Source organism: Eleginops maclovinus, chromosome 9, assembly GCF_036324505.1.
Source record: "Eleginops maclovinus isolate JMC-PN-2008 ecotype Puerto Natales chromosome 9, JC_Emac_rtc_rv5, whole genome shotgun sequence".
Lineage (NCBI taxonomy): Eukaryota > Metazoa > Chordata > Actinopteri > Perciformes > Eleginopidae > Eleginops > Eleginops maclovinus.
The window spans coordinates 16,278,700-16,553,792 of NC_086357.1; the positions used below are offsets into that span (position 1 = coordinate 16,278,700).

General features: G+C 39.6%; 8 protein-coding genes across 24 annotated transcripts; 4 read left to right on the plus strand and 4 right to left on the minus strand.

Moving 5' to 3' along the window:
* The first annotated feature begins 4,357 nt into the window (after nucleotides 1-4,357).
* On the plus strand, nucleotides 4,358-21,220 carry si:zfos-943e10.1 (GRAM domain-containing protein 2B). 9 transcript variants are annotated; one of them, XM_063891455.1, is made up of 13 exons: nucleotides 4,358-4,565; nucleotides 13,295-13,468; nucleotides 15,971-16,034; nucleotides 16,165-16,237; nucleotides 16,324-16,427; nucleotides 16,561-16,659; nucleotides 16,860-16,931; nucleotides 17,046-17,114; nucleotides 17,239-17,338; nucleotides 17,455-17,544; nucleotides 17,805-17,904; nucleotides 18,427-18,534; nucleotides 19,079-21,220. In XM_063891455.1, exons 1-13 carry the CDS (start codon nucleotides 4,474-4,476, stop codon nucleotides 19,092-19,094), a joined length of 1,161 nt encoding a protein of 386 aa, XP_063747525.1. In that variant the 5' UTR covers nucleotides 4,358-4,473; the 3' UTR covers nucleotides 19,095-21,220. The 9 variants fall into 9 exon arrangements, with proteins under 9 accessions (XP_063747525.1, XP_063747526.1, XP_063747523.1 ...); XM_063891456.1 differs by having other exon boundaries at nucleotides 17,242-17,338; XM_063891453.1 differs by having other exon boundaries at nucleotides 4,359-4,565; nucleotides 13,292-13,468.
* A 957-nt stretch (nucleotides 21,221-22,177) lies between these two features.
* lim2.2 (lens intrinsic membrane protein 2.2) lies at nucleotides 22,178-25,105 on the minus strand. The gene is given in 6 exon segments (XM_063891858.1): nucleotides 22,178-22,340; nucleotides 22,541-22,675; nucleotides 22,880-23,020; nucleotides 23,312-23,534; nucleotides 24,934-25,081; nucleotides 25,083-25,105. Coding segments are annotated over 6 exon segments (741 nt in total). The 3' UTR covers nucleotides 22,178-22,269.
* Nucleotides 25,106-25,438: 333 nt separating this feature from the next.
* Nucleotides 25,439-35,531, minus strand: LOC134869240 (WD repeat-containing protein 47-like). Of its 2 annotated transcripts, XM_063890724.1 has the most exons (17): nucleotides 35,331-35,531; nucleotides 33,800-33,967; nucleotides 33,535-33,618; nucleotides 33,112-33,196; nucleotides 32,498-32,806; nucleotides 31,876-32,315; nucleotides 30,801-30,897; nucleotides 29,606-29,778; nucleotides 29,277-29,522; nucleotides 29,039-29,105; nucleotides 28,675-28,832; nucleotides 28,248-28,417; nucleotides 27,853-28,023; nucleotides 27,605-27,736; nucleotides 26,884-27,102; nucleotides 26,725-26,760; nucleotides 25,439-26,652 (listed from the first exon to the last, which is right to left on the minus strand). In XM_063890724.1, exons 2-17 carry the CDS (start codon nucleotides 33,955-33,957, stop codon nucleotides 26,618-26,620), a joined length of 2,580 nt encoding a protein of 859 aa, XP_063746794.1. In that variant the 5' UTR covers nucleotides 33,958-33,967; nucleotides 35,331-35,531; the 3' UTR covers nucleotides 25,439-26,617. The 2 variants fall into 2 exon arrangements, with proteins under 2 accessions (XP_063746794.1, XP_063746793.1); XM_063890723.1 differs by having other exon boundaries at nucleotides 25,439-26,760.
* Nucleotides 35,532-36,360: 829 nt separating this feature from the next.
* On the minus strand, nucleotides 36,361-78,729 carry camsap2a (calmodulin regulated spectrin-associated protein family, member 2a). 5 transcript variants are annotated; one of them, XM_063891912.1, is made up of 19 exons: nucleotides 78,114-78,729; nucleotides 73,718-73,977; nucleotides 59,348-59,509; nucleotides 58,406-58,489; nucleotides 54,299-54,331; nucleotides 52,967-53,108; nucleotides 52,232-52,371; nucleotides 46,337-46,433; nucleotides 46,075-46,171; nucleotides 45,852-45,883; nucleotides 45,656-45,725; nucleotides 43,510-45,562; nucleotides 42,647-42,783; nucleotides 41,988-42,211; nucleotides 41,303-41,375; nucleotides 40,708-40,773; nucleotides 39,846-39,961; nucleotides 39,215-39,333; nucleotides 36,361-38,679 (listed from the first exon to the last, which is right to left on the minus strand). In XM_063891912.1, the coding sequence occupies exons 1-19, from the start codon at nucleotides 78,250-78,252 to the stop codon at nucleotides 38,380-38,382; spliced, it is 4,344 nt and encodes a 1,447-aa protein (XP_063747982.1). In that variant the 5' UTR covers nucleotides 78,253-78,729; the 3' UTR covers nucleotides 36,361-38,379. The 5 variants fall into 5 exon arrangements, with proteins under 5 accessions (XP_063747982.1, XP_063747980.1, XP_063747983.1 ...); XM_063891910.1 differs by having other exon boundaries at nucleotides 41,303-41,399; XM_063891913.1 differs by lacking the exon at nucleotides 54,299-54,331 and having other exon boundaries at nucleotides 41,303-41,399.
* A 667-nt stretch (nucleotides 78,730-79,396) lies between these two features.
* ddx59 (DEAD (Asp-Glu-Ala-Asp) box polypeptide 59) lies at nucleotides 79,397-84,627 on the plus strand. Of its 3 annotated transcripts, none has more exons than XM_063890477.1 (8): nucleotides 79,397-79,545; nucleotides 79,877-80,728; nucleotides 81,078-81,260; nucleotides 81,360-81,449; nucleotides 81,847-82,098; nucleotides 83,313-83,465; nucleotides 84,019-84,147; nucleotides 84,261-84,627. In XM_063890477.1, the coding sequence occupies exons 2-8, from the start codon at nucleotides 79,895-79,897 to the stop codon at nucleotides 84,519-84,521; spliced, it is 1,902 nt and encodes a 633-aa protein (XP_063746547.1). In that variant the 5' UTR covers nucleotides 79,397-79,545; nucleotides 79,877-79,894; the 3' UTR covers nucleotides 84,522-84,627. The 3 variants fall into 3 exon arrangements, with proteins under 3 accessions (XP_063746547.1, XP_063746548.1, XP_063746549.1); XM_063890479.1 differs by lacking the exon at nucleotides 79,397-79,545 and adding an exon at nucleotides 79,576-79,787; XM_063890478.1 differs by lacking the exon at nucleotides 79,397-79,545 and having other exon boundaries at nucleotides 79,562-80,728.
* Nucleotides 84,628-85,211: 584 nt separating this feature from the next.
* Nucleotides 85,212-102,582, plus strand: kif14 (kinesin family member 14). The gene is given in 30 exon segments (XM_063891141.1): nucleotides 85,212-86,414; nucleotides 87,137-87,290; nucleotides 87,292-87,392; nucleotides 87,551-87,638; nucleotides 87,829-87,927; nucleotides 88,161-88,213; nucleotides 88,334-88,364; nucleotides 88,684-88,791; nucleotides 88,949-89,065; nucleotides 89,422-89,540; nucleotides 89,813-89,985; nucleotides 90,780-90,927; nucleotides 91,297-91,360; nucleotides 91,466-91,650; nucleotides 92,200-92,302; nucleotides 92,418-92,575; nucleotides 92,690-92,837; nucleotides 93,126-93,272; nucleotides 93,752-93,884; nucleotides 94,417-94,510; nucleotides 94,654-94,795; nucleotides 95,713-95,819; nucleotides 97,075-97,175; nucleotides 97,412-97,642; nucleotides 97,938-98,125; nucleotides 98,642-98,794; nucleotides 99,114-99,236; nucleotides 99,367-99,441; nucleotides 101,007-101,160; nucleotides 101,795-102,582. Coding segments are annotated over 30 exon segments (4,905 nt in total). The 5' UTR covers nucleotides 85,212-85,368; the 3' UTR covers nucleotides 102,157-102,582.
* A 377-nt stretch (nucleotides 102,583-102,959) lies between these two features.
* Nucleotides 102,960-182,209, plus strand: LOC134869485 (adhesion G-protein coupled receptor D2). Its single transcript, XM_063891142.1, has 26 exons — nucleotides 102,960-103,072; nucleotides 103,553-103,881; nucleotides 103,976-104,012; nucleotides 104,193-104,217; nucleotides 105,001-105,225; nucleotides 105,539-106,177; nucleotides 107,928-108,110; nucleotides 108,386-108,459; nucleotides 108,830-109,120; nucleotides 109,384-109,495; nucleotides 109,809-109,955; nucleotides 110,997-111,099; nucleotides 111,359-111,470; nucleotides 111,821-111,876; nucleotides 112,141-112,267; nucleotides 112,898-113,001; nucleotides 114,354-114,456; nucleotides 115,752-115,905; nucleotides 116,262-116,395; nucleotides 116,709-116,824; nucleotides 118,261-118,381; nucleotides 141,282-141,323; nucleotides 145,389-145,442; nucleotides 148,600-148,753; nucleotides 164,203-164,285; nucleotides 178,660-182,209. The coding sequence occupies exons 3-26, from the start codon at nucleotides 103,977-103,979 to the stop codon at nucleotides 178,795-178,797; spliced, it is 3,333 nt and encodes a 1,110-aa protein (XP_063747212.1). The 5' UTR covers nucleotides 102,960-103,072; nucleotides 103,553-103,881; nucleotide 103,976; the 3' UTR covers nucleotides 178,798-182,209.
* nr5a2 (nuclear receptor subfamily 5, group A, member 2) lies at nucleotides 181,566-240,947 on the minus strand. 2 transcript variants are annotated; one of them, XM_063891143.1, is made up of 8 exons: nucleotides 240,530-240,947; nucleotides 240,306-240,437; nucleotides 237,161-237,279; nucleotides 233,584-233,725; nucleotides 225,914-226,623; nucleotides 206,252-206,371; nucleotides 202,168-202,315; nucleotides 181,566-182,576 (listed from the first exon to the last, which is right to left on the minus strand). In XM_063891143.1, the coding sequence occupies exons 2-8, from the start codon at nucleotides 240,385-240,387 to the stop codon at nucleotides 182,329-182,331; spliced, it is 1,569 nt and encodes a 522-aa protein (XP_063747213.1). In that variant the 5' UTR covers nucleotides 240,388-240,437; nucleotides 240,530-240,947; the 3' UTR covers nucleotides 181,566-182,328. The 2 variants fall into 2 exon arrangements, with proteins under 2 accessions (XP_063747213.1, XP_063747214.1); XM_063891144.1 differs by lacking the exons at nucleotides 240,306-240,437; nucleotides 240,530-240,947 and adding an exon at nucleotides 238,923-239,010.
* Nucleotides 240,948-275,093: the final 34,146 nt, after the last annotated feature.

A 275,093-nucleotide genomic window follows, 5' to 3' on the forward strand; every position in this document is an offset into this window, starting at 1 on the left:
AGTTGGTGCTTCTGGCAAGGTTTTTAAATATCAGTTTTCAACCTCAATGCACCAAAATGTGTGTACACGTGACAGTCCTTAAATTAAATCATTACTAATACAAGATGTTGTTGAACTTGTAGAACTGCTGAGGGACTTTTTAAAATAAATTGGAAGATTCAAGTTTTCCTACTTGAAATAACCAGAAATATAAGTGATTCAATATACGCAATATTTTGTATACAAATGTGCCTCCATAATCAAGAAAAATAATCATGTATTCTTTAGAAATGTTGACATTGATGGTGTGAGGGTAATGCCATTTATGTTGAGAGGAGATATTTTTTTCAGACAGATATATTGAAACATAAGATTTAATTAGCCTGGTAAAGGTATTTCAATAATAATGTGTTTCATATTGGATAAACACAAACACTGAAAAGTCATAATCAACATATTTCAAATGTTTATGCTATGATGGTCTTCTGGCCTTTTCAATTTTATTTGTCATACATTTTCCCATGTGATGCGTTAATCATTTGCAAACCAACGATGCCATCATGCCAGGACACGGAAAGCTATCTATCTCTTTATCAGATCTGGAAATTCCCCAAAAATCAAATTTTAAAATGTCAGATAGGGATGTCTCATCAGCATTGTGATTACCTTTAGACAAAAGATTCTTTCAGGATGAATGGCATGGCAAAAGAGGTTTGAGATGAGCAAGTAGTCAACTGATTTCAGGACTGTAGCCCAGGACTCTGCTGATCCTTTAGAACTGTACTGATCTTTGGACTATATTGATCCAGGACTATAAGGATCCATGGCTGTACTAATTCAGGTCTGTACTTGTCCATCAGAACAGGACTCTGTTTGTTTGTTGGAGATATAACATATCATTTGTAATGTCTACCATGTTTACATTATGTATAATATGAGGACAAATATGTAAATTCCAATTATTGTATACTAAAGAGCTCAAGCCTGTTATGTATCTGTTTTACTGCTTCATAAGCATTCTTTCACACCTGTGCTATAACGTGCGTGGCTGCAACTATTTGTGCGTCATAGTCTTGTTTTTTCCAGGCCAAGGTCTTGTCAGCCTCTGAAGGTCAGAGTGTTTAGATCAGCAGCTGATAATAAGGATGTCCCTGACAAATCATAACTTTTCAAACAGAAACAAGGCAGTCCTTTTAGCGAAGGAGATCATCTTTTCTTTTATTGCAGAATGCAGATACATGACTCAGTTATCAGTTAGTCACATCAGTGATAACTGACTGACTTGGTTTTCCAGATGTGTACTTGGCAGCACAAGTTCAAAAAATGTTTTGCAACAGTTTGCTAAACAACCTAAGACCTTTTTAAGGTTGCCATTTTCCTGAAGTGGTTAAACCCGAGTTCCAAAGGACTTTCACCCACCTTAAATGACGTTGATTGATATTCACGGACAAACACATCAATCAAAAGGTTTATTTAGCCCATGTCTCTGAAAGCCTTATTATTCATTACCTGAAATGTTTAAAATGTGTTTTTTCTGTAACGCTTTACTTTGTTAAAAGGTATACCATTCTTCTTATGGTACTTGCAGCCACTCATTCAATACAGGTTAAGGCAAAGCCTTTTTTTTGCAAAATGTCAAACTAAGCTGTATGGATTATGCACGTACAAATTAAATGTTATATAACAGATTAGGAATTTAACATCAGCCTGCCAAAGCCTAAAGTACTCTGCTGTGGGTATGTATTACAGAGAAGTACAAGAGAAAGTACTAAGACTTCAAATATATTTCCCCTGTTTTCAAAGATGCCCTTCTAATGTGACTCTTCTCTCATTGGCTCTGAACAGATGGTGTGCCATTTACAAATGTTGACTAAATCATTTGATTGATTTATTCAGGGTTAATGACTCAGACTGTTAATATTAGCAAAATGTGTGGTCTTATGCAACTTAATGCATTAACAGTGTTTCTTATGTTATTTTTCCTTTGATTTGGGTTTCTTTGATAGAAACGTTTTTCTTCCAGCATTATGGGTTTAGATTCAAGATTTAACATTCAAAGGGCTTAAATGTCATATGCACACAAGCTACAGTGTAAAAATGGCAATGAAAATGAAAAAGTCCCTAGGTCCTTCAACAATACAACATAGACATTAAACAATAAAACAAAGAAAAAATAAAAATAGTGCAAGAAGAAGTCTATATACATGTAAATAGAATATGATATATACAAGAACAGAATGTTAAATTAAATATTGTACTGTCAAATGAAATGAAATACTGTTTATTGTAGTGATAACTACTGTGCTGAATGTGGTTTTACATCAAATGTACATCTGACTGACTGACGCACAGTGCCTCTTTAAAAGATAGTGCCTCAAGGTTTTGATATTGTGCATCCTTCATATTCCAAAACTAATTACATCAAACCAATTGACACGCCGTCATGCCGGGGCTTTTTGTGAGTCCTGGGTCCTTGCGTAGTTCCCCACTTTGCCCAATTCTCTATCAAGATTTGTCACTGATGAATCACATGAAAGAGGCTGTTTTTCCCTCTGTTGATCTACTCCCCCTTATAGCGTCACATCCTTCTTTATGAAGCGTGATTTCTTCCTCTCTATCTGCTTTTTTTATGGAGACGAAGATGGAAGGGAAGACCTTCGGTTGGCTGGTGTAGGCCAGATTGTGTGAGTGGGTGGGTGGTGTGTTTGCTGGGTCACGATGCGATACACTGCCTCTTCTGTTTGTGGTGGCGTGATGGCGCCTGAGCTCCCTGATCATAAAAAAAGACCTTTAGGTGCTAAGATCTGAGTGCATTTCCCTAAACGCCTCCTGATAATGATTGGCTTTCATATGTACTGTATTCAAGGTCTCCATCAATAGAGTGGTGAACTACTGTTGATACCTCAGTACTATTCACTATTACTTTTTATGTTTACTTACTTTTTAGAATACTGCTACTTTTTTTTACATGGCTGTGTATGGATTTGATTTTCTTTTTTTTTATGTGTGCTTGCCTCTATATATAATGTTACTATACTAATCTTATTTGTTCCTTTTGTCTGCACTGTCTGTTTGCTGTAACACTGTAAATTCCCTTTCTGTGGGACAAATGAGGGGTTTCTAATTCTGATTGTGAAACCTGTGTTGTAATAAGAGTGAACTGTGTTGCACTGATTTGTAATGATGTGATATATTAATGAAATAAGGACACATTTTTGGAAAATAACTCAAATTAATCAATAGGCCATAGTGTCACTCTCACTATAATATTCAATATAATCATTGGGGGAACCTAACAGGTAAAGATAAAACTTTATCAGCCAATATAAACACTTCAAATTTAAACTGGATTATTTAAATTAAATTACCTGAACAGAACACCCTTCTCCATCAGCATTGTGTTTCAATCCACCACCCCTCTAGAGCATAATCCATTTTTAATTACATAACGTAGTCACAAGAACCACCATCATCCATTGTGACTACATTGTGACATAGCTGATGATTTAGCTTTGGCTTTCTGCCCTTGGTCTGCTGACAGCAGTTGTTGCTTTTATTCCTGGAAAGAAGGAAGATGGGAGGCTCCCTTATTAGCTGCTTGCATTATGCTAGGCTGTAATTAAGTGTATTATTCAGAGGCATCTGAATAAAAGCCACCAACTGAGCCATTGACCAGCCTTCTTTGTCAGTGCCCTCCACTTCCTTTTATAAGAACAGGGGCCCCTCATACATTGGTTTCCTTGCTCATCATGATTCATGAGATTACAGTCATTTTACATTTTTACATTATTGGTACAGCTAGCTTTTGCAGTAATCACTACTTGTCTTCCACTGATTCTCTTCAAGGCAAAGGTTGGTTTGATTATAGTTTTATAAAAACAACTAATGTGGGTATTATATTTAGACAATCATAAGTGCTATTTCTTGTTACAATTATTGATCATATGTATAAGATTTATGGTTTACATTTACAGGGCCTCAATACAATACAATTTTGCTTTATTATGGTTTGTTGATGTTAAGCAGTATGCAAAACAGGCCCCACCCTGGTGTGCAAACAGTAGTTTTTTATATTGGATGGAGCATCGTGTGATGTGGCAAAGACTTGTGTATAAGCACAATGTGTATGTACCAAGTTGTTAACACGTAAAACGTAAACATCACAAGTTAATCATTTTTTTAAAGCCACCCCACTAGCACAATACACAGGTCCTACTGTAGATCTCAAGAGAGACAACCCTGCTGCCATATAAGGTAATGGGCGGTCGCTGAAAACCAACTACCCCGTTATGATTGGAGAGCCGGTCTGACATGACCGGGTTTTTTTCAATTATCATCGATGCTGATTGGTCGGCCGACTTGGTCCGATTTCGGCTCATTATCTTAATCAGCCGTGGATGGAGTGAAAGAGAAAAATAGCAGAAGCAAAACAGGAACGGTGGAGTGGTGGACCGTCGTTTCTACACGAACCGACGACCACTGGCCGAGGGAACAATGCTTGAAAACAAGAGAGAGAGATTTAAAACCTTTCTCAAGAAGATCGACGAAAAGGCCATCGTCAGAATTAAGCACTTAATGAAAGAAAGGTGAGCGAATGTAGCTAGCTGAACCGCTATCTGCCGGTGATCAGCATCAGCCAGAGGATGCTAACGGTTAGCATGTGTTTGAAGACAACAACCTGCCTAATATGATTCAATTGTTAGCCTTGTAAGATTGCATTTAACACAGAACGGAGAAGTATCGTTTAGAACTGTAACTGAACTGTGCATAAGGTATTTGGTATTTCAATCGACGAGTACCGTTAGATTATGCTAGCAGGTTAGCCATCTGCCTGGCTATGGGTGTGAAGGCATTTCAATTAATGTTACACATGGCTAACAGTGATATCATCAATTACACTATAAAAACAGTCATTTCTATTAATTGTTGTCTACTGAGTTATAATATATAGTGGTAGGTGCTGGCTGGTGATAGCCTATTTGTAATATTTTTCTGGTAAGTGGTGTCATTGGTTTATTGTACTGCTAAGCTTATTTGCAAGTGTTTACACAGACACAGTCCAGGCAGGGGAATTGACTTGTTACTATTTTGATTGGGCTATTTCCAAGAACACAATGGTTGACCCACATCAGCCCAAGTGCTGTCATGCTTGTGTTGTTGGAGACTAGTAGCTGGCTAATCTGTTCCAGGCAGCGTTTATAAACATCGTTACAAATGGAAGAGTTGCATAAAGACAGGCTGGTCCAGGTCTGGAACATTCTTAATCTCGTCTGTGCCTCCTGCTCAGAAATCATAACTTTATCCACTGGCCTATGTGGGTCAGAATGGTGTAACTTCTTGTCCTTCTGTCATGGATGATCCAGCCTTTCCTATAGACCAAGTACAGAGCACTCTTGCAGAGGTGCATATAGGCCTACACGTTGACTCTTTTAAACATGCACACATAGATTGTGTTACCCCCAGGGAAACACACTGGTCACACATAGGAACACGTCTAGGTTTTCTCTGAAGAACTATATTTAGCTCCCTTGAGTCGACCACAGGTGGTACATGGTGTTATATAAATTCTCCCTGTTTCTCACTGTTGGTACTTCTTGTCCTCTGAGCTTCACCTTTCATTTGCCTCCCCATAGATAGCCATTTGCTCGAGTAAAGGAGCCATGCCAATCAGACATAGCTATGATGTGTCTGTAGAACGGTATGTGTGTGTTTAGGGGGGGTGGATTATCTGTTTCTACAACAGTCACACACTTTAATGACAGTGTTGTTGCAATGGCCTCAGTAAGCTATGGCTTTTCTAAATGCAACATCTATCCTTTCTACAAGTCATTTCATCCACTAATGCTCTAGTAGGAATGCCCTTTAAATACTGTAATCTTCCCCATTAAAACGCTATAGTAGCCAAGAAGTTTGATGTAGCAAATGAGTACACCACGTAAATGTGTAGCCAACTTATTGGGTTCACTGCATACAGGTTTGCAATGCACACACTGGCAACAATATGAATAGCCTTGTTTAAATGGGCAAGAACCTACTGCTGCATCCTGTTAAGATGGAGGAGCCTAGAATAGTCTGGGTGGGGCAGCTTTGAAGGCGTTCTGCTGGCTCCAGGAAGATGCTCCCAGGACACAGCTTCCTTGCTGCTGTGGGCAGCATAGACTGTGTAGGTCTAAATTACGAGATTTGCTGCAGGCGTAGGGGAAAAGCCAAGTTAGAGGATGAAAACCACATCAGCAGGACTGTCTATTGCTAAATAAAGAGTTGCGTATTTACCAGCTGGTCACAGTTGAAGTTATGTGTAGCCTTTGTCAGGCTAGTGCTAATGGCCACTCCTTTGCCCTTGTCACAGAGTCAAGAAAAAGCTATATTCTTCTCAGCTGTTTCTCCTTTTGGTTCTCACGGTAGCCTGGGGAATTCCACCTAAAGTAGTTGCCATAGGTCAGACTTGCAAGCTTAGCTCAGAGGCTTGGTGTTCTCCTCAGCTTTGATCACCAAGATTGCATAATGTACAGTTCTTATAAACTAAACATTGATTTTAAGAGCAATTGTGCCCTTTTGGAAAGTGGGCGTACTGCCTTGGGATCACTGCCCTAATGTAAACTGCTTATTATGGTTTAGGGAATCTGTATGAAAAACGTTGTCCCCCATGTTATGTCATTTTATTCGTCACAAAAAATGTTGAAGGTAAAGCTGCTCTGTTAAATGTTGTCAGTGACTGCAGTGATGGATGGCTTCAACCATACACTGCACTGGCTTGCACCAGGTTTTCAGGTGTACAAGTAACTGTTGATTTAATTTAGCCTCTTAATGGCTTTGCTGCATGTAGTGCTTATGGATATAAACCGGATTTCTGAGGAGCAGGGATGAACAGAATTCTACTGTGGATAAAATAGAAGCCCCCTTGTACACGGTAGACTAACCTACTTTTACTTTTCCCAATTTTAAAGTCAGGTGGGATTTCAGCAACCACCACAACACGTCACCAACCCCCCCCTCACATGCGTGGTTGCTGGAAGTACTCTGTTTCCTGAAGAAAGACCCTCTGTCTATGGGCCCAGTTTGCAAAAAGGAACTAGAGGGAGATGCTGCATGCTCAAGGCCACATGACTTCCCACTCAAACACACACACAGTTATTCTGAAACACATGCACACAGATGCGTTCTCTGTTCCCGTTGGCACACATGAACACACAGTTTTCCTGCAGACTGAGCCCTGGCAGGAAGCCACACATGGCCTGTTATTTTGCAATAACCACAGGCTCGCTTCCCTGCTCTTCCTAACGGCTATATTCAAGCTTGCATACATAAATACATGCAAAGACGCATAACCATTTTCAGTCACTCATTATAATACTATTTTCTCTTGTCTTCAATTCTTTTTTAAAAATAAATTAGAAAACTAAATGAAAGCTCAGATGCTGTGTACGTGGTTGCATACATCTTAACTGTACCCTTTGGATTTGTAAAGCACAGCTGCAACAATCTGTTGTTGGCAGTGGAATAGACTGTTTCTGAGGGGTTGATGGGGAATCAGCTGTTCAAATGACAACAATTATCCAGAAGATGGTGCCCTCACACTATCTTGTCGAGCAAATTCTCTGGCAATCTACATTTAGTTGAAGTAAAACCTTTGTCAGCCTTGCATGTGAACTGTGAGTGTGTTGTTAGCGGTGATGTTGCCTGTGGGAAAGCTTTTACATAAGCATTCTATACTGAAGCAATTTCGCCTTAATGGCGGTAGCACTGCAAAGCTGACGTGGCTGATTCCTGAGGCAGGACTCCTGGGATCGTATATCTCATCATGAGGCTGCCAACAAATGCGTCATAACTCTGCACCAATGGGAGTTATTCTGCCAGCTGGAATGTCCTGTGCTCCATAAGTCATCCCTCACCTCTTTAGTTCAACCTAGGCTCCAGTGAATTTAAACATATGCATCTTTTATAAGCTTAGTTGAGATTTAATATATAACTTTCTGGTTATTTATTTGTAACTATTAAAGAAATGTGATCGCTGTATTGTATCATAAAGGGGCCGCTGTCAGTCTTCCCTCATACTATTCAAGTATGTTTACCGTAGCTTACTAAAGTTTATTACAAAAAATGTCCATCAAACTGTCAGTCACAAATTGTTCATGTTCATACTCCAGTGGAAGTTAATTATCCAATTAATGTTAGGGATTAAATAAGAGTGCTATTTAAGGAACAAATGTGAACAAGGCTTTCTTGAGAAGTGCAAGTCTTATCTGGAGATAAAATGGAGACTGACAAACACGAGGGAGAATTGATCATGGCTGTGTGTTTGGGCCGCTTACTTTTGAATGTATTGTGTAAGGGGAAATATATTAGTATCTCCTTTTGTAAACTTGTGTGAAATTCTATTATCTAAACCCTTATCATGCTTAAATGCCACAAGTATTAACTCGGAATAACACTAATAATTAGACGGTTTCAGTTCAGAAAGGGTCAAAGGGCTCCGGCAATTCACATAGATTATATTTTAAAATGTATTTATAACAGCCGTCCCTCTTTGTTGATCGTGCAACTTGATGGCAAGAGGTATAGAGTAAAAACTTGGCAGGTGGTGAGAAAGGAGAGTAAAGCAGAGGTATGGTGGTTATATTAGGAATTATGTCATGAGTGCAGCTGGACTTTATCTGCCTGCTTGAATTTCCTGGCTGGTGATCTCACCAGGTATAGAAATAGTTTGAGGAACGTCAGCTGAGGTTCAAACAAGGCTCTGTTGCATCAAGAGTATGGAGTAAATGTAATTATCTGTTGACTGTTTTGCATAATGTATTCTTCTGAGCTTTCCTCCCTTTTTCCCTCTGGTTGGACACAAGTATTCATGCGTGTGATGGCTCCATTAACACCACCAACAAAGAGTATGCACTGCCCTTGTTATGCACAATGACCTGGCTGGCTTCTAAAGCAATCTAACTGTTGTTATTGAGAACTGGCTATTGTCCTTCTAAACTGAGAATAACCTGGCAAAGTTTCTCTCAACCCCACCTTTCAACCACCCACCCCCTACTGTTGTAGCTGTCTTCCCGACAACACAGAAAGAGAAAGGACCCCGATGGACAAAGCTTGGGAGGGCATTTCAGGCTAAAACCACAGACTGTCTCTTTTGTCCTCCTCTTTCTCGGTTAACTTTTTCCACGTCGTTTTACTTGCACTATCTTCATGTCGGGCTCTTTGGTGCTTTAGACATTGCAGTAAAACAGACCTTTACACCCTTTGGAATTGGCTTGCGATGCTCTGGGTCCAAGTGCAAAAGCTACAAACCGCCATACTCATTTGGCTGCCTCGACAAGCGTTGGCCACACGCTTTCAGAGATTGGTGGTCATGGAGAAAGGGAAAGGCTTGCTTAACCAACAGGGTGCTGTGGCCGGTTCTCATTTCTCCGTGGATCAGGAAAGGTAAGGCGAGCAAATGTTTCACGTTTCTAAAATCAGCCCTAAACCGTCTCTAAAAGGATAATACTCATTTGAGAAACGTTAACTAAATGTAGGATTATTGGTTGTCTACTTTTTCTCCCTATTATAAAACAAAGGCTGGCTAATGTGGGAAAACATTTTTGCAATGTTTTTGTTTCTGTAATGTAATCTTTGTTCTTCAAATACAAACATAATGTGATCAACAGCCCATTTTCCTGACAAAGTTGCCTTTTTTTAGTTTTCCCTATGTAAATCTGGAAAGTGTGCTAGCAAAGCAGTGGTCACAGTCTAGACGGTGTTTTGTGTAAGTCTCTGAAGATATACCAGAACAAGAGCGATTAAGAAATGGATCATGTGTGCGCCAGTAATCTCCATTTCATGGAACATGTCATCATGGGATGTTGCTGTTTGTTTTGTACATGCAACATGGATAACACATTAAAGGCGTCACAGACCTTGTTGTTTATAATGGCAGTTGCATTGTATAAAGTACTATAATGTCAACGACGGCCTGATCGTTTCTGAAAAAATGCTATAAATGATGTGTGGAGATTCGTTCCCAATCCAAAGTATCATGTTCTTTCAAAAGTATTGTGGTGCTAAAGAGATTTTCAACTTTAAAAAAAAAAAGTGTTTGGTACTTGCTAAGTGACATTCTGATCATTTGAGCATATTGTTTCAGATGAAATGGAAATGTTGCAGAAATTCTTCTCAAATATGGTAAATCATTTCATATTGCAATATTGGTCAAAAATAATTCCAAATTCCTTATAAAGTTAATATCCAAAAGCAAGTCTCAAAATGCCCCTATCATCATGTCCATTTTGAATCCACTTCTGCGTAGAATTGAATTAGCCTATGTCTGCTTCAAGATATAAAAAGTGTTTGTACAACACTTGAATACGTAAGGTGGCGTAACCCATTCTATATGTGCTCCAACGAGGAAGGAATCAAGTCAGAAGTCAAGGCCATTACACACCCATTTCAAGGCAGGCCACCTCCTGCTTGGTCAATATGAAGTCCTTAAAAAAGACTTTCATGCAGTCGATAATTTATTTAAGATCTAGATTTTATTTCCACATTACAACCTTTTGGATGTTACCCTGGCAGTTGTCATGCACTCTTACCCCTTGATTGCTTTGGCCTTGAACACTTTTATAGGTTTTCAGGCTGACTCAGTTTCTTCTTTATTGGCATGACATGTTCTGTCCTTTTTTATTTCACTGGAAGATATTACATAGTCATATCGGTTTTTCTTTTTTAAACTTTTTTTCCTTCTCTGTGAATTGTTTTTATACAGAACAACTTGCTAGTATAAAGACTATGCCAGTATTTACTGGAACCTCTGCAATGAACATTATACACGGGAGAGTTTAGTGGCAGACTGCCAGACTGTTTGTGTGTATTGACTGCATGTTAATAAAGCTAAAGATGGCTGTACTCTGGTGTCTGTCATCAAAGTTATACATAGACTTTTCTGTGACAACATACTACTTAACTCAATCCACAAAACCTCCCTCATCTGTGGGAAAATTGCAACATTTTAAGTGTTTTTAAGCACACGGCACAAGAGCTGTAGGCTGCCAGAGCGTTACAGGAAGCGCCTTTTAACGCAATCTTGTTAATGGTTACGGTTAGTTCTGAGTAAAGAGAGGAAGTTGTAGAGAAATTCAAACAGTTGTTAGTCTTTACATAGTGCTTATTGGCCTGAGACTTTAACCCCCTGCCTAGGAAATTGGGTCATTGTGCATATTTGAACAGAAAAACAACTGGTCAACGGGTCAACCTGTTTATAGAATTGTTCTCAGTGTTTTTGCTTAGTCTAGAGCCTACTTTCCCCAACGTTTACTCGCTGCTTTGGATATTATTCGGTTTTTATATTTTAGAATAAAGAACTTCAATTAAATAAATAACAGGCTTCATTGTGCATGGTACAATCAGGAAATCATCATCAAAGGAAGTTTTGTTGCTGACTGAATTTGATAATTAGTCTAGACCAATTACAGGGGAGGCCTCCAGGTGAAGCTGCATTTCATGTTCTTCTTTTTCTTTCTGAACTTTATCCAATTACACAGTTGCCGAGAAATTGTTCAATTGTTACTAACAAGTTAAAGAAAGCAGCATTACCTCCCTTTTGTTATCTTGTGCAGGATTAAAGCAGTCTGACACATTCAGTGCACTTCTTCTAAATAACTTTTTGCAATATCATGCTGCCATATGTTAGGTTTGTCACTTTTTTTGTTTAAACTTCTGGTTTCTTATAAAGAAGTTGCAACCATCCTGAATGTGTTTAAGGAAGATTTGAGCTTTTGTTGTTCTGCTATCACCTTGGTAAAATTCTTTGCCTAAGGGGGAACAAATAATGCCCCAAAGCCAGATTGGGCCTGTCAGCATCAACAATAATTTGAATTTCTTACCCACACACAAACTTGCTTTATAAAATCTCTGATCGCGCTTTCCATACCAGAACAAATCCCAACAAGACAGGGTTTTGACGTTGGATAATGGCAATGGGAGATTTTATGGGTTTGGCCTTGTTTTGTCAGCATGTCAGTGCTTGTGTTGTGTGTGTGTGTGTGTCTTTCTTTCTCATGCTTCTCTTGCTCTGGGGAGTGGCTGTATTTGACGTCACCAACTACGGAGTGTCACACCATCCTCAACTCAAACTTGCTTCCTCTTAGAAGCACATTCATAGAGCTATACAGCAACAGCTTTCTCTGGCAGGATATGGCGAGGACACTGACTTAACTACCAGACTCTTTTTGGACCAGATATTTAAAAGCTAAAGGGAACTGTTACATCTTAATGGGGTGATTTATTTATTTTTTAATATCTTACTGACTTTTTGGATCTTTTTAGCTTTGATGGTATGGAGTCAGTGAGTATAGCTTAGAGATAAAGAGCGTTTTGAGTTGGATTCTTTTTTATAACCGCAGGAAATGCCTACTGTTAGTAGGTATATGAGTTTCCGTTCATCAAAGCGATTTAAAGTCACCAGGTAAGGTTGTCTCTGTTTGTCTATAGTAGTTTTCTAAGCTTAAAGTATGCTTGCTTTTTGTTTAAACCAGAAATAGAGGCATCTCTCACTCATGTAGTCATCATTGGTTGCGTAATTAAAAGGTTAAGATTCACGTCTGTAGATTTCATAAGATTCTTTATTCTTCCATGAATTTGTAGCTTGATTGTTCTTGGCTATGGACAGGCATTGGCCTTTTATAAAGAGCGCTTTGCAAATATGTAAATTCAATCAAGTGATTAAAAAAAAGGCCAACGGCTTGTAAATTTAAGTGCATGAGCTTGTAAAGTGGCAAGACGGTGGAATCGTACAGCCACAACTAAAGCACTGACGCAATATTTTTCAATAAAACGCTTTAATCTGGAATTTCCCAACATATAAAGAAACATATTGTCTCTTGTCTCCCAAATCTTAGCCCCCTAATCACATTTAATTTTAACACAATTTAGTAAGACCTCCAAACCAACTCCAAAACCCTAACAATGTAAAGTGTTTATTGGTGTTGAATGATGACACTCTGTGGAGTACGGCATATTGTTATATCCATTTATTTCGAGACATTTAGGTGGTGGCTGGTGTTTATTTTACCGCACAGTCTTTCTCTTTTTGTTTCCATGTCCTCATCATTCATATTCTCTTCAGGTTTTCTTAATGTCACCGATGTATTTCTGAATGGACTTTTTACAGTGGATATGTCGGCTGTGACATTTGAGCTTCATATAGCTGCAAGTAATGGTGCTGTCTTTTCCCCAAATTATTAAGAAAAATCCCACTTGCCTATTTTATGTGCGCATAAAAAGTTTGTAAACTTATATTATGCATGTTGCTAAATCTCTCTTTTTTTTTTTTGTCCTCCAGCAGCTACCCAGTAGAAAGCAGTGGTGGCGGGCTGCCAGCCAAATTGAAGAAAAGCAGGAGCAGCTCCAGCAATGGCAGCATTAAGAAGGCGGAGAGCAGGAAAGCCTTGAGCTTAGAGGCAGCGGAGCTCGAGGTCCAGCAACAGCACAAAACCCTCACCAGACAAGAAGCCATCAGGTAGGACCGAGGGGAAAACACTGGGTGTAAACGAAACCAAGCCTCACAAAAAGTGATGACTCTCGCGGACTCTTAAAGTCTTATCAGGTGTCGGGAAAGCACTATCTCTGTTTCTTCAGAAAATTGCACATTGCATAGAGTGAAGCTATTCTGAAGAGTATCACAAGACCAGAGCTCACCCTAGCTGGCAGGCAGTCGCATGACTGCACAGCTGCTCCACACCGTCTTGTCTTCTCACATGATTCAAATGTGTGAGGTATATTTGGTAGGTATATGGGTGAATATATATTTCATCCCGGATGCTGCCTTTATGACAGAGTGATTGACCTGCTACTTTTAACATACAGCGCAGGAAAAAAAACACTCCAAATTGTTCTTAAATCTTTATCTTGACATGTATGGCGGCCGTTCCAGTGTTTATTGAATTCCAACACAGATTAAAATTGTCAGTAATTTATAGAATACAATAACAAAATAATTTAAAAAACCATTTAACTCAAACATACCTATAAATAATAAAACTAGAGAAAATGATAATGCTGAAGGTGTCTTAATTTTCTCCGGGGCTGTATATTATTATGGATTAAGGAAAATACCAACTCCAACACCTACCAGTTTTCCTTTCTATTCTAAAAAACGATTTTAAACTCGGAACTAAGTTATTTAGGGAGTGATAAAATCAGCAAATGAAGTTTTGTTGCTGTAATTTCTTTTTGGATATAGTGCATGATAAGTTAAAATAAACGTAGATTCAGTTTGGACTACAAAGTAACATTAAAGTACTTTGATGCTCTATTCACTTCTGGTGCCACTTAAAGACGTGGACAAAATAGTTGGTACCCTTCCGTTAAAGCAAGAAAAACCCACACTGAAATAACTTGAAACTGACAAAAGTAATAATAAATAAAACTGTATTGATAAATTACGAATGAAAATCAGACATTGCTTTTGAATTGTGGTTCAACAGAATCATTTAAAAAAACAAAATACTGAAACTGGCCTGGACAAAAATGATCGTACCCTTAGAAAAGACTGAAAATAATTTGACCACAGCGTCATATTAAACTAAAGTGTGTCCTGCAATTAGCATCACAGGTGTCTTCAGACTTGTAATCAGTCAGTCTGCCTTTTTAAAGGGTGAAAAGTAGTCACTGTGCTTATTCGTATCATGGTGTGTACCACACTGAACATGGAGCACAGAAAGCTAAGGAGAGAGTTGTCTCAGGATATTAGAAAGAAAATTATAGCATTTTTAAGACCATTTCCAAGCAGCTTGATGTTCCTGTGACTACAGTTGCACATATTATTCAGAAGTTTAAGGTCCATGGGACTGTAGCTAACTTCCCTGGACGTGGCAGCAAGAGGAAAATTGATGACGAATTGAAGAGACGGATAATACGAATGGTAACCAAAGAACCCCGAGCAACTTCCAAAGAGATTAGAGGTGAACTCCAAGGTCAAGGTACGTCAGTGTCAGATCGCACCATCCGCCGCTGTTTGAGCCAAAGTGGACTTAATGGAAGACGACCAAGGAGGACAACACTGCTGAAAGCGAATCATAAAAAAGCGAGACTGGAATTTGCCACAATGCATGTTGACAAGCCACAAAGCTTCTGGGAGAATGTCCTTTGGACAGATGAGACAAAACTGGAACTTTGTGGCAAGTCACATCAGCTCTACATTATGTTTAGACGCAAAAATGAAGCATACAAAGGAAAGAACACTTTACCCACTGTGAAACATGGAGGCGGCTCGGCTATGTTCTGGGGATGCATCTGGCACAGGGTATGTTGAATCTGTGCAGGGTATCGTGAAATCTCAAGACTATCAAGGCATTCTGGAGCGAAATGTGCTGCCCAGTGTCAGAAAGCTTGGTCTCTTAAAACACACAGCTAAAAACACCCAAGAATGGCTCAGAACAAAACATTGGACTATTCTGAGGTGGCCTTCTATGAGCCCTGATCTAAACCCTATTGAGCATCTGTGGAAGGAGCTGAAACATGCAGTCTGGAGAAGGCACCCTTCAAACATGAGACAGCTGGAGCAGTTTGTTAATGAGGAGTGGGCCAAAATACCTGTCGACAGGTGCAGAAGTCTCATTGAGAGTTACAAAGTCTCTTGATTGCAGTGATTGACTCAAAAGGTTGTCCAACTAAATATTAACTTAAGGATACCATCATTTTTGTCCAGGCCAGTTTCATTATTTAGTTTTTTAAAATGATTCTGTTGAAACACAATTCAAAAGCAATGTCTGATTTTAATTTGTTATTGTTTAATCCATTTTCATTTATTATTGCTTTTGTCAGTTTCAAGTTATTTCAGTGACCATTGTGGGTTTTTCTTTCTTTAACGAAGGGTACCAACAATTTTGTCCTTGTCTTTAAGTACAATTAAAGTCGCGTACAATTTAGTTGTGTAGAAAAAGGAAGAAATTAAATGATGGTAGTGTTCTTGCAAAGCTGTAGCCGCATGAACTGACAGCTGTGATCTTTATCTCTGCAGGTCGCAGACTTTCGATGTTGACAACAGAGTGTTTGAGAGGACGGATGGCACTGGCTCGCAAAGTGTAAGTCTACAACAAACTTTAAGAGATAGGCTAATGATACTTGTAAGACCTTTTGCTGTTCCAGTGCATTTGTTGAATCTAATCTGATACGATGTCCTAATTTCCTTTTTTAAAATGTTCCCTCTTTCAGAGTTTTATGAAGCACAACAAGACATTCCACAAATTGTTTCCAGACATTCCAAAGGACGAAGACTTGATACACGGTGGGTAAACGCAAAGGAGCGCAGACTGACTGTTTTAATGAATGAATCACATGAAACTAAAGGTGATTGTGCTCCTCTTTTCCCAGCATACATCTGTGCCCTGCAGAAGGAAGTGCCCTACCATGGTAGACTGTACATCACTGAGACAAACGCCTGTTTCTACTCCTCAGTTCTGCTCAGAGACACGAAGGTAGGCTTTCCTAGTGGTTTTGAAATCCACTTGAACATTGTGTATATGTAACATCTGAATTTGGATCTTTCTTGCTGGGGTTCATTTCATTGTTCCACCTGTCGTAACAACTTGTGGTTTCGTGCTCTTACAGGTAATTATTCCAGTTTCCTGTATCCATATAGTGAAAAAGCAGAACACAGCTTTGCTGGTACCCAACGCTTTGTCCATTCGCACGACAGACGGAGACAAGGTTGGTTTCTCATTTCCCAGAGTCATGTCACTTAATACGTTTATGATCATACAGTGTATTTAATAAGCATTGTTCGAGCACATTGAACTCGGCTTGTGATGTAATCCAATCAACGCCTGTTTGTTTAATGGTTCAGGTTTGCAGGCACGGCAGATGGTTAATATCCCTCCTTTGATTTTCTATTCCTTCTCATTGTTTAGTACCTGTTCGTGTCCCTGCGGAACAGAGAGTCATGTTATCAGCTGCTGCGTTCAGTGTCTCCGCAGATAGAGGTGAGTTGCCCAGGTCAAATGTTACTTAATTTACAAAACTGAAAATCAAATTGAAAGTAACTTTTCAAAAGTGTTCAATACATTTGTTGATCTAATCATTTCCTTTTGATTCAGGATGGCAGCACAAATAGCAGTCCTGTCTTCTCCTCAGCGGAGAACAGCTTCGACAAGAGCAAACTTGTGGTAAGAGACCCTTTCTCAATAAAGTACACATGTAAAATGCCATGCATTATTGTAATTGGATTCCAATATCACATTTTGAGAGGAAAACATAACTGTGATTGTGATCCGTGCTCTCTTATCTCAGCAGAACTCCAGCCAGTCGAGTCTAGATGACAGCTTCGACCAATTCGATGGCTCTGAGTCTCAATCTTTACGGGACCAGATTCTGCACAGACCCCTCAGAGGTGAGTCCTTTACTCCTCATTAACACGCCAAACATCGGGCGGTGTAAATTTAACAACCAGTCCACAATAGCTGGCTAACATGGATTTCCTTTTCCACATCTCTCTCCCTCCTTCAGAAGCAGTGCCTAATGGCCATGTCCCACCTTTCAGGAGCCTTCACATGCAGCAGAGTGATAGCTCATCCTCAGAAGAACTGTCCATTTCAGGTAAGACCTTCACACTGCCAAGTCCTGAAAAACAAGTTCCTTTACCAAACTTGCTGGTAGAGTAGACAACTGACCACGAATTAGGTGTTTTACGGGCCTATAAAAGTAGCTTTAGTCTTGCAATGATATTAAGAAGTTTTCTCTCTGCCTTAGTGTGCATCTCACTCTCCATTTATTTACTAAATATGCACATACCTTTTGAGCATAAATACCATAACATCGATACTAATGCTTTGTTTATTTTCCTTTTCCATGTTCAGGTGGATCGTGGGTTTGGAGCGTGACGGAAAAGGCCAAGTCCCTGCTGGTTCAGAGAGAGGCCAGCACCCTCAACACTCTACTCTTTATATACTTGATCTTGTGAGTAGCTCTTCCACACTTCAATGTCTTGTCTTCTGCTCTCCCTTCTTCCTCTAATCTTAATCTGCTCCTCACTCTTGAAGTCACACTTCTGTAAGGGAAGGCTGAGGAATGTCAGCAGCCTGGTGTGGTACTAATGAACTAGGTTATCTTGTTGGATCTCATTGCATAAAAATTAATTCCAAGCTTGCAAACCAGGCAGCTAAAATTAAAATTGCACAGCTGTCCCTTAAACCATATGTTTGCTCATTTAATTAAGACTAAAACAATGTTTTTTCCCCCTGCTGCTCACAATAAATAGGCATTCAGTTTGAGGGCTGTAACTGTAATGTTGGTAGACCAATTACACAATTGATACGAAGTGTGACTAGTGATTTTATTGTCTGCTGTTATCTGAGGACTTTAAGAATATATGCTTTAATCCACTGATAAGCTGTTGTTTGTTCTCTTTGTACCTGCTGTTTTCTAACGTCTTTGCCCTTTATCACAGTGAGTGTGACACATATTCTTTGCCTCCTACAGGGTTGTGCTGCTGCTCTTGTCTTCTGGCTACATTGGTTTACGTATCGTGGCCCTGGAGGAACAGCTAACATCCCTAGGGGCCCTGACTGAGTTCACCTTACAAAGCGGGTAAGAAGTACTTCTTTGAATATGAACATCCCTAATAGGATTGTTGCCGAAAAAATAGAACATTGGAAGTTGGCAGCAATGTTTTCCATGCAGTGCGGCGGTTCTGCATCACTACACAGTACCTTTTAAAAAAAAAAAAAAAAATTGATCGGCCTTTTTTGTGCACTGTTCACTACACATTTCTGCCACTCAATGATGTGTAATGAACAGGATACAAGGAAAAACTGAAAACTTACTCTTGTCTCACATTATTATGTATTCCCCATGACAACCTAATCCCTAGTTACAAACGCTTAGAAAAATAAACATATCGTGTCGACCTCAGAATGGCTGTAATGTTGTTTTCAGAGCATATCTACATAGATCTACATTAGCTTTTTCATCTAGTGTTTAAACTGTTGACTTTGCACTCTGGTTGGGACAATAGGCAAATTGATTCCTGTGAAAGGAGTTGCCTCACTTATGTCATTCAGAAATTTTAGGTGTGTATTGAGTTTGCTTTAGATGTGTCACTCAAAACTGGTTCCCTCATGTCTTTTCACAGGTATCAAGACACATAACACTCAGTGACTGAAGGAGAGATTGGTTGACTGATGACTGGAGGATTTTTTTCAACCTCTTCCAGCAGCAGGAGAAAGATTTAATGAACTTTAAGAGTGTGCTCCTTACATGGCCTGTGCTGTTGGCGAGAGTGAAAAAAGGCCGACTTGTGCAATATCAGAGACAACTTGTGAACTTGAAGGGCTATACCTCCTCATATTGCAGTAGACAAACGGACATGCCGCGATTTAAGTCCAACGGAGCCGAGCCAAAATTGAAAACACACTGCCTGGTTGCAGCGTGTCTGTCGTTGAAACCAAAGCCGAGCGGCTCTCGGCAATGTGCCACGCTAGCCAAGCTACGTTATCTGTCGTCCTTCATACAGACACGTCTACCTGAGCATGGGTCTGAACAGGGCTATACCAATCAGCATTAGCCTGCTCTAGTGCTTATTATTGCACCTCCACACCTGAGACGTAGTGCTATGCATAACCAAAGAGGCACACCGTGCACGTCTTCTGCATGTGTGCACAGAGATGATTTTGATACTTCTCTTATTTACCCTTTCATCTATCCATGGAATATTCAAATCTGTCTCTGCCGGGTTTATCTCTCCAAAGGGTTCTTATCTTATCAGCTGTGGTTTGAAATGATGATATCCGAAGCCTCAAAATCAGATCAGTCCATGGAGGCGCGAGACTCTCCTGATGGGCATATCCTTTCTCTCTTTCTCCTATCTAGAACGATCGCAGTATTACTTTCCTGGTCTTTGGCATGATTTAAAGCAGTTTATTGATCAATGCTCAGTTAATTTTTCCCTGCAGCCCCAGCTGTGGATGAATGCATCATCAATGCACACATATTTAAAACGAAAGGACACAAAGAGGTTGTCTCCAAGGCAACAATGTGTTTTTGTGTACGACTTTTTTATGACTCTCGTCTTTAAGAGTACATTTCAAATGTGTCTTTATCTATGATAGGCCTCTTGAACACCCAAGTGGCGTTTATAGAATTTTCAGGTTCATTTAAAGTAGCATTGATAATGTATTTTTAATGCTTATGCCTGTGTCTGCAATATCGACACTCAACTGATACTGTATATGCATTCTCCTGCTTGTCAACGGAAGGGGAGAATTGCAAACCACACTCCCAAGGTCCAAGTTTTCAGCCGCGAAACGAGTGGTCCCAAGAAGAAATTTCAATATGCAACACATTATTATGCATGGCAAAATGTCATTTATCTTTTGTGTGGCGTTTTTAAATGCAGTTTGATGTTTGTGGGGAAGAAATTGTGTTGGACAAAGAAATCAAAAAAGATTTGAGTGAAAGAAACTGCTCAATCGAATGAGCGCACTTTAAAAAAGAAACGTATTGTGCCTGTCACAATCAGACATTGTGTCTCGGTTTGAGAAGAAATGGCAAAGCTGGTGTCTGTGGTATCTGATGGTGCTAAGACGGTGCTTTAATTGTTTTTCACTCAGGGGTGGTGGGCACTACCTGCCACATGGTTTTAGATCATCGTCGTCTTGTCTTTTTGTCATTACAATGTCTAGTGGTTGTGATGGGGTTCATATTTTGTACATCTTGGCTTTGGTGTTTTCACAAATGTCCCTTTTTAAGAAAGAATACTTCATTGAGATGGACTTGACTCTACTAATTGAGTGATTCAACTGTTTTCAGATACTCAGATTGCTCCCCCCCCATATGAACTTTTAAAACAAACCATACAATGCATATCCACCCTCCATCTCAATGGTTTAACACCACTGTTGTTGTGGAAGCTGTTCTTACCAAGTGTTATAAGTTGTTTTACTCTTACCTGTGTAAACAGTTATATTCCTATGTTCAGCTAAGGTGAAAGTCAACATGTGATAAACAGTACTGTCATTTCCTATAACGCCTCCACCAGGGGGCAGCACACACATCCACTGTCCTTGAATGGACTCAATGCAAGAATCCGAATAAAGGCAGTATTTGAGTGGTTTTGCACTATTCAAAGTGTTGTAAATAATTTTGTATCAAATGTTAATGTCCTTAATTCTACTATGGTCCTCTATATATTTATTTGCATTCTGTGTAATTCAAAGTAGTCTCTGTGAGATGGCTTTGCTATTTGTTCAAAATAAATCAAATGTTGCGAAGTAAATCATGATTCGTTTTTTTCTTCAAATGAATGGAAACATAACTTGATCTAATAACGTTTTTTGGAGTGGTAAAGATCAATTGGAGTGAAAGCATTAGTTGTGGAACAACTAACTGTTTCTCTGGAGTTTTGTAAATACTTTTACACTTAAGGCTGACATACCTTTTCTTTGAATTATAAAGTCCAATGTGATTGCTTTTAAAAAAAAGGTCTGACCACTCCAATGTTTTCTTGAATCTCAATCTCTACGTGTATGGCAGCCATTCCAATCCAATGTCTGTTGAATTCCAACACACAAATGTTGTCAGTAGTTAAAAATCATAAATTGTACTCAAACTCATACCTATAATTCGTAAAAACCAGAGAAACAGATACTTTTGCAGTGCTATCTTATTGTCTTTCAGAGCTTTGTGTAAATGTGTCCTTAAAGGGCAAAACATATTTTCAGATCTGAGTTGAAGAAATATACAAAATGCAGCAACTCCAGTGGTCTGTCACTCACAGAAGTGAGTTTTAAATGTTATCTAAATATTTAAATCTCCTGTTAAAGTTGCTCTCCTGTACTGTTGACTGAGCTGTGGATTTGGCCTTCTCTTCGGAGTTGTTGCGCTTCCTCTGTGACATTTACCCACCATCTAGTGGACAATCAGATATTGCAGTAGAAAACTAAAACACAATAGAATGGACATTTTAGTTCTGACACGTGGCACAGAGCATCAAGGTATGACAGCAAGCCCTAATGTGTTTTTATGTAGTTTAAATGTTTTATAATTACTTAAAACAATTAATAAAATCTAGTAGTTAATTTATTTTTATTTAGTGAAATGAACTTGGTCTATGGTGTAAAAATAGCAGATCTACCCTCCCCAGAAGAAAAGGTGAGATACGTTTTTCAAATGTTGAGGTGAAGATTTAAAACATATTCTAAGTGATAGAGAGTTGCAGAGAAACACACAGGAGTCTATACTTTCTATTTATTCCATTCTAGGTACTCAAAAGCAGCAGTGACATGCATTGCAACAGTCCTGAAGCTAAACGGCATGCTGTCGTGTTCAGGTGTCCGGGTTATTTGATGGAGCAGGTTCTGCAGTAGTGCGCTGGTAAGCACAGAGCTGAAACACACCTGAAAGAAACCAAACAGCAGGAGGAGTTAAGCAAATCAGTAATCTAAATAAATCAAAATATTTCACTGACCGAAGAAAGGTGCAAAAATGGAATGCTATGGATGCTCGTCTGGCCTACAGACAAGGATTGTAGTGCCAAAAGGTAACTCTCTGTAAACTTAACTACAAAATATTATAAATAATTTAACACAGTAAATACCTGCTGTAAAAGCCAAAATGATAGCCACCCAGCCGATGATATAGGACCAGGAAAAACGCCAGTCCAAGAAGCGTTTGCCAAAGAAGGTGACAGTCACTCCGGTGTAGATCGCCAAAGCCAGCAGAGCGAGGAAACCTTCAAATATGGGAGGTAAAGGTAATGTTAACAATGCACAATACTGCAAAAAGTTATCGGACACGTCTAATTCAGGGAAAATGGAAACCTGCTGTTTTTGAACTGACCGTGGATTTCACTTCAATCTCACTGTGTGTGTGTGTGTGTGTGTGTGTGTGTGTGTGTGTGTGTGTGTGTGTGTGTGTGTGTGTGTGTGTGTGTTACCTGACAGGACCAGGGCGATGCCTCCTGTGCGGACCCTCCTGTTCTTGGTGCCGTTAGTAAAGGCGCTCAGGCCCAGCACCACGCCGGCGAAGCAGCTCAGCACCGCCAGCAGCATGAAGGCCCGGGTGGCATCCCAGAAGGCTGGAAACAAACAAGACAAACAAATCACTTACATATCAACATACAAACAATAAGGCCTGCAGATGGGAATTTTGAAATATTAGAAGTTGTCTGGATTTATTTATTATGGGGAATTCTCATCTACTTTAATCTGCTCTTCTTTCCTTTCTTCTTTATTTATTTGATTGTGTAGATTTGTGTTCTTCTATTTAAAAAGGATTTCAATTCTGACCAAGACATTTCCTCAGAAACTCCCACTTGGTCCATACCATACTTGTACTTGTCTTGTCTGAAGGCCACCAAAGTACTCACCTACAGTTATGGTGTGGGCATGGCATTTGTGGTTGATGCAGAACCTCCACAGTCCCTGATTAGCAGAGCTACCCGAGTACCGATACTGCATCCAGAAATCTGTTGCCGTAGAAACAATGAGAAGCACAAGGGCAGCCAAACCGCAGAGCGTGCCCCCTCCCGCTAAAGTATACAGCATCGTGGAGAAGCCAGGGGAAGCACTGTCCTCCTAAACATTCAGCAACTGTTCAGGGAGCAGAGGACAGGGCAGAACATCTTCATTAAATAAACACTCGAAGATTTATTCATGGATACCCTAAATGACAAAGATATTCATTGTACATCATTATATATCTGGTCAAGTTTCCGTGACAATTTTGTAAAACAATGAATTCAGTTTCTTGGATGTGCTACAGATCTGTCATGGGTTGTGCCCATGATAGCTCCTGACCTGCTGCAAACCTTCTGACTGTCGTTTCCTATCTGAATCAAGATTAAGTGCATTTACATGTATGTAGTTTCAGACTGAGGAGGAAGAAGAACTCAGATCTTGTATTTGAATAAAAGTACCAGAGTGGGGGAATGCTCTTTTACAAGATAAATTCCTGCATTCAAAATGTTATTCAAGTAAAAGTTGAAAAGTATTAGCATCAAAATATACTTAAAGTACCAAAAGTAAAAGTACTCATCATGCAGATTGGCCCATTTCAGAATAATATGAATTAACTACATGTGTAACTAAAGTCCTTTCTAAGGGGTTGTTTATATTGTACATTATTAATCCAAGTCTGTAAAGTCACTAAATGTACAAAATACATGTCGTGAGTAAAAGTACACGATTGACCTCTGAAGTGTAATGGCGTAGAAGAACAAAGTAGCCTAATATGGAATTACTCAACTTGAGAAACCTATGGTTTCAGAGCAGACAGAATAGATTGATTAGATCCAAAACTAAATGTACAGAAACAAACCTATTATTTAAAATAGTTGAAAAACAATAGCCAGACTACTTTTGGAATTACCTTAGGCATTTCCCATAAAACAGAAAAGTCAGAGATTTGATGCGAACATTTCAGTAATACATGCCTGCACGTTAGAAAAGAGAGTGAGTCATTATTCAGTGTCACTTGCAAATTGTTCACAGCCAGCAAAGCACTTGACCCACAGCGCTGTGTAACAATAAGCTTGCCTATCAGGCAGTTCAGAGCCATTGTTCACCACTAATTCCCCTCAATGCACCACAAACTAATCTTCCAATACTGAGCAACTGAACCGTCAGCAGTGTGGCTCTGTCGCACATCCAGCAAACCAATACACTGATTCTCAACCCCGTAATCCTCAATGCTGCAGTTGAAAAACCCTAATACCTAAATCAAATCCAAATAAAACGTATAAATCTCAATTTAAAATGTGTCAAACTATAATGTTGTTAGTTCTTGTCAAGAAACACGAACAAACACCAGGCGCAGTTATTTAGCTTTTCCCTAGACGCTGTGGTAGTCTTCAAATGTCCTGTCTTTGGTTTCCATAGATCCGCTTGTTCTGCAAAGCACTTTCTCAGTGGTTGATTTGCCTTTGAAACCCTTGAAGTAAGTAGTATCTTCCTGGTTGTACTGAAAAAAAGAGCAGTTTTGTTCTGATACCTCTGGGTTGGCGGGTGTCTCTCCAGGGTTACTGGCTGTGACTGTGTGCCTATCCTTTTTAAGCCCTGTACCCCTGGCTTTCATTGTCCATCTCACAAAAGGGGGAATGATCCAGAGCAGCATGTGAGGGACGGTAAATCCCTGTTGCGCCCTTCCCTGCAGTTACCTCCATCCCTCTGTGTCTCTAACCTCTTGCACTTTCTCTTTCTCTATATATCCTGCATGACTTCTTCTCATTTCCCACATCTTTTAATTTCTTCTTCATTTTTTTCTGGAAAGAAGATGATTAATCCTGGCACCTAATGTGAGGTGCTGGTTGAAATCCCACAGTTCAGCTACAGCATCAGTATGGCAGTATGCAGAACAAGCATTAGCAGTCCTTCTATGCATAAGCAACACATGCAATGACCTAGAGCAGAAAATATGTTTATGTGTGTGTGTGTGTGTGTGTTTGCACCCAGCATAAGTCCTCTATTTGGGCAAACTTCATGCAAACAACAAGCAGTGTTGTGACACTTTATATCTTTATTCCATCAGGTCATTTACAGCTCCAAAGTGTAACTTAAGAATAACTTTATTTAGCAACAACAACATGTGGTATTAAACAGCCACTGTTTGACTTTTTTTTACAGTTTGAACCCCATTGACCCCTTGGCATTTCATAATTTGTGCACACACTTTGTTTTTAACAGCACAGGTTTGAAATTACACTGAATATGCCATTGTGAGCCACAGATAATGAAAAAATATAAAGCATGATATCCTTTTGTCTTATATCGATCACGTGTCTGCATAGGAACTCAGTAAAGGTGGAGATAAATTCTGGTGAAGGTAAAGATGTGTGTACATTTGTCATTTCACATTGTGCAGTCCAGCAGCATTCTTCCCTTTAAAGTGCCTCATCACAATTTACTTTAGCCTGCTAACATGTTCTTGTATTTTTAAAACTTTTTTTTATTGGCAACAACTGCATACCTCATCACCTCAGTGGTTACAGTATTACCACTTCTACTCTTATTTCTCCAATTACTCCTTCCCTTTTTTCTTAATAGTAACAGACATCAGGAAAAACACTGGGAATTTGTGCGCAAAAATGCCAATGAGAGATAATTGTCTACATTGCAGTGACATTATAATATTTTACAGATGAAAAGGCTTATGAAAAAATATGTGAATAAATAAATAAATCTTTCAATCGATCCATATCTACAAATGTCACAAAAAAGGCACATTATGATATGCATAACCAATCGTGGCTTTTCTTCCCACAACATGAAGAGTCCAGCTTACTGCCTCCTACAGAAACTAGAGATATCAACCGCTTCATGGTTCAACAACAATCCCTTCCTTCTTCAGTAACTTTCATGTTTTGTACCGAGTACCGACTTATGCTGGATAAAATGTAGTTTAGCATTGTGAGAAATAAAAAACTAAACTAACTTGCAGGTGTGCTTGAGGTGAAATTACTCATGCCTTTCAGTACAGGCATTATCAGTCATCTTTGTATTCTAACTTTATACACACACATATATGCACACACACACACACACACACACACACACACACAGTTAATGTTGACATTTGGACACAAACACCGACACGAAGCGGTTAGTGATCCCCTGCTGGGATGTGAGTACGCTTGTGCTTCCTGCTGCTGCCCGCCAGTGTTTCTCCAGTGAAAAGCTCAGTGGTTGGGGGCCCAGAGCACGACAGTTCGATCTGCAGAGGAGGAGAGGAAGGTCCGGTCATGGGGGTGCCACCTACACTGAATCACCTTGTCGCAGTGCTCACCTGCCACCGTCTGAGGAAGTGGCTTGGTTAGGTCACCTAGGTACGGGAAAAAAGAAAATGAATGATCAAAAGTTTAGTTTAAGTGATTCACCTTTTTTGACCCTTTGAGTACTTTGTCACAAACCAGAGTTTATTTTCTCGCCCCCTGCAGGCAACTACCTTGAAGGTCACTGATGATGACTTTGTTGTCGTAGGAGCCGGTGAGGAGATGATGGGCTCCTGGTGAGAAGCGCACTGAGCGGATGTCAGTGCTGTGTGGCCGATATGTCTGAACCATGCGGCCTCCTTTGATGTCGTACAACATGCAGGTACTGTCCTCCTGACCCGAGGCCAGCAGGCGCCCGCTGGGATCCACCGCAACCGAAGCAACTGCACTTCCTGTGTGAGACAGAAAAAAACTGACTGCCTACCATTTGTTTTTTCCTTAAAATGATTTAAACTCTAAAAACTCTGAACTGGAGGTTTGTTTACCTCATTGAGCCTCAACTGCTACTAATTGTTTTTTAATTTAAGTGACAACTAACTTGGTCTGATCTAAAGTGTCTATTTTAAAATCTTTTCAGAATTTGCACTTTATTTATTTATATACTTCATGCCAAGGCTATTTACTTAAGACAAATTTGTCTTTGGGTTTGTTGCATACAATACACATAAAGAGGAAATAAAAAATAAAGGAAAAGTACTGCAACAGTCAATAACATAAATACTAAAAACAACACTATGAGAAATCAGTACAATATAAGCTGTGCAGTTTGATAAGGGCATGTGTGAAGCTGTGCTTGGTTCCAGAAATCTCCACGAAGCATTAGTGCCTTCCTGTGGGTAAACTGTGGTACCACAACGTCCTGCAGCAGTGTGGCGTAAGTCATTTGCATCTCACCTGAGCCGTGCAGAGTTGTTCCCACCACCCGGACACAGCTGGGCACCCGCAGATCCCAGAAGCGCACAGTCTTGTCCTGAGAGCCGGAGGCGATCATCCACCCTCCCCATGTATACAGACTCAAAATGTGACCTGTTCAAACAAACAAACAAACAAACAAACAAACAGGTCCGGTCTTAAATAATTGTAATTTTAGAGCTTTACCTTGTTTCACCAAGTTTGCAGAGGAGGAGCTGTAGCTGACGTACCAGTGTGTCCGCTGAGGGCGTGCAGGCCCTGTCCTCTCTGACAGTCTGTCGTGTAGATGTTGCAATCTCCGGCCCCGGCACTGATCAAGATGGATCCTCCGCTCTCAGGCCCCTCCATGAAGGCCAGGTCCCTGATGGTGCCGTCATGCATGCTGAACTCCAGGTCCGGGCCTGAATCAGAGGCGTACAGAGGGTGAAAACAGTATCATCATCTAAATATCCTTAGTGAGGGAAAAATGTACTTGCCTAAAGTATTCTTCCTGAAATTGTATTTTAGACTGTCATAGGTATATTATCCATCATTAAAACATAGGTCGTTAGGTTACAGTTAAGTTGCTGTGTAAATGGACACAACCTTTTACCTACACACCAAAACGCATTAAATAACCCGTTACCTGTTGCGTTGCAGCTGTCTGCATTGAAAGGCAGGACTTTGACATATTTATCATTGGAGCCGGTGGCCAGCAGTTGTCCGCAGTGGCTCCAGGCTACACAGTAGATCGAACCCTTGTGGTGTTTGTTCCTCCTGAAACGCACCGCCGGCTGCTTGACTGCACTAGAAGCACTACAGGAGCCAAGAAACAACAACACAGATACATTAGGAAAGGTGGGCATTCTAAAATCCTATATAGTAATAACAATATTAAATATGTTGAGGAATACTTTCTTATGTGTGAACTTTAACCAATTTTCCCAAAGTTGAAAAACCTTTGGCTTGTTAGGTTTACTTTCTATGAACAGAATATCATTTAGTTTGTAAATATTCTATCATGTAAGAATGTGTTATAGTCTGGATCAGTAGGTACCAGCAGAGGCTCCTACCTTGGGGTGAGTGTTTCTGGGTAGGCACAGACTCTGAGGGTTTTAGAGTTGGAGCCGACAGCATAGAGAGCTCCGGAGGGATGGAAGGCAACCGCCCGCACCGCCTGTGTGTCCTCCAGCTGGTTCACCCTAACAAACTGTGCTTTGGACTTCCCAGGCTGTACAGGATCAGAACAGATGATCTTATGAACTATGATATCTGATGAACATCAGCATAGATTTTTTTTTTAACACAAATTCTCTCCAGGTTAGCCTTTAGGAAACAGCTCAAATAAATGCATTAACATTACAGTATGGAACTATAGACCTACTTAATGGCAAAAATATCTATGATAATAAGTAATCCTTGAGCAATTCACTTTACCTCTTGTGAGTTACGTGTTGCAGAGCAGCCAGAATCATCTTGAACTGACCCTCTGATCCTCTCAGCACTAACATTAAAATGCACACACATATGGTTAAAAACATATATTTATTCGATACTAGTACAAATTACCCCACAAGATTTTAACAGGAGAAAAAATGACATTATGAAAATGTAAGCCAAACATGACGCTAGATCTTGGGGGTTGATCTTGATTAAAACACTCTTAAGCTCTTACCTCTGACTGGTAGAGACTGGGGACTCGCCGAGGGAAGGCAAGCCGTGGCCCCCTGTTCTTAGTGGGGTGCTGCTGACCCCACGAGCCGGCGTGTTCAGTGGAGGCCCAGTGTCTGGAGTGTGGTGGGCAGTGGTGCTTCTGGGACTTGAAGCGTTGTTGTTTTCTGTCAGTCCGTTCCACTGTGTCATCAGCTCATCTGCTCTGTGGTCAACGCCCACATTCATCTCCTCCAACTTCTGAATGGATCTGGGCAAAAACACGATCTCTCTGAGGTTGTGTTTCGCTCATTAAATCACTGATGTTGGCTCTTTTAAATGTGACTTACTCACCTACTGAGGAAGGTCTCGGTGAGGTTGTTTTTGGCAAGGTCCTGCGGCTTCACCCCTCCCTCCAGCAGCATCTGCTGGTAAAGTTGTCTCTGATGCTGCTTCTGCTCCAGATGCTGCTGCACTCGGAGACGCTGCCGGTAATACTCCTGGATGTGCTCTGTAGACTCTGGATTCTGGACAAACACACATTCACACATCTAGTTAAAAATGAATGTATACTGTGAGGCTTTTTTTTGCAGAATATGTTGAAAACTTTCTAGCAACTTTCCCCTGAGGAGGCCTGAAATAGCAGAACAGTTATCATTGGCTATGGTTATCAATATTCTTTGCCTCAATGCTTGGCCTTTCTCATTGCCACCACACACACACACACATACACACGTAAGAGCACACACACTAGATTATAATAGACCAACTCTCCCCGAGAGCCCCTACTGACAACTCTTCAACTCCCAAGGCTTCGTCCTCCATCACTCAACCCATAAAAAGTTTTCAAGGACTTCATCATATCCAACGGGTCTACAGTGTACTGTATTCCATTTGACCACACACACACACACACACACACACACACACACACACACACACACACACACACACACACACACACACACACACACACACACACACACACACACACACACACACACACACACACACACACACACACACACACACACACACACACACACAAATCCAATCTCAAGCTACTTTGCTCCTGCATGGGAGGGGATCTGGGGTGCATAAAGATGAGCGATGATGGAAGCAGCGGGACATCTCAGGTGTGACCCAACACAAAACCAGGTTATCTGCCTCCATTGTCCATGACCTCTACCCTCTTCACTGGAACAGGGGCTGGGACCCCGTGGACAGGTGTGGCGGGGAATTGGGAAAGGATTTATGAGGCAGTGGACACAAGGTGGTTCAGGGGGAATATTCTAAATATCTAAAAGATGGAGTAATGCTCGTGGAGGGGACACAGACTTAACATCTTACTCAAGTGACCACACAAACAACCTTAGCTTTTTACATTCTCCACATAAGTCATGAAACCAATTCAGCAACCAATGGTGATAGACACTACACTTCTCATTGAAACAATCTTGGGCTACATTGCTCTAAAAGTTAATATCACCCAGATATAGTCTCCACAGATACAATACGTTTCTGTTTATGGGTTTGCCTTTCTTTTTACCTCTTCTTTTTCTGTGCTGCAGGGAGGCCCGCCATCTTTTCCGGGGGTCAGAGGCGTGCGTGTGGTTTTTGGTCCATCCAGCCCTTGTGGTTGCTTCCTATAGACAGGAAACAAATGGAAATTGAAATTGAACTAAAGAATAAGTAAATAAAGTAAGTATCACAGTCTGTTTATTTAACTCGAGAATATACTGTACCAAATTGAATGAATGCTATTGTTTTTGCTAAGTTTTGTGACCAAGTCATATGCCAATACAAGCACATCAATACAACTAGGCGTGCTACAATTCTTTTACTGAAATAATTATTTGTTCTTGTTAATGTTAGTAACCAGATCTGATTCATTATTATCATGGCTTAAATTGCATACCATAACACATTCTTGTTAAGGATGAGCGATTTCACTTTTGAACCAGTTATACATTTTTGCATCCAGCAGGAGGAGCCAGACAACCTAACAACATCTAACAGACAAACTGCTCAGTTTAAGGAGCTCCCTTTTGTTATTTCTTAGATCCCGGTCTCCAGACATTACAGTGGTGTACCATTGTATTTGCCTTTCCCTTGTAAAGCAAATCCGTGAGCTCATCTTAACTTTTAAGTATGTTTACATTTTCGATGTTAATTTAGTGTAAGGCTCAGAAGTACTAGGCTTTTCGTTAAACACTTTAGATTATATTTTGTCCATCAGTTCTCAGCTGAGTTGATTTAATTAAAGCTTACTAAATAAAAAACTGTATACTGTATATTACTGATATTGAACAACCTGAGTTTTGGAAATCCAGGGTTAAGTATTTAAAACAAAAGAAACATCTGCTTATAAATCAGTTTATATGTGTTAAGACACATAAGTTATGGAAGTGATTGAGGGAAAGTAGCAATGCTCACAGCTAAATATGTGACGGGATCATTTGGAAGACAATAAAGTGTTTTGTTGCTACACATTAGAAGTTGCTTTGCAGTGATACAGGTATGGTATGCTTTGACATGTACTGTATTGTGCATTGCTGCATACATTTGTGCTGCTGAACTTCACCCATTTGGTTGTTCAGGAACTCAACCAACAAAGCACTTACTTCTCAGGTGAATCGTCCTGCTGATGCAAATTGTTCTCCACTAGGCTCTGACTCAGGGCAGACTTCATGTTGGCTTCCATGCCTTTCTTGTCCTGGGCTGCCAGACCGTGGGAAAGGCCGTCCAGAGCTGGATTGAGGGATCTGGACATGTAGGTGTCCGCTGAATGAGGCCTCTGGCTGAAGGGTGAGGTAGGGCAGGGGGACAGGCGGTTGATTAATGGAGTGAGGAGGTCAGCGTGGCCGGCTTTGCTGGGCTTCACCAGGCGGTCCACGTGGATGTTGAGGGTCTTTTGCTGGAAGGCGCAGGAGAAGGCACCTGGAGAGACGTTCTGCAGCCAGGAGAGCAGGGACAGGTCCAGCTCATCACAGCCATTTCCACATAGCAGATCCACACCGAGCAACACTTCCCCTTCTGTGATCTCCTCACCAGTGGCTTTACTCTAACAAATAGAAGCAGAGGAGTTTTTGTTGAGTTTGATGCCCTGACAATTTTGAAAAACATAACAATGCAATCAGACCTCACATGTTTGAAAACTTTGAAAATTCAAATGAACAGTTTTGGACGCGAAGCCTTTAACATCCAATGAATGTTACCCAATTCATTTCCAGAGTATCACATTACCTGACAGAACTCCACACAGCACTCGTACAGAATCCCTTTGATGAGCAGCTGGAAGAGGCGGTTCCCGCTTGCCCTGAAGCCTGCCTCGCTCAGCTTTCTGTCCGCGGGAATGAACTCAGCGACCATAGCACAGGCTTCCTCGAAACAGTGGACCCGTGCCGTGCTTGGGTTCCAGTCTTTGAACTCTGCGTGGTGGGTGAGGCGTGGCAGGGTGAGGAGGAGACATAGCTTGCTGTAGTCGTCTTTGGTCGGACAGAACTCCTCCAGACTGTGGAGACACTTGACTGCCGCTTGCATGGTAAGCTCCAGCTGTAGTGGACGTATAATTCAAAAAGGACATCCGAGTAAGTGGCTGTTTTTGCTTCATATTTCACACAGCTTTGTCAAATCAATTCATTCACAGACTCATACCAGTCACAATTCATTCATAATCAATTCATTCACAGACTCATACCAGTAACAATTCATTCATAATCAATTCATTCACAGACTCATACCAGTAACAATTCATTCATAATCAATTCATTCACAGACTCATACCAGTCACATTGGATCTAATGAGGCCATCAAATTGCCAATAATCATACTAAATTCCTTATTTCATATTTACATACGTTTTGAGGGTCTTCAGCAGCAGACATGGCGTTATTTACACACAGAGCTTCTAGAAACTTCTGCTTCAGTATAATGTAGCGGAACCTGAAAACAAAAATATCAGTATTTCAAAAATGACTTGTATGACATTAATTCAGTAACTCTAATTGGACTAGGATCATTTGTGCTGAGTGTTTGGTGGTTAGTAAGAAATAGAGGCAGTACACAGAATTACTTACTTTAGGTCCCTAGGCTACCAGTGGCCTGCTTAATTTCTAAATCTGCACTCAGTCACTTGTGAAGGGAAACATTCAACATCAACTCCATACATGTTTGACAAGCTACAAACATCCTACAACTCCAGCTCTAAGAGTTTCAGATAGGCCTCCTCATAACGTAAATAAAACTACTCTGGCTGTCCCTCAAAACATTATTTCTCTCACCTTTTCTTGTCAAACTTGTCCATTCCTTCCAGCGGTTGAATGAACTGCATCACTTCCTCCCACTGGCCGTCCAGAATGAGTTGCCTGTTGAAAGCGGCAAATCAACAACTGAGGAAAACTCAAACAAGCCTGTTCCCACCACAGAACCAACCCAGATCTTAGAAATATAGCACTGCAAGATACAGTACACTGAAAGTCTAATCTTCTCTTTAAGGACACGAGAATCTTCTCCTATCTAAAACACAAGTGTGCTGTACAGTCTTACCTGAGAAAGAGCATGTCGTCAGAGTAGAGTCCATTGATGACACCGCTCTCCTTCTCTAAGGCCAGCATGCTGATGTGGAGCTTCCTGGAGTTCAGGAAGTCCAGCATCAGCTTGATCACCTCCGCCTCCTTGATGGCAATTGTCTCCTCTGCCGTCATGGTTACACAGCTGGATTGGTTACACACAGAGAGAAGAGGAGATGGTCATTCTGACAATATAGCATCAATAAAGAAAGAAATGCTAATGGTTCATAAACAGTAAATTACTCAATTAAACCCAAATACATGGATTGAAATGAATTGTTGACACAACAATGGTCAGGTGTTAGTTGTTTAGTTGTGTGACTATCATAGTTATGACAATCTTATTCAATTTGCAGGAATCTCAGCTCTACATGTTATGCAATCTGCAGCATGGCCCAACTGCTGTAAAATTGTGTAAAAGGATAAACATAAGCTTGATATTGGACTTAAAAAACATTTTAGTAAGTTATTTAGTGGCCAAACAATAAGGAATTTCCCGATGTGCATCACTCAATATACAGCATTATCTGTGTGTGTGTGTGTGTGTGTGTGTGTGTGTGTGTGTGTGTGTGTGTGTGTGTGTGTGTGTGTGTGTGTGTGTGTGTGTGTGTCTGTGTGAAACAAAAGAGGGTGCCCTTACTTGTTTGAAATCAATGTTAATGATTTAAACACTGACAGATGGTCATGCTTTATACATTCCACAAATGCAACCAATGACAAACCACTCTTATGGTTCGAACAGCTGCTCAGTAACAACACTAACCTGATGTTTAAATGTCATTAATGATCAACACTTCTACAGGAGCTCCTGATGTCTCTGTTCTTCTAAACAGTTACTTTAAAATGTGTTTATCTCCATTTGTTCAAACCCAGTGGCACAGCATACATAAATTGATGTGGCATATACTACAACAACATAGTAAACCAGTTTGTTAAAACAGGATCTTAATCGGTGGTGTGTGTAGCAATCATAATATTTGTAGTGGCTTGCAGTACACTTAACATTTAAAAATGACAATATTTTTGCTCTGATGGTAAGAATGCATCTCTATAAGGTCAGGCTGTAAATAGTTAATCACAGTCACAGAGAAAGCTAGACAAAAACCTAATGCATCTTCATAATGCATGATCCACTCGCCCTGTAAGAGCAACAATAAGAGGCTAAGAGACTTGCGATGTCCCAGAGGTGTGTGTGTGTGCGCAGGAGACAGCCTGCGACACCACCCTGCTCCTCCCTAAACACAGAAACAACATCCAGCTGTGTGCATGTGACGGTAGGTCTGCGGCCCAAACCTGCCAGCCTCAGCACTTTATCTGCGCTCACATAGGCTACACCTTGTTTACTTGAGTATGGCACAATATAGCAGACACACCTACAGCAGTGACCAGCATGCAGAACAACAAGAGCTAATGTCATCAATTTTCCCTCTAATGTGCAGGATTTCGCGCATGGCTACACCGGACGGTGCAGGCTAACACGCCGCCTTGAATCCGTGCCAACTCCTCACCTGTCAGGCTGCACCAATAACACGCCGCATTAAAGCCCCTCCAAACCGTCTGCAGTCTCCAATGGTACAGTATCTCCGAAGAAAGAATCAGGTTTTGGGTGTTTGGATGTTTAAATACCGGTCAGCGTCTCCAGAAAGGTCCCTTCTTCCCTCGCTCTTGTACACAGCTCGCGGTTGCCATGCGGACGCAGCCGCAAACCACCAATCAACTGTAGTGATGACGCCCTGCAGTCACACCTACAACATGGCCATACCAATAATAATAATAACACGCCTTAAAAAACGTGTTTAAGCTAGTATTAAGCTTACTGTTATTGTGGTTTACAACACATCTAATATTTAAATACAAAAGAAAAATAAAATACGTTACGCAGCCTATGTAGTTTTTTTTTCATTACTTTGCGATTGGCTGCACATTCGAGCCCTCGCACTGAAACCTAAAACATAAATTACCATTTTCGGGGCTATATACTTAATCAAATTATTAATAATATATTATTATTAATGTGTCTTATGTGGTAATCACAACTTATATGTCATGTATTGAATTAAAAATAAATGTCCTATTCTTTCAACGTGTTATACACATCTGCATTGATTTGGAGTCATAAAGTGAACTAATATGAAAGTTATTTAAAAAATGCAAGAGTTTTCAGTAGAAAAATCTAAAATATTTATATAAAATAGGAACAATGCACTTAAATCCTATAAAACGTAAGTCCTTAAGTCCTACCTTTCCATTGTATTCATACAATGCTGTATGGATTTGAAGAAACTTTATCAGAAACTTTATCATTAAAAAAGTCCTTACATTTGATATTATAGCCCCAGAACAAAAGTGCTGATGTATTTTTTTTCTAAACTGTTTACTGTAAAAATGTAAAAAAACCAACTTGAATAACAAATGAAGTAAACAATACAAATAATACAAATCCCCCTTATTTCCTTTCCAGTTCATTCAATTTGTGTGATTTACAGATCCTTTCCTCCTTAAAAAAAGACTGTCCGTTTTTACAATTAACACCATAAATACTGAGACCATGCTTAGTTTTATTGAATGCCAAAAAAGACAAAAACTAAGCAAAAATGAAACTTCAATTTCAGCAAAAAGGTGAATGACGGCACAGCGTCTGACAAACAAACAAATTCATCCTAATAAATTGGTACGCTTTCAAATGAACATACTGTACAATATCATTACAGTTTAAATAACCATTCATCCTGGCCTTAAACAGCCGTAAGCAGGTGGACAGAGCTTCTGTGGATAAATCCTTTGATTAAACTACAGGGAAACACTCTGTACTAGATTACATTTTCAATGACATGTACATGCTCTCTTTTGGTCATAAATATCCCCCCAGTTGAAAACAATGCACCATATCAGCAGATTACATGTATACCCGTATGCAGCAACAAGGGTCTCACTTATTCTGCCTTTGTGAATTTTATCATTGAGATCTATCAAATTACTATACATCTGGCCATTTTAGGACATATGCAACACTGAAAATATGCTGCAAACATACTTCACATAATACTTAGCTTGGGTCAACACATTTCTGAAAAAGATGCATAGAGGTGTTGAAAATGACAATCATAATTCAATAATCAGGCAAAACTTGCTGTGATGTATTTTTTTTAATAACAGAGCAATTGATTTTTTTAACCTATGCGCTAAACCTTGTACTATGTTAATTATATTTTTTGTTTGGTGGCTTTACCAAAAGTGCCTAAGAGTAAAATAAGTGTAGGAAAGTTGTGAATCTGAAGGGATTCAACAATGTCGAAATAAGAAAGTACTAGTTCATTTTTTAATTTGAAATCCTGATACTGCTGTGAAAAGAAAAAACCTCTTAGGCCTTGACATTTTCTCATATAGTGATACCAGTGGGTGAGAGTTTAATTGTACACCATATTAATATACTGCAAAGATCCTACATGTTGCATTAGGCAGCATTTCAAAATAGAATATAAACAATACTGAAGAGTTTTATTTGTTCACAAATCTGCTCTGAAACAGCAGTAAAGTGATCGAAAACACTAGTTCTCAACCTTTTTTGGCTGAGGCAATGCCTTGTTGTGAACCCTAAGTGAAAAGAAACCACTTTTCAATGTCAATCAATTGCACTTGATTGAATATGTGAAGTTGCAACTACTTCTGTATATTTTGAGAAAAAAATAGTACAAACATGACACCATATTTGTATATCAGAAATATTCCACATCATACGTTAAATTGTCTGCATGTTTCTCTACACAGGTTGAGGACCAAGGATCTACAGTAACGTCCTTCATTGTTTGAAATCTCTTTCTTAAAAAGGGTTTTGAAAAAAAGCTGAAACCGCTTGGCTTTGTTGAGCTGAACACACATTAACTGTGTTCCTATTTCTAGCTGTATGCAATTCGTTTTTTGGCCCTTTGTAGTTTAACGTACCTTAATATACAAATTGTTTAACCTACAGAGATGAAAAAAAGTGTTCTTCCAAATACAAAAAAGCCCCTGTATACGCTGTCTCGCAATCACCTCATTGCGCTCACACGCTAACACAAACGCGTATAAGGCCCCACAACAGGATAATGCACAACATAAATCAATCTGTACATGAATTAAAAACATTCAGTGCTTAATTTAAATGTCCTGGCATTCATACTGTCTCTTTTTTGATGTTTGGCACATAGGAAACAAAAAGAAACACTCACACATGCCTTCATAATTAGACTTAAACATGTAAAACCTCTAAAAACACAGATGTGATAAGCATTTACATCATTCTTAAAAGGTGACATACATTCCAGTTGTTCATAATATTTGAATCCTATCATGTCCAGTCCATAGTAAGTAGTAAAAACAAGGACAGGAATGCAATAAGAGGATAAAACAAACAAACAAACAAACAAACAAACATTAATAAGACAAGTATGCATTCATCTAACTGGCATTGCAGGTGCTTGAATCTTCATTAATATTTACAGTGAAGTGCAAATTGAAATGGGTATGTTCCATTTGAGGGGGTAATGGTGAAGTCTGGGGTATCAAGTTCCATTAGGACTAAACAGGCACTACTTTTTTAGGGGTGGCTGGCTTCTTGGTTTGCCAGAGATGGCCGTGGATGGTAACCGCGTCCACGCTGGCTGACATGGTCTTAGCTGGTATCTGACTGAACTGCTTCTTGTCCGAGTTGTACTTGTAGATTCCGTCTATCATCTTGCGGTTGATGCTCTTGGGGCCGATACCTGTGAGCTTGTTGATCTCCTCCATCTCGGGGCAGTAAGTGTAGAGAGAGCGAAACTGACAGCCGCCATCTCGGAACAAAACCAAGAAGTTGTTGGCCTCGGATTTTTCCATTTCCTGTTAATGTCAGGGGAGAAAAGCTTATTAGATAATTTATGTTGAAGGAAACAAATTGTTCATTTTATATACGTATACACATATTTGTATGTGCATTTCCCTTGGTGGAATATACCCTACAATGTGTTGTATGTCACTGTGATGGAAGAATAGTTAACTTTATTAAACTTGCATTTGTTTGGATTAGTTTGAATCTGTTTCCTGGTTATAGAAAAAACCCGAACCGTAATGTCCAATTTCTACATCGATTCAGTTTAAGGTACATTTCCATCACAAATTTCCTCAGCAAATGTATCATACTCACCACATTTTCCTATAAATGGATTTATTTTTCATAGAGCCTTTGTCAATCAATGTTAAGCAACAGTTATTTCCATTTCCTGCAGAATTAAAAGCTTTTACTTCATTGAGGGGCTTTTATTGTGAAACTTTTGTGAGAAGTATATTTTGTAGTTGTAGGTATGTGGTGTGTCATTAGGACACCCCGACCCCTGCAAGTGTACAGAACAATAAATGAGACGCTCTGTGCCGTTACCTCCAGGATCTTGTTCTTTTGGCCCTCATTAACCTTGCCTGCGAGGCAGCAGTGGGCCAGAGCGTTCTGGATGATGTGCTTGTTAGATTTGGCACTGGGTTCCTTGTATAGCTTCGGTCCTGAATGAGAAGAGAGGGGAGAACATCTGGATGGGTGTGTTGTCATGGCAACTACTCTAGCTATGTCAAAAAAAGACGTTCCCTTCCAATTTTTACTTTTTCTCTTGATAAATAATGTATGAAGATTGCTTCTGGTTACATATCCATATTTTTTCAGAAGGATGTTTGTTTTAAATCTATTGAGTGAGACAGGACGATGACCTAACTTTTGACAAGAAATGACAATATTATAAAAAGCACAACGCTACTTAAATCGTACTCTTTGTGCCTCTATACAGATTAGAAAACACTGCCCTGTAGTTTAAATATTAGCTGCATTGTATTCCAAAAATTACACAAGATCCCAAAAAGTAAAAATATGTTAAAGATATTATTTTATATCATTAGCTCATGTTAACCTTTAACTGTATGTCTCTTTTAAGCATCAAATTACAAGCTTTAGGCTAAAGTGGTGTGCTAGTTTTAAAATTTTACAACCAATGCTATATAACATATGTCCGAAGTTTTCCTACCGGTGTACTCTGCATTGGATGTAATAGAGGAGGTTGTGGATCCGTTTTCCCAGTCCTTTTCTCCATTCCTGCTGCTGGAGCGACTTGGGGACAGGAAGCCATCTGCAGAATCTGGCCTAAAGCACACACACGTATACAAGCAGAGTGTCAGATTACTTTTCTGCATGGTTGCTGCTCCAGAAAACTCTCCAAAGTATACTGTAGGGAAGGCAGGAAACTACAGTACTATTACACAAGCCGCCTAGAAACTTTGCAGTACGGTGGCACCTCTAAAAATACATCCTAGATATCAGCAGTGGTTGGTGTGATTTTCCCTCCCTGTCTACATTATGTTGGTATACATTTATTCTTTAAAGAGGGATTTATTTGTACTATTCAGCCCAACTGGTAGCAAAGCTTGCAAGCAAAGGCAGGGAGTGCAGTGATGTGAAGCAGTCTGGTGCATTCTAGGTCAATCAATTCTAAAGCAACACAAGGCATTTACTTGCTCTTTTTCTGGACTACAACTGCATTTTTTCCAGAGTGTGTTCTATAGAATTGGTCTTGAGCTTTAAACAAAACTAAAACATTGACTTTAAAGTTTTTATAGCGTGGAATGGCCAGAGCAGGAGTGTAAATTAGTGAGGAAGGAACAGCATAAAGGTGGAAGTGGAACAAGTGATTGTTTTGTGGTAGCGGTGCAGCTAAAAGCGTAGCATTCGACAAGGGCTTTGAATTTAATCATAAGGAAAGAAGTTGCTTTTTCTTCAAGTGCTCGATCAATCCATTATAAAACCCAGTGTGTGGAAAGGGGTTTTAGTGCAGGATTGGGCTCAGGGCAGCATGAAGAGGCTAAAGGTTTAACCGCTAAGCAGAGACTAACCTTCTCCTTCTCAGTTTAGGAGAGTTCAGATAGTAGAAGAGACCACCAGATGCTAAGCTAGCACTTCTGATGTGTGAGAAACAGCAGGAGAGAAAGTTTTAAAGAAGGAAAAAACATGTTAGCCCTGACAACTGGAGTTAGTCTGTACAGCTTGGCAAAAAAAAAAAAAAGAAAAGTCAGAACAGTCACCTTTACTGCACATGAAGGACAGTAAAAACGACTTCAAAGTCAAATTTTCCGGACATTGTGGCACCATATGTCAGCCCTGTATAATTAATTTACTCTATATATTTTGGATGTAATGCTCCTCCATAGTTGCTAAGTAACTGTAATTCTTAAATTATGTAAACCAGATTGACACTGTGAATTATTTCTAATATAACCCAGGTGCCAAGTACGTTGTTTGATTTTAGGACTGCACGGTTTGATCCTATTTTTGATGATTAAAGCAAAGAACAAGCTGGCATGAATGCATATAGGTTTTCACCTTCCTGAATGAATCAGAGTTATGTATCCAAGGTACGAGAAATCTTAAAACTACTATTTGTATTGCATTTTACATCATCAGCTAGAGTATAGACTTGTAAAAACTTACCTTGGCAATCTCTTCTCAGAGTGAACACTGTCGCTGTCTCCCAGGTTGAGGGAAGCAAGGGACAAGCTAGAGACTGAAAAGACACGTTGGCGTGAACCTGGATGTGAGGCGAGATGTGACACAGCACGACAGAGTTACACCGACACAATGGGAAAAACAACAACACAACCACCACGCTGTCCGCTGGGTTTTGTGCCAAACCCTGTTGCAGGGCAATGCAGTCTCAGCGATACTTGTTATCTTGTACTTTCAGGAATACACACAGTATTCACATGGTCGTAGCCTTTAACACATGCATACATATTTATTATTATACAGTATTTTCTTTTTTACTGATTTGACCCATAAAAACATATAAAACACACAGTATTTATTGCATTGCTCTTTTTAGTATCATCAAGTTTAAACCTAACATTTAAGACCTACTGTATCCTGTTGGGCTTATACAATAAATATTTCCAACAAAGTAATAGAAATATCCAAATTAACCCAGTTGAAAGCTTAACTAGACCAACTTGTATAAATATTTTTTTTTATTTTGTTATGTAAAATAAATAATATTCATTTAATGTGTGTGTGATTAAGACATATCTCTCAACTGGCACAAAGCAAAGTGGCAGCAGTACACAGATTCGACAGATGGGGTGACCAGGACCCACTGAGTGGGGGTCGTCTCCATGGTTACCTGTGGCAGCTCTGACTGGGGTTTTGGGGGAGTCCATGCTTTCACGATGGATAGACTTAGGTCGCCCCCGCCTCTGCTTGGCCCCGCCGACTGGTCGAGGTTTAATGACAGTGTCCATGTCCTCCATCAGTTTCAGCTGCTTCCTCCTCAGATACTCCTGCTTGATGAACTCCCTCCGGGTCTTTTCTTCCTCCTTCCTAGTGCGCTCCTCCTCTGCTTTCAGTCTGGACAGACAGAATAGACAAATGGGTTACTGCAGAGAAATACTTTCAGGGATTTTCTGTTAAACATGAGTCAATGATGATTAATGATGCTAAAAATAAACAAATATCAACTAAGCTATATATTCTAAATCTTTCTTTTTATAGACACATCAAAACATTTGGCACAAGGTCACACTTTCTTTACTTTCTGAGGAAAATGAACTGCCTTATCTCTTTCAGGACATTGGTAGAGGGATTTACATTTATGTGTTTCAAGATTTACAACCTTAAACTGAAAAGAAAGGCAGAAAGTAGACCACATGGAAAACGGTAACAACGGTTGACACACCAAACTGCCTGCCTGTAAAAAAAACTGTTCAATATTCTTGAGTACTGCGCTGTGCTCTATTCTGAAAATACGTATGGGCTTATTCTCCAGATCATGTATCGGCATACCGAGCTTCCTCCTTCTTCTGCTCCACCTCAGCCTCCAGCTGCATCTTCCTCTGCTGGCTCTCCTTCTCCCTCCTCATCCTTTTCTCCAACAGTGCAGCCCTCTTCTGAGCCATGTCCTCCTCGGCCACACCATCTGCCTGATTCATGAAGGAAGCAAAGTCAATCACTTCTTTTACGGTTGCGACATTGCTGTGTGATATTGCGTACATCATCTACATTTTTTTATAAGGAATGACATCATTCAAACTGTTACTGTGAAAGCTCAACTCTCCTTATGTTATGGGATAAAACAGCAAAAAAAAGTCTGGTTTAGAAAAGATACTTCCCTCTGTATTCCTATTAAATCTCAATTTGAACCTTTATTATAAAAATAGTTTTTTCCACGTTATTTGTATAATGTATTGTTCCCAACATAGTCATATTAGGTTGCTAATTGCAGTACAAATCGGTTTCCTTTTCATATGAACATCCTTTGCTCATCCCCCAGCATCCGCCATCTATTTAACCCCTCTTTACCCACATTTCCACAGCTGTGCTTGAATTATTCACAACAGCCCCAGTTTTATGACCCACATCGAAGCACAGACTGCAGCTAGAAAGCCATCTTACATCTTATGCTTTTTCTCAGCTGACATTTTTCCTGAACCATTCATCATCTTGTTGTGTTAGAAACAATGATAAAAAACAAACATGGCTGCCTCAGGTTCAAATATAATTGAGTTTAACCCAGAACTGCAGCAATGCTTTTAAAGGCCTTGAAGGGTCCTGAACAGTTGCCACATGGACTTGTATTTATGCTATGTTTTTTTATAATTTCTATTGGTGACAGACATTGGAGACAGTTCTTTGTCTCATCTGCGTACCTTGAAGAAAAAACCACGAGAAATCTTCTGTTCGTCCTCATCCCCCTGCTGCATATCCAGATCATCAGCAAGTGTCAGATCTTCCAGTGGCTTCACGACTGAGAGAGGAACCTCTATCAAGTTGCTCTTCACTTGGCCTGGGTCTTCTGGCTGGGGGGGGATCTCTGTAGGTGTCACTGTGAAAGTCTCTACCACAGGGTGGGCCAGAACCTCAGGAACTGATGACTCTATGAGAGGTTTCAGATCTGTTAACGGCGGCTGAACTGAGTCTGCTTCAGTTGGTTCTACTTTCAGCTGGAGGTTTGGGGAGCTGGGCGCTGATTTGGCTACACATATACTGGCACTCTCCCTCTCTGGGGAAAGGAGTGACTCTGTCTCCTTGTCTTTTTCCCCATCTATTGTGTCGGTATTGGCGGTTGCTGGTTTCTCCCCCAAGTAAACCATGGCATATGCCAAGGGCTGGGAGGGAGAAAACCGCCGTAGCCTGGGGATGCTGTCGACAGATTGTGGGGCAGTTAGGACTCGATTATAAGGGGCGAGCTTTAGCTCGTTTGGCCGAGCATTGCGAGGATTACGTGAATGGAAAGACGCAGATTTGCGTTTGATGCTGGTTGGAGATCGGTGAGTAGAATGAGGGGAGTCGGCAGGGGAAGAGGGTCCTGAGGATCGGGTAACGGCTCGACTCTGTTTTTGTGGCGATGGGTTTACGTATGAAGGAGGGATTACCCACACCTGCTGGTGTTGTTTCTCCCGCATGGCCATGATGACTTCCTGCTGCTGAGCCAGTCGCTGCATCTCAGTCTGAAGGAAGGCTAGTGAATGGTTGAGTTTGTCAATAGAACGTGTATACTCGGAGAGATCTCCCTCTGTTGGCTGAGCCTGGCTTTGCCCACCTTCCTCTAATGCACCGGGTGACTTTGTCCAACAGGAGGCTGTGTTGCTTTGCTCTGCCCCATCAGGTGTGTCTGCTTTGCTCCTCCCAAATTTAAAGGTAGGACTTGTGCTTGCTGCCTTGCCTTCTCCCTCAAGTTTCCCTCCTTCCTCCCCACTGGCTGCCCCATCTCCCTTTCTCTTTACCACATTGAGAAACGCAGAGTGACCCATCTTTTGTCGATGCCTTGTAAAAGCAGCCTCCACTTTCTTCTTCTGTGCTTCGATGGCTTTGCGTTTCTCCTCCAGCCTCATCCTCAGCTGTACCATCTCTGTAGCCATGACCTGAGCGGGGTCATTCGCTGGAAGTTGTACAGGTGTGGGCGATGTTTTAGCAGTGAGGGGTGATGGGATCTGTTGACGGATGGGGCTGTGCTCGGGGGTCGGGGCCCAAGAGACGGATAACGGAAGTCCAAACTCAGAGCCCTCAGGAGTGGTCTTGAGTGAGCTGCTGCTGCACCTCCCTGAGTCTGGCAATGATGGAGTATGCTTCTTCTTCTTCTGATCTGCAAAGCTGGTCAACTTAAATCCTGAGGGGGATTTGCTCTGATTGCTCGGGCAGGGGCTTGGCGTATCTATATCCAGGTCCATGTTCATAGAGCAGTCTTTCAGAGAGGAATCCTCATCCAGCATGTCCTCTGTTTGGATATGGAGGCCTGTGTCCACCTCTGTAGTGTCTGTGATGCTCACAGACCCTTTGGAGTCCAACTCTGACACTGGCTCCAAGACACCAACCCCAGCCCCTTGTGGAGAGTGCAGGAAGAAGCCGCTGTTGATCCCCTCTGCTGGGGGTCTGCTCGGGCTGTGGATAATCTGAAGGGCTTCCTCAATGGAGGGAGTTGTTTCCCTGACACTTCCATGTCCGTTGGGGTATGATCGCCTGCTGGGCTCCACACCAGCCAGGCTGTCTGGGCAGCCCTCCTCATCGATGCCCACACTCTGACCGTTCACAGGCTGGAAGGACAGATTACGCTTCATTCCAGGGGGCAGGTGGTGGACTTTGAAACCAGAACCATCATCAGTGCTGATGGACCTGACCATACCACGCATGGAGGAAAGACCGGCGGAGGCAGAGTCCTCTTTGTCAAAGGGGATGTCAAAAGACACTCCATAAGGCCCTGACCTTAAGAGTAAAACAAAAGACAAAACCAAAATATGTATAAAGATTTTCTTTTTCAAATGAGCAGCAAATAAAATAGAGATCAATATTACTGACCTTTTTTCTTTTGGCCATGTGCCGAGGTTTCCATCGACAAAGGACATTGAGGTTGACCTTTTGATCTCTCCTGAAAGACACAAGTAAGCAGAGTAAGAGTTAAAAGTTGTTGTACCGTAAGTCATCATGTACCATAAGTAATCATATTTAGCTAAATAAGTACAATCAAAGTATATAAATTAATTAATAAAATCACCTGAGTTTCGAGGCTGAGGTCGGAGGGGCAAACTAGAAAATGAGAGAAAAAAAAGACAAATGTGTAAACAAATGAATAAATATTTTCATTTTATTTTTAGCTTTAATTTGTGCAAATAAGGACTGCACCATATATTTACATCTGCCAACTGCCAAACCCGCTTAAACTACTAACCAACAAGCAGAGAGAGAGAGCAACATTTCAGTTCATCAGTCTAGCATACCTGGGTCTTTCAGGACTTGGAGGTCTTTCCATGAAGCTCCTCTTGGTTGCCTTGGAAATGGGGATGGCTGAGATGTTCTTCAACAAGGATGAGGGGTCTGCGGTGACACAACACAGACAAATGATGATGTAACACAATTTGCTTTAACAACGTATAGCACATACCAAGCACATACCACTTCTTCTTTCCACAAATGACACTACAGCTACTATTGCTTAATAGCAAATGTTTTAAGTTCAGAACTTAAAGACATAAGACTTGCCTGTGCCTTCATGGTCCAGCATTCTTGGTTTCACAAAAGACGGCTTTACCACCTCAAACCACTGAAACAGCTCTGCCATGAACACCAGATAGTTGTTCTGTGAAAAACAAACAAACAAGACATAAAAGTCATGAGTTTTGCTTACATTTTGGTATGTGTCCCGTTGTCACTTTCCCACAATACAAAAGCCATTAAACTGCATTGTACCCTTTCCTCCAGCAGGTGTCTCTGTTTATAATGACAAAGAACCTGGTTTGAGGAGTATTACTTGTATCATCCAATCTATGTATAAATATTTCATCAATATTGCTCCACGTGACAGAGTACCCTATTAAGGTAGAGGTGCTTCATAGTTCTACCTGCAGTGGAGTTCACAAAGGATCTATATTTATCATCTTTTAAAAAATACATTTTTAAAAACCTGAAGAAACAGAAAGAAAATGGCTTTCCTGACTTTAGAATAATTGGAATTTCCTCAGTTTCTGTTAGCCAAGCTAGTGAACCCAACAACATTGCTTTTCACTTGTCAGGCAAGCTAATCTGCCAACAGCACCTGTGGTAGAACAGAGGAGTGATTAAGGCATTAACCTCATTTTTGAAATAGGGGTCAGCTATTTTTTCCTGCTCTCAATCACCAGCATGCAATCCACCAGCCACCAGCCAGCATGAATTGGATAAGGTAAGAAATGTTAGAGGGATCTTTGCCACTGCTGTGTCTGGCAGTGTCCATGTCTCAATCAGGTCAACATACAACAGGAGGTCAAACTGCTTGAGGAAACCACACTGCAAAACTTAAAGCACTTTCTCTCAGTATTACATTTTCCTACACTCACTGTTGTTGTTTTCCTTTGTAACAAATTGAAAAATGTTTGGACTTGGAAAAAACATTTAACTTTATCTGCACTGACAAATATGTAGCTTTAAAATACATACAATGTAAAAACACCACATGGTTCAGCCTGATGTTTTTGTTCTTTGTTGATTTCTTTATCATATTAACTCGAGATTTGTGCCATAAGGACTGAAATAAAATGACTTGAACACATTTTAAATAAGTGTACATTTTTGCAATCAAAAATAAGTTATGTATCACTGTAACTTAAATCCAGTTCAAACTGATCTTCTTTGACCTCTTTCTGAAATTAATATTTAATTGATGAGAGTGTTTTTTGCAGTGAACAGGGGGGCGATCACTAACAAATGCACACGTGCTCACAATATGCAAAACGAGTGCAGTAAAGTGGGGACGACCTTCAGGAACACACCCCTCCCCGCCCTCAGTCCATGGTCTCCAGACAAAGACATGCTGCACTGCTCAGCTCTAAAGATACATGATTTACCTCATCAGCAACATTTCACTCTACCAAGCACACACACACATCATATATACACCCCTTTTGCCCCTGAACTGCAGCCCAAAGCCCACCAGGAGGGGCAAAGGCAATTAACACCAGCAGCAATGGTTTCCCTTGGGTTTTACTGCAGCATTTGAGCAGTTTTTTTTAACTCCTTTTTGTTTTCTCACATGTGAGATAGCAGAGCTGCAAATGTGTGAAAACGTGTTTCACTCTGAAAAAATCTATGTGAGAAGCTGTGTGCACATGTACTAAATTGATTAAAGTAAAGCAGGCAAAAATATAATTTGAGTCTCTTATCAAATCAGTTAATTTCTCTATCATCATTTTCTACCTACATTTTGAGTTATAAACCTAACAACCTAACTCTTATGACTGTAAATTCATCTTAAGCATAGAATCACTAACACATGGCTAGACAAATTAAAAAGTGCAGGTTACCTTTAGGTGTGCTCAGCATGTAAAGCATTCCTCAACGGGTAAGACAGATAGAAAAAAAAACACCCGGGAAGAATAAAAGAAGAATAAAGAAATAGAGAGGGACAAATCTCTATCGTCCACTCAGCTGTAGTTGGTGGCAGAAGCCCTGCCTGACTCCTCTCTTCCCATCTGCCCCTCTCACTAGTACTGACACACCAGGTGTGAGTGCTATCGCTTAATACCACTAGTCAGCGGTCACACACAACCAGGCGCCGCACCACCACTGCGCCTATCTCCCTGTTGACTGGCATTACCACTTCTGCCAAGTGGGCAGTGTTGCCAAGTCGGTCTTGTTTGGAGATTGGAGTGTCAGAGTGTGTCACACTCAGGATGAAACAGGAACCTGATTGGTGATTAGTAGAAGAGAGCTCAGGGTTGAGGGATGTGGGGGTGGAGGGATATAATCCGTTGTACAGGGATGGGCACAAACAGTCCATACACAACACATGCACACATGAAACTGTCAAACACTGTAAAGTGACACATCTACAGCGTTTTCCTGCATACAAACGCACATAAGCTGCCAATAAATTACATATCCAAGCCAATAGGCAACAGTCCTTGGGCAAGAAGAGAATAAAAGGACCTGCAGCCAGACACAATCAATTTACAAATCCCACTTTCTGAATTGACCAAAGAACTTTATCATTCTAAAAGTAGGAAAAACATCTGAAGAGAAATTTTATTTAATGCACACATTCTTAAAATTGGCCAAACACAGGCACGAGACACTAGTTGAGAGAATATAATGACACTGAAAAAAACGATTGATTACAAACAATCCTTGCACTGTTTTTATTTTTTTATGCTGGTCCATAAACTAGGGCTTATCCTAAAGCAACACACTTTGTCAACTAATAAACGAGATGCAACACAATACAACTGAGAAACCAGTCTGTGTATGATATGGTTACAGTACATCCTTATTTAAACTTAGCTGGTTTGTACTACAATATGCCTTTTTTAGCTGACTGTTCATCAGCATTGCTTATGTTTAACAATCAGACTTAAACGTAAGAGGCAGATTATGAATAACAGTAATAGTAGTAGTGTGTTAACTGTCCTCCTGAGGGTGACCTCTATACGTGTGCTGCTACAAACCCCTCCTTGGTAAAGAAGGAGCAAACACAGAAGTAATCCCAAAGCTGGTGAATTTCATTTCTCCTTCTTAGATCAACAGATGGTATCTTAGATAGCTGTGAATTAATTAAAGGAAATGGGAGTGGGTTGGCATGATTTACTTGCCTGGTGTCCATTAGGACAGAGAGATCTTAAGTGATGTTTGTGCGGCAAAGCTTTGGGGGTTGGGTACGGCAGGCCAGTATTTTGTCTCTTATAAAGACAAAGTAAAAATGAAGCGGACTGGTTCTGTTTTATGCAGACTTTCACCCAAGGTCTTCTTTTGCCCTGAGAGTGAGGGGAACGAGGGGAACAGACCCTTAACTCTACTCACATGGAATCTGGCACTAAGAGCTTGTGGCAAAAATTCCTTTGTTGCAATTTTTCATCTTTTTTTTTGTTGGACAAATCAAGACAACTGAATGTATCATTGCTGGCTTTTAAAACCTATAGGCATTAAAAAAGACAACAAATTAATTTACACATAGATACATTAATCAAGAATATTGGAATTATTAGTTAGTTGCAGCCCTTTTTTTTAATACATAGAATAGTACTTTTTATTTGATTTCTTGTGCAAAAAAACCCATTTATTTACACATACTTTTAAGTTTTTCATTCTAAATGGAAAACATCTGATCTAATTCACATCTGATCCTTCAGTGTTGGGCACGTCAAAACACATAATAAAGCTGTTAAAGCTGCTGTCTCTCTCTTTTACACCGCACTGTCTAACCGTGTGAGACTCGTGGAGAAGTGTCTCATCACTACTCCTCCTCCTTTGTCCCTGCTTCCATTTTCTTCCATATCAACACCTCTCTCACCTCCCCTCCCCACTAATGTCTGGGCTCCATCTCTATAATAAGGTCTGCATTAGTGTGTCGGGCCACAATGTACAGCTACTGAGTGTGTGACTGCCTGGAAACTGGGTCAAGGTTAATGAATCTCACTGGTTCTGTATACAGTTTTGAATGCAGTGCTGCTCTCAGGCAATTGCTCTGACTGCTGGGATTTCTTTGCTTCATCCCTCATAAAGTCAGTGTCAGCAGAAAACTGCTGCTGGTTCGTCCACGCGACTCAATTATTTCTTTTTTGATGCTTTGTGTTCAGTCGATGCGTGTGTGCTGCAGCCATGTTAACCATTTATAGTGCTCTTTCCCTGACTTATTACTGTATATTGTATACAAATATCAATAATGCTGCTACTGTTTCTGAGCACCTGCATTGCCCTATGTCACGTCTCAGCTCAAATATTCCAGGAGTGTTTCATTACATATTTAAGTAACTGTAATAAATGTTCTCTTTTGTTTTAAGTTTCAAAAGCATAACCGTGTCTATGTTAAAGGTGCTATTTCTTTTTTTAATCAGACTCTAAAAAGTTCATGTCAGTTCCGTTGGTGCTGAGAACAACAGTTCTCCATTAGAGGACATGCTGAGGCAAAGTAAATGTAATCCAGACACATTAGCTAATACAGCTCTTTGACAAAGACCGCTGAGACTGACACATCAGGGACGAACCGTACACACAGCAGGAACAGTAAGTTACCCCAAACCACTGGACAGATTATGCCTTTTGTGTGGCAGAGTAGTGAGCGTTGCTATTTTGGGATGTGTGGTAACTGCGGCTATGTAATTAAAATGTTTTCATCCAACACAAACACATTTGTTAACATAACTGGAACGTTATTTTTAGACCCAACAGATCTTTAACATAAACATAATAGTGTATAAATGTAGCATGTGTTTAGTCACACACACTCTCCAATGACATTTGTACAAGAAGAGAGGTTTATACGTAAGTTTTATGGAGCGAGTGAGTGAGCTGTGAGTAAGAAAAGAAAAGGAATGAGTCAATAGTATGACAATAAGTGATTATTAAAAGTCAGGAAACCGAGAAACTAATTCTGACAGGAGTAACATAGAAGTACATACACAGAAGTAACAAAGATTGAAGAAAGACAGAGAAAAAGTAAAAAGGACGGAAATTAAGAAATAAAGTAAGACAAGGAGAGAGTGTTTGAGGTAATACCACATGTTGGAAGAGCAGCACAGCGCTCCAGGCTTGTGGCTGTTAAAGACAGTTTGAATTAAATTGGTTTTCCACAGATGACTCATCACACTGTAGGTCTGGCCTACAGAGTAGCCTGTTTCTCTTGTTTGACTTTGACTTCCTCATTGGATACCAAAACACATGTTTTTATAATCAGTTCCTTCAAAAAAAACTCAGAAATTAATTATTCTATACACATTTGTATGTGTTTGTGGAAACAATCAGTAATTTAACTACTGAATAACTTGATGTGTTTTGAGAATATGCCAACCAATACCTGACATTACTTCCAGGTTTTGAAAAAAGAACTTGCTTTAATATGGGATTCCAATTTATTTTATATTGAGGTTTTATACTAAAACTAAAATAGGCATTTCCTCTTCCTGCTAGCACACACACATTTGGCATATTCAAAGGCTCTGTTCCAACAAGTCCGAAGCTCAGCAGTTTGCATTTTGGCAGATATTTCTCCAAGACTGCACTAACACTAACTGTAAAAGCAATTTCAGAGAGGAGAAGTGGTGTGCAGAGTGAAGCTTTGACAACATGTGCCAATTTTTTTAATAGAAAGAACTGAAACTCTTTTAAATAATCATGCATCTAGCTACATTTACAAAACCAATTTCTAAAAAACAACTAGCTTTAAAGATGTTTCTGCACCAAAAAAAATCTAACTGTCACTACATAAGTAACCTCAAACTGAACCAGTTGGATAATCTTGTAGGTCACATACTTAGTGACAAAGCAACACCCTAACTTACTGACAAACATATCAAGCCCCAAGCAGCAGATTGATACAAAAGTGATGAAAATTATTGTTATTTTTATATTGTATCTTTTTTGGGGGGGGGAACAGGTCTGGTGCTGCATGCAGCCAGGTTGGAGCCCTACCTTGATGGTGGAGGAGGAGTAGAGCATGTCCTCCAGGCTGAAGTGGCAGCAGTCGTTCAGGTTGTCTTTGCAGAAATCCTGTATGAGCTGCAGGTTGTAGAGCCGGTCAGCCAGCGTCATATTCTCCTTCAGACACACATCTGGTAAGGCAGAGGAACTCATCAGCTGTGTGGTCAGTAAGGATTTTATGATTAAATATGCTCTGCTTATAACACCTCAGTGTTTTTTTGTACACTGATGGTTTTTGTTTCAGATCAGAGATGGATGCAGTGTGTTCAATACAATGTTCAGGTTAATTTATAGTGAGGAACTGCTGAGGGGTCATAGCACAATTGTTTGTGACTGACCAACCATGACAGTGCGTTGAATGTCATCAACATGAGGGTGGCTACAATTTAAACAGTGTTGAGTGATTGAGCTTTTGTTCCTGTGATGTTTACCGTTAACTTGAATGCCCGTGTGTGTGGATATGTTTTGTATATGAATGTGTGTCTGTTGGGTCAACAATCATTACACTTCATTAACAATGTATCGCGGTAATGTTTCATCTTTTGATTGAGACTGACTGACCTATGATCTATTGTATTAAACATTCGAAAGCAGGACACAAAATGACACAAGACTAGGTTTTTTATCTTTATCTCCACATTTTCATTGATTTTTTTGGTCAACAGAGCTGTTAAATTCCCTGCAGATAAATACACATCCAGCCCACACAAATTGTAAGCTCTTTACCATCCAGTGGTAGCAGCTGAGGACAGTAGAAGTGCAGCAGCGCGCTCAGTGCCGAGCCGTCTGTGCTGTCTTTCAGCAGGTTGTCCACTGGGGGGATCCAGGGAACCATCTGGGTAGAGGACTGCTCCTTCCTGTAGCGGGCCTGAATTAAATAAAATAAAATAAAAATAAGATACCTATAAACCCTTGTGCAACATTAACATGCCTAGGTTTATAATAACTACTGTTTCTTTATTCATATCATTAACAAACGCTGCAAAACTAGTCATTCTTAATGGTGTGGCCATCACAAAAGCTGTCTCTTTAAAACAGCAACACTATAGAAGAAATTAAGACTTTATTAGATTTACTCATGTATGCAGGTAATTGAATGGTTCTGGAGCCTGTAGTGAAATGTTTCACTAGCCAAAGTGAGCCCAATGAGAAGGGAAAACTCCGCTGTGCTAACATATGAGTTCTCTACAAATGCAATAAGAGCGGTTCAATTACTATATTTTCCAAGACATTTTGATCTTTTTCATAGCCTTAATTGTATAATACCACAAAATTATTCCCTATATGTTAAGTGTTTTCAATTCAACAAATTAAATATGAAGTATTTATCAACAGCACTGTCAAAATGTACATGAACTGTCTGTGCTGCCCAATGGCATAAAATATATAGCATTTCACTTTAATCCACACAATGTCAGATGCGAAAAGAGGCAATGCTACTCTTCAGTGAGAGCTACGACAGGAATTCTGAAACAATGTAATGCCAAATGCTCCCAGACATACCCTCTCTGGATGGAAATTCTAATAAAATTAATATTTAAAAAAAAATGTCTTGGCTAATCCCTCGGGACCTCTTTAGTTATTCTCCAAGGGTGTCTCGTTCCACTTACAAGGACGTTTACATTAGAAAATACAGGGAAGCAGTATGCAAGTTCATATACACACATTCCTAATGTCTGTATAGAAAGGATATCAATACATTTAAGCTTTCAATTAACTGTAGCTAAAAGAGGCTGTAGAGATTGAAGGATAATGTATTTACAATGTAAGTCACATTTGACTGCCTTATTTGAATGGGAAATAATAACCTATGAAAGATTTTTACTATTTATTTCATATTTTGTCTGTTCAGTAAGTCACATGAATGCAGTAGAATGGAACACTTGATAATCCAAAAAGGGGAAGAGGGAGAAACACTGTGTTTATGTAACAGTGAAGTCACAGGTGGATGTGCACACGTGATAAAATGATGGTAATCAAGACACAGAGGAGTAGGAGCGGCAGACAGTCGCTATGGATACATAGATGAAAGAGCAAAGCACTGATCAGTTGACTTACAGGCACAAGCTTCATGTACCACTTGGTTGGAGACTGCAGAAGCACAAAGAGAAAGACAACAACAAAGACATACCCGTTAGTGAGATTAGTTAGAAATGTGATTAGTAATCCAATGAAAGACATGAAAGCAGTGACATCAGAGGAAGACAACCTGTATGTTATTGAGATTACATAAAAGTGACAATAGCTTAACATTGTGTTTAGTTTTAAATGTGTATCTTAGGTTTTTTTTAATTATATGTCCCCATAATAAGAGCTTATTTATTACTACACCCACTACACGTAACCTCTGAGTCTCGATTGACCTTTAATAAAGTGAAACTGTAATTGAACAGTAAACAATAACATATTGAACATTTTAAACCTCAGATTAAATAAACTAACCAGAAAATGGAATCTTTAAACCTACATGCAATCTGTATTGTAGTTCAAATGTAAATGACAAATTATGGTGTAAGATTTAGAAGACCTGGGACGCCAAGCACAAACTGCATCTAAACAGGAGAAGCAATGTACAATAAATAGGTATTTTGTTAATGTCTGCAACATTGTTGTCCGTTAACTGATTAAGTTGTTATAAATTACTTATCAGCCGATATTAGCTTCACTAGTTTCAGTGAAAATAATTGCTTGGATGAATCTTTAACTGTACCCTGTATGGTACCAATAAAACCATAAAATGTATGTATTGTTACTAACGCAAACAGCGTGAGCTGAACACGCACAGTAGCTAAGAAACCAAATAACAATCCCTGTGAAGAAATGTAACCAAACTGTCAGCTATCCACTGACAACTTAAGCTGATTTCAAAAGAGAAGAGGCTTGCCTGAGTGAAAAAGCTAATTCCCACACTACCTAGACGCATCAAAGAACCAAATGCGAGTGCCACTCAAAAACAGCTGGAAAGTGCTCAACTTCAAAGGTGAGCCATGACTCGTGAGAAAGTACAAACTCTTTGTACTGAAACCTCCAAAATGAATAAAAAAGCAAAGATCAGCAGTAGCTGTCTTGGATTTTCCTGATTTGATTAACGTCACAGCTCTCTGGATGGGTCTGATGGCGTCAGAGGGATTCACGTGATGTAATCTAATAAACAATTATTAGTTAATTCGTTTTTTCTGTTTGCAGCTGAAAGGACTGCCTATGTTACTGTATTGATGTGCTGCAAGAGGGAAAAGTACAGTTCTGCTGGTTGGAAACCCTTTATATGTTTCTATTTGTAACAATGCTCATTAAAAAAAGTGTTGACACATCAACATATGTTTTGTGAATTTATCTCTGACAGTGGACCATTCTGAAAGGGATAGTGAAGAAATGAGGGTGTGTTTGGGGATTTGATAATGGGTGCTATGATTACTCAAATGGCTACTAGGACCCGCAAATCATCTGTTAAGGGGTCAACCTCAACTTTCCTTAAAGGACTATCCTGAATACATTTCTGACCTATAGTAAAGGCTTTAGAAGAAGGAGAGGAAAACTGTCTGCAACTTAAGTGTTCACAAGACTGTGGGTCAAGCAGGGTCACACAGTGTTTAAAATCTGTTATAACCAATCAAACCCCTGGGGAGCGGTAAGGCCATCATCGTCATCCCCTTACAGAAGAGCACAGACACACACACCATGTTACTAATTTGTATGTATGCCCCCACCCATCTCTACTTCAATCATTCTACGACTCTCCCTCTTCCCGTCAAAGTTCCTCCTCTGAAGCCAGACATGTCCGGCTGAGCTCGGCTTGGCTTTTAAAACTTAAAAGGATTAGTCCTTTCCTCTCTGTCCTGACGTTGCCTTTACAGTCCCACCCAGCAACAAGCCCCTCCTACCCTCCACCCACTCTCACCCCTGGGTTAAGTACAGTACGTTCAAATAAAAACGGTGTTGGCCCGGTAAGCTCTACAGTGCCGTCTGACTAAGACAGAGGCTGCCTTCGTGACTCACACTGCAGTCATAAAGCAAAAACAGAAGGGGGGAGGTCTGGGGGTTTGGGGAGTGATAGAAGAAGGATAGATAGAGATGTAAGACATCAGCAAAATAAACAACTTGAAATAGCAGTTGTGCACTATTATTTGTTTAGCATATTAGTGCAGTTTTTAGTTACTTTGCTTTCCATTGTTCTTCTGTGTTTTATCGCTACATAAAATTTTTTCCCCGAACCCACAAGTTCCTCACTTATTGTGATTGGTTATTGTGACTGAAAGCCCTATTTCTTCTGACCGTGATGGTGGTTAGGACACTCATTCTAAGGTTTTTTTTTGGTCTAAGAGAAAAGAGTGGTTCAGAAAATACCACACTTATGTTTAGTAAAAGAACGTAAGAAATATATATATCTTTATATTTATATATTCAGAGGCAGAGGAGAGCCATGAAACCATCAGGCAGTTTTATAACCACCCTGTAAAAATGAGGTTCAAAATAGCCATTTTATAACTGACACCCACATGTTAAAATATACCATCTGAAACACTGAAAGACAGCTTCATCTGCTAAGACAGCATGCAGTTGGTATGCAATGTCTCCTGTCTGAGGCAGCTAGAAGTTAGACACAAATTAAAGTTAAAGAAACTCCTGTAAACATCTGGCAGGCTGGTTTTAAAAATAGACTAAAATTATTCAATATTCCGTTAGATTGCTCAAATTTCACAACTACGATGCAATGCTGTTCTTTTTGATATTAGTCAAATGTATTTAAACTTTAAACAAAATCTGTTTCAGCAGCTGCAGGAAAACACACCGAGTGATTAAAGAATACTTTCATTTATCTGAAAGCAAAGTACTGCCTCATCTAATGACTGACTTTCATCACAGTTCAGACCAGAACAATGTAGCCATAAGCAAGGGAGAGTTGGCTTGGCTCCAGATATGCCGACTCAGCGGCGGGCTGACCCGACAGTAACAATTGTCTGGTGTAGCTCTTGACATTGAGTTTTGGAAACAGTTTTTCTTGGTCAACAGACAAACAAATAGTGATGAAATGATTGCTCACTTATCTTTGAAGCAACTGTATCAGTGTCTGTGTTGATGTGAAAGCTAGGACATGGAGTGCTGCGTCTGCACAGTGACCGGTCAGATCAGCATCAAACACAGTGACACACACACACAACACACACACACACACACACACACACACACACACACACATCCATCTATTTCAACTCACTGCAGGGTCATAAGGGACAAAGTTTTCATATTTTCCCTTAGGTAGACTTTCTATCTCTGTAAACATTCTTACAAAGCAGCATCACTGACCACGTGAAAGTGGATTGACAAACATTAAATGCAATAAGGAAGCAGGGGAAGGAGGCATGACCCAATGCTGAGGTTGAGGAAAGGTCTGAACACAGAGAGGATACAGAGTATAGAGTTAAAATGAGAAGGATCAAGGGCAACATTAAAATGTACAAACAATTAACATATGTGGACCTGTTTCATGACTAAGGGGTCACTGAAACTCTTGCATCATTCAAAAGAAACAAAAATGTTGCCTTTCTTTCTAAAAAACTGCTATCGGTGCATTATCAATGATAGAGAGGGCAGAATCACCACCAGAATGAAAGCATGAAGGATGAAAGTGACATCATCCACTAACACACATGCACGGACTGATGCACACACACACACACACACACACACACCAGCTGAGTAGGTTATATAACACTGTTGTACCGCGGGCTGAACATGTTGAACAAGGGTGACCTTGCTCTAAATGACTGCTGGATGAGACCACAGAACACTGATCTGCTGATGTGACTGGTCAGGGTGGAAACACTCTCTATTATGTTGTTGCCTGGCAGTCTCTTTCTCATTTGATAAATATTGGCTTAATCTAAAGCCCAGACATACTGTATGTTATGGAGATTCTTCGATGGTAGCTGGGCTTTAAGGGCTTAGGATCTTTTCGAGGAAACTGGTCTAGATATCAAAGTGACACAGAGCACCCGGTCGAATATCTGTCAGTCAAAGGGAGAATGTTGTGGTAAGTCCATTAAGTGGAGCCAAGGATTTCAGTTTACCTGTTCGGGAATGTCCATCAAACTGTTAAAATGGTAAATGTTTATGTGTAGTTATTCAAGTGTTCGCAGAGAGAAGAGGGAAAGGAAACACACTCACCCGAGGACCCCCAGCAGACTCTGCGCTCTGCGTCTCACTCTTCCTGTGCTCCTGAGCCACAACGTCTTTCAGATACTCATTAACCTGATAAATAAAGGATGAACAAGATTACAGTTAACTAAGCATTAAAGACCAAATATGAGAAAACAGACTATGATTTTATATAAAAGTGATATGTTTGATAAGTCAAGTTGATATTACAATTTTACTTTTCATCTGTGAAACCCTGACATAAGGATAATACTGAATAGAATTACTTCAGTGTGACCAAAACAATCATTATTACTTTTAAGGAATAAAATAATGTAAAAATGTTTGCTTTTGTGTAGTAACTTCCACTTTGGGATTTTCTGAATCAATTGAAATGAGTTAGTTAAACTGAAATTACAGTAAGCAAATCAATCTAACTTAATTCAACAATATGGACAATTTACAGTTTCTTATGGTCACTCAAATTTATATGGATCCAGCTCATGCAGAAATCTGCTGTTAAGTTGGTGAATTTTGGACATTTGAAACACAAAGGAAGTCTGACGGAGAGCCATATGTCCGACCAGTAGGCCTCCACGACCACACCTGTTAGCTATTGTGTGTGTGTGTGTGTGTAAAGCTCAGAGTTGGCAGGAGCCCAGTCTTCCTCCTGGAAGAATGTAAACAAACTGGGCCCTGTAGCACTGTACGAAGTCGAAAGCGCCATCTGTACATGCAGGCCATGTAGCCTGGTTTACACAGAGCACGCTGGTTGAAAGGGTATTAGGCCAGGATTTAAGCTACTGTATATGGAGTCCAATATGGAGGACATTTTTATTTGTTAATCTACAGTAACTTAGACATCTGCTTCAAGTTGATGTTTAAGTACAACTCCAATGACAAGTATCTTAAAATCTATCCTTGTATTAGCAACAGTAAATCTGTCATTCGAAAAGATATACCATTACCCACCTTGTTGATCCAGGTGTTCACTGCGTCCTCTGTGTCATAAGGTGTTTCCACCTCAGGGTCGCGGTACGAATACTGACAAATGCAGGCCATCACCTTCTCAATGCTAACCGTCTCCACAGTGTACGCCATCATCAGAGTGTCAATCAATGCCATATGAGCGCTCTGGAAGAGAAAACAGTACGAAGAAAGGTTTAGAAAGTGAGAACGAGCAGGTTTGAGATGGCTGATAATAACAGCAGATGCTTGACGATGGCTCAATGCGCTCAGTCACCAGCTTCAAAGGTCAATCCAAACTGCAGTGGTCAACACCTTGTCAGTGTGTTAAACAATGTGTGATAAGAGAAAAGAGAATGAAAAGCAGCCCTGGTTTTTCTTGACATCCGAACAGATCACTTTGCTCTGAGAGGAATTGAATCTCCGACCATGACCGCTTTCTCAGTCTCAGCGACGGATTGAGCTGTGACCACAAGACAATCTGATTTGTACAGATACAAGATAACACATCTGCATAAAACTGAGCATTTAAGATAGTATAGAGTTTATTAGAGTATGAGAGGGGCTGTCCCAGAGGGAAAATTGCACAGGACATCAGCGTGTGATCAGTATAAAATCACAGCAAGTCACTAATTCTAGGCAAGTCAAAGGCCATTCTGGTCCATCGAGATGAAGAACGAAACATGAACAAATGGGGGAAAAAAATGCAATAAACAGTTTCACTGCAAATGTGTTTCTGAGCAGGCAAGATAGTTAGAACGTTTGAAAATGGCACACCTGTGAAAGGGCAAAAGAACTGCAAAAAATATCTGGCAGGAAGGCATTTGTTATCACAGTGGTTTTGTATGATTGGAGCAGGCCTCGAATCATCCGCTGTAGATCTGACACCGTCATCAGTTGGACATTCCCTTATGGCCGTTGCCCTGGAAACAAATGCCTTCATCCCTGGTTACAAGACCCAGTTTGCTCACAGCGACTGCTACCCTCTGAGAAGCCTGAATAAGACATCTTACTGACAACTGAGTCCAATTAATAGATTCGGCATTCATAATAAGCTGCTTTACTCATCTTTATCACCGACTGCAGGGTTTTCATTTTGAATCAACAAATATAAATCAATTCTGGGACAACTGAACGAGTTCATCATACAATCTCACAACAGTATCTCACAGTCAACTTCCTTAACCGTGTCCTACTTTTCATTCAGGGACAGTGGTTGATACGGTTATTCATCGCTGCATGTTGTATGACTACTCCTCTTCTTTGGCTCTGCTGCCAAAAGGAACTCAAAATATGAAGTTTCAATCTGATATCTAGGGTGAGAGAGAACAAGGAAAAGACCAAGCAAAGGTTTGGTTACCTGTGCGGCTTTCTTGTTTCTTGTCATAACTTTATCTCCTGCAGTCATTACAATTAAATCATCATCATTATCAATCATCACGAAAATATGAAGCTATTACGCATTTTGAGAGTGAGGTATGAGACAAGTCAGAAGTGTTTGCTGTAAGTTAAGAGTATCATTTGGCATTGTTTATTGAAACAGTTCAGTTCCCAAGCATCACTCTGTTTACAACAAGCAACTATATTTTTAATCATCGTGAAATACACACCACAGAGGAGATGTCAGTGTAGTCCAAGGGACGAAAGTAAATGTTTCAGGCTACAACAAATAGACCTTAATTTGAATTTGATGTCGTTACATTAAATAATATTAGGGCACTCAATCTCAGATATTGTTTGTGGGTCACTTTTTATATCTAAAATGATATATTTAACGATTGGTGAGCTTTATCAAAATACTTTTGATCAGAATGGAGAGTTCTTACATCCCAATGCCAAAGAAACGTATGTTTTCACAGCGCAGCGAAAGGTTTGAGGGAGGAAGCTGTGGTGTTATATAAATCTGTTTTTAGTTTGGCAGTTTATTTTTGGAGATCATGCCCAATTAGCTCGTGCTAACCAGCGATGTTACATCATGAAACAGATGCTATGTCATGAAGGCAAGTTCAAAGCCTAAACAAATAATAATATAGAAAGAGAATAGAAACATTATTTATCTAGGTTAAAACAGAACAATACAGAGCTAAAATAACTAATCAGAACAGTCTTATCGACACCAATACTCTAATATATGTTTATAAAATGTGCATATTCTAAGAATTACACTGCTGACAATATTCAATCACTTTCTTTTGCATTGTGATTGGTATTAAGAGTTAAATGAGGAACATTTAAAAGTAAACTATAACATTGTTTTCATGGCACCATGGTGTATCTGTGTATTTTAGTTCTTGGCTCTCACCTCACCTTTAGCTCCCTCTAATTGTCTATACTTCCTGTATCCTTGAGTAACCACCCGCACACTATTAAGGAATTAAAAGACCAAATATTTATACTTAGTGTGTTAGGTTTTCCATGAGCTAACCCAGCCAATCATCCATAAAGTTGGCCCCTTTTAGCTCCACAATGATGAGGTGCACCAGAGTTTTTTATGGCCACGGTCTTAATCAGGTAAAACATGATTGTGCTTTTTCTGCATATTCTTTCTTACTCTGTGTTATTTGTGTGATAAATAAAACAAGGAATTATTTTTCCTCAAAGCTAAAGCATTATACAACAATGTTAGCTGTCAAGTTAGCAACTATATGCACTTTTTTTGCGGTTAAATGAATTTGCTGTTCGACATTGTGTTAGCTTGATTTCCCCCTATCTCTGGTCTGGTAACCCAGTGGAAAACCAATCCCATTTAATAATAGCCTGCCAAGATGTTTCCTATTGGCCGCCATTTATCCTGTCTAAACATTGTGAAACATTATCCCAGAAAGGAACAACAAATTCACACACACTTCCTGTTATCAGTTCTGCCTTGTATCTGCACTACTAGTCATCAGCTACAGGCAAGACCAATTTTGAAAAAGGCAGAGGGAACATCATCATTCCCCAAAGGTCTCTTTTGCCTCCTGCTTCCTCCCTTCCTTCTGCTGAGCAATTGGAAGACATTTATTTGGTTCTGCGCTGGTCTGATGAGATGAAATGATAGCAAGGGGAACTAATCTTGTTAAGTAGACCTAAAGACCCGTTGTGTCTAATCATATTGAATGACTCCAGGGCATTGTGTGGGAGGAGGAGGAGGCTGGTGTTGGGACACAGGCCCACTCCAGGACTTTATTGTTTGACACTGAGACAGTGCATACTTTATAATGTGACGAACCCAGAGAAAAACGTAGAGATGTTAGCAATAACCATTAGTTTGATTCAATTCTATAAACTGATGCAATTTTCTCATTTCAATAAGAGTCGCTGTACTGCAATGTTAATACAAATGAAGTGAAGGATTATTTGCCTGTAAAAGTCAGATAAAAGCCAACATTTAAAAAAATGCCCTGGTAGCCAGATGAGTGCATGGGAGGCAGAAAGGAGGTAGATTCTTCACCGCCCAAAGACAGGGTTAGCCTTTCTCGTACTGCAGCAAAACATGGATGGGCTGCTAACTAGCTGACCTGATGAAAGTGATCCCATGACGTCATGTTTTCTGACCTTTAGTTTTACTGAGCATATATGGTTTCCTTCAGCATTACTTCACTTCACATTTTCACACACACACACACACACACACACACACACACACACACACACACACACACACACACCTTGAGGCAGGCCAATGCAAACTCGCTCTTCCACTGTTGGCAATGAGCAGCCCCACTGGAGCACTTATGGATCAGATGTCTTGCTTCAGGGTATCTGTATGATCTGCAAGAGGGGGACATGTTGCTAACTTGCTCCATTTGATTGTATTGGTTTAAAAAATAATGACTTACTGATTATAAGACTACTTCCCTAACCTTAAGTCTCGGCTCTCCCTAGGATACTGCCTTTACCATATGCTCAGTATGAAAAGTAACTGATGATAAATTATTTGAATCACTCACACTCGGTAGCTACAATATTTTTTGCTCTCTCATCTAAGATGATTAAGTCCATAAATCTTGTTTTGATTTCTCAGGAGGTAAGAAAATGCTCCTTCATGGCCAATATCCGGGTTTTATTGTGCCGCTTCATGGCTGCCTCTTTGATATTTCTACCCGGCGAGATAAGTAAACACTGTCGATCTTTAATACGGTTTCTTGGTGAAAGAGGCGAACTGAAAATCCACCGTGTAAGAGCCTGATTTAACATTGCACAAAGAAATGCCACAACAGGCCCCAGCAACCTACAAAAGAAAGTGTGTGTGTATTTCACCTCATCTTTGTGTGTCTGTTGTAGATAATCCAAAATCTCTACTGTGAGAGCTTTGAATTGCTTGTTGAGACATGAACCAGGTAGTGGAAGCAGCACTACACTATACCACACCTATTTTCGTAAATCTCTGAAAAAATACTTTTACCTTGACTATATTCCACTAAATCAAGGGGTTCAAATGGTTCATGGCTAATGATTAGTCTGTGCCTGGTTTATTGAAGTGCCAGAGTTTCATATTCGTCATGATAAACCCCAAAGTTGTAAAGCAGAACATGAGCATAAATGGAAAAAACCGCCACTCACCATTAGCTTAGGGGTGATGTAATATTGAAATGCAGTCTGCTTTTCATATTACAGCTGTAATGTCAAGGCACAGTGGCTCCCTGCTGGGGCATATGTCTAAAGATGTTCAGGTAAGTCCTCGCAAACTCAGTTGGACATGGAAAAGCTTTCATCCACACCACTATCTGCTTTCTTCTGAAGGTCACCATAAGGACTGTAAAATTGACGGGGAAAAGCAGAAGCACTTAATCCTATAAATAAATGTTCTTTGCTTGGGAGAAAATCTGTAAGGGGTAAGATACATGGCATGATAAAAAGACAAATGTGGATAATCAGATAATCTTTCATTTCATACACTTGGATGGAAGTTTGTAAAAAAGGGTATGATTTTTAGCCAACTAAAACAGAACATAATTTCTGGCAATTAATACAACCCTTCAGGTGTTGTATTCTAACTGAATAGAATCAAACCATTTAATGAACTGAATAATGGTTGTTCCCAGTAAAACACATTTCATCAATCACCAGTCACAAGGGTAGAGCATCTAAATTTGAATGACACAGAGCTGCCTTAAGAATTTAGACAAATTCTCACAAAATCAAATATATATAAAGTATAAAAGCTTGGTCACACAGTATAAAACCTCCCTATTTCTGTCTGTTCTCTCTTTAGTCCTTCCTTTTTAAATGGATAGATGGCATAACTCCTTTAACAGCATGTCCAGATTTGGGCAGACATGAAATGCTCTTGCACAACACTGCTTTGTGAATTGACAAAATACCAACTGTGAGGTCTGGCATCACTTGTGGGAATTGAGCTTTAAAACGGAATACCTTCCCCGTCCATATGCTCCAAACCCAACCTAGCAATTATATGGAAACCTCAAAGCTAACCTTAGAACATCGTATCTGGGAACACGATCGCGGCTACCAGCCAGTGTTGACCCAGCCCGGAGATACGCCTGCACTTCAAATCCTGTTTGAAAGGAACCTCTGTGTCGAAACTGTAACATGTGTGGACAAGTTTCTAAGAAAATTATACTAATTTCACAAAAAGATGGTGGTCATTTACCTTAAGTTCAGAAAGAAATCCATGTGATAATGCATATCGGATTTTAATAGCTTTTTGTTTTCTCCGCTAAATCTACATTTTCCCTAAAACGTATTTATGTTATACACTATTTCTGTCCAAAACACTTTCTTTGCTCTTTATATCATTGTGATATGCATGTGGAGAGAAAGATAAAAATGACTAATATATGTTTTTGATACATTTTACTCAACAATCAAGGCTAATATGGTGAATGCATTTTTCTGGAAGTCAAACCAGCATATTGTTTCATTGTTGTTATTTTCAGAGCATTTTAAATCATGTTTGGTGATGTTTGTGAATATATATTTCTGACACAAACTACAAAAGAATGACAAAATAGTAACCCTTGTTTAATTTAACCCCATACAAAGGTTTACCTGTGTAAAGCAATGTTAAGGGCCACATTTGAAGCAGCATACATTAATAACGGATTAAGTGCTATTATAGTCTCACCAAACCAAATCCCAGACATGTGTACTGTCAGTTATAAGCAGAACCAGGTGAATATTTTAGGATTTGTAGAGCTAGAACGATTTGTCACAAAATCCTCTGCTTTACATTCCAAAGAGAAAATGACACAGATATTCTCTATTAGTACAATAAGCTTACTTTACCTTTACACCAGGTCCGGATATAAAGGATTTAAAATGTACATTGTTTCTAATAAATATATTTACCAGAGACATTTTGAAACGATGAAAGAAGAATAGAATAGCAATAATAATCTTGGTGAGGAAATCTTTGTGTGTGTGTGTACGTACAAAACAACCGCTTTCCAACACTGAACTGTAGGTCTTTGTTAATGCTTTTTTGATTTACTGCAGGATTTGTTTACCTCAACATGCCATAAGTGGAAACATAAAATCTATGGGCAGTTTACTCCTTCAGGCTGAAACACAAGGCACTGGGCTGAGATCTTCCCTCCTAGGCCGGGCTCTAAAAGAGACCAAAGACACAGGTCTATACAGTGGGGCAAAAAAGTATTTAGTCAGCCACCAATTGTGCAAGTTCTCCCATTTAAAAAGATGAGAGAGGCCTGTAATTTTTATCATAGGTATACCTCAACTATGAGAAACAGAATGAGAAAAAAAAATCCAGAAAATCACATTGTAGGATTTTTAAAGAATTTATTTAAACATTATTGTGGAAAATAAGTATTTGGTCAATAACAAAAGTTCATCTCAATACTTTGTTATATACCCTTTGTTGGCAATGACAGAGGTCAAACGTTTTCTGTAGTCTTCACAAGGTTTCCACACACTGTTGCTGGTATTTTGGCCCATTCCTCCATGCAGATCTCCTCTAAAGCAGTGATGTTTTGGGGCTGTCGCTGGGCAACACGGACTTTCAACTCCCTCCAAAGATTTTCTATGGGGTTGAGATCTGGAGACTGGCTAGGCCACTCCAGGACCTTGAAATGCTTCTTACGAAGCCACTCCTTCGTTGCCCTGGCGGTGTGTTTGGGATCATTGTCATGCTGAAAGACCCAGCCACGCTTCATCTTCAGTGCCCTTGCTGATGGAAGGAGGTTTTCACTCAAAATCTCACGATACATGGCCCCATTTATTCTTTCCTTTACACGGATCAGTCGTCCTGGTCCCTTTGCAGAAAAACAGCCCCAAAGCATGATGTTTCCACCCCCATGCTTCACAGTAGGTATGGTGTTCTTTGGATGCAACTCTGCATTCTTTCTCCTCCAAACACGACGAGTTGAGTTTTTACCAAAAAGTTCGATTTTGGTTTCATCTGACCATATGACATTCTCCCAATCCTCTTCTGGATCATCCAAATGCCCTCTAGCAAACTTCAGACGGGCCTGGACATGTACTGGCTTAAGCAGGGGGACACGTCTGGAACTACAGGATTTAAGTCCCTGGCGGCGTAGTGTGTTACTGATGGTAGCCTCTGTTACTTTGGTCCCAGCTCTCTGCAGGTCATTCACTAGGTCCCCCTGTGTGGTTGTGGGATTTTTGCTCACCGTTCTTGTGATCATTTTGACCCCACGGGGTGAGATCTTGCGTGGAGCCCCAGATCGAGGGAGATTAGCAGTGGTCTTGTATGTCTTCCATTTTCTAATAATTGCTCCCACAGTTGATTTCTTCACACCAAGCTGCTTACCTATTGCAGATTCAGTTTTCCCAGCCTGGTGCAGGTCTACAATTTTGTCTCTGGTATCCTTTGACAGCTCTTTGGTCTTGGCCATAGTGGAGTTTGGAGTATGACTGTTTGAGGTTGTGGACAGGTGTCTTTTATACTGATAACGAGTTCAAAAAGGTGCCATTAATACAGGTAACGAGTGGAGGACAGAGGAGCCTCTTAAAGAAGAAGTTACAGGTCTGTGAGAGCCAGAAATCTTGCTTGTTTGTAGGTGACCAAATACTTATTTTACCGAGGAATTTACCAATTAATTCTTTAAAAATCCTACAATGTGATTTTCTGTATTTTTTTTTTCTCATTTTGTCTCTCATAGTTGAAGTATACCTATGATAAAAATTACAGGCCTCTCTCATCTTTTTAAATGGGAGAACTTGCACAATTGGTGGCTGACTAAATACTTTTTTGCCCCACTGTATATATCATGTCTTTGAATAATTCTCGGTCTACACTTTCACCAGGAATCAATTTGCCTTAGGTAACCCTACCAGGAGCTGTTTCTCCTGCAGACAAACTGCACATGAGCACACAATCCATTTCATTACACTATAGACACTTACTGCACTTTCAAGTTAATTCTGTTAACTGACTGAATTAGCAAAGTTTTACAGGTTCTGAGTGTATTTGCATACATGTATTCTATCAGCTGATATGGAACATAAGCAGAAGCATGTTTTCTTCATGCATGTGCTGTTCAAAAGCCTCTAGACAATTTGGTTCCTGTGTTCTGGGTTCCTGCCTCAAACCTTATAATGTGGACTCTGCATTACTATATACATTAAAATAAAAACACAAACAGCACATATCATCCTACTAAATCAAGCCAGTACAGATAAGCAGAGAGGATGCTTTAGGACATCACATCCTGTGCCTGCTGCCTACCCATCCATACTGTGCTGCCTGGGAGTAGCCGCTGGCATTGAGCATAACATACTGGCTGTGACTCTGCAACGAAGCTGAGGACAGGCAGCACTTGGATGGGAACTTCCACCCTGCTGCTTCAGCTCGTCTTTGTTCCTGAGATCAAGTGCAAAGAAGGAGAATAAGGGCTGAGGAAGCTAGTCTGATGATGAGAAGTATTTTTTTAACTGCTCGGCAGCATACTGTACTTCACTGTAAGTGCTCTTCAAGGGATTCATAAATCCCTGCGTGTGTGTGTGTGTGTGTGTGTGTGTGTGTGTGTGTGTGTGTGTGTGTGTGTGTGTGTGTGTCTTAGAAAATACCATCTGCCTATTTGTAAGAACCCCCTCAGTATTCTCTGCCTCAGAGTGCGGCAGTGCTCCGTCAGTACATAGCTGCACATACAGGCAGACTGCGCACATGACATATGCAGTCATGAGCACCCCCGCTCATGCACCCACCTACACACACACCCAGCCTACTGGAGTGTAACCATGGAAACGGAGTGCCTGCTCAAAAGGGGTTGTGATGGAAGAAGCAGAGAAGAGGGAGACTAACAGGAGGAAGTGTATTCACCTCTATTCATCCATGCAATACAGGAGTTAATAATTAAAATCGGTCTCATTGAACTGACACTTTTTTAAATGAATTACAAAATCTGCATGTACTAATCTTTATAGATTGTATATGTAGTGATTATAACATGTTAACATATACAACACATTATGACTGCTGAATCAATACAGACTGATGTTTACATTTACTGTAGCGCAATGTATTACATTATTGAAACAAAGTTATAACAAACATACAAAAACACAATAATGGTTCAGAGAATTACAAGTTATAACCCCATTATTTAGTAATGAAATCCTCTCCTGCATGTGTGTGGTTGTTTGTGCATGTACTGTATATCATCTTTGCTTTTGCATGTATATCCTCCATGTGTGTAATATGTGTGTAAACACCACGGGGTGGGGAAAGACATTCCCCTTCAAGGGACTAATAAAGTATATCTTCTTCTTCTTTCTGAAATAATGTGAATTTACTCTTTCTGTTCAACTTTCTTTAGTCTCGAAATTAACACACATTGATTTTATGATAATTGTTTAGTTATATAGTGTTTTTTCTTTAGTTCTATAAGATATCTCCTGTTTTAATTTGGCTTAAGATTGTATTTTTTATATTTCTACAGTACATATTTGATATATTTTTCAATGTGTTTTAGATTTAGATAGATTTATATTTATTGTCCCCATGGGGAAATTCATTTTCATCTACTCTTCTTCTTTAAAACTCATGTTTTTCCTGGTTTTCATTGCACTTTACATGTTAATTGTTGTTAGTTTAAGTAGTATTGAACAAAAGAATCTTTAAATGTGTATGTGTTAAACTATATAAAGGGGACAGCTGATATTGACAGATTGACATGACATCCTATAATACCTTCAGCATAATCAGTTGCAAGAGAGGTTTTTGACATTGATGATGCTCTTATTGGGAGCAGCTGTAGTGTTGGTGTACACATGTTCTGATTTATTGCACAGCTAATGTTACGGTCCTGCGTTGTAATATGTCATCAACAATTAACCAGGTCCAATTGTCTTTGACAGGGTCATTATCACTAGGCTGAATGCAGTGAATGTTTAGCTGTTCAAGTAACTTTTATGTGACTTATGGTACTTTACATTTACAACAACTAACAAATGAGTAGAAAGCAAACATGGGAGTAGCTTCCACATTACAATGGTGTGTAATTAATTTGCCATAGGCTTACAATACATCTAAAAAAATATTGGTTTGACTCTAGAGCAGCACGGTTTTAACAAGACAATGAATACATTATGCGTTTGCCATTAAGGTGGATTTAGGAGCATTGTTTAACCTAAGTGTGACTATAAACCTGTCTGTTTTATAGCTTTTCTGACGTACAATCACACACACAGCCCTTAATATAGCCTATTGAGCAACTCAGGAAAACCATTAGATGTGATGGCACAGTAGATCGAACATACAGCCATGATAGAGGGTGATGTATACACTACATTAAAAACTCTTGGCAGCAACATGACCTATTTACTATAGCTTTATTAAATGTTAAAGCTGTGACATTCAAAGTTCGGCAGCTAGCAAGAACATCGATTCTCACCACGACGAGGTCAAGGAAGTAAAGAGTACATCCCAGTACATCACCGTGTTACTTATGTAGTTAATGGAAAGGCTTTCAGCGAGGAGACAGTTCAGGAAAGGTGGCAAGGCAGATTCTAACTGTGGCACACTTCTGCATGAGATCAGGTTTTGTAGTAGATTATGATCTAAATAAAAGACATAAATTACATTATTGGTATTTGTATTAGGAACTATTTCTTTCTAAATATCAACTTTTCATTTGAGATACATGTGTCAATTCTATTTTAGATGATGATAGCATATCATATTGGTCTGTATTCCTTGTGCAGCAGCCTCTCTCTACAGAACAACAATAAATACAGCTCTGATTTAGCAAAGGCTTGACTAACTCTCTTCTACCTAGGGTGCAATGGAAATTCAAACAGAGCTTATCCATTCCTCATTATCACTGCTTAGTTGCCCTAAAGCAAGGCAATTAACCATCAGTGCTGCAGTGGGGCTGCTCTGTATCCAGCAGTATGTGAATTTGGAGAATATTGTTTTCGATGCAAAGAGTGTTCATACTCTGAATAAAGTATTAAATGTCAATTATTGTTTTGACAAATGTACGTACGCCTTGCTGCTGTGATGCAAGGTGCAATCCTGTGCCACTCTTCAATATTACCTTTTCTCTGCGACCAAAGCTGCACAGAAACAATTTGGGGAAATGAAAAGTTTTTTTTCCTTTATTGTTCCCTGAGTGTTTTGCTGAGTCTCCTACAGTTCTCACTCATCACAACGAACAAAGCTGATCACATAGGACTGACTATTTAAAAAGAACACAATCAAGAACTTAGCAATTACAGCCTTTTGAGGATGAAATTTAGTTATTATATTAAGTGCAGCTGTGCTTTGTGTGGGCTGCAATGTGAAATGCTATAATACAATTTTCAGATCGTCAGCCCTCCTCCACATCTCTCCCTCGTTGTTTTTGAGCACTACAGGTGGAGGAGAGCGGCAGCGATTCAGGATCTATGTAGGCAAGTGAGGGGGCCGGTAATATGATCATCTTTACATGTGGGTATCCGTCACATGGCAGAAGACAGAAGGATGAGTGAGCAGAATAGTGACAGAAAAGAAAGCTGGTACAGACAAAAAAAACGGGGTTTAAAATGCTAAGTCAGTTTGGCAACCTCTTGAAAATGTCAGTAACGTTTTTAGTTATGACATGTGTCTGACATCAGCAGCATCTTACTCTGCCGCTGAGTGACCTACTAAAGCTCCCAGTGAAGTTGCTTATTCGGAAAATTATTATACCTTATGCAAACTGCTGAGTTACATGAAGCAGCATTTATTCATCGCTGCCGCTCTAATTATCCAGAGCAGCTTACAGTTCGAGCTGCAGCTACTCAGTCTCTTGCAGAAGTATAAACAGGGATGTTTTTCTACGACAGCCTATTCAACCACACTCTCACTCTTCATGTCTCTTCTTGCAGACTTTCTCCAACCCCCGAGTTATCAGCCAGGACAGGTTCTGGTCACCTTGACAACCCTTCAGTCAGTTTTTAAATAATAGATGATCCCCCACCTGAGCTGCCTTATGTGCAGCAGGTAATCCACATGAACTGACTCAAGTGTGTATTGTCCTCATAACAAGCAATATCAAACAGTGTTCATATTTTTGTAAAGCTTGTAAAAATTGATTAACAAAAACAGAGATTGTCCAAATGAATTGGAAACTACCTCGCTAAACATTTTGCAATGCTTGTGTTAAACTACAAACGTTGTTAGAATTTCTACTCCTGGTAGAGGTAATATCTATTCTGCGTGTTCGGGACAGGGTAGATACAGGCATGTGTAGAAAGAATAGATAAAACAATAATTCAATTAGCTTTTTATGTATGTATTTTAAAGAGGTAGACTATCTAAAAAGCAATCTATTTATTTCATTATGTATTTTAAAATGACTTAAGTTTGTGTTATCTTACAAGTAATACAAAAAAATATATAAGACTAGGAAACAATACAAAAAAGACTGACAAGGTACACTACAAGCTTGGGGGGGATGTGGGATTTTTAAATAGGATAGAAGGAGGTATTTGGGATTTCTTATGGGGGTTGAAAGGCAGAATGGGTGGAAAAGGGAGACAAGCAAAAGGAGAGAAAAATAGGAATCGATGTAAGGGCAGTGGCAAGAGTAGGAGATTCAGAATATTAGGATGAAGTAGAACAACACACTCACAAATGCTAAATGCTAAAATATTTGTGGTCTTCAATAAACAAAGTGCTTGAAATGTACACTCAAACAAAGCTTAAATAACTTGTGAATTAACATAGAAGGGAAATTAAAACCAGCAAGACTCTACAAACAGACTGCTGGCAAACTGTGTGCTAATCATTTCTCAACTGCAATTCACTGAAGCAATAAAGCCTCCTATTGAGAAATGGCCCCAAATAATGAGGATCCCTCACTCTCAATCAGTAGGATGAGAGAAAGAGAGCTATAAAGACAGTGAGGGATACACACAGGGCAGTGGAAGCCTTGGGGTCAGCTTGTACTGTTAAAAGCTCTGTTTCAATCCCCAGACAAAAAAGTGAATATGTATCTCCACTTCTGTCTTCTTGGACCAATCACTAAGGCATTGTTTGACACACTTGTGTGCTGGTTTTCTGTTTTCAGGAGTTTCTTTTCAATGCTCAATCTCAAAAAACAGAGAGACACTTAATTTATTTTTCTGCATATATACCAGAGGCAGTTTTTTTTAAAGCAGAGACGGATTCAGTCTCTGCTTAAACAAATATCAGTGGTAGAAAATCATCTTTATGTCAAATCATCTCGTGAAGATATGAGGAGTTTTGTTTTGAAACAAAATGTTGAACTGAGCCATGTTGGTTTTCAAAAAGCTGACTGTAGAATTTAAAATATGCACTAAAGAGATTTTCCCTGTCTTCTGTCTGGCAAACATAAAATAAGAGGGACCCTCATGTCAGAAAACAGTGAAATTGGATACATTTTTATAAATTATGCCGGCTGAATCACTGGATTAATTACAGACAGTGAAACACAAAAGAAAACTACAGAGGATAATAAACAAGGCATATAGAATCAAAGGCAAACTCCCCTCAGTTGATCTCCCACCCCTCACATCCAGCACCTCTCAGCTGCTACCCTCAGGTTACCGCTACAGGTCGATGTTTACCGAGATGTAAAGCTCTAGAAACAGCCTTTTTCCCCAAAGCGTTCAGGACTTTCAACTCATCGCTTCTGCCTCCTCTTCACCACTGACATATTTCCAGGATTGTCTTCCATTGACCATTATGCGTTGAGAAATAACTTATTCCACTGGCATTGGTCATGTGTCCAATTAACAATTTATATATTTAAGTATGCTTCAGATACTGTGAGAACAGAAAGTATGTATGTATGGTACGAGACTGGTTTCAAATTATACTAAAGGGAATTTCAAAAAAGACAGCTAGATGAGTTCCTAGCTGTGATGATATCAGTACTTGATGCTCACAAAGCAGGAAGCTGAGAGTTTTTTGGATAGGTCAGCAGCCTGAAATCAAAGATAGGCTTTTCGAAATTCTCTTACCATTTGCAGAGGCCTCTTCCGAAGGTCCCTCTCAGTGACCAGCCTCTCCTGGTCGGTGACGTAGAGCCCGCGCTGAGCCAGCGCCTGGATGACAGCATCGTGGCCCAGCAGGGGCTTGGCAGCGTCACTCTTCAGGATGAGGCTTCCGGCCCTGCAGTAGAGGTCTGCAGACAGCAGGAGGCTGGCTAGGGGGGGCTTCAGGTGCTCCTGCTCATACTGGTCGGTGTAGAAGGGGTCCTTGAAATCAGCCGGGATATTGTCTGTATGATGGAGGAGAGAGAAAGGGGGAAGCTGGGTAAGAGATTCCACAACGCTCCTTAGATGCTCAATTAGAAGAAATTACTGTGTTTCAAAATATGCCTCTCAGATGTGAACTGAGGTTAAGGTTTTCAATTAATGTTTTTAAATACCAAAATTGACCATCACCATTTCACAGAACATATACTGTATAAAATAAAATAACAATCTGGAAAATGTGACGTAAATAGTGATGGCAGCTTTATTTTTCTCCTTGGTGCACATTCACTACCATATTTGGCAAGTTGGAGTTGACTGCATTGACGGTATGTTGACGTGCATATGTGTGGATCAACCTGAGCGTTGCTATAGCAACTGCAGGAGGAGAGGAACCTGATCGATTCATCTTAGTCTGTATCTCTGCAGCTTCCAGCTCCCTGGGAACACCCTCTCTCTTCCTGCCTCTCAACGGGGGAGCCTTTAAGTGTGTGTGTGTGTGTGTGTGTGTGTGTGTGTGTGTGTGTGTGTGTGTGTGTGTGTGTGTGTGTGTGTGTGTGTGTGTGTGTGTGTGTGTGTGTGTGTGTGTGTGTGTGTGTGTGTGTGTGTGTGTGTGTGTGTACGCATCACCCGAGGCAAGTCCACTGCTGGGGATAGTCCAAAAACAGTTGAAAAATAATGCCTTTTTTATTGCTTTTGTCTCATTCCTTTCTTAACAGAGATTGCTGAGCTTGGAAGAATTTTCACAAACAAACCAATGAAAGCACTTCCTATCAAAATTCAAAGACAATTGGTTTGAATTGTTCAAGATTTTGCTGCTATGTAAAACATCTGCACACTTCTGCACACACTCCACACTTAGTCGGAGTTCATCACAGTGTCAGAGGCAGGAAGTATAGATAGAAATCCTGTGCTGCCAGGGAGGCATAGAAAACTGTGGCATGTGGTGAGAGCCTTACTCACTCTGACACTGCTGCCCAACCTCCAACCCAAACACCGTCAGTGAATCACCTGCTTATGCTGACCATTATCGATAAGGCCAGCTACAAATGGACTGTCATTATGGAACAGAAATTCATACAACAGCAGTAGCAGCCGTCTGGGTTATATCCTTTTCCTGTTCTTGTTATTGATCTGAACAAAGAACTGTACCCCCCAACCCTCACAAGGAGGTCAGAGGTCAGGCTGAGCTACAGAACAACATGCCTGGAGCTTGTGGGATGTTGATGTCAGCATATTGCTCAGGTGTTTAACAAATTGCATTTTATTTAATGTTGCTGCTCAACATAAAAGCTTTTTGTATATTCTGGCGTAGGTTCCTGCTGTAACTGCACAATACCTGGCTTTTAAAGAAGACTTCACTGTGAGGAATGTGTGTCTGTTTGGCCCAGTTCACTGAGCTGAAAATCACATTACTCCAATGACTTTAATTCAATCCCTACAAGAGCAGTGTTCCATCAATTGCACACAGACGACTCAATACGCAATGGTTTAACGTATTGAAGAAGGGAATCTGTTAAGTACTTGTTTGGGGAACGTTGAAAGAATTACACTTTACATTTTGCCCCAACATATCACCCAGCATTCAAACAGAAAAGCCTTTGGTCACACTGACTCTTCTCGGAGCTGTATTGCACATTTAACAATGGAATGGGTTCCAGCTTGATAGTATTTTCAGATGGCAGATGATCTGCTGCGTAGCCAACATCTCTTCCTGATGCCCTGCTGCATTGGTGTAATGAGGCAGATGCATGAGAAGTATTCAGAGCAGCGTAGGCAGGGATCTGGAGATGAGCCTGCTCTGTCTATTCCTTGCACTCTCCCTCCCTCCCACCTTCCCTCTCTGGAGGGTTGTATTTTTGGAATCAACCCATTTCATTCAGTTCTGACAGAAAATACACAGAGGATCTGCAAGGAACTTCGTGTTTAGAGGGCTTTTACAATACAGAGCAAGGAATAATGCGCTCGGTGGCTACAGAAGCAGAATCTTTCTGCACTGTTCAGACAAACTGATCTGTCCGATTCATGGCTAATGTGTTTCAGCCATATGAAGATTAAGCTGATGTTTAAAAACCACAACGATCATATGAAATATTTGAATAAAGGGGACAGAATTGAGAAGAAGAATATGAAGACAGATTCAGGGTGTTCTAGCTTTTTGCAAACATATTATCAAACCAAACACAAAGTAGCCTTGCTTATTTCCCTTTGTGCAGCAACTCCCTGGTTTAAATAATAAAACCAGTGATATGAATGAAATCCAATGATCTTAAGTAAGCTTGTAAATGTAATTGTATTTTACCACTCATCCTTAAAGCCCAAACTTCTGCTTAAAATGTGGCAACCTGTCCTGGGAAATTCAGAATTTGAGCATACAGATATTAGTAGCAGCTTTCTCTTTGAGATTGTTCAGCATACTGTGCAGTTTTTTTTAACTAGGTAGTTGTTATAAAGCACTCATAAGAACAAAGAAAATGCATCAGTGGTAAGATAGACATTTTAGTGACTTGAACATGAGATTAGGCAAGGGCCATGCAATACTGCTTTAATTATGCCTATAGCTCTGGGCTATGTTATGCACTTCTATTCCCTGATGGCATCCTATCAATCAGCCTTGGCTCTGGCACCAAGCATAACATAAATGTCACATGCAGTTGTGTATTTCACTTGACTTTTAGGAGACTGTCCTGTAAAAAAACAGCACACTAGCTGGAATTTCAAAATGTTTGGAGCATTTTTAGCTGCTTAAGGATGAAACATGATGCCATTAGCTGATGACAGACAACACCATTAGACACATTTATACTGAAAGCTGATTCTCAAGTGTGTCTGTTAAATCCCTGCTGCTTGTATTGGTCAAATGTTACTTGGATGGGTGCGTGTTGGGATCATATCATTATAGCTCAAGTTCACAATAAAATAAGGGGGGTTTATGTATGTGGAGACAGATGAGTTGTTGATACTGTTAATTCATGTTGTTGTAATTCCAATTGATGGACAACAGAGGGTGATAAGACTTATAGGCTTAGTCGCACACAACACCTTTGGAAATGATGTAAGAGAACATCAATCTGTGGTACAAGATGGACACATTTTACATGCCAAAGCACAATCCATTTCAACTTCTCATAAAAGCATAATCTTTCATTATTTTGAGTTTAACACACTTTGGTTTCTCAGCATCACCTTTGCAGAATAGTCCAACAAAATTAACCAGATATTGAAAAACAAAAGCTACCATCTCAGCTAAACAACCACAGCACTACAATGACACTTTTAAATCAATTTTGAATCCTAGTATTGCAACAGTGAGGTGAGCCTCTGAGACCCTATGTAACAACCCTCCTATGTATTATCCATACTGACCAGATAAGCAGACTGAATTGCCATTTTGTTTTCACAGCATTGTTGAAAGGCTATTTAAAAGAATAGAAGCACCTCTGCATTAACATGGCTTCTCTCTTAAAGACAAGAGCCGTTTTTTAAAAGTAGTAAAAAGCACTTCTGACTACTTTACAAAAACAATGTAGCCCTTTGAAAAGATACTCTAATGTAACTCTATTTATATAACGTCATCTCAAAAGCAAGAGTTGTATAAATGAAGCAAGATAAACATGAATTGGTTTATTAGGAAAAAAACCTAAACCTTTCCATTTGCCCCAAATTACCGTTCACAATGTATGAACAATCTCGTGATGCATCTCTTTCTAAATTTGGATGCTGTTCCATGAAGGTGACATAATATGGGACATCTGTCTAACTCCATGTTCTATACCGAATCTCCCCTTTTCATTAGGCCTAAGTAGGACAGCATATTTATTGATCACTGGGATCAGGTACAGGAAATTGGTTTTATTATGTCCTCTTGGAATATTGTTTTATTGTCTTTCCAATAGGCTATTAATTTCAGAGGGTCCGCAATGGGCAACACAACCCGATATTATCAGTGGAGCAATAATACATCTATTGTAAATCTGTTGTCTATGGTGTCTCTGCAATATAGGCTGAACAGGTAAGGTTTTGTATGGGTTGTTGTTTTTATTTGCATATACTGCGTTAGGTTATAGCCTTTTGTAGGTAATTCAATAATTTATAAACATTAATTGAAAAACAAACTACTAATACAGCATGCAGGGATTTGACTGTACAGTTGTGCACCTACCTGTCCCATAAGCTTTGGCTACCAGCCATGTGAGGCTGCAACAGATTTTTGCCCGGGGGAAGTCATAGTGCTCAAAAGGCTTTATTGCTGGAGCAACGAAGGTCTTTTTAACATCCATGGCGTCCTGGACTTCACCCATATTTCTCCCTGAACTGTGTTGTTGAATCCTATGAAGCAACACAACGCGAAGGCATCCCACTTCTGGAATTTCTTGAAAAAACAATTAACGGCTGTAAAATGATGACATGCAGCGTCTTTCCTCCGAGTATTCAGGGTTCCTTTAAGTGATAAAATCTGACTTTTGCTGAGATTTTTTCTTCTTATTCGATCTTCGTTGACACAATGATCAGTTAGTCTTGGTGTTTTTCATCCATACTGCTGTCTACCAGATGAAATGGGCTTCGTCGGACCAAGCAGCGAAGGTTTTCCTTGGATTTCAGAGGAAAAACCGCTCTTCAGCTAGAATGGAAACACAAGTATTTCCATTCTTTTGGTTCTCTTACAACACACGGCTTCTCCCTTTTATGTCCATGTATTCATGTAGGAATTGCCTATGTGTTTGGCATTCCCTCCTTTATTCTGTTCCTTGGTGCCGTGGTGCGGTTTTCCTGCCGCACTGTGGCACTCGAAGCACGGCACCTTTGTTGCGCAATACGCATGCGCGGAAGGTGCATTCATAGCTGTCGGGAATGTTAACACTTTTGTTTTGTTGTGGTTTGTTGTTTAGGCTGTATATTGTCTTTTCCCTTCATAGGTTTACATCTTTGTATTGGTGAAACTGCTATTACACCATTGTAAAATATGAACCCAATTACATCCGGCTTATTCAAATATTTTAATTTCCAGTCCAGTTCCAGCAAGAGAGAGAGAGATAGAGGGAGAGAGAGAGAGAGAGAGAGAGAGAGAGCGAAAGAGAGAGCGTACTTTGCAGCTTTCATCAAACTGTTCAATTTTCGATGAGCATTTGAATGTAGCATGAACAAGGACAGCATGCCTGCAATTTAACATAAAAAACGAAATGTTTTTATTAACATAAAAAACGAAATGTTTTTATTAACATAATACCAGATTATTAGCTTGACAGAACGACCTTCTTTCAAGTTGTTCACTACTGCTCTGCATTTTTTTTTTGAATTACCTTGTTGACAACCCGGTTTAATTAAAAATGTTTAAAATTAAAAAACCCAGCAACACCCACCATTTTATACATGAATACATATATGACAGAAGACCACACATCTCATTAAAGGTTCATTCTTAGGTAAACATTTTATATGATTTAATAAAGAACCGCCACAGGGTCTGTTTCCAACAGAAGGGGGAAAGGACGGTGTTCCATGAACCACATTTCCCAACATGCAACGCAACATTACGGCATTAGTCTGCGTCGGTGATTGTTTTGAATCGTTGGAAAATAACGCGTTGGAAGGAGGTAAGTGTAAGGTTATGCAGCTATTATTATATAAAAACATTCAGCGTATATCCTTACATACCGACACTAGAGTCAGGCCAAACTTGGATTTGACAAATGCTTTTCCCAAATACACGAACATGTGACTTCCTTCTGTCTTGTTAATAGTAGTAGCCAGGAGTTACTATCAAACTGGTATTTGTGATACTGTTATTTTGTTGCTGAACGAACATTTGTACTTTTGGGAATATTACTTTAAACTGGTATTTATTTATGTTTTATAAAAATCTAAATTCTGACATTGAAACCTTGACAACTTGACATTTACTTTATGTTTCTCTGATGTTTGGAGGTTAACAATCCGTCCAAAATGTTCATGCCAAGAGCCCTGAAAGTAAAGAGACCTGCCAAGGTCTCAGGCCAAGTTTTGAATAAAAAAAGCAAGGTATGTGAGGAGGAGAAAAATGATGAAGGAAGTTCAGCGACACCTATTCAGAAGGAGGAAGTATTTGAAGAGACCGTAACACAGGATGAGACAATAAACGCAAGTGGAGAATCAGCATGTTTGACAAAAAGCTCAGTGCTTAAGGATGAAGAGACATCTGCCTCAAGTGATACAGAGGAAGAGGAGGAACCCGTCAAATCCTTCAAAAAGAGCCAGAGGTGGCCTGAGCCAGGAGAGCCAGTCTGTGTGATGTGTGGTCGCTATGGAGAATACATTTGCGATAGCACCGACAATGATGTTTGCAGTCTTGAATGCAAAGCCAAACATTTAGCCCAAATGGGAATGGGAACTGGTGCAGACGCGTTTAACCGTAAGGACAAAATTGGAGATGAAAGGGATCAATCTCAACAGTCTGCAGTTGACACTAATAGAGTGGGTCAAAGTGAGGCAGTCTATGCCTACAAAGACGATCTGTTCATATCAGGCCTAACAGAGGAGCAGGTGCAGCGCATTAAACAGGAGCTGGGCATAGAAACCCAAGGCAGTGAAGTCAAGAGGCCCATCCTTGAGTTTGAACACTGTGACTTCCCTGCCACGCTGAATGCCAACCTGAAAAAGGCCGGCTACATGGCGCCAACACCGGTCCAGATGCAGATGGTGCCGGTTGGACTCACCGGCAGGGATGTGATCGTCAGTGCTGACACAGGCTCAGGGAAGACTGTAGCCTTCCTGCTGCCAGTGGTAGTGAGGGCTCTGGAGGTACAGTAGTGCCTAGTTATACCAAGAGAAAGTGACTTATCTATCTATAGGGACATTTTATCTGCAGGAAACATGTTTTTAACATAAACTTAACCTTGTTATTGCATTAATACAATTTGTAAAAAACAAATATAGTTACATTGTAGAAGCTAAAAAGTGTTTTTTAGCCATGGGAATTCATCAATCACTTAGGCATACTGATGATAGTAGTATTAAACTATTCATGAAATGTATCTCTTGTATATGCATGTACTAGCAGGTCTTGTTTAATGGCTAATGGCTGTTGGGCTTAGATGTATGTGTATTTAAGTATATGTTACATAAGATACTGTACATTTTCTTTTTTTAGAAGCCAGTACACAGTGCGAGCAGCCCTGTGGCTCTCATCCTGACCCCCACCAGGGAGCTGGCCATTCAGATAGAGAGACAGGCCAAGGAGCTGGTGATTGGTATCCCCAACATGAGAACCGCTTTGCTGGTGGGCGGCATGCCACTTCCCCAACAACTCCACCGCCTCAAAAGCAGCATCAAAGTAAACTCTTATGTTTTTACAGTAACTTTCTTCTTCCCTATTCCAAACATATGTTAGCTTTACTACAGCATCAGGTTATTTTCTCTTATTCCCCTTTAGATTATCATAGCCACCCCAGGGCGACTCCTTGAGATCTTGAAGCAGAAGGAAGTGCAGCTGGACATGGTGAAAGTTGTGGTGGTTGATGAGGTATGATAAACACAGAGCCATTCAGATTTCTTAAATGTTTAATTCTTTAGTGAAAATGTTTTACACAAAGGTAAATCCATCAAAGACAGTAAAGTTGCAGGTCTTTGCAATCATCTGCATCCAATCATGTATATTTAATATCTCCCAGAGAACCAGTGTTTGTGTTGATACAGCAGCAGTTTAGAAAGTATCTTAAAAATATTCAAATTGGACGTTATTATGAGCAAACAAAGAGGATTTAATGACAGCTTACTTTCATTGTAGCCTCATATCTCAAAATTTGCTGAAAAATTGAGGATTTTCCTTAAATTTAATTTAAAGTATTTCATTAAATGTTTGTACAATTGTGAAATGGAGAAAGTCCTGCCACAATATGTATTTGTGGTGCGTCCTTTAGGTTGACACGATGTTGAAGATGGGTTTCCAGCAGCAGGTGTTGGAGGTTTTGGAGCACGTCCCAGAAGAACATCAAACTCTGCTGGCATCGGCCACCATCCCCAAAGGGACGGAGGAACTGGCTGCCCGATTGGTTCGTGACCCTGTCCGTATCACAATTGGAGAGAAGAACCAGCCCTGTGCCAACGTGAGGCAGATCGTGCTTTGGTTAGAGGAACCTTCAAAGAAGAAGAAGCTGTTTGAGATTCTCAATGTAAGTTATAGACTTGAGGTGTAGAGTTTTGAAGAGTTACTTCAAGAGGTATGTTTAAAAAAAAAAAAAGGTACACAGTGTGTTTTGTCAAGAAGTCTTAAATTATCAAAACATTTTGGGTGGAGTACCACTTGAAACTCACTTTCACTGCCAACATAGGCTTTCTCTTATTAAAAAGGTCAGCAGTTTGCTTAAGTGTTGTGTAAGACAAAACCTTATTGTACTCTGGAGAACCAGTGAGTGCTTTGAAGGCTACAAACACGGAAAGTGGATTATTGCCTCAATTTAAGTTTATAGTGGATTTATCACTCAGTCTTCAAACTGGCCCCAGCTTGACACTTTAAAAACGGTCTGTTTAAAGGTGATAATTCCTAAAGCTCCAAGACCAGTCTCCGCACTATACCATATTTAGACAGCCATTGCTGCAGCCCTGCCCCTGTCTGGAGGAAATGGGTGGTTCCCTGGGCTATGGCCCCAGTCCAGGAATCCAAGCAATGGCTTGCACCATTTAGACAGGGCAGGACAGGAAGGGTCTGTTTCAGCCAGTAAAAAGTTTTGTTAGAGCATTGTGTGAGTAACAGGAGCAACTTCTCTTGTTTATAGAGACTTTTCTTTTTCTTATTAAGACATCTGTTACATAGTGCACCTCAGAGTATAAATCTGCTGTGTCTGAACAGGGCAAGGTGGTGGATGTAGCAGGAGGACTGTAGAATCATAAGGTTATTACAAGGGAAATTGGATCGTACACTCGGGAATACCAAGACTCTAAAGTCAACATGATTAAAACATCACTCAAAACTTTCATTATCACTTTACATAGCCTGCTGCTCAAAGCGGAAACACATATTTTCTGCCGTTTACAGGTGAGAATGTCAGAAAAATATATAGGACTGGATAATAGGGAAACCTATACATTACAGGTTATCAAGCTTATTTTTAGGTGTTTCAGCCCTGTTGCCATACGTTCTTTCTTCAAAAGTGTTTTGCTGGCAATCAAGAAGACTTAAACCTTCGAACCTATTTAAAAGTTTGTTAACAAGAACATGCCCTACATTTTAAATGTTACATTTCTTGTAGCCTATAGGTCAATCATAAGTCAAACATAAAAACTCAAATAGTATACTTACTGAATGTAGACGTATAGAAATGCAAAAAGTAAAAAAATGTATAATAATCTAACATCACCCTTATGTTTTTTCCTTGTGGCTTTGCAGGACAGTAAGCTGTACCAGCCTCCAGTGGTGGTGTTTGTAGACTGTAAACTTGGGGCTGATCTACTGTGCGAAGCGGTCGCCAAGGTGACAGGGCTCAATACTGTGGCAATCCACTCTGACAAGAGCCAGTGGCAACGCAACCGCATCCTCAGGGTGAGGCCAGTGGCAGCCAGAACATGCACTGTCAAGAGGATAAATAACACTTCTCCCATGGTTGTTGTCCAAGAGTGTTGCTTCGGAATAACATTTAGCTGCAGGACCACATAACCCTAGAGCTGAGAGTTCACAGATTCAACAGTATTTTTTATATTATATTGAAAGCAGAAGGATGCTGATAAAACCCCAACTACTAATAGAAATAAAGGAAGAGTCCCAAAATGATGCCATTTTAAATGGATTTAACATCCTTCCTGATAGAGGACCTTTGGGATCTTTTGCTATTTATAATATAAATAGCTATTGTTTCATTGTTTTTATGATAGACCAACCAATATATCCAGAGTTTAGATTATATGTGTTAAAATTCTGCAGCATACCTATTGTGTTTGTCAATATTTTTTCCTAACCATGGTGATGTTTCATTTACAGAGGTCCACAAAACTATGTTGAGTTTTAATGAAATTTATGTCATACATTTTGAAATCTTTGTCAGGTTTTGATACATACAGCAGCTTACAGTGTAATATTTGATCGGTTTCATCCTCAGGGACTTCTGGAGGGAGACTTTGAAGTTGTGATCAGTACAGGTGTGCTAGGCAGAGGACTGGACCTTGCCAATGTCAAATTGGTAGTTAACTTTGACATGCCAAACACAATGGATGAGTATGTCCATCAGGTTAGTAATACTGGAGTAGAATTGTGATAGATTGTGAGAGTGGTCCAATTTTCTAACAGCATTTTAAAGTTTTTTTGAGCAACATAAGACATATCTTCATTTCTTCCATTCAGGTGGGCAGGGCTGGTCGGCTGGGACACAGAGGAACAGCTATCACCTTTCTCAACCACAACCATAAACGGCTCTTCCTGGAGGTGGTGAAGCGGGTCAAAGCCACAGGGTCCACACTGCCCCCTCAGCTCCTTAATTCGCCCCACCTTCATGAGCAGCAGAAGAGGGAAAGAAAAAAGGCGAAGCAAGAGTCTGATGACCCGCTGGTCACTAAGAACAACCTCATAGACATCATAAGGAAACACGACCGACGCAAGAAATAGTCTATTTTTTTTATCGCCTGTGGTGATGTCTATTTATTTGGTAAATGTTTATTGTACAAATTGTCAATGTTATGAATTTGTTTGAATAAAGGGCTTTTGTAATTTATGTACAACAATTTATTGAAATGGAGGCATTCTCTTCTTGAAAACACATATTTAAAACAACAGGGCTGATGTGCCTTTATTTAATAATGAGGTACAGAAAATATTTATATTTGTTTATATATTTATATATGTTTGTGAAGAGCATATCTTGATTTTTCAATACACGATTTACTTATTGGTTCTATGTTAAGCCAAATGTTTAAACGTTGACATTTCAAACACGTAGTAAAATAAATTGTTGACAGGAAAGAAATATAAAGTCTGGAGCCTTTTGGAACGTACTGCCCTCTTTTTCAGCAGATCTAGTTTGAGATATTTTTGTTTAAACTTTAGAGTGTACGTCACTTTAACGGTACAGTGCTAATTTTAGACTGGAAAACATGAGCAGCACATTTTTTTTTACACTGGGAAACATACAGGCTTTCCGGCTTCGCTTTGTTGTAGACATACATAACATTATTACCTTGATTATGCTGCCACCCAGCGTCAGCCTGAGGTACCTAAATGTTGTGACCACGACGTGACGACTTCAGAGAATTCAACCAATCAGCGTTCACTTCTGGAGACTATTTGAAAAATAAAGCGGGCAAACGCGGAAGAGATAAGTGGACAATAACAAACCGACTGATGTCAGTAGCTTCAACACAACTTGTTGCTACGTTAGGTAGCTAGAGCAACTGGTGTTACGTTGTCGTTAACGTTAGTTTAGCGGCAAGCTTATTTTAACGTGTTTTGATCAGCCATGTCGTTGTTTAGTGTACAAGCGAGAAAGCATACAGCGTATTATGACCAACTAATGGCCCCACCTCGGACACCGGGCAGAGAGCGCCCGGCTCAGAGAAAATCGGCGGAGGCAACGAAATGCAAACATGATATAACATCTGGAGACTCTGCGTGTGAAGACAGCAGGTCATCGGATAAAAGCCGAAAGGGGAACAGGACTTTTGTCGTTTCTGCCCTCTCAAAAAGCGGCAGCGGGCAGCAAACTCCCTACGGAGGCCGACTCACTCTGCAAAGGAGGTCAAGAAGGAAGACCGGGACTGAAACAGCAGAGACAACGCTGGTAGAAAGCAGCCAGAGCACCACACCAGCCCCGGAGAAGAGACTGACCCTGAAGCGCAGGACACGGACCCCCTCCATGGGTAAAAGCACACATGGGTCGCGTGGGGTTAGCGGCGCTGGACTGCAGACCACTCCAAAAGTTCTCAGCGAGCCAAACGGTAGGGCTGCTGGTGTATTCAGGTCTACGAGTTTAAGAGAAAGTACCTGTAAAAGCAAAGGTGCTGCTTCTGTGGAAACCCAGGGGAGGTCTGCACACAGCAGGACGCCCTCCAAATATTCTTCCACAAGTAGGCAGCTAGAAGACCAAGCCCAAACCTTCAAGACACCTACCAAAAAGACCCCGTTTGGAAAAATTGCAGCCAGGAGAGACGTGTTCGAGAGAATGGCAGGGAAAGACGCTCCTAAACTAGAGGCAGTCAAATCTGCAAGTCTAGAGGGGCCCAAATCCAGAATACAGCAAGCGGAGTACACCAAACCCGTGGCAGGTCCCCGGGTCATCAACGCGTCTACAGGTGTGCACAAGCCAACCACTGCCCTGCAGGTGAGGAAGACCTCTACCTCAAGCCAAAAGGGAGAAGTTACCACAGCAAGGACTTCCACGATTGCTGCTCCACCTACCATGCAGCACCTGTCCTGTTCCAGCGAGATTCAAGAGAACCAGGATTCATTCAAGATGGAGAACAGTGCAGTGACTGTCGCGGTCCGAGTAAGGCCTTTCAATGCCAGGTTTGTGATGCAGTATTTGTCTTTATTGGTGTGTAAGTTAAGGAGTAATGTTTGTCAGCGTTTAAGGTCTGGGTTCCAAGAAGTCACTGCTGAGCTTTCTGGTGGTGTCTTTTGCCTATTTTAACTAATCATGATACAATTAAGTGTAATTCTAGCAGATCATCTGATTCATAGCCATTTTTTTGATGTGTAATCCAGCAGTGAAATCAAGTCTGGACAAGAAATACAGAGAATTGTATTACCCTTTCAGAAAAATAAAGAGATTTAACAAATGACACACCTTACAGGAATAAATAGCTTGGGTAATAATCAAATAGCACATTTATGACAACACTGGCAAATGCTTTAATTATTTATTAATGGTTGAAGTATTATTTAAGCAAAAAGCTTCTATCTTTCTCAAACCTAAAAAATAATAATGATATCTTTACGTTTTTAATTGTTGTTTGGACAAAAATCTTTTCCTTTAAAAAAAAAAAATCTTTCCAACTTCTATAGATAAAATGCTTGATAACTTTTAAAAGATAGTTCAAATAATCTTGCCGCTCTAAACCACAGGTTGTTTGAATTTTCTGAGCGGAGTATGGCCACTAAACTGCAAAACAATTTGAAACAATCAACGGTTATAGAACTGCTCAGATTCACAATGAGGAACATATTCTTTCTGGTAGGCAAAATCTATTTCTGAAAGAACATTCATGAATATTTTTGCTCTGTTTTAGGGAAAAGGCAGAGAAAACCTTACAGGTCATCTACATGAACAATCAGGAGACTGCTGTCCAGCATCCAGGCACCAAACAGAGATACAACTTCACGTACGACTTCGCCTTCTGCTCAGTGGATGACTGTGATCCCGCCTTCGCCAGCCAGGAGACAGGTGTACAAGACACTGGCTAAACCTCTGCTGCTGAGGGCCTTTGAAGGGTTCAACACTTGTCTGTTTGCTTACGGCCAAACAGGCTCCGGGAAGTCGTACACGTGAGTATTTTTGGTTTTAGTTCATTACTGTCAACCTTGCACCACTGAAACCTATTCCCTACGCTCTCCTCAATTTCTTTGATCTCAATGTGTTCTCTTGTGTTTTTAAAATCAACAGCCAAATGTCAATTGATTTAATGTAAAACATTGTTGTGTAGGATGATGGGTTTTGGAGAGGAGGAAGGCGTAATCCCTCGATTCTGCCAGGAGCTGTTTTCTAGATTGGCCTCTATGGAAAATGAAGAGGTAAACTTTCTTTGAATGATTGCATCCCTGTTGAAATGCTTTTAACTTAATGTTCTTTTACATCTTTTGAGTCAATTATTTGTTAGAAAATGTCTTGGAAATACATTTGAAAAGACTTGAATGTGTACATGAGCAACATTTTCTTTCAAGTTTTGTTACACAACTGATTATTGGGTTGTTGGGTTATCAGGTCAAATGCCATGTAGAGATGAGCTTATTGGAAGTCTACAATGAGAAGATCCATGACCTGCTGGTGACAAGAGAACAAACAAACCAGAGAAGGATGCCTGTAAGTAGTTTGCAACTAGTGGCTGCGACATTTACTGAAAAAACAGCTACTTGACCTGTTATAAAATTACTGCTATTTGTATCTGCTATTCTCTATAAAGATAGGATGAAACACCTGATAGTAACACATTCTAGACATGCATTTTTCTCATAACTCTTAATGCGTACTGTTTAATTTGTCTTATAATTGTTAAGACTGAATAACATGATAACACTGTTAATGTGTGTTTCCAGCTGAGGGTAAGGGAACATCCAGTCAATGGTCCCTACGTTGCAGACCTCTCTGCGTAAGAAACCTTTGAATTGATTTTGCTTCATTGCTCTTCATTGCTCTTCATTAAAGGCTAAAAGAGCATTGATGAATGGTCTGATACGCAGTAGTGCTCACTTTGGTTTTATTTTTACAGGAACATTGTGAGCTCCTACAATGAAGTTCAGGTAAGTCAAAAAGGCTGTCAAGATATTTTCTTCTTTTATATCATCAGCCTTCAGCGGATGCTCTTAAAACAACTCTGAACAAGTAAGCAAGTCAGGGTTCAGTGTTAAGTAGACTGAGAAGACACAATGAACTACAGACATCAACTTTCGACTGAATATTATTTCTTTTCTTGAAAGTGCAGTTCATGCCAGTGATTTAGTGAAGTGAAGGCTCAACAACATATCCAAGGCCTAGCAAAGAAAACAACAATGCTGCTGATAATCATGAGGGATGTTACACCATTAGATTCAGTTGTAATTCACATGCTTCTTCTTGTAGGGGTGGCTAGAGCTAGGAAACAAGCAGAGAGCCACAGCAGCCACCGGAATGAATGACAAGAGCTCCAGGTCTCATTCTGTCCTCACCCTGGTCATGACCCAGACTCAGGTACGGCCTCTCAGGCTTACTGTATGTCACACAATGAATGTTGCAGAGCAAATTCTTAAGTCTTTACAGAATTCTGCAGTGACGCACTAATAAACTGTCGTGTTTCTAATATCAGTGAGACACTAAAAATAAGTTTGAATGTGGGTTATTTGTACAGACTGAGTTTGTGGAGGGTGAGGAACATGACCACAGCATCACCAGCAGGATAAACCTGGTGGACCTGGCAGGCAGCGAGCGCTGTAACTCTGCAAAAACAAGTGGAGACCGACTCAGGGTACACACACACACACACACACACGATAATGCTATTATTTGTTTTAGCTTCTTGATTTGTAAGTTTTTCTCTATTTCATATCATTCTTTATTGAATATAGGTGTTTTTATAATTTTTTTGCTACAATCCCATAATCAAATACCATATGACTCACAAAATATTAGTTATTATTTGACCTATAACCTTTACCATTGAAAACGAACTATAACTTAGGCTGCATGAATCACTTCACTACATTTTATTAAGGCTACATTTCTTTGTGATTTGGTACACAATCCCCCTTGCTTATGCTTTTTGCATTTAGAAATAAAATGTTCTTCAAATCAAGAAATGCAATTTTGACTTTCTTGTTGTAGGAGGGTGCTAGCATCAACAAGTCCCTGCTTACACTTGGAAAGGTCATCTCTGCCCTATCAGAGCAGGCAATGACGCAGAAGACGGTCTTCATACCGTACAGGGAGTCTATCCTGACATGGTGAGGGGTCAGAGGCTTGTTCTGTGTACACAATCTTTTTTGAAGTTCTGTCCCAATCTTAGTTTTTCTGTTTAGTTTCCAGTTGTATTTTCTCCTGGTGTCTTACATTAACAGAAATTCATTTAATACAAAATGGGGTGTCTATAATTATTTTTAACTTTAAAGACCATCTTGCAAAACTCTCTTCAAATGTTCTCCAACCCCAGTAGCTAAGACCTCAATTCAAAATTGAAAGGATGATCCTGATCAAGTCCCGCTTCTCTCCTCCGCAGGCTGTTGAAAGAGAGCATCGGTGGTAACTCTAAGACGGCCATGATCGCCACAATAAGTCCAGCTGGCAGCAATGTGGAGGAAACCCTAAGCACACTGCGCTATGCCCAGCAGGCTCGCACCATCATCAATGTGGCAAAAGTCAATGAGGACACCAGCGCCAAGCTCATCAGAGGTCAGGAACTCGCCATATTCACACTCAATGATCTCTGTTTGTCTCAATTTAGCAATGGGATCTTGTTTCATACACACACTTTCTCATTCCCCTATTTCTACACTGTCCTCTTTCAAATAAAGGCTTAAAAAACATACATTTTAAAGCAACCACATGTTTTTTTTCTGCCTGTCATTTAGCTCCTTCTTCATTTTTTTTGTTTCTGTCACACTGTCTCTGCATGCATGTCCCTATCTTCATATCTAAATATCTATCTTTCAATTTTGTCTTGCTCTTGATCTCCCTTGCTCTCATTCCCTCGCACATACCCCTCTGTCTGCCTATCCATCCATCACCAGCTTATGCACTACCCCATTAAGGCCTGGGTATAACCTTGCCTTCAGGCCATATTTATGCACTGTCAGCCTCACACGGCGGCTAACTGTCATGCAAGTATTATTTTTCATCAGATGATTGTGCTGCTGTTTGACGGTTTTAGCACTAAGGGGAGCTCTTGCTGCGGTTTTCTCTGACATCACCTGTCAGTGTGTGATACTCAAAGTTTATATGGCTCAAACATTACAAATCAGGTCAATGCTGTTCAGTATATTGTCTCAGTAACTGACATTGTTTGGCTGTTCACTAAAAATAAGAATATTTCTGTAACTTCTACAAAAGTCACATCTTAAAACACCCTTTCAGCTCCCTCCCTGCAATTTCAAACAAACTGGGAATTATTTAAATGTATGTTTTCTCTCAACTGCGTTATATATTTCAGCTTTACAAATCATTTTGGACACATTTTGAGTTTTCAGACTTGAAGGCGGAGGTGGAGAAGCTGCGGGCCGCCCAGGCGAGCTCCCAGGGGATTGAACCGGAGAGGGTCAGGCTGTTCCAGCAGGAGATCGTCGGCCTGAGAAACAGACTCTGCCAGCAAGAGAGGGAAATGATTGAGGCCAACCGGTCAGTAATACTGCATTAATTATAACTATTTCCCCAGTTTAGAAACCTGTAGAAATAATACCTTTTTATTTAGTTACTTATTGTTTTTGCCTCTGTTTTCTCTTATTTCATACATTTACATTGTTTTATTTAAATGTTCTTGCATTCACACAGTACAATTATTATTTAAAGGTGAACATTTAAATAGTTTCTTTAAAAAAAGAAGGAAAACAAATAATTATTATGAACAAAACTTTCTCTAAACTTCAGTCAGTGAGAAGGTTTATTAATGATTAAGTAGGGAAAATACGTACGTAAGAGGATCATGGCAGAATATCATCCAAGGAGATTTCTTTTGTTGTAGTTATATTTTATCCTGTTTTCTGGCAGGGCATGGAGGGAGAAACTGGAGCAAGCTGAAATCCGCAAACGTGAAGAGACCAAAGAGTTGCAGGTAAAAGGACTTGATTAATACGCTGAACCTGAGAAATGAAAGTAACAAACCCTGAAACAGATGCTCTTATATCTTCACACTAATACTAATTCTCTTCGTTTTCAGAAAGCCGGTGTGACATTCAAAGTGGACAACCGTCTTCCTAACCTCGTGAATCTGAACGAGGACCCTCAGCTGTCTGAGATGCTTCTCTACATGATCAAAGAGGGGCGAACCACCGTGGGCAAGCTCAAGTCAAAGTCCGAACACGACATCCAGCTGAACGGAGCCCTCATTGCTGACCAACACTGGTAAAACCAACTTAAAATGCAAATGTTAAGAGAATCATGTTAGTTAATGATTCCAATCAATCTATTTCAGGGTTTCCTCTGAATCAGGTAACAGGGGCGCTGCACCCTCTTACTTTCCCTGTAAAATTAAAGTAATGCCAGAAAACAATATTTCTGATTGTCAAAAAGGATATATTTACTCCAAAAATATGAAGCTTTGTTTTTACAGAGCTCCAAATAAATAGGGGATAGTTGTGGCAGCAGCAGGCTTACACTGAAACTGTGATTTCTTGATCAGATCTTTTCTTTTACTCTTCATTAAATCCAAATTTGTTTGTTGTTTGGGGTGCAATAAATGACTCGGCAGCTTTTAAGACATGAAGAAACTATTATTTTCCACTTCGCTCTAATGCATTATTTTCGCCGGAAAATGGGCGGGGCGTAATTTTGGCCGTTAGGGCCCTCGTACTATATTTTTCTAGAAAAAAGCCTGTATTCTCTACTTTATTTAAGTCAAAGCAGCAGTCGACATGAAAAATATATTTACATGTATTTTTGTTTTGTTTTTAGTGTGATAACAAATCTTCAGGGCACTGTCAGCATCACTCCGATGGAAAACGCGAAGACCTTCGTTAATGGAAACCTCATGTCTGAATCAACAGTCCTCCAACATGTAAGTAGATGAGGAGGATATTCTGACTGATGTATTTCAGCATTATAGTATGCTTGATTGGTTATCAATTTTATTAATGAGTTTAACACTTCTCATACTATGTCTATTTTCCCAGGGTGACAGGGTGATTCTCGGAGGAGACCACTACTTCCGCTTTAACCATCCAGCAGAGGTGCAGTCTGGGAAGCGTGTTTCATGCTGGACAGGCGCAGGCGATGGCCACAAAGACTTTGAATTTGCCAAAAATGAATTACTCGCAGCCCAAAGAGCTCAGTGAGTGCAAAAGGCAATATAACTATCCAAGCCTTCCTGGTCTTTTATTTTGTTCAAGGCAACATCTATTTGGGATGACTAATACTCCTCCTAATCCCTCTTTGTGTGTCTCAGGCTTGAGGCAGAAATTGAAGAAGCCCATTTGAAGGCTAAAGAGGAAATGATGCAGGGGATCCAGATGGCAAAGGAGATGGCCCAGAAAGAGCTATCAGAGCAGAGAGCGCTTTATGAGGAGCGGATCCAGGCTCTGGAGCAAGAGCTGGTACACAAAACTCTTTATGGAAATAATAATAATTTTCCTTTTGTTTTTTCAGAGAATTGTTTGTATGTTTTGACTTTCTACATATTTTTAGCTGTACTGCCATTACATTTTAAATCAGTTTGTGTATTCATGTGTTACTATACAGTTAAATATATATGTTTCCTTAAACATTATGTACTATATTGCATTATTACAGATCCGTGAAATCGTTTTTTGTATGTATAACTTTATGTTTATCCTAACGTCAACCTCTCAATGTGCAACTGTTACCAAATAAATGTCATTCAGGACGAGGAGAGTGAGCAGAAGCGTCAGCAGGAGTTGGCGCAGCAGAGGGTTGCCAGCCAGATGGCAAAGCTGAAAATGGCCAAGCAGGAGCTGGAGCAGGAGGTGGACACGCACAAGAAACGCGTCCGCCTGCACATGGAGGCTCAGGTCAGGATCCAGAACGAAATCTGTTACATTGCCTACTCACTTTCACAAAGTTAAACGTTTTTTGCTGGACAGGTTTTGTTCCTAGCAGGAAAAAACGAGTCCCACACATGTGTACATGTCTCGAATATATTTGTACAAATCTCCTTTAATGCAGACTGATTAGCTAATCCTCATTTGTTCAGTATTATCTAGCTCAGCTTTCTGCATATTTCCCTTTGTGGAAAGCACAAGTCAGTCAACTATACATCTGTATTAGTCCTGTAACTGTAAATGACATCATCTCCTTCATTGGCTCATTCTCATGATTGCTGATGATCTAAAATGAGTTTGAAAAGCTTATGGAAACATGCTGACACTGGGTTTTATGTTTTACTGATGGGCCATTTGGGATGTGTTTCGAGCCGCAGCGGAGTTTGGCTATAGGAATAATGTCTTGGTGGTTTTTTTAATATTGTTTACATAACCATGATTCACTTCAGGCAATGGAGGAGCACCGTGTCTGTCAAGCGAAGATTGTTGACGCCCTGGAGGCAGAGAAAAGAAAGATCGGCAAAGAGCTCGAGGAGATGCAGAAGAGAAGAGCGTTGAGGGAAAACCACACTCCCCGAAACGGTGAGCTCTTAGGGACACTACTGAGCACATGTTGGAGCTTGGAACCAAAATGAACATTTACACCCCATAAGTGGAGTTCCAGATGGGTGGGGTCGTTCTTTAAGCCAGAAACATTGGAGTAGACAGAGCTTGCCAAGACCCAATACAAACACTGGACCTAGCGTCAGTTTAATAGAAGCAGTGAAGGTTGCAGACCGCCCGTATAGCATATCTCATTTAGTCATTTAATCTGACAAATCTCACACATAATGGTGGTTATTCAACAGTACCACTACACGATGTAGAGAAACAATGCACATCTTCATTTATGACTTCATCTCTGACATTTGTGAAGTGTCTTTGACTAATGACTATCAAGATACAAAGTAAGAGTACTTTTGGTACTGAGTAACCTATCGTACAGTATTGAAATAGTTCTTATTACATCCACTGCTCCAAAATCAGGCTTAAATAAATACCTTGTAAGCCAGAAGCTCTTGGACTCAGGTTGTATTTGTAGTTTGAGTTCATGTGTTTAATTTCCCTATTGCAGTTTCTCCTCAGTGGGATGCCATGAAGTTGTCTCTGATGATTGAGGAAGCCAATAAGATCAGTGCCAAACTAAAGAAAAACACTGTCTTTAGCAGGTATGAAATAACAACATTGGGCCATGGTTAACATATGATATGCTGCTACGACAACCGACAATCTATTATCCCATTGAGATGTCACAAGCAGGTTCTTCTTCTATAACGCAAGCAGAAAATCATTCAACTGTCCTCTGTTGCAGGCACGAGAGCTCTGAAGACGAGAACCTGCAGCAGGGTGGTCTGCTACAGGTGCGAGTTCAAAACAAAAAGCTGGGGATCACCACTTTCTGGAGCCTTGAAAAGTTCCAGAACAACATCGCTGCCATGAGGGAACTCGATCAGGTCTGCCTTAAATCAGTTCTGTCTTCCATGTCAGCACTTTTGTGAGTTAGTGAGAGTGAAAGAAAAGGTTTGAAGAATTGAAAACTGGACTGATTAAGAATTTCTAAAATTAAGTTTAGAGTAACAGTTGATTCCTGATGTGGAAACAGCCTGGTCTTTTGTCATAACGGTTTAAACAATCCTTGAATAAACAGACTGTGGGCGCCACAGATGTTCAGTTTGGTAAAAACTCACCTCACAGGAACATGTTCCCGTGTGGTTTAACAGTTTCCTCCACCTTTTTTTAAGAGAAGCTTTATATCGCTGTACGGTGTGACTTTCTTAGCTTTGTCATGCTTTTTGCTTGTTAAAAGTGTTGCCACGTTTTCAGCCAATTTTCTTGAATCCGTCTCCAGTTACCTCTCGACTTTACATAGGCTAAAAGGATTGCAGAGAATCTAAGGCTTGATCGTCAGTTTTTAAGGAATATTGTTGGTCCTATTATTGTGTGTAGAATCAGAAAGATCAAGTATGTGCTTAAATCTTTAACCTATACCCTTAAGGATCTGAGAATAATGATGAAACATTTCTATGGTAGAAGCGAGCTGATAAACCAGTACCAGCAAAGTTCTGGAACTTTCCTAGGAAGCTTATGCACACTTATTTAACCTGATCAGTAGTCTAATACGGTGATGTATGATGGCTGTTGAGTGAAGCACATTGAACCAGCCAGCCTGTCTGTTCTTCATTCTGCATACTTGGAGGGTGACATCACCTCAGGTGTAATTGCCAATTTCCCAGGCGTTTGACCTTATTTACAGTCCAGAATTGGTTGTTTAATGCCCGGCAGAGGGATGCTGCCTCACTTTGCACTGCTTTTCTCATTAAGTTGAGTAAATGAGACTGGGCATGTCAGCAATAGTTTACTCTCCGCACAGGGGGATTCCACCTCTAAAGATGACGATGTGTTTTATGACCCCGATGATGAGTGGGAGCAAGATATATCGGCCTCCTCTGCTTCCACCTCCTCCTTTTCACGGCGAAGGTAATTATCCAGCTCTTTCCCCTCTCCTCCTATCCATCATACTTCCTTCCAGCACCTTACCTGCAGATTTACATTACATTTTGGGGATTTAATTGGTGTTCTTGTCCAATTACTTTAAATGTGTGAGTAGGCAAGTGCTCAAAACACCTGGGGAAAGTGCAGCCAGACAGTCGCCCTGCAAGTGTCCTCCTTACTGTTGTTTACAGCGCTAGAGCTTGGATAGACAATCCTCACAGTGTGTAGGCCTTAAACCCACATCAACTAAACTTAGCAGCCTCCTGCACTCTTTTGACGTGAACAATGTGCCAGGCAAATGGATGTACTCTATATGGAAAGTCAAACAGGCGGTGGATAGAGCACAGAATCTTTTTTTTTTTTTAAGATTCTGGTTATTTTCACAGTCATCCTTGTTTCCACCAATGTAATTTACAACCTGGCACATCTTTTTGACATTCAACACATCCTTCTTTCTTTCTTTTCATGAAATGTTGATGTGAAATTGCTGCCCCCACAATATTTTTCCCCTCTGTTTATTCATTTTATTTCCATAAAGGTCACGCCAGGTGGTTAAGGAATGGGCATTGAGAGTCCCTGTGTTTTTAGGTCTATTAATCAATGCGTAGTACATGTAGAAGAACCATCATTTCCCTCTCAAATTGTTGTTATTCTTGTCAAGGATGTTTATGGTGCTCCTGTTGGTGGCTGGACTACCAGCAGACCCAGCCAAATGACACATGGCACAGGCTGTGTGGCTCCTTCATCCATTCTCTCAAACTTCGTTAAACCTGTTCCTCAACTGGACCTTCCCTCTTGTAGGATGTTCAGAATAAGGAAAATGTGTGTATTCTCCTCCTGAACTCATTTAACCCCCAATGTTTTCATGTGTCCATTTTTAAACTGAATTCTGATTACCATAACCAGGTCCAGAGATATTTGGACAAACACTTCTATGGATACATTTAGTCGGTCTCCGCTACTGTCATAAGAACATACGCAAACAATATGGCACTCAGTTCCAGCAAGGATAGCCACACAAATGAAAAAACAGTACAGACGAATAAGCGATGAGTTGCAATGTGATAGATGTTGGTTTTTATTTTGCACTGAAGTTGTAAGAAGCAGCCTTTGAGAACATACCAAAATTACACTGGTGCACCTTCTGAATAAGCATATTGACATGGGAAATAATTGTAAATGTAAACATAAAGCGTTGCTTGGGCACTGAGGGTTTTGCTTCTGGTTTGTTTGGCCCCAGGAGCAGGAGCTTGTTGAAAAGCAGGAGAATTTCGGGACGTCTCTACGAGATTCGGGTGCATCCGATTCAGAGCCTCCACAACAGCTCCTCACAGTCTGCTGGTAAGACAATGAACAACATTCTGAATCAAACATTTTTGGCACTAATTAGTACCTCTTTGAATCTAGTGAAGTTGAAAGGTACATGATTTATCTGCAAAAATGTTTATAAAAAAATGCAATGACTATCTGTTGTTAAACGAAGAATGGGTGCCACCCTCGATTGTGCCACAAATACATTTCTGCGATTTTTTGCGAGGTTATGTCTACACATCCCTTCCTCTCACTGTGTGTCCCAGGGTTGATGGGTGTGGCAAAACCGCCTTCCACCCATTCCAGCAGCTCAGACACTTCCACGCCGGGCATCTGCAAGGAGCTGATTGGCCAGTCAGTGTCCCGTCTGCGGAGTTGTAGTGTGACTGAAGAGAGCATGGCAGACAGGCTGGCATCTGATCTGCACTTGATATATGAGGCAGTCAAAACCATATCTGACCTATACGACAGCCTGGATGATGACAGCCAGGAGAACGGTACAGCTAAGCTCTAAATTCTATTTTTTATGAGTAATACATTTTTTTTTAAAAACAGCTGATGCAGTATTTCATTTGTAAGTGGTCAAAGGTGTTTGATCCCCATAGGTAAGATTACACCTACACAAATAGTTTTGCATAAAATCTTTCTATGTAATTGTCTGATATCCAGCTCTGCTATATATTCAACTTCAATCTATTTATTTGCAGACTATTTTGGATGACCTTTGGAACACCTTTCATTGTCTGCATTGCTGCATAGTTGAACTGTTGCAATGTCTTTTTTCCCCTGCAGTGTTTGTGTGTAACTTGGTGGCCCAGACTCACCTGGTGAAGTCCACGGCAGCCGTAGAGAGTGCCGTGCTTGTCACCATGCTGTGGTTGGCCAGCGTCAAACCCTCCTCCGGCCGGCTCTACACCATCGCTGAGGAACTCAAGAGCCAAGTCAAGAAGATGGGAGGATTTTTCCAGCTGCTCATTCAGGTAAAACACAAACAAATACCGCAGCAAATCAAAGGCTGTTTGATGACTCTATAAACAGCTGTTTGTGGCACCTACAGTCGACAAATTAGTTGAAGAATGCAAATATGAGCTAAAACACATTTTTTATTTAGTGTAGTATGAAAGGGGGGGGGGGGGGGGCCTGATCAAAATGCAGCGCTTTAATTGACGTGTCTTAGCTCTGAGCAGTTTGAGCTGTCTATGGAAATGGCAAAGCGGAGGGAATTCTCAACCTTGAGCCCAAAACAGAGCAAGAATATATGTAAAATAAATCTAAATTCCTTACCAGCCTCAGCACCTAAACACACAATTTCCCCCTCTCTCTCCTGATTTTCACATTCTCTCGCATTTTTATTTTATTTACTGACCCTTCAGACTATGTCGACCATGTTGTTGGCTTTCTTGCATTTATTTACTGTTAAATCAATTTTAATTCAACCCGTTTCTCTATTTGGTTTTGCTGATTTGATGTTGACTGGAAATGCTCTCCCCATCCAGGGTTGTGAATCTGAGATCACATCAATGGTGACGGAGGCGAAGAGGAAGAGCAGTCAGTGCCTGGATGCAGCGCTGCTTGCACTCGGCCACCTGGCGGCGGTGACGGGCATGCCGCTGAATGTTGCGGCGCCGGGGGCCCAGGCCACAGGCAAGGTAACGGCACCATTAATATCGCATCAGCTACTATCGCTGTCAAAGCTCTGGGGTCCACTGTAATCAAGCCCTCACTCCACAATACTTGACAATGGAATATTAGCTGTGTGGATCTCAGAGCAAGAAAGCTGAGGGTGATGACTTATTGGGCTGAATAAGGTATAGCATGTTATATTTTGTTTTTTACATGCAGTAGTATCTCATTGTTATATAAACACATTGGGAGAAAATGCTTAAAATTGTCATTCTTTTAATAACGTATGACAAGGGTATGTTATGAAAATATGATTTATGTTATTATATGATTTCATCTTTTCAGCATTCGGGTGTTGTGTATCTGCTGAGGGGGACTGATAAGGGCGTCCACTCTCTTTTAAAAGAGAGCTTCACTATCACCAGAGAAATGCTGAGAGACGCTCAGCTGTCCTACCCCAGAAACCCAGTAAGATTTTAGAACCTGACACGTGGTCATAGTTGTGTAAATTTAATTTGGTCTTGATCATTTTATTTAAACTGTGGGTAAATATTGTAAATATAACGTGACACCATTTATAATCCATCTCTTCTTACAGGTCCTGCAGAGCCTGAAATCCAAGACGCTTGACTTAGCTTGTTCTCTGCAGAACTACATGAATTGCCATATCACGGTGAGATTTACAAGTTAACTGCACGCACAATAAACTACCGAGTTGTGTTAACAAAGACTTCTTTGTTTGTGTTTACTCTGTCAAAGCGTCTTTTTTTTGTTAACATTTTTAGGAAATTAAATATTTGGAAGTTTCTTAAGTGTCAATTGTGTTAGCCCTCTCAAAATGTATATAATAGCACCGCCTCAAAGCTTCCCCCCCCCACTCTTTATTTCCTGGTGCCAAAACACAATACTAAACCGTCATGAATTGCAAAACCAACTGAGATACACAATACCTTGTTTTAATGGGGCGTTGATGTGGACTTTAGAAATGTGAGAGATGAATATTTCTAAGACCTGTCAAATGGAATGATTCCCCTTTTTTTACAATATTCCTTTTTGTATAAATGTATTTTTTTTCTGAAAAACATAACGAATGAAAGAATTTGCTCAGTGCAATTAGCTGTTGGCTATCTTCAGCTTAATTGAAAAAACCGGTGACAGTAACCTGGCTGTAAGACATGTTCAGCAAAGCCGCCCTGGATATCTGAAGGTTAAAACCATCTTCCATCCTGACACCGTGTTAAATGTTACAGATTAATACCCGCACACACATCAGCCCTGTTAAAGATGCCACTCAGCCTTTATTGCTCCTGTAAAGCTCAATGCTCTGTAGGCTTATCTCGCTGCAGTTGCCTCTTGATGGTCGTTCAGGTAATGAATGTGTTGAATGAAGTGGCATCAGTCACAGCTAACAGGCTTGTTTGCCGTTATCTTAGCCACACAAACTAGCAGTTTTTTTGTTAAACCAATCATTGACACATATATGCGCAGAGGCTTTTGCCACCCACAATGTTATTGTAGTCAAATAAACCTAAATTATAGCTTAAGGCAACTACCTCAGTGTTTTTCAAGCATTTGATTTAACAGGACTGCACACTGTGGTTGTAAATACATCTCTATATTACCTTATGGTTTGTATATTTTCCAAAAAGGGCAGTTGTAGAGTTGTTGGGCATTGGAGAAGTATCTTTTTCAAGGATTTATGAATTATCATTATAGTTAGTGTAAAAATAAAATGATATGCATGTGTACATCTTTTATTAATATTGAAGCAAAATGTAGGCATGTATGCTAAATTTGTCTGTGTTCAAAACTTCCATTTTCACTTCAAAAAGGTTGTGTGCAGAAATCTATCCAAGAAATCCTCATTTTCTGCAGGACTGTAGTAAACTGGGAAGGCAGCCATTAGGTTTATGTCATTAAAAAGAACTCAACATGGAAGCCCTCTTATTCAGTGACTTTGTTTAAAACTTTCTAACTGGTTGCATGCAAACAGAACAGGAACTGTCAGATACAAGATCCTTGATTCAATTAAGACCAGTTTTCTGGGGAATATTAGGATAGTTAATTTGTGGAGTTGAGTCTGGGTTGTACACAATTGAGTGTATATCTTTTTAATGAATCGTTTTTATCCAATGATATGCCCTTGCATTTATGTTTGTGTTGGCTGTATTTCATTTGGTCATGTTTATTTGCTCTGTCTTGCACTCATTATTTGGGTGTGTTCATGTTTTCAAACAGGAGAGAGAGAGCAACCCAGGGGACGAGGGAGTGAAATGGGAGGAGGAGGCCTCAGCTTCCCATTTGAAGAGACTGAGGTCTACAGCGGCCAAGCTGCTCCACCTTAACCACGCCATCAGACAGCTGCATTCCTGTCTGTCTACCGCCCTGCGAGGTAATCTTCTGACACACACACAGCCTGGATGTTAACCTCAAACACTTTTCCAGTGTAACTTGCATTGCAGAGCCAAAGTACACATCTATTGGTCAGAAGCACTAGAATAAACAGTGTGTAACAAGCCAGAGCTGCTTTGTTTTTTTTATAATACATTCATATTGATTATTTTCTAAATGCTCAGTTGCACAATAGAACAACAGTACAACAAAAGGGGATTTCAGGAAAAGCTGAGTGACAACTGCAATATTATGATAGATCTATATCAACTCAAGAACAGGATATATGCACATGTTTTGTCAGTGCATCAGTTTGTTGATGAACTGTTATGCTGTGACAGGTGAGAGTTATTTTGGTGTTTTTAGAACAGTTTTGCCAGTTTCTCAGCCAAACAAGGCGTATGATCATAATGTCTTGAAAATACAGTGTATTGTTTTTTTCATCCTCATTGCTATTTGTGTTGTTTTTTTAGACTAGATAATTAAATTACAATACCTTTTGGATGCATTTCCTTTTAATGTATGTTTGTCAAAGTGGCTAGCATAAACATATTGAACAGATAGTTGATGTTGTTGTTGTTTTTGTTGTTGTTGGGGATGTCACTTCCTATGTATGACTGTCATCCTCCTTCCAGAAACTCACAAAGACTCCAACCTCAGCAGCAGCAGAGAGCTGATCTCCTCCTCTGCCAAGGCTGTTGATGAGCTGATCACTGGTCTGTCCAAAGAGGACTCATCGAATCCTTCCATGCAGCTTCCCTTTCTCCAGAGTGTCATGGCGGCACGAGACGAGCTCCACTCTGCCCTGCAGTCCCTCTCCTCCTCCTGGGACCAGCAGGAGCTGGGAGAGAGCAGAGACTCTTTTGCTTCAGACAAGAGCACAGAGGATGAAATCAGTAAAATCAATCACAGTTCTGTTAGAAATCGAGTCGTGAGCAAGACAGTTTACTTTCTCCCTCCAGGTGCTTCAACAAACGGCAGCCTACACTGGGTGTGATGTGCATTTTTAAATGTATGACATGTTACTCTTTTAAGTGGTGCTTACATCATGTATGATTTACTGTAAAAATTATCTGCTGATACAGAGAAATCTTGTAATGGTGACACCAAACAGGCTTTGGGTATTTTCTTTTTAAGCTTCGCCATCACCAACCTGGCATCACATGCAATGAACACTGCAGAGTATTACTTATTGTTGATATACAAAGAGCTAAAATAAGTTATCCACATGCAAGCAACTTGACTTTCCAAATGTTTTATAACAGGCACTGCCACTATTTGCACTCAGGAGAGACTTGTATATTTGGTGTTTCTTCTTAAAACATGAACTTTAACAGGAAGTATTTTTAGTGTTTTTTATCACATGTTTAAAATATAGAATTGTTAATGCTTCTGCAATAAAATTGTTTGATTTTTGTCAAAAGATGAGAATTGTTTTATGGAGGTAGAGAAAACGTATCTGGGGGTTTGAACAGGCCTGGTTAGATCATGACGAAAGCAGGTTTAACTGAAGATGGGAAATATTCATTGTTTTCCCGAACAGCTCCTGGTTCAGAGAAAATCTCCCCAAACAACCCGGTTTCTCAGAAGATGTCTTAAAGTATCCAACTTAGTTTGTTTGCTGGATCAGACTCCACTCTCAGTTATGTTGCAGTTGAAATAAATGCTCCTTTCCCCCCAAACAGTACACAGGTGTCCTCTATTGTGTTGATTGCCTTCCTCCAGCTCCTGGATTAGCCCCTCCCTTTTGAATCAGCTAAGGGATATTTTCTATTGGTTTGTTTTTATTTTCTCTTTTGCTGCTACATGCCATTCATATTGTATAACACTATGTGGTGAAGGCTGGACTCAAAGGCTGACCTTACAGCATAACATGGAGATTCATTTGAACCTGAATTGACACTGTAAAGCCGGTAAGTCTACATTTGAAGTATGAAATTTTAGATGTGTTTACCAAAACATTTGGAAACACATTCCTTAATTTGACTACCTATTTTGATAGTAAAATACTGGGATTTTATGATGGCTATATATGATATATAACAAATGGCTTACAGATGTACACCTACATATTGACTTCCATAACACGTTTTGTCTTTGCAGTTCATACTTAAGATATTTGTTGTGGTGGAAAGTGAAACCTGTTAATGAAATAAGTTAATGTCCTATAATTTTACACTCAAAGTTGTATTGTAATAACTGATTCTGTTGCATTGTATTGTTTTAATAATGGTGGGTTATTACCTGGTGGTCACTCTGTCCTATTGGCATTTTATGAATCAGACTTAAGGATCCCAACCTTTTCAGGAACTCCTACTTGATTCACTTTAGGCTGCAATTATTAAGTTGATGAATGGATTGACATTAAACGATGTATTATGTCATTGTCCAAGCTTCTAGTTTAACTAGACCTCCTGGAACCGACTCAAGGGCCCGTAGATGTCCTTGAACCATACCTTTGGCAACCTTCTGCTAGCTTCAGCAAGGCAACACCCACTCCTCCTCTGTAGCTCCCTCTGCATCCTCCCCCCTGCTCTCCAGAGTCCGCTACCGCCAGGGCTCCCTACTTTAGTGAGGGACTGCTAAATCACAGCTGAGAAGAAACATTCTTCACATCTCAAGGAACTAAGCAAAACACGTGTGGTAGAATGCTGCGTTCACAGACACTACGCAATTGAAATGAAAAGACGCAAAACAGTTTTTCTCAAGACGACTAATTAAGGTAAATATCGATTCGTTTAGCTTGTTATGTTTTAGCAATATGACAAAACATAGTTCTTTAAAATTGCAAAACATTAATATGTTCATTTTTTCAGGATGCACTTGTTATTGTTCCAAAATATAGGCCTGCTGGTGAGTACTTCCATTTTTGTATTTACCTAGGTTTTCACTCCAGGATAGTTTTTTCAAAAGACGATCGTTAGTTTGTTGTGCATCGCCTCCCTTTATGAGTAAAGACAATGAGTTAAATGTTATTTTCTGTCCTTTAAAACCTAAAGCAAGGAGCTGAGCACAATATACCTTATTTTTCAGGCTTGTTTCCACAGCTTCATATCAGGTGAGTAACTTTCTATTTGTCATTGTAATTGAACACCAATTCACATTTCCCCTCACATGAAACTAAACAAATATCGTGTCATCAATAACACTGTCTTTATGTTCAGTCATTGTTTTTGTTAAACTGATGGCATGGTCACATTTGAGACCAGTAGGAGAATGTGCAAACATCTGATTGAATATTCTAATGATATAAATAGCAATCACATTTAAAATAGTCACTGGCACTAAACAACCTCATGGTCACTTTATAAGGTAAACCTGTTTAACAGCTGGCATACTGTAAGCCAATTATGCTGCAAAAGGCAATGTAATAAGGCATGTAGACATGGTAAAGATGATCTACTCAAGATCAAACCAAGCATCAGAAAATGATGAATGAAGGGGATCGAAGTGACTTTGAAATAGAAGTCTATGACAACAGGACTCTACTTTTCACTTGATTAATTAACTCGGTGAACATTTCCCTAATGAGTTGATATATCAATCAGTAGTTTCACGTCTCCTTCAAAATGTTCATTTTGAAAATTAAGGTCCTTTTTAGAGAAAGATGTTTTCTTTTGTAGATTTTCTCGAAATTTGATTAAACTGTGCACCCAATTTTGATTGAGATTTAATTTTAGCTTGTAAATGTGTATCATTTTACACTTAATGATCTGAACAGGATTACAATTTCTTTGGAATGTCAGTATGGCATCAAAACACTGTCTATTTTCTTATACTAATACATTCTTGGGGCTTTCTCCACTAGTTATTCTAATCGTCTTTTAACTTTTTTGAACAGCCTTCACACTGGAAACTAGAAATCATAAATTCGATGAGTCCTACTATGAGTATGTGGCTGATCGCCTGGAATGGAAAGATGCAGGGGAAATGTGTAACCAGCGCTCTGGGGTCTTAGCCACTGTCTCCAGCCCAGTAGAGAAGCAAGAGCTTACCAGCTTTTTAAAATCCTTGAACATCTCTCATCCTGTGTGGATTGCCAGAAAAGTCCAGACACATCCAGCAAGTAGGTTCAGTATGCTATTTGTATTTATATTAGCACCCTTTCTGTGTTGAATAATAATCTTATTCTTTTCTTGTCTAAGACCTCTTTCCGCTTTCTCACTGGGTAAACAAAAGTGTCATAAAATATGATATTATACTGAACTTTTGCTATACAACTCTCTTAGCCACAGTGAATTAATGTTACCAAGAGTTTACAGTAGGAACAGGACCACAAAGTGGAAATTTATGATTAGTTTCTATCCTTTCCGAGAGCTGTGGTTAGATTTTCCTTTAGTAATGCTTCTTTCTTCTCTCTGTGTTGGGTGAAACTGAAGGTTCCTCCAAGACCCTCATCCTGGAGTTCAGCGGGCGCTCGGAAAGGAAGCATGCCCGTCTCTTGCACAGATTCCCCTCCATGGATTCGGTGACTGTTTGCACCCGTCTTTGCTTCGATCCAAATTGCTTTGGAATTTCCACAATTTTTTCTTATTCCATCCCGTCATATATAAATGAGTTCCAGCTCCGCGTGAACCTGAGCCAGGGCAAACCGGTGCAGCTGGCTCTGCTGGTTCATGGCATTCATGGACCATACCGAGAAGCCTTCAACCACGATGACTCCTGGCACTCGGTCTGCGTTTCTTGGAGCCAGATTGATGGACGATGGGCCCTATTCACTGATGGCCGAGCGGAATCTAGGGGAGATGGCCTAAATTCTTCCAATATTGGCCCTGATGGTCTTTTCATTCTGGGACAGGAGCAGGACACCTTTGGAGGTTCATTTAAGAAGGATGAGTCATTCTCAGGGAGCATCACAGAGCTGCACATATGGGATCGAGTACTGAACAGCAGTGAAATCTACACTATGGAAAAGCAGTGTTCACCCATTTCCTCTGGGCTGGTGTTCAAGTGGAGTGGAGCAGCCATGGAAATAGAGACCTCCCTTACCAAGCTGTGGAAAGACGTGCCATGTCAAGGTACATTTGTTAAGATGCAGCATGAGTAGAGGGATAAGCTGAAGGGTTTCCAGAATCAAAGTATATTTGAATCACCAAGGACAGTTTACACGATAAAGACAGAAGAGACTTACATCTAGCTGAAAGGTCCAATCGGGCATTACTTTCAAATGTTGTTTACAGTTTAGATATTTTGGCAATGGGGCTGGTCGAGGTTGCTAGGAAGAAATAACAATCACATAGAGACCATTTGAAAGTCATTTTGAACTACACACTTTGCTGTTACATGCCATGATCTGAGCAGGCCTGAACACCACCCATCTGGCATTTGATGCAGGGTACAATTAATGCTGATAATTAATGTCAGATACAACTGAACACAAATCAGGTCTGTCTCTGTTTCATCTCCCTCAATGCCTACCCTGCTCGCAACTCTCCTATGAGATGCACTCTTTCTTGGTTTTGGTCATAAATGCATGGAAGACAAAACAGCTTCAAGTCCTTGCCTAACAAAAATAATTGTATCACTAAAACAAATTTTATTGGAATATAGAAACAGTTAGTTTGGAAAATACTAACAGTGATGTACACAAAAGAAGGTTAAGTAACACAACCATTACAAAATGACTTAAATGACTTAATTTAAATGACTTGGATTATGATCAGCTAAAAGCTTGATCAGTATATCCTGGCTTATCACTTTTGGAATTGTGGCATGCTTTGGAAATCGTACGTACACACGGTAAACAAACACACTCATGCACACACATACACACTGTTTTCCTTTTCAGCACTAAGCCTTTCTCGAAAGTTTAATACGAGTGAAGGAAAGAGGAAATCTGTCTCATGCTCTCCCCCTCCAATGAATAGGGACTGGTGACCAAGTTGTAATTGGCAAATGTTAGAGTTCCTAATGGTTCTTGTAAATGTTTTGTGAATCACGTCACTCAGAATCCCACCCTTCAGAACAAACCTCTCCCGCTCTGACATCATGCTCCCCGATGAGCAATGAGAACCCAGAACACTCACTCCGCCTCCTTGAACTGAACATTTAGAAAGCACAATGTTATAGTGACTCTTGAAGCAACATGTTTTTAACCACAACAAGGTTTTTAACTAAAAATATCAAGATTTACTTGTATCTAGGACAGACCTTACCACAACCGTGACTAAAATGTTTTTCAAACTTTAATTTAGTGTTATAAAAGCTTCAACCTCAGTATCAGATTTATTGTGAATAGATTTTCACAAACAAGTAATTTTGATAATGTTTTGATTCAAAAACAAATACAAAAAACAAGTTAAGTACTGTAGAATCAATAAACACAAATGTAGAATAGAGATATTTACAATAAAGTAATTGCTTTTGGCAATATGATAGCAGTATCCTCAACGAGACCATCATTTGTTTGCCAGAATGAGAAAACACTTTCTTGGATAATGTTAAAACGCACTGACAAATGATTTACTGTATTTACATTTTGAATGAGGGGGCGTTAGTTTAACATTAACATTATATGGAAATATTTTTCGGGGGGGGGGGGTTAATGAAGGAACATGTGATGTTTATTACATGTAATTATGATGTGAAATCATTGTGGAATAACATCTTGATGAGCTTTGACTCTGAGTTCGGAATAAATAAAGTGTTGCATTATTCACACTGCTGTGACTGACATGGCTTTCAGTCTAGATGTTTCCCTCTTTCATTCTCAGGAATGTTAACATTAAGAATAACCTTCACCATTTCCTTCACTTGGAAACTTTACAGTGTCGGGAAATTCTTTCTTGGATTCCCTCCTGGGCGGAAATTCTTTGCAGAATCAAACCATCTACGTTGAGGTCCAAAGGCTGGATCATGATGAGGATTGTGGCATCTTTGACCCTCTCATCAGGAACTCTAGCCTAGCCAAGTGTAAAGCCTCCAACAGTGCGGTCTGCAAGGTTAAGAAAGGTACTAATGTTTTCTTTTATTTATTCTTTTATGCTTTTTATTCTTGATGTAATTTCCTTATTTGCTCTGCAATAGCTTAAACTAAAAGAAAGATAAAATACAACATTTCCTTAATATTACCTTGCATTCAAATAGAATAGCCCTGTAAAGTATAACTATAATTAAGAATTTGTAAATGATTACCTTTTTAAATGTTAACATTTGTCAGCATAGCAGAAAACCTTGAATCTTTGGAAATGGCTGTAATAGATTGCATTTGTTGTTATATTTTGCAGAATTGCCAGATGGTTTCAGTTTACCAAAGACCCAGTTATTCAGCAGATTGAACAAAGATCCTCAGATCAAACCTGTGAGTTGGACACTTATCAGTTTGTGAAAAAAAACATCACCTTTGTTGTCTAGCAGGATTGATGCAGCTCAATAACTCGGAATACAGGGTACAGTTCTTCTTGCTATGGTAAAGAGATAAAAAAGATTTCACAACTTTCAACCACACAATATATTTCTATGATTAAAAGTTCCATTTAGGCTGTGTAGTGGAGGAAAGCATGGCAAAAATATAATACAAAAATTTAACTTTTTTACAGTTACTTTTCCATCACTGGATTTTTTATCGGGTAAAAATTCTGGTGAAAAGGATGTCGTTGATTCAGAGGAATGTAGTGTTTGATTGTACATAAACGCACTTCAACATTTGTATTCGTCCTCCTTCTCCTCAGGTGATTGTCGAGCTGAGTGGTAATAGCTCCTGGAACAGAGACCTGGCCCTGCTGCAGCAACTGACCCAGGCTGTTCTGCAAGAGGTGGAGGTGGGTGGCTCTCACCTCCTCACCTCCAGTGATGTACTTTACCTCACCCAGATGATAGAGAAGGACCTGGCTAGTTCTCACTCGGCTCGAGCTGATGCAGCAGAAGTCATGGTGTCCATTGCTACCAACTACCTTAAGGTGGCGAGTTTGATGCTGGATCCCGGCATGGCTACACAGTGGATGGGCTTGACAGAGGACTGGGTAAGAGGATGGCCGCGGTTGATCTGTTCTGGATAAGTTAACTCCCCAAAAATCTTCAAAGCTGAATTCATATTTTTTATAAACTCCCCCAAAAATTAAGTAGTCAATCACACAGCATAGGCCTCCCACTTGTTTATATGCATACTTGGTCCCATTTTACTGGATTAATCAAACATGTTTTTTTTCAACTTTTAACCCTGGAAGGTCATATTTTGTCTCCTTCAACAACCGTTGTTGTTGTTGTCTCTGTTTTTCTTGTACAGGTCAGCGTGGGACCATTTACTGTTGTCCAGAGCATTGACAGACTCACTGAAACTCTTGCAAACATTCTATCCGCTGAGAAAAGAGGCTTCACTCTTTCTACAAAGAATATAGGTAATAAGAGACATCTCACTACACATACATTTTTTATTGATAACCTGTCGGTGCTCAATTCAAAATACAGGTTATTCTGACTTTTTGAAGTTGTGTTCCATTCCTTAATCTCCTTGTATTTGCTGTGCTTACAGAATCAGGGAATGGTTTTTGATACACTTATTGGTCTACCATGTGTAATGTTATTGACCCAAACCTGGTAGCTCTTGGTTTATTATCACAGATTAATAAATAATATGCTTGTATTTCTTCTTTTGGTTTCTATTAATACTAATAATATCAATGTCTATTAATGTGCTTTCTTTGCTTCCAGATGTTTGCCTGACGTGGCAGAAGCTGACTGAAGACAGCCTTAGTCAAGTCTTCAAGCCATCTGCAGTCAGCTCTCACACTGCTGGCAGGAGTAGTCAGGATGAGCTGCTTATTCCTGACACTGAGCTCCACAGGATACACGCTCTGGGTAGGACACTCACACATACGCACACACACACACACACACACACACACACACACACACACACACACACACACACACACACACACACACACACACACACACACACACACACACACACACACACACACACACACACACACACACACACACAAAAAGGCACTTGTCATAGGGGCCACATGACAAGGAAAACATGCAGCCCTGAAAATGTTATTTTCAGTTGTATAATAGCATTTTATGCTCTTATAACAAGTGTAATACATGTTTTGTTTCCTAAACAACTGTCACATGTGACCATTTTTTCCTACTGCTGCAAAATGACACACAGTAGTTCAAAGTCGGAATCTGTGTCCCAATGCTACGTACCAATGCCGCTCAACATGAACTGTTCACTCTTGCTGGCTTGACATTTGTTGGTATTTTTTCTTTTGTATTTAAGATGCATTAGCTGCACTATTTAATGTACATTGGTGCGTCACTTTTCAGCTCATTCATACAATCAAAGTAAAATATATAATGCATACACCATTGTTGCCTCCATCTTATGGCTCAAGAATGTTAGAAAATAGCCTGTGTGCTCCACATCATTCAAGCACTTGTAGATTTGAATTTTTAAAACACATATACTAATCTTACTTACAAAACTATCTTTGAGTCACATTTAAATTGCACTTGATGTCTTTAAATGATTAAAACAAAATAACAAGCAGGGCATTAGCAGGGCATTAGCAACGCAACCATCCACCAAGGCCTTTTCCATAAGTGAAAAATAGTGAGTGTTTCTGCCCAAAAGTGTTCCAGCATATGAAACTGTTGGGACTTTAAAATATTAATACAACCGACAATTATTAAAAGACATTTTGGAAACAGGACTTGGTTAAAATGTTCTCCTTGTTTTAATTTAACTGTGTATTTGCATAAGGCACCTGTAATGCATCAATGTGTAAAAGTGGTGTTTGAAGTGAACACTGAAGTGTTGGTGCAATATTTAATTCAATTATTTATTGTTTGATAAATCGACTTTGCTTCTCACCTCTCTTTAAATAGGATATGAGGAAGTGATGTTTATACATACCCACTACAGCCGTTTGAGTGAGATTGTGGCTGAATCACAGGAGCCATCACAGAGTCACCAGGAGAATGTGAAAAGGTTATTAGTGTTTTGTCTTATGTTATGTTCTTTATTTTGTCCCAAGCCCTTTACTCTGAGAATAGGTAAGTTAAACCACATACAAACAAATCCAAAATGTAACTTATCCTAGTTTCAACTAAATAAGCTAAAATATTGCTTTTAATCTAATAACTTTGAAAGAGTGAGCATAGGTTGATACCAGTTGTTTGTATTTCTCTATTTATTTCATTTAAATCGCAAGATAGGTGTAAGTGGTAACCATTTTCTGTTTTCCCAGAATTCACCCCGGTCACCTGGCTTCTGCTGTCGTATCAGCCACTGTGCGTGATGCCTTCAAAGGCCAAACCATCCCTGTGGCCCTCAAGTACACCCTTTCCTCCTCACATGTGGTACAGTCCATTGTTCTTGGGAGTGTCAAGCAGTATTATTATTAGGCTCACTGTATCGAGCACAGATTTTATATGTTTGAACTCATCTGATTGTTAAGATTACGTTATGTAAATCATTTATACTGTATGTTGTAAATGAGTTTAAAGAATGCTAAATTCTGGTTCTGGCAATTCCCACTTAAGCTCAATTAAACTAAACTCACCAAATGCAACGTGTCACTCCGCAAGAATTTTCATCTCCCAGCAAGCAGCACATGTTTTTTATCCATGTCGCTTTTGGCTGGCTGGAGTCCAAGGTAATATATTCAAAGAGAAAGAAAACAAGTGCAAACATGCGTTTCTGGTTCTAGGTGGAGTATTCACTGCGAGTTAGTCCCGTTTGTGCCTTTTGGAATTTCAGCTTGTTGTAAGTTTGTCCAACAACACAGACACATTAAAAAATGTATTATAGCAATAGAGACTGAGGCTAATGTTAAGACATAATTGTTTACTATTCATTTCTAGTACATATTTCACTTCTTTGATGTTGTGTATTTTAATGTTGAACACACCAAACAAATAAATAATGTACCCAAGACTTGAATTTTAATTACCTTATATATGTTAATAATTTCTTAGTTTCTAAACTAACTGATGAGGTTTGTCTGTTCTTATGTGTTTTCTTGTTCAGGCATAATCAAACCAGTAGCTGGTCCAGTGATGGTTGCATGGTCACCTTTGCTGGCTCTGGGGTCACTTCCTGTCTGTGTAACCACACAACCAACTTTGCAGTGCTGATGAATTACCTGGAGTCAAAGGTAACTTTGACTATTATATATATATATAGATATATATATATATCTATATATATACTATACTATATATAACTATTGTTTTGTGATGGAGTAAGATAAATCATATATGTTGAAAAGCATTTATACCTGAAATTGCACACGTGGTTAAGGATTTAAATACTGTAACATTTAATTGTTGCTTTTTCCCTCATACGGGACACATTATTAATATCTAAATCTAAATGTTGCTATTCTGGAATCTAAATCAAGGCTTTCATTCAAAAAAACGTGGATTGTATTTGTAGTACACAATTTTAACCACAAGGTGTCACTCCCAGAGTGCATATCCTTGTGAAAAAATGCATTGGTCAAACTACAGTTTGTCATCTGACAATCCAGATCACATAAATGTAGTAAAATGCACAAAGAACTAAACTTTCAGCACCTTTTTTATAAATTGTACATTTATGGCATTAAGCTGTTATACAAGTTATGCTATTTAAATGTCCCTTCTGTGGGACGAATAAAGGTATTCTGATTCTATGAGGTATTTCAGTGTCTTTTAGAAGGCATCAGATTGATCAAACCTTTGATTTTAAAACACCTTCTTCCTCTCTCTCCCTTTCTCACTACAAAAATTCCCTTTTATCCCAGTGGAGTCCTGAGGAAGAGCTTATTTTGACCAAGCTGACGTTCATCGGTGCGGGTGCATCTCTGTGTGCGCTGGTGGTCACCTTGATGCTTTTCACTGTGCTGGAGTGAGTAAATGATTTTCCTATCCAGCTTACCTGCGATGCAGCATATCTGCTTAGTTTCTGTCTGTTCGAACCACCATCTATAAGACTCTGCCTCTCAGCTCTTATTTTGTGTTCCTAAATGCGTTAAGCGTGTGTGTGTAAATTCAGATTTAAATGATTGAAAGCAAGAGTTGATTCACAACCAATGACTCATACTGTTTTTGACACTGACATTATTTATACATTAGGTCTATATTTAGAATGTAATTCTAACTCTGATCTTATTGCATCAATAACATTTAAATGAATATAAATAATTGCTTGCTGTCAGCCATATTGTAAATACACTTCTCTCTTTGTATGGATAGGTTTATCATTTATTTCTTCAACTTAGGTATAATAAAATAACAAAGTCATAATTCCACTGTCGTCTTTTGGATCTCCTTCTGGGCTTTTGATGTGACACTATCGAGCGCACACTTAAAAGGAGAGAGATAACTTATTGTTTTTGTATTGCTCATTTTCTGTTCCTCAGGCTGCTATGAGTATTGACGAGTATTGTCTACATGTGAGTCCACTCTGAAGGTTTATGGCCGCATTTTGCAGCCGTTAATTAACATTAGGGTCACCGAGGGATCACAATCAACTGGAGAGGAGCTGCCCTGACAATTTATGACTGTCCGGAATCTGAGAGTGCAGCCATGCATTTCACACACGTGCTGGTGTATGATGTACATTTGCGTACTTAATACAGCATCAACCCACTCCTACACACAGACAAAGTAGAGGTACCGTTGTCCATAGATGGATGTGTAATCACACCATGAAATTATGGTGGTTGCAGGCAGTGATGCAGATGTGAATTAAGGCTAAATAGGCTGAACCAATCAGGAGGTAATGAGAGGTTTCATTAGAGGGTTCATTTATCTCTCTTAACCACATTCAGGTATCCACTTCATTTATGTTACCTGAAATGGAATTATTTAACTTACTAAGCCAGCTGAAGAAAATATGTCTTGATATTAGATGGCACGATGCACATTTTTCTGTTTCAGAAAAGTAAAGTCAAAATGATAAAACATTTCTTTAACTGATGTCTTATTTTGTATTTGTTTTACCAACTCTCTGCTGATCCTGCTGCCCTTATCAGAAAAACAAAACAAAAACCCTGAACTTTTAAGTGGAAAGAAAAAGCAATTGTTATGTTAAAAGTGTACATTACATTAAGCATTATTATAATTGATATGATAAAAGGTCAACACCTGGCGTTTTCGTATAGATACAAGAGTGCCACATTTGACTACCACCAAGGTAAAGTTCCCAAAACAATTTACTATTCCTTAAAATGTACCCTTTATTTATTTCATCCCTAGTATCCCCAAGTCTGACAGGACGTCTATCCATAAGAACCTGTTCATTGCTCTGATCTGCGCCCAGGTCATCCTACTCTGCAGCGGCTCTGCCATCCACAACAAGGTACAGGCACCTGACTTAGTGTTTTATATAGTAGTAATATTATGGATCAGACAAAGTTTGCATGAAACATCATGAGTCCTAACACATTTATTCACTATCCATGGCATTTATAGTTCAAGCTTTTTGTAGAATATGATTTTTGAGCTTTTCTCTACCATCTCTACAGCCCTGTGTTTTAATAGCTTCCTTAATGAGACTTGAAATCTAAATCCATACTGGGATCCAGGTGAAACAAATTCTTTGGCATTGGATCTTACATAAGTGGCCACTAATGTTGCATCCATCAGCTAGAACACATGGTTCAGTGTCTCAATAGTCACCCAATGGCCTGTAGTTGGTTTGACCCCTGGTCCTTTGACCCCAGGTCATGTCAGGGTGGGCTATACCCCTGGGGGCAGCTGCCCGCTTGTTGGAAATTCATCAAGTGGTTTCATTATGTATGGGTTATATATATATATATATATATATATATATATATATATATATATATATATATATATATATATATATATATATATATATATATATATATATATATATATATATATATATATATATATATATATATATGATGATTAATGACCATCAGAAGGGTCATTTTTCAGCTTTTAACAAGGTTTTTAACACATGCTTTCAAATGGATTCCAATCCAGAGCCTGGAGGGCTTTAGTGTTTTGCTAAAGAAAGTACAATATATTGTTGTTTCATGATATAGTTGCATCGAATAAATATGATATATGAATGGATTGTATTGTCTTCCAAATCGTTCAACCAATTAAATTGTTCTTTCCCTTTTTTCGCTTGTTTTAATATTTTTTGAGGATAACATTTGATATTGTGCATCATAAACTAAATAAATAAAATAAAATATATATATTTCTTTTCATTTATTGATGTTGGATTAGAATTAATACAACATATTTCCTAAAGAATCCCTTAGTTTATCCACACTAAAATATTTGACATTCAAAATGAGATACAAATGGTATAAATGAGATATTAGTGACGCCCGGTCACCTCATTCATCATCAACGGCCGTGAGCTGCCCGTTTAACCTCTGACCATCTTTACCTCTGTTTGTGTTTGTTTCAAGACAGAAGCCTTGAAATGTAAAATGCTTCACATCCACTCTTCTGTATTTGGATATTGAATTGATTTGGAAGTTTCAAATGAGTAATTGGCATTTATTCATTTTTTGTCTGGAGTTGTTAGATTTGCCCTTTTTTTTTCTACTGTTTCAGTTAAGATCCAAATCTGAATGTTTGAAATTTGATTTGTCTGCATGCTGATTATAGGTGGCGTGTACACTTGTGGCAGCACTGCTCCATCTCTTCTTCATGGCAGCCTTTAGCTGGATGTTGGTGGAAGGACTGCTGCTCTGGAGCAAGGTGGTCGCAATCAACCTAAGCGAGGAGCGTCACATGAAGTATTACTATCTCATCGGCTGGGGTACATCACTCTCATCCCTCATGCAGTGAATGTCTAGGACTGTGTCAAGGATATTGTAAAGTTATGAACGTAAAACCAGTTAGATTGCCCTTTTTTTAAGTTATGTTTTTCTTTATATTGACATGAAACTGATGATAAACATTTATTTAATATACCATATGTGTGGGAAATATAATATAACACTTGGAAACTATAATATTTGTTGCCTAATGTTTATGAGCATCACAATGGTAATTTGTTCCACTCACTCCCTCTTCCTAATTATCTTTGTTTTTTTTAATACTTTTATTTCCTTGCTTGATTCTCAACATCCTCTCTCTTTTTTATTTTCATTTTATTCTGCTCCCTCCTTTCAGGTCTGCCAGTGCTGATAGTCACCATCACGCTTGCATCAGCCTCAGGCAAATACTCAGCCGACGGCTACTGTTGGCTCAGTGTCCAGAATGGTGTTATATGGGGCTTTGCTGGACCTGTCATCTTCATCATCATGGTCAGAATTAAATCCTAGTCATACCATGTATTCTCTTTCACAAAAGTACAAAATACAAGGCACATACAGCCAATGTGTACTTGTAATTATTTCCTGCAGTGCCCCACACTAGGTTTGTAAGCTGATGTTACGACGACACAATGTTTAGATTTTTTGAACAACAGTCTTTTAGTATATGTGTCTGTTTTTTATTTCCTCTCCCACAATCTCAAACCCCTAAATATGTCAACATGCATTTCGCTCTTCCATATCTTTTTTCTCTTTGTTCGTTTCTGCTCATTTCTTATTTCTAAATTCTTTCTTTCATTTTCAGGTGAATGTCTTGGTGCTGACCCGGGTGGTGATCATCACCATCTCCACAGCTAAGAGAAGGTCCATCATGTTGGCCATGGGCACCAGTCCTGTGGAACAAGCCTATGAGCAGATCAGGTATAAACCACAAGGAGGCGCAATTTGTCCTCTTTTTTTAAAGATTATTCGCACAACCACAGGCCTTGGAGCAGACAAGCTTTAGTCAATGGGCATCAAATAAAAAGCAGCTGGAAGATTTTATATCGGATTTGTCATTTTACAAAAGTGAGTCTCATTTATCAAACTATAAAGAATACATCTTGAATGGATTGCATTGCTTTTCATATTAAAAGGCTTCAATCTTTGGCCACTTTAAATGTTTTGAATATATACAGTCTTTGTGTTCTGGTGTCTTTAAGTGGTGACAGGATACAAAAACATTCAGATATGAGTAGCCCAATGTCTGAAACCTCACATGAAAACAGTTTATTAATTGGAGATTTTAATTATCATACTGAATTAATTGTAAGGATAAGAGCAATAGACATTGTCGTGATGTTAAAAAAATTACTTTGAAGATGGATTTTAGGGGGAACCTCTGAGTTGAGCTGAATTTGCTGAATTTAGCAGCATTTAAACTGTCCGTCCAGAAAACCATACTGATTAAACCCCAAGTAAAATATTGATTGTATGACATTACCTCTAAAATATTTGTATAAAATTGTGTGGGATGCAATATTTATATACATTTTTATATTATGATATATTTTCATCATGTAACACTAGCTGCAAAATAAATATGATTCTAGTTTTGTGTTTGCAATATTTCATGAAAGGCATATTTTTAAAAAATGATGTTAAAGTGTTTGTGTTTGTTCACTACCTCAGCACACTCACTCACAGAAGGTGCTTTATGAATGTTCTCAAAGCAGGCCTTGAACCATTTGGCACCCCTGGGTGGCAGCCGTTTTGGAAACTCAAACACATTCCTCCGCTGAATAAACTAGGGCTTGCCGCCCGCCATGTCACACACACACACACAAACACACACACAGCTGGTGCGGTTTGGCAGGCACCTGAGCGGGAAGATAATTCCACTCTAAACAGAATTAAAGCGGATTTAAGGTGGGAAGTTGTCACCCCATGAGCCTTTCCAGCCGCTCAGCGTTGTATATGGAAAAAGCAGCCTGCCAAAGCTGCCCTTTTTGCAAAAAAAGAACTGAAAAGTCAAGAATCCCCAAGTGTTGCTTAGGGCAACCAGGGAGGAAGTACAGTTTTTATGAAACTCGGAAAACTTATGAAATTGTATTGTTTCTGGTGTGGTGTAAGTTAATCTCCTTCAGTTGATCAAACAGTTGGGAGTTGAAATTGTGGGTGCTTGATATTAATTGTGTGTGTGTGTGTGTGTGTGTGTGTGTGTGTGTGTGTGTGTGTGTGTGTGTGTGTGTGTGTGTGTGTGTGTGTGTGTGTGTGTGTGTGTGTGTGTGTGTGTGTGTGTGTGTGTGTGTGTGTGTGTGTGTGTGTGTGTGTGTGTGTGTGTGTGTGTGTGTGTGTGTGTCTGTTTGCCTGAGCAGGGCTGCAGTGAAAGCCATTTTGGTGTTGCTGCCTATCCTCGGATTGACATGGCTGTGTGGTGTCTTGGTGCCTTTCTCCATTGTCATGGCCTACATCTTCATCCTTCTTAACTCCCTGCAGGTACACACACACACACACACACACACACACACCACATTTTGACCCCAAATGCACGAATATAACATTTTTTTCGAAATAATCAAGCATATAATCTGTTATGTTGGGTTGCCTCAACACCAAAGTAATTGAATCATTTATGTTAATTTACTAAAAAAATATCAAAAACTACCGAATCAAAAAGACAAATTGTGTTTCCAAATGTCAATATAATTCCGATTGCTATTTCCCCCAAATTATGACAGGGTTTTGAAATATCTGAATCCAAGCATGCATCCGTCTCTCTCAGATGAAGCACTGATGGCAGAAGAAATGCAATTAGTTTTTTTTGCAATCTAAAGATTTTTAATAATATAAAAAATGTAAGCGTAAATAATGCAGCAACTAAAACTTATGAGCAACTTTGAATAAACTTGATCAGTTTATAGATATTAAAATGTTTTGTTTTTCTTCAATGAAAAACAGAAAGGTTTTCCATTTATATATTGTAATTCCTTCCTTTCTCGTGGTGAGACTACACATACTGTCAAGGTTTTTATTTGTCATTGACAAGGTTAAAGGAGAAAAAGGAGCCTTGGTCTGGCTTGTGTTAAGCATGTGTTTTGTTTTAACAAGGAAAGTTGATTTGTATTGCTTGTTTGATTATTTCTTCTTCATATATTCAGAGGTCAGCATATTTGTTGCTTATCAGTATTTAGCTTCTGCTTTTAGTGCTTTAACTTATCGGGTCGTTCTGTCAAACATTTTGGGAAAGCAATACGTTTTGTAGGCCCTGCATAAATATACATATACAAATTATTTGAAGAGCAGTATACCTGTGGGCATCACATCTCCTTTTGAAAATGGCCCCAACGAGAAATATTGGTTTTCACATGGAAACCAACCTTTGTTGCCTATCTTCCCACTGCACTGCGGTGATGGAGGAGAAGTAGTGGATAAACATAATTCTCTGACTGCGGCATGAAGCCCCACATTACTCAGCTTCCCCAGCATGTTCAGATTCCCCGCTGCAATTTGTAGTTGTTTTTTAATCAGCTGTATGTTTAATTGAGCTGTATATTTAACTAGAAAATCAATAGAGGTTTTAGCTGCAGTCTGATCATTAAGGCCCCTTGGTTGCCATAAATAGTTTCTGTTTCCTTCTCATATCTAATTATTTTCTTCCATGTCGACAATAATTAATACTGAAGGGTTTTCTCTGCTTTTATTATATGACTTCACTTGTTCACATATTAACACAAATTATCGATTTTTATTGTGCTTCCTGCACAAGCTTGTGTTCATTCAGCTTTCCACCTGTCTGTCATCATTTATTCTGTTTGTCTATAGGGCTATCACCATTCGTCATTCTGCCTATCTGTTTGTTCGGGCATTTTAATTGTAAGCATACCAGCCGTGTTCCTTTATCCTTATCCTTTCTCACTATGTATTCTGGTACTCACAACATGTGTCATAATTCTGACAAATTGCAAATCAAATTATGTTATTTATATTGTTTGAGAAGTAAGGAAGATGGTGATGGTTCTTGCACCTGTGGCTTTGTTTTAACTCGTCAAATATCTCCTTTGCAGCACTACATTAACAAACCGATCCTAAGAGAATACCACCAGTGATAAGTTCTACCCCTTTTGCATGGTGTTGCATTTCAATTTATGGTGTTGTATGCTGCACCGGCAATAACATGACAATTCATTCAATTCAAAAACTTAAAATAACCCAGATCCTTTGACATGTGTTTTGTGTGTGTGTTGACTGGGTTTCTGGGTAGCTGCAGGAGGCCTCTAGTTATACCCGACGCCTCTGACACAACCAAGTTACAAAGCGTCTTTAATAAACCACAAACAGGTCAGGACACAACAGACACCCTACAGGGCACCAAGCTGTTCCAGTGACACACTCTGTTGACCCCACTGCTCTCTGCTCTGCATGGGGTGTAGCGACACTTGTAAGGGCAATCCTCAAAATCCTCTGCAGCTCTAAATGTCCATCCATCCATCTTGAGTTAGAGCACTTACTGCTGTGCTGTGGCTTTGTTTCTGTTCAGTCATTGAAATAGTGTGGGCATGATTGTAACATTATCCTTGGATTTGATGGCTTTTTATTTGTTGACGGGCATACCGTATCTCCTCATATTGTTTGCAGGCCCCTGAATTTAGTTAAATATGTTGTCAGACTTTATGATATCAGCAAATATCATATTGCTTTTTGAAATATTACATTTAATATTGTATCTGGGTGAAAATTGTGATTTAGAGTGAAATATGTTGTTTGGATTGCACAGGAAGTCACGCATGTAAAACCTTTTTATTCAGTAAAATATCTCAAAGTCCAAAGTGAAATGTCTGCTATGGGATAGATGGCTATGAATTATGCAGAAACTTATGGCCTCTGTCAGGATTCTGAATATCCTTAATACTAAAATTGGTGATCCCCTGACCTTTACCCGTTGTTCCAAGGGTAAAATACATTTTTTACCCCTTGTAACAACGGGTCCATCCATCTAGACACTATTGAATGTCTGAATAGATTGCAGTGAAATTAAATAGACACATTTATGGTCCACAGCAGATAAGTCATAACAATGTTGATCCTCTAATTCATTAATATAATAACATTATCATTTTAATCATAAAAGCAAGTGTTGAGGATTCAGTACATTAATTAGAACCTGCATTACAACAGAAGACGGTGTTCAATGCCGCTGATCCCTTTGGGAGGGAGAACACAGTTAAACATGGCGGCTCTATAATGGCTACTCATAAAGATGATGAAATGTGTAAAAGCCTTAACAACAATACATGCTAAACCTGAACTGGGAGGCAGGAGATAAAAATAAAATACAAAAATAAAAAATGCTCAAGTTTTTTAGGAAATCGTTTTTTATTTGCAGCCGTTGTATTTTCAATGGTGGCAGGCAAAGCAACATAAAGCTTAAGCGGCAAGCCTTTACTGTTAAATCAATAAAACAGATAATGTTGACAAGCCTTTTTCATTGCACTCCCTCAAGCCCTCCTCAAGCCCTCCCTTCTCCTCTTTCCCCTTTCTCCTGACCACACTTTCTGAAGTGCCTTTGCTGTTGGTGTTATTTTTCTCAATAGAGACCAGGCCTTTCAAACAAACACACTGAAGTCCTAACTAACATGCATGTCTTCTGCACTCATCTCAGCACCCAAGGCTTTTGATTTGTACTTTTCTTTCATTAACTGGCAGCCATTATGCTCCGTTTGAGTGAGGTAGCATCCTCCATAAACATGTATCTTTAACACTTTATCAGCACTACATCACTCATGCACAGAAGTTGTTTATGTTGATTTGTGGCTTTGACAAAACCAGAAATCGCACACAGCATGTTTTCGAACTCCTGTGACGGTTATTATGAACCATTTTAATTGTTTTTCTATTTATTATATCATGCATCTTTTAAAATGAGTGGGTTTCAAAAGGTCTATGCTAGAAATATTTTTAATTTCTTGCTCAAATTCAAGCAAGATTTTCAAAAACACCTAGCTGTAATAATGTATTTGCGTTGGACAGCAACTGGGGGTGAGTTTTGATTAGATATGCTGTTCCTCTCAGTAGATTCTAACTTCCTACTCTGAGCTAGTAGTTTTTTATGAACATCTTGACCATAAATACAGGCATGCCTCATCTGCTTCCCTATCAAGCTAGAGATAAATAGCATGGGGTGCTGCTGCTTCTGTTTGTGTGTGTGCGTGTGCGTGAGGGATAGAGAAGAGGGACGGGGGTCTCTTTTGGTAGCCCATAAATCGCTCCACCCTTTGTCATCCAATCTCTGGGCAATGTCATTCAAACCCCGCACTATCCATTACCTGGGTATAATAGGCTCCTGGCCATGCAGTGTCCATCTTATTATTAGGCTATAACTTTAAACTATCAATAACTTTGAGCTGCGGAGGGACAAGGTGGGGGGGGGGGACAAAAGAGGAGAGGGAGAAAACAAAGTAGAGAGGTGAAGGAAGTTAGGGAGTCGTAAGAAAACATGTTAGGGTAACTATCATTGTCCGCAAGATGTTGAGCGTGGTTTGTTTGGGTAACTTTTCAAGCAAGTTATTTGTCAAGACTGTTTCTTTTTGCTTCTGTTATGTCAGTTTGCCACCTGAGGAGGGCAACCCTGTGCCTTGTCATTAGAGTGTAGAAATACAGAGAAATCAATAAGTGAATTTATCCCAGCCATTTTATTCATATCAAATTAAGGGCTTTTATATGCCAGCAACTGATGACAATATCTTTTTCATATTTCTTATGAATTGAAAAGACTGGCGAGCGGTAATGATATTTTACAGTCAATCAGTAAAGCTTTAGAATTTTATTTTATCATTTCACTCACGGGTTAAATGTAACTTAACCCTGTAAGCAAAAGAAACTGAATATGTCTACGAAATATTGAGTGACTGTTTAATACTTTATTGGTAATTCAGAACAGGAAGTAAATTGCAGCCGGTGCTGACCCGTCATCACTTGCTAAAATGACCAGCTTGAAGTAGTAACAATATTTTAATAACCTAAATGTGAAAGAGCAGCTCTGTTTCAGGTATATTAAAGACATTTAGAAAACGTTTAAAAACTCCCACATTTGATAAATTAGTGTAATTATTTTACACACCATCGAAAATTCCCTCTTTTTAAAGTACACATTTTTGCATTATAGTTTGTTTCATATTGCATTATTTCTATTTTACATGAGTGTTTCTGTTATCACAAGTAGAACATGGGGATTTAAATAATGGACATATTTACATCTGACCATTTTAAGCCATATTAAACACCCAAGACATATTGGGTGGAGAAGCAGCATTTTCACCCAAGGCATAGTCTCAATGCAAATGATTGCTTCATTATGAATATTTTTTTTTCCATTGAAACAAATGCATAACCCCCTTCTTCAATAATATACACTCACACACTTGGCTAGTGGAGCATGACATGAGAATGTATCCAAGATATAGATATGATCAATACAGTGTTGCTCTGCTTATTGATTTTTGCCACATGGGAGATTTGTTGTGTGAGTAAGCAACGCTTTTACAGCATCAGAAGTGATTGTTTGAGAGGGGGGGATTATTTCTTTTTTTTTCGCATTTGGCTCAATATTGTATCTGTACTACTGGTGTAAGTGGTTCTATTCCCAGTTTAACCAAGTAAAACGCTCAGATTGATGAAGTAATTTATTAGTCTTTTATTAAATATTTCATAATACCAGCAATGCAAGCCACCCTCTAATATCACTTACCATGGATTGGAAAATTTGATTCAATATGAGCTTTAAACATTTAGCATGTCATTCAGTTTAATTGACATACTTTATTTTTGTTGGGTGATCATATAATATTAAACAGCAGACTTGTATTATGATGATCAATCATATTGTGATATTGCTTTAACTCTTCTCGAAATTACTCATTTGGAGCACACAATCAATTATGTCACTGACATTTTCTGTTTCTTTTCTGATGGGTTGGTCACCCTGTTTTAAGAGCTGATTCACTAACTTGATGAAATGTTGGTCCGTCTGAACCCTCAGAAGTTTTTCCACAATATACACATTTGAGTAAATGGATCCAGGTTATCGCATGGCATGAATCAACTCCAAAACATAAACATCAGTATCAGCCTTCCAAAACCAGCACATTTTGAATTTTAATTATTGTTATAGTATTAGTTTGAAATGTATTTACTCATATCTGTATCAGTGTAATACAAACCACAGCCGATCAAATTTGAAATTAGACCACGATCAGAATAATTGCAACTGTTAAGTAATCGTTTTGTCCCTACAGAGGTATAATCGTGGTTTTCACATTGAATTTTACACATATTTTATATAATCAGAGCTTTGCCAGGCCTGTGTCAAAAGTGGGTAATTATATTTAGTTACACACAAAAAATGCAGTTAGACATATTTTCAGTTGATCACATTAAACAATAATGCATTTTAGATAACATGATCAACTGTATTGACATTTTAAAACATTACATTACTGCAGTTAAGTTTTTCCTGTAAGGTACATTTTGTGTGGATTTCTTCATGTTAACTATATATTTACAATTGATAATAATGTACCACAAATTTTAGGATGTATTCCCAAAACATTTTCACATGTGTAAAAGCAAGGCAGTGATCTGTTCTGATGTATGATATTGTTGTAGTCTTCTGATAGTCGAATTCTGCGACAGAGTACACATAAAACATCTGTGATTGAGGCCTGATGATTTTTACGGGGAGCTCTTATTTAGGTATTTAGGCCTAACAGGAGGCGGTCTAGAGTGAAAACTTTCCTATATACTGTAAGTGGGAGAAAGTGTGCCCTTAATATTACCTTGAGTCAACCTGCAGTTTGAGGCTCTTGTAAAAGCCAGAGTAAAACCATCTCCATCCTTGTTGTTGATCCAGAAGACAAAATAAATCACATTTAAGTGGATCCATATTGGGGTCTCTGTTTTGCCTAACACAGTCACTTATTAATCAGGTGTGATTTGCTGTTGTTGCTGTCTCGTAGCAGGGAGGTTTGTGCCTTCTAAAACGCTAGTGAAAAATATTCACCCTACAAATTATAATTTCTATCTTGACTTTATCCCTAACCCCATAGTGTCCAATATTGAATTAGAGAGCATTCACTGTTAAATTTGCCAAGTAAATAAAAACTGCAACAGAAAAAAAACTGCAGAGCAAAAAAAGCTGAGTAAACCGGTGAGGGAAAAGAGCTTTTGGCCGGCCTGTGCTGAGCATGAACCAAAAGTATGTCTGTGTCCATGCGTGATCATGCACCTCCAATCTTACGAAGACCAGCTTGAATTGATGTCATGCCCTCATAAGTATTGTAAGTGTGTGTATGTGTGCATGTGTGTGTGTTCATATTGTGTGTAACCACTTGTCACCACTACCCACAACCCCCTACAGACAGGAGTTGGAGCTATTTTAATTTCTCATTTGGCAGAAGAAACAAAAACACCAGAACTTGGATCTAGTTTCCCAGTCAGTCATCTCCAGTCCTCTCATCTGGACACACACAACGGCCCATTCAAAGCCACATTTTTCCTTTCCTGCTTCCCCTCCCTAGCTGTTTTTTGCTGCTATGCAATGTTTTAAGTGAGGGCTCACATTTTTTTAAGGATTGAATATATTGATAATATTTTGCACATAATTAGTTCCATTTTTTAATGTTATTTGTAATATGACAAGGATTTCATCAGGAGGAAGTAGGTAATATAAATGAGCATTTATTTGTATCTTTGTACCTTTTCTTTTAAATTAATTTAAACCTAATTTTCTTTAAGGTAAGAAGCTGCCTCAATTCCAACTCACTGGCAGGAGGAATATGCTTACAGTCAATTAACAAGATATACAACAACAAAAGCGAGACAACAATTAACATGAAACATTAAATGATAGAAGTTCACATTTAAAAACAAAGATCCCAGGGTGTAGTTAACGATGACTTGTTGAGAGCTAAAAATTAAATTTGGCTCATGGCATTTTTTTTAATGAAAGTTGGAATTTGGATTTAACCTATTTAAAAAATGTAAAGTATTATACAATGTATAATTTTGATATGAAATCCATTCTGATTTTTTACAAAGATTTGTTTAAATTTGTCCATAAAGCTACTACAGAAGGAGAGAAATATATATATACATTTAAAAAAAACATCAGACCTTATATCAGTAAAACCTTGGCTATAACCCAGTCCTTGCCGCCTACTCATGCACTGTCCATGTTTACATGCACATACAGGGACACGTGTAGGAGCATACACACGCACACATGGAAAACCTTTCACCGGTCAAATTAAGGAGGGAAATGTTTTTCATTTTGGATTGTTAAAGAAAGCAGGAACCATATTCCCTCAACGTTCTCATGAGAGTGGGCTGTATCTCACATCACTCGCCATCTCTCCCAGTGGAGTGGAGTTTACTGGAAATACTGGGACAGTAAGCTCTGGATGATATCTTTTTCAAAAGCAAAGAAAGAACTATTTGCCTTTTTCTTTTTACATTATTCATGTTGACTTCTACTCTGACAAAATGAAAAAACAGAAGTAATAATTTGTAATCCTTGGCTGATAAAATAATATTTATTAAAGGAAATACTGTATTTTATATTACTAATTGATTTAAAATAGTTTGTACATTTTTTTTATTGAAAAAACAGCACTAAAATAACTTAGAATAAATACTATTTCATATAACACGCATTCTATTGCACTGAAAGTGCCTTTAATTACACACTAAACAAATATATATATTAAGTTATACATTTAAAATGTGACTAAATGATAACAAACAATGCTATAAGACAAACATACTCACAAGTCTTTGCCTTAGAAATTAGAAAAAAAAAACACATGCAAGGGTGATGAAAACTTTTGAGTTAATGTAGTCATAGGTAAAATCATGGAGATTTATTTATAAATCCATATTTTAATTAGTGTCTTGTATAATTATGAGGTGGAGTTGAAAAACAAACAAATAAATGCACGACACGATTGTTTGCATTCCCATTGCCTGGGAAAAATAACTTTCCCTTTGAAAAAGAGTCCACTGTTTGCGTTGCATCCTCAATTACCAGCCGCGGCATTAAAACAATATTCAAACGGGATACCAAGGTCAGCGCTGACTCCCACCACGCTTCTCTGAGATGGCACTTATAATGAGGATGTAGCGGAGCTTTTTAAGTAGAGTATTTATAGTGTGTTTTGTCTTAACTTGTTCTTATTTTTTCTATTTTCTCTCTTTTCATCTTTTGCTGTATTTATGTTTTTTTTTGTCTGTTTTTTAAAAGTTTGAACAGCATTTACATTAGAGCTCTGTTGCACATTTCATCATGCTGTATGTTCACCCAGCTCGGGGAGCGGTCTTCTTACACACAGGCGCTTAATTCAAGACATTATCATCAAGGTTTTTGTAGGGAAAAGCCTTTAAAAAATGTTCAAGTACCCTTGAAACAAACTGAAAAGGAGTCAGTGAAAGAAGCTGTTAAAAAATCAACCTATATTCTCTAATACTGTAAATATTAAGTCTAGGAGTGAAAAGAAAGAAAAGCAAGCTAGTGAGCGGGGAGCGACTGTAATTCAGATGAGGACCGACTGATTTTTGGGGAGAGATGAAATACTATGGGAGAGATCAGTTTTAAAAAACTTGCCTGGGAAAATAAAGAGGTGAGAATAATAGGCTTCCTGTCAAAAGAGGCGAGAAAGATTCCTGTCATTGCTCACAGCGGCACCCCTAAGACCTCTCCTTGTGTTAAACCCGCCGGCATTTATTTGCCTTAGAATTACCTGCCAGCTCAATTAAGTAATAGCCTGTGTCATAAGAAAGCAAACCATCCGCTTTGCCCCTGCCCTACCATACCGATATATCTGCACTTCTCTGTGTGTGTGTGTGTGTGTGTGTGTGTGTGTGTGTGTGTGTGTGTGTGTGTGTGTGTGTGTGTGTGTGTGTGTGTGTGTGTGTGTGTGTGTGTGTGTGTGTGTGTGTGTGTGTGTGTGTGTGTGTGTGTGTGTGTGTGTGTGTGTGTGTGTGTGTGTGTGTGTGTGTGTGTGTGTGTGTGTGTGTGTGTGTGTGTGTGTGTGTGTGTGTGTGAGAAACAGAAACAGAAATGGGAGTAGACAGAGAACTCTAATTTGTTTACTTATTGAACTTTGTGTTTTTACATCATCCTTGCTTTGATGCTTTTAGAAATGTCATGCATGTCAACATGTGTGTTAACCCATCAGCTGACTACCAACTTCATGACCTCACCTCCCCACATCCCCTCATCCCCCTTGTCCAAACCACACAGGAACAACTTCGACAACCGAAATTACCCATGTCCAAACAATGACCGTTATATTTATAAGTTCACTGCCTTGCCTTTTGTATTGGCTGACACCACTTTAGGTTTGCCCACACACAGAAACTCACACATATCAGTGATGGCTGGTGGTGACTAGGTTAGAATGGTCCTGGTTTCTCTTACCCTGCCACAGTGCCGCACATCTGTAGATTTGCCCGGCTTTGATGTGTACTTTGTGGGTAATTAGTGAGAACTAGGTCAGCGCAGGGCAAGAAAGCAAAACCCTGTTGTTCTTCAAGTGGCTGGGTGGGATGTGGTGGTGGGGGAGGTTGGGTGAGACTGTCGGGAGGTTAAAAGGCTGTCAAATGTCAGTTCAGGTTTACACGTGAGCCATTTTAATTTTTCTGCATTAAGGTAGAGCAAATAAACGCTGCTGTCTCTCTTCTCTTTCTAAATTATTTAAATGGTACATTTGATTGTGTTCTGCAGCTTCGATCTAGTTAGATTATTAAAAAGTGAATTGTCTTACAAACTGGTTTATAAGACGATAAAGACCGGGCAGTTTAACTAAACACATGCTTGCCAGTGACCAACTAAGGATGAATAGAGCTCAGGTTTTATCTTCAAATCCACCATTGACAAGGTTAAATTACTATTAGATGTTTTATAGCAAATGCACTTTCAACAAACAAGTATTTATTACCTTGATTAAAAACTTGATTTACACCTCATGATACATTTATTTAGGCTCAGATAGCTGGCCTGTTCAATCAGTTTTCTTTCTACAATGATTATGCTTTTTTAACCCAAGAAATTAAAATGGCAAATAAAACTAACTACATTTATACATTTGTAATAATTCTATTTGATATTTAGTTTCCATTTTAAACATTAAAGCTGTTTTCCTGCCCGTTTATCAATGGAAAGGTGAAACCTTGGAAATGTCCAATGGGGAAAGATGTGAAATATCATCTTTTGTTGAGAGACAGTTATCAATAGCATAAATTAAGCCACTGACCTTAGGTTTAGAATAGTCACAGTATTACATCTCTATTGATGTATAGTTGTGTGTACGTTATATTGTGGCCAAACTTAATCAGGTGTAGATTTTTAACTCCCAGATTGTTTAATATGTATTGAAAAATTATTGTTATTTTACCAGTGTGTCAAACAAAACATAGTGTTGACAGTAAGCACAAACAACCTTTTAAAATGTTGATTTACAACACTAGCATTAGACTTTAATCACTTTTTAACATGCACAGATCATTAAGAGGCCTTTTAGCACAATGTAAATCCCTTGGAGAGATGATTTATTGGGAGCAGGGCGGCTAACTGTGTATTTTAAATACCATTACAGCATTGTGTGAAAATAAACTAAACAGTGTGGATGGGAGTGGGGAACAACAGCTCTGGCAGCAGGACACTGATTGGGATGTTGATGTTGATTGTCCCCACTGGCCTTTTGCCCTTCCTGCTGTGGCCCCTGGCTTGTCCCCGACAGATACCCTAGGTCATTTCCCATGCGCGTCAACACACAGATATACGCTCTTCCCTGTGAGTGTTTACAGACACATGCTGATTCCTATTAATCTGCTTCTTGTCGGGAAAGGGTGGAGGGGAGGGTCCTGGTGGGTTGGTGTTGGACTGGGAGGCAGCAGAAGGTGGGTGAAAACTTTCACACACACACACACACACAACCTGAAAGTCCCATCTGACAGATTGCACCAGGCCTGGACTTCTTTTTACACTGAGCAGATGTGGTCTCCCACTTGTTTTCCTTAGTAATTATCCCTCATTAAGTGAAAGCATGTGCCAATCAAACGGCTTGGAGAGTGAGAACGGGGCCCGGGCCAGGGCAAAGAGAGAGGGAGCGAGAGAGGTGGAGAGACCCGTAGCCTCATCTCCACCGCCTTTTAAAGCTCGGTGTCATTTCAGAGTCATTACTAGATTAAAGGCAAACCATGCTGTGGTGAGAGAGAGCTGCAGCGTTGGCCCTATTATGGCTTATTTGACTCTCTAGTGGTTACAAATTTGATGATTATCACATTTAACACTTGCCATGTTCAATTATAGCTTTGTGCCATGGAAACTTTTCAATCTTCACTTTCCATTTTCTTGGTGTGATCAAGTCAACAGTATTTTACCTAATTGACATTGAATAGGGACTTTTGTTTTTGTGTTGCTGATTTGGTTCCTATTCTGAGTTTTTTTAACTGCCTAATTTTTTCGTCATTTCATTAGTTTTGTTTAGTATTTTTAACAAAGAGTTTATATATATATTAATATATTTGAATCATTATAGCTCCAAAAGCAAATTAGAAGTGATTAGTCAAGCACTATTTGGTGACACAGATAGTGTTCCTGTACATTTGGTGAAAAATAAAACGTTGTGATACATTCACAGGTGCTATAAATGGGATTTCACTGACATTGCCATTGTTTGAAGGAATATTTGTTAGAACTTTAAAACGAAAGTAAACTTGATCAGGTGTTTTTTAATAGATTGTATCCCCTCTATTGCTCATACTTTGGCTAATACAGCTCTAAGTCCACCACAACTTCCCTTAGAAATGTTATTTCACTTATATATACATTTGACCTTGATGTTGTGAACTGTGTTTGGAAATATGGGGAAGCCTTCATTTCTTCAAACCTTGTTGTGCATACTGTCATAGTTGAGTGTACATTTGAGAGTAGAACATGTTTTTGGATTCCCTGATAGAAAATGATGGATGGAATAGATTTATTTTTCAAAACCCATGTGCCCCACCATGCATTTCAGACAGTGACAAAAACACAAGTGATCCTCACACCAAAAGGCTGGGAGAAAAGAGACAAGTCTCCCCCAAAAATAAAAGAGAAAGAGCTGAAAAAAAACGAAGATATATGAAGTCTTCATGTCGATGAACTACCATTCATTTTCACTTTGAAGTCCTGCGAACCGTAGTGAAGTGTGATTGCATGTGACAGTCGCCGAGTTTGCCGGTTTATCATGATGGATACACCCTGCCACCTTGGTGGTGCTACAGCACAATGTACGCACATGCACGCGCACACACACACACACTCGCACAAACGTAGATACAGAGACACATAGAGGTTGGTCCATGCAGTTATGTATCTGAACACAGATATAGAACCACATACTGAATCGTACACTCACAAAATTGCTTGGACCTTTCAATTTTATTTAAAAGCCTTTTTCAAACCGTGTGTTTTTGTATAATCCAGAATATTTTTTGTTTGCTGTTGTGTTTTGAGCTACTGACCATTTACCTTTTAAGTTGAAATGGAATTATTATGCTCTTATGTTCTAGAAACCTTTTTCTTTTACTTACATGTTATATTTTTGGTTCAGAAGTATTTAAGGAACAGTGTGTTTAAGGGTTGGAAAGCAACAAGACACACATCGATAGATTAAACTGTATTGCATTGTGATTGTATAAATCATTAAACCAGGTTGAAATCAACACACACTCAGGTTGTTACACAAGTCACACACACTGAATTATTATCACTCACGCTTCTGTTTAAATTGAATAATTTCCTACAATCCATATCCTAACTAAATAGAAGTTCACACAACTAAATGGTTGAAATATCCTCTCTGTTTTTTGTCTACCACACACACACACACACACACACTCACACACACACACACACACACACACACACACACACACACACACACACACACACACACACACACACACACACACACACACACACACACACACACACGCACTTCTTGATCTTGACACATGCCATTAACCTCAGCTCGGCACACCTCAGCTGGGAAACAGGAGAGCAAACGCATCCCATAATGGTACCGGGAGCAATCTTTTTTCCTGTTTTGTACCCAAAAGCAACTTGTTCAGACTTTGCATATTGCATCCATTTGTCATTGTTAGTCAAGGGCACTGCAACACAGTCTTGTCAGCGGTGCATTTTTAGGTGTTCTGTACAAACCATACTGTGCATGTGTATAACTGTGTGTGTTTGTGTGTACACATGTATCTGTCAGGTGATTTTAAATTTGATTTTCATGCCTACAAATGTATGCATATGAATAACTGGACACACTGGCTCAAAAACAATAGACCAAGGGTAAACATCCCATATTCCATAAGTAAAGTTGACACTCTTTATGCAAAAAACAGTGTGCAACCCATTTGTTTTCACAGGTTAGGGACATTTGCATAGAAAACTTGCAAGCTGAGGCTCTGGTGGCATACAGGGGCAAATGCCCTACTGGCTGTGACAGAAATTTGAGTTTGATTCCTTGAACTTTGTTTGGATCGTGCATTCTTATATAAAAATGTTTGCAGGTAGCTAGTGAAGGCCACTGTGTACTGCTGCGCAACATTTTAGAAATGAGTCAATTTAAATTGTAATTGTGAAAAGTTGGGCTTTTTTCCAACTGTTGATGCTGGGAAAATTGCCAGTTTACGGATAATGTCATTATACCAGACTGGTTTGATTACTTTCCTTACGTGATTTAGGTAAAGGCTTCTGTAAGCTACAGAAAAAAACGGCTGGTCTGACGGGTAAGTGTGTATCAGACTTGTAGAGTTTCTTGATTCATTTATTCTAATACATCAGAATGTTATACTTCGATGTATACAAATCTATGAGTGGCAGTGCACAGACATCTGTACAACACATATGGTAATTTCAGTAAACCGATCAACTTATGTACTGTGTGTGTGTGTGTGTGTGTGTGTGTGTGTGTGTGTGTGTGTGTGTGTGTGTGTGTGTGTGTGTGTGTGTGTGTGTGTGTGTGTGTGTGTGTGTGTGTGTGTGTGTGTGTGTGTGTGTGTGTGTGTGTGTGTGTGTGTGTGTGTGTGTGTGTGTGTGTGTGTGTGTGTGTGTGCATCACCATGTGTACAGTTGCTATGAACCAAACCCAGTCCCCAGCTGCTGCTTCTTGGGACTGTTTGCTCTTCCAACATTTTTTCTTCTCTTGTCAGTGGAAAACTATGCAATTAGAAAATACCCTCGGAGATTGACAGTGAGATCATATACAATTTGACAAGGGGACACCACAGAAAGGCTTGTTGGATACCTAAGTATTTTTAATTAAACAGCTCTCTGCACTCACAGCATGCTTTCCCTTACAAGTTCAAAGACTCCTACTTTGACCCATGTGTTAAAAGTTTGTATCAATTTTCCATGGCTGTGTTTTGCTTGGCGCAAAAGACATGCAATCCTAAATTGTCTTGTTTAAAAGCTAGTTTGTTTACAGTTCACTCTCTTTCTCGTGCTCTTTTTACCCCCCCCCCCCTGTTACATTACCACATGTGCGCAGTGTGATCAGGTTCAGGGTGTAGTTACCCACTCCCAACAGGCCCAGTTTGTGTAAACGCCTCGTAATTTTGTAGTCAAAGTAAAAAAAAAGATGTGTATTAGCAAATGGAAAGCTCTGCTACACTAGTCAAACTTTCATTCTGGTTTATTTAAACATTAAAACAAGTAAAATGGAGTGCTCATCTATTACGTGGGTGCTTCATCAATAACATTTGTCCATCTGATGTAAAATCGATATGGCATACACTGACACAATGCTAGAGCAATGGCAAATGTGCCATCATTTGTCATCGACTGGCAATAAAGATATGTCAGAATTGATTTTAGCCCATTTTTCCCCGACACTCTCTCTATCTCTCTCTACCCTCTCTTCCTTTTGCCGTAACGGTAATAGAAAAACATAAATGAATGTTATTATGATTGAGGCATGGTCAGCCTTGCCAAACTCAATTAATATTGGATCAAGGGGCTGTAATGATTTGAGGGACTGTGTGTTTTCATTATAATGCCCTGCTAGAGATGTTGAGAAAAGAAGAGGGATAGATGGACGGATTGATGTTTGAGTGGGTGAGTTCTCTGGGGGGAAAGGTTTTGTTTTGGCCTACACTCAATATAGATGTTTTTAACAGACATACAAATCATACCTTGTTGTTTTCTTCTTTTTTTTCTTAATTCCATTTCTGGGTTAGCTGTCAGAGTGCTCCACAATGAAAAAATAAATCTGACATTGGATTGATAGGGTTTATGGATCCTTAAATCATGTTCAAACTGGAGGAAAACTGTCTCTGTATGTTTGTTGTTGGATGGTGTGTTTACTTTTTCTTTTTTATTTGGAATAGTGTTTTAATTTAATTAAATATTGTACACTCATTTATGTTCTATTGGATTTTCAGTTACATACTGTTTTGTTGGCCAGTTTCATGCAACCTTGGTCAAAGATCACTGAGCGAAAAACTCTTTAGATCTCATATGTATTTATTTTAAAGGCATTAGATGATAAATGCAATTTTTTCATTTCAAATAAATGAATACATTTCATGTAAACCACAATAAAAAGAAATCAGGGTGAACGTCAGATTGATTAAATGCCCATTGCCATGCAAATACTCTAAACAGCATCAACAATGAGCTTTATAAATTATCACTTGTGCGTTCAAATTATGCTTTAGTGGCCATTTACGGTGGTTTGTGCAGTTTTTCTTACAGTTGCATCATGTGGCCCTACAGTAGTTCGGTGTGTGCTCCACTCTGTGTCCACCGTTTGTATGTTTGTGTGTCAGATTTGCCATCGTGGTTTGTTGCCGCTAGGTTGTGTGTACCCAAGTTGCGCCAGTGGTAGCGAGCAACATCTGTTTCGGGGTTGTTGTTCCTCTTGGCTGCTTTTCAATTGGATTTCCTCAAGCAGGGCCAAAAGCTGTCACCTCTGCCAGGCTCTGTTAGCAATCACTGCCGGCCCCTATATTAAGTAGGTGGTTCAGGGCTAAGCTAATAACTCTCCCTCCTCTCCTGAGCCATCACACACCAGTACTGGTGTTCCTGCTGGCCTCAGTGTGTGCCTGTTTGTAAGTGTGTGTGTGTGTGTCTGTGTGTCTGTGTGTGTGTGTGGATGTGAACACACATTCAGTTTTCCTCTGGAGCTAAACACCCTGTAGAGGCAGGCTGGCTTGGGGGTCCCTTCCTCAATGTGACAGCCAAACTGACTGAATGTGTGTGTGGGAAAAATATCAGGGAGAGTCCTAATAGCTCTTCTTAAAGACTGACTGATTCATTTTCCCTAATAATGTACTGCAGGATGGAAACAGGAAGAAAACTTTGACCCTGTTCCTATCCTCATACTGTAACGCATTATCATGAAGAGAATGTTTGCAAAAAGAGCATTTTTGCATTGGTTAACTGTATATATTAGAGTTTGATGTGCAACACTGATATCCGTCTAAGAAGTTGCACTTTTTATGGCATGTTTATTTTTAGTTGTACGGCATGGTATTTGTTTCAAATGCAGCATTTTTATAGAAGTGATTTGATGGTTAATCCCAAGTTCAATACGGCTGAGTTTTGGAAAGTGTAGCTGGATGTTACAAAGCTTTTATTTGGTGGTGTTTACGTCATCAAACTGACAGAGTGACAGGCTGCCCGTCCACCAGCCTGTGTGTCTGCCTTCATGTCTTGTTGCCAGCTTCACTGGCCAGCTGGAGCAGTTACACAGAGCCGGATTTGAACTGAGGACCTGCAAAGTATCAACTCCCTGTTTCACAGCTTTGACAGACACTTTGATTTGACATGCCATGAGCAGTTAAAGTGAAAGTTATGTATACATGTTAATTAAACTGTTTATGCGTAGAGGGGTCAGAGACATTAGCAAGCCCCAGCTCAGAAGTGTGAATTTCTTTTCTTTTCCCCCATCACAGCGTTTTAACCTCTTGTGTCTCTCCTTTCCGTAATGATTACCAGGTGCAAGGGTAGAATTTTTCCTCCCCTTTTTGCCAAGTGGAGATGCAGATAGCTCTATTTGTGAAAAGTGTCTTTGTGTGTTTGAGTTTAGGTTTGGATTTTTGACGTTTGGTTGAACTTGTTCATTTTTGGCATTGGGTGACACTAGAGCCTGGAATTTTCTAAAAGGATGTAGAGGTTGCGGTCTTCAGCTACTTGTGAGAAATCTGTCGGCCCTATTGAAAGAATTCATTTGTGAAAACTATATCTATTTAGATTTTTGATATAGTGTTGGACAAGTATAAATTATTTTTGACATTGAGCAATGGCAGTGCCTAAAATTCTCCTTACAACAGCGTGGAACATGTGGTTTAGAAAAACTCTCATGGAAGTAACGAAATACAGCTATCTCGTTTATGAAGGGTGTTATTTAGACATGGAATGCCGAGATGGATGAAACGTTTTACTTCATGACCAGTGAAGGAAAGATTTTCAAACAATGTTTTTGTTTCATTGCTTGCCCTACAGCAACTTCATTTCAACAGTGTTGACATGACAGACCCACTAAATGCACATACCTTCTGACAGTGTATATTTGTAAAGGCTGAATTGATATCCTTCAATCAGTCCATATAAAAAGTTTTAAAGACCATGTTTGTCTTTCTGAAAGTTTTCACCCATTCACTACAAGTCATATTGATGTGTCTTTCTTGTAATGCAAATAAAATGCTATTAGTATAAGCAAATTACAAAATTGAAGTCACACAGCTAAAGGGACATCGAAAGTAAGCTTTGACCTTTAACCATAGAGGTGGCTGTTCACAAAACACTGAAGGCTTCTATATATTGTAAAAAGAGACTTATTTTCGGATCTTGGAAATACCAGATTTTTGACAAAGGCACCATGTATACATTACAGGGCATGCCAACATGTACCAAACATGAGGTCCCTGGAATTAGCAATAAAGCATCCAATGAACTTACAATAGAAACCTCCCCCCGAAATAATCACAAAAGTCATTATACCTCTTATCATTATAACTAATGCTGACTTTTTATCCTCGCTCACATAAAGGGGAGCACAGAGCTGACAGCAGCATTGTTTTTCAAAGAAAAACGCTGACCTGCCAGTTGCTCTCTCCTTGCCAAGACACTACTCTCCCCTTTAATCATAGTCTTCATATCTTTACTTAAATTGTTTCCCGATTTTTTCCCAAGAACTATTATGAAATGTTTTCTTTCTAAATGTTGGCCTACCAGTGCTGTAGGGTGAGGGAAGGTAAGGGAGGTAAATATGGAGGAGTTGTTCACATACAATTAGATGGTCATTTGTAACATGGAATGAAAGATGGGGTGACTAACACCGGTGATCTGCTGGTAAACATTTAAATTCATTAATTGAATTGAATGTAACTCATTTCTGCTGATTCTTATATGAAAGGGGTTATATTTCATTTGACCTAGTATCACTACATTGCATTTACTATATTTTATTTATAGATTTATATATATGATAATCTAATTGTATGCAATAATGAAGATGGCCCTGAGTCTATCGTCTCTTTATTTCTCTCTCTTTCACTCTGCTGGCACGATTTTCTGTAGTTGAATGTGGAGATCTTCTTTATCTATAATATGCATATAACAAAGAGATTTCCAGAAATAAGCAGTTCCGTTGATATGGTTTTCCAATATAGTATGCAAAACCTTCATAATAGCAGTGCTTTTGAAACCACGCTTGTAGAAATTGAACAAATAAAATAAATTGTGTCTATGTGTTAGTGATGGCAGAGATTATGGCTCGGTCTGTGTGTGAAAGTGGATCAAACATTTATTCATCCTATTTTTGATTAATTACTTATTGAGTAAAAAATAAAAATTGCCTTTTTTTTTGTATGTTTTAAGAAAAACACTCTATATTTAGTTTCATGTGAAATGTGCTCAAAGATATGTTGTTACTTTCAATCAATTATAATAATAGGATATCAGATTCTGGCAGCTACACGTATTTCCAACAACAGCCTCATATTCTGTGGAAAGAACCTTTCAGCTAAAGACAAAACTCCTAAAGGCTATTTAACTTCTTCTACGTATTACTTTAAATGAGTAAATAAGTGAAAGGCTTTCAATATGTTCTTCTTTCTGGCAACTGGTTCACTTAACTTTTAATGGTAATTTCAACTGCATTTTACCTGGTAATACAGGAGATGTTGATCTCATTAGACTGGATGTAAGAACCTCATTATTTGCCATATATCTTTACTTTTTGACATTTAAGGGAAGAAATCCTTTTATTCCTTTCACATACATTGAGGCTCTTAAGTGGACTAATTTAACCAAACCCTGAGATAAAGCTTATAATGGACTAACTGTAGTGTTTGGTGGTTCGCCTCAAACATTTAAGGCACCTGGTTGATGCTTTTAGAAACAAAGACAGCAGAGGAATAACTTGCTAAACTTCTAAAAAAATGTTGTTAATATTACAAACAGCTGGGAGTAAACGGTATAAGTGTATAACCACATTAAATGAATTGACTTACAGGTCTTTTAGGTAAATTGATCTCTATGACTATTTGTTCTGTCTGTTTCTCCTTTAAACAAATGCTATTTTCTGTCTCACTCTGCAGCATAATACATAACTCTGGGGTAATAATGTTTTCGGGCAAACACAGTGTTTGTTGGCTTTAACTTTTTAAACATACAATTGTTCCCTAATTAGCTCGATGCTAATTAATTTATGCTTCCCTGTTTGATGTACAGTATGGCAATACTTTGAAAGCAATTGCATTCTTTCTTTGCATAAATTTGTAGCATTTGCTGCGGAGTTCAAAAGAAACTGACTGGATTTAGAAAAGCACACATGCATTTAAATAACGTGCCCCATTTTTATCTCTGTTTGTTTTTAGTGGGAATATTAATGAATTAACATTTTAAACAATCCATCATTATTGTTGTGCTGCCACTTATTTTTAACTCAATTATATTTTAATAGATCATTTTTCCTAATGTGCACAGTATGTTCTCCCCACTTTGTTCACTACACAACAAAAGATTAATTACAAATAAGAGTAATGATCAAAAACATGATAATCAAATTGCAACAATAAGTTGGAAATTGCAATTCTAATGCAATACAATAGGGTATGTGTTGCAAATTAACCACCCACTGTCTATTATTGTACGTGGGTGCTTATGTTTAAAGTGTGTGTGAATGAGTGTGTGTGCCCATTTTTGTGTGTGAAAAGAGTATTCGACAACAACAGTATGTTACGATAAACCCTATACAACATGTGCTTGTTTTAATTTAATTTTGTCAATGAACATAAAGGATTGTGATTTATTTGCATAAATAAAAACAAAAATAAAAATCATATTTTACCTTGCAGTGGTCTTACACCATTATTTAAACCCAAGGGAAAACCGTCACCTTACATTTGTAGCACTGCATTTTTACCAATGCCTTTTCTAAAACTTTGTTTGTAATATATTTATGTGGCTTTTAATTGTTAAATGAAGTACTTGTATTTACAATTAATACTGATGGTCAGTGGTCTTTATATGACTCAACATTAAAAATTACATTGTTACAGTGGAGAATTAAGTTAACATTTGGAAATTGAAACAATTGTGATAGTGATTGGTGTTCTGTTTTGCTTAGTTTTTGTTTGTTTGTTTTTCACCAGTACATCTGCTATACGAGGGAGAATACACCAATCAGAATGTCGAGAGCATTTATCCTTGCCCCTCCTGTCTATGTCAAAGTGTTTTTCAAAGACAAGGTCACGATACTGAACTCCAAATAGCTGCCTGAGTGTGTGTGAACTTCCTCATTACAGTGCTGTGTTTTAATCTCATTTTGTAATGTAAAATAGAAAGTAAGTATAAAGATATGGTCACAGGTCTAAGCGTGAGATCCCTTGTTATGCCTGTTGTCTTCAACATGTCAGAGACTGGCAGAATTGTCAGTTTAAAGAGGATGGATGTCCCAAAATGTCGCCCGACAGACAGGGCAATTCAGTCCCTGGAGGACAGGAGAGCAGCCGGTAGGAGGTGAATGGGCAGTAGCTTGGGCTAGAGGTCGTCACTGTTGCTATCGTCGGCCTGTCACTCTGAATGGGCCCCAAATCATGTTGTCAATGGTGATGCATCGAGATCTCCCTCTGGCAAAAATTGGATACTCCAAACCTGACTTGATTGATGCGTTGACCAGGTTGTGTCTGCCTGTCCTCAGGATGTGTCCTCACCTTTGTTTAAAGATGAAGCAACACAGACACACTCTGAGCGGTGAAAGCGGAGAGAAATGTACTTTGAAACGTTTTTTTTGTGTTAGCTAGACCTGTGTAGGGATTGTTGGCTAGTCAAAGAATGTACTGTATCAGTCAGCCTTGAAATTTATAGGTTTTTACCTGCCTTTTTATTTTTCTCGGTACATCTTTTGTGACATGGTTCAATCGTTGCTCTGAGAATGTTGTTTTCACTGTTTCCATTGAGGCAACAGTATTACATTATTGCTTGAAGGCGAATGCACAGCTTGTACATTCAATAGATTGGAATGAAAAATAGCTGTTTTTCTGTGACCAAAAGTGCAGCCTTTATGCATCCAAGGGCATGGCATTCTTTGACCATGGGTACAAGCCGTGGAATTTTGTGAAAATGAAATATCTTCTTTTATGTGTCATTTTTTTCATTATGCTCCCTCTGTCTCTCTCTTTCTCCGCTTTCCTCCAGTGTTTTCTCTTGATAGTCTCGTCTGGCCTGAGTTGCTCTCTTTTTGTACCTTTGTGTGTGTGTACTATTTAACAGGGTTTTCTGTTCATACTTTCTTTTTTTCTTTGTCATTTGTAGCTGTATCGGAATCATCTGTTTTCAATGCATTTACTTTGTCTGGGTATGTATACATGTGTGAGCTTGAAAATCCTTTACCTGTGTTTGTTAATGGGCAATCATCTATATGTGTATTTGAGTGTCTAAGAACACAGAGTGCAAACAGGCACTAACGATTTCAATATAGCTTTGTTGAACCTTGGGTTTGAGCCTTTGATGACTGGGGGCTGAATTGAGTAGCTCATACATGTACACAAAAGCAACACAAGCTGAGCATTGCGGAGGTGGCCCAATTTGAAGTTTTTCAAGTCTTTCTTCTTCTGTCATTACTTTACTGTCACTTCAGCTCCATGTTGGCAGAAAACAGTAGAGATCAAGCTTAATCGTACATGTTGCTCAACTCATTACTTTTTATCTTTTGTGTTTTACTAGAGGATAAGAGAGAAAACAACTGTAACAACTTTGTCCTCCTCTCTCTCTTTCTCTCTCTCTTTCTTTCTCTCTCTCTCTTTCTTCTTCTCGCTCTTTCTTTGTCTGTGTTTGCAGGGCCTGTTCATCTTCCTGATATATGGGGTGTACAACACAGAGGTAAGTCTGCATTGTGTCTCAAGGCTGTCGGAGTGAATGAGAGAAATGACAAGTTTCTGATGGGCTCCTTGCTTAAAAGCTGTGTGGGTGGGGTGTGACAGTACGAGTGTGTATGTGTGTGAACGCGTCTGTGGATGGGAGGAGGGATGGGAAGGAGGGGAGGGGACATCGTTTCCATGCGAGCGTCCCACTGCCCTTCATGCTTGGACTAACTTATATGCATCCGAGTCCGACCATTAAACACTGACACGCCGCGCTTCTCAGCCACTCATTCCTCACCCACATTGGCTAATATTTCACTGCCTCTTTAAGTTTTTAAACTCACGGCCCTCCATTTAGCATCCTGACAAAGCTGCTGGCCAGGGCTTTGGAGGGCCCCAAGCAGTAACCATAGGACAAAAAACGAAAAAATATGCAATCAACAATATGCTATAAAGGAGGACATATTGTATTGAGATGCCGCTTTATTACCATTTAGATGCGCCTTAGCTGTGTAGGGGTGGAGGGTTTGGTTGAGTGGCGAGACGAAAGACAGAGGGGTACAATTTAATGGATGAGACTCAAGTCATGAAAATCCCTCTTGGTCAAATGTGGCTCTTGGTCTATGTAAATAGAGTTTTGTTTAGAATTCCATATGTGATATTGCATCTGAGCCTTTTAAAAATACAGCACTTTTATTTTCACTTTTTACTTGAGGTCGACTTTCCATTCCAAACTTTAGTTAAAAGAGGAAATCTAGAAATGATTTTCATTTTTTTCACTCAAGCACAACTCCAAACTCGACCTGATATGATAATAATCTCTGAAATGTCTGACAAAGGATATAATAATAGCAGAAGTTTGTTATAAAGCTACCATTTGAGCAAAACATACAATCTTTGGTGGACACGATAATAACCTATTCTTGTTGCTCTGACTTAATGTGAAAGGTCATCATCACCTTCATAGAGCAGCTTTTTAAATAGCTGTGTAACATAGTTATATATTATGCAGCTCTGCAAATACAATGGTCAGTATTCAATTAGTTCCTCCTTTTTTCTCAATTCAAATTCAAAAGGTTTATTGTCATATCATTAAACAACTATTGTGCAGTTATGTAATGAATGAAAAACCCTGGTCGCAGGTTCCTTAAAAATGCACACTGTTTGTTCACATTTTCTCCTTTGCTTCACCCATATGTTCTCCAGAGTTTGAAAAGCTGTCCCTGAGTCATAGGCGATGCAGCGAACATGCATAGACAGGGAAGACTGACCCTTGGTGCTTTAAAATAAATCTACACCCTCAATCTTGCTTGAGTAGCTTTTTTTATTGCTTGGGAATTCATTACTTACACTCATGTTGCCCTTGACCCTGGGTGCTGCTCATGTACATGTTGCAGATTTCAAAAGGTCCGCATTTCTTTGTTATTGCAGAAAAAATATCAGTAATTCAGAAATGATTATTTCTTCTCACCGCCTTTTCTTAGATGCTCCTTTCTATTTTCCTTCAAACTGCATTTCTCTTTTGTCCTTAACTGTTCTAACATGTGAGACAGAGCACAGCTGACCTCAGGTTTGAGACTCAAATGGAAATATTTGCTTATTTTTAAAAATCCTGAATTGATGGTGGTAGATGGTAACACATCATTAAATTACATTATCACACACATACATCCATGGAGTGAAGAAAAACTTTGCGAAGTTGCTGTTGGTTGTTAACTGGATAGAAAACATATTCTTTATCCATCTTAGTGTGAGGAAATTTTACTTTGATATGCTAAAAAAGTGTAAAATTAACAACTGCATCTAAGATCATCTAAACAGGCTCCATTCATGAGGTTCGTTTCCACGCTCAATAATTACCAATAGCGAAGACACATTGCGTTTGCTGCTATTACCCTAAAATGCAGCCTTTTACTTTGCTAATTACCGTACAATAGCTTTCCATTATTCATTGCAATTAGCTTTTCCTTGGTGGTCACCTTGTAATTCTATGCTTTGATGACCTTTTATTTCCATCAGCTCCAAGGATGTCGGCAGGTGTTGTTGGGCGTGCTGCTTTCATATGGTAATCGCTTTGCGCCCATTTACATGGGGAACCATGCTTTGCATCATTGCAAAACCTTGAGTGTGCGCAAAACCCCTTAAACACTTAACAATCATCTAAAACAATGCCCTTCCCCTCATTGTCAAATGATTAATTAAGTTGTGTCATGTAATTGCCTCAGCATGCTGGCTGCTTTTGATATCAATGGAATCCCTTGGACTTACTTTCCCCGATTAAATTGTGTAAAGACGGTGTCTATCCAACATCTGCACCGCGTTGAAGGCCTCCTGCGGATCTTGTCAGAAATAATAGGAGGGTTTTGGAAACATGATGCCGGTGCTGTTGATTCTGTCCTGTCACAAGTCTTGGGCTCTCTTCATTATGTGGCCCTTCAACGTTGGTGCGTATGCAAAACATCCTCTGTATACACGTGCTGTCTCTGAGACTGTGTGTGTTCAGTGCGGTGTCATAATTTATAACACGCTGCTACTTAATGAAGCCATAAGCCATAATGCATATTCACTAACGTGGTGGGCTGGGCTGGACGGCTGGGACGGGCTGTGGTGATGAGTGCCCATCCGCTACAAATTTACAGTGAACGCTGACAATGTACACACACACACACACACACACACACACACACACACACACACACACACACACACACACACACACACACACACACACACACACACACACACACACACACCGATCTCATAAGTGCCAGATGCTTTTCAAAAAAGACTTCATCCTACTTAACTGAACTGCTTCTATCACACTGAGTCCTGCTGGCGTACAGTATTGTGATATTTTGTTTACTATAACAATAATAGGAAGCTTTCAATTGTAAATGAATAATTTTTTTTTGCAATTGTTTAATTAAAACATAAGTAGACCTATTAAATTGTATTTCTAATTAATATCACATTCTAACAGGAAATTGCATTCATTCATAACTGTTGCCGTGTAACAAGATATAAATAACCTTTATTTTCATTTTAGATTTAGTCCTGGTTTTGAATAATATTTTTTCATTTTGGAATTAATGCACAGTTTTATTCAATAAACATTCTAGAAAAATGTGAACTCTGGATTATTTTCTAGTATCCTGTCCCATTAATTACACAATATTTACATGAAATGTCAGCTGATATTAATAAACAGAGTTGTCATTTGTCTTTAAAAACTTTGATAGTTTAAGTTACAAATTACATTGATTAATTTAAACATGTTTTGATAAATGTAATTTAAATGTAGTCAAAGGTTATATGAATTATTACTGGTCTCATCTAGCAAGTGTCCTTCTGTCTTTGTAATTGTCACAGTATTTCAAAATCATGCATTGTTTATTTTATTTTGACATTTCAGAAAGTATTGAAACAAATATATATAGTAAAAATGTAAAAAACAAATCAAGGAGTTCAGTAAATAATTATGAAATAACATACTAAGGTTGGGGGTAAGTTAAGACAAAATAGTTATTGAAATTGTGTACAGGTAGACTGTTCTCTAAAATCTATGAAATGCTTGTCTGGTATTGTGTGTCAAATGAAGGCATGCTGTACACTGTTTCATCCGAAGTGTAAAAATGTAATCTGTTCTGCTAGGGCGGTCCCTTCTCCTCCAATAGCTCCATTTGTTGGTCCCGGCGCTCTATGCTGACAGATGATAGCTTGAAGTCGTCTCCTTAGTTTGCCTGCTCTATGTGTCACTTTCAAGTCCCATTAGCCACTGTGACATAATGGAACAACCTCTTTCTCTCAGCCACACACACACACACACACACACACACACACACACACACACACACACACACACACACACACACACACACACACACACACACACACACACACACACACACACACCTCCCCAACTGCTGTAGATTACATTAAAATAACGCTCCTAATTTTATAATTTACACATACTCTTTTTCTTTCTACATTTTACCCTTTGGCTGCTCATTGTAAGTGTGTTTTATTGAACACCATGTCAGACACAATTAACTCTTTCTTTCTCTCTCTTTCGCTTTTCTTTCAGGTTCGGAGCACGGTCAACAGGATCAAGGAGAGGAGAAAAGCGCTTAATTTTTCAGTATGTCATCTTATAATTTCTGGGTTTAAGAGTGTGTGTGAGTTTGTGTTAGAGTGTCTGTAACACACTGTTCCTGTGAAATGTTCCTTGCCAATGAAAGCTGGCCAATACACAACACTGTACATCTGGTAGCCTCTCACTAGGAGACAGTCCATGTTAGATGCCCTTATACATCAAACATAGACCCTCCTTAATAGCTCTCCCCCTTCCTCACCCTGCTTATTGCAGCACCTTCATCCCAGCAATGTCAAGCTCCACGGTGGGTTACAAGTTTCTAATCCAGGACAAGCCGTCCCCTGACATTAAAGTGTCAGGGAAGTATTTATACCTTGTTGGACGCTGCTGTTTGGCTGAGGTGATGCGATGCTCTGTGTGTGAGTGTGTGGGTGTGTATGAGTGTGTATGGTAGATCATATTGTAGGCTACGGAAAGCACTTTAAAAGTACTTAATAGTCTCTAGCACACACCAACAGGCACACACCAGACACACACACATAGACAATTATAGATCTCCTTTGCCCCCGCCATCTGACACTCACGCACGCACATAAAATGCATCTTGTCACTTATGAGTGATCACGTTAACTCCACTCCTCTTTGGCCGGCATCGCTTTGTCCTGCCCCTCCCACTGCACCCTGACCCTCACATATGTACCCCCCAATATTCCCCACCATAACACTCTTCAGGTCATTGAAATAGGAATGAAACCATTTCTGACGGAAGATTGTTTTTTAAAAACATCAGGGTGCACCTACTTCCTTCTGACCCCCCAGCTCAGGGCTAGACACTGTAAGGAAGGGAAGAAATTAAATAAATAAAAAGATAAATTAAAGTGTGAGTGTCTGTGGGTCATTTGGGGGGGCCCCTTGAGACCCCTTCCCACCAGGTGCAGTCTGATATATTGGTTGCTCATGTTATCAGTGAGGCCCCCCCATATACCGTCATTTTTACTGCTTCCTCTCCCCTCTGGTGGTGGCAATTTTCCAATCTTGCCGGGTTCCGCTACCAGAATGCGTTTTTTTTGCCATCACCGCCGCCTGACGGTTTTTAGCTAATGCTATTTTGTGCCATAAATCCTGCTTGAAATACTGTATCTACCTGTCCTTTGGTTAGATAGGAGACATTTTGCTCTAGATGACCGCACATGCCCCTATATATCCCCTTGTTGTAAAACATAGGATTGGGTATCGTGCCTTGCCGGCTGAGGGATAAAGAGGCTTTGGCGCTGTTACTGCATATGGGGTCATTTGAAGACGAATGGCACTTGTCGGAAATAGAGTTTTTTTTTATCTTGCATTATTTGCTACATTTGAAGGGTTAACCCAAAGGGATAATTCACTTCAACTGCAATTTAGAAATGTTTACCAAAATCAAAACACATCATTTTAAAATTGTATTGTCCTATTTAAAACATGAGCACCAACATTATAAACAGTGTATACTAAACCATACTAAGGTCATATGATGTGTTGGACCTTTGAACATCTGTATAATGGTCCTGTGGGATTATTTTAAGGAAGGTCAAGCACCAGGCCGACACAATAAGAGCAATTAACTGTATCATAAACAGGGCACATGATATCAGATTAAATGTGTTCTATATGACCAAGCCCAAAACATGAAAGTAATTTGAATATGGTGGGAACTATATATTGCTTTTGGTGTAGTGATGTGACTCCCCTCTGACCTTGATGACCTCTCATATAAATTCTACCAAACCTAATCACACACTCTCTGCTCTATAATCCCACACTTCTGTCAACCTCTTTAGCTTGTTTCCTTTCCATTTGGAGCCCCTTTATATGGACGTGGGTCGCAAGCACAGCTTTTTATCCTCTGGGATGGGAGGGGGTGTTTACACACACACACACACACACACACACACACACACACACACACACACACACACACACACACACACACACACACACACACACACACACACACACACACACACACACACACACACACACACACACACGTTGACCAGCGTTGACTGCCTGTTTGATACCAAGTATCCTGACCCACCCTGACCTCCCTCTTGTACACACACAGCCAGATTGCTTTGTGAAATAAAGCTGTCAGTTGCAGGACCCAAATAAAAAACACCCCCCCCCCCCCCAATACTATGCCCCTGACACCACTGAAATATAGATATAAATTGGAAGTGGATTAGTTTTTTTGATCTTAATTCAAGTTTTGACAACATATAGCATGCAAGGAGTTGTTTGGAGTCAGTATTGTGGCTCTAGAAAATATATTAAACAGAATTTAGATATCGTTTAACAACTTATAGCAGTGCATTTATGTGTCTCTTTTCACTTTTCATATGTGTACAGTATGACATTCACTGAAGCTAGATTTCCACAACACAGAAGCAGCCAGGATGGCAGGCCCCAGGTGTGGAGGCATTCCTGCCTGATAGATGTACAGTATGAAATACAAGAAGCCCTGGAGCCTGTTGAAGCCCCTCAGTCTGTTTGAGAGCTGTGCAAACAAATGGGTTTTCTGTGATTGCCGTTTATTTTGGTCTGGCAGGATGATGCGTGTGCTTTTGTGAAACAAGGAGGCCTCTGAGTCAAATTCATAGAGCAGCTGCTCAGGTTTAATCCCGGAATTATGGGAAGGACAATACTGTAGCCTACAATAGCCCATCATGTCTATTTCTCATCATTCTTAATTTTTTTAACTTTGGCAAAATAATTTAAATGTTGAACTCATCCCTCTGTTTTTAAAAAAATAATAATTTATTGACAAAGGGGCAATGATAATTAATTGACATGAGCACTTTAATCCATCAGGAAAATCTGCCAGATTTTCATAATTTTTCATCAGCAATCTCTGCAGGGTTGATGGCATAAAGAAGATAATACAGGAGCACATTTGTAACCAGAGGCAACTTAAAAATAAAACACAATTAGAAAGTTCTTACATATCGTACTACAACAAAGACAGGTATTAATAATAAGGCTGCTTTTAAGTAAGTGCCTTACTAGTTAGCATCACCAATAATTACAAATAAAGAATGAATGGACTTGATCTCTTTGTCTTTATCAGCTAACGGAAAAGATGTCCATTGACTGGCGTTTTACTCTAACAGGTGCAAGACCCTGCTTTGATCCCATGTAGCTGATATTGCCGTCTCTTTTCTTACAGAACTGCGCCAGTTCCCGACCATCCAGCTCAGTTACCAGCTCTCGTCCTGTCAGTTTCCCGTTAGGAACTACGCCAAGCCAGGAGGAGGAGGCCACCCCTACCCACACTTGCAGCAACACCCCCAGCCTGGGGAAGGAGGAAGACAGGACCAGAGGTGAGTTGTCATACCATCATAATGCAAATCTATGCTTTTCTTGCTTGAAGTCAATATATTTGCTTAAAAAAAATCTTTAAAGGGTCCATAATTGACATTGGAATTTAAAGAAGGTAAAGGCATACGACAAAGCCATTATAACCATAACATGCAAATGATACTTCTATCCAACATTATACAGAACCCTTGTATTTTCTGCAATCTGTCTTGCTGGCTATATCATCCTATTGCTCAGGTACAACTGGAAGCAAATACTTCTTCTATGTGTCTGTCTTACTTTTAATTGTAATTACAGTTTGGGGCTTTTCGTTTTTCCAGGTATTTTACTACTGTCTCTAATTTACCTTTCCTTTTCCGGTAGTTTAGAACTTGAACAAGATATCTTTGGAACTGAACATATTAGCAATTCACAAGAATGATTGATAATTTCAATTTCTCGTTTGTCCTTGCTTCTCAAAAAGCACAACCAGTCCTCCAGCACATAAAAAGAACAAAAAAGGCCAACCATCATGTTTTTTCCAAAAAATGTGAATTCAAGAGGAAATCTGAATATATAAGAATGGCAGGCTATTTGAATTATTTTGTTGGTTATCTACCTTTTTCTTCCTAATGCTCACTCTGTTTTTAATAGGGTCACATCTGGTGCCTCGCTTTTTATAATTTCAGTTTGGGAGCTGTCGTTTGGGCTGTGAAGGTTTTTCATTTTCACTGTACAGTTTAGTACCTCGCATGCAGCCAAGCCTTTTCACTGATTCATTCAATTGACAGTTCAAGTGTTGACAGTTCATGTGTGGCCTGTGTGTGCACAATGTGTGGATGGCTAAACTGCACCTTATTCAGCCAAACATCTACTGCTTGAATACCACTCAATGATTTGAGTTCCAAGGACACAGTCCTCTCATATTTTTTGAGGTAGTATGTTTTCATAAAGACTTGTTTTTTGTATTCATACCACTTGCAAAAATTATATATTTATTCTCTGCTTAAACATTTTATGTGCACTGGTTTGCAGTTTATTAGTTACAGCTTACAGTAATGTACTCTAATAGGACAACATTGCAATAAATTGTGTCTTAATTATAATTCTATAATTGAATCTCTTTGAAAGGTGAAAGTATGGTAATGGTTATTTTGGAGGTTTTAGTTAGTTTATGTTGCTGTCGGTTCTATTTCTTTGAAAAAAAAGTGTTTTTAAATATAGTCAACATTCTATGATATACATTATGTGGACAACTTTGAGGAAAACAGCCTTTAAAAGGAAAATACAGTTGAATCGAGTTTAGCTTAGTTTATACACATATTCCCCCATTGTTCCACTGGTATATCTGCAAAGCATTACTGAAAGGCACTCAGAGAGTAGCGGCTGGCCTGTTGAGTGAAATCAGAGATCAGAAATCTCCTGTTAAACCTGAACACTAACCAGACACCCTGGCTTCAATCTAGCTGCCTGACCCATGCTACACTCAGCAGAGTTAAGAGTCATTTGGTCGTGGAAAAAGATTGGAGACACCAGTTTCAAAGCAGGGAACGAAAGAGGGAGAGGTCGACCCCTGATTTCATTCTGTAATTTAAAGCCGCTCTTAGTGTCACTTGCTCTTCTGGCCTAGTTGATCCTGCATTTACTGAATTTTTTATATTTAACCAGGTTTTGTTAACTTTAACAAATTGATCAAAACAGAGGAAATATAGACTGAAATAAACGAGAAAATAACTATGCAGAGGTTTCTAGAAATAATATTAACTGTGTCACTGACAGTAAAAGAAAAGACTAGGCAGACTTATGCCCCACCGCCATTGTCAATACAAAGTTACGTTTATTGGCAATGAAACAGAACAATTAAATATAAAGTGGGGCACAACAACTTTATCTTAAATACTAAACTGGTTATGGTTTATGACTTGCACAATAATGATGTTTTCATTTGAATTGTATGTGCCATGTGTTATTGCTCATTGTTGCGGCTCTGTGAGCTTCCCAGTCTGGGATTTACAACGTTTCCTTTGCAAGTGATTTGCATGGTCCTCAACACTATTACTGTCTCTTTCATTCCCTCAGCGTGTAGTAGTTAAATCAGTCCCTACGTCACATTTACACGGACTGAATGAACCTCCAATGAAACCTAACAAATCAAACTGGGCAGCAGAAATCATGTTTTTTATGTAACTCAATTTCAGCAATAATTGATTGTCAGATGAAATTATTCAGCCCATTTGCTACACCTCCAATCTGCTCCCGACTCAATGCTACGACATGCAAATGCGATGGGCTTCGTGTGATTGAGTGCTGGGAATGGGTTGGCGGCTGAATGCTCATACACTACAAACCAGATCTACTGTATGCGTAATATCTTCCGGCAGGGCACACACAGGCAAGCATGCACTCTCAATTTACTGCGACCAATCATCATGTTGCACTCAACTCAAACAAATATAATCATAAATAATAATAAATATTCATTTTTATACTGGGCTATTTTTATAAACTTGCAGGGAAAGCTGAATCCGCAGTTGACCAAATGTTCTGAAGGGCTAGTGGACAGTTTCATTAGGTGTTTTTTTTTTATTCAAACAACAACATTGTTATACAGTTTGTTTACAATATGATCAAAAGACTAAGACTCAACGATCTTGTTTGCTCTATCTGTCAATTTCAATCAAATAGTTTTCATACAATGGTGTCAAGAAAAAAACTCAAATCTAGAAAAACCATGTCAGGGACGGAACAAGCAGATTCTTTCATTTTGGGAAGTGGTGCCTTTACAAGCACAAACAACAAACAAACAGATGGGCCACATTTTTCCTAACAATAACCACACCATCTCCTAAGTGATAGTGGTAGCTTTCATGTACAAGGTCACCCACTTCTTATGTCGTTTCCATCTTTCTGTTTACTTAAGTTGGTTGGCAAAAATGTCCAAGGCAGACAATGGATTATGTTGAGGGTACATGGGGAAAATGTGAACAAAGTAGCACATATTTGCTGTGAGCACAAGAGAAGCACAAGTGCATAATGAAGGAACAGGGGGAGAACTGTGGGTGGATTTGAATTGAAAGTGGAAGGGTTGTGTGGGTGTTTGTGTATGTGCATGAGTAGTGCATTCCTGATGAGATGGCCCAACACAATGGCTGAGTTGAAGGTCACGAGTCCTTTAAAGCGGGAATAATATGCTGGATCACTCATGTTACCTCACATCATGTTCTTGCTTTGTTAAAGACTCCTTCTCAACGAACAAAGAGGCCAAGCAGTTTTCTATCTTTTATGGTTCATGTTTTGGGTGCACAAGTTTGTTCATCCAGGTTTTGACCGAACTGTAAGTGGTGTTTTAGCTTTTTTGAAATTGCATAAGTCATTCTGTTTCATTTCCAATGTTATCCTCTTATATGGTGATGGCACTTATCACTAATGTCATAAGTTCATCTTAGTGTAATGCTCACATTTATGTTAGGGATTTAAGGCAAGATTTTATGTTATGTGAATTTCTCATAAACTTTAACGATGTGACTTTATTGATGAAAAGATACAGCATAGGGCGGTATTATGCAGTCCTCACAAGTTCTTCATAGCCAACCTGATTTGTTGTGTCTTTTCCAGTTTACGTAACCCAACTTGTAAGGAACCATATGCCTGCACATTGCTGACATCTGACTCCCCTTTCCCTTCCTCTCTTCCTAACATGTGTTCTTCAGCATCCCTCGCAATTAGGGGCCTTGTAGATAAAATGGTGTGGCGGTCTATTGCATGCATCTTCTGCAGATTACACACAGATCTTTCGCTGACACCACCCTGGGGTTGACTCTCCCTTGCCTCCCTCCATATACACACCATCACTTGTCATGCATGTTTAGTCCAGTCCATTGACATGCAACAGGATCCCCTGCTCCTAAAATTTTAAGAAGGAATATTCCCTCTGTGTAATGACAGCATGTTTGTAGCAATTTTATCTCAGTGCTTGCTGTTCAATAAATGTCATATATTGCACTTCTGTAAAGCATTAGACAAGGTGAAAGGTCAAAATAATCAGCAATAACATTAATTGTGTTTATATTTTGTTTTGTTAGCAACACCCATAATCCCATTGTGCTGTTTTTTCTTAACAGAGGATGACTGTATTCAGACAAACTCATTCTGTTTTGAACATTTCAATAAATGTTTACTCTATGTTTACTAAATCTGACTTATTTTACCGGTCAATTTAAAAAACACAATTTAAATGCATTATGCTAGCTTAAGGCGGGCAGGTTTTTTTTCCCCCCTCTATTGTTTTTAATTTGTATAAAACTGCTTGTGATTTCAATGGTTTGTAACCCGCCATTCGTATTTGGAGACATGAAACATGCTTTAGGAAGAATAGTTATACGAATTTGCTCTGGGAATTGACATCACATTAAGACCACAGCAGAATCACAGACACTAGAGTTAAGGTGTGCCTGTGTGTCTTTGAGACACAGAGGTATTTGGCCCCTGAGCAGCAGCTTGTGTTCAATGTCTCGCTGATGCAAAGTGATGTGCACTAATTCTACATCTGCTAAAACCAAACAGGGCTTTAAAGTTCAGCCAAGTCCCAAAGAAATCACTTCCTTACAACTCATCTTCTTCCGCAATCTCTCTCTATGTACAAATTAAAGATGACCATTTTCCCTGCCTCTATTTTGCATTTGGAGGTGATGGCCAAATAAGTGGAAATGACTTGGGGGTTTTGTATGCGTGTGGTTCTGTGTTTGACTGTGGATCGAGGTTTGGATTTGGCTGTTTAGACGATTTCTGGCCATGAAATGGGCCCTTGTCATGTGGGCTGAAGCTTTGAGGACTTGATTGTAGCCTCAGTGTAAATACCCAAACAAACAGGCAACAGTCAAAATGTGCTCCAAGTTTGCCATGTATTTACATTCTTCTTCCTCTCTCCCGCTTAGTTTCTTTTCTTTAACTCTCACTTTTCCTCTTGCAAATGATTTGTTAGTTCGTATTTACTCACTAGCTTTCCTTCTTTCCATTTTATGAATGATATTTATGGTTCCAAGTGTCATAGCTAAATAAGGAGTAGAGCTTTGTGACAGGAATTAAGATTTACATTGTCAATAAAAGCGTCATTTCTCACTGTTGTGAGAAAAATCTCACACACAATCTGTGAACATTTGAAACACTTAAACAGCTGCGTTTGCTGCGCCCGTACTACATTCTGGCATTTCAGATTCATCACAAGAAACAAATCCAAAGATGAAATATTGAACCCATTTGGTTGTTCTTAAGTGGCTTTAAGCGCAACTGTTTATGCATATTCACCCAGCGGCTACAAAGCATTCTAGGCTTCTTGAATTTGTTTTCTGCAGCTGTTCTGCATAACAACGCCACGCTATCACGCACAGACGAAAGTCTGGTGAACAGAATCTATTCATAATTCAAACTAACAACAAGGCACGAGCTGTGGCGTTGTCAGATATAACAAATTGAGGAGGAAAGAACTTGAATTTGTATATGCTTACAGAGGTTGACTGCATTATACATACTGCAGGTGCTGCTGAATGTGTGGTAATAGGATATATGATGGATGGCCAAGCCGCATGAGCTCCCATTCCTCTGGGTTATTCATCTATTTATCTGCTTATTTATTTATTCCTTCACCCAGAGAGACCCTCACAAACAGGATTTACTTAAGGTGCAATAGTAGCTAAAAGGGGCCGCGCAATGGCTTTATGGAAATGGAGCTGGGCACCGTCAGGTCCTGAAGTACCATCTTGAGCATGTGTTGGGTGTAGGCTGCTGATGGTTCTGATGTTCATTGGTTTTGTTGGGGGTTTAAAGGAAGCCATGACACATTTTTTGCTGTAGGATCTTTTTTAACCCCCAAATTAAATTAATATCACATTTTTATTTTGTCCAGCATGTGTGTACATTTTGGAAATCATTGTCTTTTATCCCTGTCCAGACATTTTCAACAGAGGGTGGAGTCATTGTTTTGGAGAGTATTTTGAAGTATTGTTAGTGCTGTATGTATTCAGATATGTTCAGTGTTTAAGATCCTGAGCCACTTGTACACTTGCTACTGCTACACATGTAAAGAATTAAGGATGTACCTTGTGAAATTAAAGAGAACTTTAGGCGAAAAATGAAATCAAATCCATATTATATTAAATCTTCACACTTTTTTTGAACACTATTATGATTTATAGAATATTTTATGTATAAGATATTTTTTTTACCATCAATTGCCCAACATGAAACCAAACCCACAGCAACACACGTAATATCAGCTAACTGTCTTTTATGTTTAACCCTGTCACTGCGCCACTTTAAGGGTGTCAAATAAGGACCTCCATGTGCTCTGGGGCAGGTCACCTCCCCTGGGCCAAGCTGTCTCACACTTTACCCCCCACCCACCTCACGTCATCACCCCTTCTTAACTAAAGACTACACTCTATCTTGTTAACTATGTGGTATAAAGCTGCACTACATAATATTTTAATATAAACATATTTCAGGCTTGAATCACTCATTTTTACCAATTGTATACATTGTTGTGTGTTCCCTGTATATTCTCACACACACACACACACACACACACACACACACACACACACACACACCAATTTTCTGTCTTAACACAGTACTAAAGCATTCCGTACTACTACCATCGTGCAGCTGCCAATAGCACCTCTAAACCAATATCAGCACCTCCGCCTCCTCCCCCCCGAGAACATTTTTTCATCGTTCTCATCTCAACAGCCCATGGCAACGACATAGCCGACAGCTTACGATGAGGCAAAGTGGGGAAGAGGGAGGGAGCAATGGGGTAAGGGGGGTGAGTCAGGCCGTAGATCAGGGCAGGGAGGATGGCGGTGCGACCAGGGGGTGACAGGGGAATAACATCCCTTTCTCCTCAATCGACAGGGACCATAACTCTTGCCTCTCCAGGGACAGATTGAGAAAGGCAATAGCCCAAGGGGCTGTGAAGCACGGATGCTTAGGAGAATTGAAAGTTAAAAGAAAAACGCAGTTTGCCGAGCCACTGCCACCGATTCAGCCGACAGCACCGCTCTTTGCTACTTGAATTCACCTATTTCTTTTATTTTTTATTTTGAAGACAGCAGTAGAAAGGCCCAAGTGGAATACTGTCCATATACATGATCAAACAATAAATCTCCAATGGTTGACGTGTTGTATTTTCGTAAATTTTGAGACCTTTTTGCAATTGTTGAAGTTTGTGGGAAGATGTGCACATCTATCTTTTGCAAGTGACATGAGGTGTTGGTCTTCAATCACCCTTAAATGTTTTTGTGGGAGGTTTTGATGAGATGGAAATTGTATTTGTAGAGATCAACATTCGGCTTTGACATCATTGCTACTAGTTTGCAATAATCTGAAGCTATTGGCCAATAATACCCTTGTAATATTTTGCTTGTGCACAACCACATTAAATGAACAAATCATTATACGTTATATTGGATAATCAAAAATCCCACTATAGCTGTGAAGTTGTAACTGACTCTGAAGTCTAGGTGAAAAGGCATTCAGTGAGCCTATAACCCACAGAGCAGATGTATTACATTGTTGGTGCTCTCTATTTAATTTAACCTATGAACATAAATAATGTAAATTTAAAAAAAAGGCTGGAAATAAATAAAGATTATTGTACAGCGAGTACCGTACATTGCAGAGTGTTATTTAGAGTATCTGTTATGGTTTAATAGTATTATAACATGGTGACTCACACTGTTTAACTGCTATTAGATTATAAAGTGTGGTCTCTGTCAGCAAATGATTCCACCTCCTCTTGTTCTGTTTAATTGTATTTGTTCCAAATACTTTATGACTTTACTCTTACCTTGTATGTTATTTAACTTACAGTTTTTACTCCCTAAAAATCCTCTTTCTATTTTTTTGTCATGCTCTCTGTCACTCCTCTCTTCCACAGCCACATTCCCCTGTTTGGAGTGGTTGGGGAGCAGGGGGGGTAGCAACTTTATAGCCTGATCAATTTTACAGTGGCTTATTGAATGGCTTTTAATGCCCTCCTTTACTTTCAGCTGTAACCCGCAGAGTATCAGCCGCTCCTGGGCTGCTGTGATGAGCGAGACAATAAATTTTAATACATCGTCTCTGGAAAATTACACATGTTTAATCATTGATTTTTATTGGCTTATCATGATAACATTATCCCAGAGGGTGAGGGTGGACACAAAGCAGCTCATAAAAGAAAAGAGGTTGAATTACTTATGGCATTTTAAATAGCTAAGTTGACAAAATGAAATGATGGCATAACCAACTCCCTTTAATACAGTGTATTGATTTGTACCTTTACTGTTATAGACATGAATTATTTCATGCAGCATTTAAACAAGTTTCTCCACATATTCTTCAGTATGTTAGTTTGTTGACACAATTACGTTTGAACTGTTATATGTTTTAAGAGTAGGCAAGGAGTTTAAAAGACAATGTTTAATCTACTTGAATATAATCTTAAAAATATGTTCCTCTGAAAAAAACTTCCGCCATGATTCAAGGGGACAGATTTTCACATGGATAACTTTTTTACTTAAAAAAAGTCTTAACGCAACCAGAAAACTGCTATTCCCTTTCCCTTTGAAACCAAAGTTGATGTTCTTATATAGATGTACTTCTGTAAGTTAAATAATTGAACAAACAAGCACATTTTAGGGCAATCCACAATGTATTTACTAAACTCTACCAAGTACATGTGATTCATGTTTTCTTTTTTAACATCAATAACATGTTTAACCATAATCTGGCAATTTAGTTTTTGGTAATGAACTTTTGTAGATGACAGGGTTGAAAATGATAACCAAACTAAATTAAAATATAATTTGATTTAATTTAGGAAATGCTTGTTTGTTGTTTTTTATTGCTCAACATTTCAGCTTCTTTGCTCGATGTCTCATCCATTGTCACTTAACCTCAACAACTGGAGTGCAAGAAAGGTGAAATTTAAAAGTGTGTGCTTCAAGATTTATAGTCTGCATATAAAAAAAAAAATCTCAGGATCATTAAGTCCAACTCTATTGCCATCAAGTTGATGAAAGCTGCCAAACACATACTTAATAGTGCCGTGTGTGTGTGTGTGTGTGTGTGTGTGTGTGTGTGTGTGTGTGTGTGTGTGTGTGTGTGTGTGTGTGTGTGTGTGTGTGTGTGTGTGTGTGTGTGTGTGTCTGTGTGTCTGTGTGTCTGTGTCTGTGTCTGTGTGTGTGTGTGTCTGTGTGTCTATGTGTGTGTGTGTGTGTGTGTGTCTATGTGTGTGTGTGTGTGTGTGTAAACGATGTGATAAGGTAAATTGACTTCTAATATAAATGGTAGAGGTTTCTAGTGACATCCGTATAGCGGTGCCCTTTGTGTCCCTGCCTGGCAACCCCATTCTTCCCATTCTACTTTCTACAAGTGTTGGAGCAAGCCAGTGGAACTATGCATATATGTGTGTATGTTCAACTGGACAGTAGCTATTTTTGTAAAGCACGTCTCCGGTGTGCTATGGCATAAGCCTTCATTGCAGCGCCTCAGGTTCCAGTCTGAGCTGCATGCCCATTGCTGCATGCATCTTTCCACATTTCCTTTTTTTCTTCTGCTGTAACAATTCAGTTTGTATTTATAGAGGAATATGATTATTATCCAACATTTAAATGTATATATATTAAATATAAACTGTATACAGAATATACAGTTTGTTTTTCATGTGCTTGAGCGTGTGTTTGTGTTTGTGCTTGTGTATGTATGTGGATGTGAACATGTGTCTGGGTCCTCCATGGTTGCTCAGATTGTGGCATTGTGATACATATTGGGCAGCAGGAAATGTGTTGTTTTAATTCTCTTCAGATTATTTTTCGTTTTTAGAGTTTATTAAGATCTTACAAATTTGACTTCATAGAGTTGAACTTGTAAGTTAAAAGTTATTTTTCATTCTTGTAGGAAGTGCTAAAGGATTTTTCTTTATTCTGTCTCCCTCTCTCTATCTCTCTCTCTTACACACACAATATATAAAACACACACAAACACACACATGGGCAGGTTAGCCCTCCTCCACACCGGCACCTGCTCTGTTGAAGGTGAAAGAAGTGCTCACTTGAGCTCATTGAAAAGTAGATGTGACAGTAAATTTTTCAGGCCCTTGTGAGATGGGAGATCTTGTTATAGCAGTCAGGATGGGGGTCAGGGCAGTGGCTGCTTGATGATTGAGGAAAAGAGAAGTAAATTCATTCTGCTTCGGGCACTTTGTCAAGTGCCAGTAGCTTACTGTTGAGAGCCACTCACCCATCACCGTGTTACGGCCCCAGAGGTCACCTCCAGCACCATAAATCTGCCTCGCCTGCTAAACCTACTGCCTTCCCCCGGCTGAACACGAGCAGGGAAAGAGGCTGCAGCTGCTGCTGCTGCTCCTCATAGTCACTCAAATGAAGAAAAGTCAGAGGGGAGAATATAGATTCTCCGTTTGATGCTGCTGATGATGTAAGAGCAGGACACTGGGTGTGTTATGCCACAGGGGGATGTTTACGTCTGGACTAATGGTTATGTTTTGTGTGTGAAGGGATGGATTGCCAAGGGGCATTTTATAAAGGCTGGCATATGGTTGCATATACATTTTGCTTTTGGGGTCAAACAGTGTATTTAAAAAGCATATTTTTAGGCTGCCTCATAAAATGATAATGATTGACAAACATTAGGCACAAAAACAAAAAGAGAAGGCTGATGTTGCAAACTCAAAAGTTCTAGTTGTTTTCACATGTTTTTGCACACGAAGAAATGACTAAAGCTTATAATATTTTGTCAAAATAATTTGTGTGTCACTTCACTCTTTCCTGCGCAACATCAGTCTACACAAGCCAAAAATCTGCATCAGCATTCATTGGAAAAAGCTGAAAAAAGGACATTATTTCAAATGTAAGATGCAGGCTTAGGGATATGGTAGGAAAGAAATAAAGCAAATTATCATACCAGATACAGTAGGGCATACATTATATTAGAGTGCTAAATGTTCTATATCACTGTACTGAAGAAAGTAAAATAATATAGCAATATTTATCAGTACAGTAATTGTCTTTCCAACATTATTACCTGTTGCCTGTAGTGTTTGCTTAAATATTTTAGAGTGGTACTGTCCTGCATCATAGGGTTAGAACCAAGTGAAGAGATGTCTTAAAGCAAGACATATAAAGTAATCTATATCAATTTATAAAAATAAAAATGTTTTTGTTAGCAGGTGCACTCTCAAATTTTGTACGCTGCTCATTTACATAGCCCACAAATGCACTGCTAAATAAAAAAGAGCTGTTGCAGCCCAAATCAGCCTTCAAGTGTTTGTTCCCAAAACAAGCAGTTACAAATAATAAAAACATATGTCCATTGCTGTAATACACATACTGTAGAACGGTGTGCCCAATGTAATGCCATATTTTCTTTGGTGCAGATTTCAGTTTTGGCTGAAGTCCACCAACACTGGTTGATGTTGAGCCATTCTCTTCTGATTAAATGTTGGTGAGAAGTGTTTTAGCACTGCCAACATACACTCTAGATGTCATCAGAATATCTTCCAGGATACAAAGGAAGCAAAATTGGCCTTTTAATACTTGATGGGGATCGAAAAAAAAAAAAGGCAAGAAGAAACCTCATATCATAAATGTTAAGATAAAACAAATCTGTGGGCTAATGAACCAGTTAGGGTATACAGAGTTCAACCTCAAGAAGATTTTTTGGGTCGCTTTTGTGAGCAACATTTAGACTCCCAAATGTTTAGTGCAATCATCACTCTCTAGCATGTGTGTAGGACTACGTTTCTATGCTTAGCCTCATATTATTTCATAGGGTCACACCAAAGCATACACCAACCAGATCCTAAACCATAGGGGATCCTGTTCTGTCTTTCTAAATTGATAATTGGTATATCACAAAATTATTCATATCTTCCGCCATCTGCTAACATTTTTCTAGGATGGTGGTAGAGGACTAAAGTCAGAAAGAGGGAAAAATGATCTGGTGTGGGTGTCTGTGTGTTTATATATGTGTGTGTTGTTTTTTTGTACACATGCTTGTCCACATGTGTGTAAAGACTGTGAGTGATCGCTTCTTTCTGAAGTGTGTCATCGTGCACCATAATTACACCTGCCCTAACCATGTGTGTGCATATGTATTCAACTACACATGTGTACATGTGTGCATGCGTGTGCACACTCCTTTTAAGCTTGTAGCGTATGAGCGTCCGCCTGCTTTCAATATAGCCTCTTATTAGGTGGTGCTTATCCTGCCTGCATCTGGCTTCTTTCAGCACTTGATTGGTAGTTGAGAGGCCAGGGGCACCCTGGGAAGAAAGGAGTGAAAACTTCCTGAACCCAGCTTTCACCCCCACCCCTCAACTCAAGTGTACCCCTCAACCTCTCAAATGAACCTGAGACACTAGTTTTCTTTTTATAAACAAAAGAATATGATACTGAATTGGGCAGAGAAATGTGTAGGTGGGTGGTGCTCAGACTTTGTTAGCGTTGTAGGATTCATGATGTATGTCCATCAAGGTGTTTTAGGAGTTACCTTCCAATCAAGTTTCACCTGTTCTTCAATTGCACTCATTGCGCGTGTCTGTCCTGAATCAACCCTGGAAAGTGGTTAGCTCATGCTAATGCACAGTTCACAACTAGCCCACATTAGTAACGCAATCTGTCATAAAGCCAATGCTACATTTTCTTTTGTTTACCTTGCTAGTTAACAGTTCACACATTCATTGTGATTCTGTGAAAATGTATTACTTCAAATTTAAATCTGGATACAGTTAATCCACAAACTAGTGGGGAGCTGCATCAACTTTCCTCTAAAGCTACGTACTGAAATGTCTTACTCTATTGAGGTTTTTACCCTTCCTTTTTCTGCATAAATCATCATTATTATTCGAACAATAAAATAACCATACTCTATACACTGAGTAGCAGTTGATCATTTCTGATTTTGACGCTTATCCCCTTTCTAGCACTTGATTCCCTGTTTGCCTACTCGTACCCCTACTAAGCTGACATAGCATCACTGAAAGACTGTATATTTCAATCTCATGATCTAAATGTATAGACGGAGGACAAGAAAAATAAGTAGACAAAGAAGGAGAAAAATAAGGAATTGATAATAGCAGGGAGAAAGCAGTATGGCAGGATCCCGAGGGCCTGGCCAGGGGCTTTGTAGGAGCCCATACATCAGCTGTCACACGATGGGCTTCCAAAGAGCCACAACAGAGGAACACAATAGACTGGGCAGATGGTCCCAAACAAACTGCAGTGGGTTTGATGCTATTAAAAGCTGTTTACCTCCTGCCAGACGCCAGCAAGTGTGGTGGATGCATAGTGTGATCATTTCTGAATGACAAAAAATGTGTGTGTGTTTCACTACCAGCTTCTGGTGTTTTAATAAACCCTCTGTTGTGTTTTTTAGCCACCAAATGACCATTAATATCTTGAGTAACATGTGTATGGGTGTGTGTGCAGTTTTCTTATGATTAAAATACAATCAAAGACAACACGTGAAAGCAAAACAGAATCAGATGAATGATTAATTTGCCCAAAGTGGATCCAAGCCAACTATGTAGGCCATGACGAATTTTTGGCATAAAACCAATAACCAGACAAATATAAAAAGACCCCCCTCCTTCTTTTTTCCGTCTCTCCCTCCATCCCATCCTCTCCCCTTCATCTGCTCTCCTATAGAGCGACTCTGACACCTCAGAATGATGTACTCCTTCAATGCGCTGACCTTTCTCCTTCGGACTAGCCACCCGCCCTCCTGCCCTCTTCCATGTAGATGAGACAGAGACAGATGAAGATATTTTGCAGTGTGTGTGTGTGTGTGTGTTGGACAGTGGGATAGTGGGCGGGGATGTCTTGCAGTGACACAGTGAAATTAGTTTTGGTGTTGGTTGATGGCGTCCGACCCACCTTCAGATCAGCAGTCAACCAGGGAGATTAATCCAAACACAGGAGGCCTATTGGGGAGCACACATGACAGGCAGCGAACGAGAGGAGAGAGACAGGCAGGTAGACAGACAGATGGGGCGGATGGGTTCATGACAATGATATACCTATTGAGATTGTGTCCATATATCTAACTGTGCAACTTTCAGGTTTAACATACAGATTGTTGCACTGCTAGGAACATGAATATGGTAAAGTCGAAAATGTTTGTTCACCATTTCATGTGAATATAGCCCATTTGTAGCATAGTCACTGAACTGAAATCAAACCATGTCAGACAGATGAGGACATCCTACAGTTTGAACCCCTTTAAGTTATTTCGGTAGTTAAACTGCATATAATTATAGATACATACACATTTACATAGTCATAATCTCATTCTAGTTTAATAATTTCACATAGCAACAGCTGACTATAGTAGCTACAACAATATTAGTGTATATTAAAATTGTGCTTTTGTTGAAAACCTTACCTCACCTTGAATTCGTCAGAAGTCAGGTGTTCTTTAACTACCCTTACAGAACCTGCTCAGTCATTGCAAGACACCCCCATACAGTATGTAAGCATTGGCTAATTGCCTGAAATGTAAAATGAGTGTCAGCAGTTTTTTCTGCTAGAATTGGCCCCAATTTACAATACTCCACTTCCAGCACACTTTGTGATTCTGTCTTGTTCTCTCAATAATCTGTTCCTATCAGTGCATGTTATAGGTCACATAAAAGGGAGAACTCCTTGGATCATTGTTTTTCTATTAAACTCATGATTCTAACTGTGAATTACTTAAATACATATGTTAGTTGTTAAAAGAGTTTTGCTCTTTTTCTGCCATCTCATCTATGTTCATATTTACAGGTATTGAATATTAGCTTGAAAATTGTCTTGAATGTGAGAATTGTTCCTCAAGGCTTTCGTGATAGTTGATTTAGGCTACCGTAGGTCAACACTACCTGTTGACACACAAAGAAGTTACATTGTTCATATCCCTTCTGCACTTTCTGGAAATCAAAGTCTAACATTGTAGTATAATGCGTGGTCTATTTCTAAATGGTGGTTCTGAAATCACAAAAAAAAGAACAGCAACTTTTGCATTTAATTGGTACTATTATGAAAGTGCATGCGTCTTTACGAGCATACAGCACATGCAAATGAACCTGTAAGACCACATCTGTCCTCTGTTGAATGTTACTCTTGGATTGTGCCGGCATCATTATTCAGTACAAATATGAAAAATCTCTCCCACAATGTTATGTTAGGATTTTTAAAAGGGAAACATTGGTGTTCTTAAATAATAAGTCTCATTAACTTCAAATATTTGAAAACTGTTCTTTTATATGTTATTACTCATTGAAACATGATTTCAAGATGCTCACCTCTGCTCACAGAATTGCTGCAAGCAAGTGTCCTAGTCTGTGTGCATGTGTGTATTCAGTTACTTTTCAGCTGAATGTTATTGGCAGACTTAAATGTCTGTATCTATATCTGTGTGTCTTTCTGTCTGTCTTCAGGTCAGCTGTCCATTCCTTGTGGTCCAGAGAGACTAGAGAGTCCCTTGAGCCAAACTTCCAAAGGCAATTATGTGCACAGAAAGGTAACTGACTCCTTACACACACATTCACACAGCAGGGTGTATCAGCCACTTGAGTGGGACTTTGAGCGTTGGGTAACAAGGGCTGTTCGAGGGGTCAAAGGCAGCGTTTGATCTTTGACCTCAGGACAAAAACAGACTGAAGTCAGGGGCTGAGTGATAACTGTGGTGGGTTAACACATTCAACAGCAGCAGGTCTGTTAATCCTCTCACTAAATTAGTACAGAACAGTTCATTCAATTGAGCGTTATTTTTCCCAGTTAATGCTGAAGTAAATTATATTAACTTATTTTTAGAATTATTTGTATTGTAAACCTTTGTACTATTTAATAAAGTAAAGTAAAAGTTTTTAATTATTTAATATCATTACAATAGAGTTTTCCATACATTGTGCTTTTTTTTGCTGCACAATGATTGCTCATTCAGAATGTTTGTAGTCATTTAATCCATTATAATTTTATCAATTTAGTTAGGTACTTTTCCTTAACTGGTATACGTTTTTGTACCTTAGTTTTGCAAAATATTTGAAAGTATTAATTTCAGTTGAAATACTTACAGGGATTAGTAGACTTCTCGCACAACACAAACGCTGACCAGTGCTTGACTGACTGCCTCTCCTGAAACAAATTGATGCCTCAAAATGCCTCTCTGCATATCCTCATCCCCCTGGTGGCCAACACTAGCACAGCGTCAACACATACTTCCCTGAACAAGTTACTTCCTTCATCTAAAGTATTTTGTTTTCTCTCTTGGTGAAATTATCTATGAATCTAACTATATATATATACATTTTTTTAATCAAGCACTTAAACAATATTGTCTTTGTTTTTTTTTACAATAGAGTAAACTGAGCATCCTTTGGGCTTGAGCTTGATGCACTAAGAACTTAAGGGCATATCAGTGGTTCCAAGTCCAGTAGGATGAACAAATTCTCATTTAAGAAATCTAATTAAAAAAGCTGTTCCAATTCATGTTTTTATTTAGTTATATTATAACACATCTGGCAAATGTCTGACCACATTAAGATCACAAAACCAAGAACTTCCCTTATTAAAGAATGATGACAGCTCACTATGATCTAAAATAGGCTTAATCCAAACAAAACAGCAGATTTAGCATTTTTGCTTTGACCTTTTAAGCTTGCTGCTTTTTTTGCCTCTGCCTCTTTCACCCTTGTCGAACTGCTACCACACAACAATGTCCAACTGTCCTACCTCCGAGGTGATCGAAGCTGACTCTGCTCTCCACCCAGCTTTGTTTTTCTTCGCAGCCGTTGGGTGGTCCATGTCTCCCGCTCCCTCTCTCTTTCACTCTATCTCTCTCTCTCACTCATTGTCAAGTTCACCGCGTCTGTTTCTCTTTGAGCGCTACGGGACCCAGGCATGCTCCGAAACTCAATACCAGAGTATACACAATTAAGTTCACACCAGAGGTTATTGGGTGGAAGTGTGGTCTCATTCCACAAAATGTGCAAGTCAGTCAAAGGATAGGAGGGTGTGAATGTTTATGTGTGGCTGGTTAGTTGGTCAAGGTTAACTAAATGACAGGAGGTGGAGATGGTGTGTGTGTGTGTGTGTGTGTGTGTGTGTGTGTGTGTGTGTGTGTGTGTGTGTGTGTGTGTGTGTGTGTGTGTGTGTGTGTGTGTGTGTGTGTGTGTGTGTGTGTGTGTGTGTGTGTGTGTGTGTGTGTGTGTGTGTGTGTGTGTGTGTGTGTGTGTGTGTGTGTGTGTGTGTGTTTCACAGTCCTCTGGTTTCAGCGCAGGCAGGAGTTGGAGATTCTGTTCTGGCTGGTTTGTTGCTATTTGAGACTCTGCCATGAAAGGTTGTGCTTAGGGTGCCGGATCTGCGTTATCATTTTTGTAAATGTCAGAAGTAGTTAGCCTGTTTTGAAACTGATGATTCAATATAAAAATAACATTTTTTAAAATGTTTTTCATCGGCTTGGTGTGACAACAAATGTTCTACTTATATTGATGATGCCAATTTGTATGTGTTTGAGCGCGTTGGGCTTGTAACGACATACAGTATACCTTTATCTATTAAATGTAATTATGTAATTGTAATTTATGGCATTATTAATAATAATACGTCTATTAATAAATGTGCGATCAATAAAAATAAGTGTATAAAGGTTAGCATTGCAACTGATCCAGTGGCAATCATTTATAAGCTGTTAGAAGATTAATTCAGGTGTGTTTTATTATTAACGTGATCTATGATGCCTTTCACCCGTATAGATATTAATATGACATGAATGTCTTAACTTTGTTTATTAAGTGTATAGGGTCATTTTAAGGTATGAACTTCATGGACGAAAATGTCCGTACATTAGAATCTAGAAGTAAATGTAAAGTAGTAACAATAAAACCTAAACTGTGGAATATATTGCCCAGTGTATCTGTCTATGTAATCTGTACTTAAAGCCTTTGGAATTGTCATTGATTTTTTTTCAGTCCTTATATTGATTTATCAAAAATCTGTTTTAAAATCTTAATTAATTTAAAAGCAGACAAATTAATAATCCATAGGTACTTTTGGTCTGTTGAAGGGAACATGAAAACAATATTCTCTGCTTTGGCACTGCTAAACTCACCCCAGTTGACCTTTCCACTAGCCTGTTGAGTGTTTCAGTGTTGGACCCGTTAGCCATAGCTCCCTCTGAGCACCATTCACACGCGATAGGGAGTCCCATGACAGGCCAGCTGGAACCTTCCATCCATCCCCCAAACACACATACAGACACAAATCCTCCATGGAGCCACCACTAGCCAGCCAGCATGTCAGTCATTCAATGGAAGGGTGTGTGTGTGTGTGTGTGTGTGTGTGTGTGTGTGTGTGTGTGTGTGTGTGTGTGTGTGTGTGTGTGTGTGTGTGTGTGTGTGTGTGTGTGTGTGTGTGTGTGTGTGTGTGTGTGTGTGTGTGTGTGTGTGTGTGTGTTGTTAGAACTTCCTGTTTTAGCCTGTGTGCCTCAGTTCTTCCTGACTGGGGTATCACCGGTGTCATGTCTATCAGCTATATGACCAGCAAGACTGTTAACACATACAAAGCATTATACATTTAAAAATGTGTTATATACTTATTATAATTTTAACAATATATTAAAATGTCTCTAGAACTGATTTGAGTCAAGACCATGGGGTTAAAAAGCTTTCTAAATAAAAAGCTTTAGAAAAACAGTCATATCAAAGTTAGCGCCTCTTTTAACCAAGGTGGGGCAAGTTTTGTTGTATTTTTTACACACTGTTGATTAAAGTGTCCCCACACCACACATATTTCTCCACCTGTGGTCACCCTGGCTATCATATCAGGTGGACAAAAATCATCTTGCTTTTTTCCAATTTGTAGTAAAAAGCTAATAACAGTCCAATATATATTCTGAAAACAAACATACACACTGATGTCATTTTAAACTTAACCCATTTCTTAAAAAATAATCAAAGGACACTTTTGTTATAAAAAAAAAAAACTAATGGTAAAATGCCACACTTCGTTTTTCATAAAACTCTAATTTAAGGCTGTTCCTACTCTCTCACATATGTATACTGTATGCACCTAAACATACGCACGATGTAAATGATTATACCTCAGACACATACACTCATAGCAAACTCAGTCAGGCCTTTTCATGAGTGGTGGATATGTCTTGAGGGGCGCACCAGTCATGTTCCATTAATCTGAAGCAACCAGTGGTGATTGATCAATTAGCCCTCCTTAAAGCTGGGGCTCAGCCTGATCAATAGCACTGATCACCAGCCAAAGGTTTTTCATTAAGACCTGCTGCTCTGCTTGAGTAGACTCCATTAGCATAGACCAAATGGGCTGCAAGGAATGCAAATACAAGAGTGAAGATATACACACAAACATAAGCAGGCCCAGCTAAAGAAGAAAGGAGTATAGAATGTTACATATAGCATGTATCAAATAAATAGAACGTTTTAATCACAAATGTAACATTTCTTGCAGGGCTACATATATGATCTATTTCATAGCTATGACTTGAAATTACAAGAGACATTTTTATATATGACTGAATCCCTTCAAAACAATGTTGGTGTATCGATAGCAGAACTGATGCCTCCAGCAGATATTTTCACTTAATTTGTGTTTTAATTGACGTGAGGACTACTGATAAGAGAGACTGCGAAAGTGACCGTTATTTCCCAAACGTCACGCGAAGGGCTCAAAACTCTTCAAAGACAGTTTGATCAAACTCTTCCTACTTGATTATTCATTGTTTAATACAAACCTATGAGTCATAGTATACTTTTTGGCACATAACTGAGCATGTCTGGGAGTTCCCCTCCCATCCTACTCATTGTCAGCCTTTTTTGTTAGGTACCTGAACAACAGCGGATGTAGCTGCACAACAGCAACACTTTAATCTAGGAACATCAAACCCACGGGATCATCCGTTGCTTAAAACAGAAAAACAATGGTCAGCTACCACTGGCAAACTCACCTTTCTCACCCTTTTCTAACCCTCAGTGGGGCCGAAGGCCATTGTTTCTCTTAAACAATCCTCATTGAATTACAAACTGGTTGCATGCTTTGTTCAGTGCAGCCGATACATACTGCTGTCATGGGTCCTATCGTTAATGTGCCATCACTGCACCTCACATCCTCAGCAGACACAGGCAGACGCTGACTTTATTTCCTCCATCTGTAGGGGTGTGTGTGTGTGTGTGTGTGTGTGTGTGTGTGTGTGTGTGTGTGTGTGTGTGTGTGCGTGCGTGCGTGCGAGAGTGAGAGATAGAGGCTCACTTTGTACAATTGTGTTGGTAGATGGCAAGAATGACTAACAGACGAGGTGTGCCATTGTGTTTGTGCAATCGCTGTGTGTGTGTGTGATAGTCAGCATTAAATCCCTCAACAGAGAAGAGCACAGATAAGCATCGTGGCGTGGGGTGCTTTGGTCAGTGGTGGAAACACCAGAGAGACCTGTTGACATACAAACACCCACACAGTAATTCATTTTCTAAAAAGAAAAGTTTAGCTTGAATCTATTAAGTTGAACAAGAGGAGAAAAACTGTTTCAAAAAAAGAAAGGTGATCAGGATAATGATAGTACTTCATTTTACCAGTCCTTTCCTTTTTTAGTCAAACATATTACCATCAAACTTTGACCGTTTTGTACTAAATTAGTATTCCTTCTGAACTACTTGAATAATTTAATCAGATTGTTTAATGGACATGGAACATTACAACTTCAATTAATGATTGTTATTTCTAATTTCTTGGTGTGGTGACCAATGCCCACTGATGATTCAAGTATGGTGAATTGTACTCAAACTTCAAACATTACAATACTTTCTTTTTTAAGGCTAACGTTTGAATTTTTGTTGATACTGTTTCTTTGTGTCATTTCAGTCACCTTCACACTCATTTTTCAGCCTATGCTTATTTTGGATTGCATGGTATTGTTATTTAAAAACAGATAAGAGTGTAAATAAGGGTTAGAACAAGGTTCATGGTTAGGTAAGGGTTAGCGATAGTTGAGAATGTCTTCGAGATGGGATGTCCAGAAGTATGGTAACATGAACGTGTGTGCTCTGTGTGTTTGAGCGGAAAGGAAGGGAGTTGGTTGCAAAGATACTGAGACAGACAGGAAGAGATCATCCTGGAGTTACCATGGCTGGGGTCAAGCCCTCTGCCTCCCTCGGCCCATACATGGTGCTCATGCACTCTCACACACACACATGCAAATGGATGGGGATGGGGATGCTCGTGCGCACACAAAGTTACAAATGTCTGCTTCCTCTTGGCCTCTCACCCCTCGACTTTTTTACCTTCTCTTTACTAGTTGGGGACATTTTCAGGCTCTTAAGATTAAACTTTTGTTACTTTTTCATTTACAACAAATCATTATATCTCTATGAAAGCGTCAGGATGTCTTTAATGTGTTAATGTCCGCCGTCTTGCTATACACTATTTGTGTACATTTTTACTAATTTCCAAAGGGTCTGATGTGTTTTTTGCAAGGATGGCATTGCAGCAGAAGGATATTTCCGTAAGTTGTGTGTAGGTGTGAATGGGTGGGTGGGATGGATGGACGGATGACACCCGTATCCATCCCCACTGGGGAGAGGAAGTCCCTATCAGAACACAACAGGAAAGAGACGGAGCAAAAACAAGCGCATGTCTTTTTGGACATTAAATCACTTCCTGTAGGGCTCTGGCCTGCCCTCCCCCACCATTCTCAGCTTCCACCTCTCAGCTTCAGTTTAACCACCCTTTGGTAGACAGAGAAATTGATCGGGTCTCTTCATCTTTGTGCGTAAAAAGTGAGCATGTTCCTGTGAGAACGTCTCTAAGGTATTGCACTGATGGGTGAAATAACTCATCAATAACGGAGAAAAGAGGCTTGATACTCCAGAGCAACTGTATTTTTTCCTTGTAACAATATGCAAAAAAACACCTTTGCCTCAAAAGTAAATTCTGGCATAGCATATATATGTAATGCTGTGCAGCCTGCCAATCTGATTTATCGCTGTGACTTGCAGATGTGATGAGTATCGTAGGATGCAAGTGCCATATAAATCCCTGCGCCCTGACAGATCACAAGCCCCGAGTCTGGACCTGGTGCTTTGATCTTCTTCCAAGAACAAAAACAAAGAGACAAAACGCTTTATCTGGGGCTGGTGCAGGAAAAGACTTTTTTGATTCCGACAGGAAAAGACAATGACAATCGTTTCATTCAAAACACAAAAAGCGGCCTTTGTCTGCATGTCGTGACATTTTTTAAGGTTATGCTTAATACTGAATTGCTAATTTCAGACATGTGACATGTGGAGTAAATTGCACACATTTATAAAAAATGCATGTCTGACCCAATAATGTCCTCATCCAGGGTACAGCTATAAGAAAATATGACTTCCTTCCTGTAGGCAATTTCCTGTTTATGTCTGAGTTCAGGTCAGGAGAGGGGGATAGTGGTCCCTACCTCACCCACCATCATCCTTCCCCAGAGGTGACCCCAGTCCTTATAATGCAGGATACTATGCTGCCCAGAACCTTTGTCTACTTCTTTTCTCAGGTACTCTCTCCACTATTCACAGAAATAATTACAAACACTATTTATCTTCCTCTTTTTGTCCCGCACAAGTGCCCAGAAAGTGCTCTATTCACAAAAATAAAATGTTCCAAAATAGATAACATTGGATAACAGCTTCTTTATCCACAAAACACAAATAAGGAAAAATGACATTATTTTGGTTTTCTGCTCTCCACAAGACTTAAGAGACACCCCCCTAAAATGTCTCATTGCACACACATGGATCTTCCTGAGGTTCCCTGTTTGTTTCATTTTCTGCTGATTTGCTTAAAACAGGCAGCGGCCGCTGCTGTGAATGTTTAATTTAAGGGCTCATGTTCCTCTCTGTACAATATATGGTGGTTAGGACCACGGACGAGCTTGACGAGGGGGGTCCGGTGTTGGGGTTTTGAAAAATGGGGGGTGGTTTGATGGAGACCCTGAGGTCTCCAGCACAGTCATTAAGATGACTTCTCGGTTTGGAGATGAGAAAGCATGCTCGGCACTCTGGGCTCATTGAAGATGCTCCCCTGCCTTCTTGAAACATCCATTATTTATGAGTTTTTACAAATTCAAACTGACATTTTTATCAGTTTTAGATGTCTGTTTCTGATTTGGCTACACTGGGTGTGTCTGTCCTCCCAAAATCAGAAGAAAATAGTGAACAAATGCAACTGCTTGGTGTTAAAGCAGCAATACTGCTGGGAGCAGGGTTCATGTTACTTTTACATGTGTACTCACTTTTGCTTAACTGACAGTAGTTATAGAGAGGATAAGACTAAGTTACGGTGACATAAAAGATGGTGACACAAATTATAGATTTAAATCCCCCCTTTTTATTTCAGGTCTCATTTTATAAACACTAAATAATTAGTATTAGTGTTACTAATATTAGTCCTTGTATCAAACCTAAACACATAAAATAACTATACAGCTCAGTGCAGGATATCCAGCACATTGATATATATATATATATATATATATATATATATAGTTATAGTTGATATAGTTGTAGTTTGATGAAGGCGGAATGCAACAATGTTAAACCTTTTGTTGTATTTAACTGTGTATGCACATGAAGGACAAACCAGGTCTGTGTGAAGCGTCGTCTCCTCCCTGCCTACCGCCCCGACCTCACTCGCCTGTGGCTGAGCCAGTATTGATCCGCCTGCTGCCCTGTGCTTTGGTGTTGAGCCTCAGGCTTCACAGAGCCTCACCTCACCTTACATCACTCAACTCACATTAGACTCTGAGCTTGATATGCACTGTTAGGCTGGTACACTCCCAGAGAGAGAACTTGTCAAACGCCAGTTAACATGAGCTCTTGCTGTCAATCTTGCATTAGGTGCTGGAGGTTAATTTAACAATGTTGTGCCATCTATTATACATTTTTGTATTTGGATATTGACAAAATGTTGCCTTGGTTACCAATAAAATGTTCTTAATTGTTTATTTTATTTATCTTAAAATAGTAACGGAATAACGTGTATTTTATCAAACTGAGGATAAAATCTTCCTTTTTCTTTTGGGCAAAAACCTTTTTCACCTGCATAGTCTCGACACAAATGCTTTGCTCAATGGCACCTTTACAGTGGTTGATTGACCCGGAATATAGGTTTTTTTCACTCCCCTTACACTTAGTTCATGGATTATTCTTCTTTTAACAGCCGTCATCGTTTGTTGACATTGGCCTGACACTTTTTTTATTCTCCATGGCCCTGGAATGCCGCCTTCACCCTGCAACCTAGAGTTGTGGAGGAAGTGAGCCAGCCTTCGATTCAATTAAAAAACAAATCCTTGGGTACAGCCCTAGTCCTGACACTACAGTACATCCCTGACTTTAAATGGCTTATTTAACTAAAAGTGATTTCAATGATTGAAAGTCACTTTTTGACATACAGTAAGGATGCATGTAACTTAACACTGGTGGATAAAGGCTGCCCCCCATCCAGCTGTTGCTTTTTTGTCTAACAATATTAAACAGCAGCAGAAACAGCCTTGCCAAACATTTTGGACCAAAATGAAAGACCATAAAAAATGTGCCATCCTATATAACCCCAGTAGAAGTATTGCAAGTATTTATTTATTACATCCTGTACTATTACTATGTCCACATATCACGCACCTAGGGCTGGGCCATGGTGCTGTGGTTTGGATTGTAGCTGCAGAGGTCTTTGCAACACAAGGTAAGTACATGCAAACCTGTTTTCTGTTATGTCCCAAACCAGACAGTAAAGAATCGCTATTATCAAAATGCTGACATTATTAGAGGTTAATTAGGGGAAATAATAACGAGTGTGGATCAGGCCTTTTCAGTTCTAGTCATTTTTTCTGTTCAACTCTTGACCTCCCTTAAACAAAGCCACAGCTCCAGACAGATACTGAGCAAATTTCCCAAAGCTAACTCCTTCACTCATAGCTGTGTTTAAGTCTGTGATGTTCATTTATGGGACCCTTTGCTATACTGTTATTGCAGCCTTTGGCAAAGGACCCAGTCTCTTAAGAGTCTTCAATTTCTTACAAAAAACTGTTGCTGTCCTTAAGGATTGACAGCAGAATAAATAATCAGTTTCCCTTCACAGTGACAATCTAAGAGCATCTAAAGGCCTGCCAGCAATTCTCTGTGGTGCTGAAACAGAGAAGGAGAGACCGGAGGTATTGAGGGAGGCAAAGATGAAGGGAAATATTCTTTCTGTTTGATTCAGTCCTCTTAAGGGTTCTGATATTGATGTAGCTGATAGACCTGCAAATGCACGGATACTTGCATCCATGTTTTGAGACAGATACACATACAAACATACACATTAGCAGACATATTGGAACACACTTAATATCATCTAAGTCTTTTGTTTTTGTGAGCGGTATAGAATGTACATTCAAGGATATACAGTATTTTCTTTGTGATGTAGATCTAGTTCTTTTTATTTGTTTACATGTAGCACATGTTGATGTAGCACTTTGCAGTCAAAAATAATAATATTGTGACTGCAAACAAACACTGATGTTAAAGTTAATAACATTTCTTACATCAGGGCCAGTCTGTGCAAAGTGAATTTTCAAGTACTATACATCACCTCCTCAGGAATCCGTTAAACTAAATACTTAAATGTCTACTTTTATAAAATGCCAGTCTTATACTGTCTTTTTTCAGGTTGGGAACCTCTTTACTTTTTTTCTAAACACTTCGGTGTTAGGTTGCAGAACACAACTTTCTTAGAAGTACATTAATAAGCAAGACGTGGCAGCGTGTGGGTGTCCTGATTTCCTATATGTAGCTCGCTCGTGTCACAAACAACTTTATTGTTGAGTGCAGAAACATTTCATGCGGTTGACTAATAGTCTGCAGTCTTTTCTGGGAAAAGGTGATGAGAGAAGTGACGAATGTTCCTTCAGTACTTAAAGAAGTTTCTAAGAAACTACCACTATAGCAGAATTCTTTAATTAGTTAGCACAAGTGTGGTCAACACAGCAAACTCAAAACAATAAACTATAAGAATAAGTAACTATCCAGGGGCAGTTACATGAAAACATTTATTTATATCAATAACTGGGAATTGCAATGGCACGCAGTGGCTCATTGACATTGCAATAATATGTCATCAGTTCCCTCAAAAAGGAAACATCACCTACTGTATGTAGTGACTATATTTTCCCTCCCCTTCTTGATTTGATTAAATTGTTTGAATTTCTTTTTTTTTTTCTTTATTGTCTTTGTTTTTATAATGCCTTTTGGATTTTTATGAGAAAAACATTGTCAATACCAAGGATTTTGCAGCCAGAAAACAGTGTGTTGAGATTTAGGTCATCATGTACTAACATGACCACAGACCTCTTTCTTTGACGTTCTCTTGGAGCACTCTTTTTGACACTGTCGAAGCAAAGGTCAAGATTCCACGCGTAGTCAAGCATTCACCTCCGCCACTTGGCTGAGGTCAGGCAAGATTAATTCTTTGTGTCATCTCTCTATGTGCAAGGTTCATCCTTCCCTACAATGGAGCCAAGCAAACACAGAAGAAAAGTGTGTGCCTGAAATTGTGTGTGTTTGTGTAGTGTGTTTTTAAAAGACATTGGTGCAACCGTTTTAACAGGGCGACTGTTTGAATTAGATGTTCTAACCCCCCACTTGCTAAATGGATTTCTGAAGTGGCTGTAGTTGGAGGCTTTCAATCGGATGTAACCTTGAGTCCTTTTTTATGTGAGCTCTGTAGGATTTAAGTGCTGGTATAACATGAGCACGACTGAATGCATGCTCCTCATTTTTTGAAATTGAAAAATCTCCAAAGACTCTCCCCATTGTGCAGGCAATTAATGGAATGCTGGCAGCGAGGTTCAGGTGCTTAAAAGTTGTATTTTTCTCTCTCTATCGCTCTCTTTTTAATGACTAATAAAGGATAATCATTGCGGAAAAAAAACATAATGCTGTAGGCTTCCTCTTTATGCACAATGATGTATAATGCATGCTTTGAAATGAAACGGCAGCGGCCTTCAAACCATTCCATCTCCAAACCTTAGTGTATTTGCTTTGCATGCCACAGTGAGTCTTTTGCATAACAATAGTGAGTGTTCCCATTAACAATGCTTGCCTATTAATTCGATCTTTACATTTTTAAAGTTTGTCCATCAGGCCGCCAAACAATAGGTCCCCCAGTTGCTGTTTGGTATAAGTGATTAGAAAGTTGGGTAATTGCCTCTCTGAAGAGTTGGGCTGTTTCTCTTAAGCCTCCTTGTTCTTCACCTGTGAGCCTCTGCCAGATTTAACCCTCAAAAACAGATGAATAAACGACTTATTCATCAATAAAATGTTTCATTCACTTGGTTTGGAGATTATTTTCAATTAATGAGACCATAAACAAATGAAGAATTTGTTGATATAATTGGAAAAATTTATATAAAATGCCAGTGATCGTTCCAAGGATTAAACACTGCCAAAGTGCTGATATACTTTTTTGGGGATCCAGATTTATGACCAAATCTGATCAAATGTTATACACTTTGCCAGTTTCAAAAAATCTTCCTTAAAGCTAACTACACCAGGGAAATAAACAGTAGGAGGATGCTCAGTTTTGCATACCTGTATACCTTTGTATTTCTCTCTGCGGTGCCAATTTGTGTTTTGTTGATGTGCTTTAATGTCCTTATGTATTATTTAATTCATCGTGATGTCATTTTTTTTATTTTGAGGGAAAAATGCAAAGCTGCTGGATACTGAGTTGAGAATAAATAGCCTACATTCAAATGTTTAACCTAGAATAATACGATAAACCCAGCCGTACAAAATTAGGAAACCTTGTGTTAAAACATGTGGTTGTTGCTTTAAAAAAAGTTTTTAATGAGAAAGAAAAGAAATTGCAATAAATAATGCATACAATGTTATAGTCTATTAAAGAGCCAGTGATTAATCCAGCATGTGGCGCTGGGCGGCTCATTTATTTAGACAGGTTCAGCTTTTTTCCGGACTCTTAAGCCTCCGGTCCTGCCTGATAAAGGACTGAATACCAAACTTGCTTATTCTAGCGTTCAGTTGCACATTTTCTTTGCAATCTTGGAACACTTCCAAAAGCGTTTGTTTTTCTTGTGCCCTCAATCTCTTTATCTTTGACTGCGCTTTGACAATGCACGGAAGCATACAAGCGCATCTCGGTAAACACGAGTGATGTGGTTCCAGAGTTTAAAAGCTTCTCATCACACTGGTAGACACAACTTGCGGCTGTTTGTGTGACGGAAAGGAAAACTTGTTTAGAATCTGACAGCACTGCATATGTGTGCAAGAAAAACTGTGTGTTTTTGTTGCTTTTGGCAAGTTATTCATTTGTGTTTTTTCTTTTTTCTTCCTCTCTGTGTGGTTATCTTTTGAGTCGGTCGGTTTGGAGATGATGTCTACCTTCGGGGATGCGCATAGCATGCATTTCTGAGTATTTTCACCTGAGGCTGCACTTGTTAGAGTCTGTGGATAAATGTATATACATTATTTATACAAATTCAGGGAGAGTGAAAGCAGGTTTAACACATTTACAGACAGGAGGCCAGGCACTGCAAGCCAAGCTCCAAGTGAGGATTGCAACCCTGCACCGGGGATTGAGCTGGCCTCTTGCCAGGCTGTGACCAGCATCCTTAATGCTGCACAAGAACATTATCATCAACTCCTCGGCAATCGCATAATCCCTTATAAACATGTGCATCACGAATAAAAAAAAACACTATGAAAAACGGTAGATTTTAAAAAGTTTGCTTATTAAAAGACACAATTAAAAACCTGTGTGCTTCCATTGTTGGAGTTTGGTTTTGGTTTTAGACTGAGATCCTGAAAATAGGGAGGTGAAAATCTGATGTACGTTTATATTAGATATAAAAAATCAACGTCATTTCTGGAGAAACAATTCAACTTTGTTTTTATTATGTCCGAAGAGCAGGGCAAATTGTACACGTGTTTTTCTTGGATAATCCAAAAATTCGGAACAATTACACTGAAGGTAAATGAGATGAATACTGTATCATTCAAAGGGATATGGTTACTGTATGATGTAGTGTGACAACCAAACAATTTTAAAATCTATGTTTTTATACAACATACAAGAAAATAAATATGAGCAGCTGATTCCATTGATTTTTTCACAAAACTGTACCTTAAAAAAGTGAAGGTCTTAAGATCATTCAATACAATAGTGTGGATAATCACTTTGTAAAAGCAGAAGTATGTTTTAATAAATAACGAAGATCTAATTAGTATTAACACCAATGTGCCCCGTTAGAGCGTCAAAAGTTAAGATTGAACAGTGATGTTCTGTTCAAGTTGTATTGCTTTTGATATTAAATCATTTCCCATAATAGACATCACTTCTTCAGTTGAATTATTGATCAATGCATTCGTTGATGGGTTGATTTTAAAATATTGTATAGATTTTGGAGAAATATCTTACTATTGCATAAATTCATGATTTGAAAAGAAGTTTAATTAGTTATATATTCTAAGTGAGGCTGTTTGATAGCAAACCTTAAATAAAATGATCAGATGCAAACTGTGGACAGTCTTAATCCTTCTGAAACACTGGAGTGTAAAGCAAATTCAAAATAACTTTGGGGATATTTTAGTGTCTTTGACAAATGACACTTTTTTTTAGAGGAAGGTTTCATGTGACCAAATGTAATGACAAAATGTGCCTCATTCCCACCCAAAAAGACCTTTTAGTTACAGATACTCTATCCTTTAATATAACTTTCAATAGGTAAAGTGTTGAATGTACCTGTGTTCTCCTAAAATCTACCAGTGAATTTTACTTCAACCTTGTGTTATTAATGTGTGAATAAATACATTTTATTTATTTTCTGTGGATCCCTGTTTCCTATCCAGGAGCCCTGTTCCTCAGAGGTGGATGCCTTGCCAGCTGGTTGTAGTCTTCATGTTCCCATGGACCTGGAGTTTACCGCCTCCTGCTTCCCCCGAAGTCCTTTGCCTCAGAAAAGCTATGGCCTCGTCCACGTTGACTGACCTGGCTGGTGACGGTGATTGAAGTTTCTTTTTTTTTTTTTATCAAAGCTGGTGAATTATTTTACTTATATTATAGCTTTTTTTCCCCTTCACTATTCTCTCTTATGATCACTGTAGAGACGCAGCACATCTTTGTTTTTTTCAGTGCATACCTTTGTACTAGTTGTTACTATTTTCCATTTTGTAGGACTTATTTTTGCTTTAGACATTGTTCTTATTTTAAAATGTGCTGCATAATAATGTAAGCTAAATGCCTCAATTATAACTTTGATCTAAACTCCAAATTGTCAACTAAAAGTTCATTGTTTTTTATGCTTGTATGTCTTTCATGGTGTTTTATTTTTTATGGCTTCACTTGCCGCTTCTAAGAGCACTACTGAATATCGTCCAGTAAAGTGTGCGGTAGTACTGCATTCAGATACATAAACTGAGTAATGGGCCCTATTTGTGATCAGTCAGTGTGAGATGTCAATCATATTGAGACTTTTATGATATGCCATCAGCTTTTTCTCTCCCCCGGTTTCCTGTCACTCCATTATCAAACTCTCAAATAGTGGCATGAAAAAAAAAAAGTAGGACAGCTGAGTTAACTTTCTTTACATCTTATTTCCCATTTGAACTTATTCCTACGTTATTCGAAGCAGGTTGAAATAGCTTTTCCTTTTCCCCACAAAAAACCTATGCAGCAAAACGGGACAGCATTAGTGTGTGCTGGAAGCCAGAATCTGAAGATATAAGCATAATAATCATTTATTGAAATATGAGTGAAAATTAAATTAGTCTCAGAGAGCCGCTCCCAATGACAGAGGCAGTGATAGGGACAGTCAGAAGAACAGCAAGCGGGGAAAAAGTCATAAAAAAGCAGGAGGGATATAGCATTTTGATCCATTTTGTACCCATGTGTTGACAGCGTACGTGAGCATTTTAATGATAATAAATACATAAATAAATTCCTCGTTTAACCATGAGTTAAAGAGTTGATCTTAAGCTACAGACTGATTTGTTTAAAACCAAACTTTAACCTCCAAATTCTGACTAAATATTATTATTATTATTTTTTTTAATACGTTTAATAAAAAAAAAAAAGAAAGCCTGCTGTTGCGAATGGAGCATTGACCAAATTAATTTGCATGACTTGATGCCTGCATGTGGTGTAGAGTTCACCTGTATGTAATGGCACATTCAAAGCAGCAGCAGAACCTCAACACAGAATTTGAGAAAGTTGCTGATAAAAGATTGTCTGATGAGGGTGTCAGAAAATTGAGATCAGAAACTCAACTGCTTAATAACATGGGACTTTAAGTTAATTTTCTGTACAATAAACATGCCATTGAAAGACTCCCGATTGTTCTATGACCTAATTGATAAGATGTTGACAGGTAAACAAATAAACCACAAGTAAATGTGGGAGGCAAGCGTTTGGACATTTTTGAACAGTAACAACAAGAACAGTACATGTGAACAATTCCACATGAAATAATTTAGGGTGCCATTTTTTTGTGAAAAGAAAGCCATTTAGGACACAGTACTAGAAGTCACAGATCAAAGGGGTAAAGATGCCGTCTTTGGTATAAGAGCAAACTCGAAAGAACAATGATGCAGTTTGAATAAAATAACTTCAAACGTCTTTCATACCTACTGTCTTCAATACAATATTCCATGTTTTTGACTTGCATTAACATTTAAAAGCCAAACAAAATTATGGTGATTTTTTTAGTTTTTAAAAGCTTACTATTTTGCTCCAGAGCTGCATCAATGAACTAATTATGGAAACAAAACAAGAACATGCTACAGAAAACAAATTTATTCTGGCATGGAAACCTCACGCCATGTAACACAAAGATGGAAACCCAGACACGCAATAAATTATCTTCATTATTAAGCGTAACCAGTGACATACTGTACATCAAAAAGGTAAAAGCACTGTAAATAAAAAAGGAAAGGAAATCTACAAAAAAGGTTGTAAGTGAAACAGAACCCTTATACAGCAATGCTTTTAAAAAAATGTTTAAATGCCAGCAGACAAGATAGAAATTAATATCTTAAGTGTGATTCCTTCTTGATTTTAGTGTCTCACGACATAATTTAAGTACTGCTCAAAACAAATAACAAATAAACACTGTACACACACCAAAGAAAGCGAACCAGAGGATCTTTTTTTTCGTTTTGTTGATTTCATTTTTTAGGAAATCATTGCTTTGCAATTTATGCTTCATCACAGTTCTCTCCCATATGACCACATGAATGTAAACACCTGTTGAATTATTCTTTTTTAATTTTTACATTAATACTTTATATATATATTTGTACATATTTTCATTCACATCTGCACGGTTAGCTAGCATGGTAATGAAATAAGGCAAGACTCACATAACTGTGACATCACAATTTTTTTTCCCCCATTATAATACTGATTATTAAGGTTTTGTAATTTCCTCCTTCTGTTTTGGAGCAGCCTTTGGTCTTTCTGGACAAAGGCAGGGTCGATCCTTCTCCGTCTCAAGAATCACACTTTGTTTTGTTCCAGTTGCAATGAAATACTAAAAAGAGAGTGTGTTTTGCAGGAAAAAGGGGCTATAAATACACTTTTTTCAGCTTACATCATTAATTGAATTTATTTAACACTGGTCTTTCTGAGGTACATAGTTTAAGATGATTCAGGGAGGTGGAATAAGAAAGGGGTACGACAATATGACCATGAGGAGCAAAAGTCTTCCATTACAAGAGAAAAAAAACTCCGATTTTTTCTTCTTATTGGCCTATCTATCATTTTGTTCAATAAAGACTGTTTCTTTTTTAGACTTTTTTTTTTTTCAGTTCGTCCCTCAGTCAGATCAAGCTGCCGTGGCAGGCGTGTTTTGTGAGTTCAAAAAACAGATGTGATAGTAAGTTAGAGTCTTTGGCCTGGTTGACTGGCTGTCCGTTCATCTTTACAGTACCAACAACAGCTAAAAGCTGGTTTCAGTGAGAGAGCATTCGGAGGATCATCGACCAAAAAAGCCACCGCTCTAGTCACAAAGCTGTCTGTCCGAAAGATAGGTGGTGTTTCTCAGCTTCCTGTCTTAGCACAAATGGCATCTCAAAATGTCCACAGTGCTCAAACATTTAAGAGTGGTTATTTCTTAAGTTTCAACCTGCCAGCCTGATAATGTGTTCTTTTCCAGATGATTGGATCCCATCTTGAGCCACATTTGTTTCAAGTGTTTTTCTCCTCTTACTTTTAATATTGTCTTTTTTGTGGAGGAGAAGAGGCTTTTCTTTCAGACTTTTTTTTTAATAGAATAAAAGGATCCATATACTGTTAGTGTTTACACATTATTTGTCTCTGTGCTTGTGTGTTTATCCAGATCTGTATTCCAAGTTGTAACTTCAAAATCAAAATGAGCTTTATATAAACAAAAGTTGCTAACAATCTCTGCTCTCCATCCTCCAGGTCATCACTCAGTCCACTCTGAGATGGAGGTTCAGTTATTTGCAGCAGCGGAACTGAAATTGTTTGCACAGCTGCATTACGTGTGGTGCAGTCCTCTCTTAAGCTCTCTTTGCATGAAGCATTTCAATGAGCAGATTGTTGCAGGGCACATCCCCGTTCAGGTGTTTGTAGTAAAGGTATTCTTCGGCCTGCAGGCTGATGGCTCGGATCTCAGGCAGCCGGAGGAGCAGCTGGCCAAACTTGTCCGTTTGTTGCGGATAGTTACACATGACGTAGTCCAGCAGCGCTGCGTTGACCTGCTCCTGGACACTCTCTACTAGATGAAAGTTCTCAAGGTTCTTGACATCTATCAAAAGAAAAAGAAAAGGGTTAGATTGCTTGACACTTACTCATCTATGGGTGCTGTTTGATTATAATAAAAAAGCAATAGCACATCAAATTGAAGCCTAAACATGGCATAATGGCAAATAATTACAAACCAGAGATGTCACAACAGCTGAATTTGTTTTTGAAGGCATAATGTGCCCACAGTACATTAACAGCATGATTAGAATGTATGCACATCTAGTCCTACAATATATTTAGGCCAAGTGTTCAAGCTTACTTTTAATTTCTCATAATATTATCTCAGACTTCTTTATGGCAGGAACTATAACTCAATAAAGCACCACTGTATCCTCAAGGAGATAAATGATCGATCCATAATGCACCAGAAATATAATGTATTATTATAATGGTTTATATTTAAAAGACAAAAAGGTTCCCTTCTTTGTTTGTCGCTTTATGTTTTTTATAATTTTAAAGAGGACTTTTCATGACGAAAAAAACCCTTCTCTCATTATTCTCTGAATCGTCTCTTGAGAGAGAGAACCAGGTAAAGGCAAAACCTCTTATCCCGAGAGATTAATTCCCTAGTTGTCAATGAATTATGTAGGGCAGAGTTACAGTCATATTAGCACCAGAGCTGCTCCTTAACCTGCTCCTTTTATATCATAACAAAACAGAATGTGTTTTAATTATTTGTGAAAAAAACAAGCATTGATCTTAAAAACAGTAATCACTTAAACTGCAGGTTACACTTAGAGCCCAGAAATTCATATTGGTGGGAAGTCCTTTTTTCAGTATTAATTCCTTGTGCAAAATACATTTTGCATCTTTCCAAAATCCTACCCTTACGCGTAGCTTTAAGCACTTTTCCTTGGCCATAATAAGCTCACTTGGGGTTTGAGCAGATTATTGCAAGACAAGACCAAAATTTGCTAAATGGATAATGGTGGACCTGAGCGCTGTGTGTACTTGTCATGATTATGAAGTGCAGGGCGGCAGAATATTTAATCAGATAGCAGCTCTGTGTGTGTGTGTGTGTGTGTGTGTGTGTGTGTGTGTGTGTGTGTGTGTGTGTGAGAGATCTTTTATTAATCCGCTTGACCCCAGGTTGAGTGTGTTCACAGTGAGCTAATGTGGAATGACAGAGTCCCTGTGTTTAGTTGACACCTCTGGTCCAACACATACACTGCCGCACACTAAAATGTACCATCTTTCATGCCAAATATCTGCCTTTCTCTCACAGAAGCTCAAAGACTAATCCATTGAAATACACATAATATTGCTCACACAGTACCCCCTTCCCACACTCACACATACCCCATCCACCCACCTAGAGCATTAGGAGGAAGGAGGGGGGAGATAAATCAGCAACTAATGAGGTCTAGAGAATGAGAAGCAGATCCTTCAAGGCACTTCCATCTATGATGCACTCTTCCATGCTATTACAATCTGTGAGTGTGTGTGTGTGTGTGTGTGTGTGTGTGTGTGTGTGTGTGTGTGTGTGTGTGTGTGTGTGTGTGTGTGTGTGTGTGTGTGTGTGTGTGTGTGTGTGTGTGTGTGTTTTTGCATGCTTGTGTTGCCTGTGTATGTGAGGTGGTGTGTAGCATGTGCAAGCTCACCCTGACCTCTGTGTGACACGGCGGGGGGCTAAATAAGGCCAAGAGGAGGGCAGGAAAGGGGGGAGGGTGCACGGCTTGTGACAAAAGAGGCTCCAAACAAACATGACATGTGCTTTTTCCTGCTGCTACTCAGCTGTCTGACCCCCTATCAGACTCCTGAACCAGCTTTCAAACCATCAACACCTCCGAGAACCATCGATATAGCCTTACATAAGCTAACCAGTGTGGGCTTTAGGCTTTGACACACAGACAGCCTACGCAGGTCAACAAGAAAAACAGTAGGCTTGTTTATATCAAAGCAAAGCAATGGAATAAAAAAGAGTTGCTGAGAAAGTATTTTTAAAATGCTGAGATTGTTATATTTGCATCAGGATACATGAGCTATATTTCCTGTCAATTGTACTTCCTAAATGCTGTTTTAAAGCTTTGTCCACACTGCACAGAATAACATTCTCGTGGGGAAAATGAAACTGTATCCAAAAGTGAATTGAGTCTAAACTGGAATTATCATAACATAGCCCAATATGTGTCCCTTTTTGATTTTAGGACATACACATTTGCAAGGTTGTTTTAAGCCGAAAAGACTAGAAAACAACATTTTGGTAACTAAAGCCAGGTGTTGACTCATAAATGACTTTATGAAATAGCGTATCTGTTGGTTGGCACAATCAGTTTTACCTCGTACAAAGGATGAGTCAAAATGTCTTTTTCTGCAGTACAATGTCCATAACAAACATGTCATGTTGCTAAAGAATCAGTTCTGCAGTGTTAACCTCTTCTGAGTTTGATTTAGTTAATTCTGCACCAACATGACAAGGTGAGCCCAGAGCAAAAACATTGGGAGGTGTTGCCATGGTTTCTCTGATTTTTTAGTAGGTGTTTGTGTGTGTCTGCATGAGTGTTTAGGCATGTTGAGGGTAGTTTGTTTGGTCTGTGTGGATATTGTGGAGGGGGGGACTAGAAAGAATTAGTACCCAATGTCTCTGTCAAGCTAATTAGGGTAAAGTGTGGCAAAAAGACAGCATTTTAATTGCTAATTATTGCCAGAGCCCCTTTTGAAAAAATAATGAACAAGGGACTCCAAAAAAGGAAGAGAAAAAGCACATGTGACAATAGTTTGATTTGTGCTCCTGTTGGTAAAATCAGAAAAATAACTGGTTGATGAGAAATGTTTTTTCTCATCAGCAACAAGAAGGATTGTCAAGTAGAGAAGAGTGGTTAGGGGGAACATAAAATAAACAATTGATCAATGATTCCCAGACAGTGTCAGGTCGGAGCATTAAGTGTAATAAGCGTTCTCTCCTCTTCCTCCAATGCCCCCCCTTTCATTCTTTCTCTCTCCATCTCATTGTTCAGTCACTGTGGGACTAATTATCAACTTTTTTTTCACATAAAACAGCCACAGTTCGTTGCTGCACCGCATCTGAATACTCAAATGGAAACCCTGAGGTCCCGTGGAATACATTGTTTCATTTGACGGCCGATCATGCTCAAACAAGCGACCTAATGCAAAAGTACACACACACATGCACACGCACACACATTCACATTCACATTCACTATTACTGAGCCCCTGAAATCACTGCTGTGCCTTTTAATTAGACTAGATTTGCTCGGTGCTGTGTGTGTGTGTGTGTGTGTGTGTGTGTGTGTGTGTGTGTGTGTGTGTGTGTGTGTGTGTGTGTGTGTGTGTGTGTGTGTGTGTGTGTGTGTGTGTGTGTGTGTGTGTGTGTGTGTGTGTGTGTGTGTGTGTGTGTGTGTGTGTGTTCGTGTTCGTGTTCGTGTTCGCATGTGCTTTTACCGCCCCTTACAACCCACCTGCTCCAGGGACACACACACACACACACACACACACACACACACATGCAAATATCCGCTCCATTGCCTCACTCTCATGTCTATGATGCTAACAGACAGGACACTAATAACCTTTGATCAGAAACATCGCTTTTTTTGTCACAGTTTACCATTCTGTGCAAAGGCAAGCAGGCCTTACTTGTTTTATAGCTTTAAGAAGCTAAAGTGGTAGAGAAGTACTGCAATATCCAGTAAGTCAGCCTGTTAATATATCCTAGCTGGGTAAGACCTGACCCTTCTATAAATCCATGGTATAAGTAAAAATGGTAAAAACAAAAGCACAAAAAATGTAAGAGAGAAAAGTTTCATTTGTTAAATTTCAATCACCTCAAAAAACTTTGAGGAAGACCAAAATGTGTTCAGTTAGGGTGTTATTGTCCCGACCCCCATCCTCATAATAAGATACTTCTATAAAGGCAACAGTTGGACATGGCAGAATAACACTATGGCCTCTAAAATTACAATCTTAGTGCCCCAATCAATAAACCTCTCAGTCACATGCTTTCAAGTCATTGTGCCTTTCAAACTTCACAACATGCGTTTCCTGACCGCCCCAAAAACCACACATAAAACATTTGGGTCATAAACGGTTGTTGAGTCAAGTGCTGTCAGTAAACTTGACCAATTAAATGTGAGTGGAAGACAACCTGTTCACTTCCTGTATAGGCGGGAATTAGAAGCTCCTGGTCTTCCAATAGGGACTTTCACAGACGTTTATGCAAGCCTATCAAAGTTGATTCACCTTTTACTACGGCTGCAGTGCTTCAAAGAGCGATGGATTGAACCCATGTCCTGGCCAAGTCCTCTTTATTGCACCCTTCTTGATGTTATCAAGTCAACATTGTTAACTGCTACTTCATTTATTATTAATCTGCTTTGCAGCTCGGCTCCAATCAGAAACATGGGCGTTGAAAGAAGAGAACCCAATAACCTTTGAATCTGGGTGGGTTGCTGGGACAAGGTAAGGACTAAGGACTGCCCACAATAAGCAACATGTGGAGCTATGTGTTCATTGGGAGAATCTGGCTGTGTGTTTGTATACGAGTGTGGTGTTAAAAAAACTGTGTGCAAGGGATATCAAAGCAAACAAGGTTCACAGGGCAAGGGGCAATGGTCGCATGGTTAACAGTATCACTATAGGCTATTATCTGAGTTTCGGTGCACTGCTGGCCCTTGTTTTTATTTTGGAGAAAATGAACCCCCTTACTGCCTATTTAACCTTCACACCACTCGCCATAAGGTACACAAACACACACATACTCACATCTCCCATCAATACTCCATTGACAGCATTTCACCAGGAAGTGTGTTTCCTGTACAGCTTCCCTCATCTATCACTGTATGCCAGCAAACAAGTTTCCCTTCTCCCCGGAGCCCTAAGCTTCCTTGTTTTTATCCAAATCCCATTTGGGGAATTCCCTTTCTCAGATACGACGTCTCCACGTTTGAGGCGAGTGAAAACACAGGATGGGTAAACTAGAGTTATGTGCTCCTTCACATGTAATGGGGGTTCTTGGAGGGGGACTTGATACGCCAAATGCTTCAAGGGTAACATACAGTTACAATTCTATCACAGGAGGAGCATGTATCAGCTGACTTTCAATCTCTCTAAAGAAAACTTAAACTACAGACACTGCTACATGCCACAAAACATGACATGAAGAAAAACTACTTTAGTGCACATGTTGAGTTGGTAAAAATGTTCATTATTGTCCAAATGGCTCAACTCAAAGGCAGGTTTCTGATGCTTTTCAACCAGCCGACAGTTACTTTGGTGGGACCATATTCATGCCTGCAGGCTATGAAATGGGATTAGGCTAGGAATAACAACAAAACACCTCCTCCACACTTTATTTCCTTATTTTGTATAACTATTGTTCTCATAGAAGAAACCCCAGATACCCCACTGTAGCAAAGGCAACCTATACCTTATAGTCAACAATTATATTTGAGTCTATCAAGCACCGATCAGCGATAGCTAATTTAGAATCTCTTTTGTTCTTATTTAATTAATTGAAGGATATTAGGGTGTAACCTTTACACTCAATAACTGCATATTCAGCTGACAAAGGCCTCATTAAGCCATAGACAGTGACCCCTCATCTTGAAAAGTGACCCTTTATTTCACCGTTATAGAGTAATACTGTAGCTATATGCCCTCAAGCTAACTTAAAGCCCAATGTCCAGAGGCAAAATATCCTCTGCGCTAACAATGCATAATATCAACCATCTCACAGTGCCTGGAAACTGCCCACCAATGGGGACGGGCTTTTGTCAGAATACCCTAAAGCATGAAGGCTCAATTTGCCTGCCCACTCATCAAACCCTCCCTTTAACCACAAGGGGCCAAACGCCATGCGGCTTTAAAAGAGAATTACACAGGTACCGTCCAGTAGGGGATATATTAAGTCAAATCTAAACCTACTCTGACATAATTGCTATTGTTGTTAAGCTAAAGAGGTAGTAGCTGGTTCAGTTTTTGTCGCCCAAGGACGGGTCGGTGTGCTCAGTGGACGATGGAGAGAGGTCGAGAGATATTGTGAGGAAGGGAAAAGTGCCTTAGGTCCGATAAAATAAGCAATAGAAAAGGCACTCGTAGCAGGAAGCAGACAAGCTTCTCTCATTGACTATGCTGGCTAGAAGGTGTTCAGGGTTTATCCTGAGGTGAAGGGGAAAACAAATTTACATCCTGTATAAGTTGGTCCTATTAGTGGCTGTGTTGTTATAGACTTTGAGAGCTTTAGAAGATCAGCATAGCCAGGGAGGACAATATTTGTAGGAACAATAATTAAAGGAATAGTTCAGACTTTTGTACATAAAATGGTATTATTTAACTTTAACATATTATGGTAGTAGTTACTTGCTGTTGAATACAGTAAAATAGAAATTAAAATCAATTAAAGGAATATATTAACAACTAATCTAGAATCAAAATACTTTATTAATCCCTGGGGGTTATAGGTTTTGTGACAGTTGCACCATATTAGAATAAAAATACATAACTTGTTGTTGCCACAGGGACACATTGAAGACTCAGGGTCATGGTGAAGACATAAGGAAGCACAGAACAGTCAGGAATCCATCGATGGAAACATTTTCATCTGATGTATCCTGATGCAGGTCAGACCATCAGGTGCAGCCCTTAAAGCTCATCAAACTACACACAACAGATCTTCCATCTGACTCCCGGCTGAAGGCGCTTGGTCGTCCATTCAATTGAATTAATAATCAGTCAAAATATTAATATTATAACAGCTAAATAATAACCCTAACTTGCAAGAAGAATGAACATTAACTGAAACTGCATATTTTGATATTTGATATAACCCAGTGAACAGTTTGTGTTGCATAAAGAACAGACATTTATTTACCAGCCTCAAAACAACACACCAAAAAAGATTTGCCTGTTTTATAGTTGTTTTTATTTATTTTTATTTCTTTGCTTTAGCTTTAAATATTCTTGTCAACTGGCCCCATGTGCTGTTGTTAATTTCTTCAAGTTGCGGACTCAATGGTCTAAAAATCATTTTGCTGTGGGGGAAAATCCCATTGTCTCAGCATTATGAAAATCCATTTGCCAGAGGGATATTGAGAGATTTGAATCAGCAATGAGCCTGTGGTCTCCCTTGTCTCCCCCCACACTTCTTATTGCCCCTTTTAGTCCCCATGGAGGCGGCACCAAATACATTTCAATGATCTGACCTCAGATGGCGCAGTGCACCCACAGGTCCCTGCTCTCTCACCTTGCTAATGCCATCAGGATTTTACAGACCGTTAACCTCCCCTCACCAAAACAGCTCGCAGACATATAGCTATATGTAGCTAATGACAGTAACACTTTACCGGCAAACTGAAATCTAATGGACAACAACGTCATTTGAGGAAGCAATCTCTGGAGCGATGCCAAGAAAAAAAATCGGTATTCTCATGAATTTTTTATTGTTTTTGCTTGTACCTGTGAGGTTACTTTTATGGTTCTTATAAACTAACAAAACCACCCCCCTCACTCACTTCATTTTTACCTGTCAGCAACAGTAAAAGCAGGCACAGCTGTAATGTGTGTGTGTGTGTGTGTGTGTGTGTTGCTGTCTCTTTCTATCAATGCATGTGTGTGAACCTCGTTTACATTCAGTGCACTTTTGCACCCCTTGGCTAATTACACACAGGGTTAGTTTGGTGGTGCAGGGAAAGTGTGGAGAGAGGAGGGGCATGTCAACCTTTCTTGTTTATCATAAAGTGACAGAAAATCATTGGGGGGTCAAGTATCCCCCTCTAACCTCCACCAACCCAAAAACTCCTGCAGCAGTACAGAAGGTGCCTGGTGTGGGAAGCCTCCCCTTTAATGAGACCATTAAAGGGCCCGTCTCCCCGTCAATAGATTTCTCTCATTCTTTCTCTGACAAATTTGAATTAATAATTCAGTGGCAAGCGCCTGGGGATGTATATTTTCAGCATGAAGGACAGTTAATCCATAGCGTCATTTTCCCTCCCTCTCTCACACTCCTCTCCTCTCCTGCCCTCTCTTGTTTAACATCTACCTCACTCACTCCATCTTTTTTGCTTCGTTCTCATTTGATGATGGAAGCCAGCAGGTAGTGTGGCCTTTAGACAGTGTGATGCTCCCCCCCCACCCCCTTCTCTAATTTCTTTGTTCTCTGTGTTGTTTTGGTCCCCTGTCAAGTGACATTTGGAGTCAACTTAAGGGCATATTTGGGTTTAAATTAATCAAAAGTATTATATGCTTGTGGCCGTTCATTCCTTAACCTCAGAGCTAATGTGAGATGATAAGTTTGCACAATACCTCTCAAAGATGGACTTCATTTATAGAACTGTGGTTTTAATATATATATATATATTTTTGTCAAATGTTAACAGTCAAATGAACAGTGATAGTAAAGAAGAGCAAATGAGAGATTTTGAGGATTTGTTTTCACTTGCATGTTCCTACAAGACAACATCATATTAACAAAAGCCTATGTGTCAGATGTTTTGGGTCTATTATAACAGATTCTTTGTGTCTGATGCTGGCTGCCCATTTATTTCCTTTTATCAGATCTTTGTTTACGAGCAGAGTTTATTTTGCTGTCCATGTGTCAAACACCACTGAGCTCTGTAAGATTTTACAGGCATACAGTTTCATACCAACAGTGGCTATGGATATCAGTGCCAGGTGGCACTAAAGTACAACTTTATGCTCCAAGGCAACTTGCACAGGCCAAGAGCTGGCATGACAAATGTCTGGCAGTGCCCAGGAATATTCCTTTACATTATACAACCTTTTTTTCTGTTACGTGTATAAAGAGAACTTGTGTGATTAATGCCCTCTTGTGTTTCAACATGTGTTGGCTCCCTGACCCGTATTTCTAACATTTGCCAGGAGCTCTTAAGGTTTCCATTGCACCATGTCTTTTTCTTTTTATAAATGCAATACAAGGAATAGCTATGCTTAACATGTGTTTGTCTTTGTGTGAAAGATAGTGGACTCACAAGGCTTTGTTGCTTAAAATATCCTTCAGGGCAAGAACAAATTGACAAGAAAGGAGCTGCGATGGTTTAGGAGTGGGGGGTCACAGAGAAGGTGGGGGCCCAATGCAGAGAAATAGAGGGAGAGCGTGAAAGGCTGGGAAAACAAGAGACAGCGAGCCAGAGCACCTGTTGGATCATCTGTGCTTTAAAACGTTTAATCACTGTCTCTAGTTACACGCACACACATGCCACAGCATGCACACACACATCACCTTAAAGCTTTGCTGTTCTCTGCCCTGCCAGAAGTATCCCATAACCACATTGTCCAAAGACATGCACGCACACACAGAAGCGCAAAGAGCAAAAGCAAGAGGGTGTATGATCTTATAGCAGCCACCTGACTACCATATAGCTTACCACCACCATAGTTTAAACACATGCCTCTACACTGTACACATTCAGGCAGGAACACAATGGCTGACAGCCTGAATGCCAGGCAGTACTGTGATGCCATTGAGCTGCATTTGCGATATCAGGACCATAGGTGAATGTACAGGATTATTTTTACTTCTGCTTCAATCGTCAGCATTTTTTCCTCTGTGTGTAAGCTCACACACTTGCAAGGGTACAGTAAGTCAGAAATGACAAATTAAGATGATGAGAACAACTACAATAATAATCAAAATCAACATTATCATCATCAAAACAATAATGCGCATTATCTCTTCTCCTTTGCTTTTCCCTCCGAGTTCATTTCACGCTTTTGTCTTTTACATTTTGCGTAAAGTAATGATTGTGCAATCAGTAACACTAATGACACTTTGTGATCTATAGCAGTCATAAATGTCTAGTCATAAAGATGTCTCTTTGCTGAGGAAATGACTGCAGCAGCAATACTGTAGCTTCCACTGAGACATTGATTAAAGGAGTGAAGCCATTCACATTTACAACTTAACAAATGATTGACAAGTCGGGTGTGTAAAGCTAGGTGTTCATCTGATTGCATTTGTATTTTTGAACATTTGACCTGCAATACCGTTAAAGAACAACACCACTATTTTCTTTACCAATATCCTTAAGCTCATGCAAGTTATATATGTTACTTTTTTATATACTACATCAAGTGTCTGCGCAAAGTCAGTCTGCAACTATGTGAATGTTTGTGTTTGTGCCATTGAGGGCATTCCAGAGTGCATGAGAGCAAGAAAATGAAAGAAAAAGCAACCAAGAAATCAGTTGATCGCTGGTTGAGTGACTCCTTCGGGAGGGTTGTGCAACTCTTTGCTGTTGAGTATGTAATGTTTAAGTAAGGCCATGGCAGGCGGTCTGATCAATATGCTGCATGACTGTGGCAGTTGTTCTTTCCCTGCTGTCACACAGACATACACACAGTCTTCATCTTGCAGCACTGCTGTAAATCCACAGCTTATAAGTAAAACATTGGTGCTCTTTTGATTGCTAGAATTAGCTCATATTTGTTGACTGACTGACTTTTTTACTTTACCATGCTGTTGAGATCACACTTTTGAGCTCAAAATGTTTAAAATGACTTTTGACATTGTGACATTAACATGTGCTGCATGTAATGCCTACTATAACCACACTTAATAGGTTGTACAATTGGACGTCAGTTGGGTCAGTGAAAAAGCAGTAAGGTTACCTGAATAAAACTAAATAAGTCCTCTAAACAAACTATTAAGCTTCATGAAATCACGGCCAGGGAGTAGACGGTCTCCAGTCAACAAATCATTCATATCAATTGGTTGAGAAGATTTCCTGCTGCACTTCAATGTATGCACAATTTGTTCTCTAAGTCTGTTTTCCTTGACTAATGCGAGCCTGTTCTCCGCAGAGCCCCGTCTAGCCCAGGCCTGTCCTTCCGACCCCAAACAGACATCCCTCAGCCTCTAATTGGAGAGGAGTAGCAACCTAGCTAGCACAGCGCTGGGACCCAGGCTGCGGCCACTGAGAATGCATTACCATTAGCATTGCAGTGGACCAACCTGTACATAATGATAACCTCAAGCTCTGGCCACTGGGAGCAGCTACACACACACACACTCACACACACACACACACACACACACACACACACACACACACACACACACACACACACACACACACACACACACGCACACACACACAAACACACACAGTGTCGGTACACTCTCCCTGCCCCATCTTCCCTTGTACACGCAGTCACGTAAACAAGCAGGTGTAATGCAGCCCCAGCGGTGGGCAAGGGTGAGGAAGGAGGGGTATAAAAAAATGGGTTGCTGCCGTTCTGCTGAAAAGTGTGTGTAATGAACTTGAGTTCCATTGATCGGGAATGAGAGTACAGGACCGGGGGCTGTTTGTCCCAGAAGGGCTGCCGTAGCGCTGCTCGGTAGCCCCTCATAAATGTTTGAAAGGCCTCAGCCACTCTATATCCACACTACCTGGGTTATAACACACACAATTCCAGGTTGGTGATGGATAGGTGGATCGGTGGTCACTGGTGGTTGATGACATTTAGGTGGTGTACTCTATATGTGTGGTTTTGTGGCGGGGGATTGAAGGTGTGATGACGCATGTGTTTGGAGATTCAACAAAAACTTCCCTGCCCGTCTCACGTTCATTCTCTGAAATGTCTGTTCAGTTGCAAACATGTGCTAATTTGTTTATTATAGCTTTACTTTCCTATGCTGCATCCATGAGCTCTCAGGCCCTCAACTCCCCCCTAAAAGCCCCTATATGCTGTACACAGGATTGATATTACTGCAGATATCACTTAGAAAATACCTGCCGTGCCGTGCGGACCATCCGCTCCTCCTTTTGACTGCTAAGTACCAGTTGGCGGGAGGTCTTCTGCGTTATGCAGCCGGTGATAAAAGTTGAACATTGATTTTGTGTAGCAGCTTGTAACTGTTAATGTTGAGACATCAATAGCAAAAGCAAAGCGCTGGTGCCTTAATAGGAGAGCGAGAATGTGGAGGGTGCGAGCAGAGGCTGACTCTAAATCACAGAATCTATCCCGGCCGATCGATAGGACAGTAACTGCAAGTGTCCCTCTGCTTTCCTAATGTTTTATAATAAACTGACAGCCTGTAATAAGGCCAAGGGAGGGAGAGAATGAGAGGGAAGGAAGAGGGGAGAGATGGAGGGCAACAGTTTCTCCATAGCTTGCCCGTCTTAAATCACCCCACATGGGATTGCAAGAGAGAGCAGAGGAGGTGGTAGAAGGGAGGAAAAAGGTTTTTTCTTTAGTGAAAAAAAACTTTTACAGGAGCATTTTTCTAGTTGTACTCACTACTACGGTAGTTAGTGAGTGTATTGATGGAATGGAGGAGAGGTTTAGGGGATATTTCCTGTATTGCTTTGGCGAGGCAGTGAGTTAAAGTGTGTATTAAATCCTACTGCCACTGTGCAGATGTCACCATATTCAGTTGGAAGTGCAGAGCTGTGTTGCATATGCTATGACTGTTTCAGGGTGTGGATAATGCTGAAATTCATAAAGAGATTACAAGTTTTGTAACACTCCTGATAGATGGTGAGAGAAGATGCTACTGTATTACTGCTCTGTTTCAAGCTCACTCTGGTGTGATACAATTGGGTGGTTTGCATTCATATTGTAAACTGAGTTGTTAAACATATCCTTATTTGTATATGAGACATTGTGTCTGCTGTTATTTGTTTTATCTACAATGTTTTACAGGAGTGTAGGATCCTGATTATATGTTTTATTTTTGTAAAAACTTAGGACTCAGACTCGTGGTCTTTATCTGGAACCACCTTGAAAAACTACATGTGGCTCTTTTGTCTTATCACTTATTTATCACTTAAGTGTTTGAAACTGGAGTCTGTCAATTTACAAATCCCTTTTCAACCCCCCCCCCACACACACACACACACACACACACACATATGGCCTTCTTTGAAACCAGATAAAGAACAGTGTCAACATAATTACCATTTAAATCCTTGTGAAAATGTGATAAGACATAATAAGAGCAGAAAAGAAGCAAGCTTGAGCTGTAATTTCGACAGATACCTTTAAAATAATCTGGGCAATGTTGAAATCCTTGAGGAAACTGTAACATATCTCAGGCAAGATATAAGGCTAAGTGTAAAGGGGAGTCAGGTCAAGGGTGAGAGGTAGCGATCCTCAACATCCCCACCACCGCCACAACTCAACGCAAATGCTGCTTAATGACAACAGCCTGCAGTAATGCCAGGTAATAGTGTCAGGTTGGAGACCTGGAGCTTTTATTGCTTGATAAAGTCTGAAAGCCTTTTAGCCAGCCTCATTACATGGAATTCCCTACAAAGTGGCGGACGGCGTCAGGAGCCGACTGCACACTCTTTCAGATTTCTAAAATTGAAAGAAAGTAGGCAGAATTATTAGGTTCATTGCTTCAGGGCACACTCCCACATACCCCTGATGAGATAAAAGAAAATGAAAGAAATGTCGGGACACTCAAACATGATTAACTTGGTTTGAAAAGTTTTAGCAAATATTTGTTGTTTGTTTCCTGTGTGAAAATGATGCATGAAGAAAACTGATGGAGGGTGAAAAGATGTGTTTAAAAGATGAGAGTCCAATACTTTTCAATCAGTATGTGTTTGTAGAGCACTTCACCAAGTTTTAAAACAGAGAGATGAAAAACACTATATGCAGTCGCTCTGTGCATGGATTGCACTTTAGGAAGCTTATACATACATTCAACGTCTTTGCCCCACTGCAATCATTGCTTCTGTATTTTCATTGCACAAATCCAGTCCCTGAGTCTTTAATTTGAAAAACATTGCTCAAGCACAGAAGCTGCACACACTATGACACACATGCTATGAAGCATAATTCGTACATTTCACACACATTCATCACACAGTATCTGGGTATTTTCTCATGAACTTTTACTAACGGAAAGTGACTAATGAATTGTAATACTTCACCGGTGAAATTGCATATGGGCTGCAAACCACATGTATCTACTGTAAGTCATTTGGTTTCAAGTGGGACTTTATTCCAGATGAGACAAGCTGCAAGCTACATTATTTACACACTGTATTTGTACTATGATATTGTAAATATTGTACGTAATTACCTATGGTTTGCACCTGTACATACAGTTCAGTTAATATAGTAGGAGAATTTTAGTTGTGTTTTTTTTAATAAACTACAACACATTAAAAAATGGAAAAGGAAAATGCATGCTTTACTGGCAGATTTTTATTTTTCAGGGTCCCTCTTGAGAGCAAAACACACAAGTCAAATGTCATGTTGTGTCAAGGATTCCCATGGGCCAGAGCCTAACAACCCATACACACACACTAAGCATATCTTTATACATGTATTGATCAGGTCAAAGGTACAGATGATGACTCAATCATGTTGACTTGCAGCCCAGTAAATAGCTTGTGTCCTGCAAAGCAAGCAGCACAAAACGAAAGGGAAAAAGTCCCTATTATGCTGCTTTTAATTAAGTTGTTAAGCGTTGGTCTGGTTATATGCACCATTATTTGGCCCCTAACTTGGTCTCAATGGGTATAAATATTGAACCGTTGCTTCCTTACGATGTTAATCAATTTGTTTCGGGAAATTAATATTTGCCAGGCTTCATAGGGGAGAGGGTGGGCGGTGCGCATGAATTAGCCAGCCCTCTTGCTCACTGGCCAGGGATCAGGGCATTGATTCTGAGCAGCCTCGGATGTTGCTTAATTAGGACGTACCTGTCTGGGAATTATGTGATTTTTTTCTCTCAATGTGTGGAGAGACACATATAATAGAGATAGAGAGAAATCTTGTGTTGTTTCATCAAGGTTAATCACGTTTGCTGTGTTTGTGTTGTTGTCAGCACATTGGTGTCTGACCTCGTGGTGCTTGAGACTGTGGCGCTCTAAACATGCTAATGAGAGATCCTTGCATACGGGTGGTATAAAAAGATTATGTAAAAGTGGGTTAAAGCAACAAAGAAAGTTGATGAAAATAATTAATAATGTTGCTACATATTATTTTAACACAATTGTACTTATTTTCAATAAGCTATACCAGTTATTTCAATATTGTTTGGAGGAATTAATATCCATATGATAACTCATGTCAAATACATGTCATTGTTGTGGATGTTGGTGATTATCTCTGCCCCATTTTATACTTGACATCTAATGGAAGGAAAGGGGTGGAGGAAAAGCTGAGGGAGGGCAAAAAAATAAATGAATGGTTGTTGGTGAAGATAAGTGAGGAGCTATGGCGGTAGATTTGAGGAGGGAGGGGTGATGGATTGAGGCATACAAAGACAGATGTGAAAAGAAGAGACAAAGGGCAGAGCAATGAGAGAAGAGATAATGCAGAGGTTGGACGGATGGTCAGGGATGAAGGGTGAAAGGGATGGATTGGTGGGTGTCTCTCAACTCCAACCTCAGGACCTGACTAATCACTGAACAGACAGCTAATGTGATGCTGAGGCAGATCTTCAATCACTGTCTGTCTTAGTTTCTTATGAATGGAGATCACAATGGATTTCTGATCACTGACCTAGATTTAGGAATAGTCAACATTACTGTACACATTGTTTAATCATGTTTTGATTATTTCACTTTAATAATTGGCTTTACATTGTGAAAATATTATTTTGTTTTATTAGATACATTTAATTGTTTGACATGTAACCAGTATATAACCTTCATTGAAAATTGGCCCAACAGTATTAGAGGAAAATGTGGATCGTTTCTACCTTTAAAGGTATACACTAAATTGTGGTCCATACCAGATACTAAAGCTTCACATGTTTCCTCTATTTTATTTGATTCCCCATTACATACTTTTAAATTACATTTTTTGGATCAAATGCTAAATCAATATTTAAAGAAAACAATTAAAATATTAATAAATGATCAAAATGATAGTTGCAGCCTAAACTGATGATGATTAAGTTCAAATAAACTTGAATGGCATTATATATCAGTGTGTTTCCAGAGTTTAGGGTTCAAGACAAAAAAGAAAATATGAGAAAAACTTGAAAGTTAAGTTTACATAGTTAATAAAACTAACAATGTGACTTCTTTAAATAAGCCTTTTCTACAGAGAAATCAAACACAAGCTAAATTCCCTGCATTTCAGCAGCTTTGCCCTGGCTTTGTTCCGAGTAAAAGGCTTCAATATGGGAACATTATTTAGGGCTATGTCCACAAATCTGCTCCCTCCGCTGGGAGCATTTACCACCCCGTGCTGGTCTGGCAGCTACTCTGGTTCTTTTCTCGGCTGACAAGGACTGGCAGCGCCTGTCTCACCCAATTACACCTGACGGGGTCTGACCTGTAGAGCTGGGTTAACTGGTTGCTTAGCCGAACACTCTCTGACCTCTGTCAGTGCGTCTGCTGTGCCAGTATGGAAACTGTCCGTGTGGTGTCATCAGGCATGCATCTGTATGAGTATTTGTGAAAGTTGATCAGTTAAGCTTGTTATTCTTTCCCTTCTATTGAAAGTTGTACTTTTTTAGGGGGGGTGGGTAAGCAGGTTTTAAGCAGCACAACATCACAGAAGTTTCTTATTTTAAATGCTAGACAGATGCCTAGTGCTCACTCAGATTTTTAACATGCAATATAGAGTTCTGTACCGCTTTAATTCCCCTTGAAGTTGAAAGTAGAGAGCCTTTTTTTCACTTTCCCTAGCCTGCATTTGAACTTGTGACCCATTTCTCACCTCTTGGCTTTCATGTCACCTGGTCGTATATACTACAACCTGTCAGTCTTTCTATTAGGCTTGTGAGCCTTTTAAAGGAAATCAAAGTCCCATTAACAGTCTTATTACACCGTAGTAGTAATCCTTTACTGAACTCTGACCCAAGCAGCACTCACTCTCTCTCTTTCTCTCTCTCTCTCTGCCGTTCTGTGGGTCTCTTGCCCAACACCCAACTCGCACAATCATTGCTCACAGTCCTACAAACACTTAACAGATCAATGCTCTGAGAGTGATAATCTCCTCCTTGATAGAGGGTGAAAGCCTTTACTTAAGACAAGCAAAGAGTGACAGGGGACAGAGAGAGCAGAGTGACAGAAAGACAAACAGAGAGATCAGGACAAGTGTCTACTCTCAGCTGGAGTGACATCTATATCCCTGTCTTTATTGACAACTGGCCTAACTAAGAGCTCTTTGGCAGGGAGGAGGTGATCTATCCATCCACAGAAAGAAATAGAGATGGAGGGAAAGGGAGTTGTAGAGAGAGACATAAATACTGAGAAAAATCAAGACACAAACAGCAGGATAGGAAAAAAAGAAGCAGAGTGAATTACCATTACCTCCATGACCAGAGAGCAGTATTGCAGTCATGGTTAAGGTTAGGGTAATGTCTTCCTATGCCAAATAAAAGTACTTTCTCAGACATATTCAATCAGTGTCTGTGATAAGATTACAGCAGCATATCACTGTAAGTAAGGCAATGGCATTATATTACAAACAGTAGTTATCTGTATTAAACCTGTGTTGTGATGAAAACACCTAATTTGTATTCGTTCTGTCTGAGAGAACAGTAACCAGTGTTTGATATTAAATAAAGCTAATAAAGGGGAAGAGTCAAATCATTGAGTTCAGCAGTCAGGGCAGGGCTACTTTCATCCCTCATTTCACTACAATCCTTTATTAATTGACTCTGGTTGTAGTTCAAACGTGTGAATACACACACAGCTGTGTGAAACACACATGCTTCTCATTGACACACACTGAATGCACTTTCCCGTAGGTAAATGTATGTATCTCATCCTCTCATCTCTGTTCCGCTGTGTGAGATATTAATCAGATCAATCCTAACTCCCCTGGCTTTACATATTTGAGCCCCCCCTCGATCCCCCCCCCTACCTCCCCCTCCTACACTGATCCCCTCTCAGCCAGCTCTACGGCGTCTATCGGGCTTCTTTCACGGGAGGCCTGAACAGGCACAGCCGGGGGCGATACACATCCCTCAGGTGAGCCTTTCATTATGGATGATGTTTCTGCCAAATTATTTACACCCTGAGCCCCAGCAACACCCCTGCCCCACAAAGAACTCACGCAAAAAATGCACGCATGCACGCAGACATACACACTCCAAAGCCCCCACTGCAATCCACCCCATCTTTCTACGCTGCACCACAAACACCCCTAACAAAAACATTAATCCTGCCTGATCACCTCGGTGTGTGTATGCGTGTGTGTGTGTGCTTTTGCAGAGCAGTTCATTAGTTGCTCTTTCTTTGTTTAGAGCGAGTAAAGAAGTGAAGCGTGACCCTTGTGGATAACAGGTGGATGGAGAGAGGGGAAGCTGGGGATGGGGAAAATATTCATTATATGTTTGCCACTGCTGCTCTCAGTGCCATGCAGGGGCCAGGATGAGCGAAGCTACCTTGACATCATTGGCCTCAGTAATGTAGGATGTTAACATAGGTTTGGTCATGTGTCTGTGTGTGTGTGTGTGTGTGTGTGTGTGTGTGTGTGTGTGTGTGTGTGTGTGTGTGTGTGTGTGTGTGTGTGTGTGTGTGTGTGTGTGTGTGTGTGTGTGTGTGTGTGTGTGTGTGTGTGTGTGTGTGTGTGTATTCCTCAGAGGCCATTTGCTGCTGACTTGTTAGGAAGGAGACAGAGATGACAGTCTCCTGGCAATGTCTGACCTTGGCTTAGAGCGTGGAGAGAAGCTTTGGGATCTGAACACACACACACACACACACACACACATATATATCAATGTACCCCTATCTTCTTCCCTTAACTCATTCGGCTACTTATCCCTCCACTACCCTCCCCTCCCAAATCTATGCTCCCTCTCTTTTCCCAGCCTCAGCTCCCTCCCACCTGTGTATCCCAAATGCTTCACGGTACCTGCCTCCCACCAATTCCCACTCTCTCTAACTTCATCGTTGTCCTTTCTCTTCTAATCCTTTTCTTCTCCGCTCCTTGTTCAACAGCCAACTTCCTCCTTTCCTGTTTGACCCACCAAAGCTCAATCTCTGAGGAAAACTTAAACTGATATTTTTACTTTTTCCCACTAAACTGGCCTCTTGAGTTTTATTTCATTAAATAAAATATTGTAGTTGTAAAGTGTAGAGTTTTGCATGATTGGTTACTTATTCAGCTTTGTAATAAACTATATCTTTGATATAAATCCATGTTATGACATTTTTAGCTTGCTTTATTGTAACTATCCCAATGGTCTCTTCTGTGGAAGAATATCTGCAAAGGCTGTCCTGCGCACAAACCTTCTAACTGCACACTGCCATATCCCTTCTACAATGCTGCGTTTGAGCTCCTTTAGGACGCCATTTAACTATTATCTTCATTGCAGAAAGTTGTTTGCTGCTTTATAGATTTTTATAACATCATATGACTTGTAATTTGCTCTGTTGGAAGAGGAAAATTGCTCTCCAGCAATATTTCTCCCAAACGTTCTCTTCTTTACAGTCCTGTCCACTTCCTGCCCTACCACCTCCTCTCCTCCCACTTCCTTCCCTTTTTTCATACCATCCCTCTCCCCCCTCTCTTACTTCCATTTCCGTTTCCCTCCCATCCTTCCTGCCTCTCTCTTTCACCTGCATTACTTTGATCCTCACCCCCAAATCCTACCATACGAGCCATGATTTTTTTCAGGGAGTGGGGCAGGAACCCTTGTGCAGGATGAACCCATCATTCAGTATTCCCATTTAATGCTTTGAGGGACTCACCCAGGCTGAAGAGGACCAGGAACTTGAGGCAGACAAACTCCCGTTGGTCTAGCTGGAGAGAGCGTAGCTTGGCCACCAGCTCCTGGGCATGGCTCAACAGGTTGTTGAGGGTGGCTCCCGCCTGTGAAGCAATCACTGCATAGTCCACCTGGAAAAAGCAGGGAGAGAGTGATGTAAGGAGATGCTCTGAATGCAGGAAAAACCCTTAAGCATCGAAGGTACCCTGTGTAGTTTTTCTTTGATTTATGGATGTTGAATTGAATGTCCAGGTGGCTATAGCGTGTTAGGGTAGCTAGGCTAGCTAAACAGATAAACTAATTTTATTAAGATACAGCAGATTTATTTTTATATTAGCTTCCCTTCTCTTATTTGGGCTTTTTACTCGGTTTCATTGCGTCCAACTGTAGAAATGTGTTTATATCAAGTTAGCTTATCATTGTAAATTCAAGGGTTATTTCATCCAATTAAATAAAAAAACATTGAAAACCCCAATGTGCAAATATGATTGACAACTATACCAGACAACTGTACCCTGGACACATCACCACCACGAGCTTTTTGTAATGATTTTCCCAGTACCTTGCCTGTTCCCTCTACAGCAATCTTAACATGTAGTCAAAAGCTTTGGTCTGTCCTTCAGCGCGAGAGACACTGTTATATGATTGAAAAGCACAAGGCAGTATAGGTTTCTGAAATTTAACAGTTTTTTTATGACAACATGCTGTGGGTGAATGGAAAGAGCTAGGGACTTCACCTCCAATTGAAAGACATGCCAGATTTGACTTCTCTCTTTCTGTTTGGTGTTGCACAGAAAAACAAAAACATGCATGTGGACATACGACAAAAAAACAAGATACATACAGTAGATATATTTCACATAAAACCCTTCTCTTGGGTCAAACCCATCTGTCTAAACACACGCAGACACACAAACATACTCCTTTTCATGTGCACTTCATATCTGCAGCTGCAGCACATTTGTCTGGGAGGCAAGTCCTTAGCTGCCACTCAAAGTAAGCAGGACCATATTAAATTTTTATATTTATTGACAATTCATTACCATAATTGACTGTGCTAGGGTTTCCAGGGGAAGGTAGGTTTTGGCATGCACAGTTTCTGAATCTCAGGGAGGAAGAGGGTCCCTGTGAGCCCCCATTTGCAATTAAAAACACCCCTGGATTTGGAATTTATTTATCGTGTAAATAGGATGATTGGAGCCTGTTTTTCATTCGTCTGAAGTAAGGTAAATACATAATGTTTTTCCTCTCTTATCCTGTCTTATTCCCTGCTTTGCTTTCCCTTCTGGTTTACTTCACAACTGAACCACTCTCCCGATTTATCCTTAACTCCTTTGTCCCTCTCTCTTTTCCTCATTCCCACCTTCGAGACAGTAAAGAGTTATGACTCGTTGAAAAGCAGACACTGCCCCCCTTCCAAGGTGTCAATCAATTTACATAAAATCAACTGTGCATGAAATAACTTCATTGAAGGATTGGACTGTTGATGGTGATGCCTTGGGTTATTGCCTTCTAGCCTTAAGTAAAAAGAGAGAAAAAAAACGCTATAATGTCACTATAGCAGACTTAGCACTAACCTGGGTGACCTGCATATTACTCAATCAATCAATACTACTTTATTATCCCTCCTGGAGAGACATAGAGAGTAAATATATGAATAAACCTTCAAAGCTAAACCCATCATGAATACAATGAACAATCTTATCAGAACATTAAAGATGAATATGGAAGGTGAGATCAGGTTTGATGGGTAGAGGGCTTTGAAGTGTTCGGAAGATGGGGATTGAAAAGGTACCTTGTTTGAAAGCACAGAAATCTACAGCTGGCCGAGGGACTTCTGTTTTGCATTTGTTCTTCATTTGAATTTCATTTACACCAGGAGCGTTATTCTATCAAAATATCAGGATTTTCAAACCGAAAACTGTCTGCCAAGCTGCGAGGCCTTGCTTAATCATTCAACAGTCCAGTCCAATCTTTGTCATTTCACGTTTGCTTCTGTTTGTACAAGTTACGCTGTGTCTTTGATCCCGTGACAGGATAAAGACACACTTTTTTCAACTAAAACTAAAAACTCATGGCCATTTCTCACTGCTGTTGGTGACATGACGACATGCAGCAGTTCAGAGAAAGAAAGAACATAAGAATAAGACAGGAATTAGCAAGTGAGAAACTGAAGGGCATGAGGAGGAGACAGAAACTGAATAAATTTAAAGCAAAAGGGGAGAAACATCTGTCCGAATTTCTATTTTAACTGATCCCCTGTTATAAAGTCACATTTATAAAATATCTGCCAATCTGAGGGGCATTTCATTTGTTCCCAGAGCAGACTTTATCTTTTGAAACTTTTTCTTTACCTAAGTTCATTCCTCCTCTGAGCTTCAGGAAAGGATAGGTAACTTATTTAAAACTACTCAGGAAAACAATCAAATGTTTAGCATACATTTCCAAATAATAATCAAATAACTCACTGGACATGACAGACGGACAGGTCTAAGCTTTGATTTTGATGTTTAACATTTTTGTTTTTATAATATCCAAGAGAGAAATGGGATTCATTTATTGTTTACACATAATTGTGTTAGCCCATTGCAGGTCAATGCGCTCAATGAACAGCGCAGTATGTTGGCCAAACAGTAATTATGCGATGTGTTATGTTTGTGTATTTGTGTGTATGTGTGTGTGTGTGTGTGTGTGTGTGTGTGTGTGTGTGTGTGAATGTGAATGTGTGTGTGTGTGTGTGTGTGTGTGTGTGTGTGTGTGTGTGTGTGTGTGTGTGTGTGTGTAGCAATCGCTTTGGGTAATGCTGCTACGGTGTTCTAAATATCCCTGGTGTTATCGCTGCGCTGTCACCCCTGGCCAGACAGAGAATAATAGGAAATAATGAACTGTTTCAGAGCCTCACACACACACACACACACACACACACACACACACACACACACACACACACACACACACACACACACACACACACACACACACACACACACACACACACACACACACACACACACATCACATTCACACAACCAGGCATTCCCCATTGCCCCCCTTCAACACCAGCTGTTCATTAACCAAAGTATGCAAACGAAACTGCCGTCCTGCACCTCCCCTGATTATCAGCCCCTCCTCCTCCTCCTTCTCCTCCTTACTCTTCTGGTCTCTTCAAACTGCTCTCATCATCTCCACCTAGATCTCTCCTCACTTTATCTTCCTATTTGTCACTTCTTGTCCATTACCGCCTTTATTTTTCTCCTCCTGTCCTACCAAAGCCACCCTTAAATCCTGTCTCTTCTTTCTAATCAGCTTTTTCTCCATGTTCTCTTTCTTCATGGTAGCAGCACCTTCTTACCTTCTTCAGTAATCAGGTCTTCCCTGTATACAGGGGCATTTGCTTTTCTTCAATATATATTCCTGCATCTATTGTACTAAAACATTTTGTCTAAAAAGGAATGTTTTGGGAGAGCCAGCTGATCAATTATTTATGACTTCTTATCTCACTGACAGCCGTGCCACTGGTCAGAGGCATATTCCTGATATGCCTCATGTCTTTGTGTGTGCATGGGATTATGAAAATCACCCGCTGAAGGACTCTTCCCTGCATGCTCTGGGTTTGTGTGTTGACTATTTGACAGTATGTATGAACTAAAAGCAGAATCACAGACTCTGAAGCTTTGAGGATATACATGTAGGCCTCAGGCTTCAGCTCCAACCAAGTTCCTTAAGGCCCCACGTAAGACAAAATAACACACTTAGCCACATTCTTTATCTGTCCGCCCACTTACTTTCCTGCAGCATGCGCAACCAAGTGCTTAATTTATTTACTGGCTGATAATTAATGCAATAAAAAAATGCAAAATTGATTATTCTAGTGACATTAGTATAGTATGTATAGGCATAATCTATTTTTAATGAAGGGGTGACTCCGCTGTGGCTCAGTGATCAATAAGGCTTTAAGGGAAATGCTGAGGTGTTGTAGACTTTCTTAAGCAGCGAGTGATGTGTGATTTTGGAAGAAAAGGGTTGAGGTGGCTGGAAGTTTCCAGGGTGGAGTTTGACCAACTCACCTGCTGGCCAGTGACCAATAGGATGGAGCCCTCCTTTGCGTGCATCACCTGCCGAAAGACGTGGTCGAGGATGAGAAGTTCACTCCAACAGTTCTGCAGCAACTTCATCTGGTCGTCCACCTGGTAAAAAAAATACAAAAGCACAAATTGATTGTAAATGACTATAGTCCATTATGTACATGGTTACAATGCAAACTGCTTATTATTTCAATCTGCATCACAGATCTCTGAACATGTATTGGTCTTGACTGATAGAATTATGAATTTTGATAATAATTGTTTTACTATTTATTTCTATATTTAAAAACTCAGGCTTGTACATATCAGAGGCAGCTGTTTGCAAGGTTAGCTTGCTCACACGTCAATCAGTTCCTCCCTGGCATTATTTTTTCACCCTAACAAAAAGCTGAAAAAAGTCCCCTACACAGTCCAAAGTTTTCTCATGTGAACCTTTCAAAACTCAGTTTAGCACTTTGCTACAGTACGTGCTGAGTTAACAATGTGAACAGGTTTATCTGTTTGCCTATTGCCAGCAGTTTCTGAGTGATTCCATGGATGATAATGATTAAGTAGCTTTTTTTTTTTCTCCTCCTGAATGCCAGCCGCTGGCTCCCAGGGACCTGCCAGGTGAGGCAGGTCAATTGGTGGTTCTTTACACCAAAACAACCCCCTCAATTGTAACTGTGTGTCTTTTCCCATGCTTGGCTGTGTTAATCATTACTCCGCATAGCCAGAGCCAGACAAAAAAGAGCCACATTGAGAAGGAAGGAATGAGGAAAATGTATGAGAGTCTCTTTCTTTCTCTTTTTTCTATCAACAAACATTGTCCTGTTCATGGTATCATTGGGAATAATATGTCTTTCTGGGCACACTGCGGTTTTGTGGTGATGTGAATAACTTGAGTCTGTGAGAACTGTTTGTGATGTTCATCACCAATGTCAACCAGTACTTGTAGAGGGAAGAATGTGGATCAATGCTAAACTTTGCGACAAAGGCAGGTGCAGCATGAGCATGGCTAAAAGGATTTTTTTTTTGTGCTGTCTGAAAATTGAACTGCACTCCGTTTGTTGAAATCTACAATGACCTTAGGTGGAAATTTGATGTTGACAGCTGTAGCTCTTTCATAAACTTCAAAAACTTAACTATGACATGGCAGCTTGGCCAAGTCTGAAGACTTTGCTTGTTGATTAGGTTTGTTATGACTATGGATTGGAGCTTGTGTTACACAGTGTCTGTTTAATGTTCATGCAGACATAACAATGGCTTTCATTAACACTGGCCTGGCAAATGATACATAATGTTGAAGGACAAATATTTTGGTGGTCTTTTGCCACAATCACCATTTGCTAGCTGTACTACCAAAGTTTAGTGGCTCCCAAATTGTCATACTTTCATGTTTACACCGAAATACACCCTTCTCAAAATTGCCTGACATCTTTCATTCCTCTTTTATCAGTGAAAGTCATATGAGAAAATACAACAAAGCTTCTGTAACATTTTTCTGTCATATTTGACAGAATTTTGGATTTTTTTGGTGGTCCTCCTTTACATATATATTTTTTGGCCCTACACTGAAGGCATTTCAAGCACAGGATGATAAAATTCAAATGTAATCATTAAAACCATCAGAGAGCAAGACAGCCAGTCAAAAGAGGGACTTGTTCCAATCCTCTTCTCTTCATTTCTCCATATTCCCTGGAAGCACGTGTAACAGCATGTATGTGTGTGTGTGTGTGTGTGTGTGTAAGGATGGGTACATGTAAGGCTCTTCAAAGGACCCCCCTACATGTCAATGGTGCTGGCAAGTGTCAGGGTCCTCATCAAAGGGCTGTCCTCACTCTGCCTGCCTAGAAGCTCTGCTCTGACAAGAGGCCTGGGTCATCAAAGAGGGGCAGCTCAGAGGGGATGACGGCGGGTTATGGCAGCCTAGACGATGGCTGGGGACACCCGCCTGGAAATAGGGGACTGGTGACAGACAGACAGGCGTGAGGGCGGGCCAGGGGTTGGGGTTCAGTGTGGTGACCTTTTAAGTGCCCGGGACACGAGCTGTTTCCCTGACAAGCTCTTCCTTTACTCTGTCGGGTGAGCAACGTTCATGGCGCCTGATCTTACAAGATCTGCTGCCTGCTCTCTCTGATAGTATGCACTTTTTGACATGGAGTCGACAAGCGCTTTGTGTTTTCATGCAGTCCTGAATACAATCTCTGTGCAGTGATAATGCAATACAGTCAGTAAAACACTGGCTAGTATCCTTTCTCCATTTGATGTATTCATATATGACACATCAAAGTTCAAATGAGCAGTTTGTTGAACTCACTAGGAGCCATAAAACAGCTGATTATTTAGTTGGTTTATTCCTATCTCAACACATGGTCGTGGAAAAATAAGATAACTGCTAATTTAGTGTTTCCAGCATAGTACAGTGTTGTTGTTATTCCTTTTTTGATTCACCCTATTCTCCATTTGATTAATGATGCACAATATACTTGATATCTGCTATAACGTTTTCCTATATTTATAAAACAATGCATTGTTTTATTCCCAGGGTTGCTTCGTTGTAGGAGGTAATCTAATTTATATTGGATTTCACACTGATTTCAACATTAGCGAAGAGTTTTCTAGATTAATCACATTAAACATTTTGACAATCCCAAGTCTCTACCTGTCCTTGGGTGGAACAAAAATAATTTTAAGGTTTTAGCCACTAAGGTTTACGTTGATGCATAAAACACACTCTTTAGAATGTGTTCAAACTGGCCTAAAAATCCACATTTAACTCTTAAGGTGTGATCTATTTAATATTTTAATATCATAACCAGTGTTTGGTAAAAAAAAATAAGAGAAATTCCAAGCAGGAATTCTCATTGCAGCAGCCTGTAATGAAAAATACATATCCTCCAAGAAACCAATTTAACACCTTTATGATCGTTCAGGCGAGTGGGATCAATGCCAGGATCAATCGCTTAGCCCATAGCTTTTGTTCAAAACCACTGGCTGAGATTAATGGGATTTTCCAGAGAGAGAGAGGTAGAAAAAGAAAGAGAGTGTGGGTGAGATGGGGAATGAAAGTGCCAGACAGGGAATGAGAGAATGAGAAAAGACTTGAGGGAAATTGAGAAAATAAAACATAGTGATTAAGAGCAGATATTCCCTCCAATTCTGGGTAAATGTAAATTAATTGGAAATGGAGCATTCAGATGCTCGCTGACAAAAGTAATGTTTATTCATAGCCCCCTGCTAAGAGTAGAGCAATTATCATGGTGTGTTGAGTCAAAACCGGCCAATGTAGTAGAATATTTTCCCCCCTTTCTTGTGGCCGGGTTTTGGTCTAGTGCCACGAGCATTGTTAAGCTTCGTACGGTACGGCGGGCTTTAACGAGAGTACACAGCTGGATCTGATTTTAATAAGTAGTTCCATTTTTGATGTGGCCTAATGAACAGATTAATAGAATCTCCTTCTGTGGAGCCTTAATGAATGGAGCGAATCACTTTTTTCAAGACAGGAGGGAGAACACACACTCACACACACACACACACACACACACACAGACACAAACACACAAACACACACACACACACACACACACACACACACACACACACACACACACACACACACACACAGAATGAGTTTATCTGCCTCAAATGACTTACATAAACAATAGCTGGGCTTCTATCTTTCCGTCTCTCTCTGCTGGACAAGAATCAATGCTGTCTCTGAGTACTACAGGTGAGGTTTGAAGCTGACATCAATACCCGTGCGTCTCTAGCAGCCATCCTTTGGTGCGGTTCTGTCTTGGCATCTGTTCGCCTTGAGCAAAGCAGGCCCTGTATTCACCTGGGAACAGGCATTAATTCACCTAGAACAGCGCCTGTTGTTCTCAGAGTGTTGCAAGCATTTAATTATGTCGCGCCTGAATATACTGTAGCTCATTTCCAGTTTGTAGTTTGGTATTTCAATTCGAAAGGGACTCTGCGTGGGTTTCCATTGGCCAAAAATAAGATAATGAAGAACCGATTTGTCATCAATGTATCACAAATCATAGAGAGGTTGAGACTCTTCCTGTAAAAGCACATTTAGCCCTGCTGACGTGAGATCAAATCTTACTAATAGATTATTATTGTCTTAACAAATATACAAGGGGGGCTCTAAAACGGGTCACCACTGACTCATAGAACAGCAAATGCCTCTAGAATTTCACTGCAAATCATTTTTGGCAGCCATAACTTTTAAAAGCCACAAATAGAGTTACATCCATCAGAAAAAACAACAGAGTGAGTGACAAAATCCCCAGGATGTTCCAGCTATGTGACCTGCTGGTTGGGGAGAGGTGAGCATGGGTGTCCATGTTCCAAACTATATCCGGCTCTTCTCTACACACTGCAGAAGCAATGAGAAACAAAAATCATTATCCAATGATTAGCTTCCCCAAACCCACTCTTGTTTGTCATGGCATACAGTTCATGTAGGCCTCGATCCTACGGCTAACGGAGTGATAAGAATGCTGGGAAAATCAGCAGGTGGCAGGTGGCACTGCTAGTCGAGGGGGAGGGGGCCTGAAGAAAGGAATGATAATACTAGATAATATAGTGAGCAACTAGCTTCAGTAAAACTGATGCTGTCAGCCAGCAGACAAGGTTAAGATTGAAGCTACCAGAATTTGTTATTCAAGCTTCACACCTGTTGTTACCTTTGGTTTTTCCTGACAGTGTAGCTGACATTTAGGATCCTGCTCTACTAATGCATGCTGTGAATCAACATGATCAGCAAACTATGAAATATACATATGTTCATTTTATAGCTGAGAAGCCCTGTAAACTCAAATCAACTGTGGACAGTAAAAAATAAAGACCCAAACTGGTTTGGTCATGCAAATGGATTTTTTTTTGTGAGTCGTTCATTCCAAATATTGTTTCAATGGCACATAAAACACAGCCATTAAAAGCTATCTTGTTATGCTTATAAATGACAACTGGCTGACCTTCATGAGTTTTAAAAAACAATTAATTATTTGTTTGTCTTTAATCAAAGAGGTCTTTTTGGTTGCTTACTGTGAGCCTGCTCACCAGCATCTCATGTCACTGGCACCTGTTTGTTGGTTGCATGTATCCATAATCTGACATATCAGGTAGTGTAAAATGCCTGTGGGTTTATCTGCGACTGAGCGCTCAGACACTCTAGACTGTTATTATGTCCCTAAACAGCCATAGAGATGCCAGGGCCAGCTGTGAGCTCAGAAGATATCACCATTGTCACAAGAAGGCCTTGTGTCTGCAGACTTAGTTTCTTCCAACTTCAACAAATATTTTTTCTACCAAAAAACTTTCACTCTTTTGGTTTAAGTCTATTTTAGTCTATATCTCAATTGCGTTTTATCCATTCTTTCAGCAATATGTTTGGGCATAGCACTGCCAGGGTCTCTTCAATACATATATACTCAGGAAATCAAGGAAAGTACGAGGCAAAAGAAAATACATGATCTTCCTACAACACACATTCGAGTATATAGCAAAGTGCAGCAATTTTGTTACTGGTAAAAAACAAAAATGTATTCAAAGACAACTCTTTTTTCTCTGTGTCTGCAGTGACTATCTACCATCTCTCTTCTTCTCTGAAACCTTTAAGCAATTTGTTTTGTAATTCTTCTGTTGGACTGAGAGCAGCAATCACTCTGTAAGAATGAATGAATGCTGTATTGTGTGTTTGTGTGTCAGAAAGAATGCTTATGTGTGTCCACGTGTGCGTGTGCCCACGTCTGATCGATATTGCCGCAGCAGTGAAATCAGTTCCCACGGTGACTGCATTAATAGACTATGGAGGCTGACCTTTGACCCTGAGAACACTCTGCTTTCGATTGACCATGCTCTTTCCCTATACACATGTTCATCTTCTCATCCACAACACATGCTGACATTCTTCCTCTTGTGCCAGGCTTCACATAGAAAGGGAAAACAGGAGCATTGTTGAGACGAGAGGAAACAAGATGTGGGTCCAATAAATATAAGGCCACTACAGATACAGAAAATGTAACAAATGTCTAGGACAGGAAACCAGTGCAGTGTATTCAAGTGTATCATGTGTGTGTACATGGATAATAAATAACAGCAGGAGATACAAAATCTGCTACAGGTACATATAAAAAATCAGGTTTTGTTGATTTCTTAATCCAGCTAAGAACACACATACACACACACACGCGCACATGCACACGCGCGCACGCAAGCAAACACATACACATACACATACACACACCTTTTAGAATCAACTAGAAGCAGCACTACATTTTTTAGGAAAAACACAGTATCTGTATGGGTGTTGCAACGGAAAGAACATCTTGTTTTCTCAAGGTCGCTTACGGTGGCAACAAACCCTCGTCTCATATTAGCAGAGAGATCTGTGGCTGAACCAAACATGCCTAAACTTTCCTATTCCGTTTTTACCTGATGCATAAGCATATGAAAGACATACAAAATCAATAATGAATGGCCAGTTAGAGGCCAGACATTAATTTAAATTGATATATTTTCCTCCGTGCAGTGTTTATTATTGTCTGCTATGGCTGGTCTGTTTACTACATTTATTAAAATGATAAAACTTTCAAGGTAATATTTATCACTTTTTTATTATAATCCTATTTGAAATGTGTGACTAAATCTAGTGGAAGGTGTGTTTGGCTCAACTCATGGCTGAGGCATTATTATAAAGAGAACTCCAGTAAAAAAGGATGTAATGAGAAATAAATGTATGTATTTTTGCCTCATTTATGAAGAAAGTTAATCCATGAGTGCATGGCTTAGAGAATTTTCTTTTGAGAGCTATTGTTTTCAAGATACCTCACAAGTGGACTAACTACCCCCTTATACATACACACACTCTCCTACTCATACTCACACAAACACGTGAAATCTCAGGGCTTAGAGCTAAGAAGCAATCAACTAATTATCAAAAACACAGTGAGGCCCTAATCAATTATTCACATGAACATTAGACTGCTAATACACTCGCAGCCCAGGGACTGGCATCTCCCAAAAGTAACCCTTCCTCTTCCTTTACTCCAACACACAAAGACGCAAACACACACATCTACACACGTATCCAATCATGTCAAAACCTGGATACTTACACGGAGAAACTCACAAAGCTTGACAGTAATATCTATACCTGGATTGTTGCACACACTTTCACATGCAGCCTCCTGCTTCCTTCCCGCCACTCCACTCTCCTCTTTGCAGAAAGAGAAAAAATGCATGTCTATAGGTTCCTGACTGGGAGGTGCTGATCATAGAACCCATATTGTTCCATCAACCCCCCATCCCCCCACATACTCCCTAAGCACATACAAACACACAGCCAGAGCTTAATCTACCAGGCGGTTCCTGAGCATTAAGCCCTAGCCGTTGAATTTTCATGCCGTGCAATCATTATATGAGTTAATGCTGCAATTTATGACTTGGTGTTTGTGTGCTGAGTGTCAAAGGTAGGTGAAGGGGATGCAATATAATGAGATGGTGGTTAAAAGTGGGGTTTTGCATTCACTTTATTGTATGGTTATCACTGTCAGATGTTAGTGAGATTTTGAAGTTATTGCCATGCATGTATGCACACGTGTGTGTGTGTGTGTGTGTGTGTGTGTGTGTGTGTGTGTGTGTGTGTGTGTGTGTGTGTGTGTGTGTGTGTGTGTGTGTGTGTGTGTGTGTGTGTGTGTGTGTGTGTGTGTGTGTGTGTGTGTCTGTGTCTGTGTCTGTGTCTGTGTCTGTGTGTCTGTGTGTGTGCACACAACGTGTTTGTGTCTGTGTGACTTTCATTGACAGACAGTTGAAAATGACCCCATAATCCTCGTCTGGCTGTATGTCCTTTAGGAGGAAGCTAAGACAAGAAAGAGGACAAAGAGGAAAGGCTTAAGGATTCCCCCTTGTATTATTTAACAGGCGAGACAGTCCTTCTCTAACACACACACACACACACACACACACACACACACACACACACACACACACACACACACACACACACTCACACACAGACACACACACACACACACACACACACACACACACACACACACACACACACACACACACACACACACACACACATATAGGCAATATACCTTAAGGAAGCTAAGGCGACCAAAGCTGTTTTAAAATGCAGAGACTGATGCAGTTATGCTTTCTGTCTGAGAGGGCGGGAGACGTAGATTCCCATTAGCGTTTGACGCGCTGGGAAGGGTGTGCTTTTTTTTTTGATGGGGGGTTTTGGGGGGGTTTGGGTGGTGGGCTTTTAGAGCAGACAGCTGTGAATCCACATCCAAATGTGGCACGGCTCCAGAGATCACTGGGATCACAGCCCTTGATGCACAAATTAAATATCTGAATTAGCTAATTGAGCATTTCCGGCGTTCCTGTGATATGTAAACAGCCGAAGAACAAGGAAGACAAGGCATCAAAACCGCAACGCAGCAGAACAGATGGAGCCCTGCTTCTCCCTGAAGTGCATCTCCAGGCTTAGTCTGACAGAAACTGACATGAATGCATCTGTATTAGGAGAATAACATCTTTCTATAGCACTGCTGCGTAGTATGAGGCTTACTGGTGCTGCTGCTGATGGGAAGTACAGTGCAACATGTGGTATATCAAGTTTTGGCCTAAGGGAAGGTAAAACTACGGTTTGCCACCTGAAAACCCTTGTCTTTTTTCAATTTTGTTCAGCATATCTGATTCATTTCTAGAAGTTTAACGGTGTTGTCGACACCCTTCTCAGCAAGTACTCTTTCAGCATATTTGTTTTATTGCTCGTCATTGTTTCAGCTTGCTTGAAAAGCCTTTTTTCATCCCCCTCTGAGTGGGCACAATCCTAAAAGAACGCATGACTGTAATGCCTGTTATAAGTGCCATGCCTTTATTGTACATGTATGGAATCATTTATCCATGGCTCGTGCCAGATTTGTAGTTATGGCGCTTTGGGAGAAATGGAGTAACAGACTGACAGATTGAAAGGTGAAGAAGAAGTAATGGTGTGAGTGTAATAAAAAGGTTGGGTATAGTGTAAAAGAAATAAGGAGAGCAAAAGCGAAAATTAAAACCAGCAAAGAAAGGAACGCTTAAAGTAGGGATAGGGAACAGGTGTCTTTGTCCTACTTTGCCGGTGGGGCTGAAGCAATTTTCTTTGCTGGGTCGTTGTTTGGCGTGCAGCCCCAATGAAATTTCTCACTGGCCCGTCGTCACAACACAACCACAATGTCTAGTGTTACTCACATGAACTGCATGCATCAGTCGTCACTTTGCAAATTCAATCACCCGCGTTCCCAGATGAATATAAATACCCCTCCACTCTTTAAGTGTAAAACTAGAAGGCAAGCTGTCGTCTCTGCTCCACCACTGTCTTGTCTATTGTCTCCTGGACCCCTGACCCCCCCCCCCCCCCGCCCCAAGCTTCCCCACTCCCTGTCCAGAATAGACAGGCCGTAAATAAGCCTCAAAAATAGACATTGGGGGACAACTGTTGACAGCCCAGTGACGAAAGAGGCAGACACAGGCACAACCTCTAGGCAGGCTGGATTACACGCAGATAATTGAAGCCACACAACATTGGAACAAGAAGCTAGAGGCTCTTTGTGTTTTTTTTTTTACTTTTTTGATAAGCAAGTCACAATTTGAGGAACAAAATCTTTGTCTGAAGTTTGCTGTTCAGTATCCTTTTGGATTCACACGATGTGGCTTATAATGTAAATGTCTCATTATATTTGTATTTTATAAGCAACTGTTTTACTGTACAAACATACTGTAAATGACCTTTTTTATAAAGCCATATTGATTAAATGAAAATAAACATTTTTGTCTGTTCCTCATTAAACACTGCTAAGCCTCCGCTGAACATGTGTACTTCAAATCTAAGGACTTTCTAGTGAATATGAGATGTCATTATCAACTGTTTCTTATTTCAAGAAATAAATCAAATACTTCTTCCGCAGCTATTTGTGCTTTCTCATTGCTTTCCAAACAGTCATTTGCGGATTCAAAATGCAGGCAGGCGTAAAAGAGGAAGATAAATTAGCCGACAGGTTTACATAGTTTGGTGTGGTGAGTTTAGTTTAGGGGTTGAGGGTCGGCGTACGGCTGCAGCAGCCACACCTCGGCCCCTTTGACCCACAGGAAACCTTATAGCCAGGAGCTATTTAGAAGCAAAATACCGGCACTGGTGTCTGTACATGTACCTCTCATCTGACAACACATTGGCACCCTCAGCCAGCCTGACGTTAACAATATACTTTTTATGACAATCACTTCTAATTTGTCCTTTGCTACTACAAACTGTGAGCAACAATTTTTTGGCTTGCACAGTTCCTAATGGGAGGCAGTTTGAGAATATTCCTGCATAATTTGTAGTTTTAACATGACTCATAACTGCATGCACAACAGGGAGGAGAGGAGGAGAGGGGAGGGAAAAAGTTGCTTTGTACTTTGGCAGAGTGTATGAAGTGTTTGCAAGCTGTTGAGTTGATTTGTTAGCTGGCTGACAAGCTAAATAAAGTCCCCATATCCATTTTGTTAACCCATTTTCTTTGTCTTTCATTCCCACTTCCTCCCTGGCTTTCAAGCTCTCTCCCTCCCTCTCTCTCCCCGCTGATTTGACTGACTGTTTCCAACTTGTGAAACAACAGCAGTGAAAGTTCGGCCACAGAGGCTAATAACACAGCCTAGTCACCTGCATCAATGTCTTAACAAGAAACATGACCTGCCAATAAAAAAGGCTTTTACCCTGATCGTCCTCAAACAACACTTAAACCAACCTGCTCTTTCTCCTGGCGAATTTCTAAAGTGCTCGCAAATGCGAATCAGGCTTTGTTAACTTGCTTGAAAATGAAAAACTACAGAAGATTGGGAGGCAATTTTTGCTTTTCTTTGCCCCTTCGTCAGCAGTGGTCTGACGAGGGGGGTTAGATGGAGAAAGGCATAGAGAAATGGAAGTAACACATCTCTTTCTTTTAGCTGGGTTGAGCAGACACTTACTTAATGCAACAATGTCCATCTGTCAACAGTCTTCTTTCCTCAAGCAATTGTACTTTCCCATGTGCTCTCACATACTGAGTGAGAATTTCAGTTAAATTATGAAACAGTAAAAACAATTCCTTGAGTGAGGATGAAGAAGTACAAGGAAGAGGAAACGTTGTGTAGGACAGTTGAGTCTATCATTGCCCGGAGCTCTGTAAACCTGCACTTCATGACAGCCTTTCATCCCTCATCAAAGCAACAAGTAGATGAGCAGACTTTGCGCATGCTAAAACCACCCAACCCCCGTCTATTCCTTATAGCTGCCGTTCCTCTGGGATGGGCGACTTTAAATCTTCTCTTTTAACAAGTTTCCTGTTCTTCCTTCCTGCTTCCTTTAGTCCCCTGGGGTTGTACCTACGGGACCATTCCAGTATTTGAAAAAGCTGTATCTTAAAGCTCTGTCTACAACCATCAGGGGATATGAGAAGGCCATTAAATATTTTAATTTTTGTTACATCAATGGTTCACTGCAGTCAAACAGCCAAAGTAGGAAACCTTATGAGCTTATTGTGTCACGTTGCACACATTAGTGTAAGGAATTTTTCAAATACCAAAGTCCTTCTGAGACACATACAGCATGTTTGTCTGTGTTTTACCTGTGGGACCTGTGGGAGCGGTGCCATATGCTTAAAGTCCCTTGCAAAGGGACACTTGAATGGGAGAAACAGATTCAGACTGTCCAACCTGTAGCCTTCCAGGTAAAGAACAGCCTCTCTTGTCTGGTGTATACTCTTTCTTAGACTGACTGCACACTGTGTCTTTAAAGCAGATCCAAGAATAGAGTTTTTCCATTCCGTATTGGTATTGAAAAAAAAAAAATGGAGGGAGTGTTTTACAATATTTATGAAAAAGTAAGAGTGAAGTCTTGCGCAATGGTCAATTATTTATGAATGAAAAGAGGCCTTTGTGAAACCCACTGCCCTCTTCCTCCCCCGTACCCCCCTCCCAAAACTCCTGCTCATTCCCAGTGCTACTGATCAAACAGATATTGTTACCACTAAAATAGCAACTTAAAAAAACAGACAGGCGGCCTTAAGACCTGCCTGCAGCCTGGGAGAAAGACTGACAGCAAGGGTCGGGGGGGGGGGGGGGGGGGGAGACAGAAAAGTAAGACAGAAAGAAGAACTACTAGAACAACAATCATTTTTCAACGAAAAAAAGAAAGAAATAAGAATAATTTGACGAAAAAAGCCAACTGACTACAACAACAAACAAATGTACAAGCTTAGGTGTATGTGAGAGGGGTACAATACTGTATATGTATTTGTGCATGAGAGTGGAAAGGTGGTGGGGGGCATGTCATCTATAACTGGACAAATGCTGGGCGGTGGGGGGTGTTGTTGGAAGTGGTGGTGGTGTTGGGGAGGGGGGGGGTTGTCGGCCAGAATGGTGCTGCTCCTCAAATGAAATAATATATCTTTGAAAGCCTACGCCCCCGCGCCAGGCCCCGGGCCCATATATCAAGACCAAGAGCGTCTGGTGGATCCGCTCCAGGCCCATTAACCTTCCACCTGTTCCCCCCTTACACCCCCAACCTACCGGTCCTCTTTTCACCCCGACACACCCTCCCCTGTTGTCCTTCACCATGCCCCCTCTCCTCCTCCTCTTGCCCTTGGTGGTTGCCTGGACCCCTGGTTCCTCTTCCCATTTACCCCCCCCAACTTCCTATCTTCCTCATTTCCTTCCTCCTGACCTTCTCCTGCTGTCATTCATTACAATTTTTCTCATAATTTCCCTCTTTTTTCCTTTCGTCTCTTTCTCACTATCTTTGTCCGTCACAGTCAACTCTTTTTTTTTCTTTTGCTAACTCTTTGCTGAGTAATCTCTCCATCTAGTTCATTCAAACTCCCTGTCCACCTTCCTACATCCCTCTTTCTCTCAACATCCTTCTGTGTGTGTGTGTGTGTGTGTGTGTGTGTGTGTGTGTGTGTGTGTGTGTGTGTGTGTGTGTGTGTGTGTGTGTGTGTGTGTGTGTATGTGTTGGGGGCTGCAGCACAGCCTGCCGAATAATTCAAATGCAATGGACCAGGGACACAGTTACAAATCTCTGCCACCTGCATGCGACCGCCAACCCCATCACGCTTGCAGTTTGTCAGGATTGGGGTGTCGGGAAGAGAGGTTGTTGGGGGGGATCGTTGACCTCTATGACAAGATAGACATTGCCTTTGAATCTTGTGGGTGTGTGTGTGTGTGTGTGTGCTCGTATTTATGTGGAAGGTATAAATATACTTCATCCCTGGGGTTCACAGATCATGCCTAAAACGGCTTATTAATTTCCAGTCAGTTATGGGGTGTAAAGAAAAAAAGTAAAGGTGCAATCAGCGGTCAAAGCAGGGAAGCAATCCAACAAACACACACGCAGGCACGCACACACGCACGCACACGCACGCACGCACGCACACACACACACACACACACACACACACACACACACACACACACACACACACACACACACACACACACACACACACACACACACACACACACACAGTAGCTTGCACATTGGAAAAAAATGTGCTCCCTGATAGCTCATGTAGAAAAGTGTGTGTATATATATATATATATATATATATATGATGAGCAGAACTAAGATTAGAATAAGCCCTTCCGAAAACGAACTGGGTGGGTGGATTGTGCAAGCGTAATTTACCAAAAGTTAATTCATGTAATATTTATGAATGTAGATAGAGGGGATGTGATGGGGGATTATGCACCTGCAGGGTAGAGTGGAGTCCATCAGAGGACTTTACATTATTCACCCAGGTAAATCAATAAATGGAGAATATTCTGGTGTGATATGTAAACATCAGCCCCCCTCTTGCCTACACCCAAGAGCTCCGTCATATTTTGCGAGATTGACTGACATGCAGCCGCTAAGACAAATAAAAAAAACTGACAGAGGAGGGCCAGTGGGTCAATAATTGTACTGCTAAAAATGCCTGGCTAATTTTTCTTCAGGCTGTTGCAGATTTCTGTGTTTTGTTAATGCCTTTTGAAATGTAAGTTTCAAGCGAATTAAATGACCGGGACCTGTCTGAAAATGACAGCCATAAAACACAAATGTTTGGAAAACATTTTTAAACAAACAGCTGAATTACAAAATACCTATTATATTGACAATATGTTCCATATTTTAGTCAAATAAGAAATCAGTGGTTTAACTACATCTAACAAACTTCATGAAAATAACATTCAGCCAATGCTAAGATACTATAAAACTTTTGTTTCAGCCGGTTTTTATGGGAAAAAGTTAATAGCTATAAAGAAATTTAATAAAAATATAAATGAGTTATGACCGGGGTTTGGGGATGACAAGCATCAAAGTTTCTGATTTAAACTGTAGATATTTCAATAACATGCACAGCTTCTTAAACTTCTAGGACACAAGAAACCTAACGCCTACCAAATTAAGGAGGGAGTTGGCATAATTTATAAAGAAATGGATGTGTATGTTTTTTGTAGAAGGGTATTTTCTAATAACTGTAATCTTATTAGTGCAGTGAAATGTTATCTCTCTTGTTCCATGTTTTACATGCATTACCTCATCCCTTTCGTGCCCTTTTGCCCTTCCTGTTGACTGTCTTTAACTCTCATCTCCATTCTCTCTTTGCTATAATCTTCATGTTTCGTTCTCTTTTTCTACTCTCCTCTTTCAGTTTACTTTCTATATTTTCTCCCTTACCTCTTCCTCTTTGTTATATTCTCTCCTTTCCTTCCCTCTCGACATTCCTCCTGTACTGGTCCCTCTTTCATCTCCCCTCTTTGTTTCACCTTAGTTCTCCTTGCCTGTCCTTTCCTCTCCCCGGCCATCTGTTTATCCAATATGGCTGTCCCATCTCAGCTGGGAGCTTTCCCAGGGAACAAGACTTCTAATACAGTTCCTCCTCAACTTAATGGCCCTCAGTTCTGCTTTTGCCATTCCCGCTACATGCAGAGAGACAAATCAGAAAAAAACTAAAGAGAAAGAGAAGCGCAAAAACCTGTCTAGATCTCCCCCAAAAAACTGTCCCTGGACGACTAAAATAAACAGTAAGGCCACATTTCAAAATGTCACAGCTCTTTTCCCCCTCTGCTCCACTTTAGCAGGTGGACAGACTAAATATATGTATTACATTACACAGCTTTTGACTCAAGTAAGATGCTAAACAACATGTCATCATTTGTTACTGAATTACCTCTCTGGAAATATTGTGACATGACACATGGCTGTAAATGTTAAAAAGCAACAAGATACAAAAATAACTGAATAGTTTATCTATGTGTCTATTTTAAGATAAGATTCTATCTTAATACATTTAATTACTTAAATGTTCTTTCCAACGTGTTCATTTCCATTACTTAATCAGCCTCTGTTTGTTTGTTTTTTTGACTAGGCACAAAAAGTGTTTGCTGTCCCAACACTACATCCTTTTTATTAAGGAGTGTTGAGAGGAAGGGGGTTGGGTGTTAGGAAGGTAAGGTATAAACATATTAATCATCAATATTCCCGATTGCCCTGCTAAATTCTCCCTCTCATTGTGTTTGTGGTGGGAGTCAGGGCGGCCATCCCGACGCTGGAACAATGGAGATGAGGGTAGCAGTGGACCCGCCACAGTATGAGTCACCCTCACATACGCACACACATACATGGTCTAGTGCACGTTTAAACACACACAGTACATCTGAGCAAGAACAAAGGCTGTGTTTACCAAACAAAACCTAAAATCCTTTTTTTATTCCAAAGTATTCCAATTTTGTCAACTGGCAACATTAACTATTTTTATGTTGAAAAATGAAAAAGGGTTTGTAAGTCCAACTTTGACTTACCTTACAACAGCAGTTCAATTAGTGATTCGTTATTTTTGGTCTTATTTTCAGCATTTAAAAAAAAATATGTCAATTGACTTTCCATCTTACTTTTATTTATTTGTCATTTTCTGTTTGCAGTTAGATGTTTTTATTTATCACTTATTTTTGCTTCAGTCAGAAAAAGCCTAGGTTTTCTTTGAAAATCAAGCTGCATAACTCTGAGATGTTTGATACCACAAAACAGCAAACTTCACGCAGGACGTCAATAAAAGCATTACCAGCAGCTGCCTTCAAAAACATTTTCAGTGGGTTTGTCCTTTAACATGCAAAGTTGCCCAGTTAGCGGTTGGCACCAGAGTGGGCGGAGGGGTTCATAGCAGGACAGGAGAGGTTGGGAAAGGGAGGGGTGGCAGAATACCAGCCCTGTGCCAGCAAATGTCACTGAGAGACAAACACGAGTGTTTTCCCTCTCAGAACATACTCAAATACTGCTATACAATCAGATTAATCACTGATAGTATGTTTTCATATACGATATATATACAAACTATGAAACCTATGATGATACACTTGCTGATAAATATCTTAAGACAGTCATTCTAAAAATGAAGTTGTACCCCCATTATATAATTTACGCTGCTCCTACAAAAAATGTCTTGCCAAACATACTCTTAAAAAATATATGTATTGAAAAATGAATACTTTTGCACTTTCTTACAGGAAATGCACACCATTGTTCTCAGATCAATTTGAAAAATCTAATATTTCAATAAAAATAAATAAATCCATACATTGAACAACTGACCCAATCTGCATCAACATCAGCATTTATATGTTGGAAAACACATACTCAAACTATGTGTTTAGGAAGTGATGAAGGGACTTAGCAGGCACAATAAAAAAAAGGCTTAAGTGCAAGTGCCAACATATCTAGAATGACATTAACCCATAGTGCTAAACACACATATAACGTGCACCTGTCCTCAGCTTGCTCACATTTTATTAAAATAACCACAATTGTTCATGACCTCAAGCTTGCCAAAACCTTCCCTCATCACACCACTTTGTCTCTGATTTCAAAACCAATGCACCAGACCTGACTTTTTCTAATAGTCGATGTGTTAAACCAATCAAAACTGCGTTGGTTGGCAGTAAGAGCCCACCCCAACTTCTCGGATCCAAGGTGTTAGAAATAAACCTCCCTCACGTCATGCCTCATTCCCAGAAAGAGGGGGAGAAAGACAGGCGGTGTGCAGCATTAAAAAGAATGGGGAGAGCTTTTAAGAAGGTACTTCTAATGGCTAAATATTTATGAGTCTCGTGACCGAGGCCAACTTATGGAAACTAAATCTTTAAACACTTTTTTTTGGCAGACGCCTCTCACACACCCTCCCAGCTTGGCTCTATTACCAGAGAAATTCTTTTGTTCTTACAGAGCTAATAATAGTGAGGAAGGCTGTGTGTTATGTGAGCAGTGTCTGTGTCTTAGTGTGTGTGTGTGTGTGTGTGTGTGTGTGTGTGTGTGTGTGTGTGTGTGTGTGTGTGTGTGTGTGTGTGTGTGTGTGTGTGTGTGTGTGTGTGTGTGTGTGTGTGTGTGTGTGAGAGTGAGAGAGAGATGAAAGTGTATGATATCTTCCTACAGCGCTCAACTACTCCTGTGACAAATTTCCTGTATTTCTGTTCTCATCTAATAATCAAATATATATTACCTGAAGATATCAAAGGTCGCGTGGATTCAAAAACTTTATATAGTTTTATGGTTATAGTAAAAATTGTATTTTAAGTTCAAACAATTGATTAGAAGTTATTTGTTACAATACAATTGTTTACATTTGTTATTTTTTATGAACACACACACACACACACACACACACACACACACACACACACACACACACACACACACACACACACACACACACACATACACACACAAAAGGAAATCCTATTCAACTATCCAAAAGGAGATAAAGTGGTGAGGACAGAGGTCGAGGGGTAGGTTTTTCTACAATTCGGTGTTGAACGGCAGTAGCAAAAACTAAAAGCTTGCAGCACAACAGATACAAACACACACTGACACACACTCACACATGCAATTTTGATTAACAAACAAATCAAAGCAGCGAAGCTCAGATGGAAAAAAAGCCTTAACACAAACCCTTTGAGGCAAATGCTTTAAAACCAGAAGTGGGTTGTGTGGGAAAAACTGTAAGTGCCACAGCTAGCACATTATTCCCCAACCCCTCTTATGCATTAAATGGTTCTTTAAAAACATGGGAGGGTGGTGGGGGTGGGGTGGTGGGGTACAGCATGGGTTTCTCCTGCATTGAGCTCAGGTCATTTTGTACCTTTGTAACAGGCACCCAGCTCAATTACTATTAGTAGCTCCGGTAATATGGGTAGTCATTAACTAAACATAATGACATTCATTCAGCAGCAAATCAGGGAGCTACAAACACAAGTGGCTGAAATAATTGAATTAGGATGAGGGTGTGAGAAATAGAGAGGCTCACAGTGGAGTAAAAATGATCGTTCGAAGTTAATGGGCAAACCACACACAATTATTAGCTGTGGCCACACCTTACGATGGGCGTGTGTGTGTGTGTGTGTGTGTGTGTGTGTATACGAGAGAGGTACTATGCACCCTAGTTGAATGCAAATGCAGATCTCGAAAAATGTCAATAGCAGGGACATGGCGTGTGCTAAATGTCAACATGTGTTTTTCAAGGACTCTTGTCTGCGTTGTAATTGGCTCTGTTTTTAATATTACATTTATTTCATTTGTTATTTTTCCCTTTGAAATTTTTTTTTTTTAATATTTGAAGGAAATTTTTGCAACATGCCCAGGCCTATGAATATGCAGCTGAGCCTTTGGCGATGTGGTGTGGAACAAACAGACAAAAGAGTCAGACAACGGGAAGAAAAACAGGTGAAGCGCAGACTAATCAACCCTTTCCATGTCGCTCCAAACATTAACCTTTATTCAGAGCAAATAAAGCTGCGAGCGCACAAATACGCATGAAACTATCCCTTGTGCTCTGTGATGATTAATTGGGAATTATAACATTTTAGGAGTGAGACGTTGGAAGAGAGTTACTATTGGTAAATTCAAATTTAAATTGAATAAACTTGAAAAAGCACAAAGGTGTAAAGGTAAAAAACATATCTGATTTAACTCAAATTAAAAGGGAACACCATAGACAATATAATGCCATTGTGGTCATCCATTTGATCAGATCTCTTTTTTTCCCATCATCACATGTTGTCTGCCTACTTAGATCAGAGGAATCTTTCAAGAGGAGATGGGCGGTATGGTATTCACACAAAACCCTCAGACTACGACCCTGTTAATAAGAAAGTGCCTGAAGCTCGTAGTCAAAGTTTTCACAACCCATAGCCAAAATGTGTCACACACAGGGTAAATGTGACTGGCTACTGCATTTTGATAAGGCACTGGGACAGACAGTGGTGGCAGCTACAAACAGACCTCCCCACCCCCCTACACCACCCCCCACAGCGCTGTGTAGTCTGCATTAGTGTTGAGCCACCACATAAAAGAAGAAGATTGAAGGCCTGTTGAAGATAAAGGATGAGCAGATGATGTTTATGAACTGTGTAGAGTAGTGTCAATTTTGGCACAACGACAATGACAACATGGTGAAAGATTAAGAGCTGAAACAAATAACTGGATCATTTTTAAAGGCCTCAGATTGACCGCAAGTAGAATTAAGTAGTAGGGATGCTATCATAACCAATAGGTATGATGGACAAAACACAACAATAATTTATTTTCTCATCACTTGGATCATGCACACCCACCTTGAGCTCACGGAAGAAGATGCTGCTGCGTGCCCACTCTACGATGGAGAAGAGAGTCTGGTCGGCCATTTTGCACATGAGGCCGAAGGTGTTGAGCTTCTCGTGTTTGCCTCGGCTGGCCTGCTCCTGCTGAAGGTAGGCCATGATCTTGGCCTGTACCTGCGGCTCATCTGGCTCACACTTGAGCAGCTCTACGATCAAGTGAGGAAAGCTGGGTGGCGAGCCAGTTTGGTAGGCATCGACATAGGCATAGCCCATGATGGACTCCGGCGAGCTGGTGTACGGGTCTGGGTACTCTGACTTGATGGTGCGTGTGCCTTGGAAGTGTCCGTAGGCCGCCTGGTAACCCTGCAGGCTGCCGGCGTGTGGGGGCATAGTCATGCTGACTGGCGAAGTGACGAATAGACTGCGATCATAGTCTGTGGGGGGCAGGGCAGTGGCATGATGGTGGTGGTGGTGGTGGTGGTGACCGGTGTGGTGGCCAGGGTGGTGGCTTAGTGGAAGGCCCTTGGATGCGGCCGAGTGGATGTTCTGGATGGCTGAGGAGATGGTGAGGTCAGTGGGCACGGCTTGCATCACCTGAGTCATGGCCTCAATCTTCAGGCCGTTGGCTCGGATCAGAGCCTTCTTCTGCTGCTTGAGGGCTCGGTCCCGTTTGTACATCGGGCCAAACTTGTTGCGACCGCCACGCATGCGGTCCGCCCGAACAGCTGACAGACACACAGAAAGAGAGATGAAAAGAGGGACAAGAAGGAAGAGATAATGATTATGTCTCTGGTATGAAACTCTTCTGTCCTACCTAAAACAGGTTTTGGACAATACTATCCATCTTTTGACACGTTCACATTTAAATCAAACTCCTTAGAACCAAAACTTTTTGGGGTGTTCTGTTCAGACTGAGAACTTTCATAAGCTGAAAACGACCTTGTTGCATAATACTTGTCGATGTATGTTTACAGATTTAAAGTGTGATGGAAATTAACTTCTCATTACTCGTAACTTGTAGGGCAAAGGTTTTCCCGTGGTGATTACACTTGACATTTACCTGTTGACTTCTAAACCCCACATGTCTAACAGATAGTGTTGTTACTCATTGACAAGAGACACAAACATGTATGAACTGCTCTGCTGAACGATCATTGTACAGCTGGCTATCTGTGTCTACCACTCAGGAAATGCACACCTCAAAAGCTAGGTATTCATATAGACTACAAGAAAGCTTTCTAAAATACATCTTTTACAGATTTGTTTTACAAAACCCCAAAGGATAAAGGCTGACAATAAGAAAATTGTTATGTTTTTTCTGTAAGACAAACAAACCCATGATGCCCCCTGCCCCCCCCCCTCTCAGTGAAGTATCCTGTGGTGAGGATCACAACGAGTCAGTGCCGTGGGTATTTCTAATGAACAAGCCGGGTACACAGTGGACTGCTACGAGGGCCATGTGTGATCATGCAGACTGCTGCCATGGGGAAGCTGCTCTGCTGTCTCCCAGTCGGGGGGCGCTGGTGTTAATTATTCATACTTAATTACCTCTTACTCTGACGAGGCTCGCCGAGCCCAGGGTGAAATGAGCTAACGGACGTCTGGAAGACTTTGCTACAGAAAAACACTCACTTATACCAATACGGTAGAATATGAGAGGTTTATTTTTATTGTACTCAATGAAAGAAACCCACAAATGTAAATGTGTATGCAAATAAATGCACATACATTTGTACTAACAATTAATAGTCAAATAACATGGCAAGGCAGGCTGAATCCAGTTCACCTCATGATGTCTTGATGGATGAATGAAAGAACAGAAGAAGAAAATTGAAGAGGGGGTGTGGAGGAGGCGGGGTGGGGGGTCGAAGTGTGGGAGTGAGAAAGGGCACGCACGCACACACACCCGGCCACACAAACACACACACACACACACACACACACACACTGCAAGCTGCCTTGGGAGTGATTTTAATGACCTCCGTCACAAAAGTGTCTGTCACTGATCTGAGCGCGAGGAGCCAGGAGGGGAGACATGCAAAATCACACACACACACACACACACACACACACACGCACACACACACACACACACACACACACACACACACACAGCCCCACATGCTGACTCTTTCTCATACATTTTTAAAGAAAACACAAACACACACGGAAGGCATCACACACTGGTCCAGATCACACACAGTGCATTGGTAGCAGGCCAGACGCTTCGCCACCTTAGAGAGGCCCGGTCGACTCAAATGGTATTTCATTTATACTCAGTGAATTCACAAAAACTCACAACAATTTCCAAACATGGTTGAGGTCACCTTCAGTGCCCAGTCAACGTGGCTACAGGATTATCTTGAACGATAAAATATGCATGACATTTCAGAGGAATAAAGAAGGAATCAGGACTGTCAAATGTATCCATTATACATTATTGTAGGGCGACTTTAACTATTAATGATTTCTCCACAACAGCGTGATTAATGAGCTGAGAAACTAATAGTTGGCCCTCCTGGGAAAACAAAATTAGGCCCTGACTGTGCTCTTGCCTGCCTCAAACCAAGAGAGCTACACCACATCATGAATATCAGGATCGGGGGTGCAGGTCTCAAACACACACACACACACACACACACACACACACACACACACACACACACACACACACACACACACACACACACACACACACACACACACACACACACACACACACACACACACACACACATTCTTTGTCTCTAATTAAACAAGGTGATTTGCATGCATGTAACACAGATTAAAATGGAAGAGGAGGAGGGGAGGGGGGCAGGACAGTATGTGTGTGCGTGTTGGGGTTTCCAATAAAGAAAAATATCATCTAACCTTGCAATTTAAGATTGCAGGGTCTAAAAATAGTGGTAAGATAATAGTTTGTAAATGTTTCATGCCTAAAAATAAATAAATATATACTGTATGTTATTAAAACAATGCATAAAAAGTGTGTATCTAGTAGGTCTTCATTTAAAAAATATTTACTATGAGATTAGAAAGATAAAAAAAAGTTTTTTTAGTGAGGAAAGGATCTGGTTCAGAGGATGTTGGATTGTGGGAAAGCAGTGAGGCTTTGGAGCTGAAGCCAGGCTAAAAGGCTAAAAGGCTGCTGCTATCGTTCACTTTGAATTTCTCCAACTTTCTTTCTGAGAGCCTGTCCAGACAAACACGCATTTACATAGGCACAAACTCTCATGTAAACATTAAGAAACTGACCCATCTAAAACCCTCCTCTACTTTTCTTAAAGTATCCAGTACTCAGTGTACACACCATCTGGAACACAATTGAACACAAACAACCACACACATAGCATCCTTCACACCCACAATGTCTTTGCACACACAGCTCCTAGTGCACTGAAACACATCACACACACAACAGCCCTCAGCGCTTATATCCTCTGATTTATTGTTGTTTAATATACAGGAATATTAAGCGCTCGTAGGTGAGGATCCCTGTCGGCCGGCAGCATATTAATGGGTCCCGCGGAGCCTTGCTGACACCCTGTTTGTCATGTCGGGGCCCCGGCCCCTGCTCCGGATGCGCCTTATCCCATGCACACACATGAATACCTATGATACCTATGCATAAGTAATGGGACAGCTCCCTGACTTCCATCGCCGGTACTGAGGCTGATGGAAGACAAATCGGAGCAAGAAAGATGCAGGGAGGAAATAAAAAGTGGAGGGAGAGATATGCAGTGAGGAATATCTAAATGCTTACACCGTGGCGCTAATTTGTGCTCATGACTCCATCGGAGTTTTGCCTTTATAATTATTAAAGAATCTAGATTTTACGATTGATTGCTTTAGAGAACATAGTTAAAATAAATATCACTGGAAGCCTTTGGAAGTCTGTTCAGTGATTTTGTAAGTCGCAAAAAGTGTATTAAGATTTCAAGAAAATAAAAATGAGATTTCAAATAAAAAAGGCCACTTTAAATCGGTATTGTCCTATGATTTAAAACAAGGCAACAGTGGCTGCTTTGTATCAAGCTAAACATAGTATCTGTTATTCTGTATATTGAAACTGTAAAGGCGAGATGACAGTAAAGTAATCAGCATTTTATCAGTGGAGTACACGTTGCATCCGGTTCTTTGTTTTTGTCAAAAATATTGTCATTATTTCCTTTTTCTACATGGGGGCGTTTCATCAACTTAGATTTTCATTTATTATTAAGAAAAAAATATGTAACTCGAAATTGAATTTCTTAGTAGCACAAATACCTCTGTTAGGCTCTGTCTTGAAGACGATACACAGGTTAAGGATATATTAGGCTGCTCAGTGAAGCATGTGATGCAAGACAACTTCTAGCGAGCATAAAAAGAAAATCATGCCGGTGGGAGCCGTTCAGATACGGCACGCTTCATCAGCTTTAGTGAATGATGTGCTAATGGGTCAAACCTTAGTGGGATGTGGCTTTTTTTCTTTTTCTCAAGGAGTCATCACTGAGAGCTGTGATGCTACAGTGCATACCAAGAAGCAACATTTTTACAGGATGGCATGTCTGTTTGCGTGAGGCTGCCAGGCTCAATCATCACTGTGTGAGTGTATGAAAAAAACAGTTGCTTTTTTGTATCTTTTTTTCCCTTTATTGCTATTTGACACTCGCAGTAACAAACGATTAATTAAGGGATTAAAAAGCCTTTTGTGGACACGTATTCATCTTTTTTAAAATTCTTTTGTACATGATAAACACCAGTATTTGTATAAATGTAAATGATAGATTTAGCTGAACGCATATGGTTTAAGTGGTTTAAGGTCACATCACATTTCCAGATTCACTCAATTTTAATTGTTGGAATTAAACCTGTGACTACTTTAACAAAATGTTTACAGTTATCAGGTTGATCTATTCTCACAGTTGGTGCAACAACATTACTATGTTATATTGGAAAACCTATCTTGGATGTTACAAACTGGAGGTAAGTCATTTATCCTGTGGCACAAAGAGGACACTATCATATTCCTCTGCAGTGTTTTTCTTTGTAGCGCAAAGACAGGCCTTGTTTTTGTTATCAGTTGAAGATAAAACAACTATTCTCTTAGTGTTCAGACACTGTTTCTGTATATCACTGTGAGCTTCTGCCTTTTCACCTTGTTTCGCTGCCTTCTCTAAACTTTAAAGTACACACGCAAATAACGACATCTTGAATGCTACCACCCTCATTGCAAACTGCATACTGTCCCAATGGTCGGCAGACTTTTCAACAAATAGGAAGGACTTTGAGCAACACCAGAAAGGCAAAGGTAAACATTTGAAAAATTACAGTTTGAGTCACATTTTGTTTCCAGTCGATATCATGTATTCACATGTTTCTGCAAGCTGCTGTGTAATGGAATGAAAAGATTGCAATAACAAGCACATGACCCCAAACCTCCTTCCTTCCAATGCTTTTGTACACACACTTTTTTAAAGATCAAATGACAGCTTCTCCCTCTTGCCTGTGACCTTCTGAACACCTTTTTGGGGTTTTTCATGAATATATGTATGTGTTTACCAGGGAGAGTTATGTGTGTGTGTGTGTGTGTGTGTGTGTGTGTGTGTGTGTGTGTGTGTGTGTGTGTCTTCTGAGGGGTGTCAGCTATTCTGTATAGGACGTCTTTACTGCTTGTGGCAGGAGTTGTTCACTGGAGCTTCTGGTCCCAGACAGAGTGCTGCAAGGCCTGTCTTGCCCCCGAGCTGAAAACTACCGCCAGCAAAACAAATCAAAAGCTATCCCCTCCCCACCTGTGTCAGCTGGAAAATGAGAGGCCGGGACATTCTGCCCAGCGGCCATTCACAATTAACAGCAATTAATTACACTGCACATGGCAGCTAAAGGGGGAAGAAGCCTCAGGAGAGATTTTAGTAAAGCTCTCTTTGCTCTACAGCACCCTCCCAGTGTCTTATTTCTTTAACGCATTAACTTTTCTCAATTGTGTGTGATCATTCCAGGAGCCTAGGTATTTTTGATTCAGTTCAAATAAAAAATGTGAATAATCTGGTTTATGTTTCAGACTGAAACCGTAAGAACAGCATCACCTAATTTGAGTAAAAGATTACAAAAAAGTGAAACAATTTGCAGATTTTTCAGTAGACAAATGACTTACTAATGCCTCTAGCTTTGAAATCCCCTATTTTGCACATTTATATTAAAAGATAAACTTCAGGTCAATTTATTTAATCCAGAATTAGGGATTTCAGTCGCCCTTTGCTGAAAAAAGTAGATTTTAAATATTATCTTTACATTAGAAGAATGTTTCTTGCCCTGCACTACTGTCACTTTTGGATAACCATGTTTGAGCAAGCTTCTGAGGCACGTTCAAATTAAACAAAGAGGCCTCGAAACGGCCGGCCAAAAGTATCATCATTACCATTCTCGTCCTGCCGCCAAGTTTAATATTTTATCTATTACACTGTCTGGCAAGTTTAAGTGCACAGCAGCTATAAGATACCCCCTAACTCCCCCTGACCCCATTCAAAATACTAATAAGCAATGTTGGATTTCACCGCTTTGGTAGTAATGAAAGGTTTCTTTTCACAAAGTTCTAGGTATAAATTTGCAAGAACGATATTACTGAGGTGTTCATTGTTAAACTTTTAAATAAATATAATCTTCTCCTTTCATACAGGCAATTATATTGTCAGAGTAGGTATCGACCTTTTCTGAATGCTGGAAACGTCAATTTGTGAGGAAACTATTCACATGCAAATAAAATCATGGAAGAATATTTTCAGTAAAATAATAACAAGTGAATGAGCTATGATTAACTGTGTTGGAGTGGGAATCTATGGAAAAATACTACCACTGCCGCTCAAACTTTTAAATCCCTGCATAGTTAAAGTCCAGAATCAATCAACCTCCGATTTTGGCTGCTCCTTGGTAAAATGTTCCCCCCTAGCTTTCAGTAATTGCAAAAAGAAATCATATCTTGAAATATATCAAATGAAACACACACGCAGAAAAAAATCTGCTTTTCAAATCCTGCAGATGCTTACTGTAATGGTTTTGATCATATTTTCGTAAGTGGTGTATGAATCCTCAAAATAGACAAATAAGTGGAGAAATTGAATAATTCACAAAAAACAGTAGGTCACTCTCATAGTAAACTTTAAAGAGACAAATATTCACCCATATTAAAATATAAATATATTTATATATATATATATATTTAAGTATTTTCCTATTTTTCCCATTTTATATCCGTTTACTCTACTACAATACTAAAATATACTTTTTACTACTCTACATTTAATTGACAGCTTTGGTCAATATAGTTGTAATTTTAGAGATACATTAAAAAAAAACATTTGATTAGAAATTTGAAATCCAAATAACTGAAATTAACTGTTTATACTTACAAACAGTTTATAACAGTTAAAATAAGCTCTACTTCAACAATTCACAACAGTACAATGGTACTCACATTTTAACACATCCGTAGTAACATTATGAATATGTCACTAAGGAGGCATTTGTGTCTGAATTATGAATCCTCTTGCGTTTGAGGTATTTCCTTATTATTTCTCATTCCAACCTCTTGTTTAAGATGAAATCACATTCAATCACAGGAGCAAAACACCATACGACTTGTAATTTGAAGTCATTGTGTCTTGAGGCAAACACCTGAACTGTGAAAATGTAAACAAGATGCTACATACCTTCTAGCTTCATGCCGACGGTGAGGCACTTTTGGAAGCGGCAGTACGGGCAGCGCTTCCTCTGGGTCTTGTCAATCTGGCAGCTCTGGTTCTCTATACATGTGTAGCGCTTGTTGTTCTGGACGGTGCGCTTGAAGAAGCCCTGCAGAGAGAACCAATTAAGACGTCAACCTGCTTGACCCCTGCAATGCGATGGTAATTGGCTCATTCACACTCCCAGACAGATGGAGAGGGACAGGCTTAATAGACACACACATAAACACAAGCACACAGACACACACACACATACATGAACACACACACATGAACACATGTACACACACACACACACACACACACACACACACACACACACACAAACACACACGCACGCACAGACACACACGGGGTGAAGTTTTTGTATAGCTAAACTCCAAATGATGTTGTGATGCTTACGGACACACATAGAGAATATAAAGCTGGGAATGAAAACAAACTTATCACAAATAAAAAAAGCTCAGTCCATCTGAAACCTTCAAAATTATATTAAAAATTAGTTTTTAAAAAGTAAATGTTTGTACATTTGCAATAACACTACACCTAATTCAATTCATTCATAACTTTAAACGAATAAGCATCACACTACTTTACCCAGACTTTTTCTGCATTATACAGTACTTATATTTCCTTACTCCTTATACACTACTTTTATTAAAAAGTATGGAATCTAAAATGTGTCCCATAAAAATAACATTGCTTTTTTCACTATTACAAATATCTCAATACATTCTGGAAAAGAATTTAGGGGAAAGCATCTTTTCAACTTTCCACTTAATTATTGAAAAATATGAGCACAGGAATCCCAAAAATCCAATAAATTATATCCATAATTCACAGTTCCGGGATTACAGAGATTCATACCTGCAACGTGGAATTAATTATAGGCAGCAGCAGTGAAAATCAAACGAAGGGAAAATGGTATTAACGTATTCTAGATCCATAACCTAGGAGGAGAATCCTTAAACCTGGTTTAAAAAAAAATAAAAATAAAAAAGAACGTACTGCTGTCAATATCTCACCAAACCCAAATTTAATTGACAATCTGCATTGCCTGATCCGTCCTCCACTAAAAAATCCACAGCACTCGGTTTTGGATTATTGACTTCTCAGTGCTAAAAAATCCATGCTTTAGAGAGAACCTTCTCTCCAATTTTCCATTTAGTGCACAGCATGCACTATAAAAATCTGAACCAAACTGGATTCTTACACGCTTTAAAAAAACACACAACATCACGTCTGGAGATTTAGCAGACAACATCCCTGAAAAGCTTTCATTTGACCGGCAGTTCAAACCAAGAAAAGGCAATCGTCAATGTGCATTTTTATTTGTAAAGCAATTCCTGAAATTTTGGCTGTGTCTTTTGCCATTGCAAAAAAATATATATATAATTTGAATCCCTCACAGTTCAACATAAGATCTATGTTCCTCTCAATAATTTAAAATGCTCTGCTGTAAAGTAGAGACAAGCTATTTAATCGGTAATGTCCAATATCATTTGTTCATTATCTCAATATTCCTGACTTTGGAATTCCATTCTAAAAAAACACACTCTCAGCAAGAAAACTGCTTTAACTTCATGTCAATGCGGGCCTTTTTTGTCTCTTGTAATGTCCGTATTTGAGCCTTACAGCATTATTATTATGCTGTTGCTCTTTCAGCTCTTTCACCCAAAATGAAGCCTGCTGGGATCGTGCCTGTTTGTGTACAACGAGCACCATGATGACGGATCAGCTTGTTGTTGTTATTCCAGCAGGTCGTGGGACCATGTTTACTTTATGTAGGCTGTGTAGTATGAACTAACACTCTCTGGTGGTAGGATTATAAGGAGGTTTCTCTTTCTGCATGTGTTTGTAGGTGTGTTCCGAGAAAAAGCAGAAAAAAGGGCATGCGAAACACAAATCCAAAGATATCTGAACCTGATAACAAATGCATCCTTTTCATGACTGCGTTATTGGGGATTGATGGGTGAATTACATCTAAAATCAAACTACAAAATTAAGTAGTGTTTTGTGATCAAATACGGCAAAAGTTATGAATCTTTCTCCGGTACTGCCTTAAAAAACTGAAACCGAGGTACTGTCATGCAACAACGAAACTAAAATATGACCTAACTCCAGTTTCCACTCAGCTGCATCTAGAGAGGAACCTCTTTTACACTCGAGATGACTTGCACTGCCTGACTGATAGCGAACATCTTATATGAAGGAGTCTGTACAATGTCAACACACCACACCATCTCTGACAAACATAATTTTACTGAATAAAGTGCACGTATTTTAAGAGATAATCAATGAAGCGCTTCAGGGAATTATCAATATCTTTCATGTTTCAAAAAGGATATACAGCACTTAAAAAAGACTTCTTGATCTACACTCTGCATGCATACACAGAGCGTTTCAACTAAACTTTGAACTGTGTTTGTGGATTGGCTCTCCAACGCAAGCCTGTGCTGTGGCTGAAAAGCAGCAGAGATGCCACTGACGTCTCCCGTCAAGCAAGTGCTTAGCATCTCAAGGTCATAATATGGGATACAATCTATAACATCTGCTTTGAATAATGACCACATAGGCAAGAAATGTGTGCTGCAGCATTAATACTGTGAGAGGCCAATTTTACACTGAATAGTGTTAACACAGAGACATTTGTCTTAGCTTAATTTTGTGCCGACAGCTTTACTGGGCAAACAAAAAAACTTGGGTAAAGCCTATTAGCTCAGTGAGGAGAACGAGGAAATAGGCCGAAAGGGAAGGTTGTTGATAGAGCTCAAATAATAGCAGCAACAGCTTGCTTTGTGGTAGCCTTATTATCACTGTGTACGGAAACATTTTGCAAGCAGACAATGTTGCTCTTCCTTTAATTAACCTGTGATGAGAGTTTTAGACGGTAAAATGCAGGCTTGTGTAAATAGAGACAGTATTATTGTGTACTTTGCTTCCTGGGTCAAACCCACATCCCCCTGCCTCCTGTGTTTGGTTGTTGCAAAAATGACAAAAACCCTTTACAAACCTCTCACTACTTTACAAAAATCCTCTGACACTCACAGAAAAAGTTTGTTACATCACTTGTCACAACAATATTTCACCCTCGGCCTCTTTGCCTTTGGTTTTCCTGTGATGTTGATGACAGGGAACTGAATCTGAACTGAAGAGCTACACTTGTTACAAGTCACTCTGGACAAGAATGCAGGCTGAATGCCTAGCGTGCAAAACTACAACTGCAAAGAATGCATCACCACAGATAAAAAGAGCTGCTAATACACTGAAATAACGCTGCCATAAAGAAATACAAGCCACAGTATTACTATCTACAAAATTTGCACAATACAAAATCATGCCCAATGGAAACTTGACAATGACAGACTTTGATGCACTACAGGAACTTTAAAGTGAAACCAATAATTAGGCAGCTATAGTACTGAGAAGTCACTACGGAAAACAATGTGACATACTAGGAACATTTGAAATTTCAAGCAGATAGGGGAAGGTCACCATGCACTCAAAACATCATTATAATAGAGAGGAGAATGAGCGCACTAACCTTGCAGCTCTCGCAGGTCAGTAGTCCGTAGTGATAGCCTGAAACCTTGTCTCCACACACGGGGCACATCTCGTCCAAGTCTTCGTCATAGGAGTAGTCCATCATTTTTAACTGGTGGGCTGAGGATGAGACGCGGCACACAGAGAGAAGTCTATTTCAGTGCTGAGCAATCTCTTTTCCAAAGCACACTTTCATCCATCAAAATGAATCACGGGGAACCACGCGAAGCAACTGAACGAGCATTTTTTTTTTAAACTTCTGTTGGTGTGGTAGAGTTTTAATTTGAGGAGGGGAAGACGATGAATAGTCGATTTTGGAAAGAGTTGAAAGGACTCAACCATTTATTTCTCCTTACTGCTGCCCTCTCTTCTACATTCGATGCAGACAGGAGCCAAAAAATAAAAAAGCGCTTGAAAGTGAGCCTCATAAATATGCATGTTTCTAAGTCGTGAAATCGCTGGGGGAAATGGAGAGATATTAGAGTTAAGGATTGGAGGAGAAAATGTTACCGCCCACAGACAAATGAAGACACACAGAGAAGCCCTTATCTCTGCAGGCGAGGAGAAAAAAAACATTCACAACCTACTTGAACCAACATTATTTATCCTTCTCGAAGAATAACTCGCAATGCTATAGGCCAACTGCTTTAGTTTATTTTATGTATTTTGGTCGTGCAAAAGCATAGGCAGCATTCAATGACTTTCTGCGTGCGATGGAAAAAAATGTCAGTTTTACGAGCTTTCAATATAAGCTAATTTAACGTGACATTTGTATATACAAGTTACTACTGTGATAGGTACATTTCATATGAGTGGCATATTTTTTCCCATGCTTTTTTTTTTTTGTATATTAAAGACTGAATATACTTCCATTCGAGTAATATTTCGATGGGTCTTGTTGAAGCCCCTTTGCCTTGCGCATGGTAATAGTTGCATGATAAGACTGTGTGACAGCGCTAAGCAAACAGTCAGGCTGACTTTTTACAACGCTACAAAAACCTTTATGGTTCTAATCATGAAAAGCAGCCAGGATCAAACAGGAAAACCTCAGTGTATGGCTGTAAAAGTGGAAATATTTTGTCAACTAGACGCCCTTCAAGGCCTTCACATAAATTACTGCTCTATTTCATAATCCACTCATCTGCTCACTGAGACCTTTTAATTAGACATGATTTCTGGTTTGTTAACGCGTTGCCCTGCTGGGATCCACGCTGCATATTCCAGCTGAAGCAACAAGTTCCACCGAGCTGCCGGTTTTTCCTCAGAAACTCGAAGCAAACTCCATTTCCGAACTTTATTCTGCCTTTAAGCGCAGAAAGGAGAACATCTGTAAAGAGCTGTTATCAGACGCACGGCAGCTGTAGATTAAGACAAAAAAAATGACATTGACGAGGCATTGGTTGCAGCTACGCAGAGGACGAGGCCGTGCTAAATAAAATTAAAATGAGTAACTCGAATTGTAAATGTTCCTAATGACATACACAATTTTTCCAGCCATATTTTTCCTTGGTTTTGGATCAAATCTTTCATACCATTATACATAATATATAGGCTACTGCTGCTATTGCCCGTTCATGTCTATAGAAAGATTAATTGCATAATGTCTTTAAAAAAGAAAAAGAAAAACCTAATTGTTTGATGTAAAGATCTGGCTAAATTGAGTAGTTGAACTCTCCAGCATCCCTGCTTCCGAAACAAACGCAGGTTTGTGCACAGTGTGTGTGCAGGTTAAGTTGCTTTAGAAGGCGAAGAATCAAACTCACCTGCTAGCTCTCACCTCGACTTGCTTGAAATTAATTTCCGAAAAACCTACATGTGTCCCTTTGCACTTTGATGTTTCCAAGAGAAAAGCTCTTTCAGTCCGAGCTACCTTGTTTTTAGCCTCGCGTAAAATGTAGATAACGGGCTCTCTAACAAGCCACTCCTTGTCTTGTGAGTGTGTGTTATCAATGGTCATAAACCAGGACCAGCCTAATTGATTGCTGGTGTATATTGCTGCGGAATGACGTGAGGGTAATAAGTGGCACGTGAGTTTATCTTGGCAAAAAAGTCAGTCAATTTGTACATTGTCTTAGCTGTATGTGGATGTTTTGCAACACACGAAGAAAAATGTAGGCATGCCGTAAGGAATAAAAAAAACAAAAATGTTTTGATTTTTTTTTTTTTTTTTTACTAAATATGTTATTTTTATCCCTTTTTTTCCACAAAGATCGAACGCAAATATATCATACAAAATTGATAAGACAGGTAAAAGAAAAATAATAACATGAAAAAGGTTTGGTTTCCTATTCAACATTATTTTGAAATGTAATTCGTTTAGGGCATTTATAAGACAAACAAACCAAGACCGATTAGAATAAACACATGTTATAAACACAACACACAATACATTAATTTAAAATCATTCGTAACACAATTCTGTATTTAAAAAAAACAAACAATTTCTACAGACTTCGTATAAGATTACATTCTTAGACGAAAGTATAGTGTCCTGAAGACACATTTAGGCAAGAGAATATTATTTAATGAAATCTCTCAAATTGAACTCTACCGTTTATTTTCTGATGTGTATGTACTGGCAAGATGTATGTTTTCCCTACTTTATGTATAAAAACTAAATCAATCAGGAGTTTATGCTGCCTAAACTAAGTCTTTTTTTATTATTATGAATCCACTTAAGTTAAAACTCTAAATGCACTCCTCTACTTCTCACAGTGTTAGCTCACCAGGCTCCCGCACACTTCCTGCATGCAGTGACAGCTGGGTGACATAATTGTTTGATAGTCAAACCTTACAAATGTCTGTCAAGGTTTGATTTGCATTGGTGGGTTACTTATTATATTTTATATATGTATCAAATATCAGAAGCCTATCCTAAACCATATTTTTTTAAATTCCAGAACAGTCTAAAAATGACCAAATTGAACACGTTCCTCATTCAATAACGAGGCTATATTGGCTATATGACCAGTATATATTTTTTAATTAAATCCAGAAATGTGCTGGATTAACGCGTGTCCAAAACTTTTTTTGACATTGAGGCACACACTAAGAACTTGCCGTCCATATATGTTTCTTAAATATGAGGAAGCTTATTCATCTGGAATGTAAAGTCTTACGAGATGTAAATGAATGACAGTTCTTACCTTGCATATTCCTTGGCATGCGCCGTTGTTCGCCATACGATCGAGAGAGTCCCAGGGATTCCGTATCGACTTTAGGCAGCATGTCAGCGCTGCCGGCCTGAGCTGCAGAGTCCGCACCGCTCCGCGGGACACCTGGACGTGAGAAGCAGATGTTCCCACAAACACCCCTCAAAGTGTCCCAAATGTCTTTTTTTTTTAGCTCTTTATCTCTTGTGTATAACTACCTCTGTCTTCCAATTATTGGAATATGCTGCGAATATGAAGCCTGATTCAAACGAGTCAGGCTGTCTTCAAACGGCCGGGCTGCATAGCCCGTGCGTGTCTAATTTAATTTACGTTTGCTTATTTAATTTCTCAAAAATTGCACTTGCGCACAAAATAGCAATAAAACGCAAACCACAGACGCGTGGTTTGTTAGGTACTTATTAGGGACAGTTCACGCTGAGTTAGTCAGTCTTACTCAAACGAGAAAACTGCAGTGTCCGGAATAAGATACGGTGGTAAATTTCCCTGTAGCTCTTCCAAAAGTCTTTTTTAGCGCGTAACCCATTAAAGTGGGACCTTAAGGGTAACTTCAGCCTTTAGCAGAATAGAACGTGCCAACGGGACCGCCCCCTCTTGTGAGTAAAGCCGGAATCGGTGTGTCGGTCGGACTGTCTGGAGATGTGGAGATCTCTCATCCTCCTCCTCCTCGCGGCTTTGTTTACTCCTCTCTCTCCAATCCCGGGCGCATGCGGTCGTCTGACATCATCTTTCTCTGACCCAATCAGGCGAGGAGACCGGGAAACATCGCCTCAAACCCTCCAGTTCCATCTCTCAGAAATTTCAGCTGTTTAATCCTGTTAATGATGGACTTTACAGGCGGAGGAAGAACAAGGAAATCAAACGAGGTGATGCAACTGTGTGTGAGAGCAGACTCCCCGTGAGCGCAGAGGCAACGCGCGAGGTATGTAGTTTAGATTACACTGCAGCACATGCACTCACACAGACACACGTGCCGGGTGTGCACGGTTTATCATGTCAAGTTTTTGTATTCACTTCCCTATCTTTATATGCGTTGCATGTATTTTATTGCAATATTGTTAACCTCAATGATCAGTTTTAGTATCATGTTATGTGCTTCTGTGGTCATCAAACTATCCCACTGAACATTCAAATGTCATAACATATCAAACAAATGTAATAAGCTCTGTCTGTCTGTCTGTCTGTCTGTCTGTCTGTCTGTCTGTCTGTCTGTCTGTCTGTCTGTATGTCTTTCTTTATTTTCTTTATCACCATATGTCTTACTTTAGAACAGGACTATTTCATTTTATAATTCAGGTTAAAAAAAACCTAACCTAACCTCTGTAGCATCTGCTTTTGAATTGCTGTGTTCAATTTTATGGAAAACGTGAGCAGAGCCGGCCTCAGGCTTAAGACGGCCTTTATTTTCGGATCAAATCGCCCCTTATGCAATAAATTATGCTTTTGCTTCTGAATTATTAAATAATTGGCTGAGCAGGGATCAATTAGTGTTCTGACGTCAGGCTCAGGCCTTTCAGTCTTTTACAAATACACAAAGACAATATATAAGTGTACGTCTTGGTCCCATTAAAGCCCCCTTCAGGCGTCCCAACATCCAAACACACACTTACTTTAGTTCACATAGACACAGTGTATTCATCACTCGGTACCACAGTCACAAGTGGAGGGTCGAAGGGGCCTCGCACACACACGCTTGTGCACACAGTTCCGTACAGTAGTTAAAATTACCAAGAGGATCCCTTTTAAACCAAAAAAGAGAGCAATAGATTTGAAGAATTAAGAGGATATAAAATGAAGTAATCTGAAAATACATAAATGTGTATTTATGTATTTAATAAATTTGAATTAGCATTTAATTTGAACAGTATGGGTTGATATGTAGCCCATTCATGATAAATATGTTTTATCAATGCATAATACGTTATTGAGTAAAATGAACTGACTGTGAAACTCAGTTATACAACAGTCTTCCACTATTTGAAACAGATATCCCTCTCTTTTCAAATATCCTGGAGTGATCTACTTTTGCCTTTTCAATAAGATGAGCTAAGTAGACATAGGCAATTTTGGATTTTAGTTTCAGTATTGTTAACCGCAGCTTTAGATTAGAGGTAAAACAGATCCTCCTCTGCTCTTTTTTCAATGAATTCTCACTAAAGAGTCTTAAATGTCTCATTGCTGGAAATGTCCCATTTCACCACAGTGTAATAGTTTCTGTCACACATTCAAATAAAGCGGAAGGTAAATAAAGGGATTGCATTTAATGACAACACTTTTAAATTACAAAACTAAATTCAAAAATTCTAAAAAAGAAATACAACAAACAAATCGTTTTCAATAAATGAATTATTATCCTGCTCTCATACCAGTTACCGCCCATCTTCCCTTTAAATATATAAACTCAAACAGATTCTTCTTTTACGTCATTTGTAGACCAGCACACAAAAGCATGTGGTCTGGATTGCAGACAGTTCCACCAATCAGCAACATACTTTTAATGCTGGTGTGGGATTGGTTAAAGATGGGTCACTTGCAGGCAGTGTCATCTGGAGTTAGAGAGTAAGGGGGGGATGCAGGTTAGGTTATAAAATGGAACTGAGACTGATAAGGCCTTCTGTGGCAAGATAGCACTGCTGGAATGATTAACTTGTACAGAGAGAGAGAGAGACAGGCAGAGAGAGAAAGAGAGAGAGAGAGGCAGAAAGAGATGTGTATAGTGGGTGCTGTGGTGAAATGTCATGAGGTACACAGAATGAAGGAAAGGATAAGAAACAGGTCAAGCAGTTCAAACAGAAAAAGACAGACAATACAAACACTATGCTCTCCATGTTTTTAATTTATTTTCATTAATAACTACAATAAATCATCAAAACTCAAGACTGAATTCCAACAGACTAAAGTGAGAGAGAGAGATAGAGAGAGACAGAGAGAGAGTCAGCTACTAACTTAAGTCTTACTTTATTGACTTCCACACAGTTTACAGTTATGGGTGGTAAAACTCACATCAAAGGAAAGGCAAAGTCATGCCGACACCGTCACTCAAACTTTGGACTAATCCGCAGCCACGTTTCACTTCCAAGTTTGGATTTATCTGATTGGCACACACACACACACACACACACACACACACACACACACACACACACACACACACACACACACACACACACACACACACACACACACCTACACACATGCACACACACACACACACACACACACACACACACACACACACACACACACACACACACACACACCTACACACATGCACACAGACACACACACACACACACACACACTCAAGCGTTGATTACATGTTCAGATAAAACATTGGAGGCTGTAAAAACATGATTGCTGTTTTATTGTATTATTGTAACACACACTCTTTATTCATAACCAGGAAATCACCCCCTTAAACACACACACACACGCACGCATGTGCACAAACACACACACACACACAAACAAACAAACACACACACATGCACACACACACACACACACACACACACACACACACACACACACACACACACACACACACACACACACACACACACACACACACACACACACACACACACACACACACACACACACACACACACACACACACACACACACACCTCTGTCTTCTGTTGTTGTACATGTCATGTAAACAGCCATTCACTCTAAAAATACAACAGGACCGGGCGTACAGAGCATGAACTGATAAAGCAAAACAAAGAAGGTGGCGGAGTGACACAAACATAGCGTGACTGATGTAAATAAAACACAGAAAAGGATAAAAGGATGCAGCTCTGTTTTTACCATATCTTAAACAGAATGAATTAAAAGTACAACATTTAAAACCTTTTTGCATGACAAGAATACTGTGAAGTTTGTCTACCTTTATTATCTACTTTAGTTTGACAAATTACAACATAACCAACAGCTGGTAAAGTATTCAGACATAGCCCATTCACTCTGCTGAACAACAGGCTCAGTTAGTGTAACCTCTGTTCTGTCACTTCCTGCACTCCATTTTATTGAATTGCAATACACAGATTTGATTGGTCCTCTGTTACAAATCAAATTCTGCTATAGGCCAAATAAACAATAGGAATTATATTGTCTTTATTGATGTCATGCTGGCTACTTGTAAAATGTATTTGCATATTACTTTCATTTGCGAAAACATTTTTTTTTTTAAAAGGATGGTCAAAATGTTAATAGAAAGATATTCAATTTTGAAATGTACTATATTTAGTCATAATTCTTGCTCGATGCACTTGCCTCATTTCTGATTGTGAATCCACAGTAAATCTCATATCCCTTTAACTTTCTATTGTGCCCCCAGGTCAACTGATGTTACCTGCTGGTCTCAGGTCGTAGCTGTCACTGGATTATTGGAGGAAACTAACTCTGTCAACAACCAGTGTTGACATTTGGGCTTAGGAGATAAACCTCACAAGGGATCAAACAAAGACTGGCCCTTTTGACTGAAGAGAACAGTGTGTGTTTGCGAGTGTGCATGCATGTTATTGTCAAGAGGTTTCAGTGTTGCAAGTGTTGCCGACAACCTATAGGGGAAGGACGCTGATATTGTCTGAGGGCTTTGGTTATCTCTATATCAAATGGCAGAGAAAACCTAAAAGTGCAGTGAGTGGGAGAACACAGGTGCACACACATTTAAACTTCTGCAAAAGTCAAAACAGATATATACATTTTTAAACATGTAAACACGTATCCCAAATATTTTTAGGCTTAATTGGCATCTGTTTGATCAATTCTAAAATTTCAAAAATGTATCTTGAATTTTTATCTTTGCAAAATTATATACCATCATCTCGTATTTGACTCAAATATTGTGGATCTTTTGATTATGCACAGGATAATTTGTGTAATATATGTTACACGTAGTAGCTGTAACAATGGAGTGAAATGATGCAGGCATGAGATGAGAGGTTAATAAAAAAAACTGTGGGCTCCTGTGACATAGAGCAGGTCAAGGCTTGGCACTTCCTCATGTCTGATGAAATGTCAATCACATTGAAGTGCGGGATGGTAAAAGGCATGGCTAAGAAAAAGGGTAAGGAGGAAGGGGAGCATCAGAGGGGTGAGCAAGGGAAGGAATGGTGGACTACAATTGTAATGTTTCTGGCAGAAGTTGGGGAGCGGAAAAGTGCATAAAAAAAGAAAATACAGTATATTCAGAGTTTAAGATGCTATTAACATTTTGACAGAAAGATGGGAGAAGGTGGTGGAGGGGTAGATTGCAAAGGAAGAACAGAAAAGAGAGGAGAGAAGAAGATACCACTGACTTGTCCAACACAGCAAAGGAAAGCATACAGCTTTATATTAAAATGTTCTTTATATTTTTTGGCACAGTAAACTAAAAAACCTCTATGGATTACTAAAGGAGTGTTGTGTTATCAAACAGAACACAAGAGGTCACTGAATGGTTTGACGGGTATAGTGAATATGTGAATTATGTCATTCCGAGTCACCAGATCTCAAACCAGTTGAACACTTACAGTATGGGATATTTTTGACTGAAATGTTTTTTTTTCTCTCTTCATAAAGCAGATGGGACTCCACCTAAATATTCCAAAACTTTGGAAAAATATGCATGACCACAAGTTAGACTGGTCATTTCTGTTCTTTTGCTTCTAAATCTCGGACATGAGGTGAATAGTATCTGAAAGGTGCGAGAAATATTTGATGAGCTTATTACATAATGGAAAGCCTGATGAACCATTTGAAAGTGAATGCATCCCATCTTATTAAAGTCCTATGTAGGTTTTTCTTCCATACAAAATTGTATTTGTCGTTTAAAAGCTTGTTTTTTTGTTAACCTTTTGTGCTTCCTTTGCATTCATGAAATTGCATGTATATTTAATAGAGAAGAGAGACAGGAAGGGAAAAAAACAATTAAGGCTGATGATGTTAAATTTGGAATAGACTATAAGTAAGGGTTGAGAAGGAAGTGTGAGAACGTACACACACACACACACACACACACACACACACACACACACACACACACACATACAATTCACCCTAGTATAAACATTATGCTCGGAGAATGTCCAGGAATATATGCGGCGGTAACTGTGACTCACATAGCCTAACCACTTCTCCATTTTCTCACACACACACACACACACACACACACACACACACACACACACACACACACACACACACACACACACACACACACACACACACACACACTCAGGCAAGTCCAATATTATAATTAATCTGCCTGCTCTTGGATCATTTCCAAGTACTTCATTAGGAACAGAGGTATAATTGTTATATCTACTGTGAGACGGTTGCAGCTTTGACCCCTAACTTCCTTTCTACTGTTCCTTTAATGTAAGCTATTGAGGACTACTGTTGAAGGGAACGTAAATGGATTTGTAAGGGAGCATCAGGCCAATGCCTAAAATGTCAAAACGGAAAATGAGGATATGAAAGCTTTTTCCTATTCACAATATAAATACCAGACACCATGGTCCATTTCAGGTTATGTTCTGTAAAAGGAATGCATGGTGAGACCCGAGAGCTGTTGTGCCATCTGTTTTCCTTAATCTGTGTGATGCCGCTTTGAATACCGTGCATTCAAATTCACATTCATACACATACACACATATGACCCCACATACACATGTACACACTCATCGTCCCTGTTGTGCTGGTCGCTGTTTCTGTCCTTCTATCTTGCTATCTAAACACACACATATACAGTACAACACATACACACACATGCACAAGCACAGAGCAACTGGTAGATCCATTAGCAGGTCATGTAACAGTCATTGTTCATTGCTTCATATGAGCTTCTATTTTCAAGAGCCAGCAGGAAGAGGCAAAACACTTGCCAACACCATCAGGTGTTCAGGTTGAAAGAAAAACCAAACCAACCATTGGGTTAGGTCTTAATGGGAATACAGTATCCATGTGTTTGTGTGAGAGTCTGTGTTTATTTTGTCATGCATTCGCACCTTATCTGCTCCTTCACTGTCTTATGTTTGTTTGTTTACAGCAGGTAGCATTATAGCACCATCAGGTGAAATTCCAAGGATAGCCTGCTCTAGGTGGAGGTTCCCATTAGTGTGGAAGCGAAAAACAGCTGCAGAAAGAATGTCAGCTCATTGCATTGTTCTCCTCAGACAGGCATACCGTTCCTAACATGTATGTTTTAGTGTTTTTCTTTACGCCACAGCGGATGTTTGGCCATGGCACGAGTGAAACATCTAGGGACCGCCTCTTTTTGCTAAATGTGATGGAATTATTATGGGCTATTAGATGAAATACATACCCACCATTGCACAACATTTAATAAAATAAAAAGTGATGGAATAGCTTACTAGCTAACTAGGCCACTTTGCAAACCTGTTGTCAGCTAAGTTGCCAACAGGACAATCATTTGACACAGTTTATTTACAGACATATTTTTAACAATGACTCCGGTCTAACACTTGTCCACAAACTATTTATATTTTGCGTCCTTGAATGGTGTTTAATTATGGCCATCTAAATTACATTATTATCATGCTGATATCTTGATGAGTCTGGGTCATAAGGCTGAGCTTAGCTTAAAGTAAAGAGAGTAAAATATGTAAAGAAACACCACTACTATGGGCCGTAAGATGATAAACAGAATAAAAACACCTAGGTTTTATTTGTTGTTTCCTGGCATTTCCTAAATGTTTCCCTATTTCTTGCCGGATACCAGATTACTTAATTCCTCCTCCTCCGTAGGCCCTAAAACAATCATTTAGAGCATTTGAGGGAAAATCACTGTGAAGACTTCCAAACAACGTGTTAACAACTGCCTAATTCTATTAGCATCATAGGGCAACAAGTTTGAGCACACATTCTGGGATGGACAGAGATTTCCAGAAGTAATAAGCTGAGGAAAAGTGGGTAAGCAAAGGAGAAAACTACAACATTTATTTGAATGGATTTTTCCACCAGCCTCATCATTCACATTCCCTATGGGCTTCAGGCTTGGTCATTTGAATACAACAAGGACACCGCATACAATCCAGGTGAGTGTGCGGTCATTCATGACAGAGGTGCACTTACACAAAAACACACACACACACACACACACACACACACACACACACACACACACACACACACACACACACACACACACACACACACACACACCTACACACCTGAAACTATACAATCCCTTTTCTATTTACATTGCTGTTTATCTAGGTGAATCCTGGTTGATTGTGTGGGTTGTTAACTGCTTTATTGTTCTATATGAGACAGACACACAAACAAACACACACACACACACACACACACACACTTCAACCCTGGGGTCAGTGTGCGGTTGGCTGTAACAGTCTGGATGGTGAAAAGGTGTGTATAAGACGATGGACTGGTCTTATTCTCTCTGCCAATGACGCACACTCAAACAAACACACTCACACTCACGTCTGTGGTCGCTGAGCGGTCAGTTGCGACAGACACATCGTTTCCCCTCTGGTTGACCCTTGGCCACACACACACACACACACACACACACACACACACACACACACACACACACACACACACACACACACACACACACACACACACACACACACACACACATGGTACAACCAATGGACCATTCCCTTTATCCAACCCCTGTCCCTTTCTACTAACCTGCCATACCATTCACTGCTGTGCTAATGGCACAGAACTGCTAAAGCACCACACAACCACTCAACTTTACCTCTGCCAAAATGCCTAACATTAAGAATTTCTCTCCAGTTTTTTTACATTTCACATATAAGGCAGAAAGTCTCAGCTTCTGTTTTTCCCTTCAAATCAATGAGGACTATTTACTCTATTTTGAATCAAGCAAGTTGTTATCATGTGTTGCTGTACATTTCTTTCAGCTATGAGTGAGCATGTTATGTTGCTTTTTTAGGATATTTTATAACTTTATATCAAGAGAAACTCACACTGATAACACTGTTGGGAACAATCAATTGTTTTGTGTGTGGGTGAGATTTTTTTTGTTGGTGTCTATCTTTTAGGATTCAAGTAAGAGCTTCTCTCCATTTTCTCAACTTGTGGTTACATTGACTGAACTAATGCAACAATAAAAGCAGTATTAGGATTTGCCAAGCATTGCCCTGACAATTACCAAAACAACACATCCCTGCAAATTATCTGTACTTGCTATGTGAACATTTCTAATCTAAATCCTCCACTGCTACCCTGTTTTAAGGGCTATCACTTCTAATCAATGTGTTGCTATTCAATTAGGGCAACTATTGTGCTGTGTCTTTCAGAGAATGGCTAATAAAGCCTAACTGCTGCGCAGAGATCCATAAAGCCAGGCAGGTAAAGAGGCAGTGAGCTGCTTTATGGGTTTGGTCATTGTTCTCCCATGATAAAGACCCGATCCTCTTCAGTGTGTATGTTTACTTACTTCTCTGTGGAGGCCTGAAGGTATAATTTTTGGTGATGTGTTCATGTTTGCTTACCTCTAAGTGAGGCTGAAGAAATGGGTGATGTGCAGATCACTTGGTCACTGTGACAGCTTGAGTGTGTTGCTGTATGTGCTTAGACTTAATGGTGAGTAAATACAAAGATCCTAACCATTAACTGTGCCATAATATTTGGTGATGGAGACACTAAGAAACATTATCTACGGCCAGTTCCTTTTCTTGACTGAAGGAATTTGGTACTGGGAGTAGATAGCTGAAGAGGTATGGAGCTAAGTAACACCAGTCCATCACTGTTTATTTTTATTTTGTTATCTCCTCCAAGTTTTAAGCTATTATGTTATACTTAAATCTTATTTTGTTCAAACATTTCTAGGTGAAGCCTAATCGGAATTTTGCCCAATTTAGCACATTTATAGCAATTCCCCAAATCACTAAGGACAAAGTTTGAAAAAAAAAACAGTAAAAAAAATACTTTAACAGCTGTTTTAGATTTAGTCATCAAGCAGCAAGTTAGGAAAGCGTGTTATAAAGCTTTCTACGATAGAATATGATTTAAATCAAAATAATTTTCTAATGGGATTTATCTCCTGTTGAAAAGATTATTTTTGATGAGGTTCAATCAAGATATGTAAAAAAACAATGATGATTTCAAAATAATTGAACATAAAAACACTTATTAGTACTTTGAAGCACAATATGGAATTATAATAATCAACTTGCACATTAATAATGTCAGATTAGATCCCAAGATTTGGAGATTTTACATGACTATTGAACTAAATATTATAATATTCATAGTTCAGCTTTATGTTTCTTGCAGCTCATCACAGCATACCCCTGTAACCTTAAAATCATCAGTTTGATCGCTGTAGTGTTATTTTATCCAATCAACAGCTGCACTGTATGTACTGTATGTAGTTAGCCTCAGTGCTGCTTGTCTTGGTGACTGACAGGTCAGTGTTAATCACTTAGCCAGTCAGGTTATTCCACCAGTTATACCACCACAATTTAGTGGTGAATATCAATTCAAAGTGGCAGCCAATTAGTCAGCTAGTTAATGAATTGGTGAGTCAGTCGCAAGTCAACAGTCAGCAATGCAAATGGCTAGTTAGTTCATCGGGCAGGCTTTAAAACAGCCAAGTAGGCCTTTTGGATAGTTTTAGAGCTGTAAAGGCGTGTGTGCGTGTGTGCCTGTGTGTGTCTAAAGAAACAGAAAGAGAGGAAGCAAATAGAACATTTAATGTATAAACTGCACAGCATATATGTGCAGTATGTGCATGTATATCTGTGTGTACATCATGGTTGTGGACCACCCATAGGCCTAAAGAGTCTCTGGGTGAGCCCTGGACCTGGATTAATTATGGCCCTTGTATGAGGTGGTTTTGTGGCAGATTGGGGTGGTGGGGTGGGAAAGGGGTTGTTACACCTGTGAACTCCGTCACTGCAAACCTCAAGCCAGCTCCCTGACATGGGGCGGTAGGTATGTTGGCCAGGGTGAAAATGAGTCCCAGCTTTTCCTCCTTCAGGCCCAAGGGGGAAATCTCACACATATGGTTCATATACTCATTTTTCCAAAAGCGAAGAAACATCAAGAAAGAAATACAGATATGTTTTTAAGGAATGAGAAAGTTTCAGCTCTCCAGCTGGATAGGGAAGTGAGACCAATTTTCTGAGAACTGCAGACAGAGTCCCCTGTTGCAGAGATATATAGGAGCTGCCCTTTTCTGGGACCCCAGCAGATATAAATGGTGCTTCAATCTCGTCTCTACGGCAGTGGGTCTTTGGGCCTTATCGAGGGCTTGAGGCGTTTCACCTCCTGCCGATGCCGATAAATCTGTCACCTGGAGGAATCCGTCTCCGGGTCTCCAGTCGAAGGAAACAAATTGTCTTTTTGGGTTGGAGGGGGTTATAGAGAAAGGAGGAGAGGACCGAGGGAATGATAGGAAGAGAGTGAAAGAAAGAGGGAGAGAGAAGTGACCTGTCAGCCTAGACCATTCATCATCTGGACAAAATGGTCGCCTTCGTCCTTTTCTGCTGACCAGCCAAAGAATTCTGTGGTAAGCAAGTTTTAAGGTAACGTTTAAGTGTGTGTCACAGGCTATCTTTTACTCTTGTTTGCTACCTTTCTTTGATCTCATCAATATTATGAAAAATTCCTTGTTTTACATTTTTCTAAAGGAAAAAGGACTTGTATTTTCATACTTCCTCTGTTTTCATCTGGCAGGGTATGGATAGGTCAGCTGTTGCATCTTCTTGCAGGGCCCTGGGTTGGAAATACGATGAGGTCATTAAAGGTTGGCATTAATACAGTCAGAAAAGTCGTGTGTGGTATATACAGAATGTGGTGAGACTGCTTCTCCAGTCATATAAAAAATATAATTTTTTATGTACAGCATTGGGCCCTATCTTCTGACATTGTACAGTTGTGTGTAGCTATTACAAGTTGGCATGCTATGGACCACATTAATGCAGACCTCCAGTTGGAGCGGTCAGGTAGAGTTGAGCCTGTGGCGGCAAGAAAGCTGACAGCTTTGTCCTCTGGAGAAAATGGTGAGCCAGTTAAGGTTTGGCAAGACTGAATGTGTGTGGAAATTGTTCATACGTTATATTCTTTTAAAGAGACACAAAGCACATACAAACAAATGTAAACCTAGATGAAGTTCCATGACTGTAAGCATAGCCACAGCATTTAGCTGATGGAGTTGCTGACACACACATGCACAGACCACAAAACATGCCCATACCCATTTCACTGGTAATACAAACAAAGCCATGTAGACTAAATTAAACACCAGCATTTCAACGCCCCTTCAAAGTTAAGTCTGTCAAAAATCTCAGTAGGGCCTTGCTTTCAAAGAGCTGGGTGAGGGACAGTGAATTATAAAATGGAAATAAGGCGTTAGACAGTCTTACAGACAATCTGTCATCAAGAGCACCCAAGGCGTTGCACTCTGTTGTACCAACAAACTGAAAACTCTGGGAAGTAGTTGTGTGCGAAAACACCTTGAGAGGGAAGTCAAGTAAACCCTAAATTTGGTACATTAAAGGACTTGAACCTATACCCCCTGGTTTTCGAGTTAAGTCCCTATGGACTAAGCTATTGACTCCCCTAAAATGCTGTATCTAAACGTAACTATCAAACTACTTAACTACTAAGTATTTGGGCTTAATGTTTTACTGTTTTCCCGTAGGGCATACAGTTTATTGAGGGTTTTTTTCTGGCGCTGTTCTGAGCATCACCAAAATACACACTTATACCTTTATTTTCAGGAAAAAAAACATTGGTATGTAGAAGTTTTACAAACACAGGATGTGTGCATAAACCTAAAGCAAGCCACCCGAATGGCATACACTTCAAAACAATATGCCATATATCTTTTCATGTACAGCGTGTGATGACTGATGGGCCTTAGTGATGGCCTGTCAATAGGCAGGAAATAAAGACCCCCCCTTCCATTCCCCAATAGGCAACAACATAAAGAGAGGTGGGGTGGTGGTGAGGGTGGGGTGAGCAGATAGATCATAGTAACAGCCAATAATAAATGGATCATGCTTCTATGTTTTTAAAGCCAGTGGCAGCTGTATTGAATAGGAAACCTTGTGTGGGGGAGAAAATAGAGGTTTATTGATCAGACACAGCATGTCGGGTGGAGTGGTTGGGGGGTGGGGGTCTTGAAGCCCGTCGACCTCCAGGAAAATGATGTTCTTTCTGAGTTTTCTATTTCATAGGCAACCAAACCCCCACCCTTTGACACACACTTCAAGTCTCACACACACACACACACACACACACACACACACACACACACACACACACACACACACACACACACACACACACACACACACACACACACACACACACACACACACACAGACACACACAGAACTGTGTATAATGAGAAGGCCTTTACGCTGCGGCCGCATAGAGACGCGGCAGCGCTCGTTTCAGATGTTTGTTTGTGTTAAAGGTGAGGTTACATGGGATATTTTTGCACCCATCTTTGTTTTTTTTCTTGTGGTCATTCAGATTGCTGCAGAGTACAGCAGTAAGTGAAAACTTCCATGTTGAAAAAAGGGAATTGTTTTCTGGATGTTCAGTTAATTTCCCCTCTGTGGGATGGAAAAAGGTGCTGCTCTCCATACCATTGATCACAGTGCAGTGTATATTTTTACCACCAGCATGGTCCACTGCAAAATCTGCACTGGCATACCTGACTAATCAAGCATCAACTGTATTTTAGTCAATGTGGCACAATCAATTCAAAATAAATTTCAGTTATTGCTGTTTATTAACAAATCATACTTTTTCACTTTGATTTTCCCTTAAATACAAATCTCATTGCTGTTCGATCATGGTTGATCCATTGAAATTGTTCTGTTTCACATGTACTGTGTCTATTGTAAATAGACTCTCACTTTATTGTTTTAGCGTTAAATCTTCGCTCATCTTTTTGCCAAAATACCTAACAAAACAGTACTGTAACTGTGGCAGACTGAGTATATTCAAGCATAACACTTTCTCACTTACATGATTTGATTTTAAAAATGTTAGGCGCAACTCTCCCTCCATAAAACATCTCACATACTGATGATGTGGTGGCTATTTGATTTGCAGAAATGTGGCTATTTGTTTTCTCAGATGCATGGGCCAAGCTCAAATTCCGAAAAGGATTTTCTCTCATTTGTCTGTCCTTTCTTTTCCTGGTATTATTTTTCGTTCTTTTTTCTCCCTCTCCCTCGTTCCAAACCCCAGTCGCATGCAGACTAGGTCACTGACCAATTTAAACAGCGAGTCTTTCGGCAGCTAAACGCCGGCTAGCAGGAGTGCTGTGGTCTCTGCAGTACTTTGTCTGTGGCCACACAATTAAGGATTTAGGTGTGGCAATAGGAAGAATGTGGAAATCGGATCCTGGCTGCCCACACCCTACTAACTCTCTGTTTCTTTATTTCCCTTTTTCTTTTGCTTCACCATGTTCCTCCTGTCCTTTAAGGTATTTACATCTATCTTGCTCTTTCTCTCCCTGTCTTTAACTTTGGCACATTCTTTTATGTCTGTACTTCCGCCTTACTCTCTTCATGCTCTAGTCTTTTTGACTTTCTCCTCCTGAGTCTTTATATTTTTTAACTGTGCTCTCCTCATTTCCCTATCTTCCCTCAAATTTCTCAGCATGTTTTTTTCTGTATTTCCATCACAATCTTCCAATTTCACTCCTCCACTCTTCTGCTTCCTCCCTACACAGACGCTGAACCTGGACAGAGAAAGAAGAGTCAAGGAAGTGTCAGAGCTTTTAAGAGCAAGTACTGCCGAAAATGGCAAACTCATTAATGGATTTCGTCTAAATGTATCAGGTTTATGTAATCATTTTATTTAAATTTAGTTTGACATGTCTCGTTAGATTGCCTCGTAACTGGTTTCAATAACTATAGCATTTTCCTAGGTTGATTGATTGCAGATTGTTTGAATGAATTTTCTTCTGAAATTAAAGACAATTTAAAACAGGTTTCTGTTAAAAAAGTTACATTTATTATATCTTGAAGTAAGGCTGCCAAGTCTGGCTACAACATAAAATTGCTTGCCAAACTTGTCAAGTTTTTGCCTGTGAAAGGAAGGGAGTGCATTTAAAAAAAAAATAGTATATTTCTTTGATTCTTTAACATTACCAAGTACATGCACAGACACACTATAACATGCCATCCATAACCCAGGCAGCAGCAATGGGAACCTATCCATCAAACAGGACCGTGTTGGGGCACTTCCTTTTATAGAATTTTTTCCCCCCTCTTTGTGGTCAAGGAGTAACCCTGTATTAAAATGGATGTAGATTGCTTATTTAAGCCTATGAGAGTTTGCAAAAGTAAAACTAGATCTTACCATTGCACACATACACAAAATACATGCGTGTGTGTACTCATCGATACATAAATAAACACGTTTTATAATTAGGCATTTTACAACATATGCACACACATACAATCTGCTGGTAGTCATGTACAAACATAGCATATGAACTAGCAAATGCACCAAGTTACTTTCAGTCTATAATGGATTGTCATCCTTCACTCCCCTATATAGTGTATTGATGATGTTGGTGACAAATTTACCTTAAATGATCGTTGATGATCTTAAGATTGTAAAGTCAACATGATATAATTCAAAAGTTTTTTAACAATCATTGACTGACCCTCCCATGGCAGCATCTTGATTAAATATGTATCTGATTCAAACCTTAATATAACATATAACAATGTTTAACAGGTGACAAACACACTTGAATTATACATACTGCATTTGTGTAAATGTCTTTCTGTTAGATTTTCTTTACTCTAGTTTTCTATTGCACACCAAACACAACACACACACACACACACACACACACACACACACACACACACACACACACACACACACACACACACACACACACACACACACACACACACACACACACACACACACACACACACGTTATAACATCAAGGTTTAGAGGGACTTGAACTGAACCTCGCAAATGCATCTCTTGCTGACAAAATGCTGCCAGGGAGAAGAATTTCAAAAGAAAATTCCAACATATACCAAACAAACTGCTTCAGCTATGACTTATCAATCCCACAACAAGACCGTTCTGCCTTTTGACCCATAAACTTTCCCCATTATCCCCCAGACTGTCACCAACTTATGATTCATACTCCATAAAACCCCTTCATTCATCACCTCCAATTAAATCAATTATCATTCCTGGGATCGTATCCCGACAAATCACAGCGGTCGATGGGCAGGTAGGCTCGGGCCAGTGGGGGCATTCGGACAGGCAAAATGAGACAGCCGACAGATAGAGTCATCCTTCATGCTAAGTAGGATTGTCCTGACGCAGGCTGAGATAGACCCCGAGGTGTAATGGTCCTCTTTGCCTTGACTTCCTCTGGCCTCAGCGACAGTGTAAGGTGGAAAGCAGACCTGGGTCAAACAGCGGCTGAATAGTTTTGATCCAAAGTGAAACGACTGCCATTTTAAAATTAAAAAATGATTGACAGGCACAAATCCTAAAATGTGCATTTATTTTTAAAGCGGAGGTATTATGTTTTTATATTCGACAGCAAAGAAAACAGGACATATTCTTTACACTTTGCCTATCCTCCTGATAGGGTCTTTAATGAGTCAGGAACATTATGTGTGAACTATTTGTCCTGACAACTGGGGTGATGAATATATAATAGGATCTAAAGTTTCCTAATGATTTAAACAGTCGAAGACAGTAGAACTTAGTTTTGTGTAAAAAATGTGTTACTGTAACTGTAAAAATAGAGCACCCTAGACACATTTGACTCTATACCTGCACTCAACTTTTCATTAAACATTCCTAATACTGTCCAACTGAGTAAAAATGTAAGTAATGAAATGTATTGGTGTAACATTAAAAAAGGTCATGTTTAAATTCAGAAGACCTAAATTACAAATTACATTAAGAAACATTGAGTGATGCACACATACATGACCTTTAAAGGTGTAGGTGATGATTTCATTATGATTCAAACACAATATGTATGTCATGGTTCATGAAAGACTTAAATTAAGATGAAAGGAAGATTGTGATTATGGTTTAATATTAAAGAAGTCAAAGTTTATAAGAGGAAACCCCTGGTCTACATTGTCAAAGTCATGCACCTTGTACATACACCCATAAAAATGTCACAGTATATTTCCTGCATTGTTACAAAATGTTGCCAGTGAAAAAATTGGCAGCATTACATTTCTTCAAACTGAGTTCATGTAAATTAGGTGCATATGCTCAGAATTCACAAGAGACTCGATTGCTTGTGTTTGTGTTCGCTCGCTTTGTGTTCTGAGTTTGTGTCAGCACTCTCAGATGTATCTAACCATCAGCTATATCCAGGAAATCACTGACAAGCAAACATGAGGGCAGCTTTTATGGTGTTGTCAAGTGAGGCTGATGCTGGACATAATGATGGTTAATGCCACATCTCAGCAAATACATGGCAGGGCAGGTAATGAACAAAGGTTATAAGTCCAAGCAGACAAATAAGCCTGGACAGGCAGAGAGGAACCAAGGACCCAGAAGCAGATCCAAAGAAGGGGGACAGAAGGCTGGTGGGTTTACCGAGAATCAGATGAGGAAGCCAGGTCAGAGGCAGGGAACAGGAAATCAGTCTGGTACAAAGTACTTGCATGAGTTGCAAGGAACAATCTGGCAGAGAATGTTTTAGCAGAAGAGACTCAAATACTGGCTTGTTGGACATGAGATGCAGCTGGGAGCCCAGGTGAGCTGATGAGGTGAGGGGCTAGTAGGCTGAGATGGTGCGAGCAGGTAAGGAATTATAATTTATTATGTGAAAAAGTTAAATGTGGTTTGAAAGATGGCTTTGAATTTAAAAGGAAAAACTGAAAGAGGAAAGAGGCTGGTCAACAATAACTAAAATCACCATTATCAGTTCCTGATCTTGCTCTTGGTATAAACTAAATGTCACTGTCTGCAGACCTGAGAGGTCCCATTGCATATTTGACAAGACAAATCTACACTTTATTCCCAAACTCCTAATTTGCGACAAGGAAACAGTGCATATAAGAAAGAAAATAATAAATCCAATACTATATGTACTGTATATTCAGGTCATCAGGATTAGAAAAATAAGACACTCTGAGTACAATTCCAAAGGCCATCTGGTTTACAGTCAAGTATTAAAATAACTGGTGGATGGCCAAGGGCATTACAGCAGACCATGAAGATGTTAAGGTTGAGTTCTTGCATATGCATCAACTTTACATTTCCATCCGAATCAAAACTTTCGGTGGATTTATAGTTTTCATCCAATAACAGCAATATTTTTTACCATAAATATCCATTGGAAGTGGTGGGAGGACAAAGAAGGCAGACCTTGGTCTTAAAACGCCTCCCTTGGATAAAGGGAAAGGGGTACATAGACAGGGGAGATGAGAACACGTGGGGTAAAAGGGATTTCCTGAGGCGATGGTATCAATACGTTTAACATGTCCTCTCTCTGTTTTACTATCGCACCACTGAGTTCCCACCCTCCTTCCCCACATAAAACACATCATCGAGTCCTTCCTGTGCTCGGCAGCTTGCAAAGATGTTGACGGATGTTGGTTCGGAGTCAAGGATGGGGATGGTTTACAAATGCTATGCTAGGTCTTATCTTCTCCATAACCTACATCATGTTTGAGAAAAATGAGAGGAGGAAAAAACAGCACAAGGAGCACAGGGCTTTAACATTAACGTTATTTAATATAACATATACAATTATATCCCTAGTTACTTCTAAAGAGCTATGCAGGGAAGAGTGACTGAAACGCATTGCAAGTGTTTGAAGGTTGTTACTAAAGTTAAGTTCTGGACCTCCGACGGACAGCTTGAGAACTTAATGGAAAACACATACAGTATGTGTTGCTGCAGTTTACAAGAGGCACTCATATCGAAGAGTGAATACACTTCTTTGTTGTTGATATTGTTCTCATTATTCTATCTTCTGTATTTTTCAAGCACACAATCTTTTTGAGATAGGTTTCATATCGTTCTCGTGGTATGTACTGACAATATGTTAGTTCCCTATGTGAACTCTTGTTTACTGGATGCCTACAGCCATGTTTTTAATTAAACATCCAACAGTTTCATTGTGTAACCACACCTTAATTATTTTAGAGGGCTCTTTTTTTCAAATACAATAATAAATAATGCTATGTTTCTACAATCCATTTCATTTTTTTCAATCTGACCATTGGAAGTATATCAAACAATATAACTTAACAACAGTTTTATACAGTTATTATTTTTTACAATGCAATTGTTTGCCTGTTTCAGTACCAGTCAATACTAATACTCTTTGAGGGTAAATATACAGTAACTCATGAATTTAACAGTATATAATGGCCTCTATCAGACACGTTAACGACTATAACATGATTTGCATGAATTTATTTTGTTTCATTTTATTTATTTGTTATCATTTGTGTTTATTTACTGCCCGTTGTTTTTAACAACTTTCTATTCTCAGGCCATGTGCGAGAAAAAGGGCGAAGAAAAAGTGGCCAAATATAGTGGGAAAAACAAATATAGAAAAAGAGAGATAGAGAGAACAGTGAATCTGAAAGCCTGAGAAAGAAAAGGGAGTGAGAGTGAAATTGAGGCCTGTGGTGGATTGTGGGCTGGGGCTGCTGCTAACTCAGCATAGTCAGCCGACCGGTCTAGCCTGAGGTGATATGTTTTCCTCAGGAAATATCTGTGGAGGCTAGTGGGTATAGTACTGGGAGCCCTGCCGGCTGTTAGCAGCCAGGGAGTGTGGGGGGGGTGGGGGAAGCAGGATTGAGGGCTAGAGCAGCCCCAGGAAAAGACTCCCTTCCTGGGGTAGAGAGGGGAGTGAGGTTGGCTGAATCACAGCGCTCCAACATAAGAGGGCTTTGACAATGCTGTCATGCGAGGTGAATATACCCAAGCTGCACAGATACTGTAGGAGCTGACTGGTGTGAATAAATTAGACAAAAAGGGAAACTGAAGTACTTAATTTGGACAAGAAAGCACATTTTTTAAAATAAATGTTCTGTGCTTAACAGAAAAAACACAACGTTAGAAATGAACATACATCTTTTTTTCCTATAAAAAAAAGCATCTGCAATAAAGTTTGTTTTTCCAGATTTAAAAGAATTGCACAATTTCTTTACTGACATCCCAACATTCTAACATAACACATACAATGTTTTAATGTATAAGGGTTATAATACAGAAATTCAAGTTGATTACAGATTGTGAGTATTCTGTCAGAAAATATATACTGTAATTCTGTTCAACTTGATCCTGAACGTAGAGGAATACTTTCAACACAGAATGGAACCAATGCTTGCTATGCTTGGCTAATTCCCATTTAAAAGAAATAAACCTTAAACCCCTTTAGATGGGAAGCTTACCATGTCCATGTCTGTTTGAATGAAGTGTTTACTGTACCACATTTAGGGATGTGCATTTTATATGCAGAGTTTCTGTCTCCAAAACGATCTCTTCTTACAAAATGAACAATAACAAAACATTTAAAGGAATGTATCTCTTGGTCGACTCTGGATTTAAATTAGGGACCATGAATAGTAAATCTGAGACAATGATTTGTTTTCATTTGAAATTATGTGAATCAAATCGCTCCTGGTGTAATTATTTTATTTATTATGTTTTTAATTTGATGAGTCTGCATGTCTAGACTATTCCCCATTATCGGGTACTGTTCTTTGCCGTGATGTCAGTTTTTTCCAGGAAGTATTTGAATACTTTATTAAGTATTTCCCTCTTGAAGTACAGACCTCATAATTAATACATGAAGGATACAGAGGAAAAAGGCTCCAGACTGGGAAAGAAAACTCATGTTCAGCTCTCCAGACTCTAGAAAGCCCCCCATATATCTGTCAAGTATGTGTATGTTTATGTAATGAAGTGTATCGACGATTTGCATGCTTGTATATGTAAGTTGTGCGTTTGTATTCATATATATTTTGAAATCTGTGTGATTATCTAAAATGAGCATGTGTGTATTTGTATGTGTGTATCCGCCCTTGTGCAAATTCAAGCAGAAACACTTCCAAGAACCCCATTTGTTGATCACAGAGGGATAGAATAGAAGATTATGCCCGGATTTTCATGTTTAAAACTTCATCAAGCAGCCTGCAAAGAGGAGTGAAACAGGATGTCTACACACACACACACACACACACACACACACACACACATAGAGATATCCTCGAATCGGGGGTACAGTTGACATAGTAAAGGAAGCATTTTGTTTGCCTTTTAAGCTTCTGGGATATGATCATAATTTTCTCAGAGTATAACCATATGAAGGGTTACTCCTAAAGGAAAGCAGCTGACAATGAATGGCAATAGCCAGCAGTGTGCATTAAAGTCATGTTACATATCCAAATTATACCTACATATAAATGTGTTTAATATTAATAAAGATTTAAACTCAAAAAATCTTCTCTGCAAATGTTTTATGAGGGAATTGCATTCAACTTACTTATTCAGTGTCAAGTACACACATTCTTGTAGAGTATACAACAGTAATCCCAGAACCACTTCTCAATGGGATAATGGCTACAGGTTGTCGTGACTGAAGACTCATTTGTTTACAGTCATTAGGTGACTCATATTTATATCTTACTATCCTCGCAGCTAGCCAAGAACTTCCTGGTTTCTAGGTGTTGCTATAGAGGAAAACAAACCAAGTTTTCCTCGCTGAAGGGTGGTTGTTTACTGTAAAAGGGGTTTTGAAGTCAAAACAGGTGAATGACTCAGTGGTTCGAGATCCTTCTTGTGCTGCTTAAACAATGCATCCGCAGTACACAGGGAACATTCAAAAACACAACAGGAGGAACATATGTGTTGCTGTCTGAACATCTGTGTGTCTGGGTGCAGGTTAGTATGTTAAGATGTTTTACTTGCTTTCTTTGGTGTTTCTTTGTGTAGATCGGTCTGGATTCAAATGTCTGACTGCAATCTTGAACACACTTTAGATCAATTGTTTTTTGTTTAGATACAATTTGTCTTAATTGATGTCTTTAAGTAAGAGTGCAGGTCCTGAGTTTACAGTAACAAGTAGGAAACATTCATTTTAGTTTTTGTATCTGTTGCTGGTTCAGTTCCTCCTGGCTATCTCAGGAAGAGATAGAAAGTCCAGGTCTTGATCGATGTACTCCTATGTTCAGAGGAAGCAACATGTTCACACACATTGTGTGTGTGTGTGTGTGTGTGTGTGTGTGTGTGTGTGTGTGTGTGTGTGTGTGTGTGTGTGTGTGTGTGTGTGTGTGTGTGTGTGCATGTGCATGGTGGAGGGAAAGGGGAGCAGTTATTTTGGAACTGTCCAGACGGAAATGGGACCGAACCCAAGGAGGATGCAGATAGGGTTGTCAACTCACACACACACACGCACGTACGCGCGTGCGCGCACACACACACACACACACACACTTTACAAGTGTGTCCACAGAACAAAAATAATTTGAGAAGCTACATTGTAGTTGGGTCGTGCTGACATTTGCTTCATTACTGTGCAAACAATGACCAGACTCACACGCGATCACACAAACAAACACCTGCATATGAAATAAAATAGTTGGGCTGTGAGCCAACAAGGAAATGATAATGAAAGATAAAGGAAATGTTCTCAAGCTTTAATAAATAATAGAATCCCTGCTCCACACAACTTCCATCAAGAACCCTTCGTCCCCACAATTAGTCTAGACTCCACCAGGGGGAATATTCCTTTAACGTGAATGTGTCTATCTGTCAAACATCCATTATTATACTGACCAGACAAAGGATAGACATCCAAACCAGAGGGATAAGACAATACTTTTCCTTCTCAAAATGAAATATTAAATACTTTGAAATGGTTCTCGAGACTGTCCCAAGTTTATTTCTTCTTCTTCCCGAACACATAAATTCATATATATTTTGGGGTGGAAAACACTCTATCAGACAGGAAAGATACAAATATCCTCCAGTATCATTTTCTATGTAGGTGGCTGGTATTCTTAGTTCATTCATGTGTTATTTTTTATTTGCCTTGAGAGAGGGGATCATAAATCTCTACAGGAAAAGTCAAACTGGAAGAGTTTTTCCGCTAAAAATATTCTCAGTTTCCCTTGTCAGGAGTAAGAGGGCTCCACGGGTGGTCCCATGTTAAAGAAAAGAGTTAATATCACAGCTGGAAGGTGGTGAGCCTAGTGGTTAATGTCCAAACAGAAACACAATCTCTCTCCAATAAAGTGAATAAAGAGATCCTGTATCTTTCACCTTCCTAGACAACTGTCTTGTATTTTTGCTGAAAGATTTTGAGGAGAGACATATTTTTTATATGTAACGTGTGTCTTTGAAAGGCAACCATGGAGAGTGTTTCCTTGCAGGCAAACCTCCCCTCTCTTTGTCCTTTGAGAATCCCCACATTGGCATCTCTTCATATCCAGTCCAGCGTCATAAGTGGTGGTCGAACCACAATGTTTTCTCAGGGCGGTTGGTTAAACTGTTCTGCTCCCGCGGTTGCTAGACCATGGCAGAGGAAGAAGCTTGTTCAACATGTTTCCCGTTTTGAAAAAAAAGGCTGCTCCTTCACTCCTTCTCCAATACCACCCAAGTGTTGGGGAGCCTCCTACGCTATGTTTGGGTAGGCAAAATGTGTGTGAAATTAATTTTGTGACATTACATAATTTAGACTGCTTAAAATACAAAATGCAGATGTAAAGTGAGTAGCCCAAAGAGTCCTTAATCTCAAACTGTGATGGACCATGATGTGGGGCATTAGAATTATCCACAGAAGAAATGTTTGCCACAGGACAGGAGAGGTGCAATCAGTTAAATTATCACTGTGTAGAATTTACGAAAATAAATCATATTTCTTTATAGATAATGCTTTTATTTGTTTATTTAATTAAACCTTTATAAATGATATACTAAGGAAGCAGGTCCTCTCACAAGGAATCTGTAATGTTGCACCACCACATTTCTACTGTAGTTCAGATTGGACAAACCAAACACTGGCTCCTAATAGGCTTTTTACATTACCTGGAAGTCATCGTGATTTAGTTTTTAGGGCTCTATTGGTCCAACCTCCTGATGTTGAAGCATTTATTCATTTAAATTGCAACATGACCCAACCCAAGTCCAAGTCTTTCTTTACCAGTTGCTGACTTTGGATAATGGGTTAGGATTTTGACACGAGGCAATTCTTATTAGCTAAACATTATGTGAACATATTAGTGCACTGCTCTCAAAGGCTGAGCGGGAAAGCCTATAAAGCCCAATACAGTGTACTGTTGTTCATAGCACTAGGGGTGACAAAGTGTAATCTTCATTCTCCACTACACCTCAGTGATATAGGCCATGAAGCGATGCAGCCACTAAAGATGCACCACTTCTCAATGATCCAATCTTTCACTTTGGTTATTACAGTCTTGGCCACAATGGGACTGACCTTCACCAAAACTCAATGGGACTGTATGACATACACATCCCAATCCATCCACAAAATCACCAGGCTTTGCCATCAACAAACTCATTAAGCGTATCACCTCACTATTTCATGAAAAAAGGGACAAAACCCTTTAGGGACCACATGTATTTGTACATTGGTGAATGTACTATAAAACTTTAGTCTATTTAATCTTTATTTGATTTCCACCAATACTAAAGCTGTCCTTATGCACATATTATATACACTAACAGGTCAAGTTTCACTGTCATTATAAAACAGCCCCTTTCTATTTATTACCAAGAGTGCCTGTGACCTCCACACCACAGCTCAGGAGACATTTGTAGATTCCTCTTATTTGGATGAAGGAAGTCAATTAATTCATAAATACTTTATCACGTTTACAGTAAGGCGAGGGGAAGATGGCTATTGATTGATCCCACTAACACAGCAGCCCTCCCCCCTCTCCATGTGGAGTACCTTAATGAACCAGGGGCTTTTCTTAACCAAGAATAATGCAATCAGAAAACAGAAGAAAACATAATGATTTTTTCTCTCAGTTAAGTGGGGAAGCACTTGGAATATGAATTGGCTTGCTGTAAGAAGCATGTCAGGGGCCGGTAATTGGTATCTGATGAGTATTACTGATGTTAAATTTCTATTATTTCTGAATAAAACAAAGCGATGGAATTAAAAAAGTAAAAAATTAGAACATATTTAGAAAAGATGAGAATTTGAAGATAACTACTGAATTATTTTGTGAAATCAGACACAAGATGGAAAAGTGTTTTGATTAAAAGAGAAACTGCATGGTTCTAGATCTTCTGCTGCCCTTTTGGAAATTTGGTGAAATTGCAAAAAAAAATGACCTCATTTTTGCAATACTAAACGGATCACACCTATGCCGACCCAAACTGACCTGAGCATCTCAGAACTAAGCACTTCCCATAGGGGATTTTTTTACCCTCCATCACAAACAAGAAGGGAAAAAACAGAATCTGTTAAAGAATGTCTTTAAAAGTAAAACAAAGCTTTTCATCATCTTTCTTCTGTCAGTAGGGAAAGAGCTACCATATTTCATATCTGCTCGACAGGGAATCTGGTAATTAATCTTTTAGCTCAGCAGTGAAAGAGAAACCCCCTCCATTGGAAACAGTTTTCCTATCAGGAAAGACAATGTTCAGCAGGCTATTACGCCTACTTAGGGTTATGAATTACCGGCAGCCCATCAGCTAAGCAATATCTCAATAGAATAAAACATGAATGCACTTTGAAGCTGATTTTATGCCGTTTAAAAACCCATGCATATAAATGGACGTGTGAAACACTTCTAAGGCTGACTAATGTGGGAAATATTGAGCCAAGTAATTGCAGCTGTTTCATCAATAAGCTGGGTAAAGTAGATCATTACAGTGAAATGTGATTAACTTAAATTATAGGGTAGTATTGAAAGGCATGTAGGGAAATAGAATAAAAGAATTCAACTTCATAATTTAGATAGAACAAATTAATGTTGATCAAAAAATGATGAGTACTGATGATATACTGATGGTGACTGATCTGCCTTTGCTGCATGAAAAAAAAGCAAAAACTTTGAAATGTGCTGCCTATCTGCACGAATAGAGATGCTGTTTGTAGTCATTTATCACCTGATGCACCAATTTGCAAGTTACCATTAGTTATATCAAACCAAGTGACCTAAAGCCTACAAATTAAATGCAATTAAAAGCACTTAACTTTTAATACAGAAGGAGTTTTTATATTCGAGCTGCCGTTACTTTGTTCAATGAAAGGTCTTTTGTGTTCTAACAAATGCAACGAGCAAAAAGTAGGCATATGGTCCGTCTGGTTGGGACCTTATAAATTTGCCTACATTTTAATTTGAGTGTAGTGCAGATTTTATGAAGTTGCTATTCCCTTGTAAAATATAAAGTAAGGATGGCATATCATGAACATTAGCACAGGAAGAAAATGTATATGATGAGTGTCTGTGTGTGTGAGTGTATATTCGTGTACAGGTGGGAGGGCCATTTGTTCTCCTCAGGGCCCCCGGAGCAATCAGTCCGTCAATGGAGTAGGGGCCCGGCTAATTTCCCACCCCTCCTTCCTTCCTTCAGTCATTCCCAAGACGGATGCTTTGGGCAATAAGGCTAATCAATACACCTCCTCACAGTTCTCCCCACCAGCCCCGTCCCAAGACATTATCAGCCATTTGTCATCACGAGCGTCACTTGTCCTTATCAGGCATCACCACCTTGTTTACATGGTGGTGCTGTCCCTCTCACACACACACACACACACACACACACACACACACACACACACACACACACACACACACACACACACACACACACACACACACACACACACACACACACACACACACACACACACACACACACACACACAAATAGGCATAAAGGGTGCACATGCAATATTGCTTATATATTGAGCAGGCTAACACAAATACACCTTCATGTACACATCCAAAAATAAAGACTCATTCTACCAAATGCACTTAGACACACAAAAGACCGACACACAAGCACACATACCATTTTCTCCATCTCAGCACATACACAAACCTCCCAGGCAAGTGATGAATAGACACATGGGTGCTCTGTGACAGGTTACACATGCACCATGCTGTCAGGATCTATACGGAGAAATTAATCAACAATGACAACAGCATCAGCGGCTCCCCTCTCCCAGCCCACAGCTCAACATGCTGTAATTTGCCCTGTATGATTACCCCAGGGGTCTTAGGGACAATTGGCACCCCCCTTCTTAATTAATTAAGCAGTGTGCTGGGGGGGGTCTCAGAAGTGCTATGAAGAGAAAAACAGTGTATTTACCTGAAGCCAGCTTTTTCAATGATTTTTTTTTTTAAAGTTCTCTTGCCACATCGCGACAGAGACTGTACTGAAGATGCTTTGCCCATACATTTCACAATCCATTGTCATAGTAAAAATAATCATACAAAATTGGTTGTATAGCTGTAAAATGTTGTGCAACAATCTTATAGGATAACCCATCCTATTAAAGAAAAGTGAAAGTACTATATGAATTAGGTAACATTAATCATTTTACAATAAAATACAGTATGGCCAAAGGGTCAAAAGGGCAAATCATTATGGTGGTGTTAATATAAAACAATTAACACATGATTTAGTTTCAAATAGGAGTTTGATAAAACAACATATCAAAGATAATTGTGTTTATTTTCAAGTTGTTAGGGTGAATATGCTAATGAAGTAAAAACAACAAACATGGTATTATTGTTTTTTTATGTGACAAACTATGCAACAACATGTTCAAAGAATATGCTGCCTTTCACTCTATCAGAGAGTTACCTGACTTTTAGACATGGAGCTCTTCATCACAGCATTCTCACAGGTAGAATTAAGCGGGCCTTTCTTTGATTTTTGAATTCCCAGTAGACACGGAGGCTGATTGGCTTTGGGGTGGTCTATTCCTAAGAAGAGAGGAGGCAGCAGGTTGACAGTGCACCGCGTGACCAATGTTTGCCTCCAATAATGATCAGGCGACTCCATATGATATGAGACCTTTGATGGATGACTAATTTATCAGTAGCTGTCTAGGCCTAATGATGGTTAATGATGCCACTGGCAGCTAGGCCGGGGTTAACTGTCAAAGGAGAGGCGGTGGGTACTATTTTGATTTTTTTGTTCCTTTGAATTTATTGGTCATTGACTCAAGTGGAAACATAAATATTTGGTGCAAAAATTACTTTTTGCCATGCATTCATTTAAATATAAAGTTTGTTCAATGTGTTGGCATCGACTTAGCTGTTTGTGCCTGATAGTCTATTAACCGCTAAATGTTTATGCACAAATAGGGCCACATTTCGAGAAGAAATTCAGTGAATACTTTCCATCGATGATTTATTTAGAGACGGCTAATATGCACCCTTGTGAGCCATGGATGCCTGGGTATTTATATAGTGTATATCCGCTGACACCATAACCATAATACAAACAACAATGAAGCCGCAACTATCCTTTATTGTTAGTAATTCAGCCATGGAGAACATGCTGTTTTATTAAGAAAATGAACACAAAGGCTACTTTCAACAAAAATACTTACCTCTCTGGTGTGGAGACTATACCTTTCATCATACAGTTTTTTCAAGGCCTCTGTACCATTGTTATTTTAACTAATCCTCTCTGGTTGTGGACCCCACTGGAAAACAGGTGAGGAAAAACAATCACACAGTCTCCCATCACTCTCTCCACATTCAACAATAACACTCTGACTGCATCTTTCAGTAGTAAACACAGTGCTCACATGCGGACCCTGGTCAAACGTCGCTCCGGAAACAAATACATTGTTGGAGGCAAAATAGGGAAGTGAACGACAGAGGCCAGAGCGTATTGGAAATCGGAAAACAGCCCTCTCCTCCCTTTGAAAGAGTCCGGGCGATGAAAATATGTAATATAAATAAAGCTGTGGACGCTTTGAAAGCCAAAGCCTTCCTTCCTGGCCAAGTCCTCTGTGGGGGGAAACACCCCCTTCTGAGCCCTTACTCTTAAATTCCCAAAGACCACTCTGTCATCAGTGTCCCAACTGCTTCTCTCAAACACGCGATGGCCAGACTCACTCTCCTGTTTTGCTCTCTATATCTGCCCCACTCTTAGTGACTTCTATCTCCCTCAGCCCTTTTATGTCCACCCCCCACCTCCTTGGACAGGATCTTTATCCAAAGTTATGTCGGCTTAATTACCCCCAAACAAGTTCCAATTATTTCACCCGTCTGGTTTGTGGCAAGTGAGCGGTAAGACTGGGATCTCTCTGTTGGTGATTTAAAAGTTCTTCTGATATTAGAACCTGACTGGCGGATGCAAGGAAAGACAAAATGACAGATGACTGGCTGATTGGCGACAACTATAAAACAGCTCGTTAAAACAAAACCACACTATAGGTTTGTTTTGGAACTGAATCTGTCTCCTTAGTTTTAGCACACTGTTGTATCACTTAACTGAGTCACAGAGAGCTTTCATGTTTGCTCCAGGAAACACCAGCTGTTTTGTCAGTGTTTATGGGATTCTCAGTACAGTAATATGTAGAGTATGAGCCATGGTTGAATCAATAAAGAAAAATGTGTCATCACCAGAAACTTGAACTCCAGCTATCAAATAGATTGACATAACATTGCACAATAGATGGTAGATGTAGTGTCCCTGGTTTCAGGGTGTTTCGCAAAAAAACTTTGCTTAACTTTGGAAGTCAATCGGCATACTATTAAATGCAAATTTGCTCATAATTAATTTAAGATTTGAAAAGCCTTGGTAACCATCAGTTTACCAGCAGTTTCACATAAAACTGATAAATGTACTTTGAATTTAATTTAATATTGTATAGAATGTTATATTCATCTAAAAAAGGATTTGCAGAGGTGTAGACCCCTTACTTAAAGTTGCTTTGCTGTTAGAGAAAATACTATGCCTACTTACTAAAGGTATTATGTTATCATGTTTTTAGAGTGGGTCACTGTTTTGTTTCTATTGTTTATGAGAATAATGGCAGGTACACATTGACATTTCCCAGGATTTAATCGTGGTGAGATTGATATATTGCTATTAGTTTCAGGCTTTTTCATCGATTGACAGTGAGTGGAAGAGGATGGCATGCTGGTAAACAATTCCCCAAAATATTTAAAAAAGAATCAGTGTAAATGTGCTATGAGGAAGTTAATACTCTCCGAACACATTTGTTGGACCTCAGGGATGCACATATTGAGGTTGGATGAGCAACATTAAATTTAAACACGCCTTTATTTTTGTTTTCACGGAAAAACACAGGGCTCCTTTAAGCAGCATCATTGAAAAGATGGTATATCATATATCAAACTGAGTGCAGGACACAAGCTGGGCCCTGTGGTGACCCTCGGTGGCAGGGTCTTTAATGACATCCACCATGTTGGCTCAAACACAGCAGTGGTTTCCACTGAGGACAGGCCTTTTTGATCTATCTGCTGAGCTGGTGGAGCGCATGGGTCAGGGTGAGAGACCTGCTGGTCAGCCCACCGGTCAGACGTGTGATGAACTCTGGTTAATTGCAACTGACTCCATCTTCAATCTTACAGTTTTTTTCCTTTATTCTCCCACTTATTTTGCTGCGTCTCGCTCAGAGGTGGTCTGGAAGCAGAGGTTTTTCTATATTCAAACCACGAACTTGGATGTTCGTGTTTTTTGAAATTGCAAATATCAGAAGATATACTTCTGAGTTCAGCTGTTTGCACATAATATATTACTCTATTCATGACCTATAATTGTCTCCATTATTTTTATTGGCATTGAGACTATTATATTTAACTTTTTTTTCACAAATACTGCATAGAAAGAGCATATATGCTTTTTTTCTTTTTAATGTCTGCAGTTGTCATTTAACATAATGATGTACTTGCTTATGTTTCTGTATATGTTGTTCTTAATTATGTATTATTCTGGCCGGTTTGTCAGACAGACCTAAGACAATAACTCGAAAGTCCTTTATAGCTTCCTGCAAGAAGAAACCATTAAAGTGGAGCACATTGTCTGGGGGTCAGCCTGAAAATGTGTGAGGAAGCGCATAGTAATCAAGTGAAAGAGAAAAAAAAAAAACACTTCGTGAGAAACAGACGTAAATAATGGACCAGGAAACGGGAGATCAAAGCTTTTAAGTCGGGCCCCCGTTTGTTTTCATACTCACCCAGGTCTCGCAATAAAACACGCAAGAGTCTCACTTCAGAGGGAGGGGGATGACGCAAGGAAGTGCTGAAAACGGTTACGTCCCATCCTGAGGATCCCGTGCCACTATCCCCATGTTAGGGATAGGCGTCAGGTACAGCACTGTTTACCAGGAAAAGGGACAAGCAGCAGAAAAAAACGTTCACATCAGAGGAGACTGTGGCCAGGGGCCACCCTCTTAAATACAGACTGTGTGTTTATAAAGAAACTTTTTCCTAATAACATAATGTTGAAGTACAAAACACAATGAGTACTCTAAATGGCACCGAGATCAAACTTAAAACTCAAGACTGCAGAGAATGTGTGTTTGCGTGCCTCTGTGTAGGCAAGGTGGTGCCATTGGGTTTTTCTAAGAATTGGCTCATGTGATTGCAGTCAAGACAACAAAACACACAACAAAACACACTTGTAAGTCACTCACTTTTTTGTCTCACTATCTGTTAAACAAACACTCATTCATGCAGCATTAAAGCCTTTTTGTTTCAAGATACTGCTGTCTAATTGTTTCCTTCTTTTATTCCTAACCCTAACCCTTCATTTCTTCTCATAATCTCCCGCTGTCAAGTAAACAACACACAATATCAAACCTTACAGTTAGTGATATAAAGCTGGTCAGCAGATAAATCCCCCAAGTTTTAGGTATGGATGCCTCTCATATCTACTCCATCTCTCTTCATCCATCTTGACTGTACTTGTCCTAAAATAATTCCTTTAATTGTTAAATTATATCCAATAACATACAAGTAGTCTGTTTGCAGTTGTATGGTCAGGATTTACAGCACTGATTGTTGGCTCTGTTGGATTTGCCATTCATTTAATTTTCACATCCATCTGCTCCTCAGGGATCTAATTTTGTAGTGAGGTAATATAGCAATGTCCAGGAAATGTCTTTGCACTAAATTCAATTTCTCTTAGTCTGTATCTGACCTACAAAATCAATACCATTTTAGCCCTTACTTGACTCTGACCTCAGTCTTTTAATAGTGTTTTGATATGCAGGCAAATTAATTCACCTTAATTGAGTACAGAGGGTCAATGGGCTTTGATCCCATTTGAGCTAAAGGCTGGAAGGATTCCATTTGGCTTAGGGTCCTGAATTTGTTATTTGTGAGATGACAATTCAGGACACTTTTATTCTCAGGACCCCTCAACGATCCCCCAGGGTTCAATCCATGACAATAAATTGTTATATTATGCACATTTTGTGATAGGATCTGTAACGTATATTAATTATTTGGCCGTTTCCATGACATCCTGTTATACAAATGTGTAAATATCCATCTTAAGCAGCAAAATTTGTCTACCTCAACTACCTATATCACTCCCTGCAAATAAGCAATGCAGGCTGAGCAGGCAGGCTGGATGGATTTCGTAGGCAACCCATCGACATCCAAATAAATTCAAGTTTGGGGAAGCTTTTCAGACTGTGCAGTGAATCTAGTTCACTGCGCCCCTCGTCTCTCTAGTCCATTCGTATTGATTCCAATCTCTCAGCCTTTTCCAATAAAGCTGGGTTCATGAGTTCATTATTACAAGAATGGAGGTGTAATTGGCTTAAAGGCATATAAGAGGCTATTTGCACTAATCTATTTGGTGGGGAGATGTTAACGGCCACTTTAAATGGGACAGTGTGAACCAACTTTGCTCTGTGGTCCTGTGGTTTTGGAGCTAGCAGGTCAGTCAATAAGGACATTAAACAGATGTAATGTAGATTTACTGACATGTAAAGGAAGAGTGGAAGACATTCTAGAAAGACTGTCATTACAGAATTCCTCTTTTCTTTGTTTTTCTTTTGACAATGACAAATGACAAACCTAATTGTATCAATTAACAGCATGTGGGTATTCAGGTTAACAACAGACATCAATATAAATTATTATGAAAAGAAAACACGTTTTTTTCCCTCTTCTTTAGGTACTAGTAACTGCAATAATGAACATGTTCATGATGAAAAAGTGCACAGTCAATACATGACAAAATCCTCAAGGATCTTATTTATATTTAAATCTTAAACTCTATTGTCCCATTCTTATTATTGTTTTACACAATACAATACATTCTAGATTTTGAGTCGAAAAAGAACCATGCACATACAAATTGTATCATCTGCATAAAATTGGATATAAAAAACAGTCAGGTCTCAATTATGTAGTTTATAAGTTATTACAAGACTTTAGTCATTTGAAGGGATGTAGATCAGTACCAACTGCCAGTTAAGCATGACAGAAATACTTAGCCTGATAATCTAATCAAAGACAGCCTCATTCGTGTAGTTAACTAAAAGTGTAGCGCAATGCCTTAGCTTGTCCAAATAATGTCTTTAAATGAATTAAAACAATGACAAGTTATACAAGTGTTCAAGTACTCGTGAAGTTGATGTTACAGATTGTATTGAATTGATCAGGTTTGACATGATACAGGGTTGCAGCTTTCCAAAAAGGAGAAAGTGTTCCGTCAGCTGTTCAGTCACATTGTATCGTATGTTTGTTGGCAATGGAGTCAAAGTGTGAGCTCACATTAGTAAAGTAAATGCATGAATTTGATAGTAAATCACTTAAGAAATAAATGTTGAGTAAACAGTAGGTGTTACATAGCCTTAGTGTCTTAATGACCACCTTCCTTTAACTTATATTGCCATTGCAGGCACAGCATTGGCTTATGCAAGACAGATGCAAGCTAGTGATCCCAGGGGTCATCCAACACCACTCTTTCTGTACTTCTAACTGGCAAGATGGAGTCATTGACAAAGATTCCTGGCTTTCAAGCCTATGGGTATCATTTGGCTGGGTTTGGTGTTTGAAGCAGGGAGTAGGGGTGGGGGAGCAATGGATAGATGGATGAGAGCCGGCGGAGGGAGGCCCAGGCGGCTGTGGAGACTTCCTATGATGAAAAGGTCACTGGCACCTGTAAATCTGTGCAGCTGGAAGAAGTTCGGCAGTAGGGAGAGGGAGAGGAAGGACTTAAACTGCTCGGCCAGCTCTCTACTATTCCTGCTGCTTAGCAAACACACAGACAGACACACATGTTAGTATTTAATACTTGTGAGGATCCAATGCAGCTTCTCTTTAAAAATGTCCTAGTCTAAATGTATGTTTAACTAGAATTAGAGCCATGTACTGTACTAAACTTTGAAATCCTTAACCAAAATCTAAGAAGTCAGAACTATCCAGAATGAATTCACTTAACAAGACTGTCCACTCAATGAAAGTCTAAAGCCTAAACGGCTTCTCACAAGGGTGTAAAAGCACATACACAAATACATGTGTCAGCATGTACATTAGAGTTTCCTCACTAACATTTTATAGCAGTGGTTATTGGTGTGTTTTTTAAAAATATGCTCCCTGGTCAAATTACAGTAAGCTTCCCCAGTACAGGTTGGTAGCAACTACTTGTTTTTTCCCCTCTCTTTTGATGAAACAGTGGAAAAAAACAAAACAATGTCCATGATGTTAGTAGCAAGCATTCATCCAAGAAGCTCCCTCAGGTCTAGTGAAGTCCAGACTCTCTTTAATTCATAAAGTAGAGTAACAATCATTAAGGTCAGAGAAAAGTAATTATTCTGATGGGTCCAA

What these genes read in the sequence shown, in the direction of transcription:
- si:zfos-943e10.1 (XM_063891453.1), top strand. Translation starts at nt 4,474, where the DNA reads ATGCTTGAAAACAAGAGAGAGAGATTTAAAACCTTTCTCAAGAAGATC. An exon ending in ACCAGACAAGAAGCCATCAG is followed by an intron (nt 13,469 to 15,970) that starts GTAGGACCGAGG and finishes TTATCTCTGCAG; the next exon opens with GTCGCAGACTTTCGATGTTG. An exon ending in TCTGCACAGACCCCTCAGAG is followed by an intron (nt 17,339 to 17,454) that starts GTGAGTCCTTTA and finishes TCCCTCCTTCAG; the next exon opens with AAGCAGTGCCTAATGGCCAT.
- ddx59 (XM_063890477.1), top strand. Translation starts at nt 79,895, where the DNA reads ATGTTCATGCCAAGAGCCCTGAAAGTAAAGAGACCTGCCAAGGTCTCA. An exon ending in GCCTCAAAAGCAGCATCAAA is followed by an intron (nt 81,261 to 81,359) that starts GTAAACTCTTAT and finishes ATTCCCCTTTAG; the next exon opens with ATTATCATAGCCACCCCAGG. An exon ending in AGCTGTTTGAGATTCTCAAT is followed by an intron (nt 82,099 to 83,312) that starts GTAAGTTATAGA and finishes GTGGCTTTGCAG; the next exon opens with GACAGTAAGCTGTACCAGCC.
- LOC134869485 (XM_063891142.1), top strand. Translation starts at nt 103,977, where the DNA reads ATGCACTTGTTATTGTTCCAAAATATAGGCCTGCTG. An exon ending in ATGCTTTTCACTGTGCTGGA is followed by an intron (nt 113,002 to 114,353) that starts GTGAGTAAATGA and finishes TTTCATCCCTAG; the next exon opens with TATCCCCAAGTCTGACAGGA. An exon ending in GCAATTATGTGCACAGAAAG is followed by an intron (nt 164,286 to 178,659) that starts GTAACTGACTCC and finishes TTTCCTATCCAG; the next exon opens with GAGCCCTGTTCCTCAGAGGT.
- nr5a2 (XM_063891143.1), bottom strand. Translation starts at nt 240,387, where the DNA reads ATGCTGCCTAAAGTCGATACGGAATCCCTGGGACTCTCTCGATCGTAT. An exon ending in CATGCCAAGGAATATGCAAG is followed by an intron (nt 237,280 to 240,305) that starts GTAAGAACTGTC and finishes TCTCATCCTCAG; the next exon opens with CCCACCAGTTAAAAATGATG. An exon ending in CCTGGTCCTCTTCAGCCTGG is followed by an intron (nt 182,577 to 202,167) that starts GTGAGTCCCTCA and finishes TTCTTTTGATAG; the next exon opens with ATGTCAAGAACCTTGAGAAC.
- LOC134869240 (XM_063890723.1), bottom strand. Translation starts at nt 33,957, where the DNA reads ATGACGGCAGAGGAGACAATTGCCATCAAGGAGGCGGAGGTGATCAAG. An exon ending in GACAAGTTTGACAAGAAAAG is followed by an intron (nt 33,197 to 33,534) that starts GTGAGAGAAATA and finishes TTTTGTTTTCAG; the next exon opens with GTTCCGCTACATTATACTGA. An exon ending in AACAACTCTGCACGGCTCAG is followed by an intron (nt 27,103 to 27,604) that starts GTGAGATGCAAA and finishes TGTCTCACACAG; the next exon opens with GAAGTGCAGTTGCTTCGGTT.
- camsap2a (XM_063891910.1), bottom strand. Translation starts at nt 78,252, where the DNA reads ATGGGTGAAGTCCAGGACGCCATGGATGTTAAAAAGACCTTCGTTGCT. An exon ending in AGCCAAAGCTTATGGGACAG is followed by an intron (nt 73,978 to 78,113) that starts GTAGGTGCACAA and finishes TCCATCATACAG; the next exon opens with ACAATATCCCGGCTGATTTC. An exon ending in ACTCCTCCTCCACCATCAAG is followed by an intron (nt 46,434 to 52,231) that starts GTAGGGCTCCAA and finishes TGTTTTTCACAG; the next exon opens with AACAACTATCTGGTGTTCAT.